General features: G+C 40.4%; 6 protein-coding genes across 20 annotated transcripts in view; 4 read left to right on the top strand and 2 right to left on the bottom strand.

Annotated features, from left to right (window-relative positions):
• PYM1 (PYM1 exon junction complex associated factor) overlaps positions 1-6,099 on the bottom strand; it is a 14,985-nt gene extending 8,886 nt beyond the window's left edge. For both annotated transcript variants that reach the window (XR_015732839.1, XM_034412581.3), the window contains exons 1-2: positions 5,257-6,099; positions 2,424-2,517 (exon numbers count right to left, since the gene is read on the bottom strand). Coding sequence is in view for 1 of the 2 variants with exons in the window: in XM_034412581.3 (XP_034268472.2) it covers positions 2,424-2,517; positions 5,257-5,377 (215 nt within the window). In the remaining variant the exon portion in view is untranslated. The remainder of the gene's footprint in view (positions 1-2,423; positions 2,518-5,256) is intronic.
• A 46,897-nt stretch (positions 6,100-52,996) lies between these two features.
• DGKA (diacylglycerol kinase alpha) lies at positions 52,997-145,442 on the top strand. Of its 6 annotated transcripts, none has more exons than XM_087888769.1 (24): positions 52,997-53,353; positions 107,320-107,415; positions 108,107-108,183; positions 110,848-110,977; positions 111,183-111,263; positions 112,059-112,108; positions 113,164-113,238; positions 114,435-114,554; positions 115,928-116,045; positions 118,718-118,806; positions 120,487-120,606; positions 122,830-122,928; positions 124,822-124,905; positions 128,234-128,307; positions 129,032-129,106; positions 129,209-129,294; positions 137,733-137,822; positions 140,181-140,341; positions 140,936-141,000; positions 141,354-141,444; positions 141,874-142,072; positions 142,329-142,449; positions 143,206-143,266; positions 144,747-145,442. In XM_087888769.1, exons 1-24 carry the CDS (start codon positions 53,248-53,250, stop codon positions 144,843-144,845), a joined length of 2,367 nt encoding a protein of 788 aa, XP_087744895.1. In that variant the 5' UTR covers positions 52,997-53,247; the 3' UTR covers positions 144,846-145,442. The 6 variants fall into 6 exon arrangements, with proteins under 6 accessions (XP_087744895.1, XP_034268477.2, XP_060544805.2 ...); XM_034412586.3 differs by lacking the exon at positions 52,997-53,353 and adding an exon at positions 53,485-53,638; XM_060688822.2 differs by lacking the exon at positions 52,997-53,353 and adding an exon at positions 58,013-58,204.
• A 6,600-nt stretch (positions 145,443-152,042) lies between these two features.
• On the bottom strand, positions 152,043-184,416 carry PMEL (premelanosome protein). Of its 5 annotated transcripts, none has more exons than XR_015732841.1 (13): positions 175,978-176,149; positions 171,356-171,484; positions 170,571-170,717; positions 170,314-170,451; positions 167,496-167,657; positions 166,673-167,092; positions 164,862-165,227; positions 162,497-162,658; positions 161,732-161,825; positions 161,239-161,441; positions 160,308-160,398; positions 159,843-159,929; positions 152,043-153,124 (listed from the first exon to the last, which is right to left on the bottom strand). XR_015732841.1 is itself a non-coding variant. In XM_087888771.1 (13 exons), exons 2-13 carry the CDS (start codon positions 176,042-176,044, stop codon positions 152,965-152,967), a joined length of 2,139 nt encoding a protein of 712 aa, XP_087744897.1. In that variant the 5' UTR covers positions 176,045-176,114; positions 184,334-184,416; the 3' UTR covers positions 152,043-152,964. The 5 variants fall into 5 exon arrangements, 3 of the variants coding, with proteins under 3 accessions (XP_087744897.1, XP_034268479.2, XP_034268478.2); XR_015732840.1 differs by having other exon boundaries at positions 162,497-162,661; XM_087888771.1 differs by lacking the exon at positions 159,843-159,929 and adding an exon at positions 184,334-184,416 and having other exon boundaries at positions 175,978-176,114.
• CDK2 (cyclin dependent kinase 2) lies at positions 183,030-194,262 on the top strand. The gene is made up of 7 exons (XM_034412594.3): positions 183,030-183,679; positions 185,267-185,344; positions 185,860-185,983; positions 187,561-187,731; positions 190,531-190,632; positions 191,318-191,521; positions 192,117-194,262. The coding sequence occupies exons 1-7, from the start codon at positions 183,564-183,566 to the stop codon at positions 192,219-192,221; spliced, it is 900 nt and encodes a 299-aa protein (XP_034268485.2). The 5' UTR covers positions 183,030-183,563; the 3' UTR covers positions 192,222-194,262.
• Positions 194,263-197,731: 3,469 nt separating this feature from the next.
• Positions 197,732-230,539, top strand: RAB5B (RAB5B, member RAS oncogene family). Of its 5 annotated transcripts, none has more exons than XM_034412595.3 (6): positions 197,732-197,983; positions 213,149-213,451; positions 218,184-218,335; positions 221,362-221,484; positions 225,041-225,134; positions 227,513-230,539. In XM_034412595.3, the coding sequence occupies exons 2-6, from the start codon at positions 213,289-213,291 to the stop codon at positions 227,623-227,625; spliced, it is 645 nt and encodes a 214-aa protein (XP_034268486.1). In that variant the 5' UTR covers positions 197,732-197,983; positions 213,149-213,288; the 3' UTR covers positions 227,626-230,539. The 5 variants fall into 5 exon arrangements, with proteins under 5 accessions (XP_034268486.1, XP_087744899.1, XP_087744900.1 ...); XM_087888773.1 differs by having other exon boundaries at positions 197,732-197,920; XM_087888774.1 differs by having other exon boundaries at positions 197,732-197,850.
• Positions 230,540-236,669: 6,130 nt separating this feature from the next.
• Positions 236,670-249,896, top strand: SUOX (sulfite oxidase). The gene is made up of 4 exons (XM_034412590.3): positions 236,670-237,140; positions 244,133-244,199; positions 246,598-246,769; positions 247,403-249,896. Exons 2-4 carry the CDS (start codon positions 244,144-244,146, stop codon positions 248,825-248,827), a joined length of 1,653 nt encoding a protein of 550 aa, XP_034268481.2. The 5' UTR covers positions 236,670-237,140; positions 244,133-244,143; the 3' UTR covers positions 248,828-249,896.
• Positions 249,897-255,908: the final 6,012 nt, after the last annotated feature.

Genomic DNA, 255,908 nt, shown 5'->3' on the forward strand with positions numbered 1-255,908 from the left:
TTGATGATCTCTGGAGGACTCGGGACAGGGGTTGCTCCTCTGTCCTGGTCCTATTAGATCTCTCAGCAGCTTTTGATACCATCGACCATGGTATCATGCTGCAGCGGTTGAGGGGGTTAGGAATTGGAGGCACCGTGTTACGGTGGTTCTCCTCCTACCTCTCCGACCGCTCGCAGTTTGTGTTGGCAGGGGGGCAGAGGTCGACCTCGAGGCGCCTTGCTTGGGGGGTGCCGCAAGGGTCGGTCCTCTCGCCCCTTCTGTTCAACATTTATGTGAAGCCGCTGGATGAGATCATCTGTGGTTTTGGGGTGAGAGTCCATCAGTACGCTGATGACACCCAGCTGTACATCTCCACCCCAAACCACCCCAATGATGCCCTTGATGTGATGTCCCACTGCCTGGAGCCCGTGCAGGTCTGGATGGGGAGAAATAGGCTCAAGCTCAACCCTTCCAAGACTGAGTGGCTGTGGCTTCCGGCGTCCTGGTATAGTCAGCTGGTGCCATCGCTAACTATTGGGGGCGAATCTTTGCCCCCCACAGAGAGGGCTCACAATCTGGGTGTCCTTCTGGACTCACGGCTGTCTTTAGAAGAGCATATGACGGCCGTAGCCATGGGGGCTTTTTATCAGGTTCGCCTGATCCGCCAATTACGTCCCTTTCTGGACCGGGAAGCCTTGCGCACGGTCAATCACGCCCTCGTCATCTCCCGTCTGGACTATTGTAATGCTCTCTACATGGGGCTCCCCTTGAAGAGCACTCGGAAGCTCCAACTGGTCCAGAATGCGGCCGCGCGGGTGGTTATGGGTGCATCTCGTTACCCCCATGTAACACCTGTCCTGTGCGAGCTGCACTGGCTCCCAGTGGTCTTCCGGGTGCAATTCAAGGTGTTGGTCACCACCTTTGAAGAGCTCCATGGCATAGGACCAGGATATTTACGGGACCGCCTTCTGCCACCACTAGCCTCCCACCGACCAGTCCGCTCCCACAGAGAGGGACTCCTCAGGGTACCGTCGGCCAAGTTATGTCGGCTGGCGATACCCAGGAGGAGAGCCTTCTCTGTCAGAGCTCCTGCCCTTTGGAATGAATTGCCCCCGGATATTCGTAACGTCTCTGACCTCCGGGTCTTTCGCTGTGCCCTCAAGACCCTACTGTTCCAACAGGCGGGGCTGTCTAACTGAATGATTTTAAATTGGGTTTTAATATTGGGTTTTAAAATTTGGCCAAAACTATTTAATGATTTTAATTAATTTTAACTATGATATTGTATATTTATGTTTTTAATCTTGGCTGTACACCGCTCCGAGGCCTTCGGGAGAAGGGCGGTACATAAATTTATTTATTTATTTATTATTATTATTATTATTATTATTATTATTATTAAAGTAATATGTTCAGAAATTTATTGTCCTGGAATAAGGACATTTCACTTTAGCCATCTCAGCTAAAGAAAAACTGTAAAGGGAAAAGGAAACTGAGATAGTCAGAATTATAAGTATACACTGTCTTGAACATCTAGAATAGAATAGAATAAAATAGAATAGAATAGAATTTTTTATTGGCCAAGTGTGATTGGACACACAAGGAATTTGTCTTGGTGCATACGCTCTCAGTGTACATAAAAGAAAAGATACGTTCATAAAGAATCATAAGGTACAACACTTAATGATAGTCATAGGGTACAAATAAGCAATCAGGAAACAATCAATATCAATATAAATCATAAGGATACAAGCAACAAAGTTACAGTCATACAGTCATTAGTGGAAAGAGATGGGTGGTGGGAACGATTAAAAGATTAATAGTAGTGCAGATTTAGTAAATAGTTTGACAGTGTTGAGGGAATTATTTGTTTAGCAGAGCTAAATGTTCAAAAAGTCAGTAGGCTAGGTCAAAAAAATAATAATCTAAAAGCATTAAATGCTTACTGAGAATTCCGAGCTTTTCCTATCAAAAGCAGATCAAGTTCTTCCTGATCTGAGGCCACATCACTAATGAAAACTGTTTTTTTCAAGAATATCATTCCAAAGACTGAAGATGATGATGGAAGGGGTATGTGCGTGTGTGTCTGTCTGTGTGTGTCCCCTGGCAATGTCCTAGCCCTGTTTTTTACTTTCTTGCCCTCCTACCCCAAGAACCCACAGTCTTGTGCTACCTTAAGGACTAATACATTTCTAATCAAATGAGATTTCATGAACTACAGTCGGCTTCAGCAAATGCAGGGAGCATCACATATACACAACTAATACAAGGGGAGGATAAAGATTGTATAAAATAACATTTCGTGCATCAGGTAAGGTAGTTTGTGATCCACGGCAATCATGCTTATGTTAGCCTTTAAGCTATTACAAGAGTGTTTATTTTTGCTTGTGTGGCTACTTCTCTGTTCATATCCACAAGAGGAGCAGGGTGAGGATCAGACTTACACTGGCACTTCTTCTTGGGGAACATAGCCTTCTTTCACCCGTCTTTGTTTTCTCCAGGTACCATCTGGACGCTGTGTGGATGCGATGTATTTTCCTGAAATATGGATTGGTTATTTTAGTTTGGGAAGGAAACTGCTATCAATCAGTCAATTAATCAACCAGTCAAGTCATATTTTCCTGGGTGATCAATAGGAGTTTCAAGCTTTAAAAAAAATGCAAAAAATTCCTCTGCAAAACAGGAAAAAGATATACACAAATTCCACAAGCAGCTTAATCATAGATTTTCAACTAATCATAAAAATCTAACCCTGGTTAGGTTATTTATTTAGTGTATGGCATGTCATAACATGGAACAGCAATATACATTAACATTTTACCTAAATTAGTAAAACACAATAAAATATGTTTAAAAGATCTGTGTTCAAATACCAATGTCTAGGCCATATGACCATTGAAGCGCAGCATCATTTATATGAAAAAAAATCAGATACTGGACTAGTATATGCCATCAGCTTGTAGCCAGCCACAATGTGATCTAGTTTGACATGGCACTCCACAGTCACACTGAAGAGAAGATACTATTCCCCATTTATACAGTGAGCCCCGGCAGACACCGTGTGAGGTGCGAATCCTATTCAGGATTGTCCACTGCTGACGTAGTAGTTCAAAGCCTGGCACCTTTTTTGTGGGGTCATTTATACAATATGTCTTCCTACATCTGGCCATTCAGCGACCCATTTGGCTTCCCATTGGGATCCGATGTTAAAAATTGTTGGGCAGATATTGTGCAAGTGCCAGTGGGGATTTCCTGGACTTGAGTCTTCCCACTTATAAATGAGGAAAGTCGGTGTGCACCACTAGGAGTGAGTTGACCCTGGTTAGTGTCTGGAAGGGTGACCACTGACCACCTAAGAAATACCAAGGTTTTGGACTCACTAGACAAAGAACTAAAAAAAACTTTCAGCAAAAAACAATGGCAAAACATTTTGGTACCTTTGGTAATAAAGTTAGATGGCGGTTTCCATGATGTCATGAGGAATTGAGGAACTAACACAAAGGAGACTTTTTACCTTTTTTTATATTAAAGGTAAAGATATAAAGAAATGAAAGCAAAATGCATCTGCATTTCCTCACAAGTAAGGAAGGATTTTTTTTTACATGGCAACACTTAATACTTACAAAATGTTCCTGTCAGTGATCCTGTAAGTTAGCACAGGATTCTCATAAAAAAAAGAAGATAAAATGGCAGATGTTCAGCATATGATCATATGCAAAACAATTAATGCATAACACACATAACAAATTAAAACTGCCATAAGGAAAACAGACACATACAAAAGTCACTAGTATTTTCAGAGGCAGTAAGGCTACACTGCTTCCTTAAACCAACCACAGCAATTTACTAAAGAGGCTTGGATTAAAATCTGTAGTTCAGACACAAAGCTGACAGGGTGACTTTGGTCAATTTCTCATTTAATTTAATCCATCTCATAAAACTATTCTTAAGAGAAAAATCATTATAAACAAGATTTTTATATTGAAAAGGCGCTTTTCAAAGAGACTCTTCTATTATATATAGATTTGACTAAAAAGTCCAGGAGGATTACTCTGAAACTTCATCGGTCAAGGGAGGAAAAGTCCAGAAATTTTAATCTCTTCAAAAATTCTGCACAACTGTTAAATTATATTCACAGACACAGGTTAGGGGGGAAGAAACCAGTAACACCTGCAATTAAAAAATGGATGGAAATTCACTTAAAAAGAGAACAGTGAGCTTAAGATTCACATTAGAGGTTTGGCATGTACAAGCTATGCATACAGAATTGTAGATACTCACCTGTGGGGGGAAAAAAGCAAAATCAATATAAGGACCTCCTTAGAAATTTTGCTGTATTATTTTATTAGGAATTTATTAGGCCTATTGACTTTTTAAAAAATCAGTGAAATCTTTTAAGCCACAAATGCTTCTTTTATCAGGCAACTTCATTATGAGAAAAGGCGGGGAAGAAATAAAAATAGGTTATAGAGCCATATCTGTACCAGGTCACCTTGTTGGATCCCATCACAGATATAATTTAGATACCTAAATTCCCCAAAACTGACTAATTTGATTTAGATGCCATTTTCATTAGATACCTCTAATTAGATATCCCTCGTTTGATTTAGATACCGTTTTCCCCCTAAACCTCATTTCTTCCGATATAATTGGACTGCAATCCCCATCTTTCCCACCAAAACTGGTTGGGGATGATGGGAATTGGTGGTCCCAATACTTCTACAAGAGCTTCGATGGAAAAGGACACATGTATGCATATACAATGAAGCCACAGTCCTAGACTAAGAAGCTTTATTTAGAGTTAGACGCCCTCCGAGGTGACAGTCCCAAGGGAATTCCTGGGATACGGCAAAGGCAATCCCCGTAGGGGCTGCTCTCTTGCTGTTACGCACGTGAGAAAGCGAAGACGGGGGGAAACCCGCGCGCCTCGCACCTGCCACGGGGTTGGCTTCCCGCGGGCGCGGAGAGGGCTGCCTTGCTGCAAGGGGCGTGGCGCGAGAAGGCGAGCCCGGGAAGGGGCGGGGCCCAGCGGCGAGGAGAACAGGCAGCCCAGAGAGAAAGGAGGGACGCCCTCGAGGAAGGGGGCGTGGCGTAAGAGCGGGACGGACAAGCGAGGATGGAGATGGGGAGGAGCCTCGCTTCGGAAAGAACCGGGGATGGAGCGGCCGGGCGTGAAGGTGGGGAGGCGGATGTCCGAGTTGTGGGGAGTCAGGGGAAGAAAGAGTCCGGCACTCGAAATTACGTCCCTCACACCCCAACCGTAGCTCCCACACTCACCGGTTTCATCAGTAACATAGGGAGTCGCCATCTTGGAAACGCGACCCACTTCCGGTCGCATCCCCCCCCTCCCCCGGATATGGCGCGGAGGGGAGGAGAAGACGAGGGCTCCGGCGGCCATTTTGTCCCGGAGCGGAACTGCTTTTGTGCTTCACTTTTGTTTTTTTCGCTCTTGGTGTCAGACGCTTAACCATCTGAGGGTGGGGGTGGGATCTCGCCAACAGTTCTGCGTGCCAAAACTAAAATTAAAAATGTTTTGAACCTCGAAGCCAACTTCCTTAATTTCCAAGTGTTTTGGTTGATCGGTGCTGTTCATTCATTTATCTAGCAAATATTGCACCCCAAAGGAGGATTCCACCTGTTTATAACAATGCAGCACAGCTCTCCGTCCCGATTTTATTTTAAATACCTGGCCTGATCTTGCCAATCCTTTTCTGTAACCATTTGGAACAGGCAGCATTTGCTAAAGTTTTAGGAATCTGATCGACGCCAATTCTTGTAGTTAATGTATGCTTTAGTATATTATGGGACTCTAGAAAACTAAATAAATTACAGTATAACGCTAACCATGGATAAGTAGTTTGCAAATTTACCCGTGCCTTAGAATAATGCTGGAAAACGTTAATTTTACAAATACAAATGACATATAAAGAGACCCAAGAAGCTGAAGGCTGAAAATCTTGACTTCTATTATAAGTTTTATCCCTCAAAACACATATCCGAATACAGAAAGTTAAGACTAAGCAGGTAAATTTGCTGAATCAGGATAATACGGTAGCATACGTCATTTTAGGTAGCCCAAGTAGCTATACTATGAATATTGATAAAATACTTGTAATTTGGGAGAGGATGTTTCTGTTTCTAAAATAACTCCTATAATAGATAAGTTGCCACACAATTTTTCAGAAAATACTAGTGAGATCTTCCTCCCCACTCTGGAATGGAATGGAATGGAATAGAAAGTAGAAAATAGAAAAAATAGAATTCTTTATTGGCCAAGTGTGATTGGACACAAGGAATTTGTCTCTGGTGCATAAGCTCTCAATCAGGGATACGGAATATCCCTGATCTCCGTGCTTTCCGCTGTGCCCTCAAGACCCTGATGTTCCAACAGGCAGGGCTAAACATACAAACATGCAAATGATTTTTTAAATGTTATCTAATTCTGGGTTTTATTTAATTGACCAAACTAAGTAACAATTTTAATTAGCAATTTTATGATGTTTGTGTGTCTATATTTTTCTTGACTGTACACCGCCTTGAGTCCTACGGGAGAAAGGCGGTATAGAAATATAATAAATAAATAAATAAATAAATAAATAAATAAATAAAATAAATGTACATAAAAGCAACAAGTGATAAATCATAATCATAAATACAATCATACAGTGATAGTCATAGGATACTAAATAAGCAATCAACATAAATCATAATAGGATACTAAATAGAAACAACAATCATAAGATACAAACAACAAAGTTATTGTCATAAGCCAAGGAATTGGGCAATAGGAAATATGAGAAGGATAATAGTAATACAGCCCTACTAGGTGGTTTGTCATCTCAGGGCATAAGAGTGTTGTGGGAATTACTTGTTTAGTAGAGTGATAGCATGGAGAAAGAACTGTCTATGTGTCTCATGGTTTTGGCGTACAATGCCCTGTAGCATAGTCTTGAGGGAAGAAGTTGAAATAATATAGGTCCAGGATATGAGGGGTCTGTAGATATTTTCACAGCCCTCTTTCTAGCTTGTTTAGTATAAAAGGTCTTCAATGAAAGGTAGATTGGTTGCAATCATTTTTTCTGCAGCCCTAACTCCGTTGAAGTCTGTGTCTGTCTTGTTTGATTGCAGAGCCAAACCAGCCAGTTATAGAGGTTCAAATGACAGACTCAATAATTCCTCTGTAGAACTGTATCAGCAGCTCTTTGGGCAGTCTGAGCTTTCTGAGTTTGCACAGGAAGAACATTAATTATTGTGCTTTTTTGATGACATTTCTGATGCTAGGTGTCCATTTTAAATCCTGAGATATTATAGAACCAAGAAACTTGAAGGTCTCTACTAGTTGTCTAGTATTGTAAGAAGTGGTAGAATAGGAAAGTCTATTATCTTCTCTACAGTTTTGAGTGTATTCAGTTCAAGATTGTTCTGGCCGCACTACAGGGTCAGTTCAACTCCTGTCTGCAGATTTGCCATCGTCTCGAATGAGACCTATCACTGTTGTATCATCTGCAAACTTCAGTACTTTAACAAAGGGATCCTTTGATATGCAGTCATTGATATATGTAGAGAGAAAAGAGTAGTGGAGAGAGCAGACAGCCCTGTGTGAGAATTCCATAATTCTCACAATTACTCTGAGACTTTCTTGCCACATCTTTGCAGAGGTGAAATCTAGCATACGGAGCTTCATCAACAGTGTGATTGCTGATGTAGGTCCAAAGCTGGGGTCTGCCAAGCTGCTTTAGCCTGCTGTGGAGCAGCTTTCTGGACCTCTGGATTCCTGGGCATTGTCCATGGTAACTTTGTCTGCAGGAAAATCCAGATACTGGCTTCTGCCAAGGCATCTTTCCATTTAATGCTGACTGGCACCTTCTAGACTGCTTGCCAGGTCTCACATCAGCTTCTTACAAACGGGCGTAACACTGTTTTATGAGAATGCTCATCTACATGCACAGTTAGTAAATGTAAATTTAAAAAGTGCTGGGTCCTATTTTGCTGTCTATTCCTGGTTCTTTCATGTTTGCTTAGATTACTGGTTTTTGACCGTTTCTGCCTACAAGAGGTTTCATGTACCTGTAATTTTTACTGTTTTATTACTTTGGGGATGTGGGTGTGCCATTTTTTCTTAATCCTTTCCAAATCCATGGCCAGTTCCAATTATGTCCTTGTGGATAATAGCATTTGGTAGCAGCATTTGCTGCTCTCCACAAGGACAAAATTGGAATTACTACTAATACTTGCTGTTCCATTGTTGCACTAATCAAGGATGAAGGTTGCTTTTTACGGATTGCTCTTTCCTGCTTCACATCATGCCAATATTCCATATTTTGTGAGCCAGGCTTCTTTTGAACACAGGTTTAGCACAGTTTCAGAAGAGTATTATGCTCATGTTCATAAAAAGCCTAACTGATAAATGCAACGAATTAGTTCAGATACTTGAGAGGTGGGTAAAACTACCATTCCATGAACCCACTCATCCATCTGCACTTTGCCCTGTGTTAAGGAAAGTGATTGTTGGTCAATTTCCTGTCAGCAGGCAATGCTTGGTGAAAGGAGAAACAAAAGTGGAAAAATGCACAAATAGCTTTCCTTAACTTGTCCTGCATTAAAACAACCACTCACCATTCTTACTATGCTAGAATAAGGCACTATAGATGTACCGGTAAATTTTATGTTAGCCAACATTTCTGCCAACTCAAGGACTACATAGAGAACATTTTAATGTAGCCAACTGGTTGTTCTTTATGTGCAGATTCTCATATTCCCCACACTGACATAAAGATGCACTCATGACTTGTTTTTTTTTAAATACACTTAGTGTTGCCTTAATGAGACAGCTTAAAGTTATATATACCTGTTTCAATTTAAAGTAGGTTCCCCCCCCCCCTTTCTACCAGGACAAATTTTGCAAATTTTAATACTGAATTGCTGTAGTTGATTTTAGAAATATTTGCTTAGATTCTGGAGAGAAATATATAGATGAACTGGCGAGGAGTAGAGATTTCTCAGTGTGAACATGGAAATAGAAAGAGTTTTCTTGGGAGGAAGGAATCTTTTTCCTAAGTTTTGAATGTATGGAAATAAACTGTATTCTTCTGACCTTCTTTCTGTGGGTCTTTCCCTACCATCAATTCAAAGAGCTACATGCTATCCGTCATTCATCATCAGTGTGCTCTACTGGCATAAGATTTCCAGTTTGGTCTAAGTTTGAATAAAGTACCAGACCACAGGAGATTGCAAGTTCAAGCCCCGTCTTAGCCCTCCTACACCTCTGCTCCATGAGCTGCCTTGATCACCAGTTTTCTTTCAAGTGCAAATCAAGAAGCTGTTTTTGACATTTAAGCCCTATATGACATGGGGCCAGGTTATCTGCACATCACTTCTTCCCAGTTACATCTACTTGACTCTTGTGACCTTCCAAATGTCCCTTAAACACAGGGTTTTTTTCCAACAGGCCCACACACGGGTTGTATCACGTATGACATTCTGATTTTAACCCTCTCAAAAATCAAAGTTTTTTTAATGTCTAATTCTTTAAAGTTGCTCTTTGTAATACGTTGTAATTATTGGTTTTATTCTACATCACCCAGAGTCAGTCTGAACAAGATGAAAGGCCATTATATATGTATTTGATAAATAAATAAATATTAAAGTAGTGAAAGAAGTTAGAGTCAACACGAGAATTAAATTGATAAAACACTGACATCTGCACCCTGTAACATCCCACAAATGGTGCAAAGTAATTGCACAAAAAATATCTTGCCTCAGTGCATCTATATCTATCTATCTATCTATCTATCTATCTATCTATCTATCTATCTATCTATCATAATGTCAGGAACAAAAACAGAGTTGGATAAAAGATTAAAAGTTTCCAGATGTGCAATGTGGCTTTAGTTCTTAGAAAGCAAGACCAGAGAAAATACTTATCAATCTTCTCCTAGGAGGTTGTAAAATTGTTGTGATAATACGATAATTATACAAGTATGAGATTATCTTACATTTTAACTTCCCTAAGGAGAAGTCAGACACAATAACAAAAGAGTGTCTAGTCATTTTCCTAAGAAACAGTCCATCTCACAGTAGGACTTCATTACTCCATTTAAGATGGGGATGTGGAGGGAGTTTGTTGAAAGAACATGTAGTAACAACTTCTGCATAGGCACCCTTTTTGTCTATGCAATCGCTTTCTGTATCAACAACCTCTATCTATTAGGTAGAAAATCCCAACCTGCTGAATCAGTAGGACAATAGATCCTACGGATCCCAGCTTTGATCATTTTTTTTCTCCCTGTTCTGATTAGCATATATTGTATAATGACCGACCTATCCAGTAAACAGCATCTTAGTCTTAACAACAGCTGCGAGAAACACTCTGCAGCAATGCTAAACATACAGTAATAGCTATTAAGTTAGGTAGGATGAAGTATTCCAATCTAAATCACAAATAAAGCACCAGCTGAAGTAAAGATTTATATAGAGGACGGAGAACAGTGTCTCTCTAATTTGCCTTATTTCCATAGATGAAGGCAATGCTACACTTGGAATGTACTTTTCAGTACTGTAGGTGTCACTGTAGCTTGCAAGCAGCTGGGAAAAAATGAAGGAATGGGGATCTGACTTATTTCTCTGGTCTAGTTGGGTGGCATGAGAGATCAGTGTCTTTGTTGTATGGTATTAATAGTCATGGCCAGCCCGTGGTAAATTTTAATCTGGAGTTTGTATCTCACACATGCATCTCATAAATTCTTTGGCTTGCAGCTTTTTTCCTCTCTCAGGGTAAAGTTAGTTTAGAAGAACAGCTATCGGGGCCAGAGGAAAGATCCAAAATCCATCTTTAGCAGTCCAGATGGTTACTCTCCTCACCCCCACCCCAACCCTACAAGACAAAGAGGAAAAATTGCATCTTGTTTTTGATACAGTGCAGTTTGCAATTTACATGCACACACTGTGTGTAGGTAATAGCCTTTGGAACAACATCCTCCAAGAGAACTGGTGGGCCCCTGCCCTCCTCCTAGCCTTCTAGAAAGCTGTGAAAATCTGGCTTTTCTCATCAGCATCAGGATAATGTAAGGCTGGAGTCAAGGAAAGGTTCTTGTGGGTGCGTGAAAATGCATGTGTTTATTTATTTATTTATTTAATCGTTATTTGTGAACTATTCAGAGTTAAATTGCATAAGATGGATGGCTATATATACATACATACATACATACATACATACATACATACATACAACCTTTTAAACCAAGAAAGGAGAAAATAGATTTGTACTGAGATTTTAGATGAGTGGGAAAAGGTTAAACTGTTTACTGTACACTACACTACTGTACACTAACCTTGATGCAATCCTTATTTTTTGTGGCCATAATAACAATAATAAAGGTGTGGTTAGTAATCACACTATTAAACTCCTGTGTTTCGACCTGGCTTATGCAATTAACCTATGTACATTTACTGTTCATGCTGGTTAATAAATCTGCCCACATTTTTATCCTAACTGGGAACTGAACATTGGCCTGATTTGGAGCTGCTGCAAAGCCAAAGAAATCTAGCTTGGAGACCAGGATGTTCCAGGGAGGCAGGCTCCTAACAATGGAGCACCATTTAATTAAGGGATCTGCTCAATCTGAATGCAATTGATACTCTGGAGATAATACTACAGAATATTTAATCCTCTTGATCCTAGAATACTACAAGGATACCTTGGCCTACAACTTTCTGCATGCCTAGTGTAAATCACTAGGCATGCCTAGTGATCACTCAGTCTTTGGAATATTGCAGTCTTTCCCTAAGGGTTTTTGGTGTAATAATTTTACCTCCCTCCCTCCCTTCCTTCCTTCCTTCCTTAATTTCAAGAATGTCATAAGGATGGGAGCTGCACAAATCTCCAAGGGAATATCATAAAGCAGAAGCAAGCTTATTGAAACCTATGACTTCTTCCATTATGCTTTCTATGTTTGATAATATATTCCTGTTTCTTCCCCAACCAATGCCTTTTTTATTCTGCTTTTTATCTAAGGAACTCGAGGCAGTTTATTGCCTTCTCTGTCCAGTAAAACTAGGAGGTGAGCTAGCCTCCCAGTGAGCTTCAAGGAATGGTATTTTTTTAACCTGATCAAAACTCTAACAATAAATGTAGTTCTGATCTATATGGTATTGATTTCCTAGTCTGGCCTAACTTGGACTCGCATAGTTTAGTTCTTTCTTCCAACAATAGCTTTTTAATATATATATATATATATATATATATATTGCAGTATTTAATTTTATTCCCTGAAATATATATGTCATGTACCGGTATTATTTTAGATGTGCAAGTAAACTACAGTTCTGCAACAGTTTTACTAATTTCCTGTTCCCAGATGGTTATAGGGAAGGAAGGCCCCCCGCCCTTTGTGTTTTTAATTTAAAAAACACAAAGAAAACTACTGTATTTATTGAGCTGGTCAGGAGAGAGAAGTTAGAGCAATTTCTGCCTGCTCCACCAATTTAGTCACCTAACCCATGGCTTAACTTCAGAGACAAATATGTACAGTAATGCAATCCCACACTGCAGCCTGAATAGCTTGTCTGTGCTTCTAATGGCTGTTCTTGAAGCCAACTTCCAATCCAAATCAGCTTAGTTGTTTATGGGGCCAGGTGGGTGCTCAGTCTGAACGTCAGTCACCACAGGACTAGACTCATTCCTCTGCTTTCTGCCAACCATATGATATACCTGTAGGGTAGATAAATCGTATTGGTTGAACTGGTTGACCAGTGCTTGCCTTTTCTTTTATAGACTGTTTTCTCCTCCTGTGCCTTTCTTTTTGCTTGATGATGCACTGATAATGTTACCTAGTTTGGTAATGAAATGTCTGCAAGAAAATAATGAAGTTCAGAAAGCATCAAGGATACCACAGTTCAAACCTGAGCTATAAATATATCTTTTGCTTCTCCAGATGTTTGCCCACATGGTCGCCTTCACATCCTGTTCCACATTTCCTTTTGATACTAATGCAAACACTTTCTTTGTTCCTCTTTCCAGGATTTATTTCTTATTCTCTTATATCATCATTGCTCTGATCCTACATACAGGAAGTCTCCGACTTACCACCACAATTGGATTTGGAACTTTCATTGTTAAACTATGTGATCATTAAGTGAGCCATGCCCAATTTTAAAACCTTTTATGCTGTGGCGGTAATCATGCTGTCATTTAGCAAACCCAGGTTGTTCCTTTGATTTTCGTAGGAAATTACTGAGAATGTCACAAATGGCAATTATGCAACTCTGGGACACTGCAATGAATAGAAATACATGCTGATTGCCAAGTGTCCAAATTCTGAACACGCAATTGTGGAGTTGCTGTGATATTTGTAAGTGCAAGGACTGATTATCACTTTTTGCAATGCTGTTGTAACTTAAAGGTTTTTAAATAAATGGTCATAAGTCAAGGATTACCTGTAATCAAGAAGAAAGGGAACAGGCTATTCTTTTCACCTCATGTCCTCCTGTAAATACCATAGAAACTTTGTAACAAGAAAGCACAGAGGTTTCACTTCCATAGTGACCAGAAAATATTCACTGGAAGTGTAGCTTCATTCCAGAGTTCCTATGGTGCAACTTAAAAAAATGTAGAAATAAAAAAGCAGACAGAAATTTTGCAGTGCTGAAAGCAGGGGATGGGAAAGCAAGGGCACCATGCTTCACACAGCTTGGGCAGAAATTGAAATAGGTGCCCATTGGGTGTAAAGGAAATTATAGATTATCTAAGTATCAAAGAATCTTTAAAGAGGAATTTCAAGAAGTAATGACATAGTCCAAATGTGAGAAAGAGGTTTTCACGGGCTTTCAGGTTTCTGTTATTATATCCTACAACAATAATGTAGCATACCTGCCATCCTTGCAGTGTGTGTTTCCTGATCTGGCCTACCTGAAAGGATGACATCAAACAGAAGTTCTCTCTGCCCCTTCTTATACCAATAAAACCAAAGTGACTTTATTCTGAGGTTGTTGTGTTTTTTTCGCCTCACACTTGCTTCAGTGTCTGGATTATGTAATTTCTCCTCCATGACCCTCCTTAGTAATTCTTTCGTAACAAGATCTCTAAATTCTTTTGCAACAGAGGTGGGGAACTATGGCCCCTTTATGACTTGTGGACTTCAACTCCCAGAATTCCAGCATGGCTGGCTCAGGAATTCTGGGAGTTGAAGTCCACAAGTCACAAAAGGGCCATAGTTCCCCGTCCCTGCTTTACAACAAGAAATGCACAGGTTCAATTGAGTTATTAGCTTCTAGAGGGCAGGGGGGAATTTGGGGTGAGAAAAGGCCATTGGCTTAACAGGCTATGATGTCATCCACTCCTGCATTCAAGAAGAGGAGTGTGGCTCATTTTGGTGGTGGGGCAAGCGAAAAGTGTAAAGCTGCCCTTAGTCTCAATTGGTTATTGTGTGTAATCTATGAGAGTTTTGAGAATTTAAATATAGCTCTGGTTGATGAACTCAGTCAGAAGATATTCCCCATTACGTTCTTTGTTGCCAGAGGAAACAAAGCACTGCACACAGCAACATTACACATTGCTTATTCCATTTGGTTTTCTGACTAATTATTAGCTGTTCTTGTCTTGATGGCTTAGTCCTGTTACCTCATACAGACGGAAGAATATGATCTATTAGGATCTTTTCTAAAATCTCAATAAAATCTTTACACAGGCAGAAGTATCTTTCACCTATAGATATAAATGATAATCAAAGAACTAATATTATTAGAAATGATGGACTGTTTTTGAGGTAGTCTATCTCATTTATCAGTCTTCAGCAAAATATGCAACACAGAAACGCTTGGTCTTTTATTAATAACAAAATCAATGGACTCTTTGATTGATATATAGGGACTCTAGATTTGTATCCTGCTCTCCTATCCAGTGACTTTGGTTAGGCTCACATACAGGTGGTCCTTGCTTAGGTCTATTTGTTCAGTGACTGTTCAAACTTGCAACAGTTGCAACATTCTCACGGTCACGTGAACATGATTGAGATGCTTGGCACCTGGCTCATAATTACAACATTGCAGCATCGTGTGATCACCATTTATGACCTTCACTGCTGGCTTCCTATAAGTAAAGTCAATGGAAAAGCCACCAGAAGGTCACAAATGTCAACCATGTGATGACATCCTCACTTAAGGATCCACACTGATTAGCGTAAAAATGGCAGCCGAAAGTGCCAAAATTTCCATTGCTAAGAGATGTAACAGAATAACAGAAATTGGAAGGGTCCTTGGAGCCTCCTCAAGCAGGAGATCCTATACAATTTCAGACAAATGGTTATCCAATCTCTTTTAATAGCGCATGCATAACCTCTGGTAGCACATGCATAACCTCTGAAGGCAACTTGTTCCACTGATTAATTGTTTTCACTGTCAGGAATTTTCTCCTTAGTTCTAAGTTGCTTCTCTCCTTGATTACTGTAGTTTCCACCCATTGCTTCTTGTCCTTCCTTCAGTTGCTTTGGAGAATAGGTTGTTCCCCTCTCCTTTGTGACAGCCTCTTAAATATTGGAAGACTGTTTTCATGTCATCCCTAGTCCTTCTCTTCATTGGACTAGACCAGTGATGGCTAACCTTTTCCAGACCGAGTGCCCAAAGAGGCCAGACCCCCGAAATGCAATGCGTGTGTGGGCCCTGTGCATGCGCCTCGCCCCTGTGCATGCACCTCCACATGCACCACCACATGCGCATACACCACCCGTGCATGCATAGCAGAGACCAAAAGACCAGTTGGGCAGTGGGAGATGTGTGTGCATGCATGGCAGAGCTGAACTGGGGCGATGGCTCGCATGCCCACAGAGAGGGTGCTGCGTGCCACCTCTGGCACACATGTCATAGGTTCGCCATCACGGGACTAGACATATCCAACTCCTGCAGCCATTCATCATATGTTTTAGCCTCCAGCCCCCTAATCATCTTTGTTGTTCTTCTCTGTACTTTTGTAGAGTCTCAATATATTTTTTGTATTGCGGTAATCAAAACTAGCTGTAGTATTACAAATGTGGTGTTACTAAAGCAATATATAGCGGTACTAATACTTCACATGATCATGATACTATTCTTCTGTTGATATAGCCTAGGACTGCATTGGTTTTTTTGGCAGCTGTAGCACCTTGTTGGTTCATACCTAAGTGGTTTTCCATTAGAACTTCTAGATCCCTGTTAGAGTTACTGCTGTTGAGCCAGGTAACACCTATTTTGTACCTGTGCACTTGGTTTTTATTGTCCCAGCATAAAACCTTACTTTTCTCACCACTGAATTGCATTTTGTTAGATAGGGTCCAGTGTTAAAGTCTGTCTAGAATCTTCTGGATCTTGAGTCTATCTTCAAAAATTTTGGCTATTCCTTCTAGCTTGATGTTGTCTGCAAATTTGATGTCTTACCTTGCTATTTTCTTATTCCTGACTTCATCTTCACAATTTTGGGCTGTAGGCTGACATTCTGCCTTAATTACATGTCCCTCTTTTCCACTTTTTATACTTGTCTTTTTTCTTTTTCAGTTTATCATAGTTCTTTATGCAACCATGGTGGTTTCATCTGGGATCTCTTATTTTTCATTTCCAGTGGTATTGTACTAGACTGGGTTTTTATAATCTCATTTTTCAGAGTTTCCCAAGCTTCTTGAGATTTTCCCTTTTAAGATTTTCATCTATAGAATCCTTATCAAGCTCTCTCTTATAAGTCTTAAGACACTAGTTTGATTCTATTGCTTGTGTCTGAATTATGTTGAATTCTAATAAGACAGTCATTTTCCTCCAAAGTTCCTGCAACTTCAACCCCATCTATCATTTCATCTCATATATATTCCTCCTATCTCATGTGTAGCCTTTCTATCTCATGTGAGGTTATATGATGTTACACTTTATGATGGAAATTCTCATCCCAGTTACCATTGTTAAGTACTAACTATAAGACTCTTTGTTGGACCTTTCTTAATAATTAAGCTATTATTATTTTTATTTACTTATCATCTCATTCTTAAATTCCATTTGATCTAGTTACAGCAATCATTTCTCCTTTATCTGCAAGATTAAAAAGATGATTGATATTTTCTTGCCTTGTCATGTTATGCCGGTACCTCTTAAAATAGCTTAAGACCTCTCAATAACCTTCACTATAATACCAAAAGCTTTATCTTCTGGTATCAAATAGATTTAAATCTATATATGAGGTTATATCACATTCATAGCAATAATAAGATGTTCTAATTACCACAACATCTGTTAAAACAGAAATCCTTCTAAATAGGATTCTTCCAAAGGTTTTTTTTTTTTTTAACTTTCCTTGGTGATAGAACTTTCCTTCTGTCAGCAAGTAACCTAATTCCAAACTTGGGAACTGGGAACTTCCAGAACACTTAACAGGGCGAGAGCCATACCTATAGAAAGAATATTGGAAGAAAATGATTAGCTATTGCTGGAGGTCTTGATTTTAAGAAAAGCTAAACCTGTGGTTACTGAAATGCAGATTTTGACCCAAGGAACAAAATCTGAATAACCTCAAAACAATTATCAATAGGATTATGAAAAGGACCAAAATGGGTGAAAGTCCCACAAAAAAGATACTGAAAGAATTGCAAACTGTTTCATGGAAGGAAAATAATCTGTAACACTGCACAACAATTGTGTCCAATCATAGCAACTTTAAGACCTATGGACTTCAACTCCCAGAATTCCCCAGCAAGCATGGAATTCTGGGAGCTAAGGTCCACAACTCTTAAAGTTGCTAAGGTTGGACACTCCTGCAGTAGAAGAAGCCAGCATGATTGCACAAAATGTTTACTGAGGTTATAAAAACAAAGAAACCCAAAGGACACATGTAGGAGATGGAATGAGAGAGAGGTCAACAAGGAAGAAAACATAACAATATTCGAAGTTGTGGTGAAAATGGTGTTGGAAGGGCTCAGAATGAGCTGAGGTTAACCAGGGATGTAAAAAAATAACAAAAATCTATGCTAAAAATAAAAGGAAAAAACCCTAAATATGTCAGCCAGTCAATGAGGGTGGAAAATACCAGCAAATAATAAAGTAAATTCTCTTATTTTGGCTTTTCTGAAAAGGAGGCATTTGTTCCACAAGGTGATTGTGAAGAGCAAGGTGAAGAGGTAGGAAACTGAAACTGACAAAAGCATGATAATGGAATATGATAATGAAATATCCTCTGGGTATCATTTACCTCAAATGATTAAACCTCCAGAGTCAAATGAATGACATCATACTGTAGCTGTAGAAGAAATTGCTGATAATCTGTCTGAATTTACATTTATTATCCTTGATAAATCCTGAAGATTGAGTGAGCTGCCAAGGAATTAGATGGAGGCATAGGTTAACTCTATAGGAAGGAGAATTCAGAGAACTATAGACTAGTTAGTCTGAATTAAATACCTGGGAAGATCCTAAAGAATTTCTTGAAAACAATATGGTGATTATCAGAAGTCAGCATGAATTTCTCAAGAACAAAGCTTATCTGATTAAACTTACCACTTTTTTTCAAGTTGGTAACATCCTTAGCAGAGTGGAACAACATTATATAGGTAGTCCTCAATTTACAACCATGTGTTTAGTGACCAAAGTTATAACAGCACTGAAAAAGTGACTGTTTTTCACACTGATGACTGTTGCAGCAATCCCCATGGTCACGTGACCAAAACTTGGACATTTGGCAACTGGTTCATATTTATGACGGTTGCAGTGTTCCAGGGTCATGTGATCACTTTTTTGATCAACCTTCTGACAAGCAAAGTCAATGGGGAAGTCAGGTTCACTTAACAATTATGTTTCTAATGTAACAACTGCAGCAATTCACTTATTACTGAGGCAAGCAAGGTCGTAAAAAGGGGCAAAAGTCACTTAACAACTGTCTCATTTAGCAATAGAAATGTTGGGCTCAATTGTGGTCATAGGTCAAGGACTATCTGTATGCAAAATATTTCTTTATTTCAATAAAGTATTATAAAGACCTATCCCATACCTATCTGATTAGCAGTGTAGTGAGACTGGGTTGGATGGCGTAACAATTATTAGGAAGCATAGGTCACTTGAGCCCAGGTAGTTCTTGTCTTACAACCATTCATTTAGTGACTGGTCAACGTTACAACGGCCCTGAAAAAAATTAATTATGACCATTTTTTCCACACTTACGATCGTTGCAGCATGGTGATGTGATTTACAGTACATACGGATGCTTGATAACTAGTTAACAAATGCAAAGTTACTTAAAACCAGTAATCAAAACTGCAGGCATAAAAGGGGGGATCCTGGCTTGGTAACACTACTTAAGATCTTAAGATGGTAATTGATTGTGGGCAGAGAAGACATCAGGGTAAAATGGCTGCAAGAAAGCCAAGTGCAATTTTAGGCTGTGTTAAATAGAAAAAATATTAAGTTGTATGAAATACTGTATTTATTCCATTTTCTTTGTCTAATTGCATTCTGGTGCAGAATGCAGCCGCGCGGGTTGTGATGGGAGAATCCTGATACTCCCATGTTACACCCCTCCTGCGCGGTTTGCATTGGCTACCGGTTGCCCTCCGGGTGAGATTCAAGGTGCTGGTGATGACCTATAAAGCCCTACATGGCTTAGGACCAGGATATTTGACGGACCACCTACAGCCAGCAACAACATCCCATCGCCCGGTTCGCGCCCATAGAGAGGGCCTAGTCAGAGTGCTGTCGGCTAGACAGTGGCGGCTGGCGGCCCCCAGGGGTAGAGCCTTCTCAGTTGGGGCGCCCACCCTCTGGAATCAACTCCCCTTGGAGCTCCGACTAGCGCCTGACCTGCGCACCTTCCGCCGGGAATTAAAAACTTGGCTTTTCAAATCCCTTGACCTGGTCTGATGACGGGGTTTTAAGGGTTTTAATGGGTTAATTTTAAATTTTTTAGATTTTAGTCTTTATTTTTATTGTGGCTTGTGTTTTATTGTTGTGAGCCGCCCTGAGTCCATTGTGAAATAGGGCGGCATATAAGCCGAATAAAATAAATAAATAAATAAATAAATAAATAAATAAATAAATAAATAAATAAATAAATAAACAAACAAATAAAATAATTGTCCTATACTACTTGTCTAATTGTCCCATTCAGTTTGGTCTAATGGTTAAAGCCCCAGGCTAGAAACCAAGAGACTGTGAGTTCTAGTTCTGCCTTAGGCAGGAAAACCAGCTGGATGACTTTGGGCCAGTCACTCTCTCTCATCCCAAACCTAAGGTGACCAGATTTTAACATTGGTAAAGAGGGACATTGTGGGCGTGGCTTATTTTGTGGGCGTGGCTAGCTGGTCATGTGACTGGGTGGACGTGGCTAGCTGGTCATGTGACTGGGTGGGCGTGGCTAGCTGGTCATGTGACCGGGTGGCCATGGCTATGTGTATAGGGTAAGGTGAACAGATTTTAACATTGGTAAGAAGGACACCATTGTGGGTGTGACTTATTGTGTGGGCGTGGCTTGGAGGCCATGTGACTGGGTGGGTGTGGCTAGCTGGTCATGTGACCGGGTGGCCATGGCTATGTGTATAGGGACTACTCAGAGGGCTGAAAAGTCATTTCTGACAGGTCCTCACACTTTTGACTGGTCCTCACACTTATGACCATCCTCACATTTATGCCCGTGCAGTATTCTTAACAACCATGTCACTCATTTCACAACTGCTTCTCTTCACCATGGTGACAAGATAGGGCAAAAACGTAAAATGTGAGGACAGTCGTAAGTTCGAGGACTGGTCAAAACTGTGAGGACCAGTCAAAAATAACTTTCAGCCCTCTGAGTAGTCCATATGCACAAAAGGACTAACCAGAGGGCTGAAAAAAGTCATTTCTGACAGGTCCTCGCACTTTTGACTGGTCCTCACACTTATGACCATCCTCATATTTATGCCCATGCAGCATTCTTAACAACCATATCACTCATTTCACAACTGCTTCTCTTCACCATGATGACAAGATAGGGCAAAAATGTAAAATGTGAGGACAGTCATAAGTTCAAGGACTGGTCAAAAGTGTGAGGACCAGTCAAAAATAACTTTTTCAGCCCTCTGAGTAGTCCATATGCATTAAAGGATACAGCAATAGAGAGGGATGAAGGAATGGAAATTAGAGTAGGAGTGAGGGTAAGAGAGGGAGGAAGAGAGGAGGAGAAGGAGAAAGGAAGAGGAAGTAGGGAGGAGAAAAAGAGGGTGGGGGGAAGAGAAAGTAAGAAGGAAAGAAAAGAGAGAGGTGGTAGGTTTGAGGAGAAAGATTGCTGTACAATAAAAAAGATGAAAGGGAAGAAAGCCAACCCCAAGCAAATATAAAGATATTAAGATTAAGAATGAATTGTTAAACTTTAAAGAATAAAAGAGAACAAATATGAATAAATAGCAATAATTAGAAACACACATACAAACATACAATGTATTTTCTTTGAACAGAATATTTGGCTGGTTCACAAATTTAAACAGCGTTTAGTCATTTCAATTAAATTTACAATTTCTATATTTCCTTTTTGCCATATTTATTCCTCATCTATTTTTTTAAAAAAACAATATTACCCTTCATCCTCATCTCTAATCTTAATCAAATTCAATTTTTCCCTTCTATTCTATATTATACCCCTTCCCATTGTCATCTATTTTTATATCCATCCTCACATTGGTTAATTATGTAATTATGTAATACAGTTGTTTAATACAAATTCAACATTTTAATATAAATCAATTAGTTATATAACTATCTTTTTTGTATATTAATCAATATGGACATGAATATTCCAATTATTTCTGTCAGATGTAAATGCCTTATTCTCTAATGTGTAAATAGTATATGAATGGGATATCAGGGGTTAACTTATTCTTCAATTCCTAATGTATTCATGATTCACCACTCCCACTTATAGCTCCACCCATTGTATATATAAGGAGCCACCTTCACCCTTTTCCTTGCTTCTATCTGTGAATATTCAGTGAATATAGAATGCCTATTGTAAATAAAAGGAAGTATATTTAAACCTTTAATTCTTACTATTATTATTGAGTCTGATCCTGAAAATATTGCAACAAGCTGGTAGCAGAGGATGGTTAATTGACTCAATAAAAAACTTAAAAATGTCTAAGAAGGATAGGCCCAACACCAGGGCCTACAGCAAAGAAATGGAAACAGAACAAGAAATAATCAACGAATACACAAACGCAATTTCGAGAGAATCCGAAGAATACACCACTGAAGACGAAGAAATAATAGATGAAAATGATGACCAGGAGGAAATCGAAATAGAGAATAACGAACTCAGGTCAGAGATATTAAAACTATTAAAAAGCCAGAAGAATGATGAAAGACTCATCGCGAACCTCCAAGAAATGCTGAAGAACAGCGGAGCAGCGAGAGAGAAAAACATCACTAATGAGAAGTCTAAAGAACCAAAAATAGTAAGTGATATGACTACAGAGAAAGTCATTAAGAAGAAGAAAAAATGTGATCCCGCGCGAAATTTTGAATGGCAGCCATCTTGGTTTCAACAGGCCTCCAAGGTGAGCGAAGCAGAGCCAATCAAAATGCTCAGTTCAAAATTTCTGGCGCGAAAAACGTTATCAGATAACGAAAATGAAAAAGAGGATTCAAACTCCTCGGAAGAGTCAGAATCAGAAAGTGAAGATGACTCAACGAAATCCCAAGTAAAGTCAGCGATGAAAACGCTTTTTGCTGCATTTGGGCCAAAACTAAAAATTACCAAAAAGCCACCGAAGAAGAAAGTGAGCAAGCCGATACCTCAAGACCTGCCCGCATCCATCCTGACTTCGAGAGCGACGACGCCCGAACCTAGAGAGCCTTGTCGATTCCGCCCCACACCACAGACCGAAGCAAGTGACAACGCCCACAAAAGAAAAAGAAGAGCAGCCACCGTCGCCAGAACTCCCAAGGCCGAACCAGAGACCGACTCGTCTGAAGAGGAGCAGAGCGAGCGAGCCGCGATGGAGAGAACCTTCCACGACGACGTCAAAGAAGAAATGGACAAGGCGCATGCGCGAAACTACACAGACGGTCCGGGAAGACATGAACTGGTGAGAGAACCACGCAGACTCGTTGCGAGCATCCCCATGCCGTTTTGCAATTTTCTACACTTGCGAGACCACGGACTACTTCAGGTTGTAAGTAATGGACAAAATAATGTGGGAAACTTACCCAGTGACTTCCCAAAACTAAGGGTTGATGGCGTTAATTTGCAAGAATGGTATCAACAGCTCCAGGTTGTCTTTATGAAGGAAAACTTACTATTCTTTATCACTAGTCCCCCAAAAAGACCTTGGACTTTAAAAATAGATTGCCTACACCATAGAGCTTTTTTCTTAATAATATCTAGTGTGTCTCCTGCAATGTATCATAGCATCAAACCAAATCTGACTGTTTCAGAAATTATTCAATGTATGTTTAATTTGTTTCACAGCGACAGTGTAGCTACCACCACAAGAATGTCTAGGGATTTCTTTTCATCTAGGGTAAAACCAGGGGTTTCCATAAGTGAGCATTTAATATCTTTAAACAAAATAAGAGCTGAGCTGCACTTGAGGGGGGAGGTGATTTCAGACCAAACAATGAAAAGTGTTATTATCAACTCACTTGATTCATCATGGGATAGTTTTATGTCACATTTAGACACTATCAATCTAGGATATTTATCCATAGAAAGTCTATCCAACAAATTGATAGCAGAAGACAATTCAAGAAAAAATCGTTCTAGCAATCACACAGAACACAAACCTTTTAGGAAAGTAGCTTTCCAAGAAAAATATAATGAAACATACAAATGTCACAATTGTGGATCCAGGGAACACAATAGAAGAGATTGCCCCAAAATATCAAAGGAAAGACATAGATCAGAATATAGGAACAAATACAATTATAGACAGTCCTCCATAGATAGACATAGATATAGAAGCCCACCAAATTACAGAGAAAATAGAGGGGGCAGAGAAAATTCAAAGGATAGAAAATCTGGTTCACTGAATGGACTAAATAAACAAGACAACACTAAAATACAGCAAAATGAGAACAATAATTGGCTTATTGATTCTGGAGCAACTAATCACACCACTAATAACAAAAATATATTGTCTTCATTTACAGAAGATAAATTTATAATAAAGGTAGCTAACCAAGAAAAGGTTCAAGTATTAGGCAGAGGGAATGTAACTTTGCCTGGTCTAGGAAAAATAGAGGGGGTATTGTTAATACCTGAAATACCTCATAACATACTAAGTGCCATAAAACTAAGTAGAGATTCTGACATTAATATAGTTTTCTCAAAGGGAAAAGCGACTTTGGAGAAGAATAAAACAAATGTAGGCACTGTAATGATTAAAGGAGGCCTACCTTATCTGATAATAAAGGAAGAATGGTTGCATAACATTGATTCAAATATAGAAGATTGTATTGAGGCAGATGATGAAAACATTAGCAACAGTGACAATGATGAATGTAAAATATCTCATGACCATACAGATGCACACGATAAAAAAAAACCAAAAATAGGTAAGCCAATTCATGATGAGTGTGCTCACATCTTACATAGGAAGTTAGGACATGCCAGTTTTCCTGTAGTACAAAAAATGACTGAACACGCAGAAGGTGTCAAAATAAAAAATTGTGAAAACTATTTGGAATGCTCAGTATGTAAATCTACAAAACTAAAAACTAGTCCCAGGCCAAGAAAATCTACTAGATCAACTAACAAAATTTTTGACTTAGTACACATGGACCTAGTAGGTCCATTAACCCCATCAATCACTTATAGAAAACGTTACTTCCTGACAATAGTAGACGATTATAGTCGTTATGGGTTTGTTTACACATTAAAACATAAAGATGAAACCTTTCAAAAATTTAAGGAATTTTACAAACGCATAGAAACACAACACAATATCAGAATAAAACAAATTATGACAGATAGGGGATGTGAATTCATGTCTAAAGAATTCTCCCAATGGTTAAAAGATAGAGGAATGCTACATTACACGTCTAGTCCATTTTCTGCGTTTCAAAACGGGATTGTAGAGAGAAAGAATTCCACATTACAAACAATGATTAGGTGCACATTGGAGGATGCTGGCTTAAGCAAACAATTTTGGTCAGAAGCCTTACATTATTCAAATTACACACAAAATAGAACCTGGTCCAGTATTATAAATAAGACACCATATGAAGTAATGTATAATAGGAAACCAAAATTAGCACACATGCACATTTTTGGAGTCACTGCAGACGTACACATACCTAAACAGTTGAGAAGAAAGGGAGAAAATGTATCCAGAAGGCTCAGATTCATGGGATATGAAACTGGCACCAAAGGATACAGATTCATTGATAATAATAACAAATTTATAGTTTCCAGAACAGCTGTGTTCCATGAACAGGCCAACTGGTCTAAATTACATCTTAATGAAATATTTCCAAATAAATGCAAAGAAACAAAATCTCATGAGGAAGGGACCATAGAAAAACAAAATATCAACAAACATAAAAGCAAAACCAAAACTTGGACAAATAGCCAACACAAAATAAAGACAGACACACTAACAAAAAAGGAAGCAAGATATTTGCATGATAACAATAGCAAACCTGAAAGAGCCATTAGGAACAACAGGAATCAAATGCCAAATAAATACAGAGATTACATAATGCATATGGATGGTGAACCAATAACACCTAATACATATGAAGAAGTGTTAAAACTTCCTCGTGAAGAAAAAGAAAAATGGGAACTAGCTATGAAGAAAGAGATGGAAAGTTTACAAGGATTAAATGTATTTACACCTGCAATAGCACCTAAAGATAAAACAATTATTGGTACCAGGTGGATATATAAAATTAAGAATTTAGAAGGAGGCAATACTCTATACAAAGCTAGATTAGTTGCACAAGGTTATGCACAGAAATATCCGGAGGACTATACTGACACGTATTCCCCCACAGTAAGAACAGAGAGTGTCAAAACAGCTCTAGTGGTAGCATCAGCACTCAACCTTGATGTATTTCAATATGACATACAGACTGCGTATCTACACGCGAAACTAGACAAGGAAATATATGTAAGAGCACCTCACAGTCAATACACCAACAAAAATGAAATTTGGTTGTTGAATAAGAGTTTATATGGATTAAAACAATCTGGTAAAAGATGGTATGATTATTTAGTAAAAGTACTTAAGACCATGGATTTCAATGCTACCACTGCTGATAACTGTTTCTTTGTCAAAAAGGGTGATGATTACATTGAATTTGTATTGATTTATGTAGATGACATTTTATATATAGGAAAACACAAAGAGAGAAGAGAAACTTTTGTAAATAAGTTAAATGAACATTTCTCGTTGAAATCCCTAGGTAAAGTGAACAAATATCTTGGTGTCCAAATTAATAAGACTAGAAGGGGATTCAAACTTACTCAGAGAGATAAGATTATAGAACTTTTAAATAAATGCAATTTAATCAATGCCAAACCCTGTGATACCCCTATGCAAACTGATTTTCTTAGAAATACTGATGAATCTTCTCCTGAATTCAAGGATAACACATTTTATAGATCAATCATAGGTTCACTTCTTTATATATCTAATTGGACTAGGCCAGATATCGCCTTACCACTCAATTTACTGTCAAGACACGTCAGCAAACCCACAATGTACCATTGGGAAGCTGTTAAAAGAATTTTAAGATATCTGAAAAGTACACTAGATTTTTGCTTAGTATTAGAGCCTAGTGATAATAAAGAACCAAAGCTTGTATGTTACGCAGATGCGGATTGGGCTGGAGACACGTCATGCAGAAAAAGTACATCTGGTTATATTTTTCTCTTAAATGACTGTCCAGTTTACTGGTACACTGGTAAACAAGAACTAGTAGCCACTTCAACGACAGAAGCGGAATATGTTTGTTTATCCAAAGCTGCAAATAACTTGTATGGTTTAACGATTTAATTTCAGATGTTTGGAAAAAACCTGCTTTGCCTTTTGTTATGTATGAAGACAATAAAGCAGCCATTGAAATATCCAGATCCGATGCCATTGGACAAAGGTCCAGGCATATAGACATAAAATTTAAACATGTGAGACAATTGTCTCAGGATGGATTTATTAAAGCAGTGCACTGTGATACTTCAGAACAATTAGCAGACATATTGACAAAGCCTTTACCTTCTAAGCAGCACAAATATTTAACTTCTAAACTGCATATCTTGTATTGTCCCGAATCTGAATGTAATTGGTGTCGTATAACGAATCGGCATTTAGAGGGGGATTTGTCAGATGTAAATGCCTTATTCTCTAATGTGTAAATAGTATATGAATGGGATATCAGGGGTTAACTTATTCTTCAATTCCTAATGTATTCATGATTCACCACTCCCACTTATAGCTCCACCCATTGTATATATAAGGAGCCACCTTCACCCTTTTTCTTGCTTCTATCTGTGAATATTCAGTGAATATAGAATGCCTATTGTAAATAAAAGGAAGTATATTTAAACCTTTAATTCTTACTATTATTATTGAGTCTGATCCTGAAAATATTGCAACAATTTCCATGCAATCCAATTTCTTACAAATCAATTAATTATATTTACCAATAATAATAAACCAAATAATTTCCCCCATATATTCCTCCAAACCACAACTTAACCATTTCTGCTTTCAACACAATATACAATTATTAATAGTATCTCAATTATTACAATTCCCTAGTTAAATAGAGCTTTTTTTCTTTTGTGTTTTAAAAGCTTGAACTCTCCTCTTTTGCCCAAAATTTCCCATTGTTTGCAGTTTTGTACCTACCTTTTTTGGTGAGGAAAAAGAAAAAGAAAGAAATCTCTCTCTGCCTCATTTTGTCACTGCAGGTTTAGTTTCGCTTTCGCCTTTGTTTTCAGTATAGCTAGGGGGGGGGGAAATCTGCTCCTTTTTGCAGGCATGGGTCTATTCATTTTTTTTTTAACACTGATCAGCTGTAGGTCGGCCCTTTGAAGCCCCGCGGCAAGAGTTTAAAGAGTTTTTTTTCCCTCTAGCCATCAGCGGGGATTCAGGAGGCAGCCGGGACTCAGGAGACAGAATGAAAAATCGGGACTTTTTTAAAACGCCGCGGGACGCGGGACAAATTGCTCAAAAGCGGGACTGTCCCGCCAAAAGCGGGACGTCTGGTCACCTTACCCAAACCACCTCACAGAGTTGTAGTTATGGGGAAGATAGGAGAAGGGAGGAATGTTAGGTATGTTTGCTGCCTTGAGTTGTTTATTAAAAAAAATAATAAAGGTGGGATATATATAAATAAATAAGTAAGTACATCTGCCCTGATCATCCTTTTGATTACAATGTCCATTTCTGGGCACCGCTTTTAAAGAAGAATTCAGACACAGTGGAATGTATTCAGTAAAAGGCCAAGAGGATGATCAGAACTAAGTCCTACGAAGAAAGACCAAGGGAAAGGTCTGGGAAGGTTTAGCCTTGTGGTAAGAAGAATGAGAGCACTCTTCACAACCTGAAAGAAAGTCACAGCGTTTGACTTCTCTTTGCTGGCTGTGTACAAACAGAGGCTAGTCAGCCATATTTAATCTGGATTCCTACAAGGCACAGGAGATTGGACTCGATGGCCCCAAAGCCTCCTGCCAACTCACAAGCAGTGAGGAGAAAGTCAGTTTATTTTTGGAATGAGAATTACTTTGCACATTAGAGGCTGTACATGAAGGACGTGTGACTTTTCTTCCTCACATTGTCACCGGCTTTGTACTCCATGCATTTTCTCCCTCGCGCTTTGGAGCTGGTTCTCCATCAGGTCAGGAAAAGGCTGGGGGCTGGCAGCAAGAGGAGGAGGAGGAGAAAGTGAAAATGACTTCTGATCAATCTGCCAAACCATGGGGCAGCGCAGGAATGGCCCGTTCCTTTGCACTTGTCCTTCCGCCATTTCTGCTTCCTGCGCTTAGCAGCTCATAATTTTCACAGCGGTGAATTCAACTGCCGTTCTTTCCTCTTGGGTAGTATCATCCCCACTTGCTTTTCCTTAGAGGTGGGCAAGGCAGTTCCTGCACGGAGAAGAGCAGGCAGAGGCTGCGTTGGTGCTCGCAAAAGCAAGGGCAGGGTGACTCATGCTCAGCAGAGAACACGCTGCTGCTTCTCTGGGACCAGCCTGTTGTGAAGCAGGTCTCTCGACTTCCTCTGCGCTTCCTCTTCCACCTGCTTTCAGAGTGGCCTGAAATCAAAGGGCCTATCAGTTTCCACTCAAGAAGGGACCTTTCTTGCACAACTGTACATGAGGCTTCTTTTAGCTGCTTTTTTTTTTTTTTTGTTATGATTGCACAAACCGTGAACATTCTTCAAAGAGGAGCCTGGTACTTTGCTCAGTTATCTGGTGAAACAGTTTACTTAATGCCAATTCATCCTAATGGCAATGGGCGTAGATCAGAAATGCCAAACAAACTGTATGCAGACTATTGTGTATGATCTTTAATGTGAATGCGTTTTGCCCTGTTTGTGTATACAGGTAGTCCTTGACTTACTACCACAATTGTGCCCCAAATTTCTCTTGCTAAGTGAGTTTCCCTCCGTTTTAGGACCATTCTTGCCACAGTTGTTCAGTGAATCACTGAAGTTGTTAAATTAGTAACATGGTTGTTAAGTGAATCTGGCTTCCCCGTTGATCTTGCTTGTCGGAAGAACGCAAATGGTGATCACATTATCCTAGGACACTGCAACCGTCATAGCAATAGCAATAGAATAGCACTTAGACTTATATACCGCTTCATAGTGCTTTACAGCCCTCTCTAAGCAGTTTACAGTTTATTGACCCCAACAATCTGGGTCCTCATTTTACCCACCTCGGAAGGATGGAAGGCTGAGTCAACCATGAGCTTGGTGAGATTTGACTGCCAAATTGCAGGCAGCCAGCAGTCAGCAGAAGTAGCCTGCAGTACTGCCTTCTAACCACTGTGCCACCGCGGCTCATCTATGTCATGAATATGAGTCAGTTGCCAAGCATCCAAATTTTGATCATGTGACCATAGGGATGCTGCAACTGTCATAAGTGCGAAAAACGGTCCTAAGTCACTTTTTTCAGTGCTGTTGTAACTTCAAACAGTCACTAAATGAGTGACTGTCCAGGACTATCTACCTATATATTAGGCTTGGCCCTGGCTTCCCACTATGTGGAAAACAGTATAAAAATAATATATGAAAATATTCTTTGTTGCTTTGAATATGGAAAAAAAATACAGCGTATGAAGTTACCCATTTTAAAATAATAGTAACACATTTTGGTTCCATAGAGCTATTTGCATATGAAATAACTTTATTTACAGCAAAGTCTGTACTCTCCATCCGTTTACCCATGTTGTGCCCTTCATGCAAATAAATCCAAGTTAATTAATTTGCATAATTGTACTTTCCAACTTCAGCTGCTTAAGGTTCACTGAAATGTTGACTAGTCCATGCCTGATATTAAAATAGATTAAGTCCCTTTAATTTCTATGAATGACAAAGCGATATATATACATCTAGATAGTTGCATTTTGAGACGGCAATCTTTCACTATAAAGCAAAACTTTCCTTTGGCATTATGTTTTCACAGAACATTGAATCATTAACTAATAAATTATCTTTTAGACCAGCTTGTTGTGTGAACTGAACTTATGCGTTTGCTTTAAGGAAGTTAGGTCTGTCATTAAACTAGGGAAACTGGGCCATTAGAGTAAACTGTTCAATTAATCGTGACTGTATTGTATGAACCCATTTTTTTCATTAACCTGCTACAGGCTATCCAGACTCCAGAGTTGAATAACAGGGTACCATGCTTGAGCACAAGACATAACTGATAAACATCTTCAGGCATCTCAAAAGATTGAGCTACAGAGAGAAAATATAAGGTATACAAGCCAATCTGACTCAAAAGGAAAATTGCATGTTGTAGAGAAAACGGCAAAGTGGTAGAAAATGTGTGGAGGAGGAAGAAAAGACACATGAGTCAGATAATTTATACATAAGTAGGCAAGTAATGAGGGCTCTAGCTTTTACTCTTTTGAGAAAACCTTGGGATTCCCAACTGTTAGTTTAAGAAGTATCAAGATTCTGATCACATCTTCAAGTAATTAACTTATTCTCTGATCCCTTTACGTAAACTCGTTCTTGGGAAAGAGTGCTAACATTGCTACTTGACCTCCAAATCTTGGGTTGACGTTTCTTTCAGACCTTGTCTCCACTGTTGTATAGTAGCTAGGATAACAACTGAAAAAAGAATCATTTTTTCTGCCACAATTTCTTTATTCATACATACTGTGCTGCTCTTCACTACGAGATATATAGATCACAGGCACTGCATCATTGCGATTTTCCTCAGAGTTTAACGCCTCTATTAAATAAACTAAATAGTGCAATAAGAAATGCTGCCAATGTCTTACATTTTTCCAGGAAGTATCCTTTAGATGCCAAAATTACTTTAAGTAGGGCATCCTTGAAAATGATTTTGCATTGATAGTACTGCCATACTCTGTCTACATTTAATGAAATTGAAGAAATATTATTTTCACTTTGGGGGGAAGAGAGAATTGTGCCATTGGCCACTTGGGTTTTAAATATGTACTTCTTCAAATGTGTATCTCTTGAAATTAAGCATGTCAACAGGTCTCTGGAGAATCTTGTAAGCCTGTAGTCTGGTAGTTCTAATGAAAACTATGAGGAAAGCTATATCAGCCAGCCCAGGAAGCTTTTAGGTATGAGGAAACAGGGCTAGCTTTCTGGAGCACCCAGTAGTTGCTTGTGGACACTTTGCTCTGAAGTCTCATGCCTGTCCCAATACCTCCTAGAAGGACTTTTTTGAATGAGGCATCAAAAGTACCGTGTGTTCTGAAGAGCCAGGCCAGCTATTTTCCTGTCACACAGAGGAATGGTGCCTGGCATGGCTCTCCAGAACACATGCCAGGCACAAATGACTCATTCCGAGAAGGCCTTAGAGGAAGTATTGTGGAAGAACTGGCGGGTGCAGCATAGGTGGTCTCCATAGCTATTTCACTCACAGTGCTTCTCAGTCAAAGTCCATCCGAGCAACACAAAGTAGGACAGGAAGGGGCAGATGAATGGACTGTCCTGAGATGGTGCTTTAGTGTCTCTTCTCCAACTTTTAGGCAGCAAGTCTTTATTTATTTTTTTTGTCCTGCCAACGATGGTCCCTGGGAAGAGCACTGTGCAGAAAGCTAAATGGAATATGAAAACTGCGTGTCACAAATGAATATTTTTGTAACCCAAAGAGAAAGAAAAAGTTGGCAGGCAGCGGTCCTGTTCACGAGCAATGAATGCCGTACAGGACTACAATTGTAGTTGTATAACAATAATATTTTACCAATTCCTCATATTGCCATTAGAATGTTTCTACTGGCTGGATACCATCCACACAGGAGGATAATCTATATGGAGTTGGAAAAGCCTAAGGAAGTGTGCTTATAGTTTAGATCTTATAGTCCTTGGGACTTGGTGCAGTGCAGGAATCTGCAAACTTGGCAACTTTAAGACTTGTGGACTTCAATTCCCAGAATTCTCCCAGCATTGCTGGCTGGAGAATTCTGGGAATTGAAGCCCACAAGTCTTAAAGTTGCCAAGTTTGCAGACCCCCTGGTCTTGGGTGTGGAATGGGTCAAGAGATTTTTGTTATTCCGGGAACCACTTAATTCAGAAAGCAGGGCTGGTCAGCTGGAGGTAGCATTGATGGGTTTCATCATGTTCCCTGCCCACTGGCCTCATCCACACACTCTCCTTGATGTGCTTTCCTCCCATGCTTGAGATAGAGGGAACATCTGTCGATTGGAGAAATGCTGCCCCCATGAAATTCCTTTCTGTGCCTCCAGAATCTGACTGGTGGAGTCATTGCTGTCAAAAAGGAGAAAAGGTTAGCTGCTACTACTCTTACATGTGTAAAGATAGCAAAGAGGATTCTTCTCCTATTTTTGCTCCCTGCATTTCTCTTCCCAGGCCAGACACGTATTCTTTACCTTCTCTTCTCGTTCTGACTGCAGAAACAGTACCAAGCCGCAACCACCACATCCAGGCCTAGCACAAATCCTTACAGTGATGTAGAGGCCTGCAGATGTTTCTGCTAATGGGTGTATGGTGATGATCTCTAGCAAGGATGGAAGTAAAGAAAGGTGCAGCAAAGGAAAGAGGAACAGGGAAGGCATGGCTAGGGTCAGGGATAGAGGCAAGCAAGCAATACAGAGATTAGAATAGAATAACAGAGTTGGAAGGGACCTTGGAGATCTTCTAGTCCAACCCCCTGCTCAGGCAGGAAACCCTATACCATTTCAGACAAATGGTTGTCCAATCTTCTTAAAAACTTCCAATGTTGGAGCATTTACAACTTCTGGAGGCAAGTTGTTCCACTGATTAATTGTTCTGTCAGGAAATTTCTCCTTAGTTCTAAGTTGCTTCTCTCCCTGATTAGTTTCTGTCCATTGCTTCTTGTCCTGCTCTCGGGGGCTTTGGAGAATAGATTGACTCCCTCTTCTTTGTGGCAGCCCCTAAAATATCAGAACATTACTATCATGTCACCTCTAGCCCTTCTTTTCATCAAACAATTGCTTAACGCATTGTAAGCCGCCCTGAAAAGTCTCTGGAAAAGGGCAGCATATAAATCGAATCAATCAATCAATCAATCAATCAATAAATTAGACATACCCAATTCCAGCAACCATTCTTTATATGTTTTAGCCTCCAGTCCCCTATAATTAATTCCTTGCCCTGCTTCTCTTTTCTTGGCGGTCTTCAGGGAGAGAAAGATGGGAGGCAGGAGAAGGAGGAGGAGGGAAAGTCAAAGGAGACTGGTTGTGCAGAGGTGGGAATAGGGACTTCACAGAAAGCATTCCACATGAGTGGAGTAAAAAAGACAAGAAAACTTTGGTTGTCAGGAGAGGTTTTGATCCTTCCAGCAGCCAAAGAGGAAATAGCCATGAAGGCACAGAGAGCCTTGCAGCTGGATGGGAAGGGATGATTCTGCAGTGAGTCAATCAAGTCCCAAAAGTCAACCACCTCCATCCTTCTCCTCTTCCTCCCTGCAAGGAAGGAAAAACACCACTGTTGGGTTACTTTGATCTGGCTACAGCCTGTCTGAGCAGTGGGCTGACCACAAGATGAAGCCACTGTTGTGGAGACAAGTTATCTGTGAGGTGGAAGAGAACCATCCTAGAGTTGGTGTGTGGAGACTACAGGGATGAATTCATTGTGGGCAATCCAAGATCAGCTGGAGTGAAGACAGTTGCGTGAGTAAATTAAAAATACTTTGGAAAGATCAGAGAGTAGAAACTGTGCTGCTTGCAACAGCTGCCTGTGCAAACTATTTGGAAGAAAATAACATTTTATTAGGCAGCCTCATGGTGCCTGAGGCCTGATAGGAATCCATTATTTATAATATCTCCGGCTTTTGAATTTTTTCTGACTGCATGTGTAGATGTAGCAGAGCAAACGTGCTATTTTTACTTGACTTGTTTGCCACAGCTATAACCCTGAGTGAAGGCTAGGAAATTTTAGAGTAGCTTTGAAGAGCCTGAAACGTTGGTGTGGGTACACGTAGAGCCCTAGATCTTTAGGTAGATAATAGCAACCTATTCAGTATCTTTTGTTCTTGTGCTATTTCTGGCTATAGGCTTGGATTTCTGCAGCTCTACTGCTCCCAAGGTGTTTACAGGCTCAAAAAGAACAGCTCTGCGGTTTCTTTTTAAATGGGTTTTTTTTTTGTCAAGGTGCTAAGCATCAGTAAACAATTGAGATGCTGAAGAATTTTGTTTTAATCAGGAAGTTGTAATAAGCAGCAGAACATACATATATTCCAAGAAGATTATTTTCTTTTAGGTAAACAATATTACATAGAGACACCCCAAAAAGTAAAACCGTAAGCTACATAAATTATGAAATAAGAAAAAGGGAAACAAAGATAGCTAAATCTAGTTTCTACCAACACAATGCTCAGGTGTCTTCATCGTTCTATCCTTATAAATCTTCTTTGCATTTTCTGCATCCATCAGTTACTTCATTCCTTGCCATTTGTTCTCAAACTTCTCACTTCTTTTTAAAGATATCATCAACTCCATCTAACCACAGCTTTCTCAACCTTCCTCAATCTTCCTCTGTCTCGGCCTCTTCCTTCTTGATACAATGATTCACCTCATTCATTCTTTCTGTATGACCAAGCCACCCCAAGCTACTTCTTTCCTACTTTAGCAATAGCAATACCACTTAGATTTATATACCGCTTCACAGTGCTTTTTACAGCCCTCTCTAAGCGATTTACAGAGTCAGCATATTGCCCCCAACAATCTGGCTCCTCATTTTATCCACCTTGGAAGGATGGAAGGCTGAGTCAACCTTCAACCTGGTGAGATTCGATCTGCCAAATTGCAGGCAGCCGGCAAGCAAAAGAGAAGCTGCAGTACTGCACTCTAACCACTGCGCCACCACAGCTCTTTAATGTTCAATCCACATTCATCCGTTGCCCATTCCTTCTCGAATCTCTCTTATTGTTTTTATGAGCTCTATTCCGACTGCATGAAACCTGCTTTCCCTGATATACAGAAAGTCCTCGCCTTACGACCACAATTCAGCACAAAATTTAAGTTGCTAAGTGGAACATTTGTTAAATGAGTTTTCTCCCATTTTATTTTATTTATTTATTTATTTTTATTTTATTTTGAATTTGTATACCGCCCTTCTCCCTGAGGACTCAGGGCGGTGAACAGCCAAATAAAAACATCAAATACAAATATTAAAATACAGTTAAAATATATATATAAATTTGGCCCCATTAATTAAAACGATAAACAAAACAATTAAAAACACTAAAAAAAAGGAATTAGGCCAGCCCGGCTTGTTGGAAAAAGAAGGTTTTAAGGGCACGGCGGAAGGCACTGAGGTCATGGATTCTCCTTATCTCTGGGGGCAACTGATTCCAGAGGGTGGGTGCCTACTTTACTACCTTTCTTGCCACAGTTCTTAAGTGAATCACTACAGTTGTTAAATTAGTAAGTGAATCTGGCTTTTCCATTGACTTTGCTTATCAGAAGATTACAAAAGCTGATCACATGACTGTGGGACACTGCAACCGTCATAAATATGAACCAATTGCAAAGCATCCCAATTTTGATCGCACGAGCAATGGTCGTATGTGTGAAAACTGGTCATAAGTCACTTTTTCAGTGGCATTGTAACTTTGAACGGCCACTAAATGAATTGTTGTAAGTTGAGGACTACCTGTACTTAACTCTCTTTTTCATATAACCAAATGGGTAAAAGCCCACTGTTATGTATAACTGCTTTCATTCCTTCTGAGAAATGTTCATGCCTTGCAATAAACCAGCCTCTGCTCATCAACATTTCTCAGTCCAATTCCCATCTTTAGTAAACATGTACACAAATTCATCTGCTTTCTCTTGCTTTTTGCCTTTTATGTATAACTTGCAATCATTCACTCCTTCTTCCCTGCCAAACTTAGGCAAAATTGTTAAATGCAGCTCATACCGTTTGCTGCATCCATTAACTGTGAGTTGCCTACCTGCTAACTCTTCCACAATGCCATTTAAGCTGGTTTAAGTACGGTCACTTGCTGGCTTTGCAATTGACGTTTCATTGCTTCTCATTAATGTTTTTATTACTCTTTTTTCCTGCTGTTTTATTTAGCTCTGTTTTTATTGCTGCTTTGTCACTATTGTATCCTGCCTTGCAAAAAATTACCTAAAAATAAAGTACGGTACATTATAGGTTTTTAAAGTAAAATAGTACCATTGCTGATAGTATATTAGCTGTATGAAATGGTTAAGAAGCTGAGATTGGAAGGTAAGATTTTATATATTTCTGCCCTGAGCTAGTGGAGGATATTGGAAGGGGAGCAAGGGACATACTTGCTCCATTGGGACCTAAATCTGCCCCTTAAGTTTTTGTGTGTGACATTATGTTGTAATTATGAAAGAGTAGAGCTTGTGACATCATTATATACACTGGGCAACAGTGTGTAATATGTGGAAAAGACCTTAGGAGCTGCAGTGAAGAGATGCTGTCTAGGGAACAGTCAGATAAGAGACAGAAGAGCCCACAGCTGGATAATAGAAAGGGCAAAAAGCTCAGAAGACACTGTCCCTAATTTCTCAGGCTGTAAAGCAGACAATGGGAGAATTGTACTTTCAGACTTGCATGATTCTATATATTAATAATAAAGTAGAATTAGTTTATCTTGGCCATGTATCCTGTTTGGTCTCTTTGGTATGGCTGGTCACTAAACTAACTGTTGTAAGTGGTTATTATTATTGTATTAGTATTGTTGACAGCTATCATAGAAATGTTTCTCAATCCTCTATGGCAAAGTGAGCAATGTAAATTCACACTGGCCATAGGGTAGCTGAAGTTCAACAACATTTAAAGGTGGCCTGTTGTATGTCCTGTTTCTTCAGAACATGAGGAAAAGAGGCAAGAGAAGCTTCTAGGGCCCCTGGAGGGGGGAAAAGTGTAAAATGTCAGTGTTATTAGGTATTTATGTATTTTGTGGTTCATGAAATCCTGGAAACAAACAAACAAAGTCCATAAAACTTTGTTGTTGTTGTTGTTGTTTAAAAAAACCCTATCATAAAAATTCAATTCAGTTCACTTGATTGTTGTTCTGGAAGGAAAATGGTGGGGTGATCATGCAGAGGAAGGAGTGGGCGAAGGAACTGACAACTGAAACGATGCTATGAGGGGAAACCTAGCAACGGTCCCTCCTGTGAAGAACTGGTATAACCGAATTGGAGTTGTTTTTCCTTCCACCAGGATAGTGCATGAAACTGCAGGCTGGTATTTGTACCTCATTCATTTAAAAAGAGGAAGTGCCCCAATTTAGTTTAAGCAAGCATAGGCCACGTGAGGCCTTCCAATTGTAGGGCAAGAACTACTCCCCCTTACCCGCTCCAACTTTGATACAGGTTGGCTAGAGTTGGTGAAACTCAGCTTCCACACTTGGGAGCCACATGTTGCTCATCTCTGCTCTAATGCTTCAAGATGTGATTCAAGATGTATGGGTAGAAACAGCATTTTGAAGGAAGACCGTTGGAAACAACCATAAGACCTGAAAAACAAACACTGGCTTCTAAGGTGGCAGAATGAAGTCAGCTACTACTCTGAAGATACTTCAAAGACTATCTTCCATAAAGGGCTTCCTATTCTTGAGTATTGTCTGTCTTTCCCAAAGAGCCAACAATGGGGTGGAAGAATCACATTCAGAATGCAATTTCTTTGCTGTCTTTGAGATGTTGAAAACACAAACTGTTTTCAGGAGCATCTGTGATAAAATGTTGTACTGTTACAACCCTTTGATGACAATAATAACTGGTATAATAGAGTACCGATTGTTAGAAACAAAATAATCCTTGGTAGCATCTCAAAATTATTATTTCATGATGTACAGGTAGTCCTCGACTTACAACCACCATTGGGACCATAATTTCTGTTGCTAAACAAGACAGTTGTTAAGTGAATCAGAATTGATTCTGCACCTTTTTTCCGATGGTTATTAAGCAAATCGCTCAATCGTTAAGCAAATCCAGCTTCTCCTGTTGACTTTGCTTGTTGAAAGATGGCTGGGAAGGTTGCAAAAGGCAATCAGTGTGATGTGGCAACCAGTGTGATGCCAATTGCAAAGATTTTGATCATGTGACCATGGGGATGCGATGAGGGTCATAAGTGTGAGGACTGTTCATATCACTTTTTCAGTGCCATTGCTACTTCAAATGGTTGCTAAACAAATTATTGTAAGTCGAGGACTACCTGTACTGACTTCATCTATATGTTCCCAACTATAATCAAAGTTTACACACAATACTCTTAACAATCTTTAACATGCTACAAGCGACTTTCCTCTAGGACAGTGGGTCTCAACCTTCCTAATGCCGCGACCCTTTAATACAGTTCCTCATGTTGTGGTGACCCCCAACCATAAAATTATTCCTAAAACCATTGAAAATATGTGTTTTCGGATGGTCTTAGGCAACCCCTGTGAAAGGATCGTTCGACCCCCGAAGGGGTCCCGACCCACAGGTTGAGAACCACTACTCTAGGATGACCCTTACATCTGCCTGCGAAAGGAAAACAGAGCTGCTTACATTATTCCTGGGATTCTCCTTCAGAGGCTTCACTCTGCCCAAGCCATCTTAAAAATAGATTAATGAATGAAGCTGGAAATTCCAGAGAAAACGTAATGCCAAACTGAAGAATCTGAACAGGTGATATGTGTTGCTGAAAGACAAATTATTTATTATTAGTTCAATTATTCAAATTATGTCCTGTCTTTTGCAGATGAATTCAGGGCAGCATACGTAGCATTCCCTCCATCCATTTCTCCTCATAACAACAACCCTGTGAGGTAGGTGTGATTGCAGGGGTGTCAAACTGGCGGCCCGAGGCCAGATACGTCACACGCAGGTCACCGCCACCCCAGCTCTGCAAATGGGGAAAACGTCACGAAACGTCACATGACAGCAACATGATGCAGCGAGTTTGACATCTGTGGTTTAGAGCAGGGGTCTCCAACCTTTGTAATTTTAAGACTTGTGGACTTCAATTCCCAGAATTCCTCAGCCAGCAAAGCTGGCTAAGGAATTCTGGGAGTTGAAGTCCACAAGTCTTAAAGTTTCTAAGGTTGGAGATCCCTGGTTTAAAGGAACCAAAGTCACCTAGGGAGCTTTTCTGACTAAAAGTGGGTCTGGGTCTTGACGCTCCTAGCCTAGCACTACTCTGGCTTTCATTAAGCACCAACAACAACATTATTGGCTATATTTTTATAGGAATTTGATTGTGGATCAATAAGATCTTGGCAGAGGAGATAAATAGCATCCACAGAACTGCAACTAGGCAAAATGTATTTACTTGGACTATTTTTCAGCTTAAAGAAATGCAATTAAACCTTGAGAAACACAACTGAAACAAACCTTAAAATATAACAAACAATAAACAATCCAATAGGTACAATATTTCATTGTATCGCATTATTTTTAAAGTTATTATGGCCTGGGAATTTACTAGAGAAATGTCCACCTATATATCGCAGCTCCCCCACTTTTTGAGCCAGTGGACACATAGACAAATTTGACAACATGTTATGAATGTTCTCACAAAATGATTATTACAGTGGGTATGACCATCAAAAATACCCATTTCCCAAATTTATTTGTTTTTTTATCTATTTATATGCTGCCTTCAGTAGTATATTTAATTGGATGTTTTCAGGGATTGTATTGGTTTTACTGTTTTCATTGTTTAAATTTTTAAAAAATATTTTTATCTGTAATATACTTTTTGAACTGAAACTGCCCAGAGTCATTGACTTGAGATGAGTGGCTATAGAAATTGAATGAATGAATGAATGAATGAGTGAGTGAATGAATGAACGAACTCATTGCGGTGAACATATTCTTTCCTCCTCCTATTTCCTCCGCAACAACAATCCTGTGAAGATGAGTTGGTCTGAGAGAGAGGAACTGATCCAAGGTCCCCAGCAGGCTTTCATGGCTCTAAGGTGAAACTAGAACTCACTATCTACTGGTTTCTAACCTGATGCTTTTAACCACTAGACCAAACATGGTTTTGCTGTAACCCCAATCACTATTTTCTAAGAACAGTTCTGGAACAAAGGATGGTCTGGAGCCTTCTTGGAAATACAGATTAGGGTTATAGACTGGTACTTTGTTCTGCAGGTACATCACTGACGTCATTGACATAGGTCATTGACAGGGAAGAATAGGATTTGGGGCTCATTTTTTTCTTTGTTTTTTGGGGGAAGGGCCAAGTTGTATTGGTGTTTTTATATTTATTAGGGACTTTTAGCACATCGATTGTACTTGATTTCTTGGCAAAAGCTGGCAGAAAATCATGTTATTCAACATTTACCACTCAATTTTGGCTGTGTGGTTTTTTTTTGAGCTCCGGGAACTGTAAGAAAAGAGGCTTTGCAGTCATGAGTGACCTAAAAAGCCACAGACATCTCACTGAAAGAAGTGGATATAATAAGCTACTGGAGCAATCATATGAGTATTCAATTATATTTAGGGGGAGAAAATACATGCTTACCACCATGTGTTGTAGGATCTTGCAATAATCCTGATGGTCTTCTTGGAGGGAGATGGATTACAGATGCAGGTCAGTATGATATACAGTGAATATAATCATCTTTGCTTTTCAAATGAGTTATCTGCATACAAAGCATCTGCTCTGCAAATATTGTTTTAATAATCAAAGCCCTTTGCCTGAACTTCTCTATTCTTTATAACGCTAATAGTCAATAGGGGCTTTCTATAACTCTGCACAATGGATCCATCACACCAAACATGAAACTAGAAGTCATTTTGTGACATAGCAAAATTTGCTATATTACAAAATCACTTTTTGAACTATTTCTGATCTACTGTATTGCTAAATTCAAGGGCAGATCAGGAACACATCTGTCTCAATATTGGATTGATTGCAAAATGTATTTGCAGCTTCTGCTTTTGAGCCCCCTGAAATCATTATGTCAGCCCTGGCATGCTGCCTGGCCTGGGGCTGCCATTCGGCAGGGAGACAAGGAGGCGACCACCCACTTGGCCAGGGTCCTGCGCAGTGCGCTCGATTGTCCGGGGAAGCCGCAGACCCACCCGCTGCCGTCTTGATGCTTCGTAGGCGGTGGCATGGCCTCTGCACAGCTGAGAGGCTGCCGCGTACCGATGACGGCACTGGACCAATCGGCTAGACTGGGGGATGCTACTGCTGGCCTCTACCTTGTACTGATGGATGTGCCTGGAGGCTTTCTTGCGGGAACTGAAGGGCAACAACTTCCCTGCTCCGAGTAATCCCCTCCTCCCAGCAGACCAGGCAGGAAAGAAATGGGTTTTTTTTCCCCCTTGGATGTTACTTAGGTGTTTCAGTTTGGGGAAGAATGCATATTGGTTCCACAGTCATGGACACTTGCATGATTGTATATGTTTCTTTGCTTCCTATTAAAAGTCCTTTCTTTATCTGAAATAGATTGACAATTCTATTATTGGCATACATGAGGGGTGTCAAACTCGATTTCATTGAGGGCTGCATCAGGATTGTGTTTGACCTTGGGGGCTGGGTGGGTGTGGCCAGGGGTGGGCGTGGCCAGCTCGAAGTCACTCGTGTCAGGGGCGCCCATGGTGGCCCAAGCACTCTGCCAGTGAAAACAGAGCTCGGAAGGCTGTGATGGCCTCCTGCAACCTCTGCCAGCAAAAACGGAGCTTGGGAGGGCCGAACGTGGTTTTCGCTGTCAGAGGATTGCAGGTAACCGTTGCAGCCTCCTGAGCTCTGTTTTCACTGGCAGAGGCACCTTGGGCCGGTTGTTCACTGTTTTTAGGGCGGCCCTTTGGGCCAGATCTAAAACCCCATGGGCCACATTCGGCCCGCGGGCCTTAAATTTGACACCCCTGGCATACATGGACATCAGTCCTAGCATAGCAACTGCCTCATACAGTGACCTTTCACTGTTAAAACAGTATGAAAAAGTAACGTTGTGACTAATCCTCACATTTACAACCCCTGCAGATACGTAAAGCAACGGAAAGTTAAAGTAAGATGATAAGCACAGTCACAGTTTTCCTCAGAAACTGTTTTGCTTTACGACCAAGTTGCCAGTTCCAGTTGAAGTCATTAAAGAAGGATTAACAACCGTAAGATAATGTGAAACGTCAAATATATATATATATATATATATCTCACCATCTTATATCATAAACTGACCAATATCTTCCAGATGTCATAATCTGACCAATATGTATGTTACAGTATGTGTCTGTTCAAAATATATCATATAGTCCATTGTTGAGTTCCCAGACTTAAAAAACATAACATAGGATCTTGATGAACTTAAACATTGGGTTCTATCCAACACTATGCAGTTCAATGATGAGAAATGTAAGATTCTGCACTTAGGTATGAAAAACCAGATTCATAGGATTTGGCATCCAGTTGATCAGGGTTTAAACATGATCCAGAAATGTGCTGCAGTTGCCAATGCAAACTTTGTCTGCATCAACTGTCAAGATCATGGGAAAGGATAGTTCTCTTTTCAGGTCACATCTGGAATAGGGTGCCTCTTCTGGGCATCAGAATATAAGGAAGATTTAATTTTAATTTAATTTTAATTTTAATTTTTTGATTTATACGCTGCCCTTCTCCGGAGACTCAGGGCGGCTTACAGTGTGTTAAGCAATAGCCTTCATACTTTTGTATATTTTATACAAAGTCAGTTTATTGCCCCCACAAACTGGGTCCTCAATTTACCTACCTTAGAAAGGATGGAAGGCTGAGTCAACCTTGAGCCTGGCAAGATTCGAACTTACTTTAATTGCAGACAGCTGGTGTTAAATTACAGTGCCTTTGTCTGCAGAGCTATCCAGACTCTTCTGAGATGCTGAGGAACTGGAAAGAGTGCAGAGAAGAATGACAAAAGGCTTGCAAACTAAATTGTATAAAGAATGGTTAAAGGAACTGGTTATGTTTATCCTAAAGATGAGAGTTTAAGGAGGCTTCCAATATTTGTCACAGGGAAGAAAGTATGGACTTATTTTCCAGAATGCCAAACAGTTATATAGGAACCTATTCAGTACAATAGGTGAAAGCTTTATAGAGGGAAATTCACACTTGAAATAAAGAGGAATTTCCTCTCTGTAAGAGTTACATATTAAGCAGAAGAACAGGTTATGGCCGCTCCATCACTAGTGGTTTTCAAGACATTGGTCTAGTATAAGGATTCCTACCCTGGGTAAAGGGTTAGACTAGTAGACCTCTAACCCTTTCCAACCCTATAATTCTATGAATACAATTAGACCCATTTGGTCTCATCAGCTAAAGAAATAAACTGAGGGATTTTAATCAAGCATTTCTCAAACTGCAATTCAAAAAATGCATCAGAACCCAAAGAGGAAATAAGAGCACTGTACTTCAACAGCGCATGATTCGAGGAAAAGATACAGCTGCTAAAGAACTGCAAACAGAAGCTGTATTTGTACCCTCAGTCACTCTAAAGTACCTTTTTGGAACTGAATCCAACTGCATAGACTTGTCATCTGTTTTTCAACCTTGACCCCTTGAAAATGTCTGGACTTCGACTCCCAGAATTCTCCATACCAGCCAAGCTGGCTGGCTGGGGAATTCTGGGAAGTGAAGTCCACATATCTTCAAGTGACCAGGGTTAAGAATCGCCAATCTAAGATTACAGTTAAAGCCTTTTAATGGAACCAAGATTCATGATCAATACCTGTGTTGGGCAGCAACCTTTTGCTTTCACAGCCTTGCAGTTGTATACCCAGTCTTGAATCTTATTTTAAATAGCTACTAAACATCTGTAGTAGTCTGAGCTGCCATGAAGCACTAGGATAAACCTTTCTCTCTTATCTATTCTATCAAGATTGCTTCCGTCTTGAATAAATTCAACCAGCACATCAGAGGATTTATACTGCAGAGGTCAGGCTAGTAGAGTGGCTAAGGTGTTGGACTAGGAATGAGGAACCCCAAATGTAAGTCCAGCATCAGCCATAGAAACATATGTCTATGGAGATTCTCAGTCATCTGGGACATGGTTGTCCCAAAGGTACTTTTTCAAAAGGCAACTGGACTTACTTGTTTTTCTTTGAAGACTTTTCGCTTCTCATCCAAGTGGCCTCAACGACTCTCTAAAAGAACGCAAATGACCAGTTGCCCACAAGCAATATAAATCCTTCCATTCCCTGCCATCAAGTCAGAGCTGAAGAAGCTTCTTGGATGAGAAAAGAAATGTCTTCAAAGAAAAAGAAGTAAGTCCAGTTTCCTCTGGAAAAAGCACCTTTAGGACAACCATGGAAACATACAGGCTGATTTTGGTCCAGTTGCTATCTCCCAACATAATCCATCTCATGGGGTTGTGACCTGAGAGAACATTTTGTGAGAGGCAATGTTATATTATGTTAAGCTGACTTGAGTCTCTGGAGATATAGTGCAATATGAAATTGAAAAGTAAATACATAAAAATATGTTCGTGTTCCAAATAGATTACAGATAGTCCTTGATTTACCACCATTTGTTTAGTGATCATTCAAACTCACAAACAGCATGAAAAAAGTAACTTATGACCCTTTTTCGCATGACCTTTGCAGCATCCCTATGGTCACATGATCAAAATTCAGATGTTTGGCAACTGGCATGTATTTATGATGGTTGCAGTATCCTGTGTCATGTGATCACCTTTAGCCGACCTTCTGACAAGTAAAATAAATGAAAAAGCCAAATTCCCTTAACCACTGTGTTACTGACTTAACTACAGTGATTTGTGTAACAACTGTGGCAAGAAAGGTGATAAAATGGGACAAAACTTACTTAACTGTCTTGCTTAGAAACAGAAATGTTGTGCTCAATTGTGTCGTAAATCGAGGGCTACCTGTAATAACCCTGCTCATCTTTACATTGAACTAGTTGACTTTGTGCAATGAACAGACATAAATCTGACATCAGAGATAGCAATATTTAGGGGAAAAAATAGGAGAAACATATCAGATTCCAGATGCCATCTCTCAGATCAAGGTGGCCCTTCTTAAACAGAACTACCATAAAGACTAATCTATTGGGAAACAGTTGTATTTATCTCACAGGAATTAAATCGACCAGAATTTCTCTTCACGGTACAATTTGGTTCAATACTGCACTGAATCATGCTTAGCCACACTTCACTGAATAAATATTTTACAAATCACAATAACCGAGTCTATACAACTATTGAAGCCAAACAAGGCCACCTACAGCATCTTATCAAATTGAGGAAATCTAACCTCTACGGGTTGCTCAGCTCCATAATGCAAGGATGTCACACTTACAAATGTCTTGCCTCTTATCAGTCAACAAGTCACATTTCTTCTGACCTCTGTTTTATAACTCTCCCGTTCCCTGCACAACAATGTCTACACATACATAAGATAGTCCTCAGTAGACTGATAGCACCTTTTCTGAATAATAACACTTCAATAAAAATGTTATTAAAAGGCATAAGCTTTTCACCAGCTGCAGCTCTTTTCATCTGATGCACAGAATGGCTAGACTGGTATAGCATTTAAATTGGTGTGAGGCATTGGGGAAGGGAAGGAAGACAGGCTGTTTATACAGGTATGGATTATATGCGAAACAGGTGGCTATGGACAGTCCTCGGCTTACCACAATTGGGACCAGAATTTCAGTTGCTAAGCAAGGTGGTTATATGAATTGTGCCTGATTTTAGAACTTCTTTGCCATGGTTGTTAAGCAAATCATTGCAATTGTTAAGTGGGTCCATTTTCCTGAATTGACTTTGCTTGTCGGAAGCCAGCTGGGAACGTCACAAATCATGATCACGTGACCCTGGGATGCTGCAACCATTGTAAATGCATGCTGGTTGCCAAGCCCTGAATTTTGATCATGTCCGAGTAACGCATCCATTGAAAGCAGAACTCCGAGGCAGGTAGATTCCTCAAAGAACATGTTTATTGGATACATCATATCGGCACAGCCGGTGAAAACCAACTCTAAAAATTCCCCCAGTTTTCACCTAATTAAAAGAGTAACACTCCGCTCTCCTGGGTGTCATCAGTCACATTGTCCAATGAATATAGCTGGCAGGCTCCTCTCCTGCTTCACCAGCCACCTGTTACGATGACCTTGGTTCCCACAGGAAAACTTTTTATTATGACTGTTAGCTGGGCTATCTACTTCCCCCCTCCCCCTTGGAGGCAACTGTGAGGCAGCACAAGATTCAGCCAGGTTCTCTTCAGAGTTGACACATGTCACCATAAGGAAGCTGTGAGAGTTGTAAGTGTGAGTACCTGTTGTAAATCCATTTTTTTCAGTGCTGTTGTAACTTTGAATTCACTCAATGAAGAGTTGCAAAATCAAGGACTACCTGTAGTCTCTTATTAATTAGCTATTGCAATGTACTAAGTGTCTGCAGATTGCCTAAAATCTTTTGCTGTCGGTTAAGTTCAGTAATTTCTTGTTCAGCTGTTAGGAAGCAAATTGTGATTCTCCCTCCCAAAAGGTTATCTATAAGATAATGGTGAGGCTTAAGATGCCACAAGATTGCTTGCTGGTTTGGCTGCAGTTCCCTCCCCCAGCGCCCCCTCTGGATCTTAGATCAAGCAGAGAAGTCAAAAGTAGTGCAGGAAGTTGTTGACAGGCAGGCACTTATGCCTATAGACTTGGTATTCTGTGTACCTGGTACTTTCAAAACTAAAGTAACAGTTCAACTTCCCCTTAAATTATTTTACTCTCTGATAGCAGGTGAGGCTCCCTTTGGGAATGGAAACTCAAAGGGTAAAATTTTCTTGCCATTAAGATGTGGGGCAGGAAGGATTAATTAGCTAATGATAGTAATTGGATGGAGAAATGTAGCTGTTGAGTGGGCTGCAAGTGTCTGTGTGTATGTGACTGTTTACAAACCACAGTACTAACACCTCCCGCCTACGAAACATTTAACAGACAGAGAAAACATCTGCAGCCTTGAAAAGGGGAAATTCCAGATGCAGCATTTATGACATCATGGGTGGGAGGAAATTATTCTCCAGGCATCCCCTTATCTGGGTATAGCACCAGCAGATCCTATCTCACAAGAAAGAAGGAAACCAAGGTTAGCTATGTTATTAAAAAAATCATCTCCACTGTGGGGGTGGGAAGGGAAAATAAGCAGTCTGACCTCAAATGAAGCCTAACTATTTCAGTTACAACTCGACTGAGTTGTCACCAGTCTCATGGAAGCCAATTTTGTCTCTTGAGACTTGTGGGATTACCTCAACAGAGTTAAGAAATATCACCGACTATAAATAATCACTTCAGCAGTCTCAGCAATGAAATGCACTGAGTTAAACAACAACAAATAACCACTCCAGACAAGCAGAAGAATTGTAAGCAGAGCCAGCTTGGTTTCTCTAGAGAAGGCTCAGGGTCGCAGCCATGCTAGCTAGTCATCTTTCAGTTTAGGTATTTAGGAACAATTGTGAAATTATACTTTCCCCTTTCTTCTCTCCCTAAATTAAAACAAGACAAGTCTTCATACCAGAAGTTGCCTCCAGAATTGCCTCCAACAGTGGAGGTTTTTAAGAAGACATTGGATAACCATTTGTCTGAAATAGTATAGCATTTCCTGCTTGAGAAGGCAGTTAGCCTAGAAGACTTCCAAGGTCCCTTCCAATTGTTATTCTGTTACCAGCAATGGTGGAATTCAATTTTTTTAATACTGGCTCTGTGGGCGTGGCTTGGTGGGTGTGGTGTGGCTTGGTGGGTGTGGCAGGGGAAGGATACTGCAAAATCTCCATTCCCATCCCACTCCTGGGGGAAGGATATTGCAAAATCTCCATCCCCACCCTATTCTGGGGCCAGCCAGAGGTGGGTTTTGCCAGTTCTCCAAACTACTCAAAATTTTCGCTACCGGTTCTCCAGGTGGGCTATTTTCAAGGCAGATCCATCCTTCAATGTGTCGCAACTTTTCCAGTGAATGCAATACATTATTAGAAGCTCTGTCATAGTTGAACGTATTGAAGAATCTTATAAGGAAATACCTCTGAAAAGATGAGTCAATGAGTAATGTGTTGTCTAGTATTAGTTAATAATGTTGTCACTTATAGAACCTCCTGTTATGTATTTTTTTAATCTGGTACTGACAGTTAATTTAAGGATATAACACCCAACAGCTAAGTGGACTCTGGCCTTCCACCAGGTGCCAGCTAGGAATGCTGAGAAAGACACGTACAATACCTTTACTTTTATTTACTTTATTTTGACTTTATATACCACCCTACTCCCGAAGGACTCAGGGCGGTGGACAGCCAAAAGATAAAACACACATACCGATAGAATACCAAGAAGGAGGGCCAACCCCATCTGCTTGTGGCTCACCTGGTGCATGGTTCTTTTTTTCCTACCTCTCTTCCTTAGCAACAGGTATAGACAAGTACACAAGCAGCCTTGTCCTAGCTCTGGGCTTAATTTTCTGCCAAGAAGGAAACCCTGTGGAGGAAATAAACAAATAACAGGGATGGGTGTAACTTCTGCCTGAGCCAAAGAGTGAGCAGGGTCTGTGGAATGCATTTGTTTAGAGACCTATGTGGGCCAAATTGTCACAAGCACCTATTCCCATTCCAATACGGGTAGTCCTTGACTTACAATCATTCGTTTAGTGACTGTGTGAAGTTACAACCGCACTGAGAAAAGTGACTTACGGTCGTTTTCATACTTACAACCGTTGCAGCATCCCATGGTCACTTGATAAAAATTTGGACACTTGGCAACTGACTCATATTTACGACGGTTGCAGTGTCCAGGGGTCACATGATCCCCTTTTGTGACCTTCTGGCAAGCAAAGTTAATACAAAAGCCAGATTCACTTAACAATCTTGTTACTAACTTAGTAAGGTCGTAAAATGGGGCAAAACTCACTTAACAACTATCTCAGCAACCGAAATGTTGGGCTCAATTGCAGTCATAAGACGAGGACTACCCGTACCCCTTTAAGGACCAGGCGGCCACTAAATGCCCAACTGCTTCTGTTCTGTCCTAATACAAGAGGAGTATTAGAGGAGCCGGCAGTTTCCATAACCAAATTATAGGCATAATGTACAAGGCTCACAAATTTACAGCACTGCAGGAATGATGAAAACTGTAAAATAGAATGTGAGATTTCAGGAAATCAAATTATTTTCTTTCAGCCTTTCTATAGTTATTTATAGAAAATAATCATCAGTGTAAAATCAGTCTGTAGGTGACAAGACCATTGAAGGCATAGGTATAAAGATTGGATTGGACTGGACTGGACTGGACTGGACTGGACTGGAATAGATAGATAGATAGATAGATAGATAGATAGATAGATAGATAGATAGATAGATAGGATATTATTCACTGTATGAGTTGGGTACAATCCTAATTTTTCAAGGACAGTTCTTACTTGATGTGTTAACAATCCAGTTTTGTGTCAGACTAATTTATATAGCTAATCACCGTCAAAGTGAGATGTTAAAAATATACAAAGTGTGAGTTTTTGGAATAAGCTCCTAATTATATACTTAAATCCATCCTAAGAAACTGCTTAGGTTTATGTGTTGTGCTAAAGCATGATTTCTTTCAACTATTATTTGTTGTGGAACCCTGCCATTGGGGAGATTCACCATGGTAAATGCTTACCATGGCCCTCTTTAACTGATGCAGTTCAGATATATTGGGACTGCAAATCCCTAGTCACTCCTATGCTGGCCAGAAATTCTGGGGTTAGCAGTTCCAACATGTCTGGAGGGCAACGAAGTACAGGAAATCTGGCTTATAACATGATATAGGTGCACACACCCAGTAACGTTCTTCAGTGCACTTGAAGGAAGTTAAGTAAGAAAAGCATGAGTTTTTTAAAATGGTGTGCTATTTAATATGTACCATCCTGAACAGATATGGTGTGTCCTTGTGTGCGTGGTTGATAGATAGATAGATGAATACCCATAAAACAAAAGTGCCACAAAATGTTTAAGCATGAAGGGCTTTGCCTGGTGTCCCAGCTTGCAAATCTGCATTCTTTCAGGATACGGCTCCCTTTCATCTAACTTTCTTAAAACAGACAACCAGAGTTGGCTTGTTCTTTTTTTCGTCTCCAATACTGACCCTTTTGTTTTCAGTGGCTTAATTTTGACTACTGTATAGAGTCTTTATTATGTAGTGGAGGGGTCCCCAACGCCCGAGCCACAGCCCACTATTAAGCAGTGGTTTATTTGGAACCAGGCCGTGTGAGCAGCGGGCCGGTGCACAAGTGCATGCACGCAGTTCAACTTGTGCAAGCAATGAGCCAGTGCATGTGCACATGCGCACGCAGCTCAACTTGTGCAACTTCTGCATACACATATGCATGCCTGCTGGCCTGCTGCTTGCGCAAGTTGAGCTGCAGAGGCATGTGTGCTGGCCAGTTCCCTCTCCCCCCACCACCATACCCAGGCCACCAAGCTGCAAAGATTGGGGATCCCTGATGTATTGTACAAGTTTGTTTAGGCAGAGCATACATAGTTAAGTGTTTGAGGTGGAAATGATCTCAGTGAGTTTAATAATAGCTGGCTAATTGTTTTTAATTGCTGGTGAGATTTGGTAGGTCTTTCGTTTATATATTAAGGACAAGGTATTTTCAAACAGCTTCTGGAAACACAATAATTTAATTAAGATTATTCAAGATTGATTTTTTTTCCCTGATACTATCCAAATAGGAAGCCAATTTGGGTCTGATAAAATAATATTCAATTGTACCTTCTAGAGTCTGGTGCATCCTATGCAGGTAGTCCTTGACTTATGACCACAAGCAGGCCCAAAATGTCCATTGCTAAGTGAGGCAGTTGTTAAGTGCATTTTGCCCCATTTTAGACCTTTTCTTGCCACAGTTGTTAAGTGAATCACTGTAGTTGTTAAGTTGGTTAACACAGTTGTTGAGTGAATCTGGCTTCCCTGTTGACTTTGCTTATCAGGTTGCAAAATGAGATCACTTGATCCTGGGACGCTGCAATTGCCATAAACAAGATGCCTCTGAATTTTTGAACATGTGATCATGGGCATGCCGCAATGGACGTAAGTGTGATAAATAGTCATAAGTCACTTTTTTCATTGGAGTTGTAACTTCAATCACTGAACAAATGATTGCAAGTTGAGGAGTACCTGTATGTTGCCCATCTGCCTGTAAGAGAATAACAGAATAACAAGAGTCCTTGGAGGGACCTTGGAGATCTTCTAGTCCAACAAGCTGCACAAGCAGGAGACCTTATACCATTCTGGACAAATGGTTCTCCAATCTCTTCTTAAAAACCTCTGGTGATTGAGCACCCACAACTTCTGGAGGCAACCTGTTCCACTGATTAATTGTTCTCACTGTCAGGAAATTGCTCCTTAGTTTTAAGTTGCTTTTCTCCTTGATTAGTTTCCATCCATTGCTTCTTGTCTTGCCTTCTGGTGATTTGGAAAATAGGTTGATCTCTTCTTCTTTTTAGTAGCCAATCAAATATTTGAACACTGCTATCTTGTCACCCCAGTCCTTCTTTTCACTAGATTAGACATACCGAATTCCTGCAACTATTTTTGGTATGTTTTAATCTCCAGCCCCCTAATCATCTTTGTTGCTCTTCTCTGCACTCTTTCCAGAGTCTCAACATCTTTTTAATATTGTGATGACCAAAACTGGATGTAATATTCCAAGTGTAGTCTTACTAAGCCATTATAAAGCAGTGCTAACACTTCACGTGATCTTGAGTCTGTCCCTCTATTAATGCAGCCTAGGAATCCATTGGCTTTTTTGGCAGCATATTATTGATTCAGTTAACTAATTGCCCACTAGGACTCCAAGATTCCTTTCACAAGTACTGCTATTGAGCCAGGTTCCACCTATTCTATACTTGTACATTTGATTTTTCTTGCCTACATTTGATTTTCTTACTTTCCTCACTACTGAATTTCATTTTTTAGATAGGACCCAGTGTCCAAGTCTGTTGAGAACCTTCTGGATCTTCGCCTATCTTCTGGGGTGTTAGCTGTTCCTGCCAGTTTGGTGTCATCTGCAAATTTGATGAGTTCCCCTTCTATTCCCTCATCTAAGTCATTTATGAAGGTATTGAAGAGTACTGGGCCCAAGACAGAACCTTGGGGTATCCTGCTGCCTTCTACCTTCCACGTAGAAGTAGTTCCATTAAGGACTACATGTTGAGCGTGGTTGGTCAGCTTGTTAGGAATCCATCTGTTGGTGATGCTGTCTGTCCCACATTTTTCTAACTTACTAAGAAATTGGTTGTGGTGTACTTTGTCAAATGCCTTACTGAAATCCAAGTATACTATATCCACAGCATTTCACTGGTCCACAAATTTAGTCACATTGTCAAAGAATGAAATACGGTTTGCCTTGCATGAACTGTTTTTGACAAACCCATGTTGGCTTCTGGTTATAATTTTGCTTGCTTCTGGATGTTCCACAGATCTATTGCTTGATTTCTCTTTTCCAGGTATTGATGTCAGGCTGATTGGTCTGTAATTTCCCGAGTTCATTTTTTAAAGAGGCAACCCTGAGAAGACACAACAGTCACATTTTGGGCCCAAGATAATAGTTTGGAAAATCACCAAGTTGGGATGCTCCTTTCCTCTCAGAATATTGCGTATAACTTCCCCCCTCTCTTTTGTTCTTACCATCCCTATGAACAACTGACCTGCCTAAGTCTGGATGGGAAATTAAACAACTGAGCTACCTAAAGTCTGGATGGGAAAAGACTGCAAACAAACCGGGGGCGAGGCAATAATATTGAATCCGCAGGGAGAGCGTCCAGGAATCATCTCCTCCGTCCCACAAACCTTGCTCTTAAGCGGTAGGTATGGTTTAAAACCCTGGCGCTTCTTTCAATTCAAATCCCACTCTTGGGATGGCCCCTTCCCTTCCTTGAAAACAGCGGCTGCGGTCTCCGGGACCGAGAGGTGCACGCTGAAGGTATCTAACTGCAGAGGCGAGGCGAGAGGGAACTCCTTCGTGCTGATGTCAGGCGTGGCGTAGAGACTGGCTCGGCAGAGGGTGTGATTGCGTTTGGCTGAGCTTCACACAGCCCTCTATCTTCTCCGGCTAACTTCCCGGCGCTGAGGCGGGTTGCGGGGACAAGGTACTGTGCGGACCCTCCCGCTCGCTTTCTCGCTCTCTCTCTCTCTCTCTCTCTCCCCCCCCCCCTCGCCTTGCTCGTTCGCTCGCGGACGAAGGCTGCGGGCGCGCGCCGAAGGAAAGCCGTCCAACCCGGAGTACTCGTCGGGGGCGGGAAAATGGGGGTCGAGGGAGAGGGCGAAGTTGGAGAAGATGCAAAGCGCGGGCGTTTTCGGGACCGGCCGGGTCGCCTTTTGGCGGCAAAAGGACTTCTTGAGGCAAGACGTTCCAGCCCCAGATTGCCCTGTGTGGGCTGTCACTGAAATAGTTGCGAGGGGCTGGAAGGAAACCTGTGCAAAGGGTGTGAGGGGCTAATTTGCCCTTCCCGCTTCCAACTCTTTTTCGCTCGCCCGCCGGTCTTTCAGGAGGGAGGGAGGGAGGGAGGGATCGTGGCAGCGTGTGTGTGTGTGTGTGTGTGTGTGTGAGTGAGTGACTTCCGAGAGATGGCAATCTGGGAAGGGTTTTTATTTTAAAAAAAGGGTTTCCTTAAAGTATGTACGATAGGCAGGTCCTTGAGGAAGCAAACGGACGGCTTCTTATTTTAGCCGTGAGGGAGAGAGGGAGGGAGGGAGCGAGAAAAAGAAAGAGAACTTTGTATGCTGAGAGAAAGAGACACAGAGAGAGGGAGAAGAAAAAAAGATGGGTATAGAAACTGCAGGGTACCGTCTCGGGTGATTCACCTCGGACTGCCTTGCAAAAATGGCACGCAGTGTTGCCCCAAGAAACCGTGCGAGCGCAAACTTTCTTCGCTTTTCAACCGCTCCTCCCCGCCCTTTTAAGAGGAAGGAAAACTATTTTAATCCAGGCTTGTGGTGGGTTGGGTGCTTTTCAACGTGGCCGTTGCCCTGCTGGTGTCAGCGGGTGCTTCTTTGAAGGCTCTGCGGCTTTTATCTGACCCCGGGGAAGGCCTGCTTGGCTTCATTTCCTGTGAGTAAGTGGGCGTTGATTATTTGGATTTATTGAGGATAACATGGCACAGTGTTGCATGCCTCAGTTTAGTAGCGTAAGTATGGAACACGATTCTGTGCTGAGGATCTGAGCATGCTTGTGCTCTTTCCACTTGGCTGTATCTGTCTCTGCAATGCAGGAGATAATTACTCCCAATTAACGCCTAGGTAGTTTATATATATATATATATATAAAAAAAACACAACACCAACGCACAATTGGAAGAGGTGCTTGGTATTTTTTCAACTTAAATAACGGTGAAGTCCCTTCCTAGAGATAAGAAGATAAGTGATGCCCTGCTTGGTCCAGATGGATTCCTAACCCATCTTGTGCTGGAGTCTGGTCTCACAGTGGCCAACCAGCTGCCCACAGAAGCCCATTAGTCTCCAAGCAGATGGCCTTCAGAGGCAGCCCCATTAAAGTTAATAGCCCTTGATCGCCATGAATTGGTCCAACTGTTTTTTTTTTAAGCAAGCCAAATAAATTTGTCACCAGCACTACATCTCTTGACTCTGCATACAATAAAGACTGAGAAAAAAAACAGCCTTTTTTCTTTAGTCCTTATTGTATGCAGAGTCAAAACAGTAAGATTTATTCCATAGTCCACACTACAGAAGCGTCAAGATTTTTCTCTAGTTTCCTTCCTGAAGACTCTTAAATGAAATGTGGAAATGTTGTAAGAGACAGCAGTTTTTGAGTAACTAGCGTGCATTACTCGACTATAGCCTTTCTGCCAGTCTAAATGATAGACAGCAGTTGAGTTTCAATGTACACCTCCGCTCAGGCATTGGAGGATTCCCTCTACCCCTCCTCACCAGAAAGCTTTAGGAGGAATTTGGGAATTTGTAACAGAAGGAGCCTTATTCTTTGAGCACTGAGTGAAAAGGCCATTTATATCAGTTAGGTGGCAGAAAATTTTAAGGTTTAATTAGCATGAGCCTCCTCAGTCATCTTTGCCACCTGTGTTTGGCAAAGGAAGATTTTTTTGTGTAGACTATAGCAAGCTTAATAAGAAAACAACCAAACAGTTCTCTTGTGCTTTGCACTGATGACCTGCTGGAGCAATTTCAGACAGCAAATACATTTGAGTTGGCCAAAGGATACTGACAAAGATCCTTGTCAGAAAGTGGTATGAAGAAGCCAGCCTACATCATGCACCATAAATTGTATAAATTTAAAATTTTCATGCTTGGTCTTTCCTAAAACTGATTCCTGAGCTGCTCAAGGATTTCAATGACTTTCTTTTTCAAACCAGCCTTGATTCCTGGCAACTGCCTGGACAGATTCCTACAGTTTTCTTGGCAAGATTTCAGAATGACAAGATGCCACTGTACTCTTTCCTATGGCAGAGAAAGTGTGACTGGTTCAAGGTCACCCATCTGGCTTCGTGCCTAAGGTGGTACTAGAATTCACAGTCTCCCAGTTTCTAGCCAGGTGCCTTAACCACACCAAATTGGCTGTCCCTAAATCACTGTGCCATGGCATATTTAGATAATGTGGCCATTTTTTCAACTACCTGAAAGCATAGCTGGAACAACTAGAGATGATTTCCCCACTTATCAGGGATACTAGGTTCACTATCCAGACCAAGATGTTCACAATTGATCTAAACCAGACAGTTGGATAGGTTATTTTGTTATATCTCCTTTGATAGGGAAGGAACAGGCTAGGAGTCTAGGAATGCTTTGCCCCAACGGGAAAAAGGAGATGGGGTTTTTCTTGGGATTAGCTAATTACTATAGGAGTTTATGCCAAGGAAGTCACTCACAAGACTGTTGCTGTAGTATAATATGATGGTGTAGAGTAGACTGAGGAGTGCCAGGTTGCAGTTGCCTCAGCAGTTGTCTGATGTTATGAGGTCTAGACTTTGCTGTGTTAGCCATTGATGCCTCAGCAGGGGGTAGTGAGACAGAGTTAATGCAAATGGTGTAAGTGAGCCATGCTCTTCATCTGGTGATCTCCAGATGATAAAATGTCAGAGAGGAAATCGCATTGGTTTGCATATGAAAAGGAATGTGATGCCATCATTTGTACCCTTGAGAAGTTAAATGTTTACCACAGGGGTGTCAAACTCACGTCGTCACGTGACGTATCACAACTTTTTTTCCCTTTGCTAAAACGGGGGTGGGCATGGCCAGCGCGTGACACATCCAGCCTGCAGGGTTAGGGTTAGGGTTTGACACCCCTGGCTTACCAGATCTATGGGGCCATTGTTTTGAACTTAGAACTGTCCATCTAACATTGAAGTGGCTGAAGTAAATCCAGCACAAGAAGACGTTTATATATGGAGTCTTTCTCTACAGAAGTATGATTTCAAGATGCGGGAGGATGATCACACTGCTAGATGTGTTACCCAGGAAGTCAATAACTCATAGTGGAATGTAGAAGAAAGGTTGACCAAATAATGGAACAATAGCATTTATAGGTTATCCCAATTCATTTTCTCTGTATAATTTTCTAAGTGTTGTCATAGTATTCTTTCCCATGAGAACTTTCAGGAATTGTAAGCTGTTGCTTTTTTTAAAAAAACAGTGTTTGCTCCCTAGTCTACTTTTAAAACTAGGGGTGTTTTGAATAACCAATCTCATCAATATTGCAGCTTCACTGCCAGGCTAACTACCACACTGTATCTGAGTTTGAATACCTATTCCCAAGTATGGAAATTCGGGCGATTTCTTCATCCTCTTCCCTACTTGAAAAAGGATTGTTCTTTTAAAATGTGAAGACAGTACTCTGGGGACTTTGATCTAGATGTTTTTGTGCTTGAGCTGGAGAAACAAGTGTAATGTACCAGTTCCCAAACTTTTTTTTAAATATTTAATATTGTATTGTTTTTAAAACGGTGATAAAAGGAAATGGGAAAAAATGAAAAAAGAAAAGTATATAGATTAATAAAATATGAGATTCATTTGTACAAAATACAGTAGTTTTAAAAAGGATAGTTATATAAATTTATGTGAAATGGGTGTGTGAATATTAATTGCATTAGATAACTATATATAGAATTGTAACTTTTTATTGCTAAAATGATATATTGTAGCTCCCCAGCAGCTCTGATAAATGCTTGCAATTAAGTCAAGCTGCTGGAAGTCCAAAGAAAAAGAAATAGAAAGCTTTGCTTCAGGATTCAGGTTTTCCCTTAGATAGCTGCTTTAATTAAAGATCGTGTTAAATTGTACATTTTTCTTCATTTTAAATTGTGTTCCAGATTTAAATTTCTCTTAATTTCTTGGGAACTAATATATAAAATCATTAATTTATACTTGTCCTAGTAAAAAAACCGTTCAAAGAACGTTGAACATATTTTTGAAAATTGAGCTTCCAATATCATGTACTTTGAATTACATTATTAAAATAAAGTTTGGTTTTCTTTATCACATATTAGATTGGTTTAAATCCCCAAGGAGGTGGAAGGAAGGGCTGAAAACATCAGTTGCAAGCCTTGTCTATGCTACAGGACAGCATGTTGCGTTACAAAAATTTTTAATATTTTATTTGGAAGAAAAGCAGTTATTTTCCCATGTGATTCACCACTTCTACATTTTTCCTGAAAACAGATTTTTCTGTACTGTGAGTTTTAATTGTAAGTACCAGATTTTTTTTGTCTGGGCATATGCAGTATTCTATAAGTTAGACTAGATGGGCAGTTAAAAGTGAATTTTCATGTATTTATGAAGGCTATTATCAACATTTAATTGAATAGTTATGTTGATAAGCAGATAGATCAAGTTATATGCCTCAGAAGCAGCCTTGAATAATTACTGTATATTTTTTAAGCTAATGTGCATCAAGTGAGAATTACATTATAAAGTGCTTTGGATAGTGAATATTTCTAAGAATTAGAAACAAAATCTTTCATATAAATCTGTTGGGATCGCAGCTAAAAATTTTAAGCCAGAAGTGATCAAATTGTGGCATTATTAGTTAGCATTAAAATCTATTAAGGCTGCCATAAAAAAGAACCATGCTATAATTCTTAGCTTCCTGGAGCAAATTGCAGTGGTTCTAAAACAAGGCTTTCGATTTCGTATTGGATTCACTTATTCTGTATTTTGGATGAACCTGCCAAGCATTGTTCTGATAATTCAGAAATTCTTGAAATATTACAAGTCATCTAGGTGGTAAAGCCAGAATAATAGCTGTGTTATTTTGCATGTTTGCAAAACAGTCTAGTAGTAGTTTGAAGAAGGTTGTTGTAAATAGTCTCATAAGGCTTAAAATATATTGCCTGATCTTGCAGAAGTGGATCTTGAATGTTTCTTTTTAAGATGCAGCTGCTCAGGATGGAGCCTTGTAAGATTTCTTTTTTATTGTTGTTGTTGTTGTTGTTGTTGTTGTTGTTGTTGTTGTTATTATTATTATTATTATTATTATTATTATTATTATTATTATTATTATCATCCTCCCAAAACTTTATACTTACAAGTCTGGAGAACTGCATATCTAGGATGTGATGTTTCTTTTTGTGGGAGGGGTATATTTGTTTTTTCGGTATCTTTCGATATGTATATAAGCATGTGTTACATATTTTGTAAATACAATATATTTGGTTGAGGTTGGGTGTGGTGGAAAGGAGATAGGCAAGACATGGAATTATAAAAATGTATCTTTAGGTCTAAGACATCAGTATTCACCAAGAATAATGTTCAGTTTCTTATAAAGTGTTTCTGCTATGTTATAGCAATAGTACTTTGTTGTGGCCCGTTAGCGGCCTGTGCAGCTAGTAGCTGATTCCGACAACGAGGAGGCTGGTATGGTGCTGCGCCAGCAGCCTGTGCAGCTGGCACTCGAGTCAGACAACGAGGAGGCTGGAGAAGATGTGGTGCCAGAGGCGGGGATTCAGCCAGGGCCTTCAGAACCTCCAGAAGCTCCCTTAAGTGAAGAGGGTGAAGAGGAGGAGCCTCTTCTCGATGCACGGGCACACAGAGCTGCCAAAAGGCAGGAGTGGCTCCTCAGGAGATCTTCTCGAGAGTAAGGCTTGGGGCTAATTGGCCAATCCCTTAGCCTATTTAAGGAGGAACGCTGACTGATGCAATTTGCAGGGAACAACTTAGTTCACATACCTTCGGGTCTTGTCTTGCTTATCTTATCAGCCTCCTGCAAATTGCTTCTGGGCAGTCTGCCAATCATAGTAAGCTTTCAGTTATTATTCTTTGAATTCTTGGCGGCTGTTAATGCAGTTAATTAACAGCCGTTGTTGTAAAAGACTGGTTTATTTAGTAAACTAAGGTTTGAATGGACTTTGTGTGTGCTGCGTTCTTTGGGATCCGTAGCTGGGGCAGAACACACTTAGACTTTATACAGTATATCGCTTCATGGTGCTTTACAGCCCTCTCTAAGCCAGGGGTACCCAGCCGCTGGCCCACAGCCCACTACCAGGCCGTGAGCCGTTTGGAACTGGGGGGAAGAATTGGGTAGTATGCACATGCATGCCCACCACTTATGCAAATGGAGCTGCATGCACCCATGCTTGCTGATCACTTACACAGAACCATCCCCTCCCTCCTCCTGCAGCAGTTCCTCCTCTGACCCACTCTTGACTCACGAACAGTCCCAGTATTGCAGAATATACAGCCTCATGCTACATAACTAAGCTCTATTTCATGCTGAATAAAGTAATTATTAATGTATCTTAAATAGAAAACTATCTTTAGATAGATTTTTACTCCAAAAGCATTTTATTAAAATAAATTTGATAAAAATAAAAAAATTGATTTAAATTTAAAAAATCTGTTTTAAATTTTAAAAATCTGATTTCTTTTATTTTTGTTTTTTTAAATCACTTATTTTTATCCACCCTTCTGCAAAACCAGAAAAGTTGGGGAACTCTCCTCTAAGCAGTTTACAGAGTCAGCACATTTCCCCCAAAAATCCGAGTCTGATTTTATTGAATTTGGAAGGATGGAAGGCTGGGTCGATCTTGAGCCAGTGAGAATTCTGCTGGCGGTCAGCAGAATTAGCCTGCAATACAGCTTGTAACCACTTTGCCACCACAACTTTTCGAAAGTGTGGAAGATGATACCTTTAATTGAACTATCAGCCAATATTTCACAGGGCAATTTTATGCACATCTATTGAAGAAATAGTTTTTGTGGAATTCATGAGTATAATTAGAATTACAATTAAAACTTTGTTTTTTAAATATTTTTGTAATATATGGCTTGGCATATTTGTAATTGTTTAAATGTTTCCTAGAATTAGAAAACTTGTTTGTACAGATGGAAAAAACTAGGGAACAGTTCACTTGAATAGAAAGACTCAGCATTTGGAAACAAAATCTAAGGCATGGGTATATGTGCTGACCCAGAGAGGAGATTCTTTGCATGGACAGAGATGGAAATTGCTAAGCATAAATATTTTTTTGTATTGAAACAAGGAAGTAGCAGATGGACTGGAGACATGATTTATTACACAGGAGCATCGTTTTTTTTTTTTTTTTTTAATTTGATTTATATGCCGCCCTTCTCCGAAGACTCAGGGCGGCTTACAATGTGCTCAGCAATAGCCTTCATCCTTTTGTATATTTATACAAAGTCAGCTTATTGCCCCCACAACTGGGTCCTCATTTCACCTACCTTAGAAAGGATGGAAGGCTGAGTCAACCTTGAGCCTTTGGCGAGATTCGAACCCTGCAGAATTGCAGGCAGCTGGTCTTAATCAGCTTAATAACAGGGTGCCTTAAGCCCCTGTACTACCAAGGCTCGTTGATACTAGTGATTAGTTCCAGGGTTCCATAAAAAATTAAATCGGGCTGCAAACCAACTAAAACCAAGAGTTTTGATCTGAGCTGACAGATAAAGATTGAAGCAACCAGTGACAGGAGTTTACAAAGCAAAGCTGTTTTGATCCCAGGACTGGATTACATTCCAATGGCGAAATTTATTTCAGAGGCAGCAAACCCACCACATAGTTGGGTTACACCAACTAACTCCACAGGCGACTGGTACAAACCGTGATGACATGAAAATGATAAAACGTGCATTACCATGTCACAATACATGCCCTGGCCTTTTGTATCTGAATCCTGGTAGTGGGTATACATACATACCATGTTTCCCCAAAAAGACAACCTATTCAAAAAGCAAGCCTACACCGATTTTTGGGGGTAGGCCTAATATAAGCCCTACCCAAAAAATAAGCCCTATTGAAGTGGGTGGGCATGGCCAGCACAGGAGGTAGCCTTTCACTTCCCTGGTCACCTCAGGGCTGCTCAGCCCATTAATCGGGGCCTGCAGATCAGCTGAGCTGCTTTGGCCGCTGCCTCCAGTAAGCGTGGCTGCTTTTGTAGCCAATTGTGGATGCAAAAGAAGCCGGAGGCCTAGCGATGCATCCCACATGCCTCACACCCTCCTTACCTAACAGTGACAGTCACAACAGGCAATTCCGTCCATGGAACAGCTGCCTCGTGGGTGCCGCTCCGGCCGCTGCCTCCACTAAGTGCGGTCACTTTTGCCATTGATTGCGGCCACAGAATAGAATAGAATAGAATTGAATTGAATTGAACTGAACTGAACTGAACTGAACTGAACTGAACTGAACTGAATTGAATTCTTTATTGGCCAAGTGTGATTGGACACACAAGGAATTTGTCTTTCGTGCATACGCTCTCAGTGTACATGAAAAAAAAAAGCAGCAGGAGACCAAGTGATGCGCTCCACGCACCTCATGCCAGCCTTTCGAAGGGTACTGTAGCAGCAGCTATCCACAATTTTTTTACCGTTATTTCGTCACAACCCACGTGGCCCAGTACGGTGTTAAAAGTTAACATTTCAGAAATGTTACCGTAGCTGCAGAAGAAAGGATGATGTGCAGGAAAATCTCCCCACACCTACAGATTGTTCTTTCAAAGAGGAGCCCCGCAGCTATGGTAACATTTCTGAATGTTAACTTTTAACACTGTACCAGGCCACGTGAGTCGGGACGAAATAACAGTAAAAAAATTGTGAATAGCTGCTGCTGCTACAGTACCCTTTGGAAGGCCAGAGCGTGGGGTGCATCACTTGGCCTCCTGCTGCTTTTGTGGCCACAATTGATGGTAAAAGCGGCCACGCTTGCTGGAGGCAGCGGCCGGAGCAGCACTCACGAGGCAGTTGTTCCATGGACGAAATTGCCTGCTGTGACTGTCACTGTTAGGTAAGTAGGGCGCGAGGCATGTAGGGTAAGTCTCTTGGCCTCCAGTTTCTCTTGCGGCTGCAATTGGCTGCAAAAGTGGCCACGATTGCTGGAGGTGGCGGCCTGAGGGGCACCTGCGAATCAGCTGTTTCGTGAATGGTGGGATAGCCTGCTGTGACCCTTTGGGAAGCTTGCACAATGGGCTGCTTGCCCCACCCCACCCCGCTTCATACTGGTACACAGGGAAAAAAATAAGACACCTCCCCCGGAAAGAAGCCCTAGCTGTTTTTTGGGGGATCAAAAGAAAATAAGACCCAGTCTTATTTTCGGGGAAACACGGTAGATTATGGTGGTTTGTATTGCATTATTATGGACATTTCATTTCCTGTCCCTTCCTCTGGACACTTGTGATCAACTCTATCCAGAATTCAGAATAACAGAGTTGGAAGGGACTTTGGAGGTCTTGGAAGCATTACTGACTTCCAAGTGAATTTTTAGTCTCAAGGACCTCTTGCTGCAATACATACACCTTTATCTAATAATGCATTGGTGATGCTGTCCTCCCACAGATTTAAATATGGTTTAGTGGCATCTTTGAGTTTTGTATTGAAGGACTTATGCTCATAGATATCAAAATTTCCTGTCCTTCTGAGTCAGACCCAAGTTCTGGGCATTTGCCAGCTTCTTCTTCCCCAGGAACATCCTTATTCCCCTTTACGACAGAGTCTATGACGTCTAATGCTAAACGTATGATTTGGATTTCAGTTCCCATCAATGTGGCCACAAGGCAATTATGGCAGCTATAGTCTAGAACTCTGAAGAATATCAAGTTGTCTACTGATCTAAAAAAATGTGAATTAATTATTCACTTCACAATACATTAATCCAAGGGCCTACATATTTTTTTTTCATGTCTAAGGTGGTTCTTGCTTTTGAGTGATGTAACCTTACAATCCAAAATCTGGATGGAACTGAACAAAAATGATTTGAATCAAACATGATTTAAATAAATGTTCCCAATGTATTTCTTCATTAAAAATTACAGGTTGGTAACACTGGGAGAGATTCTGGGGTTGCTATGCTGTTACCATTGGTTATATGTTTCTGCATCAGTTCTTTCCAAACTCCCTCTTTTGATCTGGAATTGTTATCCTTTGTTCTCCTATGTTTTGGAAACTATTCTGTGGGTGCTATTATCAGCACTTTGCATCCTAAAGTTTTTGTGCTAATCTGATGAGTTAAATTATTTTAACAATAGAATGGCACGATAGCATCAATGTGCAAAACACACATTGAAGGTGCCACTGTCCACCTTCAAAAGTTCCTTTGCCTTTAACCAACTTCTGTTTGTACGTGTAGCCTGCTTTTATCATTTATTGTTCAGCACATTGAAAGGATAAATGATGAAGAATTTCCTAAAATTACCACATGGGCAGCGGGAACCTTTCATTACTTACAGCTATTTATAGATAATTCATTATAAATGTAAAGAGAAACCATCTGAGAGCAAATCAATAAACAAAGCCTCTCCCCCCAGTATCTGTTAGTGATGAATAGCCTATAAACTGTTCCAATACTCCATCTGCCAACATTAAAAATAAATAAAACTGACTGGACAAACAAAGAGACAACTTCCAAATGTTGCTGGAATAGGGAGAAGACATGTTTTTGATTTCTTATTATTGCAGTGTTTCATGACTCTATTGGGTAGTTTGTTTTGCCTGTTGTGTCTTTGGTCTGATGAACTGATATCCTATGATGAAGGGCAGATTAAAAATACTTTTAATAATAGATCAATATTATGAGAGGATCTGAGCCATGGAGATGACATGCTTCGTAATACAGCACTATATTTAGTGCTTGTGCACAGCCATCATTTTATTCTACTTTCTGCTAATTAGAAGAACACCAGAGTCAGTCACAGGTTCTTTTGCAGGAATAAACAACAACTGTCCTTTGATCAAAAGATCCTGTCTTAAGCTTACTTCTAACCTAAAGGGGAGTTAAAATTCAAGAAAGGTGGCGTGCAGTCTTCCTTTCTCCATAATTTAATATGAGGTGGGGAAAATTAACAGATTTACCCCAGATGGAACAAGAAACAGAAAAATGAGAAGGGAGTTGTAGCTGTTGTAATTGCAGAGTAGTAAAAGAGTTTGGCTTTTGGTGAAAATAGCAATGTTGGAAAAAGTGTCTATAAGACAGTGACAGGCATGCATAGCTGATAACATTCTGTGGCAAACATCTAAAAAATGGAGACTAGTCAATCATGTAATTTGCAGGTGAGCTGGAACTGCAGCCAAAAAACATCTCTGCAAGATGGGAAAGGCTGCACTGTTGAGTTGCAGTTTGATAGCTATATTTTGCCATATCAATGCGGAATTAAAAGAGTATGTATGTCCCCAAATTCATTTTAAATCAAACAAACACATGTCTATGTACATGTGGTAAAGTCTATGTACAATATTTTTAGAATGATTCCTTGTAATAAATATGCTTGTTTGCAAACATTTTTAGTTAATTGCTGGACTTTTTTTAATAAACAATACTAAGAATCCTGATACAGTGTGGAGATAAATTAGAGTTTATTTTTATTGCCCATCTTCAGTATTAAACTAATGTTTTGTGTTTTTCTGGCTATATCTTTAAAACGTTATTTGCAGATTTTTGAAATTCTAATTGGAATCCAGTGGATCGTTGAAAGCACATCTTGTGCCTTGTGTTCTGCATTATCCATCTGTGCCCCAGATTGGATTCCGTTGGAGTCCAAGCGTTTTGATTTTTTAAAATTTGTATTTCCCATTTACTTTAGTTGTATTGATTTATTTAGTGTTAAGCAATTAATATTCCTTTTGATTCAACAGCAATCTCATCCAGGAAAGTTGGCAAAAAACCAATTGATGTTATACTGATCTATATGTTCAGCTACTTACTCAGATTAGACTGGGGAGCTGCTTATTTTTTGTCATTTAGTTCCATTTGTGACAGAGGAAAAGCAGTAAGAAATGTTAACCTACTCCAGGGGTCTGCAACTTTGAACACTCAAAGAGCCATTTGGACCTGTTTCCCACAGAAAAGAAAACACCGGGAGCCACAAAACCCTTCTCGTGCCTGACTATTTCTTGAGTTGCCACAAAACTAGCATATGTAGTTGAATTAAACGTTCTGTTTTCTTCTGAAACTTTTCTTTTCTTGGATTTATCCATGGTTGGCCTACTGGGGGTTGAAAAGCTCAATAAATCGCAGCCGGCAGGTGTCGCACATTAGCGGTTGTGACGCATATTTTGAGTGACAGGGAGCCGCAACAGAGGGGTGAAAGAGCCACATGCGACTCCAGAGCCGCAGGTTGCTGACCCCTGACCTACTCTATTCCACACCAATGATCCATGTTCTGTATTTTTAATTTAAAAACTATCCTTTGAAAGTGACAGAGAAATAAGATATTTTGCAGATATCAGTATGTTTCTTCTTGTGTGTCAATTCAGTTTGAGGTGAAACAGAAACATGTCTCAGAATCATCTTTACTAGATGACTATGTTATTTAAAAATATCCATAGGAGATGAAACCCTAGACATCTCATCATTATTTTGCCTATTGACTTGATTTCTGAAAGCTGCAATAGTAGAGATAACTACATGTGTCAAAGTCCATATTTACCTATGAAATAGGAGAATGTTCTTGGACAAAGATCAGTGAACTTACAATTTCAAATGCAATTATTTTTAATTTAGGTATATAAAAGAACTTCCCATTTAAAAATTAACTCAAAAACCAATTTGGTTCTAATCTGCCAAAGGCAATATTATCATTAAATCAGGTGGATATATCAAGATAAAACTGTAAATAATATGGACATCTGGAATCTTACTGCACATATAAAGATTTTGCAATCCAGCCTTCTGAGGGACAATTCAGACTATATTTGGATTGTGAAAGTACTACAGGCAGCAGCAATGTTCTGATGATGAATGGAATGTATTGAATGGAACAGCACATGACAACTCGTAGGTAGGAGATATATGTGTTTCTAAAGACTTAAAATAATTGGGTTTGTTTTTGGATGTTCTTTCTGTAGTATTTTGGGAAGACTTAGCTCTAATATAAAGAAAGGTGGAGAGAAAGAGAACAGCCAGTAGCAAGGTGGATGGCTCAGTTGTAGTGGGTGCATCATTGAAACACCTGAACAACTAGGTTAGAAATGGATCGATGAAAATCTATGTAGTTGCCAAGAATCAAGATTGAGTCTGTTAAGGATATTGTTGTTGTGTTACCAACCAGCAGAGTGTAGAGCACAGAGAAACGTTGCTGAGAGCAATGAATAAGAGATGTGCAAACTGGTTTATCAAAAGTTTACTTTATAATGAAAAAACAATCTCATAGTCTTTAAATCAATCCAAGTCTTTGCCAGTTAAATCAGTCCAGTGATACAAAAACTCTTCTTACCACACAAACAGTAGTTGGTTAGAATAACAAATTCACTCTGGTTCACAAACCACGATGGTAGCAGATCCATCCAACGATGATAACACAATGGTAGCAACTCCACACACTATGGTAGCTTATCATCAACTGAATACATTACAGTACCTTTCTTAAATACATTTACAACCAGTGATTATCTAATTACAGCATGACTCAGCATTACAATGAATCAGCAGTAAAACTTTAAAGTCACACAATACATATTCATATTAAAGTCACAGAACACATATATTGCCTGGATAACTTGTTAGGCTCAAACCATATCCTAACAGAATTGGAAGCACTTAGTTAAACAAGCAACAAGCATAAGCATGTATTTTGAAAAGCTGATTATGGAAAAACGAACCTAACTTTCCAGTTTTTCCATTCCTAAATATTATGGTTTTCTTTATTGAACAAATCCTATAAACTTTTATGTCCCAGGATTACCCTTGGGTAGGTAGTCTGCTGTGCCAAAACGAGAGAGAGCTACGTGGCTCTTTCTAATTTGGAAGCTTAATTCATGAAAACTGGAAAAGATGGGAGAGTCCATCAGTCATGGCTGGGAGTAGAGAATCAGCCATAAGGATAGTTTGTTTAAGCTGCCTTCCATGCAGCTAGCATGAGGCTCTGACTTTCTGCCATGTCAGAGACAAAAGTGGTTGTAAGAAATGTCAATAGAAGATTGTTTTCTTTGTGCAAGCAAACATCTGTTCTCTCTTTCAAATTGTGCAAAGTCCATACAGGGATCTAATAAGCTCAGGTGTGTTTGTTTTGGAATTGCAATTCTTTCTTAAGGTGTGCTTATTTCCTGAGTGATGGACATTGAAGTCAAAGGAAGAAAGGAATTGCTCTTTAACAGCTGCTTGTAACTCGTCAGACTTTGAACTTTCCTGATGGATGAAGGAGCAACTTGTTATATTTCATACCTGTATTTCCCAATGTGAGATGCATTGGCTGGAATGTGTATGTGTGTGTGTGTGGGGGGGGGGGAATGTGAGAGAGAAATTGTGTACTGAGATATAAGAAGAGAAAGAAGAGAATGGTCGTTGCCTGACCTTGTTTTAAGACCAAAGCTCTGAAAATACGCGAATCAGGGAAGTAGGAACAACATGACAAGAACAAAGAGAAGGAATCCTCTGTGCATTTTAGATATAAGGTAGAATGCACTGGAGGTTACGGAAAGAAGGAAAGATAATGGATTTGGGAACATGTGCTATCAGAAACAGGCTTTTCTCGTCTTCCTTTCTTTTTCTACCATGTTTCTCCGAAAAATAAGACCCTGTCTTATATTTTTTTTAACCCCAAAATAAGTGCTTGCCCTTATTTTCAGGGATGTCTTATTACTTTGGGGCGCATGGAGCAAGATGGGACTCCTCTTGCTATTTTACCTGATTTCCAGCTCTGTCTCCCTAACCTTAACCAGAGGAAATGGCGGGGACCAGCTGCGCATAAGTTTAAATATTTTCATGGGGGGGGGCTTATTTTTAGCGCATGCACTCAAAAGCCCAATTGGGCTTATTATCAGGGGATGTCTTATTTTAGGGGAAATAGGGTAGGACTGTGCAGTGTTTGGGATTTACTTTGGAAAAGATAGTTTGGGGTATGTGGAAGTGCAAATGCACTTCATTACACTCTGATTTTTTCCCCAGGAACATGTGGCTGCTGCAGGGAAGTACGCATGCACTCAGAAGAAATTTTTAAGAGCCATATCTAAAGCACTGCATGACTCTAGTGCAGTGGTTCTCAACCTGTGGGTCGGGACCCCTTTGGGGGTCGAACGACACTTTCACAGGGGTCGCCTAAGACCATCCAAAAACACATATTTTCAATGGTTTTAGGAATAATTTTATGGTTGGGGGTCTCCACAACATGAGGAACTGTATTAAAGGGTCACGGCATTAGGAAGGTTGAGAACCACTGCTCTAGTGGTTTCTGCATAATTGGAGGAAAATTCCCCCCTGCCTGATAATCAAAGTTTGTAAACAAAATGAAAAACACATTTTTTTAAAGAAAGTCCACAATTGCTTGAGAAGGTCTGGGAAGCTTTGAGAATAAAAAATACACTAAGATGTCAGTTGAGGTGACACAAATGGTAGGTGGAAAAAAATGAGAATTGGTGCTCCAGCATCGTTCGTTGAGAGAATCTTCTGGAGGTGGTAATTAAAGAGAGAATTTGTGTGTGTGTGTGTGACTGGGGAGAATTATGTGCCACAAGGATAAAAAAATCCCTCTCATCTCTGGATTATATATTCTTTCAGTTTTTTCAGTGAGCAAACTAAAGACTCTTCAGAATCTCCCTTTTATTGCTTCTCTCTCCCGGATTGTTGAATAACAATAAAACAATAAAATCCAAATCCTCATGCTGTATAATATATCAGGGGAAGACCGGTGGGGGACAGAATAGAATACAGAATAACAGAGTTGGAAGGAACTTTGGAGGTCTTCTAGTCCAACCCCCTGCTCAGGCAGGAAGCCCTATTCCATTTCAGATAAATGGTTGTCTAATCTCTTCTTAAAAACTTCCAGTGTTGGAGAATTCACAACTTCTAGAGGCAAGTTGTTCTAGCTGTCAGGAAGTTCCACCTTAGTTCTAGGTTGCTTCTCTCCTTGATTAGTTTCCACCCATTGCTTCTTGTCCTGCTTCATATACTTTGGAGAATAGCTTGATTAATGCAGCCTAGAACTGCATTGGCTTTTTTTAGCAGCTGCAGCATACTGCTGGCTCATGTTTAAGTGATTGTCCACTAGGACTCCAAGATCCCTCTCACAATTACTACTATTGAGCCAGGTACCACCTATATACTATACCTGTGCATTTGGGTTTTTTCTTGCCTAAATGTAGAACCTTACATTTTTCACCATTGAATTTCATTTTGTTAGATAGGGCCCAATGTTCAAGTCTGTCAAGATTCTTCTGTATCTTAAGCCTATGTTCTGGAGTGTTGGCTATTCCTACCCAGCATGGTGTCATCTGCAAATCTGATGAGCTCCTCATCTATCTCCTCATCTAAATCATTGATGAAGATATTGAAGATTCTGGGCCTAAGACAGAGCCTTGGAGTACCCCACTGCGTACTTCCTTCCATATAGATGCAGTTCCATTGAGGACTACACATTGAGTGCAGTTAGTCAGTCAGTTATGAATCCATCTGGTGGTGATGTTGTCTAACCCACATTTTTCTAACTTATCAAATAGTAGGTTGTGGTTTACTTTATCAAATGCCTTACTAAAGTCCAAGTAAATTGTATCCACAGCATTTTTCTGGCCCACTAATGTTGTCATTTTGTCAAAGAATGCAATAAGATTTATCTGGCACGATCTGTTTTTGACAAATCTATGTTGACTTCTGGTTATGACTTTTTTTGCCTCTAGGTATTTGCAGATTTGTTGTTTGATTACCTTTTCCAGAATCTTCCCAGGTATTGATATCAGGCTGGTACAGTAGGTCTGTAGTTACCTGGATCCATTTTATTTTCTTTTTTTGAAAATGGGAACCACATCAGCTCTTTTCCAGTCCTTTGGCGCAGTGGTTAGAGTGCAGTATTGCAGACTACTTCTGCTGGCTGCAGGCTGCCTGTAATTTGGCAGATCAAATCTCACCAGGCTCAAGGTTGACTCAGCCTTCCATCCTTCCAAGATTGGTAAAATGAGGATCCAAATTGTTGGGGGCAATATGCTGACTTTGTACACCATTTAGAGACAGCTGTAAAAGCACTGTGAAGCGGTATATAAGTCTTAAGTACTATTGCTATTTGGTAGTTCCCCGGTGCTCCAGGATCTTTGAAAAATCAGTGGTTCTGAGATCATATCTGCCAGTTCCTCAGGACCTTGGGGTGTAATTCATCTGGTCCTGGTGATTTGAACTCCTATCTTGGAATTATAATGCACTACAAGGTTCCTCTTCTACCACCATCCCAAGAGTTGACAAGAAAACCTGAAGGATTGCTGATCATATTCTGTATACATTTCCAGGTATACCTACCTGCATTAGATAGGTTACCGTAATATTTTCCATAAAACTGTTTGATGAGAATGGGCCAAAGAGGCATAGGATTAAGGTATGATGCCTATCTAAAGTGTCTCCAGCCTTTATATATATATATATATATATATATAGCTGGACTCCCTCTTCTTCATTATGTCTGCCCATTTCATCAGGTGCAGCAAAAGAGATATGCCCTGTCAAAGAGTTACACCTGGCAGGACCCATGAGACAGATCTTTTCTGCTGTGGAGAAATCCTGTGGAGCATCATCTCACCAAGATGAAACTAGCCACAACCTTGATAGTCTTCCAGAAGTCCTACAGACATGGTTATGTCAACAGGCTTGGGGGTCTTAATGAGGACTTAATGGAGTGGCTACATTGTATCACCAAATATTTTTTCTTCTAAGTGTTTTTAAAAATAATATTGATGTTCTTATCGTGGAATGTTTAAAGTGTTTACTTTTTATGATTTTTTTTTAATTATACACTTCCCAGAGTTATATTTGTCAGGCTGACAACTTTATAAATGTGAGGAATAAATAAAATAAGAGAACAGGATGGGGATCAAATGAGGAACAAATAACAAAAACTATGTGGGACTCCTTTCATGCAAGATGGGAAATAAAACCGTGATTTCATCCATCCATGGCATGTTTTAATCTGTCTCTCCACCCAAAGCAGTAAATTGTCAGTCATGAATGCAGAACTTGTTTGAGGCACAACAGGCAACATTATAAGCACTAAATCCCATTGTCTACCTGGTGGTGTTCCTGCCAAGCCCTGGGACTATACTGTGAAGTTGAAACAGGCCTCAACTCAAGACTTTGCTGACGAAATGGTGAAAGAAAGCTTGACAAAGGAAAACAACTGAAAAGAAAGAGACGGATTTTCTTCTTTTTGCTTGTTTGAGTCACCAGTCACAGAGTCCGTCATGTGGCTGAGTGAGATTGAAGCCACTGGGAGGGTCCAAAGTGACATGGAATGGTTTAGATTGGATCCCTTTCTGATTTTACAAGGTACCAGCCAGTGGTGAAATCCTAATTTTTTAACTACTGGTTCTATGGGTGTGGCTTGATGGGCATGGCAGGGGAGGGATATTGCAAAATCTCCATTCCCACCCCATTCCAGGGGAAAGATACTGCAAAATCCCCATTCCCTCCCCACTCCTGGGGGAAGGATATTGCAAAATCTCCATTCCCATCCCACTCGGGGGCCAGCCAGAGGTGGTATTTGCCGGTTCTTTGAACACTCAAAATTTCCATTACTGGTTCTCTGAACTGCTCAAAATTCCTGCTACCAGTTCTCCAGAACCTGTCAGGACCTGCTGGATTTCACCCCTGGTACCAGCCAGAACAGTGCTCTTTTGATGAAGCTGGTTAAAAGGACAGACTAGGAGGCATTATGAGCAACTAAATTGCAACGGAAGGAATAAAACCTAGGATCTCTCTTCAATTTTCTTTTTCCAATGTCACACCTGCCATTTCAGAGTTAAAAACGGTTGATTGTCTTTGCTTGTATGGAGGCCAGACCAATTCTTGTTTTGCTTTCAGAAGTACAGATAAGATATTTCTCATCTCAGTTTCTATAGGGAAGCTATTTGGTCTTATTACTTGAGTCTTATTTAGTCTGATGATGGGAGATGATTCGCCATACTTGAAGCAGAAAACCAGTTTAGGAGAGCTCAGATTAGGTTTGACCACATAGTCAAATCACATAGTAGGGCTGTATTACTATTATCCTTCTCATCTTTTCTGTTACCTATTCCTTTAGCATCTTATGACTATAACTTTGTTATTTGTACCTTATGATTTATGTTGATTGCTTTTATTTAGTATCCTATGACTATTACTGTTGTATCTTATGATTTATGATGATTGTATCTTATGATTATGATCATAATTTATCACGTTGCTTACATGTACACTGAGAGCTTATGCACCAGAGACAAATTTCTTGTGTGTCCAATCACACATGACCAATTATTCTGTTCTGTTCTGTTCTATTTCACTCTGCTTCATTCTTAAACCAACCTCTGCCTTCCGGTGAAGGAAAATATCTGGAGACTTCATCGGAGTCAATTAGGTAGCTACCCTTGCTACTTCCATCAGCTGTTCATATTCACCATCTTTAGCAGGCAGATAGGGCCTTCCAGTATTATTGAGTAGCCCTGGTGCTACCGTTCACTGCAGACATTTGGTCCAGTCCAGTGTTTCTCCCTCTCTTACTTTACATTCATTATGATATCGGCCACTACAACCATCAGTATCTCTTATCTTCATTTTTCATTTTTTTTTCATTTTATTTGATTTATATACCGCCCTACTCCCGAAGGACTCAGGGCGGTGAACAGACACAAGATAAAACACATAGAATACAAAAATTTAAAAGCAGAAGTAAAATCGAATTAAATCAATTTAGCCCAAGACAAATTTAAAACTCCAGGTTAAGAACAAATTAAAAATTTACATTAAAATTTACATTAAAAAGAGAATGGGAGAGGTTAGGCCAGACCAGCCTGGTGAAATAAAAGGTGCTGGACTAGTGGTGAAATCTGGCCGGAACTATCCGGCTCGCGCGAACCGGTAGCGCCGGTGGCAGGAGGCTCTGCCCACCCGCCAGGATGTCATTATGTCCCGTTTTTTACCCTCTGCACATACGCAGAAGGCTCTGCGCATGCGCAGAAAAGGCACGCATGCTCACACTCCCGAACCGGTAGCAAAGGTAAGTGCATTTCACCGCTGTGCTGGACCTGACTCATGGAAGTCAAGGTGAGCATGGCCCTTGTTGCTTGTAGGAAAGAACTGACTGGGAGCCAAATTTCAAGCATAGTATTATAGTCATTAATGTGGACAGCATCTTTGATTGGTCAGAGATGCTTCAAAATGCATGAAAATGTGAAGGCTGCTTCTGTTTTCAGCTCACTAAAGCATCCGTATCTGTTTTCATGATTGTGCTGCTGTAGTAGAGGCCTCCCGCAGCAACCCCATCATCTTGGGAAAATATATAGTTGCTTTATTGGGTTGCATATGAGTGCTGAGATTGTGCTTCTGTGCGTTGTGATGAAACTCTTCCTAGCTGATTCTGAAATATGTCCCAGCTTATAAAGGAGAATCTGATCAGCATCAATTGTGTTGTACACTAAGAACACCTGACTGTGCTGGTCTGGAAGGGGCCAGCATGATAACACCGAAGTGTTATAAGCTTTTTTGGCATTTCCATCAAGAAAGGAGGATGTTAAATCAATTGCAGGCCAAATTCCCAGCTGGTGGAACTCCACTTACCTGCTGTTCAAGCAGCAGTTTCAGAAATTCATAGCCGTGTGTGACATGACAAGCGTGCAACTGTGTAGCTCCTTACTAATGAGCAAACTGACTCATGGCTGAAGGAGTTTCTCTGTCTGAGTCATTTTCTTTGTGTCAGACCTGTTAAGACTAGAGACATTCTCTAATGTATGATTTGTAGTCATGCAGCAGCTGAAACCTTCCAGGTTGTAAAAGAAGCCCTCAGTCAAGAATACCACATCTGGAGGAGAAGGCCCCAGGCATCCAGGATTTATGTTTTATTCCTAGCAACTGCTAAAGTCCTGATTCCTGAGTAGCATTCTCCTTAGCAGGCCTGAGCATGCCAACCTCATTTTGGGATAGCATGAGCTAGAGCAGTGTTTCCCAAAGTTGGCAGCTTTAAGATGTTGGGCTTCAACTCTCAGCATACTGGCTGAGAATTCTGGGAATTGCAAGTCCACACATTGTAAAAGCTGCCAACTTTGAGAAACAGTGGAAGGGAAGGCGTCTACCCATCTAGGCTTCCATCCAGCTACCTCCCTCCCATGGCTTCTCACATGCAATGATTTTGTCTGTCTGTGCTGCTTTTTCATTTGGGGCTAAATTGAAGAAACGGGCACTAATGTCTGTATTGAGTTGATGGTTGATTGTAGGTAGAGTTACATCTCACTTGAGCTATAATAGAGTGCTTTTGCTGTCAAAACCTGGGAAAATAATAGTGGGAGCTGGTGGTATTTTAATAATTTTGTCATTTTAATGCCACTTAATTGCTTAAATAGTCCAGTCCACTTTTGTACTTAGCTACCTAAGTGGGATATTGAAAATAGCCAAGGACATTCAAAATTTACAATTCTGGAATAGATTGTTCTGGTTTCTGTACAAATGCTCCATTTTTCTGATCTGACTATGAAGTAGACATCTTATTATAGAAGATTTACTTCTGGAAAAGTACTGAGCTATCCCCAAATAGCTAGACTTGCAAGTTCCAAGGGGAAGAAAAATACCAGAACTTTCTCAAGGCTAACAAGCCATTCAATCCCTCAATAATAAATTTTGTACATGAGTAGAAACATTTTTAAAAACACTGTATCATAGTAGTTGATGGAATGTTCAGATCGGGAGGTGCTGCTAACCAACTGATAATTGAGAATGTAAGATAATTCGATGTTTGTCCTAGTGTTGGCTTCATTGCCTCAGTTTAAGAACAGAGAGCTCTCTGTTTTATCAGTTATTTTTATGTGTATTTGTGTATGTTCTCAATTTGTTGTAATAATATCTTTTGCCATTTTTTCTGCAAGTTGTCTGGTTAGTAACACCCACCCTTTACCAAGACCGTTCCTTTTCAGTGTAGTGAACAGTACTCTTAGTGCATTTCTCAGTAATGCAAGCAGCCTTGAAGGACTGTTGCCATTGAGGGGATTGGTTGAGCATCAGTGCACAAATTAACTATGGGATTGTAAGCAACTAAATTGACTTTAAGTACTAAGGAGGAAAGTGCTACTTACTGTGGCTCCTTTTGTGTTAGTCATTTTACTGTCCTTTGACGGCAGTTTATATGCAATATAAGCTCAATATGCAGCTTATTCTTTTTTCCCTGACAATTTCTGAGAAGTAATATAAGCGCACATTAGTGCAATGTACTATTAGGCTGTTCTGATGTGAACACAGGAGGAGACTGGAGGTGGTACCCATTATCTGGAAAGTGAGCCAATCGCTTATTTAGGGAGTATATTTCCTGTCCGCCTTTAACTAAAAATGTACTGTAGATCTTAAGTAGTTTTAAAAAACTAAGCATACCAATAAATTATAAAAATGCCTAAACCTAAGATTAAGAGCAATACATATACAATCTTTCAGTATTCCATAGCTTTCTGAAAAAAAGAAAGATATTTGCTATACTTTAGAAGGCAATCAAAAATAAGATATTGCAGATATCTGGAGGGAGAAAATTCAGCATTAAGACGGTTCCTAATTGTTTGAGCTACTAATATTGTTATTGAAGCCTTTAGCACATGAATCTGAGTAGAAAAAAATATACAGGTTTCTATAGCTGGTCTATAGACTTCAAGTAATTTAAGGATGTGTGTGCCATCGCCTCAAACTAAACCAGCCAAAAAAGTAATTAAATTATGACAATTTTGGAGGACTAAAGAAAAAATCATCTTAGACTCTCCTTTCTCCTGTTTGTCATTTTCTTGCTTTTGTCGAGTTATGCATTTTTACTGCCCACACAATCCCACAAGTGTTAATCAGTTTCAAAGCCTTGAAGTGTGACAGAACAACTCTATAGCCAGGCATCCTCAGGGACTATTGTATATTTCAGCTTGCAGATGTAGGAAGAAGAGCAACACTAAAGGGGAAGATGAGATAAACATTGAGATTGATCCACTTGTGTTAATTGAACTGTTGGGGAATGGGCTCTGGTAGCCCCCAAATGTTGTTTTTCCTGCTTTTTAAGGCAGCCACCTAAATGACCTATGAAAATATTTTTTTTCAGCATTATTGGGCAATCTTTGACTTAATTTGAAGTTCCTGGAATCCTTGAAGACAAAAAGAAAACATAATTTTAAAAAATCTACATGGTTTGCTTTGAAAGAAATGCATTTATTGGCGGTTTTGAAAAGAAAACGGTGAAGGGGAAGTAGTGGGTGAGAAAACTGACAATTCAGCTTTGCAGTAGTTGAAGTCTAGTGACAGTCCCAGTAGAGGATAGTTACAACTGAACAATAATTGCACCTCTTCCTATTAACTGGACAGCAAGTGGACCTGCAAGTTGCTGGTTGTAATGTAACAAATTCATGGGCCTAACACAATATATGGGAAGATTGGATGGTGTGTAATCCTCCAAATGTAACTCATTTCGAACAGAACAGAACAGAATAACAGAGTTGGAAGGGACCTTGGAGGTCTTCTAATCCAATCCCCTGCTTAGGCAGGAAACCCTACACCACTTCAGACAAATGCTTATCCAACATCATCTTAAAAACTTCCAGTGTTGGAGTATTCACAACTTCTGGAGGCAAGTTGTTCCACTGATGAATTGTTCTAATTGTCAGGAAATTTCTCCTTAGTTCTAAGTTACTTCTCTCCTTAATTAGTTTCCACCCATTACTAAACCCATTATTTAATTCTTTACTGTCAATCATGTTGCTTAGAGTTGGTGGGAGCCACATGTCAACATCTGGAAGACTACATGTTGCTCATCTCCGCGTTAAATAACCGCTAGCATTGTTATAAAATTGTTATCTATGTTTGTACAATAGAATGACCACACTAATGCTTTAGTTTTAAAAGTTTATTCTTAGTTTTGAGTGTGTGCCACAATGCTGGATCCTTGATGCCTTGATGGATCTTCTCTTTTGGTTACATGGTGTCAAGGAAAGGACTTGTCTTTCCTACGCTAGTTAAAGACAGGTTAAACAAGGTTTCATCCAATTTTGGGAGGCCTGAGGGTAGTAGAGATGGAAAGAGGTTGCAGAATGGGAGGGTGATGCATCACAAATGTATCAATTACTACTGTAAGACCAGGTTTTTGTGTTTAGCTGAGTTGGAGGGAATTTCGTGGTAGTGCTTCTTCATGTTACCTCTTATTTTAGCACTTATACCAGGGTTTCCCAACCTTGGCCATTTCCAGATCTGTGGACTTCAACTCCCAAAATTCCACAGCCAGCCTGGCCATTGCTGAGACTTCTGAGAGTTGGTCCACTCCTGTTCAAGTTGCCAAGATTAGGAAGCACTGACTTATAATTACAGGTTTTGGGTATTTCCTTCCCTCAAAATGGTGGGAAGCTGGCACCAGGCTTTATTAATTATTACAGGAGGAGGCTCTGGAGTTACAAAGGGGATTTGGGGAAAACAATGCAGCTTTGAGGATGATTCGGCTGCCTTCTGTTGATGTTCATGAGGGGAGTTACAGAGAGGGAAGGAAACAGAATTGGAAAACAGATCCATAGGTGATTTTTAATTTTTAATTTTTTGCAGTATAGTAGGCCCATGGCCATTGTTGGATAGGTGGTTGATCCTTCGTATTTCATTAAGAAAGGTTTTTATTTTCTTCACAAGAAGCACCACAAAGCTTTACATGAGCTCTCTGTATCTCTCAGCTATATTAACTGTTACTCTCTGTCAGCCCAATTCACCTCATGGGGTGGTTGTTGTGGGAGAAATAGAAAGAGGAAGGAGTGTTGGATATGGTTTGCATTATTTGAGTTATTTGTAAAAATGATAAAGTTGGGGTACAACAAATAAGTAATAAATAATTCATAGAACAATGTGATGGAGAATTAAAGCTCTTTTTCTCTCCAAGTAGTTACTAAATAAATAATTGAAAATTGAAATTTTTTTCCAGATACTTAAAGTTGTGCCTTAGCAAAAAAACCCAAAACATTTAATCCACCTTTAGCAGTGAATATTTTCAACTCACGACAAATAAGCATTTCTCCCCTTTTTGTATTGTTGGATACTTATCCAACTTTGATATAGCCCAGGCTAGAAAAGCAGAGAGTGAATGCTTTGTTCAAAATTTTTGCGAGTGATCCTGTTGTAGCAGGAGAACATGAGAGCAGAAACTGAAAAATCTGGCTTCTACTCTTGCCTAACTACAATATTTTGTTATCTCTTGGATTACATTCCAATTTCATGTACATAATTAGGTTGACATTTCAATGTTTCTTGGTAACATCACCATATATAATAATATCTCTATTTGTTTATGTACATAAATATAGTATGTTCATATTGCCCACATACTCAAACACACTGGAAATATCTAGCCTAAACCAAGAATCCTATGAAGATATTAACTTGAGCATTTTCTTTTTTTAAAAAAAGATAAAAGCATACCTATCTTCTTCTTGGGTTGCTTAATTGTTGCTGATAGAAGAACACTCTATGCATCAACTAAAATAAATATAATAGAAAGGTAGTCTAGCTAGCATATGGCATAATTAGTAATTTCATTCTATAATCTACCAACACTGCATACTGTACAAATAGATACTTCTTGAATGTGGGGTCTCTTTGCCTATATGTTTTAGGCTCAAAATGAAACCTATGATTTATGGTTGGTTATTGCCAGTCCACCATAGTTTTATTTTTAGGTATACATCTCTCCAACCCATCTGCCTTACAGACCATGTAATGCATATGTGTTTTCTTTCTTTATGGCTAGACTGACTAGGGTGGCATGTGGCCTGCTATCTACTCATAGAGCTGTGTTATTGCTGCATTTGATGATCTCATTGCTTCTTCCGATCACTTTCCGATCATATTCCTTGTTTTTGGGCAGATAGTGCTCTGACCTTCTGATCGGGAAATTTCCCAAGCAGATTCCAGGGGTTTCTTCCTTGCAATCTGACTCCAGCCTAAGAGGCTAGGACATTGATCTGTGGCTTCTTTCTTTCTAGCATCTGGTTTGCATTGTGAACTCCTGCCCCCTCGAGCCAAGGGCATCTGCTGAAAATCTAAAATTAACAACGTATGTTGATCTAGTTAGCTGGACTTGGTGACTCCAGCCTCCTGGGCTGGCTCCAGAGCTGACTCAGTTCATCTACTCGAGGTATTCCACTAAGACATTTGTGAAAGTGTGATTAGGTTCATGTCTAGGGTAGCAATGCTCCCTTGAGTCTCATTTATGTAAAGATGCTGAGCTTGTTGATCGAAAGGTCAGCAGTTTAGTGGTTTGAATCCCTAGTGCTGTGTAACAGGTGAGCTCCCGTTACTTGTCCCAGCTTCTGCCAACCTAACAGTTCGAAAGCACGTAAAAAATACAAGTAGAAAAATAAGGACCACCTTTGGTGGGAAGGTAACAGCATTCCGTGCTGGCCACATGACCATGGAGACGTCTTCGGACAGTGCTGGCTCTTCAGCTTTGAAATTGAGATGAGCACCGCCCCCTAGAGTCGGGAACAACTAGCACATATGTGCGAGGGGAACCTTTTACCTTTACCTGATAATGGTAGAAGAATGTGTTTCTCCAACCTGTTTGCTGCTAGCTGCTTGGCTTCATTTTCAAGGCCAGGATCAGCTCTTTCAGCATTCATGGTTGGGCAGGAAGAATAGGGCTCTTCCTTTTATGCTGCTCCTTTGGCACATGCCTCAATAGATTATGAGATGGACCACGGAATTTACTATGTAGAACCGCATTCCTGTGGCATCCCACAATTGAGCTCTAGGGTAAGGGGGAGACCATGCTACTCATTTATTCTGGCATGGTAAAACAAGAACAGATTTAGGGCGCATACTAGATGAAGTAAGTGAACAGTAATTCCCCAAAGTCTTATAGAACTTGGTCAAAATAAAGGTTTCTTCTGTGATCTCAGATATGAGACTCATGAAGTAAAGTGCCACGCCACTTTCTGCTCTGAAGAAAAGGAAGGCAAAGTGACTTCAGAGATGCCCTGGGCACAGATTCAACAGCACTGGCATTTGCCTTAAACCTATTCTGAATGACAGAGCATTAGCTGTTCCTGTGAAATGGGCCCGGAGATGCAAGATATAAAGAAGTGTACAGTATCCAACTATTGCATATAAGTCTGCCTTTGTTGTAAACAATTTAGGTATTCCTGGGGACAGTGCAAAACATTAAAAAAAACCTATCATGCCAATTACAAAAGACTGATTTGTAGCAAGACCTTATTACAAGTATGGTATATTTTTTTCTTCTTCTGTTGTCTCAAGAAGTATCTGTTGGCAAACTGATAACTATCTTCTTGTTGTTTGCATAAATCTTTTTACTGCCCTTCAGGCCTTCTGCTATAGAAAAGAATAATTATAGCTCAGGGTTCAACTGTGGAGAACTTTGCGCTCTCTGCTTGGTTGTTTCCTTGCAGACACTTCATTATCCAACTAGGTAATAGCACAGTGGTGAAATGTAAAATTTGTTACTACCGGTTCTGTGGGCATGGCTTGGTGGTGGTGGTGGGGGTAATATGACTGAGTGGGCATGGCCAACTTTTTTTAAAAAAACTTTTAAAACCATTTTTTTGGCTGAAGAGGTTGTAAAAAAAATGCTTTTAAAGCCTCTGACGATCCCAGCTGACTTGCCTGATCGGCAGAGGCTTTCCTTTTTTTAAAAAAAGCCTCTGATGATCCCAGCTGAGCCGCGCGATCATCAGAGGCTTTTTTTTTTAACCTTTAAAAGCATTTTTTCGGCCAAAGAGGTTGTAGAAAAAATGCTTTTAAAAATTAAAAAGAAGCCTCTAATGATTGTGCAGCTCAGCTGGGCAATTGGGGGGGGGGCAGGGATTTTTGCTACCGGATCTCCGAACCACCCGCCTCCATTGCTACCGGATCGGGTGATCCAGTCCAAACCGGGAGCATTTCACCCCTGTAATAGCATCAATGAAGATGTTATCTATTTGGGTAATGAAACATCTGCAGGAAAACAAACAAGCTCAAAGAGCACCAAGGACTCCACATAAAATACGTCATTGTCATTGCTTCTGCCCTTGTATTATTTATTAAAAACATCTATGTGCAATGTTTCCGATTAAATATATTGAGGCAGTTTGAAAGCAATCATAAAATGAATAAATCAGATAATGTAAGATAAATAGCACAACAATACATTGGGGGAAAATGCCTCTGCCATTCATATAGAGAAGATCTGCATGAAAAGGTGAGCCTTATGTTCCCCAGCTGCCAAAAACAACCAATCTTTTCTGCTTTCCTTTCTGCCGATGGAAAAATAGCAAGCAAAGTCAGGTCATCAGATATTTGAAGATTGAAGGGGATTATCCCTGTTGGCTCAGATGTACATGGCATTCATAACATTATGAAATCATGCATTTATTTGTTTAATAAATGTACACTACCCCCGTATGAAGGAAAATGGAATTTACTTTGCTAGTCTGTACTTTTTTTATCATCAGGCCCCTCTTCCCTGCCCCTTCCTCCCCCTCTAATCACAACGTTGTCTAGGTCCTTAGTCGGCTCCCTTAGAATAGAGGAACTGAGAACCTGTGTGATTTACTGTAAGTAGCTGGGAATTTGTATTTACAGAACCAAGTTGCAAAGAATCCAAGTGGCTTGATTTTAATAATTATAAATTACTGACCATTATGCACATTATAAGTTGTGGGGGTTAAGGTACAAAAGAATCTGTACTTCTTTTAAGATAAATCCATTAATAGGAAGACTATTAAATTAATTGCACAAACTGAAAGATGGAATATGAAAAATATGAAAACGCTGGTATTACAGGTAGTCCTAGTCATTCATGTAGCAACTCTTCAAAGTCAGAAAGGGACAACTTGTTGCGGCCGGCTCGCCCATTGACTTGCTGCAGCCGACTTGCCCTGACCAGCACAACATAGGAGAACTCAACGTAGCTAGTTCACCACAGGACAATCCCAATAAAGTATAACTCAACGCAAAATAACTCTACTGTTATCCGTCACTGTTTCTTCAACATTATTTTAATTTTTGTCATTCACATCTCATTTGTCCCTCCGCTAGCATCCTTTCTTTGATGATTCTATTCCACCATTTATTCAATATTATCGAATATTAAAGAAAGGAGCCTAAAGGAAGGACAAAATGAAATGTGAATGACAAGAATTAAAATAATGTTGAAGAAACAGTGGCGGATAACATTACAGTTATCCTGCATTGAATTATCCCGCATTTAATCGTCTCACAGCAAATTGTCCCATGTTGAGTTGGCCACGGCGAGTTGGCCTAGATCTGTTCAAAGTTACAATAGCACCGAAAAAAGTGACTTACAATTGGTACTCACACTTCCGATCTTGGCAGCCTCCCCATGGTCATGTGATCAAAAGTTGGGTGCTTGGCAACCAGCATGTATTTATGACAGTGGCAGCATCCTGTGGTCAGGTGATCACCATTTTCAACCTATCCAGTCAGTTTCGGACAAGCAAAGTCAATTGGGGAAGCCAGATTCACATAAGACTGCATGATTCACTGCAGTGACTCACTTACAACTATGGCAAAAAGGGTCATAAAATTGAGTACAACTCACTTAACTGCTCTGCTTAGCAAGGAAAGTTCTGGTTCCAATTGTCGAGGACTTTCTGTAGATGAGAAGCATGTTCCTGATTATTTTAAAAAGTAAGTGACAGGATTTTTTTCCTGGAAAAGATACATTATTTTCCACTTATTTTTCTGTAATTGAATTCTTTATCAAGGGTAAGACTTGAATGCTGAAAACTAGGGATCTAAATGCCATTTAATCCAGTTGTTCGGAGTATGGATCCTTATTAAAATATCCTTCACTGAGCAACTGAATTCCACTGAGCTTATTCATTCATTCTTTCCCATTTGCCAAAATCCTCCCTAGTTAGGAAGCAATGTATTAGGAAGGTGTGTGTGTCTGTGAGAGAAAATAAGTTACTTTCATCTGTTAAATTCCCTCCCCATCCTGTGATATCCATGCATACAAGACATATACCCCTCGGGCACTCAGAAATTTAAAAGTGCATCCATCAGGTTGCAAAATTTACCTGCTTCTATTTTGTTTTAAATGTTACCAATCCAGTTCTGGAATTTGGCCAGTCAAGAGGTTTTTTTTAAAATGGAGAATGGTAGCTTAATTAAATAATTGTAATACAGATGAAAATAAATTACCTGACCATCTGCTGAGAATAATTTTATCTTCTGATTTACAGAGGTTATTACTTCCACTGTAAAATAAGTAAAAATGTACATGCAATTTGTCATTGTTCCAAATAATATTATAACTTCATCTTGACAAATTGTTTCGTGGCATACAGGAAAGCTGATTTCTTTTCAAATCCCCCAAACAGTAAAAGGAGAAGCTTTGTTGACTGTGGAAGACTAAAAAAAATTAGATCCGTAATTTGAGCTTGCTGAAGTGAAAGAAACGTAAGGAGAAAAGGAATGAATCCTTTACTTGGTGCTCTTTCACAAAGTATTTCTAAACATTAAATTACACCAAAAGGGCAAATCCATATTTCCAAATGTACAAAAATTTTCAGTTGCTTAATATTTTGCAAAAAGGCAAAGCAATTACATTTCAACACTAAAGCCAACTTCTTCTCAAGATAAGGAACAATCAGGCACTTTAGGGACTGAGTAAATGTCCATCTACAATGGGAAAACTATACCAATAAAGAAGATTTATGTTGCAATATTTTCAGGATCAGACTCAATAATAATAGTAAGAGTTAAAGGTTTAAATATACTTCCTTTTATTTACAATAGGCATTCTATATTCACTGAATATTCACAGATAGAAGCAAGGAAAAGGGTGAAGGTGGCTCCTTATATATACAATGGGTGGAGCTATAAGTGGGAGTGGTGAATCATGAATACATTAGGAATTGAAGAATAAGTTAACCCCTGATATCCCATTCATATACTATTTACACATTGGAGAATAAGGCATTTACATCTGACAAATCCCCCTCTAAATGCCGATTCGTTATACAACACCAATTACATTCAGATTCGGGACAATACAAGATATGCAGTTTAGAAGTTAAATATTTGTGCTGTTTAGAAGGTAAAGGCTTTGTCAATATGTCAGCTAATTGTTCTGAAGTATCACAGTGCACTGCTTTAATAAATCCATCCTGAGACAATTGTCTCACATGTTTAAATTTTATGTCTATATGCCTGGACCTTTGTCCAATGGCATCGGATCTAGATATTTCAATGGCTGCTTTATTGTCTTCATGCATAACAAAAGGCAAAGCAGTTTTTTTCCAAACATCTGAAATTAAATCGTTAAACCATACAAGGTTATTTGCAGCTTTGGATAAACAAACATATTCCGCTTCTGTCGTTGAAGTGGCTACTAGTTCTTGTTTACCAGTGTACCAGTAAACTGGACAGTCATTTAAGAGAAAAATATAACCAGATGTACTTTTTCTGCATGACGTGTCTCCAGCCCAATCTGCATCTGCGTAACATACAAGCTTTGGTTCTTTATTATCACTAGGTTCTAATACTAAGCAAAAATCTAGTGTACTTTTCAGATATCTTAAAATTCTTTTAACAGCTTCCCAGTGGTATATTGTGGGTTTGCTGACGTGTCTGGATAGTAAATTGAGTGGTAAGGCGATATCTGGCCTAGTCCAATTAGATATATAAAGAAGTGAACCTATGATTGATCTATAAAATGTGTTATCCTTGAATTCAGGAGAAGATTCATCAGTATTTCTAAGAAAATCAGTTTGCATAGGGGTATCACAGGGTTTGGCATTGATTAAATTGCATTTATTTAAAAGTTCTATAATCTTATCTCTCTGAGTAAGTTTGAATCCCCTTCTAGTCTTATTAATTTGGACACCAAGATATTTGTTCACTTTACCTAGGGATTTCAACGAGAAATGTTCATTTAACTTATTTACAAAAGTTTCTCTTCTCTCTTTGTGTTTTCCTATATATAAAATGTCATCTACATAAATCAATACAAATTCAATGTAATCATCACCCTTTTTGACAAAGAAACAGTTATCAGCAGTGGTAGCATTGAAATCCATGGTCTTAAGTACTTTTACTAAACAATCATACCATCTTTTACCAGATTGTTTTAATCTGTATAAACTCTTATTCAACAACCAAATTTCATTTTTGTTGGTGTATTGACTGTGAGGTGCTCTTACATATATTTCCTTATCTAGTTTCGCGTGTAGATACGCAGTCTGTATGTCATATTGAAATACATCAAGGTTGAGTGCTGATGCTACCACTAGAGCTGTTTTGACACTCTCTGTTCTTACTGTGGGGGAATACGTGTCAGTATAGTCCTCCGGATATTTCTGTGCATAACCTTGTGCAACTAATCTAGCTTTGTATAGAGTATTGCCTCCTTCTAAATTCTTAATTTTATATATCCACCTGGTACCAATAATTGTTTTATCTTTAGGTGCTATTGCAGGTGTAAATACATTTAATCCTTGTAAACTTTCCATCTCTTTCTTCATAGCTAGTTCCCATTTTTCTTTTTCTTCACGAGGAAGTTTTAACACTTCTTCATATGTATTAGGTGTTATTGGTTCACCATCCATATGCATTATGTAATCTCTGTATTTATTTGGCATTTGATTCCTGTTGTTCCTAATGGCTCTTTCAGGTTTGCTATTGTTATCATGCAAATATCTTGCTTCCTTTTTTGTTAGTGTGTCTGTCTTTATTTTGTGTTGGCTATTTGTCCAAGTTTTGGTTTTGCTTTTATGTTTGTTGATATTTTGTTTTTCTATGGTCCCTTCCTCATGAGATTTTGTTTCTTTGCATTTATTTGGAAATATTTCATTAAGATGTAATTTAGACCAGTTGGCCTGTTCATGGAACACAGCTGTTCTGGAAACTATAAATTTGTTATTATTATCAATGAATTTGTATCCTTTGGTGCCAGTTTCATATCCCATGAATCTGAGTCTTCTGGATACATTTTCTCCCTTTCTTCTCAACTGTTTAGGTATGTGTACGTCTGCAGTGACTCCAAAAATGTGCATGTGTGCTAATTTTGGTTTCCTATTATACATTACTTCATATGGTGTCTTATTTATGATACTGGACCAGGTTCTATTTTGTGTGTAATTTGAATAATGTAAGGCTTCTGACCAAAATTGTTTGCTTAAGCCAGCATCCTCCAATGTGCACCTAATCATTGTTTGTAATGTGGAATTCTTTCTCTCTGCAATCCCGTTCTGAAACGCAGAAAATGGACTAGACGTGTAATGTAGCATTCCTCTATCTTTTAACCATTGGGAGAATTCTTTAGACATGAATTCACATCCCCTATCTGTCATAATTTGTTTTATTCTGATATTGTGTTGTGTTTCTATGCGTTTGTAAAATTCCTTAAATTTTTGAAAGGTTTCATCTTTATGTTTTAATGTGTAAACAAACCCATAACGACTATAATTGTCTACTATTGTCAGGAAGTAACGTTTTCTATAAGTGATTGATGGGGTTAATGGACCTACTAGGTCCATGTGTACTAAGTCAAAAATTTTGTTAGTTGATCTAGTAGATTTTCTTGGCCTGGGACTAGTTTTTAGTTTTGTAGATTTACATACTGAGCATTCCAAATAGTTTTCACAATTTTTTATTTTGACACCTTCTGCGTGTTCAGTCATTTTTTGTACTACAGGAAAACTGGCATGTCCTAACTTCCTATGTAAGATGTGAGCACACTCATCATGAATTGGCTTACCTATTTTTGGTTTTTTTTTTTATCGTGTGCATCTGTATGGCCATGAGATATTTTACATTCATCATTGTCACTGTTGCTAATGTTTTCATCATCTGCCTCAATACAATCTTCTATATTTGAATCAATGTTATGCAACCATTCTTCCTTTATTATCAGATAAGGTAGGCCTCCTTTAATCATTACAGTGCCTACATTTGTTTTATTCTTCTCCAAAGTCGCTTTTCCCTTTGAGAAAACTATATTAATGTCAGAATCTCTACTTAGTTTTATGGCACTTAGTATGTTATGAGGTATTTCAGGTATTAACAATACCCCCTCTATTTTTCCTAGACCAGGCAAAATTACATTCCCTCTGCCTAATACTTGAACCTTTTCTTGGTTAGCTACCTTTATTACAAATTTATCTTCTGTAAATGAAGACAATATATTTTTGTTATTAGTGGTGTGATTAGTTGCTCCAGAATCAATAAGCCAATTATTGTTCTCATTTTGCTGTATTTTAGTGTTGCCTTGTTTATTTAGTCCATTCAGTGAACCAGATTTTCTATCCTTTGAATTTTCTCTGCCCCCTCTATTTTCTCTGTAATTTGGTGGGCTTCTATATCTATGTCTATCTATGGAGGACTGTCTATAATTGTATTTGTTCCTATATTCTGACCTATGTCTTTCCTTTGAAATTTTGGGGCAATCTCTTCTATTGTGTTCCCTGGATCCACAATTGTGACATTTGTATGTTTCATTATATTTTTCTTGGAAAGCTACTTTCCTAAAAGGTTTGTGTTCTGTGTGATTGCTAGAACGATTTTTTCTTGAATTGTCTTCTGCTATCAATTTGTTGGATAGACTTTCTATGGATAAATATCCTAGATTGATAGTGTCTAAATGTGACATAAAACTATCCCATGATGAATCAAGTGAGTTGATAATAACACTTTTCATTGTTTGGTCTGAAATCACCTCCCCCCTCAAGTGCAGCTCAGCTCTTATTTTGTTTAAAGATATTAAATGCTCACTTATGGAAACCCCTGGTTTTACCCTAGATGAAAAGAAATCCTTAGACATTCTTGTGGTGGTAGCTACACTGTCGCTGTGAAACAAATTAAACATGCATTGAATAATTTCTGAAACAGTCAGATTTGGTTTGATGCTATGATACATTGCAGGAGACACACTAGATATTATTAAGAAAAAAGCTCTATGGTGTAAACAATCTATTTTTAAAGTCCAAGGTCTTTTTGGGGGACTAGTGATAAAGAATAGTAAGTTTTCCTTCATAAAGACAACCTGGAGCTGTTGATACCATTCTTGCAAATTAACGCCATCAACCCTTAGTTTTGGGAAGTCACTGGGTAAGTTTCCCACATTATTTTGTCCATTACTTACAACCTGAGGTAGTCCGTGGTCTCGCAAGTGTAGAAAATTGCAAAACGGCATGGGGATGCTCGCAACGAGTCTGCGTGGTTCTCTCACCAGTTCATGTCTTCCCGGACCGTCTGTGTAGTTTCGCGCATGCGCGTTGTCCATTTCTTCTTTGACGTCGTCGTGGAAGGTTCTCTCCATCGCGGCTCGCTCGTTCTGCTCCTCTTCAGACGAGTCGGTCTCTGGTTCGGCCTTGGGAGTTCTGGCGACGGCGGCTGCTCTTCTTTTTCTTTTGTGGGCGTTGTCACTTGCTTCGGTCTGTGGTGTAGGGCGGAATCGACAAGGCTCTCTAGGTTCGGGCGTCGTCGCTCTCGAAGTCAGGATGGGAGCGGGCAGGTCTTGAGGTATCGGCTTGCTCGCTCTCTTCTTCGGTGGCTTTTTGGTAATTTTTAGTTTTGGCCCAAATGCAGCAAAAAGCGTTTTCATCGCTGACTTTACTTGGGATTTCGTTGAGTCATCTTCACTTTCTGATTCTGACTCTTCCGAGGAGTTTGAATCTTCTTTTTCATTTTCGTTGTCTGATAACGTTTTTCGCGCCAGAAATTTTGAACTGAGCATTTTGATTGGCTCTGCTTCGCTCACCTTGGAGGTCTGTTGAAACCAAGATGGCTGCCATTCAAAATTTCGCACGGGATCACATTTTTTCTTCTTCTTAATGACTTTCTCTGTAGTCATATCACTCACTATTTTTGGTTCTTTAGACTTCTCATTAGTGATGTTTTTTTCTCTCGCTGTTCCGCTGTTCTTCAGCATTTCTTGGAGGTTCGCGATGAGGCTTTCATCATTCTTCTGGCTTTTTAATAGTTTTAATATCTCTGACCTGAGTTCGTTATTCTCTATTTCGATTTTCTCCTGGTCATCATTTTCGTCTATTATTTCTTCGTCTTCAGTGGTGTATTCTTCGGATTCTCTTGAAATTGCGTTTGTGGATTCGTTGATTATTTCTTGTTCTGTTTCCATTTCTTTGCTGTAGGCCCTGGTGTTGGGTCTATCCTTCTTAGACATTTTTAAGTTTTTATTGAGTCAATTAACCATCCTCTGCTACCAGCTTGTTGCAATATTTTCAGGATCAGACTCAATAATAATAGTAAGAGTTAAAGGTTTAAATATACTTCCTTTTATTTACAATAGGCATTCTATATTCACTGAATATTCACAGATAGAAGCAAGGAAAAGGGTGAAGGTGGCTCCTTATATATACAATGGGTGGAGCTATAAGTGGGAGTGGTGAATCATGAATACATTAGGAATTGAAGAATAAGTTAACCCCTGATATCCCATTCATATACTATTTACACATTAGAGAATAAGGCATTTACATCTGACAATTTATTTGCATGCTTCTTTTGATTTATTTTTCCAAACCTTCCATCTGGGAGAAACTGCTTCACGTGCCCCCTGAAAAGCAGCTGCAACGTACTATCCTTCCATGTTTCATCCCATCTCAACTCACACTTGCACTACAGAATGCAAATAAATTACAAGCTTTTTAGAGGAGCATATATTTTATATTTGTTTATTTATATCCAGCCTTTACTATTTTTATAAATAGGTCAAGGTGGCAAACACACATAATATTCCTTCCTTCTCCTATTTGGCCCATAACAACCACCCTGTAAGGTGAGTTGGGCTGAGAAGGAATGAATGCCTCAGTCATTCAGTTGACTTTCGTGGCCAGGAAAGGACTAGAACTCACAGTTTCCTGGTTTCTAGGCCAGCACCTTAACCTAAAATATTTGATATTTTATTTATCTATCCTCCCTCCCTCGCTCGCTCCCTTTCCCTCCCCCCACTCTCGGTAATGCCCACCTCACTCTCAGATAATGGATTTATATAGTGCACACACACACACATATAGATTGGATTCCACATATATAGTGGAATGATAAATATTATCATAAATATTATCATAAATACATGATAAATATTAGTGGAGCTAAATTACTGTAGATAAATAAATTTACCAATAAATAAATTGGGAAATAAATTGACCAATACTGCAATCAAGAATAAGAAAAATACACCAGAAGCAGAACATTATCTAGTGAGACAATTGGTTTCTTGGATGATAAGGACATATAAAAAGTTTTGAAAAGATTAGAGGGAAGGTTAAAAAAAAAATCTGAGAGGATATTTGGCAAATAGAGGTATGCAGATGTTTTAATGTCAAAATGTTCCAGTCCTGTTTGCTCTGATCTCACCAGACGCCGCCTGACATCAAAATGGCTATTCCAAATTCTCTAGAAGTGGTCTGACCTTAAAATGGGACGCTGTGACTGCCAAGTAGAGGTTAGAATGGCCTGTTTCAAGGTTGGACCGTTTCCAATAAGCTTCTACGGTTGGAACAGTCTATCTGACTTTGGAACAAATTGCTTACAGATTAGAACACTTTGACCCTGAAATACTCTGCTTACAAAGGTGATGCAAATAATCCGGCCAACTATAGCTCTCCATTAGCCTTTTAAGTATAATTAGTAAGTTATCTGTATGATATCTATCAGGGGTGGGTTCTAAATTTTTTTACTACCGGTTCTGTGGGCGTGGCTTATTTTGTGGGTGTGGCTTAGAGGTCATGTGACTAGGTGGGCATGGCTAGCTGGTCAGAGTCATTTCTGGAAGGTCCTTGCACTTACGACCAGTCCTCGCACTTACGACCCGACTCATTTGTTTGCTTTTAACATTGATCAGCTGTAGGACGGCCCTTTGAAGCCCCGCGGCAAGAGTTTAAACAGTTTTTTTCCCTCTAGTCATCAGCTGGGACTCAGGAGGCAGCAATAGATTGGGGGTGGGACCAAATAAAAGGTAAGAATAATTGGGGGGTTGGGAGGGCGGAGGGGAGAACTGGTTCGGTGACATCATATCGTCACCACTACCGGCTCGGCCGAACCGGACCGAACCGGGTGGAACCCACCACTGGTATCTATGGATAAAATTGAATACCTGGGCTATTGAGAACAGTATTGATCATGAACAAGCAGGATTCCAGGGGGTTACATCAACAATCACTCCTGATGTTAACAATTACTGAAATATGCACAGCTATGTTCTAAATTACATGATGAGCTTGTTGATTTTTGAGGAGCATTTGACCTGATTTGAAGAAATAGGTTAGGGATAATTTTAAGTAACTCCTTGAGAGTAAGGCACCTCCCATTTCTTATATGTTATATGAGAAAATGGGTTTACAAATGATGTGCAGTCACCAGGAGACCTTTCTAGCTAAATTAAGATTGTTTTGAGGTGTATGTGTGAAGCAAGATTGTATATTGGCTCCACATATTTTTTTAATACTCTACATAAATTTAATGTTGCTTAAGCTATCACTTCAAAGAGAAATGGGCAGCAAACAAATTTGATAAATTAATAAATAAACTCACTAGTAAAAACTTGGATATTCATGCCCCTAAATTAGCAGAAAGAAAAATTCCAAGCTTTTTCATTTGTGGCTGATGCAATAATACTTTCATAAACAATTTAGCATGAGAAAGAAATAAAAACTTTGGCAGCCTCCATTTTTTCTCCAGAGCCTTTCTCCCGGCTTGGAACTGAACCAAATGGATATTTCTCCCAACACTAGATAACTAAGGATAACTTTCATTTATTAAAAACTTGAAAGGGCAGTCCGCACAATTTTACCTGTTGCTGAAGGATGCAACCCTAATGGTTTAAAAAGTTGCAAAATTCTGCTCTAAAGCCATACAAAAGCATAACTGACTTATGGAAAAGATAGCACATAAGACCAGTGGTAGGTTTCAAAAATTTTTACTACCAGTTCTGTGGGTGTGGCTTGGTGGGCATGGCTTGGTGGATGTGGCAGGGGAAGGATACTGTAAAATCGACATTCACTCCCCAATCCAGGGGAAGGTTATTGCAAAATCCCCATTTCCTCCCAATCAGCTGGGACTTGGGAGGCAGAGAATAGATGAGACAGTCAGAATTTTTACTACCGGTTCTCCAAACTACTCAAAATTTCCACTACTGGTTCTCCAGAACTGGTCAGAACCTGCTGAAACCCACCTCTGCATAAGATTTAGCAAAGCAAAATTCCCTATTTTATCCCACTTTAATATTGTATGCCATTAAAAAATTTACTTCCATTTCTTTTTACTTACTATCCTATGCATCCTACAATGTTTTACAATGTAGCAAATAAAGCAGATAAGTTATATAGGTAACAGATTTGGTAGGTTTCATAAACTAGGTTAATTAAATTTTATAGTTTATAAAGCTTTTATAGGCTTTATAGTTTATAATTTGTTACGCTATCTTAGAATTACCCGTTTTATATGTGCAAGGATATTTTGACTTTTTTTTCTTTTGCAGTAGTCACGGACTTTAATAAAATTTGTTCTGTTCTGAAAAGTTTTGCAGGTAAGGATAAAGATTCACTCAAGTTGAGCTTGACTTTGGGTGTCTGTATGGTCACAGGAGTGCGGTTTTCTTGGCAATTGAACAGAAGTGGTTGTCAGGTTAGAGCTCCTTTTCCAGGCTAGGATATTGCTCTAATATTCCTCATAAGGCTCACATCTAATACTAGCCAGGCCTAGACTCTGCTTAGCTTCTGAGCTGAAACACAAACGGCTGGGGTTTTCTACTACTTCAAATGCATGTGGTACAAGATACTCCTCAACTTGCAATGTTACAATAGCACTGAAAAAAGTGACTTGCAATCAAGTCCTTGCATTTAACATCCATTGCAGCATCCCCATGGTCACATGATCAAAATTCGAGCATTTGGCAACCAGCATGTATTTACAGCATCACAGGGTCATGCAATTCAGTGATGGGTTGCTACCGGTTTGCCCCGGATCAAGCAAACTGGTAGCGGCAGCAGGAGGCTCCGCCCACACATCTCTGCACATGTGCAGAAGCGTCACGCGCATGCATGACCGCACGCATGTCCCTGAGCAAAACGGTAGCGACGGGATTTGAAACCCACTACTGATGCAACTGTTGTTTGAGACCTTCCCAGCTGGCTTTTGGCAAGCAAAGTCAATGGGGGAAGCTGGATTGTTTTAATGACCACATGATTCACTTATTAATTGCAGTGATTCACTTAACAACTGTAACATAAAATTGGGCATGACTGACAACTGTTTTCCTTAGCAATGGAAATTCTGAGCCCAATTGTGATCGTAAGTCAAGAACTATCTGTATTATACGAATGTTTTAAATAAATAAGTGAATACTTGAACTGATATTTTCAGAGAAGGATCTGAAGAACAAAGGCTAACAGTGTTAACAAGACATAAAGGTTGAAGGTGGTGCAATATATACCTTTCTATTAAACCTTCCTGCTGAAAGTAATCTTTTGTTGCCTGCAATCATAATACAGTAGGTGGAGGAATTTTCCCCCTTCTTTTTTTATTTTCCTCCCTCTTAGTAGCATCCAGCTGTTCTGTATCATCCAAAGAAGACACATCTGATTCGGTTGTGCTCCTATCAAACAATTATGAAGCTAAATGTTGAATCCCTCTCCATTAGTCAATGCTATAATATTACAAGACTGACATACATTTTTCTTGGTAGCATAGAAGAGACAATTGCTCAAGGAATTGTTACAAAAGGGGTTGTGGTAAAACATTGCTGGATGAGTTGGGTTGGGAAAAGTATAAAAGCCTTGTGAATGACTACTGTATATTACAGTGTCAAGATAAAAGTGCTTGTGTTGATTGACTCCGGAAAAAGCACCTGGGAGTTATGACTGTTACTTTGATGAAAACATCAACCCATGATGTTGTGAAAAACATTGCACCGATTCTATGTTTGGAATCACCCAGAAAAGAAAATCACATAGTAAACATTGTAATGTTTTTTTTATACAGCTTCATAGTCCCATCATATTTGGAAAGCTGCATTTGAGTCACAAAACCTGAAAAGCAACATTATGGAACTGGATAAAATAATCCCTCAAAAGGCAACCAGCATGACTCAGGATCTGGAGTATCCATTCCGTAAGAAAAGCTTATCTAGTGCTTTTTATCTTAGAAAAGCAGTGAACAAGCGTGCTAGAACAGGGGTTCCCAACCCCCAGGCCGCGGCCCACTATCGGGCCGTGGCCTATTCAGAATTGGGCCACATGACTGGCTGGCCAGAGTGTGCACAACTCAATTTGTGTGAGCGGCAGGCTGGTGGGCACTTGCGCTCGTGCGCACTGGCCTACTGCTTGCGCAAGCCAAGCTGTGTATGTGTGCATGGTACACAAATCAACCAGCGTGCATGTGCATCAGCCCGCCATTCACACAAGGGCTGTGTGCTTGTACACATGCACACCAGCCCACCGCTCACACAGCCCAGTTCCCCTCCTCCCCCCCCCGCCCCCCAGCCAACCCACAAAGATTGGGGACTGCTGTTCTAGAATTCTGAATCATATGATAAAGTTAAATGGGAAATTCAAGAAAAATAAAAGGAAGTATCTCCTTAGATTGTCTGACCAAAGTAGTGGTGCATTGGAGGGTATAACAAGTAAGACTGAGGGCAGGGGAAACCCCTCCTTCAGAGTCATCCTTTTCATTGAATGGAATGAGTTATGCTTGTAAAAGCACATACACATACAGGGATTGATTTTGTCAGCTTCGGCCAGTAAAAGAGGACACCATTGTTGGTGGGTCAGTTGGGCCACCTACAAGTGAAGCTCTGCTTCTGGGGCCTGACATCTTTCCCTTTGGAAAAGTAAAAGATGGTGAACCACAGAATGCAAATGGCTGTGGCAGGTGCTATTCAAGGTGTCTTGGGTCAGATTAAGACCACTGACTGACAGATTCCTATTCCTGTCGTAGTGCATGGTTCAGATACGTTCTTTTCCTTGATGGGATATAATGATAGGTGTGAAATTGGATAGCTTTAAAAGGAATCACACAGATTTTTGAAGGATGAAGTCAGATGTCAAAGTTGCATCCAGTAATAATACCAATTGTCCTTTCAATATCAATTTTATTGGTTGATTTAAGTAAGCAAGTAACTTTGGACGGTGAACAAACTTAAAATAGTCCTTGACTTACAAATGGTCACTTAGTGAGCACTTGTGACAGACCCCCCTCCTCAAAAGGTACTTACCCCCCATGATATTTTGGGTACTTGGCAACCAGCCCACATTTATACCTTTTGCAGCATCCTGAGGCTCCATGACTGTAATTTTTTGCCAAAAATCATTGTTTACTCCCAGTTTTCAGCAAAAACACTTCATAGTGAACCATGGATTTGTTTAACGCCCTTAGCGGTTACTTGATGACTATGGCATTTGCTTAATGACCGCTCAAAAAAAAAAAAGGTCATAAAAATGAGTCCACTGACATGATGATTTTATCACTTATCGTTACTTACAATCAGGCAGGCTCCATTATGTTCGTAAGTTGTAAGTTGAGGACTACCTGTAAAACTAAATTTCCACCATACATACAAAAATTAAAATAGCACAATTGCTGAATGGGGTTTGTTTCCTACATCTTTCTTGCAAATATCTGGCTAGCCCTTTTGAGAAGAGAGTATTGGGCAAGGCCCAATTCACCAGGACTTTTTTTACATTCTGAATGTTTTCAGTTTCAGAGCATTTATGAGCTGGGGAACTCTGCATGGTTACTGACTTTGTTGATGTACTACCAGCTGGGAAACAGGGACTGATCACAATGCTTTGATTTGCTGTTTATGGTATTAAATCCTGGGGATTGCTATTCATACAATCCCCCCTTCTTGGTGTCTGCCTAGTTCACAAATTAGATGCTTTATCCTATGTACTGTCTTGTAGCACCAACATTCTCCTGTGTTTGTTCCTTTTGTTTGTCTAAAGGTTATGCACATATAGATGAGTTTATGAAATAGCCTATCTTGTTAGCCTTGCTAGCTACGTGGAAGACTGCTCCCCGCCGCCCCCGAATCTCATGGGAATTAAGTCTTTGAGGGATTCAGCATTGGCAAATGCTTCATAGTTTAGCACTTACAGAGACCAAAGGGAGTTCTCTGACTTAAGAGGAATGTTTCTAACTCAATTATCTCAATGGATCTCTCTGCCTTTAAAAAGCATGAAATTATGGCTGAAGCCACTTAGTTTCTGCTCCCAGAATGCATTGGTGGCCCCGCATGGAGCTGTACTGTATTGTTTTAGCAGTGAGAGCCATGTACTTGTTTCCAGCAACAAGACCGCTGTTATTTAGTGGCTTCAATAACCTTGGGCAATGTTATTCTGGTTGCCAGGGAAACATTTCCTTTGTTGGAGCCCATGAACTATTGGGTGTAATTTATGGATTTATTTACGTTCTGGTCCTGACAAGAAGGTTACAGTTGGGAAGAAAATAGGACTTGCGGCCTGCGAAAGAGGAGCTGTTCCTGCAATGCTAAAAGTTAAAACTCCTAAGACAGGCCTCTGTGCCTTGAGATTTATTTCCTTTCAGTCCTGGTGGTCAGCCCCTTTTGCAACTTTTGAAAAATTCAAGCTCCAGAGTCTTAATTCTTTAAGGTCAAAACCTAAACTCTTTTAGGTCCAAACAACAGGCAAAATCATAGATACGTTTTCCTTAATTGACCTGGCCATATGTTGACTGGCTTGATGTTTCTCGAAAAAAATATTTTTATGTTCTGCTTTATTTCCTTTTTTGTCAAAGAGCAAGAATTGGCAGGACGTGATGAGACACACGGGAATACTTAGAACTGGCGTAGAGCGGCTGGGTGGGTGGTGGGGAACAAATCACTTGTAAATGTCCTGCTCTGCCTTTCCCCCCTCCTGAAATTCAAACCAGCCTCCAGAAGCGTGACCAAGGCTGTGGGTGATAAAATTGGCTTGGGTTGGTATAATTTGCCACAGACGTCTGGTCTTGGGTTAGTCTTTGGCATATTGTATATCCTAATCTCTCTTCTGCCCCTCAAACGTTCAGAATTCTGTTTTGCAAATCAAAGCTTTTTTTTAATGCAATATTTATGATGCACAAAATTCGGATCCATATGTTAAAGAACATGTTCAGAAACAATCTCTTTTTTCCGGAAAATATCGATTTAAAATGATTAGGGGTTTTGTGTATGTGTGAGGGAAGAAAGTGATGGAAAACCACCAGAGGTTTACCCTATAAATAGTAGGCTCTCAATTTTGAGTCTGTAGCTGGAAAAATAGCTTAGAGTTTCCTTAACCGTCATGATTTCATTTCCCAAGTCACCCTTAATATCCTTCCATCTGCTCTGCAAGAAGGCCAATTTTGTAAAATGAGCCCTGTCCTTGGGATTGTGGAGTGGTCAAAGCAGTTGGCCATGCCTGATGATACTGTCTATTTTATATGGATCTAAACAGCGGAACAATTGTTGTGCCCTCTACCATTCTGCCATAGCAAACTTTCCAGATTACCCAAATGGATTTCTGTTCGTTCTTTCTCTTGGAGATCAGGCAGTTTGCTGCTACAGTCACAGTGTCTTTCAGCCTCAGCAATTTTAAGAGGTGTGGCCTTCAGCTCTTGCTGGCTAGGGAATTCTGGGAGTTGACATCCACGTCTCTTAAAGTTGTTGAGATTAAGGGCAACTCGGGTGGCAAAATTTGATACTTGGCACTTAATAGCAATAGCAAGCATTAATTAACCAAACTGAACATCAATTTTTTTGGGCTTGTAGGCTGTTTTAATAAAGAATTCATTTATAAGAGGGATATGAATGAAAGAATTGTGGTCTTGACCCTTGATAAAGATTCTGGGTTGAGGCAGAACGGTTGCCCAATCAAAGTTTTGTCTGGAAGCATCTTTTTATTTGTTTGCTTGTTTGAGGGGAACTAGCCATTTTATTCTTCTAGACAATTTCTAGGTAGTCATTTCTTGATGCATTCTGCATGATATGCATAGAGTTTTTTAAAAAATAAAAAAAATGTAGCTTCTTCATAGCATAAAGGCTGGAAAAGGCTGTTGTTGCCTTTTGGAGCCTGTATTTGTTGGGCTTCTTGTGCTACCTATCCTGACTGTGTTTGGAAGTCAGACTTTCATAACAATATTATAGCTCTTCTGCACTCTTTCCTATGAAGGAAACTGAATGTCAACATCTGCCTTAAGTATTTTGCCTTTTTGGCAAAGGGTTAGGATTACAGAGACAGTGAAGGATCAAAGTTGGCGCTAAAGTTAGCAGGCCCAGTGTGGGACAGGGTTGCTTATTTGGTTTTTCTTTTCTTTGGCCTCCTTGTATTGATCATAGACTCAGGGCTGAAAAGGACCTTGGAAGTTTTCTAGCCCAACCCTCTGCCCAAGCTAGGAATCCTTATACCAACCTGGAAAAATGGTTGGCCAATCTTTTCTTGAAAACATCCAGCAACGGAGGACCCGTAACTCCGGGAGGCAAGCAGTTCCATTGATTAATTGTTTGCACTGCCAGAAAATTTCTCCTTATGTCCATGTTGGATCTCCCTCTGATGAGCTTCCACCCATTGCTTCCTGTCCTGCCCTAGATGCTATGGGGAATAAATTGAGGCTCTCTTCCTTGTGACAGCCTTTCAAGTATTGGAAGACTTCTATCACACTCCCCTTAAGCCTTCCCTTCATGAGGCTAAGGATGCCTAGTTCCCTTAGCCATTCATCATACGATTTAGCTTCCAGTCCCCTTATCATCTTTGTTGCTCTTTTCTGCACTTATTCTAGAGCCTGAGCAGCAAGAACATGGTGTGTGACTGAAAAGACGAAAAGCAAAGGGGGATGTGGGAGAAAAATGAGGGGAAAAAAATTAACACCTGCAGTGCTAGGGTTAAAAGGAGGGACGGGGAAAATCTGTGTGGGCCATAAAATGCTATTAGGACTGGAGAGGCCCCTTCCTTTTCCATTCCCTTAAATGCTGCTAGTTGCAATTAGTCCTATTAGCACTAATGGATTTGAGCACAGGGTCCTCTTCTGCACACCCACTGGAGAACATGGAGCACTTGTTGTTCCTTTTTATCTCAGCAAAATAAGATCAGGATATGTCAGAGCAACAAATTAAAGATCCTTCTGGGAGGTTCCTGACTGAAGGATGATAAATAGCAGCTGGATCAAACCTGGGAGTGAAATGGAAAAATCTGACCTAACAAGGTGCTGACTCCACATTTGAGGGAAGGCACTTGGATCGTGACATATGGAAAATAAGGCATGGCATATTGTGGTAGCCATAATTTTTGACTCTCATTTTTAGATTCCACTATTCTTTCTTACCTTGGATTCTAGAAATACTTTTTTATATATTTTGGAAAGAGTGTATCTCAGTGTTACAAGGCTTGCTCTGTATATAAGGTATATAAGTCAAAGTCCTTAGTGTCTAGATGGATGCAAGGGGGAAAAGGCTTGGTCTCTACCAGTCAGTACCATGTTTCCCCAAAAATAAGACCCTGTCTTATATTTTTTTGAACCCTGAAATAAGCGGTTGGCCTTATTGCTATGCGCTCAAAAGCCCAATTGGGCTTATTATCAGCAAAAGCCCGATTGGGCTTATTATCAGGAGATGTCTTATTTTGGGGGAAACAGGGTATATATTTGCAGTGTATCTCACAATCAAGTCTTGTGCACAGATTTTTCCCCTCTTTCTTTTTATTCATTTTTATAGCATTCAAGGTCACAAACATATCTAATATTCCTTCCTTCCTCCTATTTTCTCCACCCTAACAAATCTGTGAGATGGGTTGGGCTGGGGTAAGAGAGAATGACTGCCTCAAATTTACCCAGCTGGTTTTCATGCCTTAAATGGAACTATAGGTAGTCCTCAATGTACGACCACAAATTTCTGTTGCTAAGCAAGAGAGTTGGTAAATAACTTGCACCCCATTTTACAACCTTTTTTGCCACAGTTTTTTTTGCCACCGTTGCTAAATGAATCACTGAATTGTTATGTGAATCATGTGGCTTTAAGGAAATCTGGCTTCCCCCATTGACTTTGCTTGTTGGAAACCAGCTGGGAAGGTTACAAATGGTGATCCCATGACCCCTGGACAGTTCAACTGTCATAAATACATGCCAACTGCCAAGTGGTTGAATTTTTATCATCTGACCATGGGGATGCTGTAAGTGTGAAAACTGGTCATAAGTCACTTTTTTCAGTGTTGTTGTAACTTTGAATGGTCACTAAACAAATGATTGCAAGTTGAGATCTACTTGTAGAACTGACCATCTTGAAGTTTGTAGCCTAATGTCTTCACCACTAGACATCTGCTATTACAGGGGTCTCCAACCTTGGCAACTTTAAGACTTGTGGACTTAAAGGAGTTAAGTTGAAGCTGAAGCCCACAAGTCTTAAAGTTGCCAAGGTTGGAGACCCCTGTGCTATTAGACACACACACACACACACACACACACACACACACACACACACACACACACAAGTTACAAGACAACATAGCAAGTTGTGAGGGGCAAAATACTTCAGGAAACCAGGTTTATTTCCTCCTTGCATTGAAACATCCATTTCTGTAAGAACATTTACAACAGGATTGAAATTCAGCAGGTTCTGACAGGTTCTGGAGAACTGGTAGTGGAAATTTTGAGTAGTTCAGAGAAACGGCAAATGCCACCTTTGGCTGGCCCCAGAGTGGGGTGGGAATGGAGATTTTGCAATATCCTTCCCCCAGGAGTGGTGCAATATCCTTCCCCCAGGAGTGGGGTGGGAATGGAGATTTTGCAATATCTTTCCCCCAGGAGAGGGGTGGGAATGGAGATTTTGCAATATCCTTCCCTCAGGAGTGGGGTGGGAATGGATTTCCCCTGCCACGCCCACCAAGCCACTCCCTCAGAACCGGTAGTAAAAAAATTTGAATTTCACCACTGTTTTACAGGGTTGTCCTTGACTTACAACCAGACACTCAATTAACAACTGTGGCCGTAAAATGGGCAAAATTCAACAATTGTCTTGCTTAGTAATAGAAATTTAGGGCTTAATTGCATTTATAAGTTGAGAACTACCTGTACTTCCCCATTGAGGAGACTGAATGTTCACAGAGCCCCTTGCCTCCTTGCTTATGTACACACGTAGTGTACTTGGCCAGCAATTAGCTGCGGTGAACTGCTTGATGCTATCTCATCATGGTTAAAGTGCCATCTGGGCTCATAGATGGTGCATTTATTACTGTTTATTATTACTACCACAAATTTGAATGAAGTTTTTTAATTTACGTAGTTAAAATGACATAATTGTTGATGGTCTTGGAATATAGCATGCTTCATTTATTTCCTCGTTTTTCTAACTATCTAAGTGAAATGGCCCAAACAGTTTCTTTAATTTTTATAAAGGGCATGGCAGAACAGGAAATAACTTTAAAAGGACTAATTTGGCTCTTAGGAGAGACAGCTGGAAAAAGTTACAATGACTGGAAAGCAAAAAGAAAAGAAGAAGGAGGAAAAGCTTTGACATTGATGGCACTATGGGGAAATGGTGAGGTATGAAAAGCAGGCCCTGTATGGGTGTGGTTCATGAGGATGGTAAGATCCCCAGGAGATAGGGAAAGTAATGGACTCTTAGGCGCTGTGGGGAATTGTCCAGAAGCTGAGGTAAATGATCTTTATTGACCTGTGGAATAGGGAAACAGAATATGGGTAGCCTTCGACTCATGACCACAATTGAGCCCAAAATCTCTGTTGCTAAGCAAGACAGTTCTTAAGTGAGTTTTGCCCCATTTTATGACTTTGCTTGCCATAGTCGATAAATGATTCACTGCAGATGTTAAGTTAATAACACAGTTGTTAAGTTAAGTCCGGCTTCCCCATTGACTTTACTTGTCAGAAGCTGATCACATCACCCCCGGGGACACTGCAACTGTCATAAATACGAGCCAGCTGCCAAGCATCTTAATATTGATCACATGGCCATGGGAATGCCGCAACGGTCGTAAGTGTGAAAAATGGTCGTAAGTCACTTTTTTCACTGCCATTGTAACTTTGAACAGTCCCTAAGTGAACTTTGTAAGTGGAGGGCTACCTGTAAGCAACTGAAAGAATCCTTCACTTTGGAGCCGAGGATCCTGGACTTCTTCTTGTTCTTATTTTTAATTTATTTCATTTTAATCCCATTTTTATTATTGGTTATAAATAAATCAAGGCCGTGAACGTACCTAATACTCCTTCCGTCTCCTATTTTCTTCACAACAACCACCCTGTGAGGTGGTTTGGGCTGAGAGAGAGAGGGACTGACCCAAAGTCATCCAGCTGTTTTTTCATGCTTAAGGCAGGACTAGAACTCATGGTCTCCTGGTTCCTTAACCACTAAATCAAACTGGCTCTCCAGGTACCCTGGAGAGAGCCCCAGGGGAATAAAGCAGGCCAGGAGTCATTTTGAGCACAAGTGGTAAAATATTGAATGAATAAATGCACATTGAGGCCAATTGGATATACCTTCAGTACTAAAGACTGCAGAGAAGGCTTACTTTGAAGTGTCTTATTGCATCCTCAACTACAGGTAGTACTCGACATAACAACTCTAATGGAGCCTGCCTTAAATGATTGTCATAAAATGGCCAGGTCACATGACCAACCTCATTTTACAAAGTTTTTTTTATTGCAGTCATTAAACGAACGCTGCATTTGTATGAACCCACTGTGGCCTCAGTTTTGATGAAAGCCTGAAGTGCCAGGTTTCATCAAAACTGCCATAAAACATGGTCACATAAATGTGGTCACGTTGCCAAGTGCGGTCACATGACTGGAGGCCGACCGTGAGAACTTCAGATCTGGGTTGTAAGTCCCTTTTTCAGGCAGGTTGTAACTTTGAATGGTTGCTAAGCAACCGGTTGTAAGTCGAGGACTACCTGCATCTATTCAGTAGGATCCTTTAGGGCCGCGAAAGATTTATTGTCATCCGTTCTAGAAAGCCCAATGTTGCAGCTCTCAAAGAATTGATGTGACAGATTTGTGAACCATTTTTTGTGCCAATAAAGGATGCTTTTAATGCAGGTCACAGTGTGCAGCATGCCATTTGGTCTAATTGTGTGGAATCGCTTTTAGTTTATGAAGCCTCAGATGGTGGACGCGATAGTTTTAATTCTCTGGTTTACCACATGCTTTTTAACTCCTGCTGATCTTGATTTACTCAGACTAGGTGAGGGAGGTTAGCTAAGTGGATCCAGAAAGTGGTGAATGCATTATTTTGTGAGGAAGTGGTACCTCCAGCATTAAAAATCTGTCCAGTCTAGAAGAGGCTCTCTCTAAAGGCAAAAGATTTGATCAAATATTGCCTTATTGTAAATACTGTTTGTGTAAGTGGCTTCCACCCAATTGCCAGTATTCCTGAGTTTAAACTGCTGTCTTGATCTTTTTACAACCTGGCTTGGAAAATTATCAGCCTGATGCATGTGAAAAAGGCAAAGGGTGTATGACTCCTGATTTTGCTTGATGTTATAGCTTTTGATACCATTGGCACAGTTTCTCTGTGGACTGTCTTCATAAGATATGGACTCAGGGTCTGTGTCCATACTTTGCTTCTACTTTCAAGGGCAACCTCAGAGAGTAGTATGGGCCCTGTGCTGATGATACCTATGGGAGCTCCCCTTTGAATCTGAAGGTCTAAAGGACCCTATCACTGTTTCCTGCCCCACTGCTGTCATTGGAATCCTAAGGGAACTCTATAGCCAGGAGTTCCTATTGCCAACTTTAGGTTATATATCAACAGTGATCTTTCTGGGATGGTCTAGCAATGTTCTTACATTTATCGCTTTAGACTACAATTACTGTAGGACACTCTGTGTGGGACTTCCCTTGTGCTTGGTTGGAGGGTGGAGCTGGAGAAAAATGGCAATGGCCAAGTTGCTGAGCTGAGCACTTGAGCTATACATATTATGTATGTCCTGAAACATACACTGGCTCCCAGTTAGCTGGTGAGCCAAGTTCTTCAAGATTTTGTTTATGGCATCTAAAGACACTTGATAAGCCATCTTCATCTTTACCATTCAAAAACTTATGGATTGCTGACATTGTTGGGGAGATCTACTGCATCTACCTAGATCGAGATGGGCAAACTATGGCAACTTTACGACCTGTGGACTTCAACTCCCAGAATTCCTGAGCCAGCCATTCACATGTCATAAAGTTGCCATAATTGCCCAACCCTGGCCTAGATATAGAGGTTGTCATTATGAAATGAAATTCATGATTGCCTATGATATTTCAGTCTGATTTCTTCACCCAGGCTGATGTCTTCCTGTTTTTATGTAATGGGATGGGAAGAATGCTTTTTGTTTCTGGTTTCTTCGTTCCTTCTTTTCTCATCTTACCGTAGATCAGGGGTGGGCAAATATGGCCCCTTTATGACCTGTGGACTTCAACTCCCAGAATTCCTGAGCCAGCTTGGCTGTCTCAAGAATTCTGGGAGTTGCAGTCCACAGGTTGTAAAAGGGCCACAGTTGCCCACCCCTGCCGTAGATCATGTACATATGTGTATAAAATATATACAGGTAGTCCTTAACTTACAACTACTTGTTTAGTGACTGCTTGAAATTATGACAGCACTGAAAAAAGTGACTTACAACCAGTCCTCACACTTACAACCTTTGCAGCATCCCTGTGGTCGTGTGATCAAAATTTGGGTGCTTGGCAACCAGGTCATATGATCTCCATTTGCAATCTTCCCTGCCAACTTCTCCCAAGCAAAGTCAATGGCAGAAGCATGATTTGCTTAATGTACATGTGAGTCACTTAATAACCATGGCATAAAAAGTTGTGAAATTATGCATTACTCATTTAATGACTGGCTTGCTAAGCAATGTAAGTTTCAGTCCCAATTGTGGTTGTACGATGTGGAAAGAGAGAAAGAGAGAAAAAATAGAGGCACATATGTTAACCCTAACCTTTGAGATGAGATCTGTGGAACTCACAGATAAGAAATTCAGTGGCTAACAACAGTTTTAATGTATTTTAAAGAGGCAGGATCCAGAAACATTCTTGTTAATAAAGATGGCACTGGAAGCTGTGGTTCTACTTTGTGGCATTCTGTCCTCACAAATTAACTGATCAATAAAAATTTAAAACTAAAAGGATTTTTAAAAGACCAGGATGAGCATTTTACAGATAGTTCTCAATTTACAATCCCATTTGAGCCCGTTTTCCATCGGTTGTTAAGTGAGTTTTGCCCCATTTTATAATCTTTCTTGCAACAATTGCTTAGTGAATCATTGTAGTTGGTATGTTATGTTTGTTAAGTGAATCTGACTTCCCCATTGACTTTGCTGGCTGCAAAAGGGGATCATATGACCCAGGGACACTGCAACCATCATAAATACATGCCAGATACCTAGCTTCTGAATTTTAATCACATGACCACAGGGATTCTGCAACCGTCAAAAGTGTGAAAACTGGTCCTAAGTCGTTTTTTCCAGTGCCGTTGTAACTTTGAATGGTCACCCAATGAATGGTTGCAAATCAAGGACTACCTGTACTTGGGATGGAGAAGTGAGAATGTTTCAGGCTCGCTGGTGTCTATGGGCATCAGGTTGAGGATGCCGGATTATGACATGTTCTCAGTTGTACTCAGTTGATAGCAGTTTTCTCCTTTAAGTGAGCTGCCAAAACATGCCCCCTCCAACAGCTTCCTGCAAATCTTCCCTGCACTCACTGCCAGGATTGTATCTCTGTAAAATGTGTGGCATTTCCGCCAATAACACTCAAAACCTCCATTAAATTTTAATGGGATCAAACTCGGCACTCTCTGCAGCAGACTGGTATAAATTGCTAAATTGATCCCAATCACATCCCAAACTGCTTTTCCTTCCACCTTCGATTTGGATGATCTCGTTGACTACCTATTGCCTGTCCTCTGGATCCCTCTATCTTTCCCAGCCCTGCAGGGGTCTCTGAAAAATGGGCTTGCCCTGGGGCAAAAGGTGTAGCAATTGCTCTGCCAGCTGCTCGCCCACCTATGCAGGTAATTGGGGACTGTCCCTTTAACAGGCTGAATGTGTGAGCTTGTCCAGATTAAAAAGCTGCTGTGCAACATGTTTCCTCCTTTGGGTGATGCCCCAATGCCGCCGGCTTCTTTTTGCTTGGCTTGGCTTCATTTGGGATTCCACCTGCATCAGGAGCAAAGCCTTTGGCATCTCTGCGTTTCTCCAGGAGTTAAATCCACCGGCGGTACGTCTCTCTTTCTCAGCTTGTGCAGCTGGAATCTTGCCTCTCCAGGGGCTGCCTGTGCCATGGCCAAATTCCCGGTTGCTGCTCCGGAAGCCAATTGTGCCAGGGAAGAATGTGCTGGCTCAGCGGATCAGTCCGGAGAATGTGAGGAGACTACCGAGGGGGAGAGAGAGAGAGAGAGATTGTGTGCCCAGAGAGCATCTTCTCTGCCCGTTTCATCTTCGTCCCCTGCTGTCTAACGACATCTCCTGACTATTCTGTTTGCAGACATAAATTGGAGCAAGAACAGCATCATGTCTGACGGCAAGGAGTGGGCCACCCTCAGCCCAGAGGAGTTCACTCAGCTGCAGAAGTATATTGACTGTGAGTCCTTTTCTTTCTCCCCTTGTACCAATAGTCTTCTCTTAGCCCCTGATAGGAATAGAGGCATGGACAGGCAGGACCTGTTAAAGCTAGAACTTCCTCTCTAAAATCAGAGGTCATACCAACTCCTTAGAACTTAAATCTGGTTTACTTGAGCATTGAGAAAAGAAAAGCAGCCATTTCTGTGCCGGTCCCAGGAAGGCTCATAGGATAATTCTTTTGTGCTACCCCATGTCCATCTGTTCCCTCCCTCCACTCCCTCCCCCCCAAACTCAGTAGCATTAGCTTGATATCTCATGTGGTATGTACAAATCAGTTGAGCGTCCAGAGACAAATATCAAGGAAGGGATAGTCTTTGTTTTTGAGGAATCTGCTAAACAAGATACTCTTTAACTTTGGCTTATCTTGAATTTAAATTCTTGGGCCACCCATTCATTCTACAAGTTAGATACCTCATGTTTTAACACTCCAGGTTAAGAATGGTTTTAATTTGCATCAGCTGGATTGGATGCCTCATTGCAACCCTCCGAGTTCAAATCACTTTGAGACTTAGGGCAGAATTCAAAGAGTTCTAACTGTTGGCCAATACAAATGTCATGCCTGACACATTTCCCGGTTATAGCATGAATTGTATCAGAATTCCTACACTTTTTTTTCCCGTTGTCAGTCTTCATTGTTCCTTGCTCCACAGATAGCAGCAAGAAAGTGCAGGATGTGCTGAAGGAATTTTATGGAGAGGGTACATTGTCTCAGCATCGGCAAGAGGATGTGAGTATCTTCCTCTTCCTTTCCTGCAAATATCTCCATCTTTTGCCTTGTTAGGTTGTATAGTTGCCTTAAGTGTTTACCGGCAAGGCGACTCTGCAAATCAGTACAACATTTTTCCAAACTTATGTACCGTTTTGGGTGTCTTCTGTCTTTCACACCTAAATTCTGGCTTTCCATGATGCTTAGTTGCATCATGGGATGTCCTGGAGGGCAGTAAAAGTGTTGTGTAAACTCTAAAACTCAGCTGTGTGACCCAGAGTGTGTTAGATTTAGCTTCAAAGAGACCTGATCTTATTTGCAACTCAACCAGTCCTCTATCAATTCACTCTGCCATGTCATAACCACACTTTGTAAAGGTTAATGATCAGTGTTGGTGATCAAGATGATGTCCTAGAGCAGTGTTTCTCAACCTTGGAAGCTTGAAGATGGGTGGACTTCAACTTCCAGAATCCCCCAGCCAGTGCTGCTGGCTGGGGGATTCTGGGAGTTGAAGTCCACCCATCTTCAAGCTACCAAGGTTGAGAAACACTGTCCTAGAGAGACCCATGAAAATGGAACAGCATTTAGAGAGATGGTTTATCTGTTTAGCTATTTTGGCTTCAACTAGTCTTTGGTCACACTGGGGGCGGGGCGGGGGGGGCGGGGGAGTGTTGTGCATGAGAACAAGAAGCAGAAACAAACAAGGTAGAATGTGGCTGTATAGAGCCTATCCAGGGTAGCACAATCTTCAAATTACCCAACCCATGACTATCTCCCTCTTGGAGGAAAATAAAAAATTGCAGGAAGTGGGAAGAGAAATGCTCGTATTCCAACCTCCCTTGTAAGCAGTTGGGAGTGGGGGATGCTGTAACACGGTTGCTGCCTGACCCAACTATTCCACATGGTCTGCTGATGGCATATGGAAGCGACATACTAACTGGATCAGCTGTGCTGTGAAGACAGAGTCATTGAATGACAGCGAGTGCTTTGTAGTCCAATCCCCAATTCCGAGCAAGAAATCCAGTGCTGGAGCCCAAAGATATCAGTCAGATTCTGATTGAGGATTTCCAGCAGACAAGAAACCCCCCCCCCCCTTCCATCCCAAGTAATTGTTTCATTTGTAACATGTAAATCTAAACCTCTAAAGATTATGACATTTTGTAATCTAGATCTGGTTCTACTCCTTGAAGAAGCAGAGAACAACCCTTTACCCACTGTTGTATGATAACTCTTACCTGAGGGGCTTTCATATCCTCTTCTTGGTCTTCTCTTCATCAGCTATAAATAATCATCTCCTTTCATCTTTCTTCCTTATTTTCTGCACTCCCAAGTGTCTTTGTTGCCATCCTCTGAGCCACTTTCGTTGTGTATCAGTGGTAGGCAACATGGTGACTTTCAAATATTTTGGATTCAGCTCTAGCCTGCATGACCAATAGCTAGAAGTTGTTATAGGCCAAAACATTTGGAAAGCACTGCATTGTCTAGCTCCTGTCCTACATCCTTTCAAAATGTTTCTTGCCCAGAACCGAAAGCATAACTTCAAGTACAGTCTAAAGTATTACTGTTATTTTATGGCTCATCGCACAGTCAGCCCGATGTTGAGACTAGATTTGGCATTTTTATCCACCGACTGAGTCTTCCCAAGGGTCTGGGTGAGGCAGATGTGGATGTTTGATGGCATTAGAGGTATCATTGCAGGACGTAAGCTGGTTTAAGTAAAGGTGCCTTTTGCAATTGACTGATGTTGAATTTGTCAATGCCAATAATGTTCAAGTGGTGCTCCGGTTGTTTTGGAATTACACCCAAGTATTTAATACTGCAGCTTGGTTGCGCTTCTGGCTCTTCTTTTTGTTCATTAATTAAATTTATTTTTTCTACTATTTATCTTGGTGTGCTGTTTTTCCTCTCCCCGTCACCCAGAATGTGGCCTTGGTGTTTGGCTTTCTGTTCTGACAATTATTTGAGGGTTTATTCTTGCCTTCTGAGATGTTGGTGAATCCTCCAACTACATTACATTATTCTCAGATCTGACATTTCTCCCGTTCCTTTGTGTAAACTGAACACGTTCAGAAGTACAAAAGTTAGTCATGTGGCAGCCACTCAGGTCCTCCTTCCAGCCTCTGTGTGTGATTCTTGCAATTTCATCTGCAGTGAAGTAGCTTTTTAACCAAAATGTGAGATACGGATTTGTGACCCCCCCCCCCCCCAAAATCCCTTTTGGCAATTTTACTGATTTATTTTGTTATCTTTAAACGCCATCCTTTTGTTCGCATAGGGACACATAAGGTGACATATATCCTAAAACTGACTCCAGCCTCCCTTCCTCTATTCTGACATTCAACAGCTCCACTAGGGCTTACCTAAACCTGCCCTCCCCATTCTTACCCCCTTCACTCCACATGTTCTTCTTGTCTGAAGTATATGCAGTGATTTTTTTCTGGGTCCATTAATCACAATTTCATTAGTTCCAGTAGCAACCAAACAATGGGGAGCAGCCATCCTGTTTCCCATTAAAATGAGAAATAACATTTTTACCATTCCCTGCATGCAGTAATATATCTAGCACTGAAGTGACACATTATTAGCTGAGTCAAAGCTCCACTTTTTGGCACAATCAATAGGGAATGCCAGTAGCTGTGATTCCTCTTTGGCTTTGGCTTATTTCTCTGATAATGCTGTTCTCAGTTAATAGACTTTGAAGGCTTCAAGCTCTTCCTGAAAACTTACTTGGAAGCAGAGGAGATCTCGGTTGAACTTTGCTGTCACCTCTTCATGTCTTTCCAGACCACGGCAGGACAAACCACAAAAGAGCCAGGTATGTCGTCTTGGCAAACTGCCTCACATAAAATATTGACCTTCTCTGAGGGTTTGGGGAAGAGGGTGGGTTTGCATCATTTCTGCCCTCTCCATCCAATTTATAGTGAGGAGCTCTTTGATGAGGGTTGGGTTAGGCAGCCGGAATATCTAGCAGTTTTGCGGATGAAGGATTACTTAACCCAGTGTTTCTCTCTGCTTTTCAGCCAGTGGTTTTGTTTGCGTCAATGACGTCTCTTGTTACTTCTCGCTGCTAGAAGGTGGGAGGCCCGAAGACAAACTGGAATGTGAGTACTGCAAAGGATCAAGAGAGCAGAATAGCAGCCAAAGGTCTCAGTTCAGAGCTTGATTTTTGACGGAGGCACATTTTGACTGGGAAAATCTGATTTTGGTAATTCTTCAGGACAGAGAACCAACTTGCTGTCTTTAAAATATCTCTTTCCTTCCTTCCTTCCTTCCTTCCTTCCTTCCTTCCTTCCTTCCTTCCTTCCTTCCTTCCTTCCTTCCTTCCTTCCTTCCTCCCTCCCTTCCTCCTTCACACATAAATATGATTTTCATCTCTCAAGAATCATCCGCCAAATATATTATCATAGGTATATATAATTTTGATTAATTTTTACTCACTCTACTATGAAAGAGGATTTAATTGGCTGGATATGCAGAAGGGTAGCGTTCTTTAGTATGTTCTGGGTAGTCATGTTCACCTCCCATTTGTGTAGGATAATTATAATTCTTCTGCTGGCATCAATCTTAAGCTCATACAGTTTTATCAACACAAGAATGCCTATGATATTTTAAATTTGTAGAAGTCTTTTGAAATACTTTCTGAAAACTGACATTTTAAAACATTTGGGGATTTATGCTGGGTTTCTGCAAAAGAAATTGATCTTGCTCTCAAACTGAAGAAGCCTGCTTTAGTAATATGCTTTGCCTTCCTGAAGTAAGGTCAAATGAAAAGCCTTGATGAAATAGTATTCCTGAGGGAAGAGGCCTGGAGCAAGAGGGTGAAGGCAGAGACTTGTGTATTTGGTGATCCCTCGTTTAGAAGCTGCTATTTTTGATTTCCATTTTTCCTCCCACAGTCACCTTCAAGCTTTATGACAAAGATGGAAACGGCCTTCTTGACAATTCAGTAAGTAGCATGAGTCCATTAGAAGATTATAGAGTTTTGGAATCGAGTCTCCCTGTTCTTGTTTCCTCCACTTCAGACAGAAAAATTGGTTTATCCACACAACACATATACACACACATCACTGTGTTCAGCTTTTTGTGGCAGAGAAGGCCCAAATATTTTGACACCAAATCTTTTCATACAAATCTTTATAAAGTAATGCATCCCACTGTAATATAGCTGACAGCCTCCTGTGCTAGTATATATCAATCTGATTTTTGTTGGTTCCTGTTGGTTTAGCACCGAAAGGTACCATCTTTTTTTGGTTCAAGGACCACACAGGGCTTTTCAGCAGTGTGCTCCAAGGGCTGTGGTGAGGCCACAACAAAAATTAAATTTGGTTTGATTTAATCTAAGTATAAATGTAATCACCCTTAAATCAAGTTAATTAAATGCAGCTAGAAGAAACTCTTAGATGTTTTTGGAATGAGGTTTCCCCTCCTTTCATATTATAAATGATATTTTGGTAAAAACTTTGAAGGTACTCTGGAGACCACATCCCATGGAGCCTTTGGGAGGGAGAAGAAATTTGCTCTCTTCTAATTAAACAGCCCCCATCACTGCATCTCCTGGGAAAAGCAAAATATCTCATTTTCAACAGGCTAGGATATATTGCTTTTGTCTGACTCATTTTCTGTTTTCTGATAAAAATTGGGGACACCTGCTTTCATCTGAGTTCTAAACTTATCCCTCTAGGTCAGTCTTCATCAACAGTACTCTTCCTTTTTATATATTTGGCTACAATACCAAGGACATCCCTTGTTAGGAACTCTGGGGACCCATGCTCTAACACAGGGGTCCCCAAAATTGGCAGCTTTATGACTTGTGGACTTCAACTCCCAGAATTTGCCTGGAGAATTCTGGGAGTTGAAGTCCACAAGTCTTAAAGCTGCCAAGTTTGAAGACTCTGGTCTAACACAATAAGAGGTGCCAGACTGGCAAATGCATGCATGCTGGCCCTTCCATATGAACCACTGGAATTTAATTCTGGTCCTAAATTGTCTTCTTCTCTCTAGGAGGTAGATCGGATCATCACGCAGATGATGCGCGTAGCTGAATATCTGGACTGGGATGTCACTGAGCTTAAACCAGTAAGTGTGGAATTCCTTCAGTTGCTTCATCTATCCCTTCCCCATCTACCTCCAACGTATAATCACCATGATGGGCTCTGTTGGCTCCAGAATGAAGGTGTCTATGTTGGGCTCTAGAACTGGGTGCGGTGGAACGTAGTCTGGATTCCCAGGAGGGAGGGCGTGCATTCCAGAGGACTAAGAGACAGCAAGATTTAGATAGATTGGTTGGGAGGAAGAGGATCAAGTCAGTTCCGCCCTAGGAGTTCTCAAGATATATCTTTAACAACGCAAGTTGTTGCTTTAGTTTGGCAAGTTTTCTGTGTATAGGTGTGGAACAATAAAGGAAACTCAGCATGTCTTTCTTAGTTTTTGGAGCCTGACACCAGGGTTGCTATTAACAACAATTTTTGCTATAACACCAAAAAGGGAAAGAGCTCATATTGTGTGCATTAAGGAGGAAAGATTAGGAGACAGTTGGAAGGGAAGGAAATCTACAGCTAAATGAGATAAAGCCGGATATGACTTTTGTATACAGAATCAGTATTTAGTTAATGGGATTTACCTAATAGAATTGTGATTTCCTTTTTTGCTTCTATTAAGAGATGAAAGAGGTTTAGAGTTTTCTGGATTTGTGGGAAGGGTGATTGTTGTTTTTGTCAGTTTTTGTTTTTTTGCAAGAAATGGAATGCTTAGGAAAAAAAAAACTCTTATTCCATGTTTCTGCTCAATAGTTGTTGCCATTCAGATATGTGTACAGAAGGCTGGGGGATACTGGATAGGCATGATGGATCATTATACTTTTTGTATATGTATCTATCACATTTCTATATCCCAAATTATTGTCTGAATTATTTATGGCGAAGGATAGCTTGTCCTAAATCTGGAGGCACATGATTAGTTCTATTTTAGATACAGCATTATCTTAACTTTGGGTTTCTTTTCACTTTGTTTAACAGATCTATTTTTTTTAAAGATTTGCATAAATAAAGACCTGGGGATGAGGAACCAATTCAGTGCTGTGCATGAAGAAAGAGCGGTCCCTGCCTTATGCTGTAGATAATTGTAGCTCGTTGGGTGCCTCTTTGACAAAGAAAGACAAGCTGTCTTGAAATGTTCCTCCTAAAAATGAGGGTTGCACATCAGTTTGGGACAAATGGACTGGAACAAGCACTGAAATGGCTCCCTCCTAAGGCTCTCCTTTCCCCCCCGCTCAGATCCTACAGGAGATGATGCGTGAAATTGATTATGACAGCAGCGGTACTGTGTCTCTCTCCGAATGGCTCCGCGGTGGTGCCACCACCGTCCCCCTCCTGGTGCTACTTGGACTGGAGGCGGTAAGTGCAGAGGACAAAGGCCTCGTTTTGCCTTGGTTCTTCTAACTTACTGTTGAAAGTGGCTTTTGATTTTCCTCGTCCGACATGTGATAATTGGTTGATTTCTTTGCCTTTCCTGCCCCTTCCCATCATGACACTAGAGAAGGACTGCTGGTCTGGCTGGAAAATTCTCACCTCTAGGTGCCTTCCAGCGATGCTGCTCCTACCTCCCATTCTGTTCTATCCCGGGGTGAATCAAATTAAACATTTTTTTTAAAAAAAAAATAGTTCAGAATCATCCAGAGAACTGAGTCACAAGCAGCACTTTTACTTAATATGTTTCTCCCCTTGTTTCCCTTTTTCTAAAGACAACAAACAAGGAATTAACCATTTCTCTGTGTGCCTGGGGGTGTTCTGGCATGCCACTGTTCTGCTATGTCAGCCTTGTCCTAAATTAGTAGGGGCCACGGAGTTAAAGCTCTTAGAGGAATGTCGATTCCGTAGTTGAGGGCTGTTTGCAATGCTGCTGCTCTCTCCAGCTCCATTGGGGACTGCAGCAGAATAAATGCATGTGAGGCTGGCTGGGGACTGAAGGGGAAGGACAGCATCATCCTAAAATGGCCATAAAACCTGCAGCTGAGCGCTAGATTTCACCTCCGAGGTAATGAATGGTGAAACAAACCGATTTTACAGCTTTGGCTGTGGGTTGGCTTAAAGGGGAAACGTTAGTCAAACAGCTAAGGGGGATTTAAGGCCACCTCACTCTTGGGCTAGGAGCAAGTAGAAGGCAGGACAAGAACAGCAGGAAAAAGTGGTCTGAGCAGGTGTGTTCCATGGGAGGTGCAAGATTAAAAAGGGTCCTAATTTTCCCTGACAGCACAGCTGTGTGGTCGCAGAGTGAGCTTGGTTGAAAGTTTCTCCACAGCAATCTAATTGCTTGAATACAATGGGCATTCACCCCCCCCCCACCCACCCACCCATTCAATTGTGTCTTGATCCTTGGAGGCTGCCTGGGCCAGGCCCTGCAGTTTTCTTGGCAGCATTTTTCAGAAGTGGTTTGCCATTGCTTGCTTCCTAGGGCTGAGAGAAAATGACTGGCCCAAGGTCACCCAGCTTGCTTTGCACCTCAGGGCAGAACTAGAACTTCCAGTCTCCAACTCGGTGCCTTAACTACTACACCAGAATGGGCATTTAGGTGCAAGCCATTCCATGCATGTTCCAAAAGCAATATTACTTTTGTGCTCAGGAAAAACAACTTTTAACTCAAATCCTGTCTCTACCTCTATCTTCTGTTCCCACTCAGGGAGCCTCGATGCCTCCCCTTCCCTTTGGCTCCCAAACCAGTCACCCTCCTAAGCCTCTTCCTTAATTGCCAACTTTCTCCATTGCTTCAGACGATGAAAGACGATGGGCAGCACCTGTGGCGCCTGAAGCATTTTAACCGCCCTGTTTACTGCAACGTGTGTGAGACGCTGCTCTTGGGGCTACGCAAGCAGGGGCTGCGCTGTACTTGTGAGTGTGTTGCTCTGTCCTGGGGTTGTGTGGGAAGAGGGGAGATAGCCTTCCTCCTTTTCTTCCTGGGGGCTCAGGCTTCCAGCCCTTCAAGGGAGCTGGGACTGATTTGATGGTGGAAGCAGAAGGAGAATGTTTCCTCCAGCTGCTGCTTTAGCAGACATCCTCATAGATCAAATGAGAAGCTGCAATGTTCCAGGTCACTTCATTGATCCATCTCACCTAGATTTGTCAGCCCTGGCTGTCAATGGCTCTGACTGAATTGGCCTCAGTAGCTTTCCCAGCCCTATCTAAAGACACCTAGAAAAAACTGGAATCTCCAGTGGGCAAGGTAGCTGTTATGTCATAAAGTTTGATCCTCCTTGAGAATTACTGTCGTCCTGTGGCTCTTTATTTATAAGGCCTACCTTTATTATTTTGATAATTTAAAGGCAGCAAACATCCCTCATACAGGTAGTCCTCGACTTACGACCGCAATTGAGCCCAACATTTCTGTTGTTAAGAGAGACATTTGTTGAGTTGAGTTTTGCCCCATTTTACGACTTTTCTTGCCTCAGTTGTTAAGTGAATCGCTGCAGTTGATAAGTTAGTAACACGGATGTTAATTGAATCTGGCTTCCCCATTGACTTTGCTTGTCAGTTGGTTGCAACATGATCTGAGGACACAGCAACGGTCATAAATATGAGCCAGTTGCCAAGCATCCGAATTTTGATCACATGACCATGGGGATGCTGCAAATGTTGTAACTGTGAAAAACAGTTGTAAGTCGCGTTTTTAGTGACGTTGTAACTTTGAATGGTCACTAAATGAACTGTTGTAAGTTGCTGACTACCTGTACTCCTTCCTCCTCCTGTTTTCCACACCACAAAAACCCTGTGAGGTGCATTACGCTGAGAGCAAGTGGCCCAAAATCACCCAACTGGCTTTCATGCCTAAAGTGGGACTAAAACTCACAAACCTGGTTTCTAGCTTGGTGCCTTAACCACACTGTAAAAGAAAGCAGAAACTTCCTATGAAACCTGGTTCACAAGACTGCATAAGTTTTGGATGGTGAGATGTGGTAAAAATTAGTGGTAAAGTCAAGTTCAATTTCCAGTGATTGTGTGGACTGAACCCTGCAGTTCTCTCAATAGCAACAAAAAAGCTATTTGCTATTGTCAGTTTGGGGGATTTTTTTTTTTTTCATTTCCTAATCTATCTTCCAATCCTGGTTATTCTGTGATGGGCTCCTATTTAAATTTTAATCCAGTCTTCTCAATTTGGCTGGTTTCTGAGCTAGGCAAGGTCAGCCCCATGCTGCCACCTGCTGGAACACATTAACATTGCCCATCACTAATTATGTTGACAAAAATATTTATGAAGCAGTCATTAAGTGCATGCAGCATAGCATGCATAATGGCAGTAACTTAATTTATGCAGAAGAAGGATTTATCTTTGTATATTCTTAGTTTAAAACAGATGCAAAAGAATTCTGTTATGAATTCCATTTGGATACGTTTGAGGATTTTTCCTCCCTTGTTAAATAAGCATCTGTTTAAAAAATATTTTTAGATGCATTGCACATATGTGTACATGTGTGCGTTCTGTACTCACAGCAAGTGCAGGGCTGTTTGTTCAGGGCTATTTCTTCCTGAGAACTTGGAGTATTTGTATGATTTGGCCATCTAGAAGTTTAAAAGTAGCTTTTTCTGCCTCTGAACAATCTGGCAATTTTTTCTCTGGATGTTTATAAAATATTCAGTGAGAGAAAGAAAAATGCCATCTCAGAAATCCTCCTTAGCATTCCAAATTCAAAACAATTGCAGCTTGGTTATTTAGAAAAGGTGGAAATCTTTCAACCACAATCTGCTTAGCAGAAGGTCTAAGAACCAATGCTGACCTTAAACCAAAAGAGAAAACTATGCTGAATTCTCGTCTTCTCTTTTCCAAGAGTTTCTTTTTAACTGTGTTCTCATCACGCACTAAACTGGATTGTTAAACAGGTTAGTGTGTCATGCAAATATTTAAATCGGCAGTGGGGTCGGAGAGGCTTGTTTTTATCCTACAAAAGCTAATCTTTTGTGGTCAGCCAAGTCATGTGAACATAGAAGAGAGATTTCATAGCTGGTTAACCTTCTTTTCTGGGCAAACTTCCAAAATGGTCCTGGGAAAAGCAAGAATTCTTGAGAAATTCCTCCTCTGGTTCTTTAAAGTCTTGTCTGGAGATAAACCTGACAGAAACAGATTCAGGATGCCTCAACCTCCTCCAATTTTGCCTGTGATGATGCCGATCCTGAACGGATCTCTCCCCACAGATTTTTTCCAATTTGATTTTTTGCCTAGCTGGATTTTTTTTTTTAAAGGCTGCTGGTCATTTCACCTGGCCTTCCATGCTTATCTGTTGCTAGCTCATGGGATCCTTTATCCAGGATAGCAATGGAGCAGTTCAGCTGTTTCGTATGAATCTCTATGTTTGAAAAAAAACATAGATGCTTGGGAAAAAAACGTGTTTCAACAAAATAATAAGGGTGAGGAAGCTATTGGGAGAGAGGGGAGGAAAGGAGAGGTTACACTAAGCTCATAGGATCAGATTTTAGGTAGAGAAGCTATATGCTGCTTGGGGGATACCAGGGATTCTTTAGTTTCTACTACCGTAGCATCTCATTGAATCCATCCTCCTTTTCGCCCACAGTCTGTAAGTACATCGTGCATGAGCGCTGTGCTCGGAAGGCTCCTCTCAGCTGTATCAGCACCTATGCTAAGAACCGCCGTGACACCAACGTGAGTAACCCAGCAAGGACGGATTCTGTACCAGGGGTGGTATTCGCTCACCTTCGCTACTGGTTCGCAAATGTGAGCGCACGCACAGGGCTTTCCGAACATGCGCAGAGCGTCAGAAACAGGACATGATAATGTCCGGGTGGGTGGGTGGAGCCTCCCGCAGCCGCCGCTACCGGTTCGCTCAAACTGGATAGAACTGGCTGAATACTACCACTGTTCTGCATCCATCAGCCAGACTTCTCTATTTCTGCCTTCCTTATCCAGGATTTCTGCTTTCTCCATTTCTATTGGCTCCTTCATCTTCCCAACCCGTCCCTTCATTCTTCTAAGAAGTCTAGGGTGGGACCCCTATTTCTAGCCCTCAGTATGTGAAATCAAAATAGCCTTTCTTTTTTTGTTCCTTTTTATTTTGACTGATTGCCCTTCCCTGGCTTTAGTGTCATAACCGCATCTAGAAGTCTTTTGGAGGAATGAATGTATTTTCCAGTTTGTGTTGCATGCTGAGAGACATAATGTCTCTCAGCATGCAACACAAGCTGGGAAATACATTCATTCCTCCAGGAGACAGGAAAAAAGTAGATGGCAACCAAAAGGGCAATGTTTTGAAAAAGACAAACTTGCCTAAATTAATATTTCATTTAAAAGTAAATAAAAGATATAATGTTTCTGGTAGTGGCTAATTAGGTATTTTGTCTGTCTGTCTGTCTGTCTGTCTGTCTGTCTGTCTATCTATCTATCTATCTATCTATCTATCTATCTATCTATCAAATTTATTAGCCGTCCGTCTTACTATAGGGTAACTCCAAGGTATTTCCAGAAGTGTGGCATGGTAACAGATAAGAAACCTTTATGTATTTTTGCTATTTTTCAAATTATAGGTAATTCTCAATTTATGACCGTAATTGGGACCAGAAATCCAGTTGTAAGTCATTATAATCATAAGTCGAGGCACCCATGTGATGGGAAGTAATTTTCCAACCTTTTTCTTGGTAGTCATTAAGCAAACACTGCGGTCATTAAGCACACCCATTCATTTAAATAAATGTTTTTGCTGGAAACCTGCAAAAAATGGCAGAAACTGGCAAAATCTAGTGTGAATTGTGGTCGTGTGACTGCACAATGCCGCAATAAATCTGACCTGCTCGACATGTGATCACATGACCATGGAGAAGGGCAGGGCAACCATTTACAACAGCTGGGGGTTCTTTACAGGCTGCAAAGCACACATTTTATGGCTGTTGCTTCTTCGAACTGTCATAAAACAACCTGTCATAAGTCAAGGACTACCTATAGCAATAAACTCTCAGTAGCAAATAAAGAGGCCAGAGGAACCATGTGAGGCTGCCAGTTGCCCACCCATGCTGTTGTCTAATCCTGAAGACTTTAGTGAGTGATCAAAACTTCAATTGGTGCTTTGGAGAATTTACAGTATTCTTACTCTTAACTAAGTTGCCTATGAATGAAAATGACAATGTCAAAAAGAGAATGTGAATGAGAATATCAGGAAGATCCCAGGAGTTCTAGTTCGCATCCGTTCCCTTGTCCCCGTTTCAGTTTTTTAGACCTTCCTTTTGAAGAGTGTCAGGAAGGTAGAAATTTGTAGCTTGAGGGGGCTGAGTTCTGTTGCTCTCTCTCTCTCTCTCTCCCCAGATTTCATTATTCCTCACTTCCCTCCTGTAGGTGCAAGCACACGTTTGGGTAAGAGGAGGCTGTGATGGCAATAAGTGTGACAAGTGTCAAAAGAAGATCAAGAGTTTCCAGAGTCTCACAGGCATGCACTGTGTCTGGTGCCATCAAAAGGCAAGCTACTCGTGACTCCATGTTTTGATTTAAAAGGGGATTCTGGCATCAGAAATCAGGAGGGGCTTTTCATTAGATGGCTCTTATTCTGTAGGTCCTGTGTTTCCCTGAAAATATGACTCACCCCGAAAGTAAGCCCTAGCTTGATTTTTATATGTACACCCAATATAAGCCATACCCCCCAAATAAGCCCTAGTTAAGGCCCCATGCACTCCGGGGTGCATGGACGGGGCAAGGCGCACAGGTAAAAATTAAGGTAGGGTGGGGATGAGGGGGTGGAACTGCCCTACTTACCAGGCCTTGCACACCCCGACACCTGCCTTGCCTTGCTGGCCCACTTCTGCGGCCGCTTGCCACCACTTACACGCGTCACTCCCTGCCTTCAGGAAAGGCCTCTGCAGCTGAGAAATGGGTTCCAGATTGAGGCATGTGGTGCCCCCTGGCCTCGTTTCACTATCGGGCCTTCCGGAAAGGCCTCTACAGCTGAGAAATGAGTTCCGCATTGATGCGTGCATTGCCCCCAATCTCTGTTTCGCCATCAGAGGCCCTTCAAGAAAGACCTCTGCAGCTGATAACAGAGCTCCGGATCAATCTGGAGCTGTTTTATTGGCTGCAGAGGCCTATCCCAAAGGGCCTCTGATGACAAAATGGAGATTGGGGGCAATGCACGCATCAATGCGGACCTCATTTCTCAGCTGCAGAGGCCTTTCTGGAAGGCCCCTGATAGTGAAACGAGGCCGATGGGCACTGTGCGTCAATCCGGAGCCCGTTTCTTGGCTGCAGAAGCCATTACTGAAGGCCTCTGACAGCAAAACGGAGGCTAGGGGCAACGTGCACAAGTGGCGACAACCGGCCATGGTAGAAGTGGGCTGGCAGTAGGTTCTTGCTGGGTGGGGTTGTCAGTGCCACCACCATGAGGTGAGTCAGTGGAAGACACCCCCGAAAATAAGACCTGGTGCCTTTTTTGGTGGCAAAAAAAATATAAGACCGGGTCTTATTTTCGGGAAAACATAGTAGTTCATATGCAAGAAAAATTCATTTGCCCTGCAGGAAAATTTAGAGAAATACTATTGGAAAGGAGGATTTAAATGAGGGTTTCAAAAGAGCAGAAACCACATCTACTCTTTGCCTATTCATAGATTAACTCGGGGTGAAATGCTACCAGTTCGCACCGGTTTGGGCGAACCGGTAGTGAAAAAAAGCTAGCAGTTTGTCCGAACCGGTATTTCCGATGACCAGCTGTGCCGCGTGATTTATATTCGCTAGAAAGCAGGAAATCCTGCTTTCTAGCGAATCTAAATCACGCGGCACAGCTGTTCCCCCCTCCCGCTGTTCTACTTACCTTGTTAAGCCTCCTTTTTCCATGCAAAGTACGTGTTTGGCTCACACTACGCATGCGCGTGCACAGCATGCATTGGTGAGCACTGTGCATGCGCGTGCAGTATGCATTCGGCATGAACTGTGCATGCATGCGTGTGCAGCGTGTGTTCGGCGTGTACTGTGCATGTGTGTGTGCTCAGCATGCATTTGGTGTGCACCGCGCATGCGCCGGCAGCGAACCGGTGGCAATCTGCAGAGGATTTCACCACTGGTTTAACTGTCCAAAATTTGTGGTGACCCAATGGAAATTTTGCCACATCTAGATAACTTTCATGCAATCTGAAACTATGTTTCCCCATTTTTAGAGATATTGTCTCTAAATACAAATGTACACAAATGTATTTTGGAGATCGTTGGGATTTTCCAGTTTATTTCTCAGGATATATATTTACATTGTTTTGAATACTGACTCTTTCATGGATATAGTTAGATATTGAGTTAGAAGAGCAGAGGCATAAATGAGGCCATTGTTTAACAAGTTCCCTTTAAAAGACATCATTTTTGCATAAGCATCGAATTTGTTTTCATATCAGCATACCTAGTTTTCATATATGGTGCATGTGGTGTACATCTAGGCATCTTCAAAGAGCTTGCTATCATTTCTTCCAAAATTAGAATTTAGTTTTTTATACACATCATTTTTTTTAATCAACTCAAAGTAGTGGGTTTTTTTTTTCTCTTGCTTTGTGATATAGAAGGCAAAATTATAAGTTTGAACCCAAACTGATGTTCCCTGGGAGAAGGAAGTCAAATGGAACCTGGGATTTGGGGGGTGTCTCTGCCCTTTTTCAGTGCCTTCAGCATGGCATTGAGAAACACTTGCTTTGTATCTTGATCTTCTAGATTCATGATGAGTGCCTACCTCTCATGACTTCCACCTGTGACTGCGGGAATCTTAGAGACCATATCCTGCCGCCTTCAGCAATCTACCCTGTTGTACTGGTGAGAGCAAGGAGCCTTTTGAGACATTTATTATAATTGGCAATCCTGTTGTAGAAACTTAAAGGCAGAGTTTTAAGCGTTTATATTACATGTAAATCAGTGTGTGAAGGGCCCTGGGTGCTCTCTGCGCTTAGTTGTTTTCTTGTAGACATTTCATTACCCAAACTAGGTAACATCATCAGTACTGATGATGTTACCTAGTCTGAATAATGAAGCTTTGGCAGGAAAACACGATACTCAGAGAGCACCAAAGACCCCTCATTTCAAACCTGAATTACAAACATTCTCCTTTATTGAGATCAGTGTTTGCCAATCTGAGTCATTTTCAGATGTGTGGACTTCAATTCCCAGAATTCCCTAACCAGTCACACATCTGAAAGTAGCCAAGATTGGGAAACTCTCATATACAGTAGATCAATTATCCCTACAAGGGATTGTACAGAGATGTTACACTATAACATCTGTCACTCAACAGCATGACTGATAAAAGGATGGAGGATGTTTCTCAACCAGCACAGAGAAGAGAGGGGGAAAATGGACAAGCATGCTTATTTAGGTTACAGATCTTCTCATGCTATTTTGCATGTGCTTGGACTGTAGCAGAGATATTTAAAGCACACCCTTACCACGCATATATTTATAAAAAAGGCAAGCAAGCATTGCCAGTTCTTGGGAGGAAAGAAAAATCCTTAGTTGGGCAGTGTCTTTATCAGGATCAGCCCAAATGCCAGGAAAACTTGGAATGCAAGCTTCCGAGTTCTCCAAAATTGTTCTTCAAAAGGGTACATAAAGCAGCTGATGGAAAAGGAAAAAAAAAACGAAAAAGGAAAAGAAAAACAGGGCTTGCAGTGAGTCATTTATCATGTTGATGCACTGCAAGAGATATTTTGGTCTATTTCCTCTTTTGGGTGGAATGGCCCAAAGCTATTTTTAAACTGTTTTAGTTTCATTCCTTTGGGTGGTGGTGCATCCTCCTGTACGTGTTGCCCTTGCGAAGAATGTATGTTTCTTTGAGATTCAAACCGCCTTCATCAGATGCCACTTACGGTGCAGTTGAATCTACAAGAGGAGAATCAGAGGGAGGGGCCATAGCTCAGCGATAGAACACACGACAGGCATTCAGAAAACTCCCTGTTTACTTCCTAGCATTCTTTAAGAAGGTCTACAACATTGCTATAGACAAGGGGTGTACAACCTTGGAAACTTTAAGACCTGTGGACTTCAACTCCCAGAATTCCCCAGCCAGCACCCCTGCCGTAGTCTGAGCCATACTTTGACTCGGAATAAAGCACCTTCCGATATTCCTCCAAAGAATCTGCTGTAGAAGAGAACCCTAATCCTAAACCCTTTTCCATTTTGAAAAGTGATATAAAATGCTTGTTGGGGGGGGTGTGGAATTGCCAATCGTGGAGTGCCCCCCACCCCCATTTTCAGAACAGGCCATTGACGAGATGAGCTGAGCTGACTTTGCATCAGTGAAGGGCAAACCCCAGGCTGCTCCTTTTAGCCATTTCAAAACAAAGAGCAAAGACTTCAAGAAGGTTTTGAGCCATCGTCTTGTTGGGAAACAAAATTCCTCCAAATCAAAAGATACAGTCTGCTTAAAGGAAGAAGAGAGGAAGGAACTGGCCTATCTTTGTTCTGGAGACCTGCGAGCACCTAACCATCAAGGCCATGGTTGTCCCAAAGATACTTTGAAGAAGCTTCTTGGATGAGAAGCAAAACATCTCCAAAAAAAACCAAGAAAGTCCAAAAGCACCTTTGGGACATCAAGAGAGGATGTGTTTTTTATATAGGCCATGCCTGTGCTGTTCCTACCCCAAAAATTCTCTCCCAGCTCTGAATTTTCTGACTTGTCCCATCTCCTGCTCGTCTTTCTCCCGTGTGTCACAGGAGCGGCAGAACAGCCAAAAAAATGGGACCCCTTCAGATGAACCAGCTCAGCCATTCACTACTCCCGAGGGACAGGCCTTGAGGGTGAGTCTGGGGTAAAGTGGACAGAGCTGGTTGCCAGCACATGATCCCTCACTAGAGCACTTAGCTCTCTGAGCACTCCCTGCTGTCTAGGGTTGAGGTGAGAATGCTTCCAGTTCTGCTGTGTGTATTTTTTTTAAAGTACTTTTATGCTGAAATGATTGTTATTAGTACCTGTACCTGTTAGAAACTAGGGTGAGTGGCAACAAGCAGAAGCAATCAGCACATTTCCAACGATGTTGTTATGTTTAATTTGGTCATAAATAAATGGAGGTGCTGCAGTCTGTGAATTTAGCCAGAGAAAGACCTGCAGGGAAAATACCTTTTGCCTGTAACTCATAGCTGGGGCTTCAATTGCCAAGAACAGGATCTCTAAACTTGGCCACTTATGGACTTCAACTCCCAGAATTACCCAGCCAGCATGGGAGTTATAGGAGTTGAAGTCCACAAATCTTAAAGACGCCAAATTTGGAGACTCCTGGCCAAGAAGAACAGTTCTTGTGGAGGCCGTAGTCTAAGTCATGTGATCTGCCAAGGGTCAGAGGAACAGGGCGTGGTTTCCAATGTGAAGAGAGAGGCTGGGGGATGCTTTTAGTGACCTGGGGTTCAAGGCCATGCCTAAGTGGAAAAACTAATGCCCTTTCCTCTCTAGGAGATGTGTCAATTTCCATTGTGTGTCTCTCCCTTAGCATACTTGAAGGCTTGGCACCTTCTGAATTGGCAGTATGGGTGCCCATAAAGGGGAACTGGGAGGCAAATGATAAAAGCAGGGTTATATGCCACATTGCAAGCCCAATTCTTTTGTACATGTGTTGTGACATCACATGCAGACAACATGGGCAGAGCTGTTTCACAGTGCTGAAAGCATCAGATCCTGTGGGTGCCTCTGAACAACAGTCATCTGTGCTGAATCTAAATTGCTACATAAATGTCTGGAGATTCTCAGTCATCCAGGGAATGGTTGTCCCAAAGGTGTTTTTTCAAGAGGCAACTGGACTTTCTGGTTTTTCTTTGAAGACATTTCACATCTCATCCAAGAAGCTTCTTCAGCTCTGACTGGATGGTGGGGAATGGAAGGATTTATAGTCCTTGCAGACAGCTGGTCATTTGCATCCTTTTAGTGGGTCATTAAGGTCACCCAGAGGTTTATCTGTGTCATCAGGGTCACCTGAGTCGTGCAAATTGGTGTGGAGCCTTCTTGGAACTGTTGAAAGGACTGTGTTGCAGATTGGAGATAGATGATGTCATATCCCTCCCTCTCTGTTGAGAGAGGGCTATTCAGTTTTGATATAGATGGCCTTTTTAACTCTTCTTTCAAACCAGCAATCCTCTCTGTCCAAAATATGGGCTTTGTTGTCTTCAAAAGATTAGCCTGTGTCTTTTAAATGCAGATGGATTGCTGAATCTAGTCCTCATGTGTTTGTTCTCCTATGTTGTGCCATGCGTTTATGAAGTGGTTGTTTCAACCAACATAACATATGTGCACACTTCAAACCCAAGAATACACTAAGGCAGAAGCTTGTCCGCTCCAAGGATAAAACACTCAGTCAGAAGCTGAGCAATGTGGTATATGCAATACAATGCAGTGAGCCATGTGCAGATCTGTACATTGGGGAAACAAAACAACCACTTCATAAATGCATGGCACAACATTGGAGAACAAACACATCAGGACTAGATTCAGCAGTCCATCTGCATTTGAAAGGCACAGGCCACTCTTTTGAAGACAACAAAGTCCATATTTTGGACAGAGGATTGCTGGTTTGAAAGAGAGATTAAAGAGGCCATCTATGTCAAAATTGAACAGCCCTCTCTCAACAAAGGGAGTTGGATACGACATCATCTTTTTCCAGTCTACAACACAATTCCTTTCAACAGTTCCAAGAAGGCTCCACACCAATTTGCACGACTCAGGTGACCCTGATGACACAGATAAACCTCTGGGTGACTTTAACAACCCACTAAAAGGATACAAATGGCCAGCTGTCTGCAAGGACTATAAATCCTTCCAGTCCCCACCATCCAGTCAGAACTGAAGAAGCTTCTTGGATGAGAAGCGAAACGTCTTCAAAGAAAAACTAGAAAGTCCAGTTGCCTCTTGAAAAAACACCTTTGGGACAAATTGCTACAATTCCTCAACTTACAACCATTTATTTAGTGACTTTTCAAAGTTACAACAGCACCGAAAACAGTGACTTAAATGCGGTCCTTGCATTTAAAACTATCTCAGCACACCCACGGTCACACGGTCAAAATTTGGACGCTTGGCAACCAGCATTGTATGTATGATGGTTGCAGTATCTTGGGGTCTTGCGGTGGCTATATGCAACCTTCCCAGCTGATTTCTGACAAGCAAAGTCAATGGAGAAAGTTGAATTCACTTAACTATAATGGCTGACTTAACTATGGCAAAAAAAAAAAAAAAGCTTGTAAAATTGGGCACCATTCACTTAATAGCGACTTTACTGGTCTCAATTTTGGTCATAAGTCGAGAATTACACAGATGACTGACTGCTTGTTATATCTCAGCTACAGGACAGGGGGTCTGTCAGGTTCTTCAGCCTTGGAATCGGAGGAGAGGATGAAAGAGGGATATTCAATTCATCAAATTCAAATGTGACAAATTGTGCAGGTCCTGATATTGCTCAACTGCCACTTCCAGCACTCCTAACCACCTTGGCCGATAATGAAGAATGCTGGGAGTTGTGATTCAGCAACACATCTACAAAAAAAGGGTCAGAGGGAAGGATGAACGGAAGTCCCTCCATCCCATCCAGCTGCCTGTCAATCCCTGCTCTCTCCTGCCTTTCCATTTGGAAAAGAAACCTATTTTAGAACATTCCAGACCTCTTCTGAGAAATACTCTGTCATGGTTCAGAAGCAGCAAAGTCGCCACTCAGCTAGAGCCAGCTGCTGCTCACTGCAGTGAAAGGTTTATCGGATCAGAAATTGCAAACACAAGGCTATTTCTGGTAGGTGCATCTAGGGATTAATGTTCCTAGATACTTGCACAATTGATTTTACTTTAGCCATTGAAGGAGACACACGTATTTATGTTTAAAGCTGATTGACAATGTTCATAGCAATAAGGAGAATTGCTATGTGCAGCTTGGTACCCAGAGACCCCTCTGGAAATAAAGCTTACAGTAAATCCATGTAGCTGCATGATCAGACTGATGTCGTTTCTGACTACCCAGCCCAATTTACCTCTGTTTTTTCTATCTCTGTATGTGCTGTGCTGTATCCCAATCTGCATCCTGTGGTCACAGTGCAGGGCAATCAGATTTGTCCATTTACCAAGGCTATTTGTCTTTCTAACCCCTTTCCACAGATCATCCCTTTGCCTGACACACACCCCTTGCTTGTCTTTGTCAATCCTAAGAGTGGTGGAAAACAAGGAGAGAGGTGAGAATGGGTTGGAAGTGCAAATGTGGGAATAGGGCAGGCTAGGCATCTCAGAACAACTTCAGCCATCTTTGCTTTTGAATCCAAGCAAACCGAATTGTTTTCAGAACATTTTTTTTTCCTTATGCTCCCAAATGTTTCTCTTGGACATAATATAAATCCTGAACTGCCTGTATAATGCCATGGGTCCAATATCGGTGGGGGAACTCCAAAATTAAAATTAAAAAATACAGATTATATATTTTTAAATGTTTGGGGTGATGATTAAGGCACCAGGCTAGAAACCGGAAGACTGTGAGTTCTAGTCCCACCTCAGTCATGAAACCTGTTGGGTGACTTTAGGCCAGTCACTCTCTCAGCCTGAGGAAGAAGAAAAGCAAGAAAACTGCAGGGACTAGTCCAGGCAGTTGCCAGAAATTAACATCAACATTATATTTGCCTTAAAATTTGCAGGTTTTCTGCAAAGAGATTGCTGAAAATTTACCAAACATGGGACATATTTAATTTTATTTAAAATATGTTGGCTGCTATTGCTGAAAAGGTAGTCAGTTCTGATGTAGATTTGGTTTGCCTTTGTGTTTGGGAAGGTTCCCAAGGGACCTAGAATTGATGGGATGCAATATTTATTTCTCTATCAAAATGGATTTCTAGTTCAGATTTCACTGCAGTGGGGATTTTTGACTGATTATGTCAAATTTTTTGACTGATTATGTCTTGTTGATAGAGTGCTGCGGAAATTTCAATATCTGCTGAACCCACGACAAGTTTATAACTTATTAAAGGGAGGTCCTGGACCTGGGTGAGTTAATATGAACTTTTGTACATCAACCTGATTTTCCTGTTTACCTGTATTCCACATGTTTTGCAGGATCAGTAATTTTTGTGTGTGTTTTTATCCTAGCCTCAATTTTTTCCGAGATATACCAAATTTCCGTATCCTAGTTTGTGGTGGTGATGGCACAGTGGGATGGATCTTGGATGCCATTGGTAAGTATTGTTTATATCCATGATGGCGAACCTATGGCACGCATGCCACAGGTAGCATGTGGAGCCATATTGGTGGGCACACGAATCCAGAGCCTTTCAAGGAGCCTGGGGAGGGCAAAAACTGCCTTCCCCACCCCCCCGGAGGCCCTTTCCCAACTGGGGAGAGCAAAAAACGGGCCTACCGGGCCCACCGGGCCATCATGTGCCAAAAGCAGGGGGAGCGCTGGGGGGGAGAGTTCACGAGGGGGCAGGGCATAGAATTATGAGTGTGGGCATGTGCGATCCCTCCCCACACTCCCTCCACGTTTGGCACGTGATGGCAAAAAGGTTAGCCATCACTGGTTTATATAGTTTTATTATATAATTTTTAAAAGATAATTAAAAATTAATACCAAATAAAAGAAATGGGGGGGGGGGAGAAAAAAAGAAGGAAGAAATCAAAGAAAAAGCTAAAAGTGCAAGAAAGGAAAAAGAGTAAAAGAAAAAAGAAAGAAGAAAGAAGAAAGAAGAAGATACCTGAGCCTGGTGGCTCAGCAGACTGATAGCATTGTGATTTAACACCAGCTGTCTGCAATTACTGTAAGTTTGAATCTCACCAGGCTCAAGGTTGACTCAGCCTTCCATCTTTTCTAAGGTAGGTAAATTGAGGACCCAGTTTGTGGGGGCAATAAGCTGACTTTGTATAAATGTACAAAAGTATGAAGGCTATTGCTTAACGCATTGTAAGCCGCCCTGAGTCTCCGGAGAAGGGCAGCATATAAATCAAATTTAAAAAAAAAAAGAAGTAGCTGCCAATATTCTTTATAGCAGTTTTAAGAACAATTATAAATTTATCTCTTACTCTATGGTTACAACATAACTCTGGTCTTTCTATAATCTATTCTGTCTAATACTCAAAACCACAAATCATAAACTCATTTTTTTCTTTTAATGCAAAAAACATCTATAAAGAGTTTCCAGTCTACAATAAACATAGATACTGTTAGATGTAAATGCCTTATTCTCTAATGTGTAAATAGTATGTATATAGGATATCAGGGGTTAACTTATTCTTTAATTCTTAATGTATTCATGACTCACCACTCCCACTTATAGCTCCACCCATTGTATATATAAGGAGCTACCTTCCCCTTTTTTCTTGCTTCTATCTGTGAATATTCAGTGAATATAGAATGCCTATTGTAAATAAAAGGATATATATTTAAACCTTTAACTCTTAATAATATTATTGAGTCTGATCCTAAAATATCGCAACAATCTGGTAGCAGAGGATGGTTAATTGACTCAATAAAAGAAAAAAAAAACTTAAAAATGTCCAAGAAGGATAGACCCAACACCAGGGCCTACAGCAAAGAAATGGAAACAGAACAAGAAATAATCAACGAATCGACAAACGCAGTCTCAAGAGAATCCGAAGAATACACCACTGAAGATGAAGAAATAATAAATGAAAATGATGACCAGAAGGAAATCGAAATAGAGAATAACGAACTCAGGTCAGAAATATTAAAACTATTAAAAAGCCAAAAGAATGATGAAAACCTCATCGCGAACCTCCAAGAAATGCTGAAGAACAGCGGAGCAGCGAGAGAAAAAAACATCACTAATGAGAAGTCTAAAGAACCAAAAATAGTGAGTAATATGACTACAGAAAAGGTCGTTAAAAAGAAGAAGAAATGTGATCCCGCGCGAAATTTTGAATGGCAGCCATCTTGGTTTCAACAGGCCTCCAAGGAGAGCGAAGCAGAGCCAATCAAAATGCTCAGTTCAAAATTTCTGGCGCGAAATACGTTATCAGACAACGAAAATGAAAAGGAAGATTCAAAATCCTCAGAAGAGTCAGAATCAGAAAGTGAAGATGACTCAACAAAGTCCCAAATAAAATCAGCGATGAAAACGCTTTTTGCTGCATTTGGGCCAAAACTAAAAATTACCAAAGAGTCACCAAAGAAGCAAGCGAGCAAACCGATGCCTCGGGACCTGCACGCCTCCACCCTAACTTCGAGAGCGACGACACCAGAACCCAGAGAGCCTTGCCGATTCCGCCCTACACCTAAGACCGAAGCAAGCGACAACGCTCACAAAAGAAGGAGAAGAGCAGCCGCCGTCACCAGGACTCCAAAGACCGAGCCAGAGACCGACTCGTCTGAAGAGGAGCAGAACGAGCGAGCCGCGATGGAGAGAACCTTTCACGACGACGTCAAAGAAGAAATGAACAACGCGCATGCGCGAAGCCACGCAGACGATCCGGGAAGATTTGAACTAATGAGAGAACCGCGCAGACTCGTTGCGGACATCCCCACGCCGTTTTGCAATTTCCTACACTTACGAGACCACGGACTGCCTCAGGTTGTAAGTAACGGACAAAATAATGTGGGAAACTTACCCAGTGACTTCCCAAAGCTAAGGGTTGATGGTATTAATTTGCAAGAATGGTACCAGCAGCTCCAGGTTATTTTTATGAAAGAGAACTTGCTATTCTTTATCACTAGTCCCCCAAGAAGACCTTGGACTTTAAAAATAGATTGTTTACACCATAGAGCTTTTTTCCTAATAATAGCTAGTGTGTCTCCTGCAATGTATTATAGCATCAAACCAAATCTGACTGTTTCAGAAATTATTCAATGCATGTTTAATTTGTTTCACAGTGACAGTGTAGCTACTACCACAAGAATGTCTAAGGACTTCTTTTCATCTAGAGTAAAACCAGGGGTTTCTATAAGTGAGCATTTAATATCTTTAAACAAAATAAGGGCTGAACTGCATTTGAGGGGGGAAGTGATTTCAGACCAAACAATGAAAAGTGTTATTATCAACTCACTTGATTCATCATGGGACAATTTTATGTCACATTTAGACACTATTAACCTAGGATATTTATCCATAGAAAGTCTATCCAACAAATTGATAGCAGAAGACAATTCAAGAAAAAATCGTTCTAGCAATCACACAGAACATAAACCTTTTAGGAAAGTAGCTTTCCAAGAAAAATATAATGAAACATATAAATGCCATAATTGTGGATCCAAGGAACACAATAGAAGAGATTGCCCCAGATTCTCAAAAGAAAAACATAGATCAGAATACATGAACAGACACAATTATAGACAGTCTTCCATAGATAGACATAGATATAGAAGCCCACCAAATTATAGAGAAAATAGAGGGGGCAGAGAAAATTCAAGAGATAGAAAATCTGGTTCACTGAATGGACTAAATAAACAAGACAACACAAAACTACAACAAAATGAGAACAATAATTGGCTTATTGATTCTGGAGCAACAAATCACACCACTAATAACAAAAATATATTGTCTTCTTTTGCAGAAGATAAATTTGTAATAAAGGTAGCTAACCAAGAAAAGGTTCAAGTATTAGGCAGAGGGAATGTAACTTTGCCTGGTCTAGGAAAAATAGAGGGGGTATTGTTAATACCTGAAATACCTCATAACATATTAAGTGCCATAAAACTAAGTAGAGACTCTGACATTAATATAACTTTCTCAAAGGGAAAAGCGACTTTGGAGAAAAATAAAAGTAATATAGGTACTGTAATGATTAAAGGAGGCCTACCTTACCTAATAACAAAGGAAGAGTGGTTGCATAACATTGATTCAAATGTAGAAGGCTGTGTAGAAGTAGATGATGAAAATGTTAGCAACAGTGACAATGATGAATGTAAAATATCTCATGATCATACTGATACACGCAATATAGAAAAACCAAAAATAGGTAAACCAATCCATGATGAGTGTGCTCACATCTTACATAGGAAGTTAGGACATGCCAGCTTTCCTGTAGTACAAAAAATGACTGAACACGCAGAAGGTGTCAAAATAAAAAATTGTGAAAACTATTTGGAATGCTCAGTATGTAAATCTACAAAACTGAAAACTAGTCCCAGACCAAAAAAATCTACTAGATCAACTAACAAAATTTTTGACTTAGTACACATGGACCTAGTAGGCCCACTAACCCCATCAATCACATATAGGAAACGTTATTTTCTGACAATAGTAGATGATTACAGTCGTTATGGGTTTGTTTACACATTAAAACATAAAGATGAAACATTTCAAAAATTTAAGGAATTTTATAAACGCATAGAAACACAACATAATATCAGAATAAAACAAATTATGACAGATAGGGGATGTGAATTCATGTCCAAAGAATTCTCCCAATGGTTAAAAGATAGGGGAATGCTACATTATACGTCCAGTCCATTTTCTGCGTTCCAAAACGGAATTGCAGAGAGAAAAAATTCCACGTTACAAACCATGATTAGATGTACATTAGAGGATGCCGGCTTAAGCAAACAATTTTGGTCAGAGGCCTTACATTATTCAAATTACACACAAAATAGGACCTGGTCCAGTATTATAAATAAGACACCATACGAAGTGATGTATAATAGAAAACCAAAATTGGCACATATGCACATTTTTGGAGTCACTGCAGACGTACACATACCTAAACAATTGAGAAGAAAGGGAGAAAATGTATCCAGAAGACTCAGATTCATGGGATATGAAACTGGCACCAAAGGATACAAATTCATTGATAATAATAACAAATTTATAGTTTCCAGAACAGCTGTGTTCCATGAACAGGCCAACTGGTCTAAATTACATCTCAATGAAATATTTCCAAATAAACACAAAGAAACAAAATATCATGAGGAAGGGACTGTAGATAAACAAAATATCAACAAACATAAAAACAAAACAAAAACCTGGACAAATAGCCAACACAAAATAAAGACTGATACACTAACAAAAAAGGAGGCAAGATATATGCATGATAACAATAGCAAACCTGAAAGAATTATTAGGAACAACAGGAATAAGATGCCAAATAAATATAAAGATTACGTAATGCATATGGATGGTGAACCAATAACACCTAATACATACGAAGAAGTACTAAAACTTCCTCGTGAAGAAAAGGAAAAATGGGAACTAGCCATGAAAAAAGAAATGGAAAGTTTGCAAGGATTAAATGTATTTACACCTGCAACTGCACCTAAGGATAAAACAATTATTGGTACCAGGTGGATATATAAAATTAAAAACTTAGAAGAAGGTAATACCCTATACAAAGCTAGATTAGTTGCTCAAGGTTATGCACAAAAATATCCAGAGGACTATACTGACACATATTCCCCCACTGTAAGGACAGAGAGTGTCAAAACAGCTCTAGTGGTAGCATCAGCACTCAATCTTGATGTATTCCAATATGACATACAGACTGCGTACCTACACGCAAAGCTAGACAAGGAAATATATGTAAGGGCCCCTCACAGCCAATACACCAACAAAAATGAAATTTGGTTGTTAAACAAAAGTTTATATGGATTAAAACAATCCGGTAAAAGATGGTATGATTGTCTAGTAAAGGTACTCAAGACCATGGATTTTAATGCTACCTCTGCTGATAACTGTTTTTTTGTCAAAAAGAGTAATGATTATATTGAATTTGTATTAATTTATGTAGATGACATTTTATATATTGGAAAACACAAAGAAAGAAGAGAAATCTTTGTAAACAAGTTAAATGAACATTTCTCACTGAAATCACTAGGTAAAGTGAACAAATATCTTGGTGTACAAATTAACAAGACTAGAAAAGGATTCAAACTTACTCAAAAAGATAAGATTATAGAACTTTTGAACAAATGTAATTTAATCAATGCTAAACCCTGTGATACTCCTATGCAAACTGATTTTCTCAGAAATACTGATGAATCATCTCCTGAATTTAAGGATAACACATTTTATAGATCAATCATAGGTTCACTTCTTTATATATCTAATTGGACTAGACCAGATATAGCCTTACCACTTAATTTGCTGTCCAGATATGTCAGCAAACCAACAATGTATCACTGGGAAGCTGTCAAAAGAATTTTAAGATATCTGAAAAGCACATTAGATTTTTGTCTAATATTAGAACCTAGTGATAACAAAGAACCAAGACTTGTATGTTACGCAGATGCGGATTGGGCCGGAGACACATCTTGCAGAAAAAGTACATCAGGTTATATTTTTTTCTTAAATGACTGTCCAGTTTACTGGTATACTGGTAAACAAGAACTAGTAGCCACTTCAACGACAGAAGCAGAATACGTTTGTTTATCCAAAGCTGCAAATAACCTTGTATGGTTTAATGATTTAATTTCAGATGTTTGGAAAAAACCTACTTTACCTTTTGTTATGAATGAGGACAACAAAGCAGCTATTGAAATATCTAGATCCGATGCTATTGGACAAAGGTCCAGACACATAGATATAAAGTTTAAACATGTGAGACAATTGTCTCAGGACGGATTTATAAAAGCAGTACACTGTGATACTTCAGAACAAGTAGCTGACATATTGACAAAGCCTTTACCTTCTAAACAGCACAAATATTTAACTTCCAAGCTACATATATTGTATTGTCCCGAATCTGAATGTAATTGGTGTTGTATAACTAATCGGCATTTAGAGGGGGATTTGTTAGATGTAAATGCCTTATTCTCTAATGTGTAAATAGTATGTATATAGGATATCAGGGGTTAACTTATTCTTTAATTCTTAATGTATTCATGACTCACCACTCCCACTTATAGCTCCACCCATTGTATATATAAGGAGCTACCTTCCCCTTTTTTCTTGCTTCTATCTGTGAATATTCAGTGAATATAGAATGCCTATTGTAAATAAAAGGATATATATTTAAACCTTTAACTCTTAATAATATTATTGAGTCTGATCCTAAAATATCGCAACAGATACTATGTTTTCTCTGTTCAAAGAAGTCAAATTAAGCATCTCTGCATCAGAGGTGGGTTTCAGCAGGTTCTGACCAGTTCTGGAGAACCAGTAGCAGAAATTTTGAATAGTTCGGAGAACCAGTAGTAAAAATTCTGACTGGCCCCGCCCCCATCTATTCTCTGCCTCCCGAGTCCCCACTGATCGGGAGGGAATGGAGATTTTGCAGTATCCTTCCCCTGCCACCCCTACCAAGCCATGCCCACCAAGCCATGCCACACCCACAGAACCGACAGTAAAAATTTTTGAAGCCCACCACTGCTCTGCATGTTTTATCATCATCAATTATGACTTCATTGTGAATAATGCCGAATCTTTCCATTTGGGGGCATACAATAATCTCGCCACAGTTATTATGTATAAAACAAAGTTCCATGACTGCTTTCCAACTGTTTGCCCATCAATTCCAAAAGAAAAACCTCTAGTTTCAGCTGTATATTAATCTTTAAAAGTCCTCTAAGCAGGACATGTATTTGAATCCAGATTTTTTTTTAGCTTTTTTATACATCCACCAAGCATGATAAAATGTCACTTCTTGTTCACATTTCCAAAACAAACTTGAAGTGCCTTTATATATTCTAGAATCTAAACAATTTCTCTGGTGACATATACCAATGCTGTGATACTTTATAAAAATTCTCATTAAAATAATTATAATGTTAATTCCAATTCTTTCAATCATATATTTTCCAATTGTTTCATCTCTACATTATAACCAAAAAATTTATTATACATTCTTTCATTTTTACTTCTGTTTCAAATTTCAATAAAATATGTTCCTTATTTGTACACATTTCTATTTCAAACTCAGTCTTTTGTCTATATTAACTCTTTCTAACATTAGTAAATAAGAGAACCCTGACACCTATATTCCCTCTGTCATCAATTATTCTCTTGATTTTATTTTATATTCCCTTTGACAAAATTGTATTATCTTGTGTAAAGTTAACCATTTATGTTAGCCTATTATTTCTTGTCCTTAAAACGCTTCTTGTGCTGAGAGGCAGAAAAGTATTTTCAGGCACTGCATTTGTATCTATTCCCATATTCTTAATACAGTTAAAGCAATGGTTTTAAAAATTCACATTGATTTTTTTTTTTTTTTAATTTGATTTATATGCCGCCCTTCTCCGAAGACTCAGGGCGGCTTACAATGCGCTAAGCAATAGCCTTCATCCTTTTGTATATTTATACAAAGTCAGCTTATTGCCCCCACAAACTGGGTCCTCATTTCACCTACCTTAGAAAGGATGGAAGGCTGAGTCAACCTTGAGCCTGGTGAGATTCGAACCCTGCAGTAATTGCAGGTAGCTGGTCTTAATCAGCTTAATAACAGGGTGCCTTAAACCCCTGTACTACCAAGGCTCTTGACTTTATTATGCCACCATTGGTAAATATTTGAGAAACATGACTATAGTTTCTTGGTTGCTGAGGATCATTAAAACAATATTTTTTGGACCAAAACCCAAAGGCCCATTAAAAGTACCATTAACAGGCTTATTCCTACTAACGGATTGTCAACTAACTTCCCTGTTTTCATTCATGGCATCATATAGAGAAAGAACTATCGCCAAATTCTAACAAATTATGCATGGATTATTTTCACGTTACTTCCTCCTCAGATAAAGCCAACCTGCCAAGTCGGCCGCCAGTGGCTGTCTTGCCTCTAGGTACTGGCAATGATCTGGCCCGCTGTCTTCGTTGGGGTGGAGGTGAGTAACAGTTGCCAGCAAGTCTAGCAGGCCTTCCTTCTGCTACACCTATGAACCCCAAAGCTTGAGCATTTGCTTTGATCCTGTGAAGAGTCATATATTTATTCTACGGTCAGATTATGACCAGTGATCTTACTGAAAATCAGCATGGGAAGGAACTTGAGAGAAAGTTAAACAAACTCATAAGCTTAGTCAGTCTCTTGATTTGTCTCTGGAATTGTAGATTCTGGGTATGATCTGTTGTGACTTCAGGAGATTCCCCACCTCAGAGATATCCTAAACTAGGGGCGTCAAACTCACGTCGTCATGACAGGAATGGAATGGAAATGATTGTTTCAAGCTGAGACCTTTTGTTTGTTTGTTTTTCTAATAAGAGTTCTACATATATAAAGCTCGCAACAATTAAGGAAAGAAATGCGGTAGTGAAACTCTAATCAGCATCTGACCCAGAGAATTTTAGAGAAGGAGTGAATTGATAATTTAAAACAAAGTTTGGAGCCTTGAGAGGGTGATTGGATTGAAGTTTAATCAAAACATTCTAAACTTCACTAGGGAGGGAAAATTATTTGACCTGGGGAAAAAGAGAAGCTTAGGTTTTTTTCACATGTGTGCTTTTATGAATTGGAGTATTGACTAAAGTGGAACTAAGTAATGAAAGAAAGACTCTACTTTCTATTGGGGAGAGAAGCTGCCTTAAAGTCATTGTTGATTCCTGGCAAGTCCCTCGATTAGTCCCTGCAGTTTTCTTGGCAAGATTTCAGAAGTGGTTTGCGTTTGTCTCCTTCTTGGGGCTGAGAGAGAGTGACTAGCTCAACTTCATTGCTTCATTAATTTGGTTTATTTTTACCTCTGTTGTGTGTACTTGTAATTACATTTATCCTTGTCTTCCTACTGTATATTCTGTAGCTTTAATTTGTAATGAAATAATTAAAATGAAGGAAAACATTTAGAAATGAAGTCTAGAAGCAATTCTAGGCAAAGGGTTTGTAGTTGGGAATAAGGTGAGGCCAAAATTGAAATAAACCCCATTTAGAAATAAACTTCAATAACACAATTAGACTCCCCTTATATTCTACTTTGAACCACAATTTATAGAGTTTGAATTCATATAGTCATGGTTGAACAGATGACTCCAAGTATTAATAACGCACCATTTATTATAAGATATAGCCAATAAGAGGGATAAAGCCCAGCTGGGGCACTCTTGTTTCAGATCTTTACTCAGTCGTATAATTTCTGCATACTTCTCATGGTCATTGCCTTTCTTGGCAGAGTAAATTATCAAAAGGACAGCTACCCATGTGAAATGAATCAACTTCTGAAAAAATTAGCTCGATATCACAACTGTTCTCTTCTAGATAATTCTCTTCTAGAATTATCCAACTATTTTTGTGCCAAAAATAATAGTAAAGCTGGCAGACTTTATGTCACTTCACTGATGGATAGGTGATACAGTGAAAAATTTTAAGATACTTGTATGAAAATAACCTTAGTTTTGCCCTTAAACCACAGTACCAATATGAGCAATAGCATGTGAATTGATGTTAATATATAAGCAAGGAAAAAGAGTTTGAACTGCCTGGATGTATTCATTCTTAGCTGAAAATTGCCTGGTTATAATGAGAAGAGGCCAGATGATAAGAGGTTTTAGAGTTAAGGGTCTAACCCAGTGGTGAAGTCTGAACCAGTTTGCTACTGGTTTGCTGGCCGCGCATGTGCGCAGTGCACCAAATGCGTGCTGTGTGCGCATGCGCAGTGCGCACCAAATGTGCATTGCACATTAAAAATGCTACCGGTTCGGTCAAACCGGTAGTTAGCTACCAGTTCAGTTGAACCAGTAGTTTAAAAAAGCTACGATCCAATGATCACCTGTGTCGCGCGGTTTAGCTTTGCTAAAAAGCAGGATTTCCTGCTTCCTAGCAAAGCTAAACTGCGCACCAAAGCTGATCCTCCCCCGCCCGCTGTTCTACTTACCTTTTGGCACGCACCAAAAGGAGCCTTGGGAAGGTAAACAAAACAGTGAGGGGGGGGGATCAGCTGTGGTGCGTGGTTTAGCTTCGCTAGAAAGCAGGAAATCCTGCTTTTTAGCAAAGCTAAACCGCGCGACACAGGTGATCGTTGGATCATAGCTTTTTTTAACTACCGGTTCGACTGAACCAGTAACTAACTACCGGTTCGGGCAAACCAGTAGCTTTTTTTACTACTGGTTCGACTGAACTGGTAATTTTTATCACTACTGGTTTGCCTGAACCAGAATGAACTGGTAGCATTTCACCCCTGGTCTAACCCTTTCCTAAATAGTGTGATCATAAATCAGTGACCCTTAATTGTCCCAACTAATGCTCTGCTCTTTCCCAGGTTATGATGGTGAGAATCTGGTAAAGATACTGAAAGATATTGAAGCAAGTAACATCATACAGATGGATCGCTGGTCAGTGCAGGTGATGCCGGATAACCCGGATGAGAAAGGAGACCCTGTGCCCTATGAGATCATCAATAACTACTTCTCCATTGGCGTAGTAAGTAGGAACAGATGAAAGCACAAGAGAAGGGTCACCCTTTGCTCAAGAAGGCAAAGAGGGGGTATTTATTCTCTAAGTTCTCTGGGACTGCTGTAATCTTGCTGTTGCCCCTGAAGACGGTAGGCCCAGAAAGAAAATGGCCATCATAAACAGCCTTAGCAATGAAAAGGAAGAAGGAGGCAGGATTTAATAACACAAGATGGATGTGGTGGAATCTCCAGCTAGACTGGAGGGAGGTGTTAAGAGGGGGCCAAGCTTAGAGTCCTTGTATTGCAGGAAGTGGCACAGGCCTGACTTTCCCCAGAATCCCGGAAACCTTATCTGATTGCTCCCAAGGGAAAGAAGTCTGTTTGGTGAGATTCTTATAACATAGGTGACTAGCAATAAAGCTTCTGCTTGAAACTATTCATCATTGGTTGTGGTAACTTGTGTCCCACAGTGGTAGTTTTGAAATGACCTAGAGAGGGTGCTAATGGGTGTAAGAAATGGAAGGGGAGAGTTAACCTTGTGGTTATCTCTGTCCTGAAGTGTCTCTCATCTTCACAAAACACTTCTTCAGCACTTTCTCTTTTTCACTTTCCTTTTCTTCAGGATGCCTCAATTGCCCACCGATTTCATGTCATGAGAGAGAAATACCCGGAGAAATTTAACAGCAGGTTAGTTCAGTTGTAAAAGAGGGTAGGGGGTCCCTGGTGCTGCTATCCCATCCCTTTTCAAGCTGATTTGGCAATTCTCAAGTCTTCCTATGAAACTTGATCTAGTACTTTTGTTTTCCACTCTGCTTGTGAAAATGTCCCCACTCCCTTTGATACCCTGATTTGATTTTCCTGGGAATATATAAGGACAGCTAGTCACGCAGAGTGGATGGCTCTGCACTGGGCAGTGAAAAATGAATATCTGCTATGGAGTGGGGCTCCCAGTTGGCAAGTTCTGCCAGTGGATGTGCTTGCCTGGGGAAGATGTGGGGCTCAACCACACACCCTCTTTACATTGCCCCTTTTCTGAATAGGATGAAGAACAAGCTCTGGTATTTTGAATTTGCCACATCGGAGACTATCTTTGCCACATGCAAAAAGCTCAAGGAGTGTTTGTCTATAGAGGTGAGCATTTCCTTTGTGGTCCTGAGGCGATCGCTGTTATGGGTTGGGAAAATTGTTCCCTTCTGTAACCAGCATGCAATTCTTTGCAGCGGTGTCTGTCATGCTTTAAGTCCAAAATGATTTTGTTTTGGCCTGCCACATTATGTTTCCTATGAACATGTGCAAAGTGTTTTTCTTTCTTTGACACTGATAAGCCTGGAGCAATCTATTACATTTTTGGCATTGAGACTTCTACCTCAGACAAAATAGTTAATAAGCTTGAGTTCTCGAACACCCTGCTCCTAGCAGTGCCATTTCTCCATATTTACCCAGCTGTACAGGAATGGGTCTAGAACTTGGATTCTACAGTGCTGTTCAAATTATTGCATAAAAAAAACCCCAGCTATCGTCTTGCTCATCTTCCTTTTTTTCAAATATGTCTCTACCAAGTGCTGCGGGCAATCCCTGGACCTCAGTGGAGCCCTCTCTGGAATAGCTGTCCTCAATATCCCTAGCATGCATGGGGGTTCCAACCTTTGGGGTGAGACCAAAAGACCTTTGGGGGAGGCAGCGGCACGTAGCACAGCCGGAGGAGCAGCACAGCCTCAAGTCATCACTGAAGCTGAAATCCTGAAGAACTGTGTACAAGGTGAGCCAGGAGAGTGGGTAGATGGTACAAAATTTGGAGCTTTGTAGATTGGACGTTAGTAGTAGGTATAACAGAGAAAGGCAGGCATGGCTTGAGAGGGTGAATGAAGAATGGCATATGATTTCTAAGAGGCCAAGCTAGATTAATACTCTGCTGCCCTTTCTGAAACATTGCTGTGAGGACTTTCTAGGGGAGTTTGAGATGATGGGGTGACTTTTCTTACCTTTGGCTTTCCTCCCTCCAATTCCCTATCCAGATCTGAGTGATCGACGGATGGAGGTGGTGGGCCTGGAGGGTGTGTTTGAAATGGGACAAATCTACACAGGTTTGAAGAATGCAGGCACACGGCTGGCTAAGTGCTCTGAGATCACCCTGAAGTAAGTGGGCCGTCAACTCAATGGATGTATTGTCTTCTCTTGTAGTTGCTGTTTGGAACGCTGACAGCCTTTCCTTCAACTTTCCCAAAGGGGGCATGTACATGGCCTTGATACATGTGAAATAATAATGATGTCTCTGTGAACCTTTAGAGTAAATGTCTATTAATGGTAATTGACACGCTTCTTAGTTGGGCTGAGTTGAATCAGTACCATTATATAGAATGACTCAGTGAGTGTTCTTAGGCAGCTATTATCCCCAAGCTTCATCCCACCTCCACATCTGCCATATGAGACTAAGAATACTAACCATAAAGATTGCTGCTGAGAAATGCCCAGCCAGGCTGGCGGGGGAGGACTCAAGTGGGGAATGAGTCTTGAATCATTGTGCAATTACAAGTGATCTAGGGCTGAGCTCCTGACCAGTCCATGGGACTTTATTTATTTATTCCCAAGTGAAGGCATGCAGTTTGTGAAGATTCCTATATTATAGGCAGAATACAATAAAGTAGTTAGCGAACTCTCCACATGTGGATCTGGTTTCTTGCACCTGACAATTGCTGTGATAATATGTGATACAAAGATGTTATGGTGCTGGCTGCAATATAGACAGATGAAGGCAGGAAATCAGTACTAAGGTGCTCCATATTTACTGTCATATTCAGTATTTGTTCTTTGGATAATTACATGAGGACTTCTATAAAATCTGAATATTCATCATCTCATGTCATTCCTGTTTTTCTCATGTCCTTTTTGCAGAACCTTCAAGCATCTTCCCATGCAAATCGATGGAGAGCCATGGATGCAAGCACCTTGCACAGTAAGCACTTCCTAAGGTCATATTCTGCAGTATGTTTTGTAGCGTTGGGTATGAGGACCTGTTTTGGTGAAGCCGTAGAACTCCTTATCATAGAAGGCTTGCTGACCAGCTCAAGGGCACAGCCGGTGCTTTCTGGTAAAATCTGAAACTTACAATGCATGAGTTGCCGGTATATGAAAATTGCTAGGAACAGTTAATGAGAGGACTTTATTACTTTAAGCTAATCTACCAAGGCAGACATTTCATGAAAATATATGTAAGCTCCACTGTTTCAAATAAAAAATGATTTCAAGATGTCCATCAGCAATGGACATCAGCAATTAAAAGCTATCAAAAACCGATGAGTTTTTAAAACAGTCTAGAAAGCAGCTACAGATAGGGGCCATTTGCCTTCTGAGGGGAAATTTTATAAAAGAGGGCCACTGAGAAATGTTCGAACTGTCTCTTGAGTGGTCAATAAAAAGGCTTTAAGAATGATCTTAAAAGTTAAGTCAGTTCATGTTATGTGAAGGCAAACCTCAAGTTTCAAATGATCATTGGCTACTCTTTGTACAGCCAATAGAACATTTGTACCACCATCCCCTTTCTTACAACACAGCTGGTGAGGGAGCATCTGGACAAGGAGGAATAAATGATTATTTCCAACAGTGATCTTTTATCAGGATTTCTGCACGCGAGCAAGAGAAAGTGACTGCATAATATATTTAATCAGATCATTTTAAGTGCTGTTATATTATGCAAATTCAATAGCCTGAGCCTTTCTTAGACTAGGAACATCCATCACCACCAAGATCTCTGACTTAATTGTGGATTTACTTATTCCCCAGTGGCCTAAATATCACACGTTCTTGGAATAGAAAATTAGCCCTCTCTCTGCCTGAGCCTACCATTTTTGTTAGATTTTTTTTTTTTTAAGTTTTCAGTTAAAAAAACCTAGAGAATAGTTCCAACTGGGTCATTGCAGATTTTATAGGACATTTTTTCTCAGATTTCCCATATAAATACCCAGGAAGTGACAGCCACCATAAAAGCTGGTAGGCTGTTTTCAAATTGCCACTCCTAGCTAATTGAAACAAGCCACCTTACTAATTAAATAGTTGCCCAAGACTAGCAGCAGGCCCAGTGGGGATTAGTCTGGTGGGTAGGTTCCTGTCCACTAAGAAGACCAAACAGGCTGGCTACTGCTAAGTAGTCCTTGAAATCACCTGGACTTAAATTAGTGTCTTAATGATCAACTAGCTGGTTTGGAAGCTCTCTCTTGATGGATTGATGAAATGCCATCAGGTCAATGTTGACTTGTAATGACCACAAAGAGACCTAGCTATGTCCTAGTTTGGTAAGAGGAGATACAACTAGACAGTGGTTTGTCTGCTCTAATCATCCATAAACTGTGATATGGGGTGTGTAGATGGGCAAGTAAAGGGAAAGGCCCGAGGCCTGCTCTAAAGTGTTGACACATTTTGCTCCATTTTTCTTTTAGATCAGAATAATTCACAAGAACCAAGCTCCGATGCTCATTGCACCGCCTCCCCGTTCCTCCAGCTTTTTTGGCCTGAAAAAGGGACCCCAGGAGACCTAAACGGGGCTTTGTTCCTTTCCAGGAGCAGCTGCCTCCACCGAAATGCAACTTTGGGTCCTTGGTTGGGGTATCCTGCTGCTTTGTGCCACAAGGAGAGCCCTGTTCCGTCACCACCCTCCATAGCAAATTAGAAGAAGCCAAATTTCTGTGTAGTACATACATGGCAAGGCGAGATCTGAATTCTTAGCTTTTGCAACATACACCGGTCTTGCCAATTTCCTAGTTTGGAGCAGGAGAACTTGGGCTCTCTGCCCTGTTAGGTTTTGCAGCACCTTGTGATTTGGTGGTGCCCTCAGGTTTCCTGCCTGTGCTAGTCTCCCTTTTAATGTGTGGATGCCAAATTCTTCCTTTTTTGCCCACTAAAAAGCCTCTGTAGATTGCTACCTCTTGTTGTTCAAATTCTGCTCTTTGTAGATTTTGCTTTTTGCACTTGCTGTAACTACTGAAAGACAATGGTGGCACCAGCTGTTCTTTCCTTCCCACTCCACTTCCTTTCCTCTTCTTTTTTTTTTAATTTATTATGATTCCATGCCAAGTCCTTCCCTGTACAGTTTTCTCAGAAGAGCTTCAACATGGTAATAAAGGGCTGGACTTGGATATGTTTTTTCCACTGTAATCTGTTTTCTTAGCTATAAGCAGAAATTAGCTGTCACCGTATTTTTCACAGTATAAGACGCACCTTTTTCCCCCCTAAAAGGGAGTGAAAATTTAGATGCGTCACACCAAATGTAGCACCACCCACCCACTGGCCCCCACCCTTTGGCTTCTGCCTCCCAGCAATTTACTTCCTTGCAGCAAGCAGCAAGAACAAACAGCTTGTTTCAGTTTCAGCGCAGCCTAATTAGCACAAGTTGATTGGATCTGCCTCCCAACTCTCAGCTGTTTTGCAAAAAAAAAAGCCTCTGCTGCTTGCTGCAAGGAGGTAAATTGCTGGGAGCAGATTTTTTTTTACTTGTGCTAATCAAGCTATGCTGAAAACGAAAATGAAAGTAAAGCAGGCTATTTTCTGTTTGCTGCAACGAGGCAAAACTGCTGGGAGGCAGAAGCAGAGGCAGATTTCTTTTTCTTGTTTTCCTCACCAAAAAAGGTAAGTGTGTCTTATAGTCCAGAGCATCTTATACTCCGAAAAATACGGTAGATGGTGGGTGTCCCAGTTGTTAAAACCTTATCTGCGTTTTGGTCAAAGGTTGTAGAAAATGAGACAAGGCATATTACCAGATTTCTGACCCACAAAAGGTAGTGAAATGGAATCTCCCCATTGGCTCATTTTAACTTGCTATTGTGGGAGCACAATCTCAGTCAGGCATCACTATATGGGCATTAAATAGTAGGGCAGGAGCAGCCCTTCAGAAGTCTTGATCTTCAACACCCAATCAACACAGCCAGAGATGAATGATGTGTACAGCAACTTCTGGACAGCCACAGGATTCTCTCTCTCTCTCTCTCTCACACACACACACACACACACACACACACCAAGTTATGTGCAAACTGGCTTTGTAACTGCTTGCAACTGTTCAGCAGGATATGCACAGAACATGAAACATCCATGCAATGTGTTGCAGTCGTACAGAGGATGAAAAATTGGAGACCAGCACATTTGTTGATATATCTGCTCACAATGAAAGCCTTAATTGGATTTATAAAGCTGTCGGCATGGATTTGCTGCTTTTCCCGCTTTCCTTCACTATACTGTGTGCAAGAAGGTAATATAAGATTACACAGGAATAATAATAACAAGGTAAAAGCAAGCATTATAGATTTTCACAGTTGCAGGTTCGATGTTTGATTTAGTCATCCCAAATTCTATCTGTCAAGGACTGGGATAGTTTTTAGTACCAAGTGTGCAAAAAACTTGTTCAGTAAGATTAGGGGACACTGGACAATAGTCAAGAATGTTTTTCACAATCAATCTTATGAAAGTCAGAAGGCTACCTTTTTATTTTGTTATAACACATTGTTTATTCCTTTGTGGCACTAGGATTATGCTCTCGTTTGGAACATACCCTGAAAAATTAACAGAAGATTCCCAGCATTCTCCAATTGAAATTTCTAGGCACACAGCACTGCAGTGCAGTTGTGCTGTGTAAAGGCCCAACGTGTTGCAAGACACCCATAAAAAGCAGAATATGATGCAACACAAAAAGTGTGGAATAGCTTAATCCCCTCCCTCTGAAATCATCCTCACCTTTTGCTAATTTTATCACCCTAATGCCCCAGATCTATCTTTTAGAGGGACCAAGCTTTAGGTCACCTTGTTCTAAGACATCAGTGTGGTTTCTTTGTAACTGTGTCCAACCATTGTGCTTTGTAAACACTGGTTTATAGCTTAGCTCAAACTCAATTTCATTGAGGGCCACATCAGGGTTGTGTTTGACCTTGGGGGGCCGGGGTGGGCCTGTGGTGGCCCGAGCGTTCTGCCAGCAAAAATGGGCTCCCGGGCTCCGTTTTCAGCTGCAATGGCCTCCTGGAACCCTCTGCCAGTGAAAATGGAGTTGGGAGTATCTCCTGTGGCTTCTGCAAGCTCCATTTTCAGCTGCAACGGCCTCCTGCAACCCTCTGCCAGTGAAAATGGAGCTTGGGAGTGACGCACACAGCCCTCCTGAGCTCTGTTTTCACTGGCAGAGGCACCGCGGGCTGGTCCTTTGCTGTTTCCAGGGCAGCCTTGGGGGCCAGGTCTAAGCACCCCGTGCGCCAGATCCGGCCCCCAGGCCTTGAGTTTGACACCCCTGGCTTAGTGTGAACCCAGCCAGTGTGGTTCAGTCAACAAAGGGTAGCTGGTGGTATATGAACCATTCTGTCCCTCACAATTTCTTCAGTAAAACTTCCACTGCTGGAGTGTTGTGCAATAAAGAAGGAAGGCTGTGGCTTGTTAGACCTGGTTGTAATGTATTGTTTTTGGCCTGGGATGGGAGATCGGATTTTTTGTTTAGTGACTCATAGAATGAAACAATGGAGCTGGTGTCTGTATTGCAAGGCCATGTGGGAAAACCCATTTTAAACCACAGATGTTTCTCACAGAGGTACAATATGCTGATATCTGTGGTTTCCGAGATTCTGGAAACCACTTTGCCTGTTTTCATGAGCTTGTAAACAAACCCTGTGTTTGTGCTCATGTATTCCCACTTGAATCAGAAGCCCTGCACAGCCCTAACCTGGTTAGAATGTCAGAATGTAACTGGGAGACCCGGTTGACATCCCATTCTGTCAGGAGCTACACTGAGAGTTCTGAGATTAAAATGGAAATAAGAGGCAGATGGTCAAGGGATTCCAGAGAAAAAGCACAATGTAAGCGCTGTTCATTACCGATAATGAGGAAACTTGATATGTTATTTCAGTGTGTTTTAAAAACAAAATCGAATACAGCTCTCAACGTAGCAGCATGAACTGGGAAAACAAAGGGAACATGGAAACAAAACCATTGGAAAATAAAATACATCAGATAGATAATATTTTATGGCCTGTTGAGCAAGACAAGGCTACTTAAAAGAGTTAGCATTTACAGAGATTTTATTAGATTTTATTGGACTTAAAGATGCTTCTGTGTTGTTATGAAATAAGGAATGAATCTGAGCACTTGCATCCTCTATTCAAATTATAGAAGAGTATGGCATGGGAAGTACTTGAGGGAGAACAAGAGATCTGTCTCAAACACTGTAGCAGGAACAAAACAGTGACACCAGCGTGGTCTCCATTCGGTGCTCTGCATTTAGTCTTACACAACCTTTATTCAGTCTTGGTGATAGTAACAGAATAACAGAGTTGGAATGGACCTTGGAGGTCTTCTAGTCCAACCCCTTCTTAGGCAGGAAACCCTATACCATTTCAGACAAATGTTTGTCCAATCTCTTCTTTAAAGTCTACAGTGTTGAAGCACCCAAAACTTCTGAGGGAAGTCATTCCACTGATTAATTGTTCTAACTGTCAGGAAATTTCTCCTTAGTTCTAGGTTGCTTCTCTCCTTGATTAGTTTCCATCCATTGCTTTTTGTCCTGCCTTCAGGTGCTTTGGAGAATAGCTTGACTCCCTCTTCTTTGTGGCAGCCGCTGAGGGGCTAGAAGACTGCTGTCATGTCACCCCTAGTCTTTTCATTAAACTAGACCTACTCAATTCCAGCAACTGTTCTTTATATGTTTTAACCTCCAGTCTCCTAATCATCTTTGTTGCTCTTCTCTGTACTCTTTCTAGAGTCTCAACATCTTTTTTACATTGTGGCAACCAAAACTGGATGCAGTATTCCGAGTGTGGTTTTACCAAGGCATTATAAAGTAGCATAAAAACTTCACGTGATCTTGATTCTATCCCTCTGTTAACGCAGCCTAGGACTGTACAGTAGTACAGTATTAAAAAAGTTTTAATCCATTTGGAACTTGGGCCCTCACAAAATCTTGAACTATTGAATTTAATACTTTATTATTATTTATTATTAAATAACAAGTGTGATTAGAAACCCTCATGAGCCTGGAGCCATCTGAATGGGTTCGACCACTGCTTTCACATTCTGGAACCAGCTTGACCAATGAGCACAAGTCAAGGATGCCTGATGAGGGAAGGGCTAATTAGCAAATGGAATAATTTGTATACCAAAAATTGGCATTGTGACCCAACTTGGGCAGTAGTTTGCACTGCTGAAGAATTAGTTTCACACCCAGCCCAATTCAAATAATAACTTTTTCAGCAATTGTTGCTATGGTGAATTATTTCTACCTTGGCTGTAAAAAGTGCTGTGAAGCTAATTTATTTTTTTAGGTTCTCGGGGGCTTATGGGTGAGTTGTTGGTCAGTTTGTGGGAACACTGACCTCACCCTCCCTGTAACCACACCAAGCAGGGTTTTCCAGGGGAAAGGGGCTTGGCTGACTTTTCAAAACTTCATATTAACAACATGTGGGATTTTTGCAGGCAGCCAAATGAATGCGGTAATGCGGTATGAAATAAGGACATAAGAAAGTAATATATTTTACTGACCTATAACATCATGCAGTGTGTCTAATTTTCTGATATCACATTCTTGGCATCTTAAAGTAGAGCTGTAATTTTTTTCCACTCATTTCTGGAGTTTTCAAACTGCTTTGGGGGTTTTCAGGAAGAACCAAAACCACCTTACAATAATAGGCGGGAATGGGACAAATCATCCCTAATCATTCCAAAATCTTCCCAATCAGAACTTTTTGTCAATTGAAATGATTTAAGTGACTTCCTGCCTTTGCACTTACCTCACCCTCAAGCACAAATAAGTAAAACTTGATAAAGTTCAAATTTACTTTTGCTGACGATACAAATGTAATTAAGCAGAAAACCCTCATCAGGATGAGTAGCAGAGGTGAAATTCAGCAGGTTCTGGAGAACTGGTAGCGGAAATTTTGAGCAGTTTGGAGAACCGGCAGCAGAAATTTTGAGTAGCTTGGAGAACCGGCAAATACTACCTCTGACTGGTCCCAGAGTAGAGTGGGAATGGAGATTTTGCAATATCCTTTCTCCAAGAATGAGGATTTTGCAGTATCCTTCCCCTGCCACGCCCACCAAGCCATACCCACAGAACCGGTAGTAAAAAAATTTGGATTTCACCACTGATGAGTAGCCTTGTTGCACAGTCATGTCAGTTTTTGTTCTTCTCAAAGGTTTTGTTATAGGGCCATGCAGAAAGTCTTAATATTACTATAGCAACATGGCTAATCTGCTTTTGGTGGTTATTGTTCCCATGTGGCTTGTAGCTGCTAATACAGATGTCCATCTGTACTTAGAAAAGGCAAGACCAGCTTTAGATTACACAGTGTTAGTAAACCAGTCTTAGATTACCAAACCACATATATCATTTTAATTGCAAAGCCCCTTCCCCCAATTTCAGAATTTGTAAGGAACTCCAACGCTATATACCGTTTCCCCCGAAATAAGACATCCCCTGATAATAAGCCCAATCGGGCTTTTGAGTGCATGGCAATAAGGCCAAGCGCTTATTTCAGGGTTCAAAAAAATATAAGACAGGGTCTTATTTTCGGGGAAAGACAGTAACAGTTTGTCTTCACATATTGAATTACTCTGTGTCAAATTACTATTCTGTTTTGGAGTAGGAGTAGTTATGGCCTTAAATGGCTTTCACTCTAACAGATGGCTCGCTCTTCCCACTGCATTCCACAACTTTTCCAGAAATTTAGGACCGCAGCAAACCCTGCTTTGCCTGCTATCCAAGAAACCCTAGGCCAGTGATGGCAAGCCTTTCATGCTCGGCTTGTCCAAAATTTGGAAAATGCTTCACTTGACTCTGCTGGTGTATCACCCCCCCCCCAAGCAGGACAAACACTTCTCCTCCCTAGGCCACCCTGAGCAGATACACTTGGTGGCAGCTCAGGATGGGCATGAAGTAGAGGCCTAGCCACCTAGGCCTTCACTTCAGCCTGAGTAGCACCACCACTGCCATTCAAAAAGGCCAGCATGTGCCAGTCCTCAACAGGAGTGCAAGCCTTGGGGAACGGTGTGTGCCACATGGCCCAGAGTTCCCCAGAAAACTCTGTGAGAATGGGGCCTACTTTTGAGAATAGTTGTCGGATGTTGATGAACCCAGAGTGTCACCCAAAACATGGCGTATCACCTTTGATGCATGTGTCATAGTTTTGCCATCACTGCCTTAGGCCTAGACCACGCCCTGACCTGGGAATTATTTTTCAAATAAATTGTAGATTCCTTTGTCCTCTCTGACTTGCCTCATATTGCTCTCTTCCCAGGCATCCAATTTCAAAGGAATCTCTGAAGTTTATTCTCTGATTGTTATCTGAAGAATATGAAGTGGTTGTAGATATTAATGCTCGCTTTATATCAGTCTGTCCTTTCTCCTGTTCTCGGTACTAGCACCTCTTTTTGGAAGAAACTTTTGCAGAATTTGTTTTGTGAAATGCAGCCACACTTATTCCCACTTTCACCTCCAGAATTGCCCAAGACTGCTTTTGTGTCTTGTTTCTCCTCCTCTTTCTGTCCCCTGGAGCCACCAGGATCCAGTTTGAGCTCTGTTATCTTGCTCACAATGCAGTGCCAATGAGGCAGCTGGAAATCCATTCCCTTATGAGATGGTCTCTTGGTACTGACCAGTGCTAGAACCTAATTCTAGACTGTCCTTCAGCTAGCAAATGGGATGTCACAATTTGACTTCTCTTCCCCACCTAAGTGGCTCACCTTGCATAGACAAACATCACACTGAGAAGTAGTCCATCAAACTCTTGATATATTTGTTCATGGTGTATAAAGGAAATACTGTGTTTTTAAAGAAAAGATGGACAGACAAAAATTAAAAAAAAAATACAGAGATGCTCCATTGGCTTAAATGATACCAGCCTGCATCTTGTTGGTTCTCTCTGGGTTTGCATGACATGGGTTAAACTTAATGTGCCTCTTCCCTGGGAAATGCTTATGCATAACAGCAATATGCTACTAAGGATGTCTTAGAAGCAGATGTGAACCATTTCATTTGAGTGCTGTCACTTTGTGCTGCTGGTTCCTCTTTTTTTTTTTCTTTTTCTTTTTTCTTGTTGGAAAAAATAAAAGTCTGCAATGGCTGATTGGTGATCATGCTGGTGCAGACAAGATAGAGATGATATTATTCTCTCTCATATCTTTCCTGTCAGGATTCACTCCCCCATCTAGTTTGGGGGCATAGAAAATAAAATGGAGTCAGAGTTTTAATGCAGCCCCATTTTTAAGGGGCTGTTTAAGAACATGGCCAGTAATTGATGAACAGGGTTAACCCTCTTATCATTTGTTAGAAGACCTGGCCAATTGTAGGACGTTAATTTAGAAACTTAACAATCCCAAAACTACAATGCTGATTTTCTCCTTTACCCAACTAAGTATGTCAGAAAGCTGAATGAACAGCTGTCTTGACTCTCTAGGACCAGCATGGCATGGGCTGAATGCAATTGTGGTGCTCTAAAAATGACTACACTTCCTTCAGTGCTGTCTGTATCTCCCCACCCAGGCAGGCACTGAGATGGCACCTCAAAGTGGCTGAGAGTTTACTCAGCTGGCATCAGAAGAGCATCAACTTAAGGGAACTATAGGGGGCATGGTTTTCTTTCTGAGTAAGGGCTCAACGCGTTCAGTTTTTAGTTTGCAAAACTTGTTGACTTCCATTTAGATGACGTTGCCACTGAGCAAGGGGCTGCTCTCTCCACTGGCCCTCCGGCCAAACGCCTGGCCAAGGAAGAGGCGTGCAGCTGTGCGGTCAGGAAACCAGTTCCTTGGAGAAGTGCCAGGAGACATCATGGCCCGTAGAGGGATGTGTCTCAAATGCCTGTAACCAAGGAAGACATTAGTAACAATCTTGAGCGCATTGATGATGTTTAAAAGCACCCAAAGCATCTCCATGTTCCTTACTCTGCTTGCTCTTTTGAATAAGAACTCTTAACATTCTTTGTCTGGCAAAAGAGAAGAACTCAACCTGTAAAGATTTAGTCTTTTGCTGTTCAACGGCCCTATGAAGGATAAAGACCTCCACCAGGTGGACTCTGCAAAATGCCTGCCATAAACAATACAACAAGGGTGAACTGGCCATTCAGAGTGCTTAGTTTATAGTTGGAATCGTACCCAGAAGGCCTAAGGAATAAATTGCACGATACTATAAGAAGCCCTGTAAAAAGTAAGACAGACAATGAGATTAATCAATGATTAATGAAATTCTGGGGAGGAATATTTGTTATGTAGAAACTTCACAGATTAGATTAACTCCTTTGTTATGTCTTTAGGCAAATTGCCCTTGTTACTCTGATTTTACCCTAGTAAAGCTGCTCCATCTCTGCTGTTGTCTCCTTAAATGTCAAAGTACACAAAATGTAAAGGTAAAGGTTCACCTTGCACATATGTGCTAGTCGTTTTTGACTCTAGGGGGCTCATCTCTGTTTCAAAGCTGAAGATCCAGTGCTGTCCAAAGACGTCTCCGTGGTCATGTGGCCGGCATGACTAAATGCCAAAGGCACATGGAATGCTGTTACCTTCCCACCAAAGGTGGTCCCTATTTTTCTACTTGCATTTTTTACATGCTTTCGAACTGCTAGGTTGGCAGAAGCTGGGACAAGTGACAGGAGCTCATCCCATTACGCAGCACTAGGGATTCAAACCACTGAACTGCCGACCTTTCAATCGATAAGCTCAGCGTCTTAGCCACTGAGCCACCGTGTCCCTATTCAAAGTACCTAATGGAGAGTTTAATAGAGGAAAGGAAGTCTGTAGTTAGAGCAGAACGCATCTGAGGCATGCCTAGTTCAAGGATTGTAACTACAGGGCAAACCTTTGCTTGCAATCTTGGAGAGTCACTATCGGTCAACGTCCAGCCAGATATTCTTTTCTCTGTTCTGATGCAGTGTAGTGACCACACACACACAAAGGTTGAGGATGTATGTGGTGGTAACTTTATTGTCTTACATAGTGACATTATATAGTTTGTTACTTTCAAGTTACAGTGTACTTGGCAGCATCTCATTGGCTACAGAATCTTCCAGGTAACTAGAGTCATTGGTTAACCATTACTGCTTTGCTTAAGCACTTATAATGTTATCTAGGGTTAACACACATCCCACTTCCTTTCCTCCTGTTCCTCTTGTTTATAGAATTAGGGTCTTAATGCCATTTCCTGGCGCCTACATGTGAGTAACCTTCCTTATCTGAGGTTTGCCATCCAAGATAAGGAAACAGTCCTACACATAGCAGACTACAGGCTCCTACATATCCTCTCTTTTTATTTAATTTTGAGGGAACAAATGTTTTTGTATATATCGCATTTGACGAGGAGGCAGAAAAAGAGGAACAGGACGAAACATAGAATTGATGAGGGAATACACTGAATGAAACAACAGCAAGTAACTAACGTTACAATAATAATCACAGCATAAAAAAACAACTGCTTAAGCCAGGTCAACCAGTCAAAAGAAAAGGAAATAGCATGAACATTATTCTGAAAATATGATTGAAGTTTAGCAAGTTCATCTTCAATGGTTCTGTTCAAAGAGTGAAAATGAACAGCACATCCATGACAGCCAACAAGTTTACAAAAATCTCTTTGTTGTGCTAACAAATAGTCAATAGCAAAAAGTTGTTGGAGCACATCCTGATTCAGGTCCTCAGTTTCATGTTGAAGATCACGAACAATAGCAGCAGTGGCATTAATTTATTTCTCCAGGCGACATGTTAAGCCCAGGATAGAATGTCTATTTTCTTGAGCTATTATTCCAGGGTAAGCCCCTAAGGTGATCACCCCAGTAATAGCTCCAGCCACAGCACAGCCAAAGGTATTGAGAGAGGATAGTTGTGTATCAATGATAACTTCATCATTACATGTAGGACTTAATAGAGAACATCATTGTTGTGAAGAAGAAGAGAGAGCACCAATCTGCACAGGTAGGGAAAAGTAGCCAATAGCAGCACACTGATAGTTCTGAGGGTGTACATTGGTTGCATATTTGTCAAAAAAGAACCACATAGAAGCGTTAAAAACGTTAAAAATAGGAAAATTATCAGGATACATTTCAGGCACAATATTGGGTCCATACAAAGAAGAATTAAAGGTTTCCCAGAGCCAATAATAGTCAGTACAATAACTATAATTCCCTACTTTCAATAAAATATGTCAAGCCTTAGCATAATCATTCCAATTGTTAAGCCAAGTATGGCGAGCATAACAGCAAAAACATAAGCCTCTAGTATATTGATTAGTACAAAGATAACACCAATGAACAGAATTAAGTTTAGGATTAAGTTGAGTGTTGAGTATTATTCAAAGCAGTAACAACTAAGAGAAGACAAGAGAATACAAAAAAAGAATTGTGACAGAATTAGCTATAATAATAGCAAAAACAGCAACTAGATTTTCAGGAGTTTGAGGTAGATCAGCTTGACTCAATTGTTGTTGATCTTGTTATGTTGTAGCCTTCACTTGCTCCCATGTGATTGGCGAAGGTTGTTACTCAGGATTAGGAGCAAGACAATACTTTACTAGCGGTCTTGTCAGTGGTTCTATTGCATGAAAATGAACATTAACAGGAACATCTGAAAAAGAATCTACAAGAGTTAAATAATTCCAAGTAAATTGGCAGAGGTACCCCTAGGGTTGACCCCACTGGGGAACGGAATAGCTGACTGTTGGCAGGAGGGACACGCTCATACAATATCCTGAGCCTGTGCCAAAGGAATATGAAACTGTTTTGCCAAAGATTTTGCATTTTGATGAAAATATGAATGACTTTTCCATGGAGTAACAGATTACACATGCTGCTCCGTTGTCTGCAACAGCATTTCCTTCTGATAACATACCTGGAAAGACTGATGACTCCTAATATGTACAATATAAATTTAATTCTTTCTAATTTGTAAAACTTGCTGTAATGTCAAAAAGAGAGACAGAAGATCGTCATCCAAAGATAGTGTAACATATGCACTAGGGAGATTAAAAATCAGTTGACACACATACTGAAAATCAGAGATCAAATTAAAATCTGTTGAGAAAAAATCTGGAAAGCTAAAATAACAACAGACAATTCCGAACATTGAGAGAAAACTTTCCAGAAGTCCTCATGAGGATCTTTGTAAGCAATCACTCCTCTCGTTCCTCCCCCATCAGAAAAACAAAGAGCTTGCGGTAGTGGAGAAGGAAAACAATAGATGAATCATTAAGCAAATAAACCTAGGATCTGTAGACAGATGATATGAAATACAACCTACATAGTCAATTAAAGCACACTAAAGAAATAAATTATTCTGAAAATAAAAGTTAAAGTCAGATTTTAAGATAGAAAGAAAGATACTTATTAAGTCAGTTCCATTTCTTCAACAGGCTTAAGTACGCCCCAAGGTTATAATTTCAGCAATAGCTTAAATAAAAGTGTTGGAATGAAAAAGAAGCCTTTCCCTTTAAGGAATGAAAAAGAAGCCTTTCCCTTTAAGGATTGCTAGGAGGCAAAGCTTTCCCTTCTTGAATTCAAAATTCCCGGCTGGGAGATTGCTTCAAAATGATTGGAGGTCAGCTGCTTGAGACTGCAACATCAAATCTCTCCCCCACAGATTTACATGAATGGGGAGAATAACAGGCTTTAATTGAGCTGTGTGTTTGCCATTTGGTGCTGCGTCGAGCTGCTTGAGATTAGAATCAATTTATTGTTTATAGGAAGACAGACAAATAAATCAAGCAGTGTTTCGAGGTTAGCCTGTTTAAACTGTAAGAGTAACCCTTTTTTATATCCTAAAACATCTTTTGATTTTCTATGTGACCCTTTAAAGTCTTTTGAAATTCTTAATAAATAATTGTTTTATAGTCTACTCTCTGTTTTTCCTGGCCCTTTGTAGTTGTTCATTCACAATAATTATTCAGCTTGCTATTTCTGTGTTTTTCTTCTTTCCTCATGTGTTAAAAATTCTAGTTACTTTAACTTGATTTCTTTTCCTTCTTGGTGTTTTCTTTTCTTTCCTGTGTCCCATATCTTGCTTTAAATGTTGCTGGCCCCTGTAAATTTTTTCCTTCCTTTGTTGTGGAAAATAAGTTGGCTTCAGCTTCTTAATGACCCATTGAGAAAGGTGGGGGCTGAAACTCTGCTTAAGTTTCTGCTTTCTCATATCTTTCAACAAGGGTAAAACATTTTTTAATGGTAATGAGGCAAATAAAGCCATTTAATACAATATACTTTTTGTTGTTCTAAAACTCCCAATATTTTTATGTAGTTTACTAGGAGGAAATATTAAGAAATAACTGACAATTTCTATGAGAGATTCAATCCACAAATTAGATACTCAAGATGTTATTAATTTTCTCAACTGTAGCACATACTACAGATGAAACTATAATTAAATCTCCTGGCTTTTTTCTTTTTAGTCAATTCAAATAATGGATTAAGTCAATGCGTAGGTAACAAAAAATATGAGCCAATCCAATTAATAGTACCCAGCAATTGTTTCAAATTTACTAAAGAAATAACTTTAGGTAACTTTAAATGAGGAAAAGCCGGAGCAGAAAGAAAACTGCAACAGTTTATGTCCTAAGTACAGATAAGAAACATGCAGCTGTATTTATTCTGGTGCAATTTACAATCCATAGACACATAAACCATTTTATATTTCAGAAAGCCAATTAAGTTATATTTTTTAGTTCCAATTAAAATATCATCCATACGATGATATACCAAATAAGATGGAAATTTCTCACGAAATGCTGGCACAAAGTAGGAGAATTAAGCATGCCCTGTGGTAAAACACACCAATGATATCGTTTAGTTGGCATGCTATTATGAAAAACACCACACGGGGACAGTAAAGAGTCACTTAAGGAGAAGAGCCATCATCCAAAATCAATTTTGTATTTAAAAAGAAAGGAGGTCCCAACCCCAAATATTAGTATGAATAACAAAGGGTGAAAGGAAGTAATAGAGAGGATTAAGCAATAGAGGATCGATCAGGAAGAATTTGAAGAAGGTTCACCCAAGCCTGAATTAAAAGAGTTCCAATGTAATCAGAATCAATAACACCAGTGACTACAAAGCACCCCTTTTTATGAGAAGGTAGCTGGAGGAAGCACAGTTTGAGCAGGAATTGAAGCAAATTTTTCTTTATCCTGTGGTTGAAATGGAATAGTAAAGAAACAATCTTTTAAATCAACCACCAACAATTGATAAAAACTAGGAATTAAATTAGGATTAGGAAGACCACATTGCAAAGGACCCACTAAACCAGAGGGAAAAGAGCCCTTAAATTGAGAAGGAATAAATTTAACTTCCAAAGGAAATTTAAATTCCACAGATTCCTGAGTTATTAAATCAAGCCCAGCATTACCTGCTATGGCTGAAACTGCGGAAGAGAGACTAGAGGAGGAGACATGGGGAAGGCACTCTTTTGTCCCCTCTACCAAGCCTCTCACAAAATTACCACTAATACCATAATCAGTGACAGCCTTTTCTCTTAAAATTTGATAAGGCAGTCCTTCCCATTCTGCAATCTGCTGTCCTGCCAATTGACCCTGGCCCTGATGATATTGTACAGGACATACAGACAACAATTCTGCAATTTCTCCCCCAGGCATGGAGGAATCCTGTTTACAGGATTTTACCATCTTCTGAAAAGAAGACTGAACATCAGAGTTAGAAGGTTTAGTAATCTGATCTATGTCAGTAGGAGCTGAAAGAGGCAGAATCACATATTCTGGAGAGGAAGGAGGACAGACAACAGCATTGGAATAACTTGGAGGTGAAGGAGTTAAAAGAGACAGTTCAGCAATTCCAAATTTTTCCACTGCATATCTACATAAATGCCATACCTGCAAAATCTCTACCTTAGCTCTTGGTTCAGTATGTAAAACTTTCCCAATTTTTTCCCAATCAGATAATCTTAAAGACCCCTTTTCAGGATACCATAAACACTTATTTGCAATCTCCTGGACCAGCCTTAAGAGACTGCATTGTGACACATCAGTGTGATTTTTCTTAAGTAAATAGCTTAATTCTTCAGCATGCTTTCTTTGTTCCTCAGAAAGCGAAGAGCCCATACTCACAGAAACCTTTAGAAGGTTGGAGAAGCCACGATGGCTGACGGTGCACCAGTCCTTGCCGGACGGAGTAAGGGTCCCTGTTCGGGCGCCACTTGTAGTGACCACACACACACAAAGGTTGAGGATGTATGTGGTGGTAACTTTATTGTCTTACATAGTGACATTATATAGTTTGTTACTTTCAAGTTACAGTGTACTTGGCAGCATCTCATTGGCTACAGAATCTTCCAGGTAACTAGAGTCATTGGTTAACCATTACTGCTTTGCTTAAGCACTTATAATGTTATCTAGGGTTAACACACATCCCACTTCCTTTCCTCCTGTTCCTCTTGTTTATAGAATTAGGGTCTTAATGCCATTTCCTGGCGCCTACATGTGAGTAACCTTCCTTATCTGAGGTTTGCCATCCAAGATAAGGAAACAGTCCTACACATAGCAGACTACAGGCTCCTACAATGCAGTAACTTAACATGCTCCAAAGATTAATCACCTTGCTATTTCAGATCCATCCCAGATGCCATAAGGACTTGATTTTTGTGGATGAGCAGCAAAAGCACAGATCCCCTTGCATCATCTCCTAGCCAAAGCAGAATATGAACATTAGGCCAGGATTCAACCCGCAGCTCTTGCGCTTGGTTGGAAAATGTCAGACTGTCCTATCTTCAGTCAGATGTTAGTAGCTACTCTAGCTCATAAGTTAGTATATAATATATATACATAGTACGTTCACTCCTGCCTAATGATGAATGACCCAGATATGAATGGGAGTAGACCAGTGATGAGTTGCCCCTGGTTTGGACCGGTTCACAAGAACCGGTAGTAAAACCGGCGGGAGGCTCCATCCACTGACCCGGACATCATCATAGGTGATCTGCACATGCGCAGAAGAACGCACACGGGCACGATGCGAACCAGTAGTAAAGGTAAGTAGAACCCACTCCTGGAGTAGACTCACCGATAGGTATAGATAGCAGCTCCCACGGCAGCAATAACCAGCATTCCTCCAACTACAAATGTTATTTGGGCTGAAGCTTGATTTCTTTCTGCTATAAGAAACAGAGGAATTGATATTTAGTGGTGCTTATAATAAGGATCGTGTGCTGTTCCTTTAAAAACATGGCACAAACCATTCCTTTAGAATAGGCCTATATTTCTAATGGAAAAATCATCTTGATTGTGAGCAACTCTACCTCAACCTTGTCATACTTCACAAAGGGTGATAAACCAGGAAGAAATTGGTTAACGTCTTAAACCATAACACAATTTATTTATTTTTAACTTAGCTGTGTGTTAACTTAGCCACTGTAGTTGTTAACTGTGGCTTAGAATGATGTATAAACCCAGCAGTGGTGGGTTGCTCCCAGTTCGCACCGGTTCGCTAGAACCGGTAATAAAAATTTGTAGTAGTTCGGAGAATCGGTAATAATATTGGCTGGCTACACCCCTGAACCAGTCCCCAGCCCAGTCGCCGCTCACTTACCCTGCCCACCTTATCAGAGGCTTTTTTTTTTAACTTTTAATAGCATTTTTTCTACAACCTCTTCGGCCGAAAAAATGCTTTTAAAAAAAATAAAAAAAGCCTCTGATGATCACGTGGCTCAGCTGGGATTGTCAGAGGCTTTTAAAAGCATTTTTTTCTATAACCTCTTTGGCCGACCCAGTCACATTACCCCCCACCAAGCCACACCCACAAAATAAGCCACACCCACAGAACCGGTAGTAAAAAAATTTAGAACCCACCCCGGAAACCCAGCCATTGTGTTTGGCCTCTGGTTGTCAGCATACTAGAACAAGGGATTGCAATAAAACTGCCAATAACATAAAGAGAAACAGAAGGAACATTGTCTTATAGAAGACTTAGGTCACCCTAGAATAGTGGGCCTTACTCTGAACGCTGACTTGGGTGCTGGCAACAGCCAAGGTGTTGGCATCAGCCAGTGAGATGTTGACGCAGTAGAGGCCAGATTGGTTGAAGGCCTGGCGCAAAACAAGCTGGCAGTCTGGGCTTGGCTGAACAGGATTGCACACACTCTCCTGGACTATCACACAATCAGGATCTGAAACGGTTGTGCAGACTTCTTGGGGGAGGCTACAAGTGAAACAAGGCTATTGATTAGTCCATCCATCAAAAAAGGCCAGTTCCCTTCCCAGAATCATACATATGAACACTCCCCTTGGCAAGATTTCCACATGACTGCTATGCTGTTCAAATATTGCCATTCAAAAATCTTTCCCACCACCCACCATTTTGAGAGGGGCTTGTTTCACAGCTCCTGTTGCTCGATGTCCAATATCTTTTCTTTCTTCCCATATGCTTCAACCACCACTTTAAGAAGGTAGGAATCTATCAGAGTCATTATTTTCAGCTATGAAACCTACCTTCCCTGGCAGGTCACAGTGAGATCTACTGCATTCTCAGCAATAGTGGGTGTTAGTGGTATTACCTCCACAATTTCCACACTCTCTATGCCCTCTGCAATAAAAGAGAACACAGACGTGTTTATGCAGCATAGATGTCCTATATTTCCCCACCCCACTCCTCACCCTCTGATTCATTCCTGTAGAGGCCTTTTAAACCTGGCCTCTACAAACCAAAGTTAATTGGAAGAAAATGTTTGGTTTTTCAGGTAACAAGGACATGGTTCCAATAGAAGAGACTATTGGTAGCTCAGGGTTGAACTGTGGAGTCTTTGATACTCTCTGAACTTGATTATTTGCTTGCAGATGTTTTATTACCTAGCAAAGTAACATCAGCAGTGCACAAGCAAACAACCAAGCTCAGAGGGCACCAAAGATGGCACAAAATGGACCTGTTTTTAGATTTGGAAAACAGAGTGTGGAATGGGCATTTTAATTTTCACAGAACACCTTGTGTAACTTTTAGCCCCAGACATGTCATATTACTCTTACCTTCTAAATGTGCTCTGACCAGAATTCTCTGCTAGCTTTGAACTTAATTTGTGGCAACGATTGGATTGGGGTAGACTGTCTTATGGTAATTACATTATTCTGTCATCTTCTAAAGATAGATGGCTCTGCATGTGGTTTAGATCCATCCTCCTTGCCCAATGATGTCCAACAGCCTCTGGCCTAATTGGTGTGGGTGCTTAATGGTTCCTATTACCCATCATTCCCTAGACTTACGGATGATGTCCAGATTAGTGGCAAAGGTTCCATAACGATAGAGGAGGCATCCAGGGAGTGCCTGGCGTTTCACCAGAAGCTGCACCACATCTCCTGCGATTGTTCCTGTGGCAGGCATAACCGAACCCACTGGATTGATGGCTGTTGTATCTTCAGAGGCATCTACTGAGGAAAAAAAATACTGGAAATATATTATAATATTCATGGATAAAGGCTTATTAGTATTCCCCCTTAGCTTCAGATTGTCTCCATCTCAAAAATAGTATTTGCTGGAAAGAATAGCCATAAATTTAATGGACTGCCTCAGAAATTGAATAAATTAGTCCTTTCCAGATGTTTTGGGCCACAACTTCTGACAACCCTTGCCACTGGCTCTTTCCCAGGGCTGATGGCAATTGAAATTAAATCTAGAGGATACTAGGTCGCCTACTCCTGTCTAGGATAAGTGACAGGAATACAATAACTAATTAGAATAGGTAAGTGTTACTAAGGCATAAGGATGGGGAGAAACATTAAATATTTGTCCTGACAAAGTCTGTCCCTTTTGTCTGTCTGTCTGTGTATTTATAATGTCACAGATACATATGCAAGTGGTGGTGCTTATGTTATGACAAGTTTTGCCATTCTGATGAAACATCTGGATTCATCACAAACCTGATGGTTTCAGATATATTACAGTTTCAAGAAACTGTCCTAGCATTAGATGGGATCAAGTTGGGAAGAGTAATAGTAGGACATTCAAGAAAAGGAACACTATCATGATGTCAGCCCTTCAAAACAGTCCAGTCTAGGAGAGCAAAGTCATGCAGGCCAGTGGTGGGTTTCAAAATTTTTTACTACTGGTTCTGTGGGTGTGGCTTGATGGGCGTGGCATGGCTTGGTGGGCGTGACAGGGGAAGGATACTGTAAAATTTCCATTCCCACCTCACTCCAGGGGAAGGTTACTGCAAAATCCCTATTTCCTCCCAATCAGCTGGGACTCGGGAGGCAGAGAATAGATGGGGGTGGGGCCAGTCAGAGGTGGTATTTACCAGTTCTCTGAACTACTCAAAATTTCCGCTACTGGTTCTCCAGAACTGGTCAGAACCTGCTGGAACCCACCTCTGCTGCAGGTTAATACTGGTTTTATTATAAACTCATAGAAACAGAATCTTGGAAGTCTGAAAGTGCTTCTCCTCTTCTTCCTTTTATCTTGTTGAGATGTTTTCTTGGATTACAATTCTGGCCTGGACTCGGTTTTCTTTTATCTGATCAATGTCTTGGTAGTGACTCTTCTTTTTGATCCTCAAGGTCATTCTTTCTTCCCATTGCATATGCTTTCTGCATATGGGTTGAAAACCTCATGTCCAGGGGTGAAATCCTCCCGGTTCTGACCGGATCGCCCAATCAGATAGCGAGGGCAGCGGGTGGTTCGGAGAACCGGTAACAAAATCCCTGGGGCCCCCCCACGCCCAACTGAGCCACGCGATGATCAGAGGCTTTTTTTTTTTAAGCATTTTTTCTACAACCTCTTTGGCCAAAAAAATGCTTTTAAAAGTAAAAAAAAAGCCTCTGATCATCACGCGGCTCAGCTGGGATCGTCAGAGGCTTTCAAAAGCATTTTTTCTACAACCTCTTTGGCTGAAGAGGTTGTCAGAGGCTTTTAAAAGCATTTTTTAAAACAACCTCTTGGGCCGAAGAAGCTGTAGAAAAAATGTTTTTAAAAGAAAAAAAGGCCTCTGACGATGTTGTCAGGCAACTCAGCTGGGAGCGTCAGAGGCTTTTAAAAGCATTTTTAAACAACCTCTTCGGCCGAAGAGATTGTAGAAAAAATGGTTTTAAAAGTTAAAAAAAAAGTTGGCCACGCCCACTCAGTCACATTAACACCCCCCCCTCAAGCCATACCCACAGAACCGGTAGTAACAAATTTTACATTTCACCACTGCTCATGTCCCTCAAATGTATCTGAACCACAAATCCAGCATGGCCAGCAGCAAGAAATACTCTGAGCAGTATGTGGAGGGCCTCATCTCTGCTCTAGAACTGCCGTAAAATTACAGTTTTAATCAATCATAAACAATAATTAATCAATCAGAGGAAACTTTGTAGAAGCTTCAGATGGTCTACTGTTCCCCAAATTGATTTAGATCATTCACCCCATACTTTTCTCTACAAATAATTTTCCATTCTTGGCTTCTAAAACTTCCTATGATGAGCCCCAAGTGGGATTCTTTCTCTGTTCTGTAACTCTGCCCTTCACATGCAGATAAAGATAGACAGCACAGCCAAAAACAGCAGGCTATTCTCAGAGGCACAAGGAATCTCTTGCCAGGCCTACCTGCTGCCAGAGACACTAGCTATGATAAAAAGTGTTGTTGAAGGATACCTGAAAGGATAGTTGTAGATGCAACGGGAGACAAAACAGTGGGTTCTGGTGTCCCTTGATCATTCTCAGGTGCTATTGTAGATGAAGAACCTGGAGCGACAGAGCCTGGTGGAGATTCAGATGCTGCTGTAGATGCCATGGTATTTGGGAGAGATGCAGACATGGCAATAGTCACACCCTCAGTGCCTGCACTGTCTTCAGTTGCATCAGATGATGCAACAACTGCAGGTTCCATAGAAGCAGCCGCTAAATCTGTTTCTTCAGGCCCAGCACTGATGTTTGCAGCAGGAACTGTGGCTACAGATGTTGCCTCTTCAGTTACTGCTGGTGGTACAGTGGAAAGGACTGAAGTCACAGAAGCCGGGACTAAAGATGCAAAAGATAGATGGGTTAGAAGAAACAGAATGAGAGGTTACGCGGGAAAGGTACTAAACGTAATTTCTATAGGACAGTTGCAACCTACTAAAAGACTGTACTGGAAGACCCAATTCTTCTGCTATAATTCATAACATGTTCCATTAAGGTCTGGCGTGAACCCTGCATTTTATTATTTTATATAAATCTCCCCGTTCAATTTAGCATAGGCTGGTTGTTGATGGAATAACCTTGGCAATAGGATTGCTTCATGAACCTGGAATAAGCTTTCCCAAATGGACGTTCTCAAGATCTATCAGGCTGTGATTTATGCAGGCCCATGGGAATCCAATACAGATAGGTCAGCAAAGGCTAACAAGGAATATGAGTGCCACCCAGAATATGGAGCATCAAGGATAGTTTTTGCCTGGAAAAATATATATACTCAAAAAAAATTCAGAAGCACTTTTGTGGATTCAAGATTTTAAAACCAGAATATAGATCAGGGTGTCCAACCTTGGCAACTTTAAGACTTGTGGACTTCAACTAAACATGGCTGTCTAGGGAATTCTGGGAGTTGAAGTCCATAGGTCTTAAAGTTGCCAAGGTTGGACACCCCTGATATAAATGCTTCAGGTCCTGACATTCTTGTTATAAAAATGCCTGAATAGTGTTCTAGTGTGATCAAAATGAGAAATTATCCAAATTTGGAAAAAATTTAGGAGCAGAATAAAAACTGAACTCTTTTTCACCTCAGGAACATTTGGTGTTTCCAGGTTTTCTTATTTACTTTAAGAAGCTTCCCCAAATCTCAGCTGCCCTTGAAAAGGATTCTAAGGAATCCTACCTCCACCCCATTTATCTATTGGTCCTTTTTATCCTGTTTGTTGTTAATGTTTTAACTGTTAATGCCCAACTTAAAAAAAAAAACATTTTAACCTTCTAATTGTTTTATTCTTCTATTTAGGACATTATAAACTGCCCAGAGGCACTTGTTAGTGAGATGGGCAGCAAAACAAAGACACCAATAACAAACAAGCATTCCCTCAACTTCTTCATTCTTGTTTGGACTCATCTCCAGGTGTGAAGTGAGAGTGAGATTACATCATATAAAAAAAGGCCTTTAATGGTTTTGAAGATTAGAAAAGATGGACAATTTAGCTAATCAACAGGGGACCCCTTCATATCCCATTTTTTTCTAGAAGAGGTTGAAAAACATTGTTCAATTTTCTACTGCTGTAGTACAATGTTGTTGTTCCACTTTCTGTTAAAAGCTCTTAACATTTCTACCCTGGACCTGAACATTCATTCTAGACATAAAATGAATTATGCCAACTCATTAGCTATATCCAAATTTATTTGAAAAGTACATTTAGTCTTGGTAGAGAACCTGTTTTTGAAATATCTGACAATAGATGGGATTTTGACGAAAATCAGCTAACCAGATGAATACTTACCAGAAGTCACAGCCTCTTCAGTGCTTGCCCCAGTGATGCTATTTATAGTGGAAAACACACTGGAAGCTTGAACCGTAGTTCCACTTGGAGCGGTGGTGGGCATGAGGGTTGTGGGCATGATGAATGGGTCTTCTGAAGTACTGCCTCCACATGAAGCCACAGGAATGGCAGCCTGAACCACCACGCGAGGGCTGAAGGTACCAGCAGAAAGGTAGGTGTGAGTGACCATGGTTGATCGAGAAATCAGGGTCCCACTCTGGTCACCAAAATCCCAGGAGTAGGAGATGTCGGCATCATGGAGGTATTGACTAGGGTCATGGAGCTGCACAGCAAAGGAGATGGCTCGGTTTCGCACAAAACGATTATCTGTCTCATCAGTATCAAGAAGTTGTGCAATGTTCACTTGGAATGGGATCTGGTCTGGGAAAGGAAGCAGAAAATCAACAGTGGGCATGGAAACTTAATTTGGAGAGAATCAGCAATGTGTGGGGTTCTTGGTGCTCTCCGAGCTTGGTTGTTTTCTTGCAGATGTTTCACTATCAAACAAGGTAACATCATCAGTGTGGCAGCTTTTCTAAAACAAATTTGCTCCATTCCTCTCAGGAATCCAATTTGCTTACTCCACAATTAACTGTCTTGTTAAGACAGTTTCTTTTCGTTAATCAAAAGATAGCTGGGATTAGTGTACAAAGCAACCTAGCCTTTCTAGCTTTTATTATGGAACCCTTGGATATCTTTTAGATGGCTAAGTGCAGAAGGCAGGAGACAATGTCACATAATCCCTAGATTTATCAAGCACCCAGCCGAGTCCATTAATATTTACCCGTGATGCTGAACTGAGATGAGGTACCACCAATAGGGATGAATTTCTCACGTCCCCGGTAATGATAGACTGCCACATTCATGGTATAGGAGCCTAAAGCAATATCAGCTGTTTCAATGGTCAATGAGGAGGTGGGACCATCTACCACTTGCCAGTATTGCCCTGTAGGGGGAAAAAGAATATGGGAGAAACGCCAGGGTTGAAAATAGTAGGCATAATACTTCCTAAATTGAGAAAAGAAACTGTCCTTCCTCCTGGTGTAATTTAGATCAGAAGTGGATGCTTTCCAGATATGGCACCAGCTCCTTCAATTCCCAACCTGCATGTCCATTGACCATCTTTTTATTTGAGAAGCCTGGAGAAGTAGTTAAAGCTTGGTAATAATAAGTCCCTTTTTCAGTTGAGAATAAGAAATAAAATAGGAATGTAAATTAATGCAGTAAGACACTTAAGAGTCCCCATAGATTAGGTACTTATCAAATATGTTTTCTAGCAGGGATCTTGTGTTTTCAAGTGCAGTACTAACAGTACTTTACCAGAATATTTTTTGTATTAGCCTCTAAAAGCCATCTGCTGATTATCTATCTATCTATCTATCTATCTATCTATCTATCTATCTATCTATCTATCTATCATTTATCTATCATCTACAAGCTGCTCAGAAAAGAAACAATTCTAATCATACTGATTTTGTAATGAAATTCATATCTTAAAGCTAAATCGTGCAAATACAGATGATCGCCATTTAATGATTGCAATTGGTTTTGATCACTTGGTCGTTAAGTGAAATGATCACTAAGTGAGTGAGTGAGTGAGGGGTGTGTGTGTGTGTGAGAGAGAGAGAGAGAGTTGCTGCAAAAGTCACTAGTTGCTGCTTTTCACTCCGATAAAATTCTCTTCTATGGCAATCTATTTTTTTCTCTTTTTTTGCCCTCTGACATAGCAGAGAGATTACTTAAACAACTTATTTCTTCCTCAGCTGCTTTTCTCCACATAACACCACTTTCCTGAAAAGTGCTAACTGCAGGTTAACAAGCTCATCTGTGACCTTAATTAGTTGATTCCAACCCTCCAGTGGTAGTTGCCTGAAACTGACCAGATCTTAATTTCAGAATTATTTTTTAAAAAATATTGTTTTATTTGCGAATGGTTCTTATCTGAGGCAGTCGCTAAACATGACTACCTGTAATTAGGAAGTAATCTTCACAGGGAGGTTATTTTTCTCTGTATGCTTTTTTTTAAAAGTAAAACATTTATTTTTTGAAGTATTCAAAAAAGTTTTAAGGAAAATCATTTTCTATAGCAGCTCGCTCTATTTATGTGCTGTCCAACACAATGAGGCATACTCTCACAGTTAAATCTTCCCAGTCACAGTGAAGACCTTCCTAATTGTGCTACATCCGGTGGATTTTCTTTTTATGTCAACTAGGAAGATCCCTTTACTGCTGTGGAACACTTTTTCCTTATTATGTGCCCGTTTGTTTCAGTTTTATACATGTCCTGAAACATGTTCAGTTTGTGGCATATGCCATTTCATGATGGTACTGTTTGAGGACTCACCATTGTGCGTTCATACCTTTTACATGATTAAATACAAATCACTATTTTATTTTGCTTTTTTATTTGCCTACTCTTATTTCCGCTCATGTATACTGTTGATGTTCCCCACCCGAATATCATTAGCAGGACAGGCAGTATAAAAATATTTTGAAGAAATATAAACAAACGTTTATAATGAGTCATGCACAAACCACCTTATGGTTTAGTGCAATGTATGGATTCAGACACTTTATAAGTTGCTAGGCTGGAGTATAGGTAAGTCCTCAACTTATAACCACTGTCCAAAGTTATAAAAGCACTAAAAAAATGTGACCTAAGATAATTGTTCACATGACTGTGACAACATCCCCATGGTCACACGATCAAAATTCAGACACTTGGCAACTGACTCATATAGTATATCATGGCTGCAGCATCCCAGGGTCACGTGATCACTTTTTGCGATTTTCTGAGAAACAAAGTCAAAATGGAAGACCGATTTACTTAACTTCTGTGTTACTAACTTAACAACCGCAGTGAGTCACTTAACAAATGTGGCAAGAAAGGTCGTAAAATGGGGCAAAACTCACTTAACGTGTTTAGGAACAAAATTTTGGGGCTCAATTGTGGTCAAAAATCAAGGATTACCTGCAGGGGTGGGTTCTAAAATTTTTTACTACCGGTTCTGCGGGCGTGGCTTATTTTGTAGACGTGGCTTGGTGGGGGGGATAGTGTGACTGGGTGAGCATGGCCAACTTTTTTTTTTTTTAACTTTTAAAAGCATTTTTTCTACAACCTTAAGAGGTTGTAGAAAAAAATGCTTTTAAAAGTCTCTGACGATCAGACAACTCAGCTGGGATCGTCAGAGGCTTTTAAAGGCATTTTTTTTTCTACAACCTCTTTGGCCAAAGAGGTTGTAGAAAAAATTCTTTTAAAAGCCTCTGACAATCCCAGTTGAGCTGCGTGATCATCAGAGGCTTTTTTTTTTACTTTTAAAAGCATTTTTTCAGCCGAAGAGGTTGTAGAAAAAATGCTTTTAAAAGTAAAAAAAAAAAAAGCCTCTGATGAGGTGGGCGGGGTAAGCGAGTGGCGACCAGTCCAGGGACCGGTTCGGGGGTGTGGCCAGCCAATGTTATTACCGGTTCTCCGAACTACTACAAATTTTTACTACCGGTTCTTCTGAACCGGTGCGAACCGGGAGCAACCCACTACTGATTACCTGTAATGAAGAAGGAAAGGACTGAAATGCAGTCCCCTAAGTGTCCAAGCAGCAACTTACCCCACGTCTGCCAGACAAAGACAAATTTGCCAGGCCGGCGATCGCTTGGGGAGAAGGGTTGTCCATCAGGAAACACATAATCAGAAGCATCATCCTCCTGGTCTGGGAAAACAGGATCCCCTTTTCTCATACGGGTGCCTGAAAAAGAGAATGGGATGGAGAATTGAAAAAAGAAATGGCCAATAAGTCTCCAAAAGGCCTCGGTTGAATTCATAGCTTTCCTACAGGAATATCCCATTTCAATGTGTGCGTCTTACCATTTATGATGCAGTTCTGGCTCCATACTACCCGTCCATCTGGCAGCACAGTTTGATTACCGGGAAAGCGCAAAGCAATCCTGAATGTGACTTTGGCACTTGTTATAGTCGGGGCATCGTTGCCGATATCAAATGTCACATTGCCACCTAGAAAAAAAAAGTGTCCAAAGTTTCTGATCTATCCCATAGCTGGCACTTCACTTCCATATCTCTGCTATCGAGGATAAAACAGGGCACGGGCTTGCCAAAAGTACGTCAATAACAACTGAAAAGAACATAAACACATTTCAATAGAGGAGAATATTTGTAGGTCAGGGATGAATTGTGGGCTCCTTGGTGCTCTCTGAGCTTGGTTGGGGATTTTGTTTGTTTGTTTTTGTTTTGCAGATGTTGCATTAACCAACTAGGCAACATCATCAATGCTGGAAGGAAGTGGGGTTTGTTCTCAAGGACCCCACAGAAGCACATTTAGAAAGGGAGAGGATAACTGCAAAAAAGACACAGTACATCTCAACAAGGAGGTCTGTGATTGGGGCTCCACCAAGTGACAGACTGCTATCCCAATGCAAAGATATTGTCTAACAGTTTTTAATGGCTAAGTGGAACTTAGGTCAGGCAGAAAATGCTCCCTCGCAAAGGATGAGCCTTTGACAGTCTTTTTGAAGAAGGACTGCAAGTAGAGTCCATGGTCACTCTCACCACCAACACTGAGGCCTAGAAACCTCAACTGATTGTTTCCCCTTGTTATTCAGTCCGACTGTCCTTGCTTCAAATTTATCTCATACCTCGCCAGCAATTTCCCTGCCTGGGATCCCCTTCTCTCCACCGAGGATAAAGACTGGAGTTCCACGTCTTGTAAGCTGAGTATCTCCGGCTCCCGTTCTGCCCCCATCTGTTGTTCCGGCCAATGAACCCTAGAAGAAAGAAATCTGCTGTAATCCTGGGAGCATTCATGGGGGGGCGGGGGGCGCAGCACTGGTCAAAAAAGTCCAGAGGGCAGACACAACCATGCAGCTGAAACACACACACATACTCATCTAGCATATAGAAAAAGAGGCAGGCTTTAAATGTATAATTGCAATGGTCCTGGTAAGAGAAGAATAGGCAAAGCTGGGGTAGGGGGTAGAGTTAAATGAGTCATCAGCCTAGAGTCGTTACATTCCCAAAGAGAGTCTAATTAATCCCTCTTGAATTCCATTGACCTTTATTTGGTGTCAATTTAGTACTGAATTTTAGTTGACTAGATTCTCATGTATTAGCTTAAGCAATAAACCTTCTGATCCTTTGTACCTGATAGGTCCTCTTGAATTTTTTTGCCAGCCCTTGTCTCCCAGAGATACTACAGCTTTTTAGTCTTTTTACCGCCACATAGTTTCTACTATGTCAGAGATAAAGTTAGGAGCCATGGTATAATAACATTATCACTATAAAAGTCACTTTTATCTTTCATTGCTGGATGTATAACAACCATATATTACTTTGATTCTGCCAAAGCCTGCCTCTGAATAAGTGAATGAATTTGTATGTTTACATAAATGGATTATAGTTGAACAAAATATATATTTTATGGTCTGATTAAAGACAATTCTGAGCTGGATAGACAGCAAAGGGATGTTCTGGTGTTTTCTGCTTGTTGATTAATTACTTTCTGGCTATCTTGAGTGCCCCCCACCCCCCAATCTCATGCTGAGCCTGCTCAGATGTCCTTGAATATGCTGGGTTCTCCCCAAAGTGTGCGAAGTCTTTTCTGGAATGCTATACTCTGGATTTTAGGAATGGTGTAAGACACAATGGACCGATCTTCAGCTGTAATATTTGCCAGGTTATTTTACGGCTTTCCATATTTTTCACTTAAAGAAGAAAAGTGATGTAAAATAGCACCAGGAAGTAACACAATAGGACCAAAGGTCTCTTATCTTGAACATCGGCATAGAGGGGTTAATAGAGCTAGCTGGGATGGCAAAAAAATTGACTGCTTTGCTCTGAGACTTTAATAATTCAATTAAATTTCATGCAACCCGGAGGCCTTTGATAGATTTCTTACAAGATAAAGAAAAAAGTCAGCTTTTGATTTTGGATTCTGACAATGAGAACGGACTTGACTAAAGAAATATTGCAGCTTTTTAAATACAAGGTTATTTATATTTGATAACTTACTATCATCTATATGAAATTAAGAGATGGACATTTAATGACTACTGGCTTTTAGTATATAGACTATGAGTATTTTAAGGTATAATATATGGTGTTTTCTCTTTAAATTAAGATCGCTGTATTGTTAATACCCCTGTACTATAAGAAAGTCGGAGGTCACTTTTGTTATACCAGTATTTGTTTGAAGTATGTTTTTCTCACTTTATTGTTTTGTCATTCCCTTTCCCTTTTATGTTAGTCAGTATTTTAATGTAAAAACTTAACGAAGTTATTATTTAAAAAATAACAGCGGCAGCGAAGGTAGCACAAGCAAACCTAGTTGGCTTTTGAATAGTTTGGCCAAGGAATATCCTCCAGTAGGCCAGAACAGCAATAGTATCTGTTTAATTGATATTAATTTTAATACATTTAAATCTCCTAAGTGTAAATAGCCTCCTTCTTCTGTAACTCTGAGAGTGAGATGGGTGGTACCAAAATTTGATAAATAAATAAAAAATAACGTTACACATTATAATTTGAAGGCAATTTTCGGAAGGCTTCTGGGGCAGCATCCAAGGCTTGAGAGCTGTATAGTGCCATACCCGTATCACCTTAATGTCCCAAAGGTGTTTTTTTAAGAGGCAACTGGACTTTCTTTCTTTTTCTTTGAAGACATTTCGCTGCCTCATCCAAGAAGCTTCTTCAGCTCTGGCTGGATGGTGGGGAATGGATCCATCCAGTCAGAGCTAAAGAAGCTTCTTGGATGAGAAGTGAAACATCTTCAAAGAAAAACGAAGAAAGTCCAATTGCCTCTTGAAAAAAGCACCTTTGGGACAACCATGACCTGGATGACTGAGAATCTCCATATAGACATATCACCTAAAGGAAGCTGTTCTTGCCCCTGTGGTTGTATGAATCAGTCTCTATTGGAAGGAGGAAGGGGGACAGAGATGGGGTTAGGCAAGCTTTAGACCTGTAGTGGCTGACCCTCCTTACTACACAGCGGCTATACAGGCCTGCCTCAGCTGAGAGTCACATGAAAGAGCTTGAATAGAGGCCGCCAAGATCCATGTGATATGAGCCCCCCAGCACTGGGGTGGGCTGATCTGTCACATGCTGTCTGCACCTACAGCAGAATAAAAGAAAGTCTTGAGTACTTAGCCACATCACAGGCAGTGGGGAGAGACAGCCTAGAGAAGGGTGTTCCAAACTACTTGTGAGAAGCAGAGAACGTACATAGGAAACTACAATGTGAAAAGAAAAAAAAAAAACCAGCATTTGCTAAATGTGAGAAGATGGGTTGGTTTTCCAGGATTTTACCATTAGTTACACAGACACTTCTCTTTAAAACAAGACAAAACAAAACTCCCACTGTCCTTTCAACTCTCCTGACTTGTCCTGGTAAAAAGGGAAGCAATGAAAGTCACTGCAAAAACAATCCCAGAAGCTGCCTCACACCTAGTCAGCCATTTCATTCAGCAGTGTCTACACTGATCTTCCCTACCAGCTGAGAAGAGCTGTACTTCAGTTCTGGCTGGGAATTATTGGGGTTGAGGGTTTATCAGATCTGGAAAGTATCAGGTCGGGGAAGGCAGATTCTTCCCAGGATTCATGAAGAATTTTTTGCCCATCTCTCTGAAGATGTTTCAGCTGGCAGCAACATCTGTTCGATTTTCTTTGGTCATGAGAGATAAGCAAGGAAAGTTATACTTGAGCAGTACTTGAATGCAAGATCACCAGGAAATCTTAGGACTAAAAACTAGATTTGAAAGTCAAAAAAATATCCTCGAAGACAGCAACAGTAAGCCACTTAGAAAATTAAAAAAAGAAAAATATTTACTTGGGGATATTATGGAATGAACTGAATTTGGGATTTGCTGCATGTAAAATAGATGTTATAATACAAAACTATGGCCCTTTTCCTCCTCCTCAGACTCATGTCCACTAAATGCTAGCTTGTGCCAATTCTTAGTGAAGTTGCTATGAAAGACCCATGTCTGGAAACTTCCCTGAGGAAAGAAAGGGAGTACTCACAAAGAACAAAGGATACACAACCACAACCAATAGTTGAACATTAAACGGCTGTTAAGATTTGAAATGGAGGTTCCTCCCACACACCCACTTTAACGCAATCAGGTTGACTAAGAATTAGATCGGACTGAGCAGGGTGAGACTCTCCACCATCAGACTTTAGCAAATTAGGCACACACATTCCATACCCCAAACCGCAAGCACCAACAAAAGAGGATTAGTGAGCAAAAATCCAGATCACCACGAGGTTTGGCTTTGCAAGAGTTGTGGGTGTGCGTGCATGAGAGAGTACGTAACAACTATCAAATTAAACCAAAGTTCCAATGCAGCTTTGGAGTGGCAAAGAAGCATCATTATTTTTCTCACACTGTAATGAGCTGAGTAGAAGCAAACTACTCCCCAAAGCCATTTTTATAAGAATTTTGAATATTCTAGAACTGATCCAAATATTATAACTAGAGAAAATTAGTCTTTCTTTTGATGCCAATAGTTTTTTCCCTCCAAGGTTGCCCTCTAAATTAAAACTATTTTCTAGGTTAAATCTATGTCCCAAGGAATTGGTTTGGATTCTCCATTCATTGCCCCTCACTGCATGTCGTATTTGCTCACTGTTCCTTCTGCAAAATCTATCATTGCCATTCATACATTAGCACCTGTGAAAGGAGTCAAATCTAGTTTGATCTGTAGATGCACTGTAGATATGTTAAATAATAACATATTATTTAAAACAAATCTTATTTCATCTAATTTAATTTCTTCTACAATCACATTTTCCTGAGAATATTTTTTGTTAAAAAGGAAAAACAATGGACATCTAGATTATGCATGCAAAAAAAATTAAGGCGTTTATGCATAAGAGACATTCTTTATATATATATAATAAAATGCCTCTGAAGGCCTAACTGTACCATAAGGATTTGTGTTCCTTTGATCCCCGTGCTAAGATACCTGAATTTACCTTGTGATGCTGATGACAGCACAGTAAAAGAACAGCTATTAAGTCTCTTGAGCTCTGAATATTTTTGAACAGCAAGTCCAACACAGAGAATATTAAGAAGATCATACCTTGTACATAAGTGAAATTAATAGATACTACTCAAGGGGTTACCTGACAGCAGAGTTGAGGCGTAGCTCAGTCTAATCTTTGGAAATAAGATGGCACACAAGATGATAGTTTATGGTGGGGCAAACTTTTGTGGGTGAAATAGACCTGATCTCTAGGAGAAAATGGGGTTCCACTTACTGCGTTGAGCTGAGGTAGTAGCCAGGAGAGCCCAAACAGCAGCCCATAGGAACCAGATCCGTGACATCTTCAAATCTCGAGTTCTTTGTAGTCTCTTGAACAGTTGATGGCAAAAGAAGGCAAGGAAGACCTTCCCGCTATTAAAAAGGGAGCTCATTAGCATATACCCACCTCTCTTTGGAGCATGAAGACATTGCTTTCTTTCCAGCACGGGGCTTTCCCCCTCCTCTTTCTAATAATTGAGATGGGGGAAGGGGGGAACATTGGCTGTGTGATCCGGTCACAAGTTTGCATTGTGGCCAACATAAGGAGGCCCCCTTTTTTTAATCCCATTGCTGGAATGCCAGGGTAAAGGGGTTGGGCAATGCTTGAACACTGAGGTGCTTCACAGCAGAGGAGGAAGTTGGGAGAGATAACAAGAGAGCGCCAAATGACTAGTTACGCAACTTCATTAAAGGGCATCATCAGGGTGAGATTATAGGGCACAAACCCCACTCATGTCTTGGTTACTTCTCTGAACCTCTTAACCAAGTAACCTTGGTTACTTCTTTGAACCTCCAGGTTCAGATGCAAGGCAATGGAGCTTAAGCAAACTATATCAAGCACCTAAAGAATGCAGAGAAGTAACTGACAGAAAAGCAGAGACTTCCAGTTCAGCCCATCAAGTTGAACTTGATTCTCTAGCAACATTACAGATGTGTCTGTCCAGGAGTTTTTGATAACAATAAAGAAGTGATCTTCTATTGTCTCTTTCCAGGATACTTAAAAAAAAACACCTTCCTAATCTAGCCTAATGCCCTGCGATTTCCCAAGACACTCCTGTCCAACTATAATTCAGGCCTGACCCTAGTTAAAGTTTTAGGGTTACCAAACATCAGCTAGATGTTGCCACAATGTTGGATTTTCATCACTCTAAGAAATCAAGCTCATAAGAATATGATGGTGAACCAGGGCTGACTAAAGACATCTAGGAAATGAAGCCAATCAAACTCACTTGCTAATCACTTTTGGAATTGTTCAATTTAACCACATTATAAATATTAGACATCTTCATAATAGCAAGCATAATTTGATACCCGGTGAGTTTTATTTTCTTTGGATTTAAAAAAATATTAAAGGGAGATTCAAAAATGTAAATAATATAAAATTGGCAAAAAAGCTGGAAAGAAAGGATTTTTGTTTAAGAAAATTTTAATTGGATTGGGAAACCAGAGAGACTTGGCATATCAGTTATTTTTGTTGTATGATTTGTAAAACAAGTATGTAATTAATTAGTATGCTTGTGGGAAATTACTAAAACAGAATCCATATTAGGAATTGAGGATTGGTGAAGTTTGCAAATGGTCACTAGAGGCAAGCCAAGGACCAGGCAGAAAAGTGTTAAAATAGGTAAATTTTTTCTTTAAAAAGTTTTTTTTTTAACATGGACTAAATGTTAATAGTTTTATAATCTCAGAAAGGATACAGATTTCAATGATAAACTTTTAGAAGATGATGAGAAAGATTTTTTAAAAACTTTACTTGACATAGTCATTATAGTGTTTGAAGGCATGGAAGACATCAAAATTGAATTTACCGAACTAGGAATACAAAAGATAAATCAAGAAAAGGGACTGGAAAAGGGATTGAAAAAGGAACAGCTGCTACAAAAATCATGGATGATGCTTCTTTATGACATTTACAAAATAGATTAATGAAAACTTTGAAGACTTTTTTTAAATCCCAAAGAGTGATGAAAGATCAAAACCTCCAATGTTGTAGATATACTGCTGGGATTATTTTTTCTGCACTTTTTCTTTCAGGTTAGTTTGAATTATACTCATTGAACATTTTAATGATGTTATTTAAAAAAGAACAGATGGTGAGCCAATAGATCCTAAACCAGGGGTGAAATGCTACCGGTTCGCACCAGTTCGGGTGAACCGCTATTTCTGATGATCAGTTGTGCGGCGCGATTTAAATTCACTTTCTAGCAAATTTAAATCGCACGGCACAGCTGTTCCCTCCCCTCGCTGTTCTACTTACCTTCAAAAGCCTCCTTTTTCCGCGCGCAGCATTTCCTGCCTTTCATTCAAACTCAGTGCTGTTCTTCAGCCATTCACACTATCTGTCAATCTCACCTGCCTCTTATGATTATGTGTGAAAGCAAGTACAGCAGGGGTGAAATCCAGCAGGTTCTGGACAACCAGTAGTGGAAATTTTGAGTAGTTCAGAGAACCGGCAAATACCACCTCTGGCTGGCCCCAGAGTGGGGTGGGAATGTAGATTTTGCAATATCCTTCCCCCAGGAGTGGGGAGGGAATGGGGATTTTGCAGTATCCTTCCCCTGCCACGCCCACCAAGCCACACCACACCCACCAAGCCACGCCCACAGAACCTGTAGCAAAAAAGTTTGGATTTCACCACTGAAGTACAGTATGATACTTCCAGATTCACTATCTTTGGAAACACAAAGGCATATATACTGAACACAGGAGTATTTATTATTAAATTTACATGCCACCCATCTCACTATCCAGAGCAATTCTTGATGTATAGGTACTTTTAAGTATATGAAGTCATAAACTGCTGTACCTTTTAAGCATAAAAGCGTTATAAAATATCTTGTTTTACAAACATAATAAACAAGCCCATATAGGATTGCCTGTATATATCTGCTTAGTTTCTGGAGTAGGATTTGTTCTTTCAAATTTCAATATCTAATTAGTATCAATTTGCTCCTTTGTAAAATATATATATATATATATATATATATATATATATATATATATATATATATATATATATATATATGTTTTCTCAGGTTTTCGCGGGTGTTTGTATGTAGGTCTTTGGTTATTCGGGTCTTCTCCCACGTAAAATTGGAAGTGTCTTGGCGACGTTTCGACGAAGTCTCATTCGTCATCTTCAGGCTGGTGTTCTCGGCTTCGTGCTTCCAGGAGCAATGTGAGATCTCAGCTGTCTCTTCCTTTTAACTGCTAGTGGGGGTGTGAGCTGATTGGGTGGGGACTTGGCTGTGTTCTGATTGGGTGGAGGTGTGTTCTGATTGGTTAGGGGCTTGGCTGTGCTCTGATTGGATGGGGGGTTGGTTGTGCTCTGATTGGCTGGGGGTGTGTTCTGTTTGGGTGGGGGCTTGGTTGTGCTCAGCTTAGTCTGAGTTGCAGGGGGATTTGAGCTGGTGAGCTGCGTTGTTGTTGTTTGGCTTCGTGTTTGTGGCTGTGCGAGCTCTTCATGGTGGGTGTCAGTCTGCTTCATGTATGGATTGGAGGGGTTTAAAGTGGCTAATGATGCAGCTGCGGTCTGGCTTCTGGTCCTTGGTCGTGGCTCATTATTAGTGTGGGTTTGAGTCTGCTTTCTGCGTGGATGTGTGGTGGTGACATCCTGTGTGGCTCTCGTGAGTGTGGGTCTGGTGTCATTTGTCGTGTTAGGGACTCGTTTGTCAATAAGGGCAGGTTTCCAAATGGCTGGTAGGCGGGAGGTATCGTCTCGTTTGTTCATGCTGTGTGGGCGTTTTTCTATCTCGAAAAACGCCCACACAGCATGAACAAACGAGACGATACCTCCCGCCTACCAGCCATTTGGAAACCTGCCCTTATTGACAAACGAGTCCCTAACACGACAAATGACACCAGACCCACACTCACGAGAGCCACACAGGATGTCACCACCACACATCCACGCAGAAAGCAGACTCAAACCCACACTAATAATGAGCCACGACCAAGGACCAGAAGCCAGACCGCAGCTGCATCATTAGCCACTTTAAACCCCTCCAATCCATACATGAAGCAGACTGACACCCACCATGAAGAGCTCGCACGGCCACAAACACGAAGCCAAACAACAACAACGCAGCTCACCAGCTCAAATCCCCCTGCAACTCAGACTAAGCTGAGCACAACCAAGCCCCCACCCAAACAGAACACACCCCCAGCCAATCAGAGCACAACCAACCCCCCATCCAATCAGAGCACAGCCAAGCCCCTAACCAATCAGAACACACCTCCACCCAATCAGAACACAGCCAAGTCCCCACCCAATCAGCTCACACCCCCACTAGCAGTTAAAAGGAAGAGACAGCTGAGATCTCACATTGCTCCTGGAAGCACGAAGCCGAGAACACCAGCCTGAAGATGACGAATGAGACTTCGTCGAAACGTCGCCAAGACACTTCCAATTTTACGTGGGAGAAGACCCGAATAACCAAAGACCTACATATATATATATATATATATATATATCCCTCCCTCCCTCCCCCCCCCCTCTCTATCTCAATTACTTTTTGTTGCACAAAAACACTAGATTTTGGCAGGCCTCCCAAGATGGGTTATTTCTCAGAATTGTAAACTCATCAACTGGTTTAAGGAAAATTAAAGCCACTTTGCGCAGGCAAGCAGGTTCCGCGGTCATTAAGAACTCTCCCAGAATAATCTGATTTCATGGAAAAGTGTACATTGAACAGACTTTTCTACACAGTATGTGCCTGATTTCATTTCTGTGCCTGCAGTGGCTCACAGTAGCAACTCGGTTCTCCCTCCCATGAGTTTCTTTAATGATTTCCACCGTCACAGTTCTTAAATCGTATCTCACAGTTGCTGTTATAGAGGGAGGACGGAATTATACTTCATCCAGCAGAGTTCCAGCAAAAGTCCATGCTAAATAATGTGGACCACAATCTTTTTTTCAAAGATGGCAATATTGAGAAAGCAAAGGAGGAAAGAAGAATTTCCCCACTATTTGCCACTGAAAGCCACTGTTATTCTATAGCAGCAGTGGGCAAGATCTAGGTCAAGGATTGCATGCAGTTCCCCAGCCACATTTTTGTGGATGTTGACATTGAATTGCCAATGTTCCATGCTCAACTATAAAATAACTGCAGTGCAAGATCTAGCTGCAATTTTTGGCAGAAAACTATCAAACGCCTAACACATCTATTCTTACATTAAATTCCATTGGGGAAAGAATATAAAATGGGAAAGTGGACAGAAAATTATGTTCAACCCTTTATGATTGAATTAAAATATTACAAGTTGTCAGCATCTTTTTGAGGCCTTCTGGAGGCTGCACACCAGGCTTTGCACACCCTTGCCGTAGAGGCCATTTTAGAGAGGAAACCCTTCTCACAACATTGCATTAATTCATTCATACCCAGAAAATATCCATAACATGGAAGAAGAAGGAACAGACAATTTAACAAGTGTGACGGAGTGCAGGAGAATTTAATTTTAAAAACAATTTTCAGGAATTTTTCAAATAAAAGAAAATTTAAAAAATGTTTACATTGTTCAAACACACAAAAACACAAGCCTCAAAAGACAACAATGACACCGTACTAGTCAGGACAATTTCTTGGATCCAAAGTCATTTCTTGATTTACAACCACAATTGAGCCCAAAATTTCTGTTGCCAAGGAGACAGTTGTTAACTGAGTTTTGCCCCATTTTACAACTTTTCTTGTCACAGTTGTTTAAATGAATCACTGCAGTTGGTAAGTTTGTAACACAGTTGTTAAGTTGCATCTAGCTTCCCCATCGACTTTGTTTGTCATGTCACAAAACATGACCCTGGGACACTGCAACCATCATAAATCCATGCCAATCGGTAAGCATCTAAATTTTAATTACGTGACCACATGGATGCTGCAACGGTCGCAAGTGTGAGAAACGTTCATAAGTCACTTTTTCAGGGATAAACGAAAGGTTAAGTCGAGAACTACCTGAATAGACTATAATAGTATGAAAAGTCTATGGAAATATTACAGAAGGCCTTTTGTGTTGGCATTGTTACATAGAGTGTGAGCATGTGTACATGCATGTCCAAAATCCCTTGGAATCACAATCCTTGCAAGATTTTGGCATTCTCACCCCTAAACTCGCAATATTTTAAGACTAAACACTGGAGATACAGTGAAGATTTTGGCTATATTTCATTATAAAAAATCAATATCTATTTCATGCTCAGGTTGGATGGAGATCATCTAAGCGGGGTCATAGATGCCTTGGTTCCCATAACCATTTATATATATATAGTGATCTTCAAAGTGTGCCATCGCCACCTAGGGCAGTGATGGCTAACCTTTTTGCCATCGCGTGCCAAAAGCGGGGGGAGTGCGGGGGGGGGGGTCACACGCACGTGTACCCACATCCATAATTCTATGCACCCCACCCCCCCATGCTCCCCTTGCTTTTGGCACGCGATGGCACGTGGGTCCGGTAGGCCCATTTTTCGCTCTCCCCAGGTTCCAGAGCCTTTCTAGGAGCCTGGGAAGGGCAAACATGGCCTTCATCACCCCCCAAGAGGCCCTCTGGAGGCTGGGATGCATGTTTCCTGACTTCTGGTGGGCCCAGAAGGCCCGAAAATCAACTGGCTGGCGCACGCATGTGTGCCGGAGCTGAGCTCATGTGCTCACCAATATGGCTCCATGTACCACCTGTGGCACCCGTGCCATAGGTTCGCCATCACGGACCTAGGGAGAACACTGTGCAAACACAACCCCCATGTTCAGCTGATTTCTTCCTTTGTGTTAATATTTAGAATAGAATAGAGCTGGAAGGGACCTTAGAGGTCTTCTCATCCAGCCCCCTGCTCAAGCAGGAGGATGTATACTATTTCAGACAAGTCTATGTACTCAAGTGTCTTTTTCTGAAGATTTTTAAAATTGACTTGAATTAAATCCGAAGCTCTGCTCCCTCCCGCCATCCATTCACACTACATTCGATCAGCTTTTCCACCCAAGTATCCGCCCCTGGGCAGGGATGAAATCCAGCAAGCTCTCACAGGTTCTGGAGAACCGGTAGCAGAAATTTTGAGCAGTTTGGAGAACCAGTAGGGGAAATTTTGAGTAGTTCAGAGAACCGGCAAATACCACCTCTGGTTGGCCCCAGGAGTGGGGAGGGAATGGGGATTTTGCAGTATCCTTCCCCTGGAGTGGGGTGGGAATGGAGATTTTGCAGTATCCTTCTCCTGCCATGCCCAGCAAGCCATGCCCACCAAGCCACACCACGCCCACCAAACCACGCTGGTTTGTTAAAAAACCGGTAGTTAAAAATTTTGAAATCCACCACTGCCCCTGGGCCCTTAACAACGAAAACTCTCCTTCTCGAAAACGACGGCGCTGGCCCTTTAAGAAAAACTTCCCCTCTTCTCTTTCTCTCTCCTCCCCCTCTCTCCCCCGTCCAACGTGCTTCGCTATAACCCCGGAGCCAATCGGGTGGCAGGAAGGCGGAGCGAATGGAACGCGGGAAGCCGGAGGAAAGGAGGAGGAGCGGGGAGGGTGGAAGAGCTGGAATCGTTAGTATTGTTTGAAGTTCAGCGTCGCGCGCGGGAAAAAAGAGAGCGAAGGCAGAAGAAGAAGCAGCAGCAGCAGCAGCCGCGGTCGCTCAACTGCCGAGCGGAAGAAACACGCCGCGGTCGATCGGCGTGGCGCGAGTTCGAGTCCCTCCCTCCCGACCGCAGCAGCAAACAAGCAAGCCAGCCACCGCCGAGATCTCGCTCTTGCGGACCACCGCCTCTCCCTTCCTGCACTTAGTTGCCGGCGAGGATCTTCGGGGCAAACTGGGATCCCTCCCCAGCCCGCCTCTCCTCCGATGGACAACTTCCAGAAAGTGGAGAAGATCGGGGAAGGCACCTACGGCGTGGTCTATAAAGCCAAGAACAAAGTCACCGGCGAGGTGGTCGCGCTGAAAAAAATCCGCTTGGACACGTGAGTGGAAGACCTTTCCTCTCCCCCCCCCCCAACATCTACACACACACACAAACACACACACACGTGTAAACAGACGAATACAGGCGGCGGGAAGCGGGATCGTTTCTCCGCTTAAAGGAGAAAGCGCAGCCCCGGAGCCTCGCTTTGCTTTTTTGGAAGGAAGCCTCTAGCTTTGGGGCGGTGGTCGAGGAAGAAAATAAAATAAAATAAATAAAAAACAAAAACGGGAGACTCATAATGTGGCGGCTCGGCTGCTGCTCCTCCTCCTCCTCCTTCGCCATTAAGCGTGCCTTAGATCAAGGGGTCTCCAACTTTGGCAACTTTAAGCCTGGCGGACTTCGACTCCCAGAATTCCCCAGCCAGCATTGCCCTGAAGGTTGCCTTAGATCAGGAGTCTCCAATCTTGGCAAATAAAGCCTGGAGGAATTCTGGGAGTTGAAGTCCTCCCAGGCTTAAAGTTGCCATGGTTGGAGACCCCCTTTGCCTTTATAGATGGAAGGGTTGTTTCCGTTATGCTTTCCTCTCTTCTTGAGCCGCGTCCCAAATGTTTCCGGAAAGTTTTATCAAGAGACGAGAAGGGAACCCAAGCAGCGTCTGGTCGCCTCCGCGGCTCCTCTTTTATCTCGCTTTTAATAAGGTGCTAATTTTAACCTGCCTGCAAAACTGCTCCTTAGCCCCGAGCAGAGCGCGAGCTCTTTCGCCACGTAGGTACCTGGCGAAATGAGGCTCGTATGCAGGATGACGCCCACCCCGGGGCTGGGAGAGCTCTCCAGAAAGAGGAGAAGAGGAGCGATGGAATGGGAATCGCTAGGCAGCTTGCTTTACAAGTTCCTGTAATTATTTCAAGGCATGGCCGGTTGAGATTGGAGCAGAGGTGACTCGAAAAATGTTCTTCCACGTTTCAAGTTACAAGGATGCTGCTGGCAGCAAGAGAATCTTATGCGAGCCCCGCTTAAAAATGTCCTTTGCTATGAAAAGTAACTAGATGTCCCTTCTGTGTGCTGTAGAATAATACCCAGCTAATATTTTGGGTTCGGTTAATAATGCTAGGTCTTCAGTAAGCCCTTTTCCTATTGTTTTGTTTGGGCGTGATAAAATCATGAGCACTCGCTGCGTTTGTTAGATATCTCCCCTTTTTTATCTACTAGAAGCTGAAGGTGGTATACAGGTACTTAATTTCCTTCCTCCCCCTTCACGTTTTCTTCACACTAGTCCTGTGAGCAAGTGGAAATGATTTGGGGAATATTTATATTCTAGAGTTTCCCGGGTCTTGTCCCTGTAAAGCTGATAGTTAGATTAGAAGGCCAGTTTGATATGTGAACCCAGACATTAGAGGATACAAAGTCAAATATACCAAATATTCATATAGGATAATAAGGAAGTCCCAGCATAAACTATTTAATCTGCATTACTAATGTATTATTCCACTTGCATTGAGTAATCGTCTATTATGCACAATCTTTTTCATCTACAACTTCTGGTGCTTAGTTGTCTATCTCAGCATCTCATGCAGTCAATTTAGTTAGCTAAATTCATTCTAGTTTCATCTCCTCTCCTTAATTTGATTGTTTTCTTTGCTTTCAGGGAGACAGAAGGAGTTCCCAGTACTGCCATCAGAGAGATTTCACTCTTAAAGGAATTGAACCATCCCAACATAGTCAAGTAAGTATGTGGAAAACAGAAGGAGATGATCTGGAGAATGATAAATAGAATGCTATTTTTGGTGAGTCTTCAGGCCATTTACCAATCACTGTAATTGAACAATTGTACAATTTACCAATTGTACTGTTTACCAACCACCGTAATTGTACAATTACGGTGGTTGGTAAACAGTGACCACTGTTCAATTTTCCAGCTAAATTGTTGGTAAACATTGGCCACTGTTCAGTTCTCCAGTTAAATTGAGAGGAGCCATTTTTATGGGCCAATAAGTGACAGCAACTGATCTGGGAAAAGTTGCTTCAAAGAAGGTTTTGCAGTAAACTGGAAGTTACACACTTCCATGTTCCTTATTTTATTTCTCCTAAGTTTAGAAACATGGGCAACTTGAATATAATTTGTAACCTTCTAAGATAATAATGGCATTGAATTTGTAAAAAAATTGTTTGCGGTTTTGTCATCAACATCCAAAAGTTATTGTTTGTCTTTTATTTCCCATCCCTTCCTTGACTCCCCAGATTGTTGGATGTGATCCACACTGAGAACAAACTCTATTTGGTCTTTGAGTTCTTACATCAAGATCTAAAGAAATTCATGGATTCTTCTACTTCCATCAGTGGTGTAGAGTTACCTCTTATCAAGGTAAGCCATGCAGAGCATGTACGCAAAAAAACCCCAACACAACTTAGTTCTGGGTTCACAGGTATACTGGGTACATTTCTTTTTTACTTGACAAAAGAACTGCAGAAGTGCTGCAAACCGAGGATTTTGAGGACACCTTTGTGTCTTCAATGGACATGTGCTTAAATGTAGAAGGCCATACAGAGCTTCTTAATGAACAACGTGTGCAGTAAGACTGGCTTCGCTCCTAAATACTCTTGAGTTGACTAAAATCTTATATAGACCCAAATGAAATTATATAGCTCTGCTAAATGTTCAGGGTGTTTCCTTATTTTTTTAAATGTGGTAAATCAAACCACAAGACCCTCTACTTTGGGTTACCAAGTGGAGGCTGGAGGCAGTAGTCCAGCAGTATAGCCGATCCTGGCTTGTCCTTAAGGCTTGTCCTTGTCCTTAAGACAGACAGACTGTGACCTTATAGACTGAAGAGTCTGGTAGACATGGTTCTTCATAAAGTGGCACACAGAATGTTTAATTAGACATGCCCCTCAGTTCTTTTGGATATGATCAGGGTCAAATCCAGTATCTTTTTGCCAGATCCCATCAGATCCAAATTGATCCACCCTGCCCCAGACATCTCCTTGCAATCTCATCAAAGGGGGGGGGGGGGAAGCTTCCCCATCAACTAAAGGAAATTGCAACAAAACTGTCAACATCCATCCATCAGCTGATGACCTCAGCATTCCATATCTTTTACAATGGACCTTCTCAGCTATGCTGCCCTCCTCAATGGCCCATTTTGCCTAACAATAGAACTCACCCCAGGTACGCTGATAAGGGCCTGTCTAGCTTCCCCAAACTGGCCACAGCCAATCAGATCTCAGGGAAGGCCTTACAGCCTTCAACTTACAAAAACATTTGCTTTTCTGTTGTTTGCAGTCCCTCTTTCTTATAACACAGGAACTCAAGGATCCTTTCAGTAAACATGTTATTTTCAATATTGTGATCTTTTAGACTGAATCCATTAAGATGTTTATTTTTCTTACATTGGATTTGTTAATTTATATTCTGTCATTTAGCTCTCTTATGTTCCAAATTGCAACCCTCTGTATAGCAGATACTGCTTATACAGGTAGTCCTCGACTTACAACAGTTTGTTTAATGACTGTTCGAAGTTACAATGGCACTGAAAAAAGTGACTTATGACCATTTTTCACACTTGTGACCATTCTAGCATCCCCATGGTCATGAGATTTACATTCAGATGCTTTGACAACTGGTTCGTGTTTAGGTCAGTTGCAATGTCCCAGATTCGTGTGATTACCTTTTGAGACCTAAATTTCTCATTTAACAACATAAATTTTGAGTTCAATTGTGGTCATAAGTTGAGGACTACCTGTACTGACTTAAGGACTCATGGATATGGTCAGTCAAGGTTTTAATAGAGAGCGGGTAGACTAGATTCCAACCATAATCACACCATGTTACATACAACATTCTCTGCTATTGGTAAGAACAGTAGTGGTTAGTTTTGGCCAATAGGCTCCAAGCACAACCAAAACCTAATTTTATTCCAGACATGTTTATGTTTTTCCTAGAGCTACCTGTTCCAGCTGCTGCAGGGTCTTGCCTTTTGCCATTCCCATCGTGTCCTCCACCGAGATCTGAAGCCACAGAACCTCCTTATCAATGCAGAAGGAGCAATAAAACTTGCTGACTTTGGGCTTGCGCGTGCATTTGGTGTGCCAGTGAGAACCTACACGCATGAGGTGAACAATTTGTTTTTCCCCACTTTGGCATTCTCTATACTCTATACTACACATATAGTCCGTGACTTACAGCGGTAATTGGGACTGGAATTTCCATCACTAAGCAGTGTGATTGTAAAGCTTGGGGAATGCACAAGTTGGGGAGGAGTTGGGCAAGGGAGATGTGGCAAGGGGGTGCATGAGTGACCAGTGCAAACCTGGGGGGTGGGGAGTCTTACCCCAACAACATGCCACATTTTCTATCATTGACTCTTTCGGGAAGGTTGCAAATGGCAATCACTTGTGAGGTGCCGCAACTCGTAAGTGCAAACTGGTTGTTGTGTGCCCCCAGATTGTGATTACTTGACTGCAAGGGTACTGGGATGGAAGAAACTATGAGTACTGCTCATAACTACCATTTGTTCAGGACCATCGTAACTTTGAATGATCATAAGTCAAGGGCTATCTGTAGTCTAGTTGGTTGGTTGGTTGGAAAATGCTGGTTTTCAAACATAGTTACTGGCTCTTCTCTTTCTCTTTTATATTTTGTATCAAACATGATTGATCAATTACGTGCCATCAAGGTGGGGTTAACATTTAGGGACCTTCTCCAGATGGTCTGGCCTTTAAAATTACGCAATGGTGCACCCATAGCTTCTATCACTGAGTCCATTGAACTTACTTGTTTCTCTTTCCTTCCCCCTTTTCCAGACTTCTCCTGGAGGCTCAATCTTATAATATGTCCAGAATATAATATGAACCTGATCAATTTGTGCCTTGAATGGAAAAACTTGGATTGATTTGTTTTATAATCCATTTTTTTATTGGCTTTCACTGTAGGTGTACACATATAAATATGAGTGGGCTTGAGGTTGAGTAGCATTAGGGAAACAATTTCTTTAATATCACGCTGCTCAGGAACATGGCCCAAATTTATTTCTTTCAGATTTCCCTCCATGTTGATTTCACACAACTTACTTGCATTCCAGCTGAAAGTGGCTGTTTTCAAAGAGGCTTATGTTGAAATGCAGTTGCTGCGTTACTTTCTCAGAGTACAGTTTTTGTATTATATGTCTTTGTTGCTATGGCTCATTTCCATGCTCTATTCAAAACATTGATTAAAATTATTATTTTAATCAAAACAAAACGCCTAAAGGGCTAAGTTTGGAATATTTTACTAATATTCTTTCTCATCAGCACTGAGATTGCATTTTCTGTTGTTGTAGGCCAGGATAGGACAACTGATTTTTAGCTGGAATCAAAAGTAGGGAAAGAAAAAAAATGAGATTTTCACATTAAAGCAAAGGTATAGATTAAAGTTAATCCTTTAAGCTTTTAATTGCACTCTTTGTTGCTGACTTTCAGCAGCAATTGCAATAGGAAGTCCAGGATCCACAAAAAAAAATTCAGAAGGTGTACACATGTATATCCTTGATTTACAACCACAATTGAGCCCAAAATTTATGCTGATAAGTGAAACAGTTGTTAAGTCAGTTTTGCCCCATTTGACAACCCTTCTTGCCACAATTGTTAAGTGAATGACTGCACTTAAAGTTCATAACATGGTTAAGTGACTCTGGCTTCCCCATTGACATGGCTTGTCAGAAGTCAAAAAGTGATTGCATGACCCCACAACACTGCACCATCATAAATATGAGCCAGTTGTCAAGCATCTGAATTTTGATTACAGACCATGGGAATGCTGCAACAGTCATCAGTGTGAAAAATGATCAATCGTCAGGGCCACTGTAACTGAATGATCACTAAACAAACTGTTGTAAATCGAGAACTAGCTGTACTACACGAATCCTACCCACACCCTTTACCAAAGATAGGTACAGTACACTCCTGTCTGGGATGGTTGTCCTCTCCACTGAGCACACAGCTTTGGCAGGGGCACATATGGACCGGTGAGGGAGGAAAGGGACAGCTGCCTAGCCAGCCAGATCAGCCAAATCAATCCTGGTGATCAATGGGGTGGCAGATGTCATAGCCAGTTAGCCCTTGCGTCCATTTTATTGGTCGGTGCCCAAAATAATCTATCTACTCATGATTGTTGCAGTTGGGTGGGGGGGTCTCACAGTAAAGAACATTTGGCTCAATGTGTCCTCATAAGAAGCACTACCTGGCTTTGTTTTCTGATATATGGTAAAATCGGTTCATTCTAAAGGTGCTTGGCTCTGTTACACAGCTAATAACCATTTAAAATACTTGTGTTCTATTTTAAAACTGGGGTCTGCAGTTTAAAAGTTTGGACTTGCCAAACCAGACTTAAATGAAAGTTGGCGTCATCAATGATTAAATAAACTTGCTTTCTAGGTAAGGGGAAAGAAAAAAGTATTTCAGAAATCATTTCTGAGTTTGGCCATCTCAGAGGTAAATCTGAGAAATGATGCCGAGGATATTCTTGTGACCATATAAACTCATGTGATTAATAGCAATAAAACATTTTCCTGTTCATTAAGCTCTGTGGTATGTAAATAGGATACAATAACTCAGGAATCCCCCCCTTTTTTTCTTAGCTTCTGAAAGAAACTTTTAGAGCTGCCTTATTGGTCCCTCTGGCTTGTGTCTCTGCTCTGGAGGGACCAAGAATTGAATGTAGCATCTTCTGTATGTGAGTCACATGGTGAACTATTGAAAAGTGACTCCAGTCCATATAATAGCAAATTAATGTGAATTAATTTGGTGGTAATATATGATGCGTTTACAAAAAATGGAAGGATAGCGCTTGTGAGGCAGACAACTGGATGAAAGTGTCCATTCTTGAATAGTTTATTTTAATTGTACATTCATTAGGGGTTTTATATTTCACACTAGGTGGTGACTCTTTGGTATCGAGCTCCAGAAATTCTCCTTGGCTGCAAATACTACTCAACAGCAGTGGACATATGGAGCCTTGGATGCATCTTTGCGGAGATGGTGCGTATTTTGGAAACGACAGTGGGGTGGAGCAGCGGATTGGGCTTGAAAGGCATTTGATTGGCAGGAGCCAGAAAATGTGGCTTGTGATGTTAAGGTCTCGAGGTTATTGTACAAATGTAGGTAACTATGCCACTGCAAACTCAAACGTTTGAAAAAGTTATCGCTCCGTAAGGAAAGCTTTATTGCTGTAAAACACACGCTCATTCATTTGTGTGTGTGAAACATGAGTAGGTCAACTCAATTAAAGCCTGCTGACAGGATCAGTTGACTTCTGAGGACTGAATTGGGCTTTGGAGAGAACTACTTCCCTGCTAGGGGCAATTTGTGCTTCAAGAATGGAGAATTGGGTCATACGTTGAGCATGTGCTGAGGGTTCTTTATCTGCTGAATGATTGGAATGAAGGAATGGGCCAGATTCCTTCCATCTATCTTAATGATGGTCAGTATTAACACATAATCCTTCTCCCAAGTATCTTCATATATGAGGCTTTTAGTTCCACAGGGGCCATCGTGATGAAAATTCCATTTTTTATATCCTGCTATTTGCATAATATTTTTATAACTGAAACAGAGTAAAATCATTGAGTAATAAAAAGACAAAATTGAAACATTGCCTCAAAGTAGTTAGGCTAGTAAAGCCTACTATGTTGTGATTCTAACCTTTTGTTCTTATGCCAAATAGTTAACCCGTAGAGCTCTCTTCCCTGGGGACTCAGAAATCGACCAGCTATTTCGCATCTTCCGCACACTGGGCACCCCGGATGAGACTGTGTGGCCAGGAGTCACCTCTATGCCTGACTATAAGTCCAGTTTTCCCAAGTGGGCCCGACAGGACTTTAGCAAAGTAGTACCACCGTTGGATGAAGAAGGCAGAAAACTTCTAGCAGTGAGTTTTATGTAGAGTGAAAAGTATTTTGAACCTATAGCATGTGGTTATCATACTAAGAACCAAGGTAGAGGTACTTTAAGGAGTATCTGACAGCAATAGGCAATTGCACTCATGCCAAATCAAAAGCTCCCTTATTGATTTGTGTTATATATGTTGGCATTTTTTATCAAATTCCTATTCAGTTTGCTCTGCCTCCATGTTTTCTTCTGCTGTCCTGCTTTAAAATTGATTTATTTCTCCCTACTTAGTGCCAGGAGAACTGTCATGTCAGTGTAGAACTTGTGAGCTCTATGCATGGTTTATCCACCTACAAGAAAAATGGTTTGGGTCTTAGTTTAGAGTGTCCCAACTGTTGTAACTCTCTGCTTACATTCCTTTAGGGGACAAACTCTGAAATCATACTTTTAGTCGCTAGATTTTGATTCTTATCATTAACTTGACTAAGACTGAAACACACAGCACTAACTTGAACAAAGTAGTTGAAGTGAGAGTTGGGAAGTGAAAACCAATTCAGCCACTTCCAACATTTTGAGTATATTATAGTACAAAAGACGGACTAATGAAACTTGCACTCTTCTTCTTTCCCCTTTAGCTGATGCTGCACTATGATCCCAACAAGAGAATCTCGGCCAAGACTGCTCTCAATCACCCCTTCTTTCGAGATGTCACAAAAGCTTTGCCACACCTCCGCTTGTGAAATGGAACTGGAGCCAACAGAGTAGCTGCAGTGCAGGCTCTTCAACATGCCTTTTCCTTGGGCAGCCCTGGTTGCTTGCACTTAACTTTTCAACTTAACCCCGGAGAGAACACTGGTGATCCAATTGGGGCACAGCCTACACCTTTAGGATTTTATTCCTGAACTCACCTTTAAAGCACTAAGCTGAGCTTGAGGATTCGCTTGGTTTCAAGCTCCCTTGTGAAGAGAGAAGGGTCTCCAAAGGTATCAGCTCCAAGGATTCAACTTGAGAAAGCATCCCTTTCATTCTTCACGTGTTTTATCACCCCCTCTCCCATGAGTTCCATGCCTTCCTTCTTGGTGGCTTCTTCAAAATAAGGCATTGTGTATTTGCTTACTCTCCAGCTCTTGACATCTTGGTACAAGTACGGTGTTGATGCTTCTCTTTCCTTCAGGTGTAGAAGGGACTTTAGCAACATCTTTCATGGTGTTTTTCGTCTATGATGTTGGTCAGTTTAACCCACTTGGATTAAAATAATTTTGAAGAGGGGGGATTGCTGAAGCTGGTGGTACAGTATGCCTTGCTAATTATTCAAAAGCTGGCTCCATCACTTAAGCTCTTTTTGACATCTGATATGCAGAGTACTTTTTTTAAAGAAAAGAAAAAAACTCCAAAAAAAATTGCTCATTCAGTAGGGAGATGGGCAAATCTTTATTCACCCAGTATTGTGTTGTATTATATACCTATTGTCTTATTCTGTGTCAGTGAGCTGATGGTCTTTCTGAGTTTGCAGCCAATTCATGCCTTATGTTTGGCAAACATGGATTGTCATTCCAATACTGTCTTCCTATCACAGTCCGGAAAGTTTCAAATGTCAGTTCTGATGGGTTGGCCTTACATCCCTGGCTTTAAGTAATGTATCTTGCAAATAGATGCTTAAATTATACGTGAGCTTTGAAATACATACCTAATTATTCTATCTCCTATAATATCCAGCCATACATCTTGAGCCAAATAGAAGTCTTAAACTCAGCTAGAGAATTCGGATTAGCAAACTTTTCTGGCTTGTTCTGGGGAGCCAGAAATATCAATGTCTACATCTTTGTGTCACCCTGTTTTGGAGGGAACTGGATTGTTCAAGTTACATCAGTTGAATTGTCATCTAAGTTCTGAGTTTTTTTAAAAAAAATAGTCTAAACAATAGCTAAACTTAAAAATCATGGTTTCTGGTCAGTGCCATGTGGAGGTGAAGTATTGTCATAAAAAATTCATATTGAGAATTTTTAAAGACCACTTACATTTGCTAAATAGAAGAATACTTCCCTTTAGAATTCAGGATTTTATTTCAAAATAAGGCAAAGTGAAGTACCTAAAACATGTCTCTAGCATGTAGCAATAACTTAAATCTGATTTTGAAATAACTCCAAATTTCACACTTACTCAATCAGTTGTGTGAGGTGTCTTAAATATGAGGCTTCAGTAAAGCCATCTGGTATTTGTTTTCCTGAAATGCTTATTTTTTACCAAAAGCATATATGCTTGGGTAATGCTCATTTATTGTAGAAATGAAACATGTATTTTAAGATGGAGAGGACTGCACTTTCCTCAAAGGGGGGGGGGAGTTCTCATTCATCCTAGGTCATAATTCTTACTATCTTCACTCATAGATGAAAAATCCATTGTTTCAGATATGGATGGAAACTTCACTAAGAAAGTTGGTTATTTCAGGACCTCTTGAATTAAAATGGACATTCTTACATGACGCTGCTTAGTGTAATAATACAGAAATATCAAGATGTTATTCATGTCACTATTCAAAGCAATATTTGGAACCATGGTGTCCTTTCCTTTCATTGTTGGACTGGAAATATATATATATATTTATACGGCTATTAGTTTTAAAAAAGATTTCTGAATTTGTTAGTCTAAGCACCTTGACATTTTTGTAATATAATCTTTTAAAGAAAATTATTTTGTTTTCTTAGCTCTTTGTAAGACAAATGTTACTAAATACAGTACTGTGAAATCAGTTTCTAAATGATTAAATACTAGCAATTTTAATGCATGGCTTCCTTTTCATCAAAACAAAGATACTCATCAGTTTTCAATGATTTCAAGGGTTTGGGGGATGAAATGTAAATGGTGTAGCAGTTATAAGCAACGTTTTGATTTCAGGAACTTTTTACAGACTTAGAAATGATTGCGGACCTCAAAGAGTTTTGGAGCTATCTTATTTGAGCTCCAGAATTATTTTATTTGACTTTGCAACCCCTTGAAAGGGTCTTGGGGATTCTAAGGGACTGGAGACCATATCTTGAGAATCACTGGCCTACATTTTCCATTTGTATCTTCATATATATCAAGACTTTATTGTGAAACATAAAAGATTTAATTACATATAGTTCTTGCTTCATAATCAGCCACTTAGTGACGGACTCCTCCAAAAGGTATTTGCGACTCAATTTTGCAGTTTTGACAACTGCTTGCACATAACACAGCCTGTGTGTATGGTCATACAATCACATTTTGGGCACTTGGCAACTGGTTTATTTATTTATTATTAATTCAATTTGTATGCCACCCCTCTCCGAAGACTCAGGGCATTTTACATTTATGGCTGGCTGCAGTGTCCTGTAGTCACATGGCTCCAATGTTTTTTAACGTTTTTGCCAGTTTCCAGCATTTACTTTCGGATTCTGGCAAAAAAAAAAAAAAAACATTGGATAAAATGGATTTACCTAATGACTTCTGCATTTGCTTAACAATTACTGCAAAAAAAAAAAAAAAGGTCATTAAATCGATGCAGCTACATGGGGACCTGCTTAATGACACCTGAACTATGATTCCGGGCTTAATTAGTCATAAATTGAAGATTTACCTATATTTGTCTTTTGCTACAAATGGCAAATACTTTCAATCAAAGCTTATTGGATGTTCTTGCTTACATCCAAGAATATGTGATTCAGTAGAGATACAGGGATCAGGATGTTCTTTGCAAATCTCAAGTCCTGAATTCTGTCCAGGAGACTTGTGAAAATGTAAATTGTTATGAAGGTGAGTCCCACTGAACTATGAAAATGTGCGACCTGTAGGTCTACTACTATTGTACCAATTCATAAGTTTTGGTCTAAATAGTTCTCAAGTCCTCCAAATGCATTATTCCACAACTTTGAGATGATATCCCAGTCAATTACACACCTGCTAAGGCTAATAATGGATTAGTTATCTGAGTTTACCTTCACCTATCCCAGAATCTTAACCACAATACCACATTCTCTCTGGTAAATCATGTGAAATCATAGGGTGATCTGTTGTTTTAAGAGAATAAACTCTGTCAAATATTCCAATCACATGATCATCTTTGAGTCTGAAGGGTCCTTCTAAACAGTTACCACTAGCATAAAGCTTCACAACAGGTTTGTGGAAGTGAATCAGATCTCAAAAGATCTATGGACCACAAAAGGAGTTATGAAAGCTTATTGGGCAAGAAAAAAAATCTATAGGTAGCATATAAATGAAGAACGTGCAATAGCACCGTTCTTCCCAGGAATGGTGATCCAACAAAAAATACTTAAGAACATCATCAAGAATCTTAAGGTAATCACAGAGGTCTGCACCACACTCTTCTGTGGCACCAGTAGTTAGAAGTCCACAATAAAGAACATTGAAGAGTGCACATAGAGATATTTAGGAGAAAATGTGCTCTCCAGAAACCAGATTGCCATTCATACCAATTTTATCAAAGAGCATTTGAATGATTCAGTAGGCGGTTAGATGAATTCTGCAGACTAAGAGTGGAAGATTTTGGTTTTCGACTGGAGAAAGCAAGCTACCGTGGGGCATGATAGTGGGATATTATGGCTTGGAGCTCCTTTGCATTCTTAGAACTTGGAAAAGCTCACTAAGGGCTTTACAAAGGATTCTTGTTAAATCTTGTTTGAAAGATTTTGAGAAGGGACACAGAAAAAATGAAAATCTGGCAGATTTGAAGGGATTAAAGATTTAAGATTGTTAAAAGTAAAAGGAAGAAATATAAAGTTGGTTTATTTCATCAATGTTAAAATAGATAACATTATTCCTAATAACTCTTAATGGACTTTTGCTGACCAGGCCTGAACAAGGAGACTTTAAAGATTTGTCTATAGATATGAGTCATAGAAAAAAAAGAACATTTGTTATATGAGCATTTGCTGTATGTCAAGATAAGATTGTTGATGCTGTTACTAAAATGGTTTATACCAGTATTTGTGATGAAGGGGGAATATTTCTTTGTTCTTTTACTGTTTTTTTTTCCTTCTTTTATGCACTATTTTTTTTTAAAGTTTGTATTAGTACTTATCTTTTTAACTGGAACGTCCCATAGAATCGTTTTTTAAAAAGGTCCTCCAACTTATTCACCAGCTTTTCATTTCGACGTAGCAGAATCGGTGCTGCTGACCGTTACGAAAAACCGTAGTAAGGCCACAAAAGGCTCCGTCTCATTCACAGGAGGGGAAAAAAAGGACCTTAATTTACCAGTTCGCTCCCCGGACAGAAAAGACTTAGAAGCGGATTTTGCTCCGCGCCCTACTCGCTTCATTCCCTTTGGGCTGCGGGGAAAGGACGAGCTCAGATGGTGAAAGAGGGGCCGCGGTCTCCCTAATACTTTCCTCCCTCCCAGTTGCTCCCAGGGATCTACCGTTTGGCTACCCTTTCTTTTTAATGCTATTCGGAGGACTGACCGACCCGCCGCCTGGTCTCCAGCTTGAGCGGGGGGGGGGGGGTTTGGACTAGATGACCTTTAAGGTCCCTTCCAACTCTGTTAATCTGTTAAAGGGCCGCGGGACGCCGGGAAAGACGCCTCGGCAGTCTGATCCTCGAACACCAATGAGCAGCTCCCAGGAGGGAAAGCGGGATTCATTCCCCACCCTCCACCCCGTCTTTTCTGCGGCGCAGCAGCATCTTGCCGGCTGTACGACTCTTGTGGGCGTTACTCAGAAGCAGCACGCCCCGCTGAGAGCAGCGAACCTGCGACCTCAGCAACAACACTTCCGGGGCTCGGGCAGACTCGGCTCTGGCCACGCCCCCCACATGATTTCCCGTTCCTAGAATTCTACCTCGCCCGGCCTCAATTGTGGGGGGGGGGGGAGGGTGTCAAGGTTCATAGGACTCCCGGAAGTAACTTTTTTTCCCTCCTCCTTGTGCCATTCAAATTCCTCGTGGCTTCTAATTGGCTCCCGGAGATAGTGAGCTCTCCGATTGGGCAAAGAAAGTTCGGTGCACGTCTACCTACCTTCCCGTCAATTCGGCCTCTCGCTAGGAGGTATGAAGGACATGTGACCTGCGATTGGGCAATATCAGCTACAGAGCGAGCTGTGATTGGTTGGCCCCGCCGGACGGCTCCGCCCCTCTTAGGTCACCTTATTTGTTGTTTATGAAACCTCTCGAATCGGCAACCTTTCTACTGGCTGGTTTACTCGTCCATTAAAACCCCAATTGTCTTTTCTATTGGCTGGGAAGCTTTTTAACTCGCCATTCCGCCTCCTTCGCTGCATTGGTGCTTAGAGCTGCTTGCCCGTCCTTCCCTTCGCGGAGTTCCAATTAGCTAGATGAGGCAAGGGTGCGGTTTCCCGTCAGGCGATTGGTCGAGAGCACGTTCTAGCGCCCCAGGTGCCTAGCGGCCATTGGTTTAGAACGCAGCCTAACTCCGCCTTCCGGCACAGAGTTGGGTTTGGTTGAGGTAGTTTGTTTGTGTGCGAAACAGTCGAGGGCCGCGAAGTGGGGGGAGCCAGTGCCGTCTCAGGTACCTGTGTTGGGGCTCTTAGGCCGCGCCGGGCTGTCCGGTGGCTTTTCGGCGGATCGTTTTGGCTCCCTGGGAAGTGGCTCCCTGAGACCGCAGTGGCTTGACTACGCGGGGGCTACAGGATGGACTTGGGCCCTTCGTCCCGGCAGCGGGGGGAGCAAGAGGAGGGGAGTGGGCTTGGCTAGCGAGTCCTTCTGACGGGGCGGCCTTGTGGCTGTGGGGGAGAGACGCGGGGGGAGGGGGGGAGACGGAGGTTAATTGGAGGCCCTGGCCTGGCGGGTCTTGTGGAGGTGGGCCTGCCCATTTTCCAACCGGCTACCAACTTGGGAGGGATGGATACGTGCCACACGGAGGGTGGTGGCCTGGAAAAGCCCGAAGTGGGGCGAAGCGAAAGGCCTGGACGGTGCCGAGCCTGAGGGGTGAAGGACGTTGGCTAACGTTAGAATTGGGCTAGGAGGCCGAGTCTGAAGCGGGGTCGCCGGGCCGCGAGCGTCGTAAGGGAACGTACGCGTCGGAATGGCGACTCTTGTCTCTACCGGGCGATGTTTGTGTGTGGCCTTTCTGACGTAGGGAACCGACCGGGCCGAGTTACGAAGATTTGCTGCTTCGGTGGAAATGCTGGCGGCGGCAGGGGGTGGGGTGGAGATCGGAATAATAAAACGGGCCCTAGTGAGAAGTTCAGGGCTTATTAATCGATCCGTAGTTGAGAGAGAGAGAAACTCTGCGGAAGGGGATCGCTCTCGTACCGTAGTCGGCTCGATATCGTTAAGCTTGCCTTGGTTTTAAAGAGGTTAGGAATTGCTAGTGGGGAATAGATTGCATGCTTACTCGTTAGTGAAATCTGGTTGGCGTAGGAGGGACCCATCAAAGCTTCCTAGCCTGCCTTCTTGGCGTTGGGAAAGCAGAACTTTGCACTACCGCGATAGCCGGTGAACTTAACAGTTGTTTAACATTTTGCTAGCTGTTGTACGAGCCGAGCTTGGTTGCCTGACTTGTTAAACGCTTTCTTTGCCCGTTTGTCTTTCTGTTGAAAGATTTATGTTTTCTCATAGCACTGAATTCCCCCCTCCCCCACCCCTTCCATGGGTTTCTTGATCAATTATGGTTTCTTTCTTAAATGTAAGTCACCTAGGAGGGGCAAATGGTTTTGCCCTTTCGAAGATTTACCGATTAGCATGGTCAGCAATCACAGAGTGTCTATGATTCGGCTTAAATTTATGGTAATAGATAGGCATGTGTGATGCTTTTTACTAATCCTTGTAATTAAGCTCTGAAAGGCATATTGAGGCTTCGTGGATGTTTTAAGGTTCTTTTTCCTTAAAGTTGTACTCCATTAAAAATACATTTGATGTGGGAAAGCTGCCCAGAAAACTAAAGGGAAGAGGCAAGGAGCGCAGATGTTCCTTATTAAATCAGTATGAGAAATAGACTTAAGCCAAGATGCAGTGCTTAATGTATCCTACATCCAAAAGACAGTATTTGATAGCTGATGGAAATGCATTGATACCAAGCTTAAAACTAAGACGTGTGCAGTTATGAAGAATAAGTGAATGAATTTCGATATACTTTATTATGGCTTATTTAAGAATTGTGATTTCCTAGATTGATTTATCCTGAATCCACACAGGTGTAGTAGATATTATGAAGGATACACTCTTGAAGTTTAGCAGTAAACTTTATGTTGTTTAATGGTGAGAAACTTTCTTTTAATCTTCACAAAATTTCTCTAGTTTTATCATTATTGTTCTTAGCTATTGTTGCAACTTTTTTTGTTAAGCAGGGAAGTGATTTTTCTAAGATCTTGATGAGATGAGAGTATTATCAGTATAACTGAGATCAAAGAATGTATAGAGAATAAATGTGTATTTACAAGACCTGACTAAAATGATAAGTTAGTGTAGAGGTGCATTACTATTACTTAAGATTGATGGTGAGTGGACTCGTGGACCCAAATTTTTGGCCAGTACTGTGTCTTCCATTTTCAGTTTGACACTGCACTTGTCTTTTTCCTCCATTAAAATTATAATTTTAAAGTTATATTTAGATTCTTAGATTACATATTTGGTTTCAAATTTCATCCTTCCATTTTTGTCTGTATATTTAGTTCTTTCTTTGCAAAAGAACTGTCTTCCTACTGTCTATAGGTGTGCATTTGCTTACGAGCTCTAAAAATGCCCCATCACTAGTTTTGCATAATAGTATTTTTTACTGATAACAAATCTCTTTCCCATTGTGGAAAATAGTGCTTTTAATGTCACTTTATATGACATACACCTTGGAATCTAAAAACTAGAAGCTCTTCATCTTGGAAACACATCCTTCTTTTTTTTGTTACAAAGGTAAACTGGGTAATTTGCTAATTGTATGCTAATACTGATCACAAGAAAGAAATTAAAAGCTTTAATGGATTTTACGGTTATGCTTTAAGTGTTATATGTAGTAAGGGAAAGTTATCTTCATAATTTGCTTTTAAGCTTTCTCTGAGTATAAATCGAATCTAGAATGCAGACTGACCTTGGGGTCTGTATCATTCCTTACTGATATTAGGAGACTAGGGTTCCTTCTCCTGGTTGGCCTGTATAGTATAATCAGACAACTTCTTGATTTGAGCTATTTGAAAGTGAAGTACTTTGTCTTAATCTGTGTGAAAAGATAATGGTAGTTTTTGTTGGTAAGGAGCTCTCTAACTGTAAAGTATTGGGTATATTTGCAATTCGTAATTCCTGCTAGGATTTAATAACCCTTGTATTTTCTTTCTTCTTTGTATATTAATTTGTTTTATTTTTTATCTCTTGTCAGCAAAGAGACAACCTAATATTGAATCAGTTTTTAAATAATATGAGCTCTGTGTACAATGAGTTCCATGAACATGAAGTAGCCTTTCTGTTTAGGTTTGCAACATGAGTCTGGATAGTGGTTCTCTCTTGATCAGGATATAAGGAAAGAACCTACTTAAAAAAAGGTAGGGGCTAATCATTTTAGGACTGTGGTATAACCAGTATTATTTTGAATTTACTTCTTGAAAGCAATGTAAATATTGGAGTAGTAGCAACATTTGCTTGCTATTATCAGCTCTTCTTGGAAAATGAGGTATTGCTTTTAGGGGTCACTTGCAAAGGTGGAATGTATTTTTATATAGATTCTCTCATACTAACAGACTTAATGTTACTAAGGAGTTCATCCAAATGGGAAAGAGAACCAATTACAGTTGTAGGTTGAATGTTCAAGCAGTTGGAAACAGTCTCAGATTCACTCTAGCTTGTCAAAATTCAACAATATAGAACTTAAGTGGTAGAAAAGATGTCCAAGGAACTGCACAGTAATAATTTTATTGAACTGAAGGCCAGCAAATTTAATTGAATACTTTAATTAGATATTTTTAGTGTTATCAACTTCAACTTCTTGAAATCAAACATTTCCTTTTTAAGAACTTTTTAAATTCCTTTTTAATGTGTAGCATGTATGCTACCACATCTTTTTATTATCCCTGTTTTATGCACATCACCTATATACATGTTACTTGCATATTGTACTACTTACCTATATATGACTCTTACATAACTTTACTAACTGAGCAGGTCTGCTTAGGTAATTAAAGGGAAATTGTGCCTTAGGATGGAGAGGCATATATAATCATATACATGGATAAATATTTACAAAGGTGAATGTTCTTGATTTCAGGCAGAAAAGGGTCATTTTTCTTTAGAATAAAAGAAGGTGGCATGTTTATACATAGTGGTTTGAAATTAATGACAGTTTGTGTTAGCTAGAGTTCTCCAGTGTATTTGCTGCTTTAATGCACACTAAACAATTGCTTGTCTACCTTGTCAATTCAGTTAGGTCTAGCTAGTGTGGAGATACGCTACTCCTGTAAACTGAGAAAAATATTAATGTTAATGCTGAGTAGGTACCCTACAAGATATCCTTGCATATAATCAGATCTTTAAAGAATATATTGCAAATATTGTTAGGGAGTTATTTTTTAAATTAAAAATGACATATCTGATGGTTCATTTCATATTGCCACAATTTTGCTAACAGATCAGTGAAATAGGCTTTGCGATTCCTAAAATGAAGAGTCTGAGGTAATAACTCAACCACTTTCTGCATCTAGTTCTTAAACTCTAATATAATATACACATCAAACGTCAGTTTCCCATCTTGCTGTAAAGACTCTCAAGCTAGGACAATGATTTCAAATCATCTAGATTTGTCCTTGAATATATGTTGGCATATATATAGTGGAAATATAGCTTGTTGCAAGTGTTAAAATATATATTTCTGCTTAAGATAGAGGAAAGTTCATCTTCAGGACAAAGTCCATCACTTATTGGACCTGAAATTAGGAGACTCAATTACTTATTCTAATCACTTAGCATGTTTTTGCCTAGCCTTTAGAGGAGCATATATAATAAAACAATAGTGTGGATTATATTTCTGTAGGACCTCTTTGTGAAAAATCCAATCTTCATTACTTGAACAATGTATTCAATGTACTAAACTTTGCAAAGAGTCCAAGGTTACCAGGCTGGGAATTTCTATGGGAATTCAAGCACAATTTTCCATACTTAGTATATCTAAAATGTTCTTAGTTTCAGCACCTCAAAACTAACTTGTTTAGCTGTAAATAAAGCTCAAAACTTCATACCCAAGAGGTAGATTGTAAGATGGTCTCAACCTCAGTTATTTCAATATTTAATGGTGGTTAAATGTATTTTCAGAATAGAATTTATAAAAGGAAGGATTTCTGAAAAGGCCATTCTGATTTACGTTTTGGATGTAGTAGTAGCAACTGGTATCAAGATAGTAAAAGAAAGATTTACTTTTAACAAACACATGCACAAATGGTTAATAGGTTTAACTCATTAATACTGGCAAAAGTAAATGCTGGTCCCTTCTTAATTAATGCTCCATACATAAAAATTCATTACTATTCATGTTGTGTCCAGTTTACCACATTATCTTCTGTATCTTTGCTGTCCAAAGGTTAGAGTTTCTTTGCTAAATTTCTTTACTCTGTGTCCAAGGAGGGTTTCTTTTCCTGCAGAAAATTGCCTAATATATATAGTTCAGAAAGGACCTTCACTGGAGCAAGATAGGAAGTGTTAATCTTATTTTTTCCAGTTCTAAATTAGTCAGAAGGAAATACAAGTTGTACAGAAGAACACACTGCCAGGTTTTGAGTGAGTTGCAGAAAAGTCAGAGTGGACTCGTGAACTACTGCTGACAGTAGTGGTTTGTTAAAACAGTGGTTTTGAATTGAAATAATAATGACACACCACTTCCAGAGTAACAGAAAAGATATGAATCTTGTTTTGACAAATCTCTACAAACTTGTATTCAGATTGCTAAATTATGGATTATATATATGAGTGAAATGATAGGTGAGTTGTCTTCATAAAAATGGAATAAAATAATCTTAAGGACAGAATTATTTAGGCATATAAAATTGATGAGTTGAACATTAGTCTGGTATTATTATGAAAATATTTTTCCCAGAAAGTCTGTACAGGAAGTCCAAGGTTAAAAATGTTGATCTTAAAGACAATTCCTTCTTTGAGTCAAACCTCTGAAGCTGCATAATGCTTTCATGAATGTCATGAAATAGTGCATGCGTTTTTAATAGAGTATATAGTCTGTTTTCAATGGTTCATGGAAGCATTGTGTGGCTTCAGAGATTCATCGGTTCAAGGAAGGAGAATGCTATCCACCATTTTGAGTCAGATTACTTTGCCTTTAGAATGGTAAAAGATTGGATCCCAGTGGTTGAATTGGGGCTCTCCTTGCTGGAAGCCTCTCCCCTCTAACTCAGTTTTAAGTATGAAACTTAAAATTGTAAACAACTTAGTTGCTGTACTGAGCATCCCTGATGTGCAAAAATACAACTACAATAACCTGTTTCAACTTAAATAACAAATTTTGGCTTAAAGATGGAGCTAGGGAACAGAACTTGTTCTTAACCTTGGGGGACTGTCTGTAGAACCTACCCAGATCTTTAAACACTGTATCTGAAAAAACCTTTATTTCCTACGAATTAAATTTTAATCACAAGGGACCAAGGGAAGTGATCTAGAACCATTTGTTGTTAACTGAAGCAACCCTAATCAAATCTATCATTATATTTTAAATATTGTATGCTACCTTTCTAGGGAAAAGCCATCAGTGGAATCTCTAAACATAAGAATCTCATGGCTAACAAAAGGAGCTATAATCAAAGACTCCAGTTTAGTTCTAACATTGGCTGTGTAGAATTATAAAATGACTCAAAAAATAACTTTCTTTGTAAATAATGAACATAAATAATGAATAATGGCTGGTGAACATATCTCCCAAGACAAATGAAACTTAATTCTGGACTTCTTCTTATACAAGTTTACAAAAAACTAGAAGCTTTAGCATTTGGTGGATAAGTTAAAATGCTTGACTTTTCCATTATCAGCCATCTTAGATGTATAGTATAGGAATCTAGTGTACATCTAATGTAGAATGAAGAGTGAAATCAGAATCAATTTTACATTTATATAAGGGAAAAAATTCCAAGGAACTACTAGCAATTTCAGCTTTTTTTCTGCATTCAAATAGTTAATCGTCATTAGGAATTCCAACAAAGAAAAGGGCAGAAATAGTCCTATGTCGTACATGATAATTTCTTTACTTGCTTTCTGCTTTTTATTTATTAGTGTTAATTTATTTAGTAGTGTTTTGCTTCAGAAGCAAAACTAATCATTTTAACGATAAATTTCCATTTGCCCAGTAACTTTCAAAGATATCAAATCTTTGATTCTCCTTGCTTTTAGTCTGACATTCCTTTTAATTCTGATTGCTAATGATAAGATTGGTGATGTCACCCGCTGCTGAATTGTCTTTGAGTGACGTGCTAATTTCCTGTGTTTCCACACTTTTAGAATCGGGATGATTAATAGCACAAACCACAGAGACTATTTTCATCCGGTATTAACAGAGAAGGGTGGATAATTCAGTGCCCAACCAACTTCAGAAAGGCTTTGCTTCCATAAGTCAACGTGTTCTGCTTCCCTGGATAATACAGAGATATCATAACCCAAGAAGCTGGGTAACTTATGGTGAAAAATCAAGGCAGTGCAAGCTTTTGGGTTGTATGAAGGATATGACATCACATTTGATGCCAAATAAATTTCATATAGAATAAATTGGATGAACTATTGAAAGATCTATCAGTAGTCCTTGACTTATGACCAGTTGCATAATGACCGTTCAAAGTTACAACATTCAAAAATTATGACTTCTTGAAGTTATGACTACACACCACTACCTGACGACCCTCCCCCATGGTCACGTGATTGCATTTTTAAAATATATTTTTTATTTTATAACATAAGAATTCCATTTTTAGTTAAACTGTTGTCTGAGCACAAATATTTTTAGGAAATAAAGTGTTTACAACAATATTCATTACATTGGTATTAGTTCAATAATAATAACAAACCTCCCTTGTATCATTAGTCCTTTTCTTATATCTACATGTTTCTAACTTCTGTTTTTATTGGCTAGCCATTGATAAAATAAGTCTTATGTCAAAAAGTATTCAGTTTCTTCCTTTTCCTTAATTGTAAGTGTTAGTCTATCCATTTCTGCACATTCTAATATTTTTTTAATCACATTTTCATCTGTAGGGATCTCTTCACTTTTCCATTGTTGTGCAAATACAATTCTAGCTGCAGTTAATACATGTAAATTCAAATATGTATTCCCCTTGTTATACTTATCCGGTAAAATGCCCAACAAAAATATTTCTGATTTTAAATCTATGTTGCTTTATCATTTTTTCCAACTATGTGTGTATTTTTATCCAATATTTTTTTTTGCTTTTGGGGATGTCCACCACATATGATAATACGAACCAGGTATCTGATGACATTTCCAACATTTAGTGGACATGTCCTTAAACATCTTTGCCAACCTTGTGGGTGAAAAATGCCATCTATAAAACATTTTATAAAGATTTTCTTTATATGCAGTTGACATCGTTAATTTATAATTCCTAATCCTTATTCCTGTGATTTTGCATTTTGAGTGCTTAGCAAGCAACCTGCAATTAATGAGCTGTTGTGGCGCAGTGGTTAGAGTGCAGTACTTCAGGCTACTTCTGCTGACTGCTGGCTGCAGTTCGGCAGTTCAATTCTCACTTGTTCAAGGTTGACTCAGCCTTCCATCCTTCTGAGGTGAGTAAAATGAGGACTCAAGATTGTTGGGGGCAATAGGCTGACTATAAACCGCTTAGAGAGAGCTGTAAGCACTGTGAAGCGGTATATAAGTCTTATTGCTATTGCTATGACCGATTATAGTGTGGTCATGTGATTGCTTGTTGTGAAAGTTTTTTACTATTTTCTAGCAAAACAATATGCATTGGATAAGCTGTATTCAGATTTATGACCATGTTTAATGACTGCAGATTCACTTATAAATATGGTTATACAATTGAATCTGGTCCTGTGTCTTATGACAACAATGACTTATCACCAAAATTCTGGGCTCAATTATAAGTTGAGGACTACCTATAAAACATATTGTGAAAATAAATGAGCGCTGAATTATAAAATAAATATTTGAAGAAAGATTGAAATGTGAGAAAAGGAATGGATAAAAGAGATGATTAATGGAATCCTGAAAAACAAATATGAGAAGTTCAAAGAAAAGTCAGTCTATGAAATATTGCATAGATGTACTGGAACCAAGGTTAGAAAAGTATGGTGAGGTATAGCGAATCATGTCAGTGTCAAATAAATCTAGTCAGATTTCTTCTTCTTTCCTGTTTTTTCTTTGCCTTACTGCTTATTTTTTCCCCTACATAAATAAGGTTGCTTATCCCAAAAGGGATGAATATACCTATGTCATTATTAATTCAGTTATTTGTCCAGCCAATATGTTTATACATGGGTGTTTGAAATATTAATCTTTATACTGAGTTTTCATTTCAGCCTGTACCTTGCCTCTAACTGGAATGTAGCTGATAAATTCTTGTTATTCTGGCTTGTAGTCAGTATGTAATGGCTTTGCACAGTTAGTAACAACGTTTCTAATCAGATCACCTCTAAAAGTGCCTGATTAAATTACCTAGAAGGCATTTTGATGCCTGTTGCAGCAGATATAGCAAAGTCTCAAGGCAAAATATGCTAGTCCTCTGTTTCTGCTGAATAAGAAAATGGACTTTGACTTTGCTATAAGGATGACTGTTAAAAAAAAAAAGACTTCCTAAAATAATTTCTAGGAAAGATTTCAGAACAGAAACCATTCTGGCAGTTTCTTCTATTTCTTTGAGATATTTCTGGTAAAGAAATACCGCCATAATACTTTTAATTAAAGTATTTTAATTTAATTAATACCAAATAAGTTATTTTACAATATTTTTGTGGAATGATATAATTTACCTTTAATATCTAACCTGTAACACTGTCAAATGGAAGCAAATTGGATGAACTCCTGTGTGCTATAATTTTTTTTTTCTAACATTTAAGTAATGATTCTATACAGTAGGTTCATACTGTGACCATAAGTGAACTGCTAGATAAGTCAGACAAGTCTAGGAATATTTTGGAAAATTTAAGTGATTGCAGCATAACGTGTCCGCCAGTTTGTGTTAGAATAGACTAGACTATGCTATCAGCATAGCTTGTCTAAGAAGTATGGTGCCGACACCTTCATTTTTCAGCTGTTTTATAGTTAAATGTAGGTCTTAAAAAAGATTTAGCTGTATTTAAAGTTACTGGATGACATCTAATAGTTTACCTGACCCTAAGACTATGGAACTCTTTCAAAAGTTCTTTTTCACATCATGCTGAAGTGCATACAAACCAGCTGTCTCCAAAAGTTAAACTAATTGGACTTTTTTCCAGGTTTGTATGGATGCTTAGAAAGCTACACCTGACTGTCTTGGCATGTGCAGCCATACATTGCTGATTTGTTTTTTGTTCAGTAAATTCTACCCCTGCTTGCATTTGATGCGCATATAGTTTGGCCTCCTTCAATCTGATTCTCTTAATATGTTGAATGACAGCCCACTTAATTCTTGGTTGTCATGCCCAAGATTTATATTGGTTCTATGCATTAGACTAGCTTAGAAACCAGGAGACTGTGAACTCTAGTTTCATCTAAGACATGAAAGCCGGCTGGGTGACCTTGGGCCAGTCACTCTCAACCCAACCCACCTCACAGGATGGTTGTAGTGTGGAAAATAGGAGGAGGAAAGAGTATTAGGTATGTTCACCACCTTGAGTTATTTATAAAGTAATAGATGGATTATAATGTAATAATATAATTATATAGAATGCACTGAGTTGACCAGAGTAAGCTAAGAATACCATTGATAATTACTGAATCCCATCAAAGATCAATCTAGTCCAGCAATGTGGCCAATCAGAAGCCTGTGTCAAGCACACAAAATGAATGTGAAAATTGGAATGCTTCTATCCATAATTTGTGTTTACTAAAAGGGCTTCCAAATAAAGTGCATTTATTTGTAGCCTGCAAAGAAAACTACTATAAAATTACATATTAGGGTTTTTTGTCAGTTGTAATTTCAGCAGTTTTTTGACAATGCTTGAATATTGTATTGGGTTTGATCTCCACTTTTAGATTAATCTCATAGTAACAGGCTTTCCACATTATGCTATGTATAATTTTAATAAATTATAACAGTGAGTTTATGCAACACCCTATACAAGAATAGAGCTTAATGCACTGTATGAATCAGGCCACAATTGCAAAAACAAAGCTACATGAGTAATTTCCTTTAAAAAACATTAGGAGTTTTGATTACATTAAAAACTAATACAAACTAAACTTGGAGAAAGAAGAAAAGAGAAAAATAAGTGCAAAAAAAGACAAAGAAAGGTATTATATAAAGTGATTTGAAATCTTCATCACAACAGAGATAAACAGACTTAATAACTTCTCACTCCCATAAGGTTAAACAGATATCTCTTCGTTCCATATGCCATCCTTTATCTATATCAAATCCATAAAACATCAAGTTTTCAATCCAGCAAAAAATCCATAAAGGATTGCAAGACCTAATAGTGTTATTTCAACCTTGATTAAATAAATCAACTCTTAACAATAAATAAACTCTTTTATTGTTAACAGTCTTAATCTTTAACTCAATCAAATATAGTCGTAGGATTTTATTTCAATTCTTTTTTATCTCATCACCCAGATTTCTTCAAGGCTTTCACAAGCCTCTTTTGTAAATTCACTAAGAAGGCATTTTCCAAGTCATTTCTTGATTCATCATTTGTATTTCCCCTTTCATTCTTAAAACTGCAGTCAGTTTCTTTTATATATCCAGTAAAACATCATTTTCAATATCATTCGTTTCGCCTGTCATTTGTAGTTCCACTTTTGGTACTTTCTCTGTCTTGTTAGATAATTTTTTCCCACATCTGTCATTCCTTCCTTAACTTCTTTTGGTTATAGTCCATAGAAGCAGACATCATTACTGACAGTTTTGATATTGTAGTTAATAGTTTCTGGCTCCATTTTTCAAATATTTATTTTTAATATTTCCAATGTTATAATGTTTTGTTGCATGAGTAATTTCCTAAAATCTTAAAAGGAAATGTCTTAGTATTATTTTCAGTTGTCTGATGATAATTGTACTTTTGTTTTGGCTTACAGTTTCCCCTTATATTATCTTACTGCTCCCAATGAAACTTTGGAATAAATTCTTAAATATTGGAGAACATACATCCAAACAGAATTTATCCACATTTCAAAATATGTACAGTATATTCTGCATTTTCAGACATCTTACACCATCTACCATTATATTGCAAGTAGAATCTTGTTATTAGAAAATCTGAATTTATAATTGTTGGTAGATTTTCATTTCTTGACTGCACATCTCTATCCAAAGCACCTAGATCACGGGTGTCAAACTCGCCGTGTCATGTTGCTGTCACATGATGTATCACAACGTTTTCCCCTTCATGGGAGGTGGGCGTGGCCTGCTTGTGATGCATCCGGCCTGTGGGCTGCCAGTTTGATATCCCTGATCTAGATGATATATGAAAGTTACTTATTGGCTGCATTCATGCATTGTGCTGAACTATGATTTGCAGAGCCAGGATCAGTCCTGCAGATAAGCAAAATAATAAACTTGTTCAGCCAGTTCCTAGTTCATTTTCCTCCTTTCTTTAGCTTTTTCCTGTCTTGTATTTCTGTGGGTTGCTTTGGTGGAGAACATATCTCAACCATAAGCCTTGAAGCCCATTTCTATTTTATTTCATATCTCAACTACAATCAATAACTGAACATTAAAACATGGTTTCAAGAATGAGATCATTGTCATAGAACAAGTTATGACTTCTTTGCTCCCTTTCACATATACAAAGGAAAATGAACAACCCTCAGAAATCTAAACACAATTTATACTGTAATCAGCATAGTGCTAAAACTTAATATGTTATAAACCTAATGGGAATTCAGCCATTGTGCTTCATAAACCATTGTTTATCATCTAATACAATAAATAAGCTTACCAAAACTATGCTGTTGCTTAGAATTAATAACAACTTGATTGAGCACATAATCAGAAGTAAGTAAATATAAAAAAGCAATACATAAATAAAATTATATATTATTGATATATAATTTTAATATATACAGGTATATATCCTTGACTTACAACAGTTTATTTAGCGACTATTTGGAGTTACAATAGTACAAAAGTTACTTATGGCCATTTTTCACACTTTCAACTTTTGTAGCATCCCCATGATCACATGTTCAAAATTCAGATGCTTGACAACTGACTTATATTTATGACTATTGCTGTGTCCTAAGGTCATGTGATCCTCTTTTGCAACCTTCTGACAAGCAAAATTAATGGGGAGGCCAGATTCACTTAACAACTGGGTTACTAATTTAACAACTGCAATGGTTCACTTAATAACTGGCAAGAAAGTTCGTAAAACGGGGCAAAACTCATTTAACAAATGTCTCACTTAACTGAAATTCTGGCTCCATTGTGGTTATAAGTTGAGGACTGCCTGTATACTTGTATACAGAGAAAATTTAAGCCATTGTTGAACAGGCCTTAATGGTTTGGTTTGAATAGTATGCTAAGTTATAGTGGGTGAATTTGTACAGCATACTGTGCCAGCATTTCTCAAAATGAACTGGGTCCAGTATTGCTTTGTAGAGCCAAAGACATACCTTTTTCCTGCCTCCTTGCTTCCAATCTGACAATAGAAAAAGAATTTACAAATAGCTTGAAATTTGATTGAAAAAAGATTGAAGAGATCAAAAAGGTAAAGAAAGCAGCAAGTAATAGATTAGTTTTCTTCTTACTAAACATTTCTTTAAATAATAGTTTCCTATACTTGTCATATTAGGAATTGCCTGGCCTTCGTAATTTTTAGTTTTCTCTTCAAGTGGACTCTAAAGAGCAGAAAGCAGAGAAGTTCTGTTCTAAATACATCTTGCATCATATGTACCGTATTTTTCGTATAAGACGCACCGGAGTATAAGACGCACCTACCTTTTACTTTTATTTTCGTTTTCAGCATAGCTTGATTAGTACAAGGGGAAAAAAAATCTGCTCCAGCAATTTACCTCTTTGCAGCAAGCAGCAGAGCCCTGTGCAAAACAGCTGAGAGCAAATCAGCTGAGAGTCGGGAGGCGGATCCAATCAATTTGTGCTAATTAGACTGTGCTGAAAGGAGCTGTTTTTTCTTGCTGTTAGCTTGCAAAGAGGTAACTGCTGCGAGGCAGAGGCCAAAAGATGGGGGTGGTTGGCAGGGCTACATTCGGTGTATAAGATGTACCTAAATTTTCACCCCCTTTTAGGGGGGAGAAAGGTGTGTCTTATACTCCGAAAAATACAGTAAATCATACCATAGAGTTCCCTTCAGTGTAGACATATTAAGATGCTAGTTGACTTACTGGGGGTCAGAAGTTCATTCCTGTTTTTTTTCTAAGCGTTCATTATGATTTGGTTTCTTTTTCTGTTTGTGAATACAGAACAATAATAGAATTTAAAATAGAAAGAATTGGGCAAGTAGCAAGTTCAGTTAATTTAATATGTGGTTATTTATGCCAAAAATAACAGTTTGTTCTGGGAAAAATGTATGTCTTAGTGGTGTCAGATGAATGCAGTGGGAAACTGGAGCTTCTTGATGGATTTTGAGGACTTTACAGTTGTGATCTAATTTATTCTCAGATAATTCTCAAAAATGCTGTAATAATGAGGTCCCTAGGAATTTGCAAAGCTCAGTTTCTGTATATGTCATTAATTTTATTCCAATGCAAACATTAATCTTTAAATCAGATTGGGTATGGAGAAAAATTCGCCTGAAAAAAAAAATGATGAAAAGTGATCTTTCTACATTAATGAAGTTTGCACAGACAGTTTGCCTATAAATCTTGGCCAGTTTTCTAATGACACCGAGATGTTAAGCGCTGTTCTAATGTAATATTTGTCCGAGTTCAATGATGTAGTCCTTTAGGTCTTTCTCTGGTCATCACATGATGTGACAGACATTCCATGCCAAGAGCTGCTTGCTACACCTTAAGGAATGCAAACAAGCAAGAGATCTGCATGAGTTGCTGACTCATTGATCACAGAGATTCAACACACACATGGTGGTGCTTTCTTTCTAGTTTTTACTATGGAAGGCTGATATTTTTAAAGGTTTGGTTTCTGCCGTGGCCCATTTGAAAAATAATTTGTTTCTTAAAGATTGGGCACTGGGACTTCAGAATTTCGATTCCTATGTGTGGTGCTTAGGTAAAATACTAGCAAGAATCTAATCTGCTTTTTTGCTGAGTTAATTTTAATTGGCTCGGATGGTCTGGTCTGCTTATGGGCTAAACATTGTTACACATAAAACAAGGGAGAAAGAATAATATATCTGTGCTTGCAAGTTCTTTTATTTATTTTTATTTATTTTGGAAAATGTATACAGCTGTATTTGGTCATGGTGATTCTAGGCAGCTTGCAGTTGCTTTTTTCATTTCATACATGGAAAAGCTAATCTGGTTATCTCAATGTCACTTAAGTTACATTGAAGTAATTTTGTTACTCAGTTCTCCCAACTCATCCTTAATATATTTGCACTAGAGCCAAATTCAAACCTTTCTGGTCCCCTTCACAGATTAAAACATTAATTAAGCTATTTCTTATTTCAGAAGTCAGCTACTTGGTACTGGAAGAAATTGTCATCCTGTTCGAAGCAGGTGGGGCAAAAGATTCCTGCGTGTCAAACTCTGGTCAGCGGTGGTAGTTCTTTGCATTGGCTGGAGCACCCGTTGCTCTTGGAGTCTAGGCCATGACCAGCAGAGGAGCTGCCAGGCCGAATGGGCAGTCGCAAGCCAGCAAGATCTGCCAATTCAAGCTAGTACTGTTGGGTGAATCAGCGGTAGGCAAGTCCAGCCTGGTGCTGCGTTTTGTCAAGGGGCAGTTCCATGAATACCAGGAGAGCACCATTGGAGGTAAGGAGGCTTCTGCATGCAGTCTTTCTTCTTCCAAGGAGGAACATATATAGCTAAAATGTTAGATCACACCTGGGCATATTATGATGTGGGCGACACGCGGTCCATGAGGGATTCTAGTTCAGTCTGTGGCAGCGGGGTGGGGGGGAATGGGGCTTCAGGGTGGCGGTGAGGGGGCAGCAACAGGGTGGGATGACGAGTGGCAATGCCCCTCCACAACAGTTTATCAGTTTCCCATGTGGGCCCTTGGAAAATTAATTGTCGACCCCTGGTTTAAATACTCCCTAGATTAGAGATGGCTAACCTTTTTGCAATCGCGTGCCAGGAAGGGAGGGGTGGAGGATCGCACGCATGCGTGCCCACACCCATAATTATATGGGCCCTGCGCGTGTCACACACACACACACACCGTTCCTGGCATACAATGGCCTGGTAGGCCCGTTTTTCTCTCTCACCTGGCTCCAGAGCCTCTCTAGGAGTCCGGAGGCCAAAATTGGCCCGTTTGCCAACTTCCGGTGGGACTGGAAGTTGGCAAATGGGCCATTGTTGGCCTCCGGAGGACCTCCGGTGAGGTGGGGAAGGCCGCTTTTGCCCTCCCCAGATTCCTAGAGAGACACTGGAGGCTGGGGAGAACAAAAAACGGGCCTTCCGGTTCTACCGGAAGTTGGCAAATGGGCTGTTTCTGGCCTCTGGAGGGCCTCTGGGGTGGGCTGTTTTCACCTTCCTCAGACTCCTAGAAAGGCTCTGGAGCCAGGTGAGAGAGAACAATGGGCCTTCCCCACCATCACCCAAGGCCCTCCGGAGGCAGGAAACAACCTGTTTCCCTACTTCTGGTGGGCCCAGAAGGCCCGAAAATCAGCAGAGCTGAACTCGCGTGCCCACTGATATGGGACACACATGCCATAGGTTCACCATCACGGCCCTAGATGCTGCCCTTGCTATATTAATTCATAGCCTCCCTTAGGACATCAAGATTTATTTTTATGCTTCCTAATTCATCCCAAAGTATTCTGTTTCTCATTGTCAAGAATTTCAGTGGGATAGTGATGAGATACAATCTAATACACTAATTATTTCAATTTTTTTCATTTTATTAAATTTACAGACATTTCTAAAATTCTGTTTTCACCTTGTCATTACGGGGTACTGAGTAGATTAATGAGAAAAAATGAATTTCAGCAACAGTAGGATCAGGCTGCAGCATAACAAAATTGACAAAAGTGAAGGGGGTCTGAATACTTTCTGAATGCACTATATGTTTCAGTGTATTGTTTTTTTCCATCTTTTCCAATGCTACATTTTACTTTGAAAAAAAATATACTTGTAATATTGATTTCCTAAATTACAATCAACATTGAAAAAATACATACATTTTCTTTTTTCTTTATTTCCAATGTTATGTGATGGCTCCATTTGTGCTCATAAGTTTACATACCCTGGCAGAATTTATGATTTCCTGGCCATTTTTCAGAGCATATGAACGATAACACGAAAATCTTTCTTTTACTCATGGTTAGTGTTTGGCTGAAGCCATTTATTATCAATCAACTGTGTTTATTCTTTTTCAATCATAATGACAACAGAAACTACCCAAATGACCCTGATCAAAAGTTTACATACCTTGTATCCTTCATCCAGTGCTGCACTGACGTTTCTGGATTCTGAGTCATGGGGAAAGCAAAAGAATTGGCAAAGGATCTGCGGGAAAAGGTAGTTGAACTGTATAAAACAGGAAAGGGACATAAAAAGATATCCAAGGAATTGAGAATGCCGATCAAACTCTAATCAAGAAGTGGAAAATGAGGGGTTCTGTTGAAACCAAACCACGGTCAGATAGACCAACTAAACTTTCAACCACCACTGCCAGGAAAATTTTTCGGGATGCAAAGAAAAACCCACAAATAACTTCAGGTGAAATACGGGACTCTTTGAAAACATGTGGTGTGGCTGTTGCAAGATGCACAATAAGGAAGCACTTGAAGAAAGATGGGCTGCATGGTTGAGTCGCCAGAAGAAAGCCATTGCTACGCAAATGTAAGTATCCAGCTTACAATATGCCAAACAGCACAGAGACAAGCCTCAAACCTTCTGGCACAAAGTCATTTGGAGTGATGAGACCAAAATTGAGCTTTTCAGCCACAACCATAAACGCTACATTTGGAGAGGAGTCAATACCATTCCTACTGTGAAACACGGAGGTGGATCGCTAATGTTTTGGGGATGTGTGAGTTACAAAGGCACAGGAAATTTGGTGACTGCAGTATGTTATCAAAAGATACTGGAGGACAATTTGCATTCATCAGCCCAGAAGCTGTGCATGGGACGTACTTGGACATTCCAACATGGCAATGATCCTAAACACAAGGCCAAGTTGACCTGTCATTGGCTACAGCAGAATAAAGTGAAGGTTCTGGAGTGACCATCTCAGTCTCCTGACCTCAATATCATAGAGCCACTCTGGGGAGATCTCAAACATGCAAGACAGCCCAAGAATTTATAGGACCTGGAAGCTTTTTGCCAGGAAGAATGGGCAGCTTTACCATCTGAGAAGATAAAAAGCCACATCCACACATACCACAAAAGACTTCAAGCTGTCATTGATGTTAAAGGGGGCAATACACCGTATTAAGAACTGGGATATGTAAACTTGTGATCAGGATCATTTGGGTAGTTTCTGTTGTCATTATGATTGAAAAAGAGTAAACACAGTTGATTTATAATAAATAGCTTCAGCCAAACACTAACCATGAGTGAAAGAAAAGTTTTCGTGTTATCATTCATATTCTCTGAAAAATGGCCAGGAAATCATAAATTCTGCCAAGGTATGTAAACTTATGAGCACAACTGTATATAACAGAATATCAAAATTTTCATTATATTATACTTTCTGAATGCATTCCAAATAAACAAATAACAATAAGCCATTATATCATTGAGTCCAGTTTAACAACACCCATTTTAAAATGTGTGCTATATAACTCTAACATTTTAGTTTGTCTATAAAAAACTATATATAGAGTGATAAGCTATTCACTGCTTTTTAAAATTATATTTTAAAATAATGAACTTGTAAAAATAACTCAGTAACTTTCCCATAATTGCTTTGATAAGGGTGCTTAGCAAAGCAATTAAAAACTTTCTTTTTATCTTTTTGAGCACTGAGTCATCAAAAGCCTTCATAAGCATTGTTTATGTATGAACTTATTAATTTTTGCAAATTAAAACCTAAGTTTTCCTTTAAAAATACTATTTAAATGTTAAGATGTTTTTTGTTGGTAATGACCGTATTTTCCGGCATATAAGACGACTGGGCGTATAAGACGACCCCCGACTTTTCCTGTTAAAATATAAGGTTTGGACTATACTCGCCGTATAAGACTACCCCTCTTCCAACGCACACCAAATAAAAATTAAAAAACATCAACTGGCTCACCCACAATGTAAAAGCAGCTGTGCTAGACCCAAAATGGCCCCTGCAACAAGCAGGAACCTCACACAGCCACAAAAAGCCCAAAAACCCAACTTTCACACTTTACACACACAAAATTCCACATACAGCTTTGTGAGATTTTGTGTGTTGGTGTAGTTAGAGTGAAACACTACAGAAACACACTAAATCTCAGAAAGCTGCAGAAATATTATTTTATTTTATTTTTATTTTTATATGAAAACTAAATTTAAAACTTCCTAAACTTAAATGGCTAGGTCTAAAAAAGAACAACTAAAAAAAACCCCAATTAACTTTTTTTTTTAAAGCTCCCAAAGGGGAAAAAAACTTACCCAATAGAACAGGGGTCTCCAACCTTGGCAACTTTAAGACTTGTAGACTTCAACTCCCAGAATTCCTCAGCCAGCTTTGGTTTGCTAGCTGAGGAATTCTGGGAGTTGAAGTCCACAACTCCCTGCCTGCTTGATTGCAGCAGGGAGTGGCTTGCTGATGGAATCGATTCAGACAAGCGAAGCAAGGCAAGCGTTGCGATGCGATTAGCAGCTAAGGTAAGCAAGCTGGAGGGGGGAAACTTTTTTCCTTTTACAGGGCTATGGCGATCCCAGCTGCGTTACCTAATTGGCAGACAACTCAGGATCGTCAGAGCTTGCAGAGCCACGTAAAAGAAAAAAAGTTTTTTCCTTTTACATGACTCTGGCATCCCGCTGAGTTGCCTGATTAGCAGGCAAAGCTGGGATCGTCAGAGCTTGGATCGCCAGAGCCATTTAAGGCTCGTCAGAGCCTTTCAGGCTGGTCTGCCTGGTTACAGGAGAACGACAACCGCCGTATAAGACAACCCCCGACTTTTGAGAAGATTTTCATGTGTTAAAAAGTCGTCTTATACGCCGGAAAATACGGTAGGATAGGAAGAGATCTAAAATTCAGTATCAATTAGAGACATGTGGGCAGAAAGTTTGTTTTTCTTCATATTGTTATTCTGAGAATTTTCAGGCATGTGTTTCTTTATTTTACTTCGAAATAATTTAATCCTAGGAAGCTGTGTCATATGATTTCTACCTGTCTAGCAGGCTCTAGCACACTTTGCTTGCAGAATAGAAGTCTAACACACCCTTCACTTTTGTGTATAGCCCTGTACCAGTTACCCCTTACATGCCTTAGATAGGCATTCAAAAATGACCTCCAACAATTTGATGAACAAACAGCTTTAGTAATCTTGTATTTAAATATAAAGGACTGTACTTGTTATGTTCTCATCTCAGTAACTGACTTTCTGTTGTTTTACAGCGGCTTTCCTCACACAGTCTGTTTGTCTAGATGATACAACGGTAAAGTTTGAAATCTGGGATACAGCTGGTCAGGAAAGATATCACAGTTTGGCTCCAATGTATTACCGAGGGGCTCAGGCTGCCATTGTGGTATATGACATAACCAACCAAGTAAGTTTTTACTGTTTGCTAGTGTGCAGATATGGTGGGAAGGGGTATTGTTTATCGGAAGGGTCTGCTAAATTTGAAATGAATCCACTTTTCCATTTATTTATTTATTTATTTATTTGATTTGATTTCTATACCGCCCTACTCCCGAAGGACTCAGGGCGGTGCACAGCCAAACAATAAAATACATACATACAAAATTTAAAAGTAGAATTAAAATCAAATTAAATAGTTTTGGCCCAGACAAATTAAAACCCCAAACAATTTAAAACCAATCTTAAAATTTGAATATATAAAATACTAAAAAATATTAAAAAATTAAAAATCTTTTATAAAGAGGGAGAAAATTAAGCCAGGCCCGCCTGGTGAAATAATAAGGTCTTTAAAGCGCAGCGGAAGGTGCGCAGATCCGGGATCCTCTGTATCTCCGGGGGGAGCTCGTTCCAGATAGTAGGTGCCCCCACAGAGAAGGCTCTCCCCCTGGGGGCCGCCAGTCGACATTGTTTGGCCGACGGCACCCGGAGGAGCCCCTCTCTATGGGAGCGTACCGGCCGGTGGGAGGCTATTGGTGGTAGTAGGCGGTCCCGCAAGTACCCAGATCCTGAGCCATGGAGCGCTTTAAAGGTGGTAACCAAAACCTTGAAGCGCACCCGGAAGACCACCGGGAGCCAGTGCAACTCGCGCAGGAGGGGTGTTACATGGGAATGCCATGTCGCTCCCATTACCACCCGCGCGGCCGCACTCTGCGCCAGTTGGAGCCTCCGGGTGCTCCTCAAGGGGAGCCCCATGTAGAGAGCGTTACAATAGTCCAGGCGGGAGGTGAGGAGGGCATGTGTGACCGTGCGTAAGGAGTCCCGATCCAGAAAAGGACGCAACTGGCGGATCAGGCGAACCTGATGAAAAATCCTCCCGGTCACGGCTGTCAAGTGCTCTTCTAAAGACAGCCATGAATCCAGGAGGACGCCCAAGTTGCGCACCCTCTCCGTGGGGGCCAATGATTCACCCCCAATAGTCAGTGATGGCACCAACTGACTATATCTGGACGTCGGAAACCACAGCCACTCGGTCTTGGATGGGTTGAGCCTGAGCCTATTCCTCCCCATCCAGATCCGCACGGCCTCCAGGCACCGGGACATCACTTCAAGGGCATCGTTGGGGTTAGTTACTATGTCAGAAAAAAACCCAAGAAACACAGTTTAATGACATGTGTTTACAGCAGCAAGAATTAATTTTGTTCAGTGTTCAAAGAAGGACACAATTCTGCCAGTATGTGATAAAACTTGGAGAATATGCAGCAAGGGCAAAACTAACAATACATGTACATAGTACAAGTTTAAATTTAAGCAAGAATGGTTCCCCTATATATACAACATATATCGCATATCACTGCAAATATAATTACCTGTAGTTTGGCTTCTAAGGGGGCCTTAATCTTTACAAACATTTCAAATTAGTGTGATATTTCAGGGTTTATTTCTTTTTAATAAATTTACAGACATTTCTAAAACCCTGTTTTCACTTTGTCATTATGGGGTACTGAGTGTAGATTAATGAGGAAAAAAATGAATTTCAACCTGTAGAATCAGGCTGCAGCATAACAAATTGGCAAAAGTGAAGGGGATCTGAATATTTTTTGAATGCACTATATGTTTCAAGTGTATTGTTTTTTTCCGTCTTTTCCAGTGCTACATTTAACTTTGAAAAAAAATTATACTTGTAATCATTGATTTCCTAAATTACAATCAACATTGAAAAAATACATACGTTTTCTTTTTTCTTTATTTCCAATGTTATGTGATATCTATATAACAGAATAACAAGAATTTCATTATATTATTAAATGTCATTGCATTGAAGTAATATAATGCAGGTAGTCCTTGATTTATGACCACAATTGAGATTGGAATTTCCATTATAAGTTAGTGTACTTGTAAAGCGAGCCATTATATGACCAGATCTGATTTGATAATCATTTTTACTACAGTTGTTTAGTGAATCAGTATGATCATTAAGCAAATCATATGGTCATTAAGCAAATCATATGGTCATTAAGCAAATCCAATTTCCTCAATTGATATTGCAGGTCAGAAACTGGCTGGAAAGGTTGTGAATTGTGGCCATGTGACCACAGCATGCTGCAAGATTGCAGAATGATGCAATCAGTCGTAAATGTGAGCAGGTTGCCAAGTATCTGAATTGCGATCATGTGACTGTGGAGGTAGTGCAGTGATTATAAGTGTGAGAAGAGGACGTAAATCACTTTTTCAGAGGTTGTCGTAATGTTCAACCATTGTTAAGCGACTAGTTGGAAGTGAAGGATTACTTACATATCAAGATTTATAATAATGCAATCAAAAGAGAAAAAAACAGTTTGCCACTTGATCTGAGCTGTAGGTAGTCCTTGACTTATAGCTGGTTGCTTAGCAACCTTTTGAAGTTAACAATTCTCCCAAAAGCTACTTAACAATCTGGTTCCAAAGTTCTGAGGGCGTAGTCATGAGACTCCATTTTGGACGCTTGGCATGTAGCTTACATTTATGGCTATTTGCAGCAGCCCATAGTCATGTGATCAAAATTTCCACCATTTTTGCCCCCCAAAAAATGGTGTTTACCTCTGAGTTTTGGCAAAAGCAGGACATGGTGAACAATGGGTTCATTTAACACCCACCACAAAAAAATGTAAAATAGGGTCAGTCACATGATGACCTGCTTTACAACTATCATGACTTAAACCGCAATGGGCAGGCTCCATTACGGTCATAAATCGAGGACTCCCTGTTGATTAATAATAGGAGAAGAATATTACCTTTGTGGCGTCATCTTTTCATGGCTTCCTAGAGGTATTTGGCCACTGTGGGAAATGAAATGCTGAAGTAGTTATACCTTCCTTTGAATCCAGAAGGTCTCCTTTTATTCCATGAAAATTAGCCAGTTTGAGTAACTTCTGAAATATTGCTTGGTAGTAATTTAGAAATACATTTTTCTTTTGTTTGCATTTCTGATATTCTGTTGTCTGTCTTTTCTGAAAGGAAACATTTGCACGAGCAAAAACATGGGTGAAAGAACTCCAACGGCAAGCTAGCCCAAATATTGTTATAGCCTTAGCAGGAAATAAGGCTGATCTTGCCAACAAGCGCATGGTAGAATATGAAGTAAGTGATATCTTTTGATTAAGATTACCTTTTAACACAAGTTATTTTGCTCATAGTAAGATAGTGGCTTTTATAATTCTGCAAGGCTAAAGCATATGTCCAGGTAAATGGTGTTAGCTTTTCCTTTCTTTTGATGAAAGAAAAGTTAGATAGCTGAGGGTTTTCCTAGTTTGTCCAGTTGGAATTCCAGGACTTAATCTCCATTCTGTATTATATTTGCCCCTTTGTTAGCTTTTGGACAAGAATAAGACTGTCTACTCTTGGGCTAAGTTAATACTGAATCAGAATTTGGGACCATCATGTTTAGTATTTTTGACTCTGGCTTTCTGATTCCTCAGGCAAATATCTTTTAGCTGTGTCCTTTTAGTGAGAGATAACTAGGATTAACATTTAGAGTTTGAAGGGTGTCCCCCCCCCCAAAAAAACCTTGAAAGTATAATATGCTTGCAGATGTTCTATTTTATTTTAATACTTTACATGCCTCTAACATAAAACAGATTTGCCACATTTTATATAAGACTTTTACCATGAGCTATCTTTATTGCTGTACTTTACAGATGAGAGAGAATTATTGCTTTCAAAGAGACCCTTACACTGATAATTTGGTCCAAAGGAACTACATACATAATGTCAGTTCAGAATAGTCACAGTGTATAAATATAGTAGTTGGGAATGTGAGGAAAATTAAATTTTAAGAAAGGATAGTAAAGCAACAAGAAAAAGACTCAGATCTACAGAATACAGAATCCCTCAATCGTTTTTGAAAGAAAAATAACTTCAAAATGATAACAATTATGGTTCATGTACTTGAAATTGTGATGCAAAGTAAGCTTTAGAATGCAGTTACTATGTACAGTATTAAAACTAACAGTTTTTGGACTCTGACTGGGTAGATCAGGGCAGGGTGACGAGGAATAGTCTTGAGAATGTTACCTGGGAGGAGTTTGATGCTGTGACTCCCGATGATGTGGACAGGATTTTGGGGAGACTTAGTGCGGCCACATGTTTACTGGACCCGTGTCCCTCCTGGTTGGTACTGGCCTCCCGGGAGGTTACACGAGGCTGGCTCCAGGGTGTTATCAACGCTTCGTTGAGTGAGGGTCACTTCCCCGCCGCCTTGAAAGAGGCGGTGGTGAGGCCTCTCCTCAAGAAGCCATCCCTGGATCCGGCAATATTGGCCAACTATCGTCCTGTCTCCAACCTTCGCTTCCTGGCGAAGGTTGTTGAGAGTGTGGTCGCGCGACAGTTTCCGCAATTCCTGGAGGAAACATCCTATCTAGATCCGTTCCAGTCGGGTTTCAGGCCTGGGCACAGCACGGAAACGGCATTGGTCGCGTTGGTTGATGATCTCTGGAGGGCTCGGGACAGGGGTTGCTCCTCTGTTCTGGTCCTGCTAGACCTCTCAGCGGCTTTTGATACCATCGACCATGGTATCATGCTGCACCGGTTGGAAGAGTTGGGGATGGGGGGCACCGTATTACGGTGGTTCTCCTCCTTTCTCTCCGACCGGTCGCAGTTTGTGTTGGCAGGGGGGCAGAGGTCGACCTCAAGGCCTCTTATATGTGGAGTGCCTCAGGGGTCGGTCCTCTCGCCCCTCCTGTTCAACATTTATGTGAAGCCGCTGGGCGAGATCATCCGTGGCTTTGGGGTGAGATACCACCAGTACGCTGATGACACCCAGCTGTACATTTCCACCCCAGGCCACCCCAACGATGCCCTTGAAGTGATGTCCCAGTGCCTGGAGGCTGTGCGGGTCTGGATGGGGAGGAACAAGCTCAGGCTCAACCCTTCCAAGACTGAGTGGCTGTGGATGCCGGCATCCCGATATAGTCAGTTGACTCCATCACTGACTATTGGGGGCGAGTCACTGGCCCCCACTGAGAGGGCTCGCAATCTGGGAGTCCTCCTGGATATGCAGCTGTCCTTGGAGGAACATCTGACGGCTGTAGCCAGGGGGACCTTTTGTCAGGTTTGCCTGATTCGCCAGTTGCGGCCCTTTCTTGATCGGGATTCCCTGTGCACAGTCACTCATGCCCTCGTCACCTCTCGCCTTGACTACTGCAACGCTCTCTACATGGGGCTCCCCTTGAAGAGCACCCGGAGGCTCCAACTGGTCCAGAACGCAGCAGTGCGGGTAGTGACGGGAGCAGCATGGCGCTCCCATGTAACACCGCTCCTGCGCGAGCTGCACTGGCTCCCAGTGGTCTTCCGGGTGCGCTTCAAGGTGTTGGTTATCACCTTTAAAGCGCTCCATGGCATAGGGCCTAGCTATCTTCGAGACCGCCTGCTGCCACCGACGACCTCCCATCGACCCGTGCGCTCCCACAGAGAGGGCCTCCTCGGGGTGCCATCAGCCAAACAGTGTAGGCTGGTGACCCCCAGGGGGAGGGCCTTCTCTGTGGGGGCACCTACCCTCTGGAACCAACTGCCTCCAGAGATAAGGAGAATCCAAGACCTCAGTGCCTTCCGCCGTGCCCTTAAAACCTTCCTTTTCCAGCAAGCCGGGCTGGCCTAATTTTTTAAGTGTTTTTTAAGTGTTTTGTCTATTGTTTTTAATTAACGGGGCCAAATTTATATATGTATATTTTTAACTGTTTTTTAATATTTGTATTTGATGTTTTTACTTGGCTGTTCACCGTCCTGAGTCCTCAGGGAGAAGGGCGGTATACAAATTCAAAATTAAATTAAATTAAATTAAATTAAATTTTTTTATCACAGTTATGGCCAGCAATTCACACCCTTGTTCATAACATAATAACACACATAATCTTACTAGGAAGTGAGAATGATAAATATAAGAATTCAAAATAACATTTTTCACTGAGGAATTTCTGATTTGCCCATGAACCCTTGTGGTGACTGCACTCTTAAAACTTTTATAGTCTTCATGCCATTCTCCAAATACTTTCCATGTCTATGAAGCAGCTGGAAATAGTTTTTATTAAATTAATAATGAAATAAAAACAGGTCCAGATTGCATAGGAACAAAATAGAATCAGTAATGGTAATATACAATGTTGCAAGCTGTTTTTATTCACTGTATATAATATTTTTCTTTCTAGGTCCCCAAAATGTACATTTTTCTCTTAATCCTCACAACCCAAGATCTAGCCTAGGTTGAGAAATGGATTACTTTCTTTTGCCCTTTTAGGTGATACTCAAGGCTCAGTATGGTAAATCTCAGTAGGAAAGTTTTGTAATATGTGTGCATACAGCATTTTAAATCTAAGACTCTGAAGTTCAGATATCATTTGCAGTTTATTTACCTTTCCAAACTACAGTCTTAGAAAATAATCTTTGTATGATATTCCCTTATATCTGGCATTATGACAGAGATTCTAGATTGAAATAGGCTTCTAATAATTTATTTCAACATTAGTGGTTCTGTTAAAAAAGAGAACCTGCTCTTTCTTTCCAGTTCCTCGGATTCTGAGGAATTGTATTTTGTATTCTATATTTTAAGCAGTGAACAGTGTTGTCCATTTGCTTTGTCTAATTTAGAGCATTAAATTTGTCTAAAGTTCAGTTTGTTCTTTTCTGTCTTACTGTCCTGCAGGAGGCCCAGGCTTATGCAGATGATAACAGTCTATTGTTTATGGAGACATCAGCCAAGACAGCAATGAACGTTAATGATCTCTTCCTGGCAATAGGTAATGTGCAAGGCATTCATTATATTACAGGTGGTCCTTGATTTATTCCCTTAATGACAGTTGGCCTTGGAACGGGTGCTTTATGGCCTGTAAAGCACTTCTGACAGTAGCAAAGGGTTGCACCTGTGCACATACATGTGATTACAATCACTTGGCAACCCATTTGTATTTACAACTGGTTGCCAAAGGCCCTGTGATCCTGTAATCGCCTATGCAATCTTCCCTGCTGGCTTCCTCAGAAAGTCTTGGACTTCAGAGGAAGAATTTTCAGCCTCTGAGTAGAGAGATACTTGCATACAACCTGTGCTGGGCCTCCCCTACCCTCCTGAGGCACCCCGCATTCCTTAACTTATGCGCTGCCTCTCTGTTACAATGTTGAAAATCCTTCCTGCCGAAATCCAAGCAGGATTTTCAGTGTCAGAGGAAAGAGACACTTGTGCATGACCTGTGCCAGGTCTCCCAAAGTCTTCCCACCCTCTCAGAGGCAGCCCACATTCTTTACCTGACACTCTGTTCGCTTAACAATCCACAAGATCACTTAATGACCACAACCAGTAGTGTCAGGATTGCAGTATTTAGTGAAGCAGTTACATGACTACTTTTTTAATGACTGACAATACAGTCCCAATTGTGGTCATAAATCGAAAATTGCCTATACTTACTAAAGGCTTTGGCTCGTTAAGTTCAGATGGATTGTTTCACATCAAACTGTTCATCTTGATAGATGATACATGCCTCTTATTTAAAGATATTTGCAAAGAACTACCAATTAGAGCACATGTGGGGAAACATTCTCTAGCTAGCCTTTTTTAATAGATGTAAATATTTGCTGAAGAGAATGAGAACTATTTGCAATTATTTCCACAGGCTTTATCTTACACGTCATGACCTACAGTTTAGATCAGGGATGGGGAACTGTGGCCCTCCAGATGTTGTTCAGCTACAGGTTTTAGCATCCCTCACCCTTAGTCACTCTGGTTGTAAACTTTTAATTTCAGCAATTTCTGCAGGGTCGCAAGCTCTTCACCCTGATAAAGTGAAACAGGTACCAGCTATGCTTTCTAAATGTTCTCAGAATTTGTGCTTTTGGAGGACCTCAGCTGCTTTACTGGTGAAGTCATCTGTAAATTGTAGTTCTGAGCTTAGTCAGCTAACAGGGGGCAGCAAAAGATTATTGGTTTCTCTTCAGGATTTGCTCAGTGCTACCAAGTGAATTATAGTTTCTTATTTCAGCCTATTCTGTATAAATTATTAGCATACTGCTTGTTGATGCCAGGAGCTGCACTTAGCTTTTAAGTGGTATATTGAGAGCTATGCTCCAGAGAGTAAGATTACTTAATTTAGCCTTAGATATATTTTTTCCAACCATGTATTTAATAATTTCCGCCCCTTAAATTAAATTACAAATTTGGAACAATTTTGGAATTCTCTGGACTTTTATATATACTTGTATACAACCCTGGGATCATACATTGTGCAGCTCTGGTGTAAATAATTATAAGTTTTTAAAAAGAAATTCTAGAGAACCCCCCCCCTCCAGCTAACCAAGTTTGAATATTGGGGTGCAGGGGGTTTTAAACTGTGCCCTTATAAATTCCACCTTAGTAGAAGTATAACATTAGAGCCTTTGGCAATTCTGGTTTTCATGTGATGATACCTATTTTAGCATTCAATGTAATATCTATTTGAACTTTAATTTCAAAATTTCCACAACGGATGGAAATATTGGAGTTACCATTTCAGTGCAAACCTGCTATTTCAGTGCAACTAAGTTCACTGCTGTTATTCCAGTAATTGATCATATAAGAGCAGGAACCATTTGGGTAGCCAGTGCTGCAGAAGCCTGACATCACTGGTACTTTCTTTATTCTTTATTCATATCAGAAACTGGCATTAAACTTGCCACCCATCGCCGCTATCACCTATCACCATCTCAGTGCACCCATTTTCGGCCCCCCGTGCATCCCGTTTTTGGCCTCTGCATGCCCCATTTTATTTAAAATGCTCATAACACACTATCTCATTTGGTTGGCTTAAGTTCATTTGCTCTACTTTCGATTTTTTTTGTTTTAATTTTGTAGGCTGTCTTCGAAGACCGATTTTAGAAGGCCAAGAGTTGATACATTATTAATATTTAAATATGTGTGAATTATGGAATAAAGCAACATATCAATAAAGCAATTCAAGTAATGCAAACCGATGGCAGGAAAGCAATCCAGGAGGGAGCCCAAATATGCTTCCAAAATAAGTTTTAATTTGCCAGATGAAGGCCAGTAAGGGAGCTCTGCAATACAAAATGTATTTTATTTATTCAGAACTCTGTGGGATAAAACGCGGCAATTGCTTTTCCTCAGTAACATCTTTGTCTGTTCTTCCAGCTAAGAAGCTGCCAAAGAGTGAGCCCCAGAGCACAGGGGGTGCTGTGGGGCGGCGAGGTGTGGACCTTCATGAGCAGTCCCAGCAGAACAAGAGCCAGTGTTGTAGCAACTGAATGGTGGCGTTCAGGCAGCGAGAGATAAGATATAACCTCCATTTCTACCCCACTCCACCTCCCTTCCCTTCCAATAACAGCATTGGCACACTTGGAAGCCGTCCCTTCTCCTGAGAGCTCCGTTTAACTGCACTTCTAACGCTTCAGAAACCATCACGAGACGTCTGTTACCACCACCCAACGGAAAGTGGAGATAGACCGACCGGGGACTTAACTTCCAAAAACAAACTCTTATTCACTTTGTATTATAGGTGCAAATAGCTACCTACTTATTTGGATTCCCCTGCTCTGTTTTCTCCCTGATACTACTACTTTCCCTTGCCATCTCTTATCCCTCCAGCGCACGTGCACCCATACACACCCACGCTGTCTTTGCTCTGATAAAATACGTTGTTCTTAGTCCTATAACATCCACCACCACCTTCACCTCCCCTTTCCTTTCATTTTCTTTAATAATCTGGGGGACAGTCACAAGCAAGGAGAAACATAATTCTTGGAGATTTATTTTTTAAGAGCAAATTTAACTGACTTTCTCAAAAAAAAAAATGCACAATTATTTGAGAAGATCCTCTTAGGAGTTCTCTTACTCATTTTCCATAGCTTCAGAAAAGCTGCAGTGTCCTCGGTTAACTTTTTTTTTTTTAGGGCAGAGACTTGTGGTTAGATTGGAAAAGATGATTGTATTTGCTTTTTTTTTTTCCTGGCTACGGTATGAGGGTGGTCCATTGTCTCAGTGTCGTGACTATAAGGATAAAATGGCTATAAATATAGAGTATAAGAAATACTTTCCAGGACCCTTGCATTTGCTCTTGATTGATGCCTTATATTTTTATTGGCCAGGACAGTACAGGCAGGGCGCAGTGGGGTTGGAGATGAAAACAAGTATACCTTTTAATGTTGCTATTTCAAGTCAGAAGGCTACGGTGTCTCTCCTTTGTTTAGATTCAGTTGTCAGTCCTATTAGAATGAAGAATCGCTTATCTGTAGAAACAAGGTACAAAGAAGACTTAATTTAGCTTTGTTACCTTGGACCCTCTGTCAGGATTCTCCTTGGATAGGTTCTGTCTGCTTAGCCTGAACCTTGGATATGTACATCATTGGTCCATGAAGTAGAAAAGGGTTCTAAATTGCCAAAAGGAAAAAAGTCCATGTGTCCTTAGCAAAACTTGTATAGGGGCAGTTCCCAAGGGTCGCTGCAGATTTTAGAAGTTTTTAGTTATATGGTTGGAATGAGAAACGGGGGGGCAAAAAAGGCAGCACTCTTGTTGGGCAACATGTGACAGGAGGACTAGTACTGTATTTGATATGTTTCCCTTGTTTGAAAAGCGCCATTTTTTGCCTTCTGACTCCTTCCTCACATATAAGACTTGTCTAAAGGGCCTCTAAACTTGAGAATTGTTTAAATTGACAGGTTTTTTTTCTTGCATGCAAAAATGAATAATTTAGGAGTGGGTGACACTGGGATTTTTAGTTTCCTGCTTGTTAGCTAAACAACTTTTTAATAAATTAACTGTAGATAGTGCTACATTGTAAAACAAAGTGTTTCACCTTCTCTCAAATAGCCAGCATCAATCTGTTCTCCATATAAGAACTGTCTCCCCTCTTCAACTGTGGCCTTTACAGAGTTAACAGCATATTCCTCCAGTCCATGCTCTCTCTTTAAATGCTCATAGCTTTTTCATGCTTCAAACTTGAATACAGTTTCTAAAGAGGAACTATTTCCCGGTGCTATCTAGAACTGGTTTAGGGAGCTTTTCTTGGATGTATTACGTTTACTCCATGCAAATTTCTCACATGGTTGAATATTCTACAACAACAGCTTGACATGGGTTTATACACACACACACACACACGGACGGACAGACACACACACACACACACACAATGGACATCAATTCTCTATTATTGGCCCATGCATTTTAATATTGTATTTGTACATAATGTCCTCCTATATTCTGTATAAAGGCTTGCATTTTCTCCCATTCACTGGTGTAACTTAAGTACCAATGTCCACTTAATCAGTGTGAGCATTTAGCATCTGAACTCCAGGCCACCCTGTAGCCTTATGTGGAAACTGTTAAACTCGACACTGCTGCTGGCACACAGCACGGTTGTGCTGCCATTATAAAGGCTAGTTATCTCCACACGTGGCTTTATTGATCTGGAAACAATGAATGGGGGAATCAGACCAGGCTGCAGCTTTAATTATTCAGCAACATGCTGTAGAGTTACGTGTGCTGTAACATCTTTTTTCACCTAATTTACATACACAGTTACTTCTGCAGGTTTAATCCGACTTTTCTCTAGAAAGGTTCATATAGTTTATAAAGCTATCTGGGATCATCTAGATGACTTTAAGAATTTTTCAGTACTCCCTGAGATCTGTTTAAGATCTAATCCTCTTTTTGTTCAAACCCCCAAAGTTCTACATGAATTCTGAAATGGCATCTTACAATTGCGGATTCATTAACTATAAAACTTTTCTTGACAGTGCTCTGACTCCATGCGCATACAATGACACTTGCAGTCCTTATGGAGAACCCAGGAGGAGTCCTAAGCATGTCCTTCCCCTCTTCAATAAAGCTGAAATACTGCACTGTGCTCAGCTCATGACAATGGAAAAATAGATTTTATATTTAAGTAACAAGCAAACCCATTTCTTTCAGTTATTGCCCATCACTTGTTTTTACTAATTCGCTATTAGGTCTTAGACCAAGTGAGGACACTGCAGCTTTTTCTAAACAGAGCAATCCCCCTTTTTCTTCAACTTACTCTTCTCATCTGATCAGAATTCTTTTTTTTTTCCTTCTGAGAAAACTCTCATATTGCATTTAAAATAACAAATCATGGTAACAGAATTCAACTGCTGATTTACCAATGTATTTAATGTAAGTAAACAAAAATCAGTGTATTAGATGAGCTTGCTGCTTCATTGTGATTTAAAATACATGCCGAATGATAATAGAAATACGAGGTAACTTTGAAAAGTGTAAATATCCTTTTGCAAGCGGGAAGAGAAGGCACCAACTCATAGGTAGCCCAGACTTAGAAGCAGATGTGATGGCTACTTAGGATACTTTTGAGTTCAGAAAGTTTCCTCCAAAGTGCCTAATAAACCAGGCTTAGCTCTTGGACTCTTGATAGTCTACTGGGAAAGATAGGGCTACGTATGCTAGATCAGTTAACAATAAAATAATTACTTAGCTTAAAACCTTGAGCCTGCCATATGCGAATACAATTCTATGTAGCAGAAGACAGTAGGAGAACCAAGCCCAGGAGGTTTAGATAGGTTTGTTTTTTTAAAAAAAAAAACACCTTAAAATTCAAGCAGCACAAGTTTTATCTAATGAAAAATAAAGGGATTTGAAATGGATAATAGGGTATAGAAGTACTTTATAACAAATATTCTTAGAATAAGTTACAGAAAATATGTATAATTATTAGCCCATGCTACTCATCTTTATTTGACATAGTTTTGCTTATTTGAATAAGGTTTTCTTTCCCCAAAGAGTATTCATAAAATTTCAGCCATCTTATACCTACAGCTATTTCCTGAAATTTGATCACCTTAGGAGGGGCATGGAAAAAGTACACATATTTGCACCTTGGTCATTTCTACTGAAATTCACCGGGGGAAAAGAAATGTCAGTTTAGTTTAAAAAATACAATGGTGTTAGCTTAAGGTGGGGAAAAAATGCTCCCAATTCATCATTCACAAGGTACCTTGTATGAGTTTGTAAATAAGGCATCTGTAAATACTGCCAAACACATTGGGTAGCAAAATGGACAACTTAACAGTGTGTGAAATTTGCTCATTTTTTTCCTAATGAGAATATAAACCTTTTGCAAGGGAAGTGGTAAAGATATATAATAAATTGCAACCAACTCCCAGTCTTGGGGGAATCTTTTAGGCATTGCTGTCACATGCACATTTTCCAGTTTTGAAGATGGAGAATCCAGATCTTCAGAAGTTGGACCTCTTACTTTCAGAGATCTTCATGAGGGTCTAGCATACATTTATGCAGCAGTCTGGGTAGGGCTGGAAATGTATGACTCTGCAAATGTTGGCTTGGGATCCTTGTTTACCATTCTGGCAGAAAATAGGACTTGAAGTTCAATCACATCTGGAGGACCACAGTAACTGGACCATAGAAACAATCATCCACCTCCAGATTTCACTATTGTCTCTTATTAAAATCATGCAATACAAGTATTTTGTGTTTCAAACATGCAAATGAACTGACAAAATGAGAGCACGAGTATCTCTAGTGGCTTATTGCATATTACATATTACAGTTTGCGATGAACTGCATTCTGTACATACTGTATAATCAGTCCTGCAACACACATTATTCCATAATGAATGCTTGTTAGCCTCTGTTTGTACCTGGAACACATTTTTCTCCTTCCCCTTATACACAGTTTGGCCTATAAACATTTTAAATTTGCATACAGAAAGCAAGGACTGGCCATAAAAAACATGGATATCTGCAGATTAGCAAAATTTGGTATTTCTTCATTGTGGCCTGTAGGGAGCGCTGCTGAATGTCAGTTTAGGAAGTTGAGCACTGGGATGGAATACTGTACTGATTTCCAAAAATAATGAAAAAAAACTTGTTGCAAAAATTTTTGTATTATGGATGTTCCTTGGGGTGAGCAAATTACTACAACAAACCTAAACCCATTTCAATCAAGATATTCACTGATGAGTAATACACTGGATTCAAACTCTTAACATTCCTTCCTTTCCCCTAGTCATTACCAAGATACTATTGAATTACTGAAAGCTGATTGCACTGATAATGGTGAAAAGTGGAACCCAGTATTTGAGGAAAAAGTTTTGAAACAAATGTGTCAATTCCATGTTCACCCCAAATGGATTTGTTCTATGGAAGCTTACTACAAATCGGAGCATACACATATTTTTATCTCTGTTCTCTCTTAGCCATGTACCAAAACTTCCCTTCTTTCCTGCTACCCCAGTTCTTTTTGATTTAGATTTAGACATTATATAATAAATTAGCCCACCAACAATAACTGACAACTCTGCATGGATAGCTTTGATCAGAGGAAAATTTGTCAACCTAGTATACCTTTTTTTCCCCTCCAACAGTATCATTTTGTCAAATATCCAGTCTGCTCTTCTGGAATATGATGGGCAGGTTAAGCATTTTGATCACTATATTAAATCTGAATCCAAAGTACATTTATTTTTGAAGTTCCACAGAATTCAGTGGGATGCATGGGAAATATATGTGAAACTTAAGAAGCAACCAAATCTAGTTCCTACCAACATGCTTCAAATGAATATTCTATAAAACGGCATTTTTCCCCATGTTTTAAATTCCACCTTTGGGTTCAAAGGTGGTGAATGGCAAAATCCCTTTACTGTTAAGAGCTGGTATTGATTTTCTGCATTGGGACTTCTGCCAATTTAATTGGGGAAATTACAAAATTTGAAGAGAGAACTGCCATTATTTTACAATGGCAATGTTTGTTGCCTGTTTTATGTATGGCAGCCCTTTAAAAAACATGTATGAATATAGATGGTTTGGGGTGTATTAGAATTATCTGAAGTGATGTTTCCTTTTAATAAAATATATCACTACTTCCAGACATTTCACTGGCTGATTCTGAATGTCAGCCTTAGTGAATAATCAGTTCTGTCCAAATACAATGTTGTATGTTAAACAGTGTTGTATCTTCTCTGGCTTCCTTTTAAAATTTAATTTAAAATAGTATTTCCCCCAAAGTTTTAACTGTCTTAACATTCTTGAATATAAATTGAATAAAGACACTTGTATCAGTCAAGAATGGAGGTGCGTAAAACAGTTCAAATTTGAAATTCCTCGTTTCAATCATTTTGGAACCATTTTAAGTTCAAGGTTATTTTGGTAGTTCTTAGTGAATTCTAACTTCATGTAAAAACTGTCAAGATCTGAACATTCTTCGGGCTTAATTAAAATTGTCCAGGAATGTTAGCTATGATATTTTAGCAGTTGTAAGTCATGCATTCATTGTAACAAAACAATGTATACCGAGTAAATATTAATGATAGCTGGTTGTGATATTCTCTCATGCACACTTAATAATTTTGTTTGTACTAAAATGAGAATGGGAAAAGTTTGTGCCACTAAATTTATAAGATGAAGAAATGCTATTTCTGCATCTTGAAAAGGAGTCTCTTCATTCATCATTCATGATCTAGCAGGAGCAAGTATAGGTAGCCTTCTACTTACAACATTTCATTTAGTGACCGTTCAAAGTTACAATGGCACTGCAAGTTTTTCACACTTATGACCATTGCAGTAACTCCATGGGTCAGGTGACCAAAATTCAGGTGCTTGGCAACTGACTCGCATTTATGACTATTGCAGTGTCTCGGGGTCATGTGATCCCCTTTTACAACCTTCTGACAAGTGAAGTCAATGGGGCAGCCAGATTCACTTTACAACAGTGTCACTAACTTAACTGCATTAAGTGACTCATTTAACAAATGTGGCAAGAAAGGTCAAAATGGGGCAAAATTAAGTGTCTCATTTAGCAACAGAAATGTTGGGTTCAATTGTGGTCGTAGATTGAGGGCTACCTGTATTGCTACAATCTTAATACATCCTGTCATTTTTATTACCCACTGCGTCGTAAATAGAGAGGCTAATTCTTTATGGTACAGTAAAGCAAAATAATTATAGGAATCCTTAGTTAACTATTAACCCATGTTCATTTATTTTAATTGTGTAATAAAAGATTCAGGATGCATTCCTGGTGCTCCACTCAGAACTATCTACTTGGTGTGGCTCCTCCAAAAGAGTAGGATAGACTAGCTGAGTGCTATTGTTTGGCTTCCAATGTTTTCTTCATTAAATTTAACCAGAGACAATCAAGTAAATTAGGATTGATACTGATCCTCTGGGTTGAGAGGAGGGGGAAACTTCACAAACGTTTAATTCTCCCTTTAACTACACAAGGCCTTTAATGTGAATTAGCTGCTTGGGGCTCAGTTTTCGTTATGTTTACACAAAGGTTTGGAGGATTCAATTCAGCAGGATTTCCATTCAAATTTAGTTGTGCAATGCAGTACAGTACAGATAGTCCTTGACTTACAGCAGTTTATTTAGTGACTTCAAAGTTAAAACAGCACTGAAAAAAGTAATTTATGGCCATTTTTCACACTTATGACCATTGCAGATCCCCATCGTCACGTGATCAAAATTCAGATCCTTGACAGCTGGTTCATACTCATGATGGTTGCAATATCCTGTGGTCGTTTAATCACCTTTCTTGACCTCCTGACAAGCAAAGTCAATGGAGAAACTAGATTCACTTAACAACTTTGTTACTAATTTAACAATTGTGGTAATTTAACAATTGTGACAAGAAAGATTGTAAAATAGGGCAAAACTCACTTAACAAATGTCTCAGTTGGAGCTCGATTGCAGTTGTAAATCAAGGATTACCTGTAGTTACAATACAGGCAGACCTCAACTAAACCATTGGTTTAGTGACTGACGTTACATTGGCACTGAAAAAAGTGATATTGTTTTTCACATAACTGTTGCAGCATCCGTATGATCATTTAATCAAATTCAGATATTTAGCAACTGGTTCATACTTATGACTGTTGCAATGTCCCAGTCATGTGATCACTTTTTGGGAATGAGGAAGCCAGATTCACTTAACATCATGTTACTAATTTAACAACTGCAGTAATTCACTTATCTGTTGCAAGAAAGGTTGTAAAAGGAGGCAAAACTCACTTAACTACTATCTTCCCTAGCAACAGAAATTTTGGGCTCAGTTGTGGTTGTAAGTTGACTAATTATAGTGCTCAAGTGCACAACCTCACGCTCTTGGAGGAAAAGGTAGATTATAAACCTAACAAATACCAGTCATTATGACTTTGACTTATATGATTCCTCCTGCTTTAGCATATTAATTATCCTAATCTGCATTTTGGTTTTACCTATAAAGGACTGGTAAAGCCCTTCCTCCTGACATAGTATTTGTAAATTCCCCAAGCCACTACATCATCTGTTTTAGACTATTATACTTACACACATCAGTATAGGTGCAAGATTGTATGGTTTACGTCATTACAATAGTTACCGTAATTATAAAACTTTGGAAGTTGTGCAATCTTACTCCCACTTTAGGCAAGAAAGACGGATGTGTTACTTTTTGCCAGTCTCCTTCAACTCACATCACAGGACGGTGGTTGTGGGGAAAATAGGAAGAGGAAGGAGTATTCAGGATATTTCCCCACCTTGAGTTATTAACAAAGATAAAAAGACGGGATATAAATAAACACGGTAGTCGGGTAGTCCTTGACTTACAAACACAATTGAGCCCAAAATTTATGTTGCTAAGTGAGACAGTTGCCAAGCAAGTTTCACCCCAATTTACGACCTTCCTTGCCATAGTTGTTAAGCAAATCATTGCAGATGTTAAGTTAGTCACACGATTGTTAAGTGACTCCGGCTTCCCCATTGACTTTGTTTGTCAGGCGGATCTCGAAAGGTGATCGCATGACCCCGAGACACTGCAACCAGTGGTGGGATTCAGCCAGTTCGCACCACTTTGGGAGAACCGGTTGTTAACTTTCTGAGCAGTTTGGTGAACTGGTTGTTGGAACAAATCATTAGGGCAGAGAACCGGTTGTTAAAACTATTTGAATCCCACCACTGACTGCAACCATCATAAACATGAGCCGGTTTCCAAGCTTCCAACCAAGGGCATGCTGCAATGGTCGTAAATGTGAAAAACGGTCATCGGTCACTTTTCTCAGTGTCATGCTAACTTTGAACAGTCACTAAATGAACCGCTGTAAGTCGAGGACTACCTGTATTTAAGTGGTTCACTTTTTTATTCTAAATATTGAAAAACCCAGCAGGTATTAGTAAACAGGGCAGGCTTCTCCATGCTGACGAACGGCCCTGATGGCTGAGAAGTATGGGATTTGTATTCCAGCGCCCTAGGAAAGGGATATAGGAAGCCCCACGCCCTGCCAGCTAAATCCAGAGGTCGGAGCCAACCCCTCCGCTGGTGCCGGAGTGGGAGGGGCCATCGTGGCGGTACCTGCGCACCACGGCCTCCAATCGGAGCATCCTGAAAGGCGCACCGGGCGAGGGAGCCGCCACCGACCCTCATTCCGGAGAGAGCCAGGAGCTTTATCGGCATCGGCGCGTCACCGACCCCAGAAGCGAGAGCGGAGCGGGTCACCTTCCCGCCTTTCCCGAAGCAGGTCCTCTTTGGCCTCGGGCGCTGCGGGACGAGGTCGTGAGACGCGGTCCTTTCCTTGCGGTCTCCCCAAGGCGAAGGCGTGTCATCGCCGCCGCCGCCGCCGCCGCCACCGAGAGCGCGCTTTCCTCGGACCGCAAAGGCGGGCTTGACCGGCGGGCGCCAAGTCTCGAGAAGGTCCCGAGTTCGGCCCGACGAGAAAAAGGAGCGAGCGGAGGAATCGAGTTGGGAGTCCCAGCAGCGTTTCGGAGCAGCGGGTCTCTCGAGTGGAGTTCGGGGCAAGTTATCTTTCCGACACGCTTCCACGGTCCTGCCAGGCCAAGGGAGGGACACGTGTGTTTGGTCTGGCCTTGGGTCCTCTGGCTCTTCCCCGGAGCTCGGGGACCGCTGGATCCGAACCGCGGGCGCTGCGGTCGGCTGGCTTTGGGACCTAAACCCCGAAAGCCTTTTTTTTTTTTTCATCCACCCCCCCTCCCCTTTCCAAGAGGCCTGTCCGTTTGCTTTGATCCAGAGTAGTGGGGCTGCATTGCCAAAAGCGGGTAGCGCTACAGCTATTGTGTTGCAGGGTTTTTCCTGAAAGGGTAAATAAAAACGTTTAGCGTTTGTAAACATCTGTTTTGCTCTTGAGCCACGTTAGTGCTGTTGCAAAACACACACCCAAAAAAAAAAAAGCCCCGGAATGTGTGTTTCCACCCAGTTAGAACATTGCTGGAGCTTGCACAAATTGTGCTGGTGGGTTGCACACCATTTCACGTATTCTGCTTTGATCTGCACCTTTCAGGGCATTGAACTTGGAGACTCCCCGGTTGGCAGCCCTGTTGTCCCCAGCCTGCCCAAAATCATGATTGAGGGGTTGTTGTTGTTGTTGTTGTTAAAGGCAAAGTCCACCTTTTCTTTAGGAACCAAAGGTAGGCTAGGTAACGGGTGGGTTCTAAAATTTTTTACTACCGGTTCTGTGGGCGTGGCTTATTTTGTGGGCATGGCTTGATGGTCATGTGACAATTCTTTAGGATTTAGCAGAGGTACTGGTCTACCAGGCTTTTAACTGCTTGCAGAGCTGTACCGGTCTACTCATTTGTTTTTGGAGGCACCGGTCTACCACCACACTGCCTTTTAACATTGATCAACTGTAGGGCGGCCCTTTGAAGCCTTTCCGATCAGCTGGGACTCAGGAGGCAGCAATAGATTGGGGGTGAGGCCAAATAAAAGGTAAGAATAACGCTGGGGGGCGGGGTGGGCAGAACCGGTTCGGTGACGTCATATCATCACCGCTACTGGCTCGGCGGAACTGGGAGGAACCCACCACTGCTAGGTAATGTAGGTAGTCCTTCACCACAACTGAACCCAAAATTTCCTAAGCAAGATAGTTGCTAAGTGGGGTTTGCCCTATTTTAATGACCTTTCTTGCCACCCTTAAGTGAATCACTGCAGTGGTTAAATTAGTTAAGTGAATCTGGCTTCCCCATTGACTTTGCTTGACAGAAGGTCGCAAAAGGGAATCACATGAGCCCGGGACACTGCAGCCGTCATAAATACATGCCAGTTGCCAAGCATCCAAATTTTGATCACGTGACCATGGGGATGCTACAATGGTTGTAAGTGGTCATAACTGTCATAAGTCATTTTTTTCAGTGCCACTGCCAAAAGCTTTGACGGTGAGTGAATGACTGGCCCACAGTCCCCTTGAGGTTTATGATGGACTGACTCTCCCTAGTGGTAGTCCAATACTGTACCATAACCAGTGCCCCATGTTGCCTCTTAATCTGGGGTACAGTAATACCATTCCCAGCTAATCCAATCAAGGCTGATAAAATTGTAATCTAAATGTATCGGGAATATACATGATTGAAAGAAAACATGTATTTTGGTGAATGGCTCACTTGTATTCATTACCGCTTTATTCTCAGGCATGTCCAGATGAAAATACTGGAAAATTTACTTCTATTTTTTTCTTTCACAACTATTAAGTATTTTCCATGGAAAATAAACATCACTTATAAGATATTTTGACCTACCCAGCCAAACAGTTAGTGTAGGGAAAGGATTTTTGTCCCAGCCACATAGTTTTAGCTGAATTTTTGCTAGTCTATGCCTATTCTTCCTATTTCTTTGTCCATAATCTGACAGCTGTTTGAACTTCCTTAATTAAAGTGATGGGATAATTGATAAAATGTAATTGTTGTCTAGACGAAAACAGGATAGAAGAACAGTGTGAAATAAATATATAAATGCGTGATAAAGCTATTAAGCATTGTGTCAACTTCCTTGACCCTGAGGGCCACATGCTTTGTATGGTGTATAAAATTGGCTACTTATTTAAGACGTGGCCTTTGAAAATCTAGTGAGCTCTTAGATGGTAGCAAAGAGATGGAAAAAAAATCAAATTTTGGCTACCAAATTAATGGCTCTCTGGATTTTAGCTGCCCTTATCTGGTAGCTATGGTCTCCAGGACTGCATTCCAGAAGAGGATAAAGCAATAGCTATTTTATTTGAGATTTCAGGGACTTTTAAGGAAAAAAATAAATATATTTAGCATTTGCAAATGCCTGCTTTGCTCTTATGCCTTGCTAGCGCCATTCCAAAACAGCCCCAGAATGTGTGCTCCTCCCATTCTAAAGAAACGCTGGAGGCCGCAAAAGTTATACTGGTGCACAAAACTTATATGCTTACATAAAACTACTCTTGCAGTAGTTATTAGTTTAGCAATATTGGAAAGGTTATCTTCCTGTACTTTGCTTGGAAAGCAAGGGAGGAGTGCAGATCTGCAACTCCAAATTTATTTCCTGGAGGCCTGAGTTTCTGTAAGCCCTTAATTGCCAGGTATATTCTGCTTAAGGATATTTTGCTTAGAGTCATAAATGAAAGGTAAAATTTCATTTATGATTCAAGAAACTTTATAGATAAGATTGCTCAAGTGTACAAAAATATTCATGTTTGTGCATAATGCAACATTCTTAGCAGTGTTGTACCATTAATAGGTATTATATGTTCAAAGGCCATCATAGACATTAACTGAGATAAGTGTATGCCTTGCATTGTAAACTAATCTAGTCATCCCATGTGTAACATAGGATCCAATTGATTTACTGAACCAAAAAAAATTAGATGCCATAATTCAGAAGATGCCTAAAAGCAAAAACTATACCAAAGGTGCTTTTTCAAAAGGCAACTGTATTTTGTTTTTCCTTGAAGACGTTTCACTTCTCATCCAAGAAGTTTTTCATCTTCAAGGAAAAACAAACTCCATTTGTTGCCTTTTGAAAAAGCACCTTTGGGATAACCATGACCTGGATGATTGAGAATCTCTATAGACATTTAGCAAAAACTGTACTTTTCATTTACATTGAGCTCATTTACATTGATCTTAAATTAAATCAGGAGAAATGGATCTATCCACAGAAGAATAAAAATGCTGTATGAAAGTCAGATCAGAAAATATACTCAAGGAATGTCCAGAATTTTGAAAGTGAGCTTTCTTGTTTGCAATATGAGATAAAGTTGAAAAGGGAGCACTTGCTTTTTCTCTGTGACTGTCAAGCTACTTAAGCTGTCAATTATTTCAGGAAAAATTGTGATATCTGTTCAAAGTTCAAATATTTCATTAAAAAGCAATCTATCCCTATTGGTCAACCAAACATTTCAGAAATAACAATGGCTAGAAAGTTGGATTTCATCCTGGACTTGAAATCTTTCCAGCTCATTTGATGGCTTTGGTACACTTCTGACTGGGTATATTGGATACCAGTTTTCATAACTCCTTAGCTGTCTGGGGATTAATGATGATATATTTGTTTGGAGAAATAATTTCAAAATACAGCTTACCTTTTGTTTTTTAACATGGCTCCAAGGCCAGGTATTTTGCAGAGTCTGTCAATAGTAGCTAGTTTTAGCATGTTGTAGCAGGTTGGACTGGAACCAGCTTGTAAAGTTGGGTTGGGACGTGGTGGAGTTCCAATGAATTTGGGTTCATCTTTTGAGCTCGATGGACGTTACTTCCGGTTGAGCCCGCACAACTTGTTTTTCTTATAAGCTGTGTTGCAGCTTGGGGCAGGCTGTGTTGCTCTTGGTGCCTGGGATTTATGGGTTTATCTTTTTCTGGGTTGCTGCTGTGACAGGACCATCGTCCCTGAGAACCAGCAATTGGACAATCAGATTGGGTGCACCAGGTATGTGGAACAATACCGTATGGACCAGTTATGGCCTACCGAGCAGTGTTAGGCTGTGTGGCAATGGAGAGGAGCACAACAATGGTGACTGAAGATTTTTTTAACATGGCTGTGTGGAATCAGTGAGCTCAGGTGTGATGATTGCTAAGACAACAGAGGTAGGTGAGATGGTCCAGGTGTCAAACTCGCAGCCCACAGGCCAGATGCGTCACACGCTGGCCACACCCACGCCTGGTTTAGCAAAGGGGGGAAAAGTTGTGATACGTCACGTGACGTCACCGTGACGACACAAGTTTGATATCCCTGGTCCACCTGAACCCTTGATAGCCGCCTGGAATGGGAGAGCAGCTATGGCTTTGGATCGGATTGTGCCTGAGTGGCCTCTACACAATGGATCCCGGAATTCTCCTTGGTATATACAGAATAGCTTAAGAGGTCTAAGTGGCAATCTAGAATGACACTGGCAAGCAACAAAGAGCGAAGATGATTGAACAGCAGCTAGAGCTGCGATTAGTGCCTAGCTACTGGCAATAAAGATGGCAAAACTATTATTTCTCTGCCTTTATTGCCTCTGCAGATAGCAAGCCAGCAGCCCTGTTTCCGGTAACCCAGTCCCTCCTTGGAGGGAGTCATTCTGAGTTTATCTCCAGAGATACTGTGAGGGATACACTGATTATCTAGTGGATAAAGTTGCTTGGGTTCGCTGTGTTGAATTCCAGCCTTGGTGCAGGGCAGGGGTGAAATGTAAAATCTGTTACTACCGGTTCTGTGGGCGTGGCTTGGTGGGGGGGTTAATGTGACTGGGTGGGCGTGGCCAACTTTTTTTTTTTAACTTTTCAAAGTATTTTTTCTAATGCTGCCGATCAGGAACTCAGCTGGGATCATCAGAGAGGATTTTTAAAAAATGCCTCTCTGCCGATCAGGGAACTCAGCTGGGATCGTCAGAGACTTTTCAAAGCATTTTTTTTACCACCTCTTCGGCCAAGGGGTTGCAGAAAAAAATGCTTTGAAAAGCCTCTGATGATGCCAGCTGAGCCACGCGATCATCAGAGGCTTTTATTTTTAACTTTTAAAGGCATTTTTTCATCGGAAGAGGTTGTAGAAAAAATGCTTTTAAAAGTAAAAAAAAAAGCCTCTGATGATCGTGCGGCTCAGCTGGGCATGGTGGGGGTGGGTGCACAGGGATTTTTTGCTACCAGTTCTCCAAACCACCCGCTGCCATCGCTACCGGATCAGGCGAACCGGGAGCATTTCACCCCTGGTGCAGGGCCAGTGGAGGTTAGAGGGCTGGGTCTTACATGGTTATCTGGGAGGAGTTCAATCCTGCTGAAGTTGAGGAAGAGAACAGGGTTCTCACAGCTGTCAGTTCGGCCACCTCTGTGTTAGATCCTTGCCTCTCCTGGATAGACAAGGCTGCCAAGGTGTGATTGGGCCTGGGCAATAGTTACAGGTAGTCCTCCACTTACAACCATTCGTTTAGTGATCGTTCAAAGTTACAACGGCACTGATAGAAGTGACTTATGACCTCTCCTCTTATTTAATATCTTCACGAGGCCGCCAGGTGACGTGATCTGAAGTTTGGAGTGAGTTGTCAGCTGGTTTTGTTGGCACCTTTGGATTATAATATCTCTTCATTTCTACTTGTACTCAATTTTATTTTGTTTTTCTCTTTTTATATTGTGTTTTAACTGTTGGTTAACTGTTTTGATGATGGTTCGCTAGCCATAGTCACTAATTTGAGATAAATTGAATAAATAAATAAAATAATTCTTTATCGTTAGAAATAGAACATGTTGCACAATTAAAATAGAGTTGCTCAGTTATTATTTGGAGATCTGCCCATCTAGGTCTTCTGCTCTGCTTTTAGTTTCCCAATTTTCCATCTGCTGCAGAAAGTAATACTCTCTTATCTTATCCCCCAACAGCTGTTGGTGTCTTTTTTTTCAACTGTGGGCTGGCAGAAACTGCAGCTGAATGTCTCTCAGGGCTGTTTTTAAAAACTTACTCTATGATAGGATCTTTGGGTTATATCCGAGCACTTTTAAAAAAAACAATAAGTAGTTAGGCTAAATGCTTTTTGCTTAGTCAAAATCAGATGAAGAACAGCTTCCCTGAATCTTATTCTCAAACCTGCCTGCCTGCCTGTATACAAAAACTTACAGCTTTTACAGGAATTGTAGCGTCCCATCAAATATACAAACTTGACAAACTACTTTTTAAGTTTCCTGTAATTAAAACAAATTGAGGAAGAGGAGGAGCTGCATAGTTTTGCCTAAAATTAAGACTGCTGTTTCCTACTCTGATTGGGATTGTCCATGAATTGAATAATAATTTTATTGCATTTATATACCTGCCCAACTTCAAGCAGCTCTGGGCGGTGTACAATTGTTAAAATATTTTTTAAAAACAAACAACAATAGAGTAAACATAAATAATAGAAGACAAAGGGAAAACAGTGGCAAAGAGAAACAGAAAGGAAGAAAAGGGTATCATTTGTACTCTCCAAAGGCCTGGACAAAGAGCCAGGTCTTTAAAGGCCCTTCAAAATCCTAGTTGGGTGGATGCCATTTGAATTTTGGGGTGGGGGATGGGGGGAATCTCAGTCCAGAGGGCAGGGGCAGCAGAGAAAATACACTTGTATTTTCAGTAAATGCCATTGCTTAATCGAAGGAACCTGGAGCATGCCAATCCTGCCAAATGGAACCAATACTATAAGAACTAAAGCATCTATTAAAAAGAAACCTAACATCCTTTTCCTGTAATTTAGTGGTTTTATATATATATTTTTTATTCAACAGCAGACTAATGAAGTGACTATCTAATGGGCATATCCATCATCTTGGCACGTCCTGATAACAATTAGCTTTCCAAACTGCTTTCTAGGAATAGCTGTTTAAAAATAGATTTGAATATTTTCTGTGCTAATCTCCAGCCATATTTTGATTTATAATGCTTACCGAGCCTAAGCCAATGTATGTATTTGCCAGCAGTAAAGTTAAGGAGAAGCATTTGATTTTTCAAAGGTGCCTATAGTAGGCATTTGTGAGATTTCCCCCCCCCCCTTTTTGTAATAACTTTTGCTGATTCTCTCTTTTGCATATAGATTTGGGGAAGATGTTGCTGTCCAGATCCAGCGGAAATGGTTTCTGTACCCTTCAGAGAACATGCTGGTATGAAAAAAGAGTTACTCATTTGAAAGCATATTTATAGTGAAGGGAAACTTTTAATTCTGAACAATGCATCCAAATTCAGAATTCCTGCTACCTATAATTCTGTCAAAGTGGATGCAAAAAGCTACAGTCCAGAACACTTTGTCAACTGGAATCTTAGACATGGTGGCAATAATTAAAAGTTATTATCAGAGATGCTTTTTATTAATGCTGTCTTGATGAAGTTAGAAGGGGTTCAGCTAAGAAGAATAATGAAATAACCTCAATATTCATTGTGTCATTATATTAAGATTGCTCATAAGTTATTAGAATATCATTGTTGACCATTTCCTTTTAGAATTATTTTTAGACAGTGAATTTGTTTCTACATTACTGATACCTTATAGCAGGGCTGTCAAACTCTTGGCCCACAGACCGGATGTGTCACGTATTGGCCACACCCAGTTTAGCGAAGGGGGAAAAAGTCCCGATACGTCCCATGACGATACCGTGATAACGCGAGTTTGACACCCCTGCCTTAGACGATTGAAAAAAAGACAGTAACGCTCAAAAGGTTTTCTTTTTAGACTGTTGATACTGTTTTAAAAAGTCTAAATTACCCAAATTTTAATCTCAGGCAAGACTAAATCAGTTTGATTAAATAATAGCAGTCTTGCAAGAGCTTATCTTGGTCTATCAACTTCTTCTTGTTCTCTTTTCAAACCTGTCCCAACTCTATCCTGCCATTTCCCCTCCCTCTCAGATAGTGTTACAGATTATTAATAAAAAATGTACAACTTCATAAAAACAAATCCAGACACCTTACCCCAACTTACCTAAATAATATTATTTCAGTCTGTTTGCCTTGGCTCCTTGCACTGATATATATAGGCCTCTAATCTTATCTATAAACGTTTCCTTTCCCTTTTAGCAGGGCTTCTGCCTCTACAGTTCCAGACCAAGGATACAAACTTAGAGATCTTTTTTATTGCTCATTCGTTTTCACCTTGAGTGGAGGCAAACATTAATCAGTAATGTTTGAGATTCCTGGAAAGCAGATATCTGACTCCGATGCTTTTGATTGCAAAAGTCATGTTCAGATGTTTCGGCTCTTCTACAAAGATTGAGCAATCCAAGCCTAGCAGAAAAGTTTCCTTTTTAAAAAAATAATTGATAGTGTACTGCTGGATTTTGTGCATGCTAAAATAGAGCCGGCAGTGACATGTTAAGCTTCTTGAAAAATTTGATCCATGTGCTTTGGTTATATTGCAGTCTTGGAGGCCAAACTCATTCTGACATTAAAGGCCCAAGTGGTGTTGTTGTTTTTTAAAGAAAATTGCAAAAACTTTCAATTGCAAAAACTTTCCTTGCCTCTGCTTTCAGGGAAATGTTTTTCCTTTTTCTAATCATAATCCGGAAGGTGCTTTCTTGTTGACTTTATTTTGAACGTTTCAGAAGCTTGCAACATGTGGTGAACGCAAGCTGCTCTCAAAAACAAAGCCGAACTCTGCCAAGTCAAGAAGGCCAGCCAAGGAACTGAACAAACTCTTGCGTTGGAGATCTGGCAACTCACCCTCTAGGTTGCCTGTTCACACTATTCTCTCTGGAAATAGGAAACCACCCTTTTGTTTTAAGAAGATTTATTTGAAAGCAGATTAGGGGGATTCTTAGGTTTTGTTGCTTGGAGACCAGAAAAGAGTTCCCTCTGCTTCTTGGCAGCCTCCTGTAATGCTTTCTCCCCCTCCTCCTTCTTCCAGTAATGGATTTCTACACTTTCCTTTGCCGTTGCTTTTCTCTGTTTGCATCACAGGCTTTGTAAGTGTGGCACATGATTCATCACATTCAAAAAGCTCATAGTTGTGACCCAGTACATTTAAAGGACGCCGGGACACCTCTTCTTAAATGGCTGCTTGCAGAATAGAATATGTGCTTTGTAGGATCAGAAAGGACTCAACCATGGTTTGTAAAACTCAACTTGAGAACCATTTGTCATTACCATCCATGAAGATCTGAAGGTAAAATAGGTAAAATAGCTTTGGCAGGCTGCTTGGTAACCTGAAGCCCTTCAGACCATAGAGCAGCCCTGCTAGACAGGATCAAGCATCCGTCTGATTTGGCCTGCTATCTTTTGTGGACCACAATCGTTTAGTTCCAGGAACTGTGCAAACTGGGTGGCAGTTCAACTGAACAGCTGATCCATGTTGCTTGTCCCTAATGCTCAGAGACACAGCTTCTAGCTTCTTTTTTTTCCTCCCTCTGTTTTGAGAGACCTCTTAAGATAGTAGGTGACATATTGTCTTTCTTTGAGAAATTATTATGATATTTCTCTGATCTTTCATTAAGAAAGGCTCAACTTGTGTGGAGTGTTTCTGGGTGTACATGTCTTCTTAAAGTATTGCATTTCTTTTTTTCCTTACAGGTTAAGAGAGATGCCTTGGAGAAACTGTCCTCCCACTTATTGGGTGCGGCTCCCCTTCTGTGCCCATAGCACTTGGAACGGTGCTGGCATCAGGAGGCGCAGGCTGATGGTAGCAGCGGGAGCAGGCCTGGGTGTGTGCAGCATCTTGGCTTATGGAAACCGCCATTGGCAGGTGAGGGAGTGAAAGATGGCACTACATGTCACACAGGAATGGAATGAGGAAGTTTTCAGGCTACTGGGGAAGGGTGGTGTTGAAACTCTGCTTCAGTTGAGACTTCCTAAATGCTTAAGAAATAGTGACTGAAAGGCCCTATTACTGAAGGGGCCCAAAAGGCATGTCCCACATGCAGTCACTGTGAGGCCTTTTGTGGCCAAAGAATGGATAGAGTCAAATATTAGTTCCCTCCTTAGCTTGGCACAGATGCCTCAGGCAGCCATTTTGCTGCTTAAAACTGCTTAAACTGCACCCCCATGTAGGGCCTGGCATCCCCTATTTTTGGACTGTGGTCTGGACATTTTCAAACCATGCCTGGTAGGCCTCTTGAGTTGAGAGAAACATCTCTGAATACTGTCAATGAAGATTCATAGTCATCCAGATAGAATTATCTGGAAGAAGTTAAATCATGACGGCTGGACTTACTTCCTTGTTGGTTTGAGACGTTTAGTTGTCCATCCAAGCAGCTTCTTCAGTCTGAACAATTTGGTTAGAGGAATCTGAGTAGGCAAAGAGAGTCGCTGGAATGTGCCAGCTCCAAATCCCCGTGTACTGTTCCTTTCCTGATTGCCTCTTTTGGTTTTCTCGCAGGCAGCCACGGCTGAGCCTCCAACGGCCACTACCTCATTCCCTCGCTTCACCCGAGAAGAAGTGGCCCGCCATCATAATGAAGCAAATCGGGTGTGGGTGACTTACGGCAATGATGTTTTTGATGTCACCAATTTCTTAGAGCTTCACCCTGGCGGCAAAAGCAAGATTCTTCTGGCAGCAGGCGGAGCTTTGGAACCCTTTTGGGCACTCTATGCTATGCATAAACAAGATCATATCCAAGAGATCCTTCAAGAATATAAGATAGGAGAGCTGAGCCCAGAAGAGCCTCCTCTGCCAAGCCCAGATGACCCTTATGCCAACGATCCTCCGCGCCACCCTGCCCTCCGAGTCAATACCCTCAAGCCCTTCAATGCAGAACCTCCGCCAGAGCTACTGGCAGAATATTTTTTGACCCCTAACCAGCTCTTCTTCAAACGTAACCATCTCCCAGTGCCAGTTGTGGACCCTGAAGCCTATCGCCTGTGTATTCAGAGTCCCTCTGGACAGAACCTGTCCTTCTCTTTGCAAGATCTGAAGCAGAATTTTCCAAAGTACGAGGTTACTGCCACCATACAGTGTGCTGGCAATCGCCGGGCAGAGTTAAACGCCATCCAGAATACCAACCGGCTCGGGTGGAACATTGGGGCCATTAGCAATGCCTGTTGGGGTGGTGCCCGCCTTCGGGATGTTCTAATGCAAGCTGGGTATCAACCAGGGTATGAGGGCCATGTCTCCTTTGAGGGCCTGGACAAGGATCATAGTGGCACTGTATATGGAGCCTCTATCCCTTTTCAGAAAGCCATGAGTCCAGATGTGGATGTCCTCTTGGCATATGAGATGAATGGGGAGGAGCTGCCTCGAGACCATGGGTTTCCTCTGAGAGTTATTGTGCCAGGAGTGGTGGGGGCTCGTCATGTAAAATGGGTGGCTCGGATTACAGTGGGGCCAGAGGAAAGCAAAAGCCAGTGGCAGCAAAAGGATTACAAAGGATTTTCTTCTTCCGTAACCTGGGAGACAGTGGATTTCTCCAAGGCACCTGCCATTCAAGAGATGCCCATCCAGTCTGCCATCACTGAGCCATCTTCTAAGACATCTGTCTCTCCTGGGGAGCTCAAGGTGAAGGGCTATGCCTGGAGTGGTGGGGGGCAGAGGGTGATCCGTGTAGATGTCTCCCTGGATGGTGGGAAAAACTGGCAAGAGGCAACGCTAACTGGTGAGGAGCAGCTGCCTGGCCAAGCTTGGGCTTGGAAGCTTTGGCAGCTGGATACTTTTGTGCCTCCTGGAACCAAGGAGTTGAACATTGTCTGCAAGGCTGTGGACACCAGCTACAATGTGCAACCTGAACGTGTGGAACCACTCTGGAACATTTTGGGAGTCCTCAACAATGCTTGGCATCAGGTCCGTGTCCCCGTGGAAGAGGAGTGAGAGGCCTGACTGGGCCTAGAAGCATTGAGGACTGCATCTTGGCTTCTCTAATTTTTTCTGCTGCTGCAGGGACATTAGCCCCTGCTCCTGGAAGAAACCAGGAAGAAGAGCTGAGTCCTTGAACAGTGGTCTGGTTCTGGTCTTCTTTCCTCATTCTCTGTGCAATTCCTGTGATTGTACAATTTAGGGGCTAAGGCAGGGGTGGGATGGGCAACTATGGCCTTTTACGACCTGTGGACTTCAACTCCCAGAATTCCTGAACCAGCCATGCTGGTTTAGGAATTCTAAGAATTGAAGTCCACAGGTCGTAAAGGGGTTTATAGTCTAAGGTGTTTATTTTCTTCTTCTAAGGGTGTGTTGGTCTCAGAAGTGTTGCTTGCTCTCCTTCACTTAGCTTTCTCCTTAACGGAGTCCACTTTCCTCAGGAATTTTGGATTTGGACTTTTATACTCTTTAGAATTCTTTCAGTTGTCAAAGTTTACCAAAGCGTTTGCTGGCTGGAGATCTTTTTTAAGGTACCCCTCCAAAGATTTATTAATGGTTTTGGAGCGCTTGACTCTAAACTAAATAACCCATCTTTTTAGGAACATAGGCCATTTTATTACCTTGCTTTCTCCATTCTGTGTGATGCCAACTTTGGCCTTGTCGTATTTAGTGCCTTCAGCTATTTTATGGGAGAACTTGAGGAGTCGATATTTTTCTCACAATTAACGCTGAGGAGTATCGGAAACTTAGCATTTTCCTTTAAAGACCTGGGAGCCTTGCCCCACATCAAGTCTGCCAATCAGTTCTTGCTGCATGAATACACCACAGCAACTCTTGTGAGCGATTATTCTGGGCAGGTTTTGTGGTCGCCTAGAATCCGTAATATTGGCATAAAAAAAACCTGTTATTCCGAATTGCTTTGATCTACTCTCAAGAAACACAGACTTGCTCATGCCTGGCTTAGTGGTTTCCTCTCTGTATTTCAAATGTTGGTGTGTTTTAACCTTGGTCAGCATGCCTTCATTAATTTTGTTGCTATAATTTTATTTATTTAGTAAACAACTTCAGACAGCTGTCCAACTCACACAGAGATAACTCCACGTGACTTAATAAGATTTTTAAAAACCAACCATGTAACAAAACCCACCCCACCCCCATGACAGCAACAAGACAATCAAATCAGCCATTTGATTGTCTCCATCTTCCATTCATGGCTCCCAGGCCTCCTGACAAAGCCACATTTTTAGGGTTTTTGGAAAAGTGGCAGGCTGGGGACCACCCATTCCTTTTGGGGAATAATGTTCCATAAAGAAGGGACCACCAGTGAGAAGACCTTTTTTTGTGGTCTCACCAGATAATAATCCTTAATTGATGAGACCTCTAATGTGCCCTGCCTGTCTGTTCTGGGTGTAATTTCTTGGTTTGGTTAGTGCACCTCCAGATTCTGCTGAAATAAGAGCTGTTTCTAATTTCTCATTTTTACATAAAATAGATTAGTTGTCCCAGGTATAAAACTGAATAGGATTCTTGAGCCATTGGCAGTCTGGGGAGAAGAGTAGATTTCATCAGCTGTTATCCTCACTAGAATTCTTTTCTTGTCTGGGGACTGACCCATGTTCTTTATTTGTAGAGAAGGGCCCGGACATGCACTTTGAGAAACACTTTAAATTAAGTCTCCTGAGCCAGCAGGTTTCACAGAGAGAATGGATCAAGATGAGAGGCTGCTACATAGGGGGATCCTGTTTTATGAAAAACAGCCAGGCAAGCAGGGGGGCTTTAGGCAGAAAAAGTTAACATTTTCTTTGCATAGCCTGAGCTTCACAGAGGGTCTTATATTGCCACACGAGTTGCTGCTCTTGGTGGTAGCAAATATTTAATTTTTCTTCCAGGCCGTGCCGGGATCCATTTTCCTACAAAGAAATCTCTGTGCCATCTTGACCATGTTTCTATCTTCCTATCACCTTTCTTGATACAGGTAGTCCTCGACTTACAACCATTCATTTAATGACCACTTGAACTTACAATGGCACTAAAAAAAAGTGACATGACCATTTTTCACACTTATGACCATTGCAGCATTCCCATGGTCAAAATTCAGATGCTTGGCAATTGCTTCATATTTATGATGGTTGCAGTGTTCCAGGGTGATGTGATCAGCTTTTGCAACCTTCGGACCTTCACCTGTCCGAAATCCAAGATACAAGGCTCAGTATCTCAGCATTGAGGAAGGGAAAGAAAGCTGTGGACCTTCCTATAAGGTGCTAAACCATAGTTTAACCATGAACTAATAAGCCATAAATGATGCTGTATGACTCATGAAGTTATGAACCATGTTTTATAACTGGGTTCACAAAACATTCTAGTTCAAACCAACCACACAACGGCTCAAGGTATCATTGGGCCAAGTTCCTTTTCGCTGCCCAACATTGAATTTTTGTTACATTACTTTTTGTTCCCTTTCACTCAGGGCCATCCTGTTTGAGAGCCGTAGATCAAAATAGCTGGGGCGGGGGGGGGGGGCATCAGGCTTGCCCGCAGGGGGTTCTGCAGAAGCTCTTCTGATTGCTTTGTTGCTTTGGGCATCAGTTCAAGACAGCAGCTAGATTGATTCCTCCACGTTGAGTGATGAGTTTGTCTGCACTTCTCCTGCATGTCAACACTGCAGCATGGCTGTATCAATCCTCAATGGTAGAGAAAGGGGTTAATGGAGGGAGAGCATTGCTGTGGATGTATTGTCTTCCCATTTTTAATAGGCTAAAGCCAAAAAACAGAATGAAAAAGTATCAGATGAAAGTTCTCTTATAACACTTCCCAAGCTCTGGAATTTAATTTTGGTTAAAACAAACAAACAAAAAGAAAGCATGCATCCTCCCATAAAAAGTGGTTTGTGTGCTTTTTTTTACCCTTTTTTTAAAAAGATACTATTTGCTGCCCTCTGTTGGGAGTGGTAGGAAAAGGACCTTTCAGTAATTCAGCAACAGAGACTAACTCCATGTAGGCTGATGTTGGATCACGATAACTCACTCTCAGGCAAAAATTAACTACTTGGAAATGGTTGAATGCAGAGCAGTACCTCGAGTGGTACTGCATTGAGAAAGCTGGCTTGATACGGCATCATGATTCAAGCAAAGCCAAAGCATTTTTGGAAACCCAGTACAAACATATATTGGATAAGAGCTAATAGACATGGAATCTCCCAAGTCAAAATTCTGAAATTTTGAAATGAGGAACTTGCCATATCTTTTCACCATTAATGGAGACCAACCCAAGTTAAGTCTTTCTATTCTTGGGTTGAAGTCACTGTCTCTGAAAAAAAAAAGGAAAACTAATGTTAGAGGGGTTTTTTGTTTGTTTGTTTGTTTCCTTTGTTTTTAACTTTCTAACTTGGTTGTATTTATAACATGGCAAATAAGGTGGATGTATTTGGCTTTAAGAAATTCCAGTGAGAAGATCGGATTTCTCTCACCATTGCCCTTCCTCTGGGGTTGATCTGCAGAAATTCTCCAGACTGTTTCACAAAAACTAGACAGTCAAAACCTGGGCAATACATATAGTGAGATACAAATTAATACATAACAGATGGATACGTAACTGAAATAATGTTTTTTGCTATAATAATGTGATGGCAGCCCAGAGTTCTCCTTTCTGAACTGCCCTAGTATAATCAAATGTGTGAATGACCTTGGGGGACGAAGAAAAAAGATGCTGCCTAAGAAACAACCAGGCAAGAGAACGGGGAGAGACCCTAAGAGCTTAATGATCAGAGGAAGAAATATAGGAAGGACCTGCCCTAATTGATCAGCCAGTTAAAAGTGATGACAGGGAATTTGTACCTTTAGATTTAGAAGATTCTTTAATGTAGCCTTACAATAAAGTAGAATTAGTTCATCCAGTCCTGTTTCCTGTCTGGTTTATCTGGGAAGGCTGATACTTAAGAGCATGTACTCCTTCCCTTATAAGCATCCCTGATCATAGCTAGGGGGAAAAATTACAAGAAGCTGTTTCAGGACCTTAAAAAGAGTCCAAAGAAGAAGGGAGCTGCCCTTTTATTTTCTCATGCCCAATGCTGATTTTTCTCAGTTCCACCGTCCCCCTAGCCAATGGGGGAACCCCAGGATCGAACAAGTACAATCAAGGAGAGAGATTAAAGGTGATGAAACAAAATGTTTGCCCATTGTCTCAAAATGATAAGTCAACAGGGAAGTCATTTCTATAATGTTCAGGGCTATTCCCTCAGGTAGATGTTCTGTTGCTCAAGGAGTTCCAGTTAATTAGCCAGAAAGAACAAACAACAATATGAACTTGTTGCCCTTCCTGTGTTTGAGACTACAGTTCTCATAATCTGTTTAGTCTTTAGTGGTGATTGTAAGGACATCAGGTGGGCTATAACTAAAAGACTGTCCAGACTGCTGGCTGTGAAGGAGTCAAGGGCCTTGTCCACTCACTATGGCTGACCCTACAAGACAGCCTTCTCCAAGCTGGAGATGTTGAAAGTTCTACAATACATCTGGATTGCATCACTTTGAAGAGAGATCTCAGGAAATGCCACCACATCTATAAGCACAGTTTATATTTTGTTGGTTGGTTTTAAGAATGACATAGAATCAGCAGCCTGAAAATATGGTGAGAACTTCTAGTTATATCAGGTTGTAGACTCTACCTCTGTTCATAGCGAGTGCAGTTTTATCCACTGGAGCTTTCTTACGCTGTAGTTCAGGCTGTGGAAATTTCTGTCTTTGCAATCTAAACAGACCAACTGATCTTCAAAGCAGCTGGGAAAAATAAATGGTAATCCTCTGGATATCATTAAGTGTCCTGAGCAGTCTGAACCCACCTGCAGAAGCCAGTATAACTATGTAGTGGTTCCATGTATTCCATTTGTGATCTGTCTTCATTCCAAGCTTATATAGGAGGCTGATGCTTTTAATTTTTTTTTAAATTTGATTTATATGCCGCCCTTCTCCGGAGACTCAGGGCGGCTTACAATGCATTAAGCAATAGCCTTCATATTTTTGTATATTTATACAAAGTCAACTTATTGCCCCCACAATCTGGGTCCTCTGGATGCTTCTCAGGGGAAAAAAAATCACTTGCTGTGTTACATTTGAAAGATCTCCCACTCCCCAATAGTACTTACTAAAAGTTCTACCTTGTTTTTCATTCCATCTTCGTAGACTCTTTCTCCTTCTGTTACAAGTTGTGGATGCTGTTTTCTTGCTCTCGTTAGATAAGAAATAGCCAGGGATGAACCAATAAGACTGTTATTTTGTAACAGAAAGCTGCTGGTGTTTTTTTTTTCAATTGTGTTCTGGAACAATACATTAGGGAACTCAACCTGTGATTGATGGATGGATTTTACTGCCTTTGAGTCAGTGTTGAATCCTGGTAAATGCCTGGACCAGTTTCTGCAGTCATCTTGGCAAGATTTTCAGAACTAGCTTGCCATTCCCAGGGCTGAGAGAGGAGGCTGGCCCAAAGTCACCCAGCTGCCTTTATACCTCAGGCAGGACTGGAGGGTTGGGGGAATGAAACCATAAAAACAATGCTTTCTGACCCCTAATTGGAAACCTGGTGTCCATCAATTTATTGTTCCTCCTTCATTAAAAGTTGTTTCTAAAGGTGGTTCATTCATTCAAAGGTTCATTGTTATATACAAATTCAGAAAACAGAGTTGAATAAACTTTTTTTTTTAATCCCACCATAGACGAGGCACGTGTTCAATTCACGTATTATTTGGTTTTGAACTTAGTAGGTTACGTGAATCCTGTCCCTGTAGGTTATGTTTAACCAAGTGTGAGTTCCACTTTGATGTGAAGCTTGAGCTTCAGCAAAAGCTAGCCAGCCTATATAGCTCCAAATTCACTACAGTGTTTTACTTAGCATATCCAAATGTCTGAGAATGACCCCAAGCACAGACAGTAGGGTAAGAAAGATGACCTTGTTGGAGATACATAGGAACTTGCCATTAGCTAGGGAGAAGGGGCTGAAGCACTTTTAAAGTCCAGAACAACTGGATAATATTTGGAAGCAGCTCAGACAGATACTCCCTAATCCACTTCATATAAGAAGGGGGAGGAGGTCCAGCACAACCAGACTTGTTATTGTTTTGTTATAGCCATTTCAACTAAGGTAGTTTTAGCCTTTTAGGGGAACTAATTTCCTTGTCTGGTCTACCAAATGGGGCCAATTAACCATACTAGACTCCAGAAAAAGTTAGATCTGGAATTATCTTTGGTAAACCAATTGTTGCCTGGCTATGCCAAAGGAGCCTGAGTTAGTGTCAAGAGAACTCTACTGTGAAAATAAAGTTGCCTAATAAAATGTACTAGAGGTGAAAAGTCCTCAGAATATATTGCAGTTTGACCACAGTGACTTTAAAAAACAAACACACAAAAGAAAAGGAACAGTGTACTGTATGGTATAATTTGAGGACAGTCATGATTCTGTTTCCCTCCCAGGACTGCTATGTTTGAAGTGTATCTTGAATCTAGATCAAAGAGATTCTCGGAGACAAAGGTAACATAGATTATATCATCAGTGCTGCTGCTCTGTCCCATTTATATGTGGGAGAAAGTGTTTTAATTAGCTAATTCATCAGCAATACCCTCCAAAGAGGGTCACATTAGCGCACATAGGATGAAAACAACCACTTTTAATGTATTCCTCAGACAATGCTTCAAAAAGAATCTTAAAATTGATTGGGAAACAAATTTAAATGTATTGCTAAGCATAGTTCTTCATGTGTATTTTTTCGTGGGCTACTTGCCTTTCTAATTATCCTATGGGTATAATAAGTATTATGAACAAATGAGAACTTCTACAAGCTTTGTACTTAAGTAGACATTTAATCCTAATCTATCACAAATATGAAAAACTTTTACAATATTTGGCACCTATGAAATGATGCTATTATGTCCAATTTTATGCCTCTGCAAATTAGTATTTTTCTGAAGACTTAATCCTCTTCTACCCAGGCTTATTACTGCGAATTAGGTAATCACAATTCTAAATTGTATATAAATAGGTTCAGATGTTAAATATAAGATATTAAAATTGTTATTGTTTCTCTCCAGGAGATAGGTTTCCATTAAAAATA

The sequence above is a fragment of the Pantherophis guttatus genome, chromosome 2 (assembly GCF_059756535.1).
Source record: "Pantherophis guttatus breed Tessera chromosome 2, ASM5975653v1, whole genome shotgun sequence".
Lineage (NCBI taxonomy): Eukaryota > Metazoa > Chordata > Lepidosauria > Squamata > Colubridae > Pantherophis > Pantherophis guttatus.

Coding starts and splice junctions, on each gene's coding strand:
- DGKA (XM_087888768.1), top strand. CDS start 106,878: ATGTGTGAGCTTGTCCAGATTAAAAAGCTGCTGTGCAACATGTTTCCT. Junction 141,001..141,353: donor CCGGAGAAATTTAACAGCAG/GTTAGTTCAGTT, acceptor TTTTCTGAATAG/GATGAAGAACAAGCTCTGGT. Junction 143,267..144,746: donor GGATGCAAGCACCTTGCACA/GTAAGCACTTCC, acceptor TTTTTCTTTTAG/ATCAGAATAATTCACAAGAA.
- PMEL (XM_034412588.2), bottom strand. CDS start 176,140: ATGCTAATGAGCTCCCTTTTTAATAGCGGGAAGGTCTTCCTTGCCTTC. Junction 160,399..161,238: donor CACCCAAGTCAGCGTTCAGA/GTAAGGCCCACT, acceptor TGTTTCTTATAG/CAGAAAGAAATCAAGCTTCA. Junction 153,125..160,307: donor GCTGCTATCTATACCTATCG/GTGAGTCTACTC, acceptor CCTTGGTTACAG/GCATTTGAGACACATCCCTC.
- CDK2 (XM_034412594.3), top strand. CDS start 183,564: ATGGACAACTTCCAGAAAGTGGAGAAGATCGGGGAAGGCACCTACGGC. Junction 185,345..185,859: donor AACCATCCCAACATAGTCAA/GTAAGTATGTGG, acceptor TTGACTCCCCAG/ATTGTTGGATGTGATCCACA. Junction 191,522..192,116: donor AAGGCAGAAAACTTCTAGCA/GTGAGTTTTATG, acceptor TTTCCCCTTTAG/CTGATGCTGCACTATGATCC.
- RAB5B (XM_034412595.3), top strand. CDS start 213,289: ATGACCAGCAGAGGAGCTGCCAGGCCGAATGGGCAGTCGCAAGCCAGC. Junction 218,336..221,361: donor TATATGACATAACCAACCAA/GTAAGTTTTTAC, acceptor CTTTTCTGAAAG/GAAACATTTGCACGAGCAAA. Junction 225,135..227,512: donor TGATCTCTTCCTGGCAATAG/GTAATGTGCAAG, acceptor CTGTTCTTCCAG/CTAAGAAGCTGCCAAAGAGT.
- SUOX (XM_034412590.3), top strand. CDS start 244,144: ATGTTGCTGTCCAGATCCAGCGGAAATGGTTTCTGTACCCTTCAGAGA. Junction 244,200..246,597: donor ACCCTTCAGAGAACATGCTG/GTATGAAAAAAG, acceptor TTTTCCTTACAG/GTTAAGAGAGATGCCTTGGA. Junction 246,770..247,402: donor ATGGAAACCGCCATTGGCAG/GTGAGGGAGTGA, acceptor GTTTTCTCGCAG/GCAGCCACGGCTGAGCCTCC.